This window comes from Trachypithecus francoisi, unplaced genomic scaffold (genome assembly GCF_009764315.1).
Source record: "Trachypithecus francoisi isolate TF-2019V2 unplaced genomic scaffold, Tfra_2.0 Lachesis_group20, whole genome shotgun sequence".
Classification (NCBI taxonomy): Eukaryota; Metazoa; Chordata; class Mammalia; order Primates; family Cercopithecidae; genus Trachypithecus; species Trachypithecus francoisi.
In genome coordinates, this window is record NW_022681466.1 from 18,742,565 (window position 1) to 19,020,947 (window position 278,383).

Here is a 278,383-nt window from a genome sequence, read left to right on the forward strand (position 1 = left end):
CCCCCAGACCTCCTTGTCGCTAATAGAAGGTCACAGTGAGGGAGGCCTGTCTGTGCCCAAGGTGACCTTGCCATACTGGTGCCCTCCAGCCGGGTATCCGTCCCCTGCAGCGGCCGGCTTCCTCTAAGTGGACATTACAGGCCCATCCAGTTCATGGAGAGCTAGCAGGTCACCAGGTTTAAGGTGCAGAGGCCCTGCTCTCTGTCACCCTGGCTGAGCCCAGTGTGCGGGTTCCTGAGGGCTGGGACTCCCAGGGCCCGATGGGAAAGTGTAGCCTGCAGGCCCACACCTCCCCCTGTGAATCACGCCTGGCGGGACAAGAAAGCCCAAAACACCCCAAACAATGAGTTTCCAGTAAAATATGACAGACATGATGAGGCGGAGGAGAGGAGGGACCTGGCTGGGAGTTGGCACTAGCCTGTGGGTGATGAAAGCCAAGGGGAATGGAAAGTGCCAGGCCCGCCCCCTACCCATGGGTATAAAGCACTCGCATCCCTTTCCAATTTACCCGAGCACCTTCTCTCCACTCAGCAGCTGCTCGCTCGCTCACTTCCCTCCTCCTCACCATGACCACCTGCAGCCGCCAGTTCACCTCCTCCAGCTCCATGAAGGGCTCCTTCGGGGGCGGCATCGGGGGCGGCTCCAGCCGCATCTCCTCCGTCCTGGCCGGAGGGTCCTGCCGCGCCCCCAGCACCTATGGCGGAGGCCTGTCTGTCTCCTCCTCCCGCTTCTCCTCTGGGGGAGCCTACGGGCTGGGGGGCGGCTATGGCGGTGGCTTCAGCAGCAGCAGCAGCTTTGGTAGTGGCTTTGGGGGAGGATATGGTGGTGGCCTTGGTGGTGGCTTGGGTGGTGGCTTGGGTGGTGGCTTTGCTGGTGGTGATGGGCTTCTGGTGGGCAGTGAGAAGGTGACCATGCAGAACCTCAACGACCGCCTGGCCTCCTACCTGGACAAGGTGCGTGCTCTGGAGGAGGCCAATGCCGACCTGGAGGTGAAGATCCGCGACTGGTACCAGAGGCAGCGGCCCGCTGAGATCAAAGACTACAGTCCCTACTTCAAGACCATCGAGGACCTGAGGAACAAGGTGGGTGAATGGGCAGCAGAAGTGCCATTCCAGCTAGCTCCTTCTGGGAACAATAGATGCCCCAGGCCACTGACACCTTAAGATTTCACTATAGGACAGAGTCCACCCCAGATTCCTTCTTTTGAGGTCTTGGATGCCCTAAGAGCTGATCAGTGGGAAGATGCTCTCCCTTCCCCAGCCTCCTCATCCCCTTCTGATCTCAAATCCTCAGACCATGTGAGATCAGTGATTCCTGTCCTTACATTTTATAGAGGAAGCAGCTGAAGCTTCGAGAGGTGCTGTGACCAGCTGTAGATCACATAGCAAATTAATGCCAGAGCCAAGGCTGGGGCCCTTCTGCCCTACCTTCCAGCACAGGAGGCAGCTACTTGTTCTCCAGCACGGGGGAGGAGTGAGGCTCTAACGGGACCAGGCAAGACATCCAAACCGCTCATTAGCTCACTAGTCTGGGTTGTGGCTGCCGCCGCCCATAAGCCTTGGTAGAGGCTGGTCCCTCCCTACAGCCAGGCGGGCATGGAGAGCCTGCAGAGACAATCAGTGTGGCCCCTTGATGTGCCCTGCACAGAGGGAGACTGGCAGGCTTGTGCCCTCTGACTCCGGCCCCCTGCTCCCACATCACCTGGGAGCCCTCCCAGCAGGAGTCTGCTGGGCTCTAATGCCTTGCATGGATTAGGGAAATTCAATGATGAGGTAGGGAACTCCAATCAGACTCAGGGGCCAATATATCTTCTTATTTTTCCCCTGAGTCCTCTTTTCTAATCCCCTGTATCAGTTGGGTTTTACCTCTTAAGAAAGTTCCATTTGAAGTCCCATGGCCTGTAAGCTTGAAAAGGAATGTGCATATCTGCAGAGGACTGGCAGGGCTGGCTGATGCAGAGAGAAGAGAGGCCAGCTCAGGAAGGAGGGCTAGGGAGCCTCAGATTATTCTCCTCACCTGGAGGCGGGGACCTTGAAACCCCAAGACCCATCAGATTTTGCAGCAAGTCAGTGGCAGAATTGGGGCCAGAACTCCTGGGCTTTTGATTCTAAGCCCTGGGCTACATCTACCCTATCTGGTGACCAGGAGTTAGCAAAGTCTTAGGACAGGCTTGGGGCATCTGGGGTTTTCCTTTAGGCTGTTGTGGTCAAGTTTTGTGGGGGAAGAGGGGAATTCAGGCAAGAACATGAGGCAAGAGCTTAACGTAGGTTACAGTGAAGTCCAGCTTGTGAAGTCCATTTGACAAATTACTTGTGCCCTTTCCAACCTGCAGATTCTCACAGCCACAGTGGACAATGCCAACGTCCTTCTGCAGATTGACAATGCCCGCCTGGCCGCGGATGACTTCCGCACCAAGTGAGTTTGCAATGGTGGGCCAGAACACCCAGTGTCCCCAAAGTAGGGCATTTTTGGAGCAGTGTTTCCCAAATAGAACTAGCCAGTGCCAGCATAGCTGCATGAAAACTCCCTGCGGTGCTTATAAAAGAATAAGACTCTTGGGCCCCACCCTTGGAGTTCTGATTCAGCTATTTATAGCAGGTTGCCTGGGTGATTCTGGTCCACAGCCAGGTTTCAGAACCGCTGCTTTAGGGAGAGGCACTTTCCACTTCCCCAACTGCCCTTGAAGTATAGGAAGGAATCATAGTTGGAGGACTTACGCATTATTTGTTGGCTGAAGTTAGAAGCGCAACCCCCTCCTGAATTCTGCAGCAAGATGAACTGCCTTATCCCCAGGCCCCAAGAATGTTCATATCTGAGCAATCAATGGGCACTTTGTTCCACCATGCCATTTTCAAGATCGGCTCCTTAAACCACCCACAAGGCACCAGCTCTGGGAGAAGCTGCAGGGAGACGAGAACAAAGCCCTCACTGTGGTCAGGGTGGGTGTCTCATTCCTTTTCTCTGGGATCATTCCAGGTATGAGACAGAGCTGAACCTGCGCATGAGTGTGGAGGCCGACATCAATGGCCTGCGCAGGGTGCTGGATGAACTGACCCTGGCCAGAGCTGACCTAGAGATGCAGATTGAGAGCCTGAAGGAGGAGCTGGCCTACCTGAAGAAGAACCATGAGGAGGTGAGAACTATATGGAGATGCCAGCTTAAAAGAAGCACAGGGAGGCTGGGTACAGTGGTGTGTGCCCATAGTCCCAGCTGCTTGGGAGGCTGAGACGGGAGGATCACTTGAACCCAGGAGTTTGAGTCCAGCCTGGGCAACAAGGCTAGACCCTGTCCAAAAAAAAAAAAAAAAAAAAAGAGAGAGAGAGAAGGGAGAGTCAAGACAGAATTGTGATGTGGGAGGGCAGTATTCAGGCCTTACTAAGGAACCCCAATCCGCTGCCATGGTGAAACTTCTGACTGTGGACTGTCCCTGGTTGTGCAGGAGATGAACGCCCTGAGAGGCCAGGTGGGTGGAGATGTCAATGTGGAGATGGACGCTGCACCTGGTGTGGACCTGAGCCGCATTCTGAACGAGATGCGTGACCAGTATGAGAAGATGGCAGAGAAGAACCGCAAGGATGCCGAGGAATGGTTCTTCACCAAGGTGGGTGTCATTTGAGGTGGAAGGAACCCAGACCACCTGCCTTTTGGGGCCTTCTGGTGTGAACGGCGTTCTCTTTTTTGCAGACAGAGGAGCTGAACCGCGAGGTAGCCACCAACAGCGAGCTGGTGCAGAGCGGCAAGAGTGAGATCTCGGAGCTCCGGCGCACCATGCAGAACCTGGAGATTGAGCTGCAGTCCCAGCTCAGCATGGTAGGAATAGTGCTAGGCACGGTGGTGCGCCCAGGACTGGCAGGGAGAGGACGGCCACACTCACTCATCCTGGATTCCCTTTCTCTCCCTCACAGAAAGCATCCCTGGAGAACAGCCTGGAGGAGACCAAAGGCCGCTACTGCATGCAGCTGGCCCAGATTCAGGAGATGATTGGCAGCGTGGAGGAACAGCTGGCCCAGCTACGCTGCGAGATGGAGCAGCAGAACCAGGAGTACAAGATCCTGCTGGACGTGAAGACACGGCTGGAGCAGGAGATCGCCACCTACCGCCGCCTGCTGGAGGGCGAGGATGCCCAGTGAGTCTTGGCCCTCCCCTTAGTCCGTCCCCCCATGGCACTCTCACGGCCCCACCATGTATCTAATGATCTTGCCCTTCTCTGTCTTCACAGCCTCTCCTCCTCCCAGTTCTCCTCTGGCTCGCAGTCATCCAGAGATGGTAAGACCTTCCTCCTCTGCAGGCCTGGGCTCCAGGCCACCCTCTGTACCCCAAGTGGGTCTAGGCATGGCTAGGGGCTCTGTGAAGGGCTGAGCTCTAGTGCTGTCACCCAGTTTCCCTTGTGAACCTCCTTGGATGGAAGAAGCTATTCTCTAAACTCTCCTTAGGGCTAGGAGAGGCAGCCCCCACCTCTTACTTCTTCCTGGTGTCTGTGGCAGATCCCATTGCTGTGGTGGTCAGCACCATGAACAGGGCCCTGCAGGGCTTTTCCCACCGAGGCCACTCCATTGGTTGCATATGAATGGAACCAGCTGGGTGTGAGCTCTTAGGAAGCTCTAATCTGAGGACAAAGACTCTGTCTCTGACCTTTCGGAGCCCTAGTCTGAAAGAAAAGTGTTGATGGTATCAGTGCTTGGGCAACAGCAGGGAGTGAAGCAGTAATCAGGGGAGAGGACAACGGGGAGTCAGTTTGAGTTTCCTCACCTTCTTGGCCTCCTTACTTCTGATTAGTCTGTTGTCTGTTCACCTCTCGTAACGTCCTCTTCCCGCCTCTTCCCCAGTGACCTCCTCCAGCCGCCAGATCCGCACAAAGGTCATGGATGTGCACGATGGCAAGGTGGTGTCCACCCACGAGCAGGTCCTTCGCACCAAGAACTGAGGCTGCCCAGCCCCGCTCAGGCCTAGGAGGCCCCCTGTGTGGACACAGATCCCACTGGAAGATCCCCTCTCCTAACCCCTAAGCACTTCACACCTGGACCCTGCTTCACCCTCACCCCCTCCTGGCAATCAATACAGCTTCATTATCTGAGTTGCATAATTCTTGCCTCTGTCTGGTCATTGTTAGGAGTGGGGGTGGGGAGAAAGTGGGAGAAGCATCTTTGGAGCTTGTCATAGCACCTGGCTATGGCCCCTGGAACTGGGAGAAAGGTCCTGGGGGTGGATTGGGCTCAGGTCCCAGGATATCTTTCGCCATCTCAGAAGACACAGATGGATGTGTGTACCAGGTTATGTGGTGTCTCCTAGGATATGGAAGGATATTCATTCATTTACTCACTCATTGTCATGTGTGTTTATTCATTCACTAGATATTGAGTGCCTCTATGTCAGGCACTATGTTAGGTTAAGGATTCCTAATGTTTTTGTGATCAGGGATTCCTTGGAGAATACAGAAAGCTATAGATTTTTCCTCTGTCCCCTACCTTCAAATAAGCATACATACAATGTCATAGGGTTCAGGGGTCTCCTAGAGTTCCTTACTGGAGGTCCATGAACTGAAGGTAGGAACTCAAACTCTCCTGACACTCTTGTCTCCCTCCACCCCACCTTCTCTTGCCTCCGGCGCTGGATCTAATCCTTCTTACACTTGGTTGACCTAGGGCAAGTTGATGACCATCTCCCAGCCTCAGCTTCCATTTCTGTAAAAGGGGCATAATGATAGTACCTACCTCATGGGTTTGTTGGGATAATTCACTGGAAGAATGTACAGGGCCTGGCATAGTGCTGGTTCAAGGCATGGCTGTGCTGGTGATACTGGGTAAACTATCTCTAGGGTATGGTGATTATCTATCCATGATTAGAGCATTTTTAGAGGGTTTGGGAATAGACTGGTTTTTAACCCTCGCTCTGTTCTGTAACAGATGTGAGCTTGGGAAGTCTGAGTCTCAGTGTCTTTACTTGTATAGTAAGGATGCTGAGCCCTGCTTCTTGAGGTTGATACAAGAATCCAGTGAGTGACTATACCTTAAGAGTCAGGACTGTAGGAGCCTCCCCTGGGTGGGGAATGCCTTTCCTTCTCTTTGGGGGGCTAGAAAAGGAGTGGGAAGGGAAGGAGCCTCACCCTAGTAAGTGGTGAAGATTCCAGAGGTGGGTGGGGCTCACTGCCCCAAGCTAGGAAAGAGTTGACTAGTCCTGTGTCAGTTTCAACAGCTCATTCATTGGGCTGCGTGAAGAAAACTTGTAGGGGGAGTCAATGGTAGGGGAGAGACTGAAAAAAGACTAAATTTGGGCAAGGGATCTAAAAGCCTGAGCTTTTGAATCAGACTACCTGGATTGGAGTCCTGGCTCCTACGCTGAATAGCCTTGAAGAGTTTGGGCAAGGTACTGAACCCCATGTTTCCTCTTTCACAAGGTAGGGAATAAACACCTTTACTGCATAAGGCTGATACAAGAGTGAATGACCTCATGCAGGCAATGAATTTGGCATTGTGTTTGGCACATAGTCAGCACCCTATAAATGGTAATGGGGTGAGTTATTAGGAAAAGGAATGAAGAGATGTTGGTTTCTCTTGTTCCTACCTCCACCCCAGGAAAAAGAGGACTGCTTTGTGTTTCTGAAACTCTGGGATATTTTTTAAGCTAAGTTTTGTCATCAAAAAGTTGACCTTGGGTGACCCTGGGTGAGGCTGGGCCATCCTGGAGGTGAAGTACTAGAGTTTCAGGGGTACAGGGGACAACTCAGGAAGGAGGAAGGTTTGAGGGTGCTTCCTCAGAGAATGAGAAGAGGTGGGTTTGAGGACCCTAGAGCGTACAGGACCCTAGTGTGGTGAGGGGCTTTGTGATACTCCTGGGGGTGTTGGACTCTGGTTCCTAAGGTTCCCAGTGGGGCAATGAACCTCCTGCCCAAGTGTGGCAAAGAATCTTGGGAGTGGCCCACATTTGAGAGGTCACATGGGCCTGGACAGACAGCAAAATACCGCAAGAGTCACCAGTGGGGCCTGAAGCCCAGAATGTCCTGAACTTCATAAGAATCCCCAGACACCTCTCTACCTTGGAGGCGGTGCCAGATTAAAGTATCTGCCCAAAGGAGATCTGCTTTAGAGGAATATAGAAACGTGAGGTCTCTTAGACTGGGGTGCATGCAGTGGGGGCAAGCCTCCTCTCTGAGTGGTTGCCGTTACTGTTTGCAGGGAATACATAGGAGACCTGGGCTTGCTTGTGGGTAAAAATGGCGGCTGGGATCACCTGGCTGAAAGCAGGCTCAGAACCAGGAGACGAGGAAGTCAAGCAGGGAGGCTGGGAGGTGGTCCTACCCTGTACTGTCAGGCTCCAGAGGGAGAGGTCAGACAGGGCAGTGGCCCCAGGGGTCTCACATGGACTCCCCTCCTCCCGGGATTTCCCCACCATACGTCACTGGGGAGGGTAGGGCTAGTGTTTGGATCCTGCTGATAAACAGGGCTCTTATTCACAGAGCCTGGCAGCCACAAGCACCCATCTCAAGATACGAGCCCAGCAGCTCCGACAATGCTGACTGCCTTCCCTTGGCCTCCACTCAGCTAAACAATAGACCGGCAAGGTGACTCGATAGCACAGTCTAGTGGAGGCAGGTGGGATTGCGTCTCTGAATCCTGGGGCTGGTCAGGTGACCTCTCTGGCTCCGCCTCCCTGTAAACCCTCTTTCCACCCTCTAGGCTTCTAGGTGAGCCACCTAGAAGACTCCCCCAACCTCACCGTAGCGAGACTGGCTTGCTCCAGGTCCTACAGACTGAAAGTGGCAAAGTCCTGTCCATGCTCAGGCTTTGCCACGTCCTGGGTGGCTTCATTCCTGTTCCGCTCTTTCTCAGGGATGAGATAAAACTGAGAGGCACATGGGATCAGTGTGCGTTTTTCTTTTTTTCTTTTTTTCTTTTTTTTTTGAGGCGGAGTCTCGCTCTGTCGCCCGGACTGGAGTGCAGTGGCCAGATCTCAGCTCACTGCAAGCTCCGCCTCCCGGATTTACGCCATTCTCCTGCCTCAGCCTCCCGAGTAGCTGGGACTACAGGCGCCCGCCACCTCGCCCGGCTAGTTTTTGTATTTTTAGTAGAGACGGGGTTTCACCGTGTTAGCCAGGATGGTCTCGATCTCCTGACCTCGTGATCCGCCCATCTCGGCCTCCCAAAGTGCTGGGATTACAGGCTTGAGCCACCGCGCCCGGCCCAGTGTGTGTTTTTCTTAGCTTACTCCATTGTTTTTGCTTTATGGGGTGGAACTGACCTTGAAATTCAGGATTTTGGGAGCTTTTTTTTTTATAGTGAAAAGATCTCTAATATGTCCAGGGAACTCTATAGGCAGCAACTGGCGTACGTGCCTACCTAATCAGGCAAATGGCACTTCCCCAAGGCCACAGACAACCTGGCTTGGGTAATGTAGGCGACAGGAAGATGTCAGAGGAGGCAGCCCCAAGGAGGCCTAATCCCCAGGGGCTGGGGGGTCCTGATGTCCTGGTGGGACCCCAGGAGGTTCCCTGGCCCACCTCACTGAGCTTGGAGGCTGCCACAAAGGGGACAAGGGGATGTCAGGGACTTCCAGGGCAATGGACCGGCCTCAGGCAGGTGCAGGGCAGTCACCAGCTCCTCCTCCATTGCTGTTTGCTGAGCGCGAGCTTTCCCGATGGGGCTTCCCTCTGTGCCACTGTCACCTGTAAGGCCAGGCCTGGAAAAGGAAGCCTTTTTCCTTTAAGATGCTCTGATGAACTTTGAGGGTGACTTGGCATAAGAGAGAGGGCAAAAAGAGACACACAGAAATAGAAACAAATGGATATAGAGTTGAGAGACAGAGAGAGACAGAGTCAGGGAAAGAGAGGATAGTGAGGGCCCTGGGCCCATACTAGGCAGGGAGGAGCATTCATTCATTCATTCATTCGCTCATTCACACATATTTATCGAAATTTACTGTTTTAGGTGTAGAGGAGATAGGGGTGAATTCAGACAGACTGAATAAGAAAAGAGACGACATGAGGAAGAAGGTAGAGAGGGACCCAGCACATGTGTGGGGCTTGGGACAGAGAGCAGGAGCTCTGAGCCTGTGTCCACTGTAGCTCCTGCTCACTGGAGGGCAGGCCCTGGCTCCATTCCCGCCTTGTTTAGCTCTGTAACTGTGGCCAAGGTACCCTCTCTGAGCCTAAATTTCCTTACCTGTAAAATGATTTAAAAATTAACACATACCTCCTAAAACAGTTGGTGAAGATTAAATTCCACAGTGCAGGCAAAGCAACGAGGGTCTTGCCTGCAACACTGGACGCTCCTTGATGGAAGGAACTATGATCCTCCAACCATCCTGTGTCCTCCCCAGGCCCCACAGGCACAAGTCTTTGATCTTAATGGGGGCTCAATAGGCCAGAGGGATGGGCTAATAATAAGCAAGGGAGCTGAGAACCCGAGTCGCCCAGACGGTCCGTGGGGAAGCCAGGAGCAGCCACAGTGCCGCCGACAGTCAGGACGATGTCTCATTATGTGCCGGGCCCCACACCAGCAGTTTTACAATATGAGCTCTTTTAAACCTCACAACAACCTCATGAGGCCAGAACTATTTAAAAAAAATTTTTTTTATTTATTTGTTTTTTTGAGACCAAGTCTCGCTCTGTCGCCCAGGCTGGAGTGCAGTGGCGTGATCTGGGCTCACTGCAACCTCAGCCTCCCAGATTCAAGCAATTCTCCTGCCTCAGTCTCCCAAGTAGCTGGGATTACAGATGTCCACCACCACACCCAGCTACCCAGCTAATTTTTGTATTTTTAGTGGAGACAGGGTTTCACCATGTTGGCCAGGCTGAACTCGAACTCCTGACCTCAGGTGATCCGACCGCCTCGGCCTCCCAAAGTGCTGGGATTACAGGTGTGAGCCACTATGCCTGGCCAAGGTCAGATTATTTATTTTTTCCCACTGAAATCCTTTGCTTGACTTAACCCACTGCCCTTTAGCCACACAGGACTCCTGCCCTGGCAGTCACTTTGCTTGTTCCTACCTCAGGACATTTGCACATGCTGTATGCCCCTCCCCTTTTTCCTCCCCCTTCACTCAAGTGTCTCTTTCTCAGGGAGAAGGTTGCTGGTGCCCCAGACCATGCCACACCCTTTATTATGTGCTCTGCATTCTCCCACCAACCATGCTCACCTCAGTTGTGAATTGCATGTTTATTTTTGTAGGTCTATTTTATCCCATAACTGTTCATCAAGATTACTTTATCCCCAGCACTCAACCCAATGCCTGGCACATAGGGGGTGCTCAATAAAGGATGAATCCGAATTTACAGTGAGGAAACAGGTTGACAGAGGGGAAGCAACTTTCCCCAAATAAGTGGAAGAATCTGACTTTACACTATGACCTGCCTGGCTCCGAAGCCAGTGCTCTCAGCCTCTCTGCTAAGTGTGTCCTAGCAGACACAAACCTGGGGTGTCTAGACTCAAGTGGAGGCACCTATGTGGGCCCACTCCATCCCCTCACTGTGGTTTGAGAGGGTTTGGCTGGGCAGGGTGGTGGCAAGTGCCTGTTATGTGAGAAAGAATCAGTGTTGACAGACAGGTGCAGGTACCCACAGCCCTACGCCAGTGGGCAGTGCACACCTGCCTGGATGGCTCATGGATGCTCCAGGGGAGGAGCCGTGACTCAGCTGGTGCTCCCTCTCCCAGCAGCCAGCCACATGCTGACTCAGGTCCCTCCCTGGCCCCACCTGGGGATCAATGACAGACAGCAATGGGGAGTAAATTGGGGGTGTGGGAGGCTGCTTGCAGACAAGCAAGAGGGCTCCCACGACCAGAGCAAAGCTGTCCTTGTGCTGCTTCCAGGTCCCCATGTCCCCAGTGGATGATACCTTTGCCTCTGGGGACACCTTGCAAGTGGAATCTTTTGTTCCCTCTCTGTCCCTCTGTCTGCCTGTGTCCTTGCAGCCCCTTCTCTGCTACTCCATCCACTCCCCAAGGGGAGGGCCTGCATTTGGGATCCTGGCACTGGGTCTAGGCTGCAGCCTTGCACATTGGCTGGTGAGGCAGTGTTGATTCTCGCTGGGTCTCAGGTGCCAGGGTGCCATGGGCTCGCCCGTTTCCATTCCTGGTTCATTCTTTGGAGGGCTCCCATGGGAGGTGTTGAAGGTGGGGCTCAGAGGGCAGACCCTGAGCCCTGAGAGGTTGGAAGAGTGAGCCATGTCACATGACTTAGAAGAAATCATTCACTCAGGCCACGGCTGTTGGCCTTCCTCATCCCTGGCCCCATCTTGCCCAGTCTGGTTCCTATGCCAGGCAGAGAGCTTGGGAGAAGGGAAGAGATGGTGCTCTGCTGCAGCTGGAGCAAGACCGCCTATCTGGACCGTAGGAGCTGCAAGCACAGCAAGCTCCTCTTTGTATTGGAACAAGGCCAGATGTGGGGGGAGGAGGGCCAATGTGGCAGGGGCTACATGTGGGCAGCAGTTGGGCATTCATCTAGGGAATCCTCTGCCTTTTCTTTCTTTTTTTTTTTTTTTTGAGACAGAGTCTCACTCTGTCGCCCAGGCTGGAGTGCAGTGGTGCATCTCGGCTCAGTGCAAGCTCTGCTTCCTGGGTTCATACCATTCTCCTTCTTCAGCCTCCCGAGTAGCTGGGACTACAGGTGCCTGCCACCATGCCTGGCTAATTTCTTTTGTTTTCAGTAGAGGTGGGGTTTCACCATGTTAGCCAGGATGGTCTCGATCTCCTGACCTTGTGATCTGCCCACCTTGGCCTCCCAAAGTGCTGGGATTACGGGCGGGAGCCCTCTGTCTTTATGGCCCTTGGCAACAGTGCATGAAGGAGCTTCTCATGAGGAAACTGAGGCCAGCTTTGAGGACCACAGAGGAAGGGAGGGAGAGGCTGGCCGGTGACCCAGCCCTGCCTGGCTGGGGCGCTACTGTGCTCTCTACCCCACAGTGGTCCTCATGCCCAGCTCACTTTCCCTGGCAGCTGGGAGGAATTCTGAGGGACAAAACCTGCCGCTTTGGGCTGGGTGAGGCTTAGGACAGGGCTGGAGGGTGGGAAGTGGGGAAGGTGGGTGAGGACAGGGGTTGGGGTTTGGCACCAGGGCTGGAAAGCAGGGCCATCTCTCAAGAGGCTTAGCTCGCCGGGGTGCCCCAGCAGGGAGCTTCTGCTCAGTCAGGCGGGTCTCAGCTGTTCTTAGGATCCCCCAACACAGATACATTTGGAGATGACAGAGCAGGGTTCTGAAAGTGCCACTCTGCTGGATCTTTCCAGGGTGGCCCACCCACAGCACTACCGACTTCTTCATCCAACTCAAGGACCCAGGACCTGGGGCTTATGTCCCAACCAGAGTGGTGGCATCAGCATGGGCATGGGGAAGACGGTAACTTCTCAGGCCTTGGAACACATTGCAGGAGATTCTGGGCTTCCCAGCAGAGCTTGGCAAAGACCTTGAATTGTTTAAAACTGTTTAAGAAAGTAGAGGCTGGGTCCGGTGGCTCATGCCTGTAATCCCCCAGCACTTTGGGAGGCCGAGGTGGGCGGATCACGAGGTCAGGAGATCGAGACCATCCTGGCTAACACAGCAAAACCTCGTCTCTACTAAAAATACAAAAAAAAAAAAAAAAAAATTAGCCAGGCGTGGTGGTGGGTGCCTGTAGTCCCAGCTACTCAGGAGGCTGAGGCAGGAGAATGGCGTGAACCCGGGAGGTGGAGCTTGTAGTGAGCTGAGCGGAGATCGTGCCACTGCACTCCAGCCTGGGCGACAGAGCGAGACTCCATCTCAAAAAAAAAAAAAAAAAGAAAAAAGAAAGTAGAAAGGGAATCAATTAAAGCCACTAGCCTTGATCTAAGAGTCTCCCATGTATTAACCATTCATAAAATGCCTTCAGGATTCTCTGAATATTGAATAAAAGAGAATTACATTCTATTTTAATTTTCAAAACTTAAACTACTTGCTTAATTTTTAATTTAACATATTTTGTACCATCCATTTATATATTTATTTAACACATTTTGGTAAATTAACTCACCTTTCATTTCAACTAATACATTTATAAAGGAAATCTTACATTACTACCAAAAAGAAAATCATACTGACTTGCCAGAAGCAGAAGGAAATGATATACAGAAATACGTAACTTCTAACTAGATGCCATTACTTTCTAAAGGTTCTGAGCCCAAAGCTGGCTCTCTTTTTTTGAACAGGGTGATTGATAAGTGTGGTGGGGCATTGGAGAGGCCATAGCGTCCAAATGAGATTTCATCCTTGACTAATCAGAAGATAGAAAAGTAGAAAAAGAGGCCAGGTACAGTGGCTCATGCCTGTAATCCCAGCACTTTGGGAGGCTGAGACAGGAGGCTCATTTGAGCCCAGGAGTTCAAGATCAGCCTGGGCAACATAGGGAAACCCCATCTTTATGAAAAAAAATTAGCTGAGCATGGTGGTGTGTGCCTGTAGTCCCACCTACTTGGGAGGCTGAGGCTGGAGGATGGCTTGAGTCCAGGAGGTCGAGGCTGCAGTGAGCTGTGATCATGCCATTGCACTCCAGCTTGGATGACAGAGTGAGACTTTTGTCTCAAAACCAACCAACCAACCAACCAACCAACATGGAAAAAAGACATCTTCTCTCCAAGTGCTTCATTATTATTATTATTATTATTATTTTTTGAGACGGAGTCTTGCTCTGTAGCCCAGTCTGGAGCGCAGTGGCACAGATCTCAGCTCACTGCAACTTGTGCCTCCTGGACTCAAGTGGTTCTCATGCCTCAACCTCCTGAGTAGCTGGGATTACAGGCGTGCACCATGACGCCCGGATTATTTTTTTGTATTTTTAGTAGAGACGGGGCTTTGCCATCTTGCCCAGGCTGATCTCAAACTCCTGAGCTCAGGCAATCTGCCCGCCTTGGCTTTCCAAAGTGCTGGGATTACAGGCGTAGACCACTGTATGCGGCCACTTCAGTATTATTTGACAGTTGCTGAGCATCAGTTAAAAGCCCCTCAAGAAACACCAGTCATCTCTGCCTCCTAAACCTGCAGGCATTGCTTCTTTCAGGCCCTTGCTGACCATTCTGGCCTCTCTTTCCTTACCTTTAGCTCCTTTTCAGCAATGAGCATCTTTCTGGAATGACTGGTATCTGTCCTCCATCTCGTATGTGTTGGCATCTTACTTGGACCAGACGTGGCACTGGGCAATGGGGCAGGTACAAGATGAGCACAGGCAGGTTTAGAGGAGCTCTTGCTGCCAACAGAGAGAGCTTTCTTCTTTTTTTTCAGTACATGAACTTTTATTCTTCATCAAGTGCTTCATAGAGCCATGGAGATAAGTGTGAGACACTATAACAGAGCACAGTACAAACCCAGGGGGTGAGAGTACAGGAAGACGGACGAGGAGGCACTCAGAGCGATCACTGAAGATGAGTAGTTTTCTGTGTAGAAAAGATGGAGAGGGACATTTCAATTAGAGGTCACGGCAAGTGCCGAGTATTCTTAGAGGGAAGAAGGGCGTTTGGGGAGCATTGTATGGTTTTCTAGGGGGTCGGGGGATGGTGGGAGATGGGGCAGGAATGGAAAAATGGGGACTGGCCTAAGTGCCAGCAACGTGGACCTTATCTTGAGGGTAGAGCGAAGCCAGTGAAGTGATGTTGTCAGACATGGATTAGAAAGATCATTCTGGCTGCTCTGCAGGAAGAGTCAGAGGGACATGGGAGAGGCAGGGAGGGCAGTTAGAAGCTCATGGCTAAGGTCCGGGTGAGGGCAGAGTTGACAGGGAGTTAGGGGGCTGAATGATCAGAGACAGTCAAACATTTTTTGAGCATTTCTCACAAGTCTCTTACTAGGAGATGGACAAACTATTCATATCAACGTTTTTCAGAGGAGGAAACTGAGACACAGAGTAGTTAAGTAACTTATCAAAGTCCCACAGCTCGTGAGCACAGAGCTGGATGGAGCTCAGGTAGGCAGACCAGAGACCAGCGCATTCTTCACCATTCTCTTCTGGCCTTGGTGACGAGAATATACATCCAAGTTTCTGCCAGGAGCAGGGATAAGTCACACGTCTCTGTATCCCCTCCCGAGCTCCGTATTGGGTAGGCACTCGACCAAGGTCAATTCCACACTCCCTGCTGGGCCCTGCAAAAGGACCAGGACAGTCGAGCCACTTGCATTCCTGCTCAGAGGTCAGCTAGTGTCGGCACCCCCTTGTTTATTTGGTCCACTTTCTTCTCCCAGCCCTTTGTGTGGACTCTGCACGCTGTCCTTGAGCACCGGCGGGCAAGGTCTGGGAGCCTCTCTCCATCTTTTGGCCATGCCTGTTGTCTTCTTATCAAACTGGAGTCTCTCAAGGGCAGAGCCTCAGTCTCCGCAGAAAGCCTTGAGGATCCTGAGAGCAAGGACTGGTTTTCATCCTTTTGGGGCTCTACAAGGGCAGGGCCTGTGCCTCTCCCTCCTCTATGATAACTCCTTCGTACCCTGGTTCCAGCTCAGCCCACAATGGGCACAAGGTGGGAGCAAGGAGGGATGCAGACAGCACTGACCATCAATCAATAGAGGAGGTGACTCTGCTCCTGCGAGTTTCTATCCTGAAGGGGCTAAGTCTCAGACCTGCCGTTGGGGCCAGCCAGAGACCAGGCTGCAGGATCTAGGTCACCCCTGTGGCAGTGGAGCTGATTTACGGTGGCCCTGACAGCCTAATATCATCAAATTATCCCACACAATGGAGAGAGGCTGGGTCGCCTCCAGGCAGTCACCAAAGGACGCTGAGCCTGGGGCAGCCGAGCTGCCTCTGTATCCCAGACCTCCCTCAGGTCTGTGGGGGGAGGCTGGCACAGACCAAGGGCACACCTAGGTGTGCCACCTTCAGCTGGGGGTATAAGTAGGCAGTCCCAGGGACAGCTCTGTACCCTGCACTTGGGAGCCGGCAGCACTCCTACCACTGCTTCTTAACCCGTGAGCTACCAGCCGTGTCATGAGCTGCAGACAGTTCTCCTCGTCCCACTTGAGCCGCAGCGGCGGGGGTGGCGGGGGCGGCCTGGGCAGCGGGGGCAGCATAAGGTCTTCCTACAGCCGCTTCAGCTCCTCAGGGGGCGGTGGAGGAGGGGGCCGATTCAGCTCTTCCAGTGGCTATGGAGGGGGAAGCTCTCGTGTCTGTGGGAGGGGAGGTGGCGGCAGTTTTGGCTACAGCTACGGCGGAGGATCTGGGGGTGGTTTTAGTGCCAGTAGTTTAGGCGGTGGCTTTGGGGGTGGTTCCAGAGGTTTTGGTGGTGCTTCTGGAGGAGGCTATGGTAGTTCTGGGGGTTTTGGAGGTGGCTTTGGTGGTGGTTCTGGAGGTGGCTTTGGTGGTAGCTATGGGGGTGGGTTTGGTGGTGGCTATGGGGGTGGATTTGGGGGCTTTGGAGGTGGTGCTGGAGGCGGTGATGGTGGTATTCTGACTACTAATGAGAAGAGCGCCATGCAGGAACTCAATACTCGGCTGGCCTCTTACTTGGATAAGGTGCAGGCTCTAGAGGAGGCCAACAATGACCTGGAGAATAAGATCCAGGATTGGTATGACAAGAAGGGCCCTGCTGCAGTCCAGAAGAACTACTCCTCTTACTACAACACTATTGATGATCTCAAGGACCAGGTAGGTGCAGGAAACTGTCTCTGTCTTGGTCTTTTCCTCCTACATTCTTTATCTTCCAAAAAAGGTAAAATGCTAAACTCTAAGCTCAGATAATAGCCAGGGAGTCGTCCACGTTTTGGAAATGTACGCTTTCATCAGAAACAAACTTGTGTTTGGTTTCTGGGGATCCCGGGATAGGACTTTGGCCTGTGCTCTGAGGGTTCATTTCCATTTCTTCAACTTTCAGAGTTTGGGCAGAGCAGAGAGGAGGCCTGGGTTAACATGAGCTGAGCTGGGACTGGATGTGGAACCTCCTTCAGGTCTGGTCTAAGTCAATACTCTGTCTTCCTTTGTACTTCTCCTATTCTTTAGGAGTGTATCTTGATCTTTTAAGGTATTTTGGACCCGATTGTACATTTGGTTATTCAAGTGATGGAGAGGATCCAGAACTCTGGGAAAAGAAGCTATCTATCTATCCATCCATCCATCCATCCATCCATCCATCCATCCATCCATCCTTCCCTCCCTCTCTCCCTCCACCCACATGTCCATCTATCTATCCATTTATTCAGCCATTCAGTTCAGTGAGTGCCTACCCTCAGGGTTGCTCTGGGTAGACACAGTGATGTGCTAGACTGAGTTCTGGTGGAGCTCACAGTCTGACTCTTCAATATGCTCAGTGATTCCTCTTGTTTTCATTCCTGCATGTCTCTGGATGTGCTGTTTCTTCTACTCCAAACCTCTTCCATTTATTTATTAATATTACAGCCTAGCCATCCTTCAGCACCCAATTCAATTGCCAGCCACCTCCTTCCTGAAGTCTTTCTTGATCTCCCATTGCCATAAGCCACCTCTCCTTTCCTTGAACTCTTTTAGGACACTTTTGACTTTGTAGTCAATGGTGGGCTCCTTGAGGAACAGGATGTCAGTAATCTCTAAATCCTACAATGCCCTTTGCAGTAGATCTTCAAATATTTGTTGAATGAACGAATGAAGGCCACACCAAACATCTTCGCTGAAGGCTGGAAGGGGTCTGTGCCATGTCCCAGCTGTTGGAAGTTCCTCATTCCTCTTGAGAATCTTCCTGAATGGAATCCTCACCTCCTGTGGCTTTGCCTGACCTCTTGCCCTCCCAGCAGTGGTCCACAGTGTGATTTCATGGTTGTGTCATTTTTTTTTTCAGATTGTGGACCTGACAGTGGGCAACAACAAAACTCTTGTGGACATCGACAACACTCGCATGACACTAGATGACTTCAGGATAAAGTGAGTCCTGCTTCTCCTTTCCTCTCCTGTCATCAGCCCTTACCCCCTGAACCTCAGTGCCCTGGAGGTCCTGGTAGGGCCTGGTTCCCTCTTGATTATTTTCTACCCCTGGCTGGTCTGCAGGTTCGAGATGGAGCAAAACCTGCGGCAAGGAGTGGATGCTGACATCAATGGCCTGCGGCAGGTGCTGGACAATCTGACCATGGAGAAGTCTGACCTGGAGATGCAGTATGAGACTCTGCAGGAGGAGCTGATGGCCCTCAAGAAGAATCATAAGGAGGTAGGGTGCTGGGGCTTATGGTTTACTGGGGAGAGGGAGGAGCAGAAATGCTGAGACAGCAGGGGAGCTTTGGAGAATTACCTGGGACACAGCCTCTCCTTTGCTCTTGAGGACACTTTCAGCTTCTCCTTGGCATCACCTATGGTAGTGGGTGGGCTTTGGCTTCACAACTGTGTCCCCTTTTTGTACCCTGTGGGGACCACAGGAGAAATCTGAAAGGTGGTGCAGAGGACTTTATCCCTGACCTCATCTCCCTTTCCTCCCTGGCAGGAGATGAGTCAGCTGACTGGGCAGAACAGTGGAGATGTCAATGTGGAGATAAACGTTGCTCCTGGCAAAGATCTCACCAAGACCCTCAATGACATGCGTCAGGAGTATGAGCAGCTCATTGCTAAGAACAGAAAGGACATCGAGAATCAATATGAGACTCAGGTGAGCAGAGTGGGCTGCCCGTTCAAACTCCTCCCCTCCATCTATGCATATCTCCATCCCTCCGGCCTCCCATTCCTTCATCCTCCTATCTCTCCATCTCTCAGTGCAGCTGTCATTTATCCATCTTCCAATGGAAGTCATTCAACCATCTTCATTCACTGCATACCAACATCATTACAAAGTAGTTTCTTAGTGCCATGTTATATGTAAAGTATTGATGTCTCAGAGGTATTGATGTCTCAGATATGAGCCAAAGAAGATTGCTGCCTTGAGAAGCTCACAGTTTATTAGATGTGTGTGAACAAAAGCAGAACGTGAACAATTTAATCTAATGCTATGTAATGTAAGACTACAAGAGAGGGATACATTATGTCTCCCATACTGTACTGAACTCCTTGATGGTTCTCTTCCTCCTTGAGTCTCCAGTGCCTAGCCAGAGTCTGGCACATACATGAAGGCATGGTCTGTGGTATGTGTGTGTGTGTGAAAGGTGGGGGAAGTTCGGAATAAGGTTAGATTAGAAAGATGGTTGTGAGACAAAGTGTGAAGGGTCTTGCAACCTTGTTGAGAGGGAATGTCATGTTGAGAGGACTGGACAAACCTGCATGGCTGGAGGGTACCCAGAACTCAGAAAGACTTGTCCTTGGCTTTGGATCAGCCTTGGCCCTGCAGGTGAAGATCCTGGTGAATGGGGCAGAATCTCGCCCACTGAAGCTCCTGGCCCAGCCTGATGCTTACTGAGCCTTTGGTTTTGCAGATAACCCAGATCGAGAACGAGGTATCCAGTAGCGGTCAGGAGGTGCAGTCCAGTGCCAAGGAGGTGACCCAGCTCCGGCACGGTGTCCAGGAGTTGGAGATTGAGCTGCAGTCTCAGCTCAGCAAGGTTGGTAGCTCTGCTGTAGACTCATTGCCAAGGTGGGGCACAGGAAGGCTTTGCAGCCCAGGAGTGGGAAGAAGAGGAGTTATGATGTAGCATCCCTCTTAAAGCCTTCTCCTGACCCTTAGAAAGCAGCCCTGGAGAAGAGCTTGGAAGACACGAAGAACCGCTACTGTGGCCAGCTGCAGATGATCCAGGAGCAGATCAGTAACTTGGAGGCCCAGATCACTGATGTCCGGCAAGAGATCGAGTGCCAGAATCAGGAATACAGCCTTCTGCTCAGCATTAAGATGCGGCTGGAGCAGGAAATCCAGACCTACCGCAACCTCCTTGAGGGAGGCCAGGAAGACTTGTAGGTGCCCCAGGATTTGGTGGAACCCCAGGGGTCCCTTAGGCCTCTAATACTCCTGCCCCTCTGGATAGAGGCAGCTGGGGGAAGTTCTTATACACAGGGTCTTACGGGTTGAGGACTTCTTCATCCTGGGGGCGGTGGGGATCTCACTGCATTTGGGCTTTGGGGAAGGAGGATGGTGACACTGAGAGAAAGGGCTGCCTCCCTGCTCCAGGGAGGGGAAGGCTCCAGTCTAAACTGGAAGCTCTCCCCTCCCAGCTATGGTGCCAGCCCAGATTCTGTCCTCCCAAGAAGGAAAACAGAAAGATTCATGTTTGGGTCCTGACTCTATCCAGGTCCATCCTTATATATGTGTGTGTGGGTCACTCATTTTAACTCTCTTGTTTTCTTTCTTTCCTAGTGAATCCTCCGGAGCTGGAAAAATTGGTCTTGGAGGTGGCCAAGGAGGTCGAGGAGGAAGTGGAGGAAGTTATGGAAGAGGTTCCAGGGGAGGAAGTGGAGGCAGCTATGGTGGAGGAAGTGGTTCTGGAGGTGGCTATGGTGGAGGAAGTGGAGGTGGCCACAGCGGAGGAAGTGGAGGTGGCCATAGTGGAGGAAGTGGGGGCAACTATGGAGGAGGAAGTGGCTCTGGAGGAGGAAGTGGGGGTGGCTATGGTGGAGGAAGTGGGTCCAGGGGAGGAAGTGGAGGCAGCCATGGTGGAGGAAGTGGTTTTGGAGGTGAAAGTGGAGGCAGCTACGGAGGTGGTGAAGAAGGGAGTGGAAGTGGTGGCGGCTATGGAGGAGGAAGCGGAAAATCATCCCATTCCCAGTCTTCTTCCTCAAAATCTGGTGACCAAGATGAGACAAAAGGTAAGGGACAATCCTAGGTTGTGGGGTGGAGGGAGGCACAACTCTAGGTTGTGGGGTGGAGAGTCAAGGTATCACCCTCTTTTTTTGTTTTGAGTATTTTGGAATCTCTGGGAAATACAGATTCTGAATAGAGCTAGATGTTAGGGAAACCTCTAATGAGGTGCCAGAGACATGCCCTTGGTTCTCAGTTGATCATTATTTTTGACAGAGCCTCGGATGAGGCTAGGACTAAATCTACACATGGCTGAGTCTCAGTAGTGTAGGAGATGGGCTGAAAATTGGGCATTATCATGATACACCCTTTGAGTTAGGTTTCATTATAATCCCCATTTTAAGGAAAATGAGGTTCAGAGAAAATAACTACTTTGCTCAAAGTCATACAATCACAAATGAGGGGTTCAGCTCTGTTGGGCTTCACAGCCGGTACTTTCAACCCTCATGAGGATGGGGGACCTGGATCAGCAACAGTTCAGGTGGAAAAGAGACTCAGGGATTTCAGTCAGTGGTTGGTTTGCACAGCTATTACATGATGCAACAGCCAAAAGGACGAACATAATCTAAATGTAAGAAAGACTCACACAGGTGAGTTGGTCTGTAGATCAGGGAAAATTTTCCCATGTACACATTGAGTTTTATAAAATAAAAATGTGTGAAATTATAGTAAAAGGCTGGGTAATATGACTGGGAATGTTTAGCTCAGAGAAGACTTGAGGTGCCTGGGAGCTGCCCTGCAGGGTGTCTGATGTGGTTTTGTGTGTCCAGTGGCACTGCAGGGCCATGGATGTACATCTAGGAGTGAGGCTGGGGCCATCTTTTGCCTCAGTATCCAAATAATTGACTAACATATCTGTTGAATGGAGGGGGTTGCCTCATAAGCTCCCCACCCTCAGACTTGGGGGTGCATCTGCCAGGTTTGCTGCAACAGAGATTCAGGAATTAGATGGGGACCAGTAGATTGGGAGAACCCAGGGTCCTTCCACCTCAGGATTCTCCAGCTCTTTGAGCTCTAGTGTCCTTACTTCGAGTTTCCCCATCTCTCCCCAAGTCCCAACCTCTCTGCTCCTGCTCACAGTCCTCCCTTCTCCCCCTCATCTCCCTTCTGTCTCTCCACAGGCTTCCTTTCGCGATACTAGAGCCTCTGTAAACTTCTCCTGCCCAGCCCCAGCTGAGTATCCCCAGATGGGCAGACCCCTGATGAAGCCTGCTTATTGGATCCTGACATCAGGAATAGCTGGCAACGAGCCCCTGTGCCCGTTTGGGACTGGACTGACTTGGCATATATGCCTCTGGCTTTCCACTGGTTTCCAACCCTGCTTGGCTTTGATGACTTCACGGTTGGGGAGACAGACCTCTTTCCTCTCTCTGGCCTGGGGTGATCTCACACCCTGCATGATCTTAACTATAATAAAGCTTTCCTACTGCAAATCAAACTCAGACTTTGACCCATTTGTTCTTTGGGATTAAGAAGGGATAGGGTGGGTGGGACACAGTAGCTCATGTTTGTAATCCTAGCACTTTGGGAGGAGGAGGAGACAGGAGGAGCACTTGAGGCCAGGAGTTCAAGACTAGCCTGAGCAACATGGTGAGACCTGTCTTTACAAAAACTAAAAAAAAAAAAAATTAGACAGGCATAGTTGTGGGCACCTGTGGTCCCAGCTATTCAGGAGACTGAGGTGGTAGGATTGCTTGGACCCAGGAGTTGGAGGCTTCAGTGACCTATGATGGCATCACTGCATTCTGTCCTTGGTGACAGAGTAAAGGGATAATCAATCTGTTATAAAGAGTGTGGGTTCACTTTTCTATTAGTTAACTTTTGCTTGTAACAAAGGAACCCAAATTTAGTGACTGAAAACAACAACCATTCATTTAGCTTACAGTTTTGCAGTTTAGACTGGGAAGCTTTGTTTCCCTTTATGTATCTGTGGTTCTTCCTCTGGTAGTTGGCTGGGTGCTAGTTGGGGTGATGAGGATAAATGGGGTATGTGACTCCCATCCTCCAGCCAACTAGCTTGAGCAAGTGTTCCAAGATAATGAGCAGAAACATGCAAGGCCTCTTGAGGTTTAGGCTCAGAGAAGTCACTTTGGCTGTACTGTATTGGCCAACCAAGTCACAACCTAGCCCAGATTCAAGGGCAGGGGAAATAGACTTCTCTTGAGGGGAGGAACTGCAAAGTCACATGGCAATGGGCGTGGGTATAGGGAGGGCAATAACTGAAGCAATTTTTTGCAAATGATCTGCCATAGTGTGTTGGCATGTCGTGTATTAACTATGGAGGAAAACAAGACAAAAAATTATGTGGTCTTTGCTTGGAAGATTTCAAGTAAAAAATATAGGCATAAATAAAGTCCTTCAAGGCAAAGTAAGGGACATTCCGCAAGATAGCAGCCAATAATATCCTCTAAAGATTCTGATAGTCAAAAATCCTTTTTATCACTAGGGACAAATAGGCTCCCTCAGCCTATGTACCCGATACTATAGTTGCCTATTAAGCAACCCCAAAGTATAGAGGCTTAAAATGACAAAATTCATTTTGCTCGTGAATCTGCAGTTTTGACAGGGCTTGGTTGGGGACTGCTTATCTCTGCTCCTCTTGGTTTTCTTGCAGCTTACAGGCTGGGGGCTGGAGTCATTTGAAGTCTTAGTCACTCATATCTGGCCTCGCTGGGGCTCCTTGGACATCTCTCTGTATCTCTGTGGAGAGACTCGATGTGATGCCTCCAGTGCGGTAGCTTCAGGGTAGCCCAACTTCTTACTTGTTGGCTCAGGGCTCCCAAGACACATGTCCCAAGGGAGAAACCACCAGAAAGAGGCTGTTTGACTTTTATCACCTGGATGGGGAAGTCACACAGTGTCACTTCTTCTGTAGTCATAGGCCTGCCTAGATTCAAGGGAAAGGATATAGACCTGTGGTAGGCAGAATTCTGAGATGCTTTTCCAATTTCTGGCCCTGCTGTACACGTATCTTCTCCCGGTTATTCGATCAAACACTAACCTAGGTGCTACTGTGAAGGGATTTTGGTAACTAAGTTCTCAAATGTGTTGACCTCAAGAGGGGGAGATTATCTGGCAGACCTGATTTCATCACATGAACCGTTTAAAATTCAGTTTAAAGACCAGTTTTGTCTGACTGGTCACTGAAGTCAGAGATTTGAAGTCCGGGAAGATTTCAATGTGCCCTTATTGGTTGAAGATGAAACGGGGTCGTGGAACAAGGAATGTGTGTGGGCTCTAGGAGCTGAGAGACAGCAAGAAAAAGGAGATGGTTGTCCTCCAACTGCAAAGAACTGAAGTTTTCCAAGATCAAAGAAGAGTTTGGAAGCAGATTTCCCCCAGATGAGAATTCAACTGAGAACTCAGCCTGGCTGACATCTTGATTTCACCCTTGTGATATCCTGCAGGGAGAATCCGATTATACCTGTGGAACTGTCAGCTAATACATGGGTGCTGTTTTAAGCTGCTGAGTTTGCAGTAATTTGTTAAGCAGAAATAGAAAGCAAATACAAACCCCATCTCTAGATGGAGATGTGTGCATGTCACGTTGAAGAACAGCATATGCAATGGGATATATTGGTGTGGTCATTTTTGGAAAACACAAATTGCCACAGGCTGGCTCAAATCACCGGCAGAGGAGTTACGTAAGAGTACCCTTAGGGCATGAAGTGACACAGAAACCCAGGGGGATTCAAGATCCTGGAATCTGTGGAGATGGGAGCAGGCAGGTCATTGGTGTCTCTGGGTCAAAGGTGGCTCTAGCAAGACACCTGAGCAGTGAGAGTCTATGATCTCATTTCTAGTGCTCCACTGTTAATGTGCAACTGTTCACTCTTCTCTGGTTCTTTTTCTGCTACCTGCTGTCTTCCTCATCTACCATTTTACATATCTATTTATTTATTTATTTGAGACAAAGTCTTGCTCTGTTGCCCAGGCTGGAGTACAGTGGCACCATCTCAGCTCACTGCAACCTCCGCCTGCTGGGTTCAAGCGATTTTTCTGCCTCAGTCTCTTGAGTAGCTGGGATTACAGGTGCCTGCCATCATGCTGAGCTAAGTTTTGTATTTTTAGTAAAGACGGGGTTTCACCATGTTGGCCAGGCTGGGCTCGAACTCTTGACCTCAGGTGATCCACTTGCCTCGGCCTCCCAAAGTGCTGGGATTACAGGCGTGAGCCACCATGCCTGGCCCATTTTATGTATCTTTTCTCTACCTCAATTTGGGAAATTCTCCACCTTGAGTCTGAAGCTCCCTGAGGGAGAGGCCAGAAACTTGCTTTTCTGAGCTCACCTGCATCTAGGGCATGGGCCTCTGACAGCCCTGCCACTCAGGTGCACCCACACAAAACTTTTTTTTTTTTTTTTTAACTGTTGCACACCGTTGGAGTGAAGGACTTTGCTTTTGATGTAAAGGAGGTGCTGAGTGGAATTTGTTACGGCAGGAACAAGGCTGGGCAGAGACATGTGGTTTGTTGAGGAAGCAATAGCGGCGGCTCTGGCAAAGATATGCAGTGCCCACCATCAATAGTTTGAGCTGCTATTTTGGTGGCCAGCAGTGACAGCAGTGGTGTGTTCCTAGAGCAATCTTTGAGCATGATTTGGGGAATTTTCTGTTTGCATACCCTCCAAGTTTGATTCTCTGCACATCCTGGAAAAATGCCCAGCGGTTCCTCCTTATTTCACAGGGAATACATTAGAAGATCCTGAGTGGATGCCCAAAACTGTGGATAGTACCTAGACCTATATACACTGTGCTTTTTCCTACACATTCATACTGAAGATACAGTTTACTTTATAGGTTAGGCATCGTAAGAGATTAACAACAATAATTAATAAAATAGAATCGTTATAACAATATACTGTAATAAAAATTATGTGAATGTGGTCTCTCTCAAAATATCATACTGCAGATCTTAGCAACCTCAGCATATGATTTTTTTTCTTTCCTTAGTAATTTGAGAACTGTCATCTTTTCTTTTAAAGAAAACACTTTGCTGGCTGGGCGCGGTAGCTCGTGCCTGTGATCCCAGCACTTTGGGAGGTGGGTGGATCACGTGAGGTTGGGAGTTCGAGACCAGCCTGACCAATACGGAGAAACCCTGTCTCTACTAAAAATACATAATTAGCCAGGCGTAATGGTGCGTACCTGTAATCCCAGCTACTCAGGGGGCTGAGGCAGGAGAATCGCTTGAACCTGGGAGGTGGAGGTTGCAGTGAGCTGAAATCACGCCATTGTGCTTCAGCCTGGGCAACAAGAGCAAAACTCTGTCTTAAAAAAAAAAAAAAGCACTTTACGGTTTCCCTTTGGCAAATCTGAATTATCAGCATCACTGCTCTTGCACTTTGGGGTCATAATGAAGTAAAATAAGGGAACACAAGCATGGCAGTACTACAACAGTTGATCTGACAACTGAGACAGTTACTAAGTGACTAGTGGGTGTGTGGTGCATACAGTGTGGAGAGCTGGACAAAGGCACGATTCCTCTCCTGGGCTGGACAGAGTGGGGCAGTGTGAGATTTCATCACTCTCCTCAGGACAGCACACTTTAAAACTGAAGAATTTTTTATTTTTAGAATTTTCCATTTGATGTTTTTGGATGACAGTTGACCACAGGTAACTGAAGCTGCGGAAAGCGAAACCATGGATAAGGGAGAATGACTGTGTTACTTTCTCTGTAGGTGAAAGCAAATTTATTCTGGTACTCTTTGTTTATTGGGATAGGGAAAAAAGAATTTCCCACAGCAGGTGCCAGGGTCAACGGTGATCTGCTTTAGAAAAGGGACACAAGGGACACAATCTGGATCAATGACTGCTGTTGGAACAACCATGTGACAAATTGTAAAATAATTCACGGCCATTCTCTAATATCTGTTCATGTTCCGCACAGAAAAAATAGGCAAGTTAACCTTAAATTCATCAAATCTTTTTTTTTTTTGTTTGAGACAGTGTCTCTCTCTATTGCCCAGGCTGGAGTGCAGTGGTGCAACCACAGCTCACTGAAGCCTTGACCTCCCAGGCTCAAGCAATCCTCCTACTTCACGCTCCCAAGTAGCTGGGACTACAAGCGTGTGCCACCACCCCAGGCTAATTTTTGAAGTTTTTATTTTTTTTTATTTTCAACTAGAGACAGGGATCTCACTATATTGCCAGGGCTGGTCTTAAATTCCTGTGTTCTCCCCCATCTTGCCCTTCCAAAGTGCAGGGATTACAGGCATGAGCCATTGCTCCTGGCCCATCAAATCTTTCATGTGGCACTAATCTCTGTCATTCCCTTAGAGATGCAGTATTGTTAGCGCTTTTTATAAACCATGTAATCCTTACTCCATAGATCAGGAGCCATTTACTGACTATGTCTAGTCCACTGCAGACACTGGGAAATAACCACAGATTGGTCTGGGATACCACGGGGCTCATGAGAAGCAAACTGGGGCTAAAACTCCATTTGTCATCTGATCTCTGTATTGGTTAGATTCTCAATTGCAACTACCAGAAACTACTCTGTGGCTATTTTAACAAGTAAGGGATTTCCAAGAAATCTAGATACCTCAGAGAATCACTAGGAGGGCTGGAGAAACATAATCTAGGGTGATTTTTCCAGAACCCCCCAAATGACAAAGCAGAGTGGATCTGCCAAGGGAGTTGCTGCCTCTGCCAAGACCATGAAACCACCAAGTCAGAATGGAGCCTTCTGAGTCCATTCTGCACTAATTCTGGACTCAGCTGGAGTTGCGGAGCCACGCTGCTTCTGCTGTCCATACCAGTAAGCTGGATGTCCCAGGTGAACCTCATTTCCTCACCTAGCTCCCTTCTAAATCAAGCCCACATGGGTGCATCTGACTAGTAGAACCTAAATTGCTTAGCTCATCTTAGTGGCAAGGAAGGCTGGGAGATATAGTTTTTAGATTTGCCTGGAAAAGAATAGTGACAAGATGACAGATACAACCTACACTCATATGAGCTTCCATTCTAACTGGGGAACCACAGTATTGCTCTGCATTTTCAGAGAGTAGAATTGGTTTGGAGCCAGTGTCCAGTCATCCCTAAAGGCCTGGGTATTTTCCTTCCCTCAGTAGACAGCTATTCTTTTTTTTTTTTTTTGAGACGGAGTCTGGCTCTGTCGCCCAGGCTGGAGTGCAGTGGCCAGATCTCAGCTCACTGCAAGCCCCGCCTCCCGGATTTACGCCATTCTCCTGCCTCAGCCTCCCGAGTAGCTGGGACTACAGGCGCCCGCCACCTCACCCGGCTAGTTTTTTGTATTTTTTAGTAGAGACGGGGTTTCACTGTGTTAGCCAGGATGGTCTCGATCTCCTGACCTCGTGATCCGCCCATCTCGGCCTCCCAAAGTGCTGGGATTACAGGCTTGAGCCACCGCGCCCGGCCTAGACAGCTATTCTTGTAAATACCCATAGATTCCTACGGGAGGGTCAGGGTGTCAGCCCTTGCCTTCTGGGAACCCACGTTCTTGTCTGGTGTCTAGGAAGAATCAGGTCACACGAACTGTTTGAAAGGTGATGAATGCAGAAGATTCTATTGGGCGTCAGGTGGCTCTCGGTGGATGTATGGTGCGTGCTTGTGATGTTACTGCAGGGCCCTTCCTCAAAGCCTCCCCTTTATTCAAAGTTCTCTGGGTCTATGAGCCAATTCCGATTTTGGAATTGGAATCACGGGGCTCAAGACAGGTCTTTTACTGACCTAAAGTTTTCTTTTGTGGGAGCGGGGTAGTGAAAGTGGCAGATATGGAAGACTGACTCACTCCTATCTGTTTCAGCATCCTTCTAATGGGCTTTCCTATACTATAGAGGCTGGTAATCTAAAATCTACCCTTTTCCAGACTCCCCTACAGCCATAGTGTAGGTTTTTCTAATCAGATGCACTCTGAGTCATGAGTTGAATGGAGAGAGAGGTAGAGGGGGAAAAATCAAATGCTTTTTCTTTGTGTAGATCTGCCAGTTATACTGTATGGTCCTTGGGCCAACATGTCTGATAGTGGCTTCCTGATTCCCAAGCTTTCTAATTGTGGCAGACCAATAGGAGTTCCCTTGGGGTCCACTTCTGTGATGTTAATATGGAAGCCATGCCCAGAAGCCCAGTACAGAGTCTGTTTCTTCAGCCTTCTAATGATTTTGCCAGCACCTAATGCCCTGTATTAAATTTATTTCTGTTAAGAAAGTGAGATTGGTTTCTGTTACTTAAAACTGAACCCTAGCCGGGCATGGTGGCTCATGCCTATAATCCCCACTCTTCAGGAGGCCAAGGCAGGTGGATCACCTGAGGTCAAGGGTTCGAGACCAGGCTGGCCAACGTGTTGAAACCCCGTCTCTACTAAAAATACAAAAATTAACTGGGCATGGTCGTGGGCACCTGTAATCCCAGCTACTCACTTGAACCTGGGACGCGGAGGCTGCAGTAAGCCGAGATTGCGCCCCTGCACTCCAGCCTGGGCGACAGGGTAAGACTCTGTCTCAAAAACAAACAAACAAACAAAAAACCACAAAAAACCACAAAACCCCAAAACCAAAAAACTGAACCCTTACTGGTGGTCTGCTCATGTATTTTTGTCCTAGAGGCCCACCATCACAGACTCCTACAGATTTTATCCTAGTCCAGCTCTTCACCTTTGTCGTGTTGTACCTGAGATGTCATCTCCATTCAAATCAGGAGGCCTAATTCAACTGCAGCATCTTCCATCCACATCCCCAGAGAACAACTGTTCCTGTGTTTTTCAAAGATGCTGTGTTCCCCGTGATCTATGTATTTCTTAATAGCCGGCGTCTACACAGTGTCTTCTGGGCTCTCATAGTTGGTGAATGAGTGAATGGATTCCACACGATAATTCTACCCCAACATTCCTGTCTCCCTAGGCAGTCAGATTCCTTCTTCTTTTTTACAAAAAGGATTTTCTAGAAACAACTTTATTTCGAATAAGCCATTATTGAGTTCGGTTTCTGTCATCCATCTGAGCAACCATTCTGATCCACTTCCAGATACTTAAGCTAGCAGCTGAACTTCCAATCTCTGGTGAATGCTTCCATATTAACTAAGCTGGATCAAAACTTCATTTCCAATCCCAGTCTTCACATTTCTGCTTATATAGATTAGCGACAGCTTGAAACTCTCCTGGTGTGTAAACCTTTTTCTCTAAGCTTTGTCTTTGTAATTGGCCTCTTCCCCCGGGTATGCTGGCATCTGGCTTATTTATGGTTTTGAAAGCAATAAAGGGTGGTAGGGTAGAGTGTGAAGATAATTTGGAGTTTGGAGTCACTTAAATTCTCTAATATCTTCCTGCTCCAATTCTGTAGGTGTCTCTCTTTCCTGATCAATGCTCTAATTTTTATACAAGAGACTTGGCAAGGTTGTGATTTCAAGTTGGAGAAGTCAATTTTAAGTTTATTAACTACTTCAGCTTTGTAACTACAAGAAATGAGATATTTTTAAGGAATAATTGTGGACAGTCTGTGGTCCTCTGACTGTCTACAGAGTCGGGAACTTAGAACTTCAAGTGTATTACTCCTTCTCTAAGCTCTTCAGTACAGTTAGAAGAAACTAGCCAACTTCAATTTAATTTACAAGCTGTGGACTTCTAGAATCTCATTTTAATCACAGCCAGATTTTCACTGGTCCATTTGGGCCAGCTAACTGAAGTGATTATCATGTCATTCATTCAACAAACTTTATTGGATAAATATGTACCAAGCCGCTTTTATGCCAGACACTGTTCTAGGTGCTTGGGATATATCAATGAACAAAAGAGACAAAGATTTCTGCCTTTATAGAGCTTCCGTTATAGGTAAGTGTTGGGCAAGAGCAATAAATGTAATAAAGAATAAATAATACTATATTTGAAGGTGGTAAGTGCACAAAGAAGTAGGGACTATCTAGGGAGACTGGAGTGCTATGGCAGGGTGGGGAGGAGAGCAATGTTAAATAGATGGCCAGGGTTGGGTTCACTGAGAAGGTAAAACGTAAGCAATGACTTTGAGATAGAATAGTTCCCCTGATGCCCTTCATGGGTGGGAACTGGAGCACTTTGTATTTTTTTTTTTTTTTTTGAGATGGAGTCTCACTCTGTCGCCCAGGCTGGAGTGCAGTGGCGAGATCTCGGGTCACTGCAACCTCCGTCTCCCAGGTTCAAGCGATTCTCCTGCCTCAGCCTCCCGAGTAGCTGGGATTACAGGTGTGCACCACCATGCCCGGCTAAGGAGCACTTTGTTTCACTCAGCCTGTTGCTGGCCATTTCTTGTGGGAGCGAGTGTGTGAGCAAGTGTGGGAACCGGAGCAAATGAATGCTGGAACCTGCCGGTTGCTCCTCTCCGGCGGGAGCGCTCTGTTCGGGCCCTGCAGCAGCGTCCATGTTCTTTCAGCTCTGCTGTTAAGGGATGGCCAAATACCAACCAGTTCAGTGGAGGGTCAGGGTGGCAGCCACTGCCTTTTCTGGCATCCAGGAAGAAGAATCAGGTCACATGGACTGTTTGAAAGGTGAGGAATGTAGAATACTTTACTGAGAGTTGGGTGGCTCTCAGTGGAAAGGGAGGATGGAAAGGGGATGGGATGGTGATCTTTCCCTGAAGCCCCACCGTCCCCGGCAGGGCCCCTCTCTAAAGCTGCACCATCTGAAGTGAGCCAGATCTATCCATAGTCTCCGATGCTCAGTTGCTTTTCTGCTCACCGCTCAGTTGTTTGTATCCTCAGTGCTAAGCCCCTTGTGTTGATCTGCCAGTTGGAGTCTTTTATGGGCAGAGCATGTGGGCAGGCAGGCCAAAAAGGTAACATTTTTTGGGAAAAATGGGGTCCTTTAGGGCTGAGGTTTCAGGCTTAAGGGTAGGGTTTAGCCAGGAGCCCAGCCCTTCTGTATCAACTTGACGGAGTGAGGGAAGCAGTCAAGCATGCGTGGGGACCACTCCAGGCACAGCAGCTAGTGCTGACGATCATCCTAACACACAGGACCTTGAGCAGAGGAGTGACAGGCCACTTGATGAGAGGCTGCGAGGCTAAGAGCAGAAACAGAGAGCCCAGTTTGCAGGGAGGTAATCCAGGTGAAGAGCCCCTGGCACTCAGAGTGAAGATTGTCAGAGGTGGCTGGATGCTGGGCATCACCTGAAGATAGCCCTGCCGGGAGTTCTTGAAGGACTGCATATTATAAAAGAAAGAAGTCAAGGAGGTCTCTGAGTCTTTTGTCTGAGCAATTAGATGATAGGAGTTGTGGGATGGAAGATGGGGACTCAGTTTCAGACATGCTAAATTTACATTGTCTTTTGGACACCCAAACAGAGATCTTTTAGAAGTCTCATGCCAGTAATCACTCTTGTTACTAAATTCTGTATCTTTCAGGGTTTTTGCCTGCAAAGAAGGGAAGCCACACTCTGAAGCCAGTTTGTTAAAGGATGTTAGGTAAGCCATAGACTCTCCAGGAAGAACTCCCAGGGAACAGGCTTGAAGGCAGCACAACCCAAAGGAAGCCCACGCTTGCCACCATCTGCAGGTGCAGATTCAGTAACCCATTCCACTTGGCGCTGTCACCAAACTTGTGGCACTGCTGCTTATAGAAGCTGGAGGTCTGCAGTTGTTGCTTCCAGCATGGATTCAACCAGGTGTCTCCTTTTTTTAGGACAATTAGCTCCCAGCTTACAGGCTTCTGTGATGTGTGTGACTGATTATGTGTCTGTGCTCCAGCTGCAAGGGAGGTTGGAAGGCTAATTTCTGGCTTCTATAGCAGGGAGGCACAGACACCAGAGGGGGAATTTCGGGTGACTAAGTATAAGAACAATTATCCACAAGGAAGAAGCAAGAATCAACACTGATGGCACACTTAATAACGTTCCAGGCACTTCGCTAAGCACTTGATATAAGATAAGGGAATAAACCCCTTATCTAATCCTCACAGCAATCTCATGATGCTGTCCACGTTTTCATTTTACACATGAGGAAACATGTTCAGCGAGATTAAATGACTTGCCAAAAAGGTCACACAGATCCTAAGCAGTGGAGACAGGAACTGAATCTAGGAAGTCTGATCCAAGGACACTGGGATTATGAAGCCCGTTTTATAGACGAGCAAATTCTAAGTTAGATTTGAGATTAAGTAACTTGTCCAAGGTCACACAGCTTGTAAATGATCAAGCAAAGATATAAGATATAATTCCAGTTTGGCCTGGCTCCAAAGCTGGTGCTCTGTTTCCTGTTCTCTATGGCCTTGAGCAATTATTGAGCCCCAAAGGAATACAGAGGCTAGCAAATCCCATAAGCAGAGGCTTGTCAAAAATGCCTTATGTGGGCTGGGTGTGGTGGCTCATGTCTGTATTCCCAGCACTTTGAGAGACTGAGGTAGGAGGATCACTTGAAGCCAGAAATTTGAGATCAGCCTGGGCAAGAGAGCAAGACCCCTGTATCTACCAAAAAAAGAAGAAAAAAAAAATTAGACAGGCATTGTGGCACGCACCTGTTGTCCTAATTACTGGGTTACTTGGGAGGCTGAGGTGGGAGGATCACTCGAGCCCAGAAGTTTGAGGCTGCTATGAACCATGATCATACCACTGTACTCCAGCTGGGGCAACAGAATGAGATTCTGTCTCTAAAGTAAAAAAAAAAAAGGAAAGGAAAAAAGGAAAGAAAAAAGCCTTACGTGGGAAGTATGAAGAGCTGAGGATAAGATGAGTGACCTGACACAGGTAGATTCTTTTCTGGGATCTCAGTTTCCCCCAAGAAGGCCCTGGGTCTGTGCTTGTCAAAGGGAGGAATGGGGTAACGAGCAAACAGTGGAGGGACGAGGATGACAGAGGAGGGTCTGTATTATTATTCATATCATTCTAACACTCCGCAAATCTCTACCCAAATCTCTAGAGCTTTGATCTCGAGTCCCCGCCCCTTGGAATGTCCTTCTTGGTTGTGGAGGCTGCTGCTGCTGCAGCTTCTTGGCTTCGGGCTCTGAAGTGCTCCCCATCTCAGGCCCAAACAGGAATAAAATCAGTTCCTTTCTCTGTTCCTCTTACTAGACCAAGCTCCAGGGGGATTGTCTGAGGGAATTCTTGTGAAACCAGAAAAAATGTTCAAGAAATGAGGCAACAACAAAAAAATAAAACCCAGACAAAATAGTATGACATGAAGTTAAAAGATCGTGAGGAAAGGTAAGGCGTGGTAGGTCCTCACCTGCCTCTTTTTGAAAATCTCATATTGGAGTCCCTGTCTATTTTAATCCCCTCTTTAAGTCATTCATTCATTCATTCAACAGATCTTCATTGGGTGCCTATTCTGTGTCAGGGGTTGGGAATAGACGGAATTGTGGGCAGAACAGACGAGGTCTGTGCCCCCATGGGCTCACAGTCTGGTGCCTGAGGCAGACAGGCAGATGGGTAAGTGCTGACCGAGTGCCGTCGGTGATGAGAGGAACGGGCTGTACTTTCAGATGGGGTCTCCTGACCTGGCCGTGGTAGCTGGGGAGGCGTCCTAGGATGGGCATGGGCCAGGAAGCTTCCATAGGTCATTTTGTTGATTTCTCACAACTGTGTGAGGTTGCTATTGTTGCTTCCATTTACAGATGAGGAAACTGAGGCTCAGAGAAGAAAAGTTCCTGGCCCAAGTCACCCACACCAGTGTTGATCTGGCTTCCTATCTCCTGCTCTTAGCATGACCTATCTGGCCTCTAACAGTTTTTAACACTTTTTAAGATTGTGCTGTGGCCTTGATTTTCTCCAAAACGTACCCTGATCTCTCCCCAGGAAGATCAAAGCTGTCGGGGGACACAAGAGTGTCAGAAACCAGAGTGTGGGTGCAGAGGGGTCCTGGGTGAATAACCCAGCAAGGACAGACAGTCCCTAAGGATGGTTCTGCACCCACACGCTGGGTGTGACACTCATGTTGTAGCAGGACAAGCCTCAGACAAAACTCCTCAGACACCTAGTTAAAGAAGGAAGGGGTTTATTCAGCCGGGGGCATCGGCAAGACTTCTGTCTCAAGAGCGGAGCCCCCCAAGTGGGCAATTCCTGTCCCTTTTAAGGGCTCACAACTCTAAGGGGGTGCATGTGAGAGGGTCGTGATTGATTGAGCAAGCAGGGGGTATGTGACCGGGGGCTGCATGCATCGGTTGCACCTGTAATTAGATCGGAACAAAACAAGACAGGAATTTTCACAATGCATTCCTATACAATGTCTGTAATCTATAGATAACAGAACCAATTAGGTCAGGGGTTGATCTTTTTTTTTTTTTTTGAGACGGAGTCTCGCTCTGTGGCCCAGGCTGGAGTGCAGTGGACGGATCTCAGCTCACTGCAAGCTCCGCCTCCCGGGTTTACGCCATTCTCCTGCCTCAGCCTCCCGAGTAGCTGGGACTACAGGCGCCTGCCACCTCGCCCGGCTAGTTTTTGTATTTTTAGTAGAGACGGGGTTTCACCATGTTCGACAGGATGGTCTCGATCTCCTGACCTCGTGATCCGCCCGTCTTGGCCTCCCAAAGTGCTGGGATTACAGGCTTGAGCCACCGCGCCCGGCCGGTTGATCTTTAACTACCAGGCCCAGGGTGCAGTGCCGGGCTGTCTGCCTGTGGATTTCATTTCTGCCTTTTAGTTTTTACTTCTTCTTTCTTTGGAGGCAGAAATTGGGCATACGATGATATGAGGGGTGGTCTCCTCCCTTAATGTGTCCTCTGACGGCTTTGATCTTCCTGAGCTTTCTTCCCACCCAGGAATCCCTCAATCTGTCTTTGCTGCCACCAGCACCCTCAACCTCAGAGACATGCCATCCTCACCTGAACTCAGGCCAAACTCTCATACATGATTCCTTTCATCTCTTGCCTTCATCATGACTTAGTCATGTTGGGGTTGTCAGAAGGAGCATTTGTCAAGACGGAGGGAAACCTCAGGGAAGTAAATCAACACCAAACCCATAAGTCAAGCTTGAGATCCAAAGGTGGGGTGTGGGTGGGGAGGAAGGTTAGCTTCCCCAAGCTCTCTGCTCACTGGGGGCCCCAAGTGGAGACTCTGCCTGTCATTGACCCCTTCATTCAATGAGTACTCACCGAGGGCCTGCTCTGTGCCAGGCATGGGGCTACTGGCTGGGGTTACTACAGTGACTCAGGCAGAGTTTGCCCCACAGAGTCTTGTTGGGGAGACCAACAGGTAACAGTCACCTCCTTACAGTATGCTGCATTCCATTAGGGGGAAGCCCAGGGACTCTGGGCCATACAGCAGAAACAACTAACACAGTCTTGGGAGTCAGGGAACATTCTTTGGAGAAAGTACTGGGCCAATACACTGGGAAGATGTTGGATTTGATATTTGATATTTGGTGGTGGTGATATTTGGCGGCGGTGATGATATTTGCTGGAGGTGGAGGTGGAGGTGGTGGTGGTGGTGGTGGTGGTGGTGTGTATGTGTGTGTGGGTGTTGGGGGTGGGCAGTTCTGGGCAGGGGGAACTGCATCAGTGAAGGCCTGGAGGTGTGACTGAAAGTGGCCCACTGGAGGAGCTGGAACTTGAACTTGCTGGGGCTACTGTGCAGAGGGTGAGGAGGGGCTGATGAGGGACGATGGAGAGCTGGTGGGAGTAGGGGGTCAGTCGTGGAGGACTTGCTCATAGTGGGGAGACTGAACTGTACCCCGAGAATCGCAGAGAAGCACATGTCCCTTTTGTTTTCACCTTTTTTTTAGCATTGCAGTGGGGGAGGAGAACCTGTTGATTAGGAACTGCCCACAGCTTTTGTTCTGGATAAGCCCCTCATGGAGGAGGTCACAGGCAAGAAGATGAGTCTTCATCCTGACCCACAGAAGCAGTGTTGGACTGGGGAGCACCACCTGCCAAACTCCCAGTCCCACTGAGTAACCCCCAGGGCAGGGGCGTGTCCCTGCGTAGGAGCTCCCATGTGCCTGTCACGCCCCCCTCACCTCAGAGGCTCCTGCCCCTGACCTGAGCTAGCCATGTATAAGTTGGGTCCCTTCTCCCTCCAAGGAGTGTGCTGCATGGACAACAGCCTCTCTCCTCATTTGCCCCTTCCTCCAGGTGCCTCCTTCTGCACCCTGACCCCGCTCCAGGCTGTCACCTCCTCTGTATCGCAGCTGGGCCTCGTCTGTCCTGGGACGGTGGCAAGCCTGTACAGAAGTCATCTTCCTTATTTCTCACTACCACCAGCTTCCCAGATGGGAAACTGAGGCTCAGAGAGATGACATAACTCAGCTCTCAAAGGATCTGAATGGGTGTGACCCGCAATCCCACCCTCTTCGCCTCATGTTGTCTAAAATAATCACAGATGCCTCCCACGAGCAGGAAAGCACTGGAAATGTCTTCTTGGAAAGCAAGCAGCCACCCATGAACAGTGAGTCTCTGTCCCAGGTATTTCTTGTCTCCGGGCCTCAGTTTCCTCACCAGACTCGTCAGTGCATGGAACAAATGCAGTGGCAATGAAGGAATGAGGGCACCAGGGAGGGTGGGCTCCACTGACTTTCTAAGTCATGGAAAATCCACGGTCCAAAAAGCTCTTAGCATTTTCTCTGCCCCTGGATCTCACATCCATCTCAGGCCACGCCAGCCCCGCAGCCCCAGGGGTCCTACTGTTCTCCCTCCTCTCAGGCCCAAATGAGAACAAAGCCAAGTGCCTTTCCTCCATTCCCCTCGGCATGACTAACACATGCTAGGATTTTCCCAAAGGAAATTCTGTCAGCCCTAATGGAAAACTCCGCAAAATACAAAGGAAACAAAGCAAATTCAGAATCCACAGCAAACAGCCATGTTTGAGGTACAAAAAGTTGGGGCAGGGGATACTTGCTGAGAGTATCCCCTTCATACTAGTTCTTTTTTTTTTTTTTTTTTTAAATTTTAGGTGGAGTCTCCCTTTGTCACCCAGGCCAGAGTGCATTCGGCTCACTGCAGCCTTGACCTCCTGGTTTGAGTGATCGTCCCGCCTCAGCCTCCCGAGTAGCTGGGATTATAGGCACCCGCCACCACACCCGGCTAATTTTTTGTATTTTTAGTAGAGACAAGGTTTCACTATGTTGGCCAGGCTGATCTCGAAGTCCTGATCTCAGGTGATCCACCCACCTCAGTCTCCCAAGTAGCTGGGATTACAGGCACATTCCACCATACCCAGCTAATTTTTTGTATTTTTAGTAGATACGGGGTTTCACTATGTTGGCCAGGCTGGTCTTGAACATAATAGTTCTTACCTGGAGCCCCATCCTGAGTTCTTTGGGCCCCTGGATATTCCAGTGTATGTTCCCTGGGGTGTTAATTAATATAAAATAACCCCAAACAAAACTCTTGTGGTCAAATCCAGTGGAAAACATGGAGATAAACAAACCAAATCTTTTTTTTTTTTTTTTGCAGGACTTCTCAAAGCTTTTGGCCTTGGCCTCCCAAAGTGCTGGGACTACAGGCGTGACTCACTGCACCTGGCCAAAGCTTTTGTTTGCTTAAAGTGCTTTGTAAGTTTCCAGGAGGAGGCTACAGAACCCAGAAATCCCCTGTGGATTTGACCACGAGATGCGCTGCTGAATTCGTGGTGGGAAATGCTGATGATCTCTGATGGAGGCTACCGGGTGGCTGCTGCCCTCATCCTGACCTGCCCTCCCCAGCAGGACGGGGGACTTCTAGGAGGGGGAGGGTCCCCACTGAAGATGGACACATGTCCTGTCAGAGTTTCTGAGGAGCTCCAGGCCTTAGGCAGTATGGGACAAGGAGAAAGAGAGTTGGGTCTCTACTCGGGACTGCAGAAGCTGAGCATGCAGAGTAGTGGGGACAGTGCCCCTCCTCTATCCCCACCTCCCAGTACCCCCAATATCTCCTTTTCCCCCTGATCCTTCCCCTGATCAGGCCACGGCCCTGTCGTTGTCCCAACAAATGCCCACGCCAGTTCATCGCACCTTGTTTTCTCTGATGTACTCGCAGTCACACATCTTGTGCCCCTGAGCTGGGTACACCGTCCTTTGCAATGTGTGCTAAGAGAACTGTATTGCTAATAATAAAGACAAAATTTAATGACTCCACTGGCTGAGCTTCTGGTAGGTCCCAGGCACATTAGACAGACTCATTAATTCTCACCTCGGCAACTCGAGGAAGGTCTTGCTGTTTCAGTACCCTGAGTCTTAGACAGGTTCAATGACTTGCCCAAGGTCGCATAGCTTTTAAGTGACAGGGCCTGGTTGACTTTGCTCTGAAGTGAGTCCTCTTTCCAGTACCCTACCCTGCTGAGCCCCTCCTGTGTTTAGAGAAGGCTTCTCCTCTGAGGTGGGAAGATCTGACTTTGACCCTCAAGTCTCAGATGGCAATGGTCCAGTCAGACGGGAACTAGCTGTGCTAACTTCCAAACAAGTCACTCCTGCAAGGAGAGGCAGAGGCCAGTGCTTGTTGAACTCATGTGTGCAAGCATGACCCATAAACGAATGGGGCGAGGACTGAGGACTCTCTGGCTCTACTGATTTATGATTCTGAAAGTCATCAGTCTTAAAGAGAGATCTGCATTCCCCAAGCTTTCTTCTCCCCGAGGGGCCTCTCCTATCTCTCTCCAATGTTGTGGCTCCTCTCAGCTGCAGGGGAAAGCTTTCTGGTTTTTCTCTTAGGTCCAAACACGAACAAAATAAAATCCTCTTTGCCCTTCTCTTGGTCTCTTCTCTTCCTTCCCCTTCTTGGTTACACTTTGGAATTTTCAGAGGAAAAGTTTGCCAAGTCCAGGGAAGACTTTACGGAAATGAACAAGAGCCTGTAAAACCCCACGAACTATCCATGAACTGTATAGCAAGGTGTGAACTGTTTCCTTCACAACTGTGGCTGCAGCGGCCCCTTGTGGCCATGTTACACGCCAGGAAATTGAGTGCCAGAGAAATCACAGTTTTAGCGCTGGGAGGCGAGCTCTCTTTCCCTTAGAGAGGTGGCCTCCTCCACTCTTCCGTGGCCCAAAGAGGGGAAGACACATGCCCAGTGCCACACGGGTAGAATGCAGGCATTTGGACTTCCAGCCCACCTGGGGCTCTTTCTCTTGTACTGCTCTCAGCTCAACGTCCCTTTGTTGCTGTAGGGAGGCCAGGGAGCAGCCTGGAGTGTGGGGCCTGCCTTTGCCCAGACGGGCTCCCTCTGACCGCTCCTCTCACACAGCACTGAGCAGGGTCGGGGTGCAGAGGGAGGCGGTAGGAGGAAGGAGCCCGCCTGCAGGCAGGTTGGCGAGTCCCCGCGCGGCCTCCAGGAGGCGCTGTGGCACCGAGTTGGGGAGGCCCTGGGCTCCTCCCGCACCGGTGGCGGAGGGAGATGTTCAGTCTGAGGAGAAAGGAAGCTGCCCCCTTTCTGGGGAGCTTGCAAAGCCGTGGCCTTGTGGCCAGCAGCCTGCCCTGTCCGGAGCCGAGGTTGGCTCCAAAGCGGACATCACCGCCTCTCTCCGGGCTCCCGTGGCGGGCCACGGACGCACCCCACAACTACCTACAGCAGACTTCACTTTGCAGACGCAGCTTCTTCTCTCTTAGCCTCTGAATGCCCGGTGAGGTGGGTGGGGCAGGATCATTGTACCTGTTATGGACTGGAAAACAGTTTCAGAGAGGCTGAGGGCTTGCCCGAAGTCAGCCAGCTGATGAAAGGCGGAGCCTGGCTTTGGACCACCAAGCCAGTGCCCAAGCCCTTTCCTACACAACTCATGGCTCCCCCGAGTTTGGCTCAGGGTAGAGGGGGAGATGCTACAGAGGAAGGCAGGGGGCTTTGGAGTCAGCTCCATACCACCTGCCATGTCATGTAACCTCCCCGAGCCTCAGTTTCCTCATCTGTAAAATGGGCAGTAATCCTCTCCCTGGGAAGGTTATTGTAAGGAGTGAACATCATGGATGTCAAGAGACAGCAGAGTTGCCTGATCCAGTGTGTCAGTGTGGGGGCCTTGGGGCCCTGTCCACTTGTCAGTACAGTCACCTCCTTGGAGATCCAGGCTGGGAATGTCAGAGCCCGGCTCTTCCTCGTTGAGGTGCAGTGAGCTGCCTTAGTCTGTGGTGCAGGGCGTGGGGGTGGATGTGCTCTGGCTGCTGTGAGCCAGTGCAGAGATGGAGCCAAGAGAGGCCGAGTTTGGTGGGGTCAGGGATGGGGCACGTAGGAGGACGGTGGGATGAGTCACTCACCAGCTCAGATTGTGGTGTTAAGGGGAAGGAGTGTGGAGGCTGGGCCGGGCCTGGCAGCACCAGGCACAGACCTACCAGGCAGGGAGGCAGCCCTCTGGGACTAAGGCATGATACCCCGCCAGTCCCACTTGCCCAGCCTCTGTGCTGTCCTGAGCTCCCTAGGGGTGAGGGAGGGCAGAAGGAGAAATGTGGCCCTGGTACCTGTCAGTGTGTGGGTCTGTGTGAGGAGAGACGGGGTGAGGGTCTGGCTGCTTTTTTATCCTGTTCACGGCCCCTCCTGGTCTTCTCCTAGTGCCAACACCTTTCTTCCTGCCTGTGTGCTGGGGATGGGGAATGCCCCTCCCAGCCAACCCTGTGGGGCCACCATCTAAGACAGACAGACTGAAGCAGTGGCCACACATCTACCAGGCATGTTGCACCTGGCTGTCCACGTAGATGATCAGCCACACCTGCATCCACCTGGGACCCCACAGAATATGATGGACTCTCAGGGTTGACCGAGTGTAGAGAGAGAACTCTTTCTGGAGGTGTGGACTGAAGCAGCAGGGATCAGACAGCCCAGAGTGGAGCAGTGGGAAGCTGTGGGATGGGGAAAGGGAGTTTGAGGGGGTGTGGCTAGGGGAGGGCTGCCCTGCAGGAGCCTCAGAGCGAGCAGCTGCGGCCAGAACCATGGCTGGGCAAAGAGAGGTGAGGGGATTGATACACAGGCCCCGTTCTTCCTGTTCTCCATCTTCTGCTGCTGCCTCCTGATGGATGGCTGATTCCAATGGGGCAGCTGGAGGGAAAGGAGACAGTGACGCAGGGATCAGCCTTCCAGGTACACAGCAGGGCAGAGGAGGGTGGAGAGTGGATCTAAGGATCCAGGGAGAATTATCAGCACAACCAGTGGCTGGGCAAGGGGGGCACAAATACGAGCCAGACCCCAGCCTCGAGAAGCTCACTAGCTGGTAGAGGGGACAAGAGCCAATGAATTCTCACCCATATAGGGAGAGGACAGTGCCCGAGAGAGGGTCAGGTAAAACACCAGAGGGGCTCAGAGGAGGAAGAGTGGGTGCCAGGGATCACACAGGCCTGAAGGAAGAGGTGATGTATGAGTCCCGCGTTGCTGCTGTAACAAGTAGTGGCAAACTCAGTGGCTTAAAACAACACAAACTATCTTCTAGGCCTGGAAGTCAGAAGTCTGAAATGGACTTTATGGGCTAAAATCAAGGTGTCATCAGAAATGCTTTCCTTCTAGGGGCTCTGCGGGAGAATCTGTCTCCTGGCCTCTTCCAGCCTCCAGGGGCTGCCTGCCTTCCTCGGCTTGTGGGACCTTCCTTCTTCAAAGTGCCTCACTCTGACCTCTGCTTCCACGGTCCCAGCTCCTCTCCGTGACCTTGACTATCTGGCCTGTCTCTTACAAGGACCCTTGTGATTACCTTGGACTCAATAGGATAATCCAGGATAACCCAACCTCCATTCCAAGATCCTTGATATAATCACATCTGCAAAGTCTCTTTCTGCCATGGAAGGCACATACTCACAGGTTCTGATCGGCACATCTTTGGAGGGCCATTATTCTGTCTACTCCAGGCAATGGTGAAGAGGCAGAGTTTCAACCTGTGATGGCCGAGGGGAAGGACCCTGGAGATGGATGGGATAGCCTGAGTAGAGGCAGGCATTTGAGAACCTAAGCACCATGGCCAGCACTTGTGTGAAATTGCAGGAAGACTATGATTTTCGGGGACAGGGCTGGAAATCCTGCCTGGACATGGCCAGTGCCTTGCTTCATTTCAAAATACATGCAGTTGGCCTCTGAGGCTGACTGGCAACCATCAGTGCCTGTGGAATGGCGGGGCTGGCGGGGGGCCTCCTGGATGTGAGGTGAGACTTGCTGTTCAGTGTCCATCCCTCCCCGACCCACCCTTCTCCAGGCCCAGCACGGCTTTATTCAGGACCTGCATGGTGAGTCGGACCCTTGCAGTTGTCCCCTCTGTGAGGCCCTCCATTGGCCTGTCTCTTATCCACCCACAGCCCCACTGCCAACAGACCCGCAGGCAGCACCAGTCCCCTCCCCTGCCTTCCCCAGCCTCCAGGCTTTCGACTCTCTCCCAGTGTTATGCCTCCAACACACTGAACTGCTCCTTGAACTCCCTGCATTGTCTCACCTGGCCAGGGCATTTCCCACAGCTTTCCCTGTGCCAGAAACACCCACCACCTGAGCCCTTTTCTTTCCACTCCTCATTCTTCAAGTCTCAGTTTTTTGGAAGAACACTTTCCCCTTCCCTCCATCCTACCGCACAGGGAGCAGTGAGCGACTCCCACAAAAATCTTTTTTTTTTTTTTTTTTTTTTTTAAGACATGGTCTCACTCTGTCACCCAGGTTGGAGTGCAGTGGTGTGATCATGGCTCACTGCAGCCTCAACCTCCTGGGCTCAGGTAATCCTCCCACCTCAGCCTCCTGAGTAGCTGGAACTACAGGCACACATCACCATGCCCTGATAATTTTTTGTAGAGATGTTACCCAGGCTGATCTTGAACTTCTGGACTCAAGCAGTCCACCTGCTCGACCTCCCAAAGTGCTGAGATTATAGGTGTAAGCCACTGTGCCTATCCTCTCACAAAATCTTTTATAAAAACCCGAACTTGGCCAGGTATGGTGGGTCATACCTGTAACCTCAGCACTTTGGGAGGCCGAGGCAGGCAGATTGCTTAAGCCCAGGAGTTCAGGACCAACCTGGGCAACATAGAAAGAACATGTCTCTAAAAAAAAAAAAAAAAAATTGACCCAGGCATGGTAGTGCATGTCTGTAGTCCTAGCTACCGAGGAGGCTGAGGTGGGAGGATCACATGAGCCCAGGAGTTTGAGGCTGCAATGAGCTAGGATTACACCACTGCACTCTACCCTGGGTGACAGAGCAAGACCCCGTCTCAGCAAACAAACAAACAAACACACAAAAAACCCCAAAAACAAAACAAAAAGCTCTTCCCAGCCCACACCTGCTGAGTGGTTGTCTTCTGCAGTGATGACTGACACATGCCATTTAACCTTCACGTTGCTGGTAATAGCTACTGATTTTATGGAGTGCCAGATACTGTGCTTCACACCTGATTTTTCATTTATTCCCCTGAAAGCCCTCTGAAGTTGGTGTTTTTAGCCTCATTTTAGAGGTGGGGACACTGAGGCTTTGCCAGGTGAGGTAACAGGCATTGCATGACATGGCTTTGAAATAAAATGGTGGCTCTCTGAATCAAACCCAGGCCACCCTGGCTCCAAGGCTCAGGCCCTAAACCACATGCCACACTGGTGTGATTATGGTCCATGTTTTATAGGGGAGTAAACTGGAGCTTGGGGCGGTGAATACCTGGACCTGGCTAATGAGTGGCTCTCACCCCAAGGTGTGGCTCTTTTCAAAGGCCAGGCCTGTCACTGCCTTGGTACATGGTCACTTACTAATCTTACCTGTTACACTATATTGCTGCGCCTCTGTTTTTTTAACTATTTGTATAGATCCTTCCCTCCCCTACTCTTCCCTCTCCCATCTGCAGGGAGCTTGCTGGGGGGCTAGCCTGAGTCTCTTTTGTCTCGAATTCTGCATGTGGCATAGGGCCTGGCTCAGAGCCCATGCACAGCACACGAGAGAATGAGGGAATGAATGGTGTTTCCTGGGCATGGCTTTGGGCAAAGCAAGAAACTGCTCAGAGTGGCCATCTGCAGCCAGCAGATCCAGAAAGACTGAGGCTGTGAGCTCCTGCAGGGCCCAGGCCTGGGGTCCCAGCACCCCCCAAACCTCTTGGCGGATCTGAATGCCCAAGTTAGGTTTTGTTTTTTTACAGATATATAACTTTGTACTGAATTATGCATGTATTACTTCTTCCCCAATATATATGTAATATATTATATAATGTATAATACATAATTATTATGTTATATATATTATATATAATATATAATTCTGCATAATATAATATATTAATATATTTGGGAAGAAGTAATACCTACATAATTCAGTACAAATTTTTAAAAGTACAAAGGATATTCAGCAAAACATAAGTCTCTCCATTCTTTGAATGCAGTCTCTCAGCTCCCTTCCCAGAAGCATCCCCTGCTATCTCACTAGCTTGTGTATCCTTCCAAAAAATCCAATGCATTTACCAACATAGATGTGCATGTCTTCTTCCCCGGCACACACATAAAAATAATAGCAAACTGTCTACATTACTGCGCCATCTTACATTTTCATTTAATAAAACACTTTGAACATCTTTCCTATCAATACCATGCAGAGCTGCCTCATTCTTTTTGATGGTGGCACAGTATTCTATTGCATAGGTATCATATGTATTTATCGTATGTATCATGTAATGAACATTTAGGCATTTCTGGTCTTTTGTTATTATAAATAATACTGCAGTGAGCCTCCTAGTACTTCATGTCATTTGGCACATGTGCAGAAGTACATCTGAAAGATAAACACCTGTGAGGGAAATTGATAGGTCAAATATTTATATTAAAAAAATTTTTTTTTGAGACAGGGTCTTGCTCTGTTTCCCAGGCTGGAGTGCAGTGGCACAATCTCAGGTAACTGCAGCCTTGAACTCCTGAACTCAAGCAATCTTCCCACCTCGGCCTCCTGAGTAGCTGGGACTAAGGTGCATGCCACCATTCTTGGCTTAAGATTTTGATACATATTGGAAATGACTGTTCATAGACCTTATACTACCAGCAACGTGTGGCATGTCCATTTCCCCATATTTCCAACAAATGGTAAGTTAGCAAACCTTTTTTATCTTTACCAATCTGACATGTAAATCATGGGATTTCATGGGACTCTAAATTTGTATTTCTCTTCTCGATTAAGGTTGAACGTTTTCATAAGTCTAAATGCAACTCATAGCTCCTTTTCTGGGAACTGTTTGCTCATGTGCTTTGCCCTTTTTCCTGCAGGGTTCTTGGTTTCTTACTTAGTTATTTGTAGAAGCCCTTTATAAATACTAAAGATATTAACCTTTGGTCTGTGATAAGGGTTGTGAATATCTTCCTGCTTTATTGTCTCCATAAATTGTGTTGCAGGAGTTTCCCAGTTTATCACTTTCTACTTTCACTCTAGTTATTTGCCTTCATGTTCTTATCGCCTCATATTGTTATTGTCTTCCTATTTCTAGGAAATTTCTCTCACATTATCTGATTTAATGCTTGTTACCTTCATGAGAGACGAATATTGATATTCCCATTTGTTTGGGGAGGCAATTGTCTGTGGATCTTCTGTATTTCTGCACATCTTGCAATCAGAGGCACTGACGGCTTTTGTTCTGGTCTGTCTTTTCAAGGATGTGTTAGTAGCTCCTTTTCTGGGAACTGTTTGCTCATATTCTTTGCCCTTGGACGATAGAGATGACATCTTCCTCTGGAAAAGAGGCAGGTTTATTTTTTAATTTTTTTTTATTTTTTATTTATTTTTTACTGTTCTGTATAATAATAACAGTATTTCTCTCTGGAGCAAAGATCAAACAGGTTTTCTTGCAGCCCATCATAAAAAATTTGGTTCCCCAAAGTGTGGAGTTCCTCAGCTGTGATGCAAAACCCGTTGTATATGTAGTGTAGCATCCACTAGAGTCAAGCTTTGTGTTGTCTCATGGTACTTGGGGTGAGGGGGCTACTTGCTTAAGCTTCGTTTAGTAAGGCACAAAGCCGGGATTTGAACCCACAGGTTTTCGAGTTGCTTGCTGTGCCGTGAGTAATGTGCCGTGAGTCTTTGTCTCTGACCCAGGGTCTCGTGTCTTCTGCCAGCATCCATAAAACTGTGGCAGGACAACTTTTTAACTTGCAAAAAGAGTAAAATTTTTGACCTTTCAGTTCTTGGCAATTTGGCAGCTGTGCCAAGTGAGGCTTTGATCACCTGCATCCAGGGTCACCCAGACAGAAAGCAGCAAAACTAGGTGTCTTACCTCATGCTGCAAGTTTTAGTTATGCTAACGTGGACTTCCTCTGTTAGCAGGTAAACGGCCCATGGCTAGGCTTCTTTCAGCCGCTTTATCTTGCTTTCAGCTTACCACTTTCAGCTTATCCGGGCCTCGCTCCCTCACTCAAGGTGCCCTCCATCTTTGTCCCTCTCCCTTATCTCATGGATCTCATGCATTAGGCTAGTGGTTCTCATACTTCAGTGAGCCTCAGAATCACCTGGAGAACTTATTAAAAATTCAGACTTATTAAAGATGCAGGTTCATTCACAAAGACTCAATTCAGTAACCCTGGCTCCCCTCCCCACGAGTTCTGTCCTGAGGGTGGAAGGACCACACGCTGAGTTCCTGCTGTAAAGAACCAGCTGACCCTGAGAATTTGTGAGCAGGGATTTGATCAAAGCTGGCTTCAGACAGATGAGCCTGGTGCTGGGGTGAGTTGCCAGGAGAGGTCAGCTCTGCGGGAGGCGGCTGTAGTCCTTGGGTCTTGAGGTGATAAGGCGATGATGGGGGGGCGGCAGAGGGAAGGAGTGAGGGGGTGCTGGGACAGGGCTGTCCACCCAGCTGGGCGATAGCCCTGTGTTTCCAGCCTCAGGGCTTCCTGCACCTGCTGTCTGACTCACCTGGTACTTTGCATGTGTCATCTCCTGGCTCAAACAATCACTGTTGGCTTCTGCAGGAAAAAAATAAAAAATCAAATCTGGTGGCTTGACCTGTGAGGTCCTTTGTTGTCTGATTTGAAGCAGCTCTGCAGCCTCTGCTCCCCGGTTTTCCTTTGGCACAGTGGTTAGACTGCATGGTGCAGGCCCAGACCTTGTGGGTTCAAATCCCAGTTCTGTGCCTTACCAAACTAGGCTTAGGCAAGTTTAATTTCCTAGTTGGCAAAATGGGAGTGATGACAGTGTCTATTCTACGGGGGAGCTTTGAGGATTTAAACAAGTTCATGGATGCCACTTACTTGAACAGAGTTAGGCATAGAGGAAGAGGGCAATACATTTGGCCTGTCTTTATAAGATTTCTTTTTTACTGGAACTTCCCACTATCTGCCACCTCCATGTTCTCACTCCAGGCACCATTTACTATGGCTCACTCTAGGGCTGTGCACGGCTTCCTCCTCCAGGGCACCCTCCCTGCTTACCCAGGCCTTGGTCTCTCATTCAGGGTGCCCTCTGTCTGAGCTCCAGCAGCCCAGGTCTGTGTCCCTCCTCCGACCCTGGCCTGCCTCCTGCTTTTGTCAGGAGCCTGCAGTGTTTACCTCTTTCTCTTCCCTGAGCTCAGGTCGTCCCCTGGGGACAGACACCCTGGGTCCCCTGCCTGCTGGTTTCTGCTGAGCGGGACACCAGCTGTGAGACTTTAGGCAAGCTGAGGCCCCATTCTGTCTCAGTTTTCTGACCTACATAAACTGCCGGAAGTAGGCTAAAGCATGTGTTTGGGCTTTAAAAGGGGGAGAATCTTTGCTGGAGCAAAATCTCTCAGAAAGCTGAGTATATAAAACCAGTGTGAGTGCATGTGTGAGAAGGCCTGGGAGTTTGTGAGTGTATGTGTGAGCATGTGTATGCATGTGTGCGTGTCTGTATGAGTCGGTGTGAATGCTGTGTGAGATGTGTAAGTGTGTGTGAGTGTGGCTGGTCACAGCAGATCCGCTCAGCTCCCACCTCCCTGCTTAGGGCTCAGCAGGCGAGGCTTGAAAATCTCTGGGCTAGCAGATTGCTATGCCCCCATCCTACAAGTGTAGGAGTTTTGTCTAAATCATCTTGTTGGGATTTTAGATATTTATTATGTTTCTTTTTCCTTTTTTTTTTTGAGACAGAGTCTTGCTCTGTTGTCCAGGCTGGAGTGCAGTGGCTCGATCTCGGCTCACTGCAACCTCCGCTTCCCAGGCTCAAGCAATTCTTCCTGCCTCAGCCTCCCTAGTAGATGGGATTACAGGTGCCCACCACCACGCCCAGCTAATTTTTTAGAGATGAGGTTTCGCCATGTTGGTCAGACTGGTCTTGAACTCCTGATCTCAGGTGATCCACCTGCCTTGGCCGCCCAAAGTGCTGGGATTACAGGCACGAGCCACTGTGCATGGCCAAGAAGAGGCTTACTATGTTTCTTCGCAGTCAAGGTGAGGGTAAGGATGAGGTAACATGGACACGGCAGGAATAGGAAACTTGGGGTACCTGAAGCCTCCTCTCTTCTCCCCGTGCTCCAGCCCTTTCTTCTGAAGCCCCAGACACGGATCTCCCTGTTGGGAAGTGTTTGTTTGGTTTCTGTGTGCCAGGTCCTCATTGTATATTTACTGAGCGAGGACAGATATCTCTGGTGGATCTTCTCATCCCCACAGGCTCCAGCCCTAATCCCAGGCAAGGCCTTTGGAGGAAGCACTTTCCTCTCCAACTCTAGCACATTCCACTGGAGGGGGAAGGGTCTTGGCAGGACTGAGCCAGGGGAGGGCAGAAGATGCTTCCTGACACTGTGGTTCCTTGGCGCATCCTCTGTGCCTCCCTGGTGCTGGCCTGGCTGGTAGGCCTCGGGTTGGTGCTTGAGCAGCCTAGTGAGGGCTGACGCTGGCACTGGGTAGTTCCTGCCTGGAATGGACGTGAGATGCCTAAGGAAGCCAGTGAGGCTTTGTCTTCTGTTAATACTCTGTGTGTGTGTCTTTGGGGTGGGGTGGTGTTCCCTTTCAACTGACTTCAAAAAGCCCTTCAGATACCAGGCCCCTGTCATGGGATCAGGCGTCACCTGCTCTTCCTTGGGGCAAAGGGGATCTCCCCCGTTCTCCCTCATCTCCCCCTGAGTCCCCAGACCCAGGCATTCCTGGTGTTCCCAGCTCCTGGCAGCCCATCTCGCTATGCGATTCTCTGTGGTTGCTGCCTGATGAATGTTTATCCTGCAGCCGGTTGGAGCCGGGATGAGCAGGGCCTCGACATCCTGTCTCCAGAGCAGTTCTGAAGCTCCTTCCAGCTGCCATTAGGAATGCGCCTTCTCCCCGAAACCCCTGCTCACCTGGTCCAGAAACCCACTCACCTGACCACCCCTCCCCCAAGTCTGCAAGGCCCCGCTTGCCAGCCTAAAGCCAGTGGAGCCTGGAATGAGTCAGAACTGAAAATAATAAGCACTCCCCTCAACCCATGATAGAGGTGAGACGTGCTCACTGCTGCTTTTTTGAAAACGTGGAAAACACAGATCTTCATTAGAAATCATCTGTCTCTTGGCCGGGCGCGGTGGCTCATGCCTGTAATCCCAGCGATTTGGAAGGCTGAGGTGGGTGGATCACTTGAGGTCAGGAGTTTGAGACTAGCCTGGCCAATATGGTGAAACCCTGCCTCTACTAAAAATATAAAAATTAGCTCGGTGTGGTAGCAGGCACCTGTAATCCCAGCTATTCGGGAGGCTGAGGCAGGAGAATCACTTGAACTCGGAGGTAGAAGTTGCAGTGAGCCGAGATTGCGCCACTGCATTCCAACTTGGGTGATGGCGTAAGACTCTGTCTCAAAAAAAAAAAAAAAAAAAAAGAAAGGAAAAAGAAAGTCACTTCTTTTCATAGCAACCCCAACCCCTAACTGTGGGCTCCATCTGTGAAGGCAGGGCCCAGGCGGACATAGCCCTTGTCCATCCCCTCCCTCAGCGGGCATCAGTGCTGGGCTGGCAGAGATCAGGGTAGAGTCATTGCTTGGTTAATAGAGACTAATTCTGCCAGAACACCTTCCAATACAGATCCAGGAGGGCCCGGGTGTGACTCCTCTCCTTCTGGAGGGGGATCAGCTAAACCGCCGTCCCAGATCAGCTTCCTGACTGCAAATGTGAGGCTCACACCTTAACCAGGAGCCATGCAAGATTCTCTCCTTCCCTTGTCCTCCCCATGAATCATCAGCCTGACCTGTTGGCTCTGCCCTGGAGATATCCCTTGCACCAGGCCACTGTTCCTGAAGTCCTCTGATGGCTCCCCAGAACAAGCCCCCAGTGTCTCTCATCTGGACTGTGTTAGAGCCTCTTATTAGATCTCCATCTCCTTGGGCCCCATGGTCTATTCCACAGGGAGTAGCTGGGGCCTGGGAGGGCATCCCAGTGCTCCTCTGCTCAGAGCACCATTACTCTCAGGATAAAAGCCAGTGCCTCCATTAGACTGCAGACACTGAGTGCTTTGTCCTGGCCTCCCCTGGGCTCATCTCCTGCACACCCTCATTCTGGCTCACCCCTCTTAACTGCTGGGCGTGCTTGGTGTTCCCTGAACAGACCAACCTCCTTCTTCCTTAGGGATTTTGCATCTGCTGTGCCCTTGGCTTGGAATAATCTTCCCTGGGAGTCTGAGGGCTCCTTTGCCTCATTCAGGTCTCTGTTCATGTGTCACCTCCAAAGAGAGGTCTTCCCTGACCACCCCTCAGTGGCCTTCCCTGCTGACCCCCTCCCTGGCTTTGCTATTCTGCCCCCTACCCCCAAATGAAAGCCCCAGGAGGGCAGGCAGCTTTCGACTGCCCTGCTCTTGAAGCCCAGAGTCTAGAAGGTGCTTGGCACACCGAGGGTGGACCATAATTGGTGTTAAATGAAAAAAAAAAAAAAAAAAAAGGGCTTCAGGAGAAGGCTCCATTTTGGCAAACAATCATTAAATGTTTACTATGCTGGAGTCAGCCCTGGGGCTAGATACGGAAGCTCGAAGTCTAGATGGGGAGACAGAGCTGTGGTGTGTGCTGGGCGAGTGGGTGGGGGTGGGAACGCTGTCGAGCCTGAGCGGGTCAGGGCGGACATCTCAGGGAGGAGACACCCATGCCAGTGGAACTGAGAGGAGCTGGCATGGCTGCCTCCAGGTAAAGGGAGGAGGCAGGTGGGCAGGGAGGATGCTGTGGCCTATGCTGGGTGGAGGTGGCCTCCTGCACACTGTGGGTGTTCAGTGAAAATGCTCGCAGTGTCCAAGGCCCCTGCATCCGAGGAGGACAGTTTGAGTTTCTGGACGGGAACCTTCCCAGGTGACGGGGAGTACAGAGCTGAGGCTTCCCCTCAGGAGTCATGGGATCAGATGGGTTTTGAAATGGAAAGATTTTGCTTATGGAGGGGTCTTGCTCATCTGGGACTGCCCAGTGTCTGTTCTTGAGGGAGGCAGCATCGCCCCCACAGCCTACCAGGATCCTGATGGGAGGGAAGTTTGTCAGCCAGAAGGGAGCAGGGAAGCACCCAGGTGCCCTCTCCTGGGTGCTGGGAATCCAGGCAGGCACCTGGACATTTCCTTTCTCTCTGTCCTGTGTCTGGCACTCTCCCTGCCCCAGTCCAGATGGAATGGGTCACAGCTTGAGGTGGGGCAGAGGCATCAAATGAGGCCCAAATTGAGTAGGGCAGGGCAAAGGCCGAGAGAGACACCCCTGACTAAGATTGGTGTGGGGGAGGGGGAGCCTCCCTGTGTGGAGTGAGCCTGAGCCTGCTCACGTACTCCACTCCAGGGAGAGGGAGTGAGGAGGAAGCCTGGCCCCTGTCTTCCCGGGCTGTGGAATGTGGCACCTGAGGGAAGCTGGCCCCTAGACCAGGGACTATTCCCTGCAAGACTCAGCTCTCCCTCCCCACCCACACCATCTGTCCTGGTTCCGGTCAGGCTGGTTTTTCCTCCCCTGAGGACTGGGAGAGGAACACCAGGGGCCATCCTGACCTAGCTTACTTGCCTTGCCCTCCCCCTTTCCTGGGTTTCTACTTCTCAGGAAGCCACTGAGATGGGCTGCAGCCCAAATGGCCAGACCTGGGCTGTAGGGAGGTTCAAGTCCCGAGAGCATCAGCCTCCTGACCTGAGTGCGGCTTTGGGCTGCTCATGACATGGCCAGCGCTGCCCTGTCCTGGCTGCTGGGCTCTTCAAGACGGTGAATAGGATTCTTCCCCATCTGGGCAAGAGTAAGGCTCCCCAAGAGATGGCATGGGTCCCAGGGCTGGGGGATGGTGGTGGCAGGGGTCTTGCTCAGCTGAGACTGTCCAGGACTCGGCCAGCATCTCTGGCACACAGCAGTGCTTTGTGTAGGGTCCTTCTCTTTCATCACTCCCGCTTGTCATCAGGTCATAACAGCATGTCTTGTCTCTGTCCTTTACTCTCTAGTCCATCACTATGGCTAGGTTCAGACCCTTTCCTCTCTAGCATGGACTATTTTAAAAGACCCTAAACTGGATTCTTTATTCCTGGTTATCCCTGCTTTCCTTGACACATCAACCCATTCACCACACAGAACCCACATCCCATCCCTGATGAAAATGACTTTCCATTGTCTTGCTTGCAGCTCCACCACAGCTGACCTTGTCCTCAGGGACCCCCTCCCCTCCCCTCCTGCCATGGCCCAACCATATTGAATTGCCAGTAGTCTCCCAAGCTGGGCCTGGTTACTCATCTCTTCCAGGCCCCCATTCTCTTTACTCTTCTGCCTGAGAAACACCTACTGGTCTGTCAGCTTCTTGCTCAAGGGCCATGGCCCTGTAACTAAACAGCTCTCAATGCCCCTAGCAGACATAATTCCCAGTGTCTACATACTTGATTGCATTGATTGTTTTGAGGCGTAAATGCTACTGGCTCAATAGCTCTAGCCTGATGGCCCACATGGTGGCTCCCACTGCAGCACCCCTAAAGATCCTCCAGCTATTTCAGAAAGTCCCCAGGGCAATGCTTCGCATGTGCCCCCAAGGGGGTTGCTGTCTTGCATAGAATACCCTGTGCTCTGCCACCAGCTGTAGCTCCACAAGTCTACGCCACCACCTGGGAGAGCCTTGTTGCTTATTGTGAGAACACCCAGGGGAGCCAACTTCAGATGCTTCCAGACCATGGATCCTTGGAGAGCCAGAGTGGGCGTGGCTTTCCTCAGGTGTAAGTCATTGGCCACAAGGAGCTCTCCCTGTATTCAGACTCTTCCAAAGTTCTCGTCCCTTTCGCCTTCTTGCTTCATAAAGAAGTAAAACTAGCCTGGCGGACCCAAGGGTGGAAGCAGGAGCATAGAAACCCTTTCCAGGGTCTCTCTTCTCCTCACATCGAATTCTCCCTCTTCCAAAACTTCCTCTCTCATTTCTCAATTCAAGGCTAGGGTTGGTGTGGATGAGCGGAGACAGTGATGTCAATGGTGAGGGTAGGGAGGGGAAGAGGGTATTGACTCTATTAAATGTGGCTAGTTCTAAATGTCCTTGGTTTAGTGTTACTTAATAAATTATTTATTTTAATTAATAAGAAATACATAAATACATTCTTATAAAACTTAAAACCACAGAGATTAAGCTTAGGTTCCTGCTGGCTTACCATCCTTCAATCAGATTCATTCCTTATCTATGCATATATTCATACATATTCATATGGACCTTAGCAATAAGTCATCTTTTGAGTGTATGTTGACATGAATTGATCATATTAAGGCTGTTGCTCTCCAACTGGATTTACTGTACCCAACAACTAGTGTTTTTTTTTTTTCTTTTGAGATGGAGTTTTGCTCTTGTCGCCCAGGCTGGAGTGTAATGGCTCCATCTCAGCTCACTGCAACCTCTGCCTGCTGGGTTCAAGCAGTTCTCCTGCCTCAGCTTCCTGAGTAGCTGAGATTACAGGCATCTGCTGCCACACCTGGCTAATTTTTGTACTTTTAGTAGAGATGGGGTTTCACCATGTTGGCCAGGCTGGTCTTGAACTCGTGACCTCAGGTGATCCTCCCACCTTGGCCTCCCAAAGTGCTGGGATTACAGGCGTGAGCCACCGTGCCCGGCCCAATAACTAGTTCTTTAGGGTTTTCAATGTCACTATTCATTGTCATTACTCATTCCACTTCATTTCTAGTCCTCCACAGCATGGATGTTACATAGTTACTAACCTCCTCCCTGCCATTAGTGATTGTGTCTTTGCACTACAGCAAACAATGCTGCATAGGGCATCCTTTTATCTGTCTTCCTCAATACACGGGCCAGGGTTTCTTTCGGGTGAACACGAAGAGTGGAACTGACGGCTCATGGGGTGCGTGAATGTTAAAAAATGACGACATTGTCAAATTGCCCTGCAAAGTGGTTACTACAACCCACCTCCCACCTCCCACCGATGTGTTTGAGCAGGTTCATTTACTCTCAGCTTCCCTACACTTGACATCATCAAACTTTGTGAGCAGGCCAGTCTAATCAGGAAAAGTAAATCTCCTGTCTTCTCCTGAATTGGGGAGAGGTGGTCCCCTGGCTGCCTTAGTTGGATAGGGGTGTGGGAGGGGGCCTGGTGCTGTTGACAGAAACCTCCAGCCAGCCCTGCTTGTGGCCCCTCTTGCACTTTTCCTCTCCAAGTCTGTGGTGCTCCAATTCCTGAACTTCTTTAGAGTATGTTAAAAATGTGCTTGCCTTTCATGGACTTCCTGCTTTCTCCTCTGTTGACCCCTTCCGAATCCCCCAAACCCTAGGTCTCAGCTTTCTCTCATCTTCTGTGTTACCATTTTTGAGCTTTAAAGCTTTTGTTGACATTTCTCATCTTTGGCCCTCCCTTCTTCCTTTCCTCCTCTCCTCTCCTCTCGTCTCCTTTCTTCCTCCCTTCCAGCTGGGTCTCACTCTGTCACCCAGGCTGGAGTGCAGTGACACAATCTTGGCTCACTACAGTCTCCACCTCCCAAGCTCAAATGATCCTCTCACCTCAGCCTCCTGTGTAGCTGGGACTACAGGTGCACACAACCACGCCCGGCTACTTTTTTGCATTTTTGGTAGAGACGGGGGTTTGCCATGTTCCCTAGGCCAGTCTCAAACTCCTGAGCTCAAGCAGTCTGCCCGCCTCAGCCTTCCAAGGTGCTGGGATTACAGGCGTGTGCCACTGTGCCTCGCCTCTTCTTCCATTTTCTTAAAATACTCCTTAACTGTCATATCATAGCAGGGTTTCAGGAAAGAGTGAAAATTGATGCAGCTATTGAACCTACCACATTTCACCGAAGCTAATACACTTCTATACTCCCCCTACCAGATTGTCAGCCTCTTAGAGGCAGGAAATGTTTGTATTTACTTCTGTGCCCCGGCCCCTGGCAGTATGCGTAGCACAGAAGCAGCCCTTGATGCATGTTCACTGAATGAATGGAGGAGCGGGTGAGGAAGCACCTGGTGCTGGTGGTCCCTGGGGAAGGGGAGGGTGTTCAGGTAAGGAGCTACTAATTGACAGGACATGCAAGCTCATGAAGTTTTCCACTCATTTACCTTTCCTCTCCTCCAGATTATGAACACAGCTTTCTGCTTTGCTCATGGACATAAGTCTGTCTCCTCTGCTAGGCTAAACTTGGAGGAAACTTGCTTGAATGGCCCATTGACTGACCAAACAAATAATTGTATATGGGAGCAGGCAGGGCAAGTTGGGATCTTGGCATATGATACAATGCCTTCCCCAAATTGTTGGCTTTTTTCTCCAGGGCAACAGAAGAAGGCACCTTGACCCCTTTCCCATGAGAAGAGGGCAGCATTAGCGATTGGGACTGTGGCTTGAGGGAGTTAAAGATTTTGGCCCAAATACCCAGTCCACTACTTATTTGTGTGACCTTGGACAAGGTATTAACCGTTTTGAGTCTCAATTTTCTTGACCGTAAAATGGGGACAATAATACTTAATTAACATGATTCATTGAGATAATATATACAGAGTGTTTTAGCATGGAGCCTGGCCCAGTAGATGTTGGCTATGATTATTTACTGTATATATATAATATATATATATATATATTTTTTGAGACGGAGTCTCGCTCTGTCGCCCAGGCTGGAGTGCAGTGGCCGGATCTCAGCTCACTGCAAGCTCCGCCTCCCGGGTTTACGCCATTCTCCTGCCTCAGCCTCCCAAGTAGCTGGGACTACAGGTGCCCGCCACCTCGCCCGGCTAATTTTTTTTTATTTTTTAGTAGAGACGGGGTTTCACCGGGTTAGCCAGGATGGTCTCGATCTCCTGACCTCGTGATCTGCCCGTCTCGGCCTCCCAAAGTGCTGGGATTACAGGCTTGAGCCACCGCGCCCGGCCTATTTACTGTATATTATCACCTTGGTCATCATTATTTTTGTTGTCATTATCACACCATTCCGTTCTATCCAAGGACTAGGTCTCTCACCCCCAGCTTCTTTCCTGTGATCTCCAACCACTATATCATTTCTCCTGGGATGATGAAAACTCCCCTACCTTTAACCTCTCCACTCTGGGAACCACCTGCATCTGCTGAAGGGTAAGAAGCTTCGTGCGTATGTCTGAGTGGAGATGCAGAGAGGGCCTCAGCCTCAGTGTTAGGAGTTAGAAACAAATTCCAGATGTGCCACAGTTCAGTCGGTTGAATCATCATGTGACCCCAGGAAAGTCACTTTACCTCTCTGAGCATCCTGGGGCTGGATTGGCTTTTTCTGTAATTCATGGGTTATTAATAGATATTCAAAGATTCCATGGTCCAGTACATTTGGGAAATACTGGTTAAAGAAAGTTAAATAACAACACTTGTAGCCAAAATTATAGTAACAAATACTATATAACAATAACATTATATAATAATAATAATAATGCTGTTTGAGTGCTCACTATTTGCCAGGTGTTATAGTGATAAACCTTTTACAAGCACCATTACATTTATTACTTGAAGCAGCCCTCTGAAATAGGTATCCTCCTCCTCATCATTATTATCATCTCTATTTTACAAATAAGGAACTGGGGGTTCCAGGGCTTCTGGTACTGTGCCTTGTGGAACTCCAAAAGAGAGTCAGAGAGAGCAGAGTTTCTGATCTTACTTGACAGGGATCATCTCTTTTTCTACAGGGATCTTGTAGAATCAAGTTGGGGAAGGCTGGGCAGGGTCCTGCCTGGGATTGCTTTGAGCTCACCGTTCCATACCCATCACTTCCGACCCTCTGTACCCCTCTTCTGCAGACCCCAGACCTGAGACTGGAGACATGAACTTTGGATGGGTGCTCCTCTGACCAGGTTCTGCCTTCCTGAAGCCAGAGGCTATCAGGAGCCTCCTGGTTGTGAGCACTGTTTCCTGAATGGGAGCAGCAGCTTGACCCCCAGTTCCATCTCTGGGTAGGGCAGCCTCTACAGACAGTTCTCCTGAGTTCTTGATGAATCCAAAAGTGCCAAAGGCCACATAACTCATGGCCAGGCACTGTTTCTGGCCAGAGAGAGGGAACAAGGTATTCTCCCTGGCCCAGCCAACAGTTCAGTCTGGGGTTGACTGCCCTTGGAACTGGCATGATAAGATTTTGAGGGAAGGCACCCAATGGAGTTGTTTTGGGGGCTGAGACTTCCTTGGAAGGGAGAGCAGGGCCTCCGTCACTCTTGGCTGATGGTCAAGAAGCTGGAGGCTGGAATCTGTTACTCCTGGCTGTGGACCTTCGGCAAGTTACTGCCTCTCACCATGCCTCTGTTTCCTCATCTGTAAAACAGAGATAAGAATAACCTTTCCACTGGGCTGCTGTGAGGATCCAATGAGATCTGAAAAGGCCTTGTAAACTGTGCTACCCTATAGTTAACTGTTCTTCTGTTTATGGTCTTAGAGTAGGGGGCTGGGACTCCAAGTGCCTCTGAAGGCTAGGGAGCTCAGAACACCTTAATCTTATGAGTAGAACTGTTGATTCTACTCTTTGCCCTTTAATACAAAGTCCCTCCCCAGACCCTGCTATCAGGCCAGAAAAACAGAGCTGCCTACTGGGGCTTGGTGTGCATGGCAACTATCTGGTCAACCTCCCCTTCTCCCTAACAAGGAGCAGGCCTCCTCCTCAGGGCCAGATAAGGGAGTGACTCAGAGCAGACCAGTCCCAGGGCGCTGACTTTTATGGCTGGTCTTGGACTCCCCTTTTTCCCTCTTGGGCTCTCCAAAGACCTTCAGTCTTCCTGCAACTGATGCACTAGTTAAACAGCCTCAGACTGGCCTTCCTGAGGGCTCAGAGTGGTTCCTGGTGGGTTAGGGGTGTGTATTTATGGGGTTTCCTGCCCCAGTTCCAGGATAAGTTGGCAGCTGAAAGATAGTTTGCTGGGAACTTAGGTTTCTGAGGCCGGAGACAAGTCTTCACCAGTCACAGGTGACCCAGGCGATAATACACAGAGAGGAGGGCTGAGCTGGGCCACACCTCTTTTCATAAGGGGAAACTGAGGCCCAGAGATGGGCAGGGACTGGCCTGTCTCCCTTAACACTTTCTCAGGAGGGCCTCTGTTCCAAGCCTGGGTGAATGCTCTGCCATAAGGACAAGAAGGAACCATGGGGACAGTTCTGGGGACAGGGGGTCATTGGGGACAGGAACTGGGGTGAGGCTGTTGGAGCACCCTGCAGTGCCTGGCAGGGGGCATGGCCCTCCAAAGAGATCCAAAAAGGTGGGTAGAATTGTTGAACAGAACAAGGGGTGGGGCTGTGTGGGGAGGAAGGCCCTGCCTCTATTGTCAAAACCCTTAACTTGTGCCCGGGCACCTTGGTGTTGCTCTGCCCAGCTCATTCAAGCACTCATCTTTATACAAGGATGAAGACATGCATTCAGCAGCCCTTTGACAAGGAGGGCAGGGATTCATCCTATTTTTGCCTTTCAGTGGCAGATGCTAAATGCCTCAAGGGCAAGTTACCGGCCTCTCCCAGGCTCTGCTTCCTCATCTTGGAAATATTAAAGCATCCCAATACTCGTGTGGTTGAATGAATGCATGCTTTGGGGGATGGAAGGGAGGGGGTTATCCTGGTGGCCAGGGACAAGTAGGCTTTGAGAGTTCCAGAGTAGGGGTCAGGCTGGAGCTTGGTGTTGCAAAGGTGCCAGCTGCCAGAACTGCTCCCTGCAGCTGTTCTCAGGAGTCTATTGTCACCTGGGACACTGAATGGCCACAGCAGGGTGAGGCAGCTTTGTCTTGGGAGGGCTGGGTTTGTGCAGCTCAAAGTGCCCTCATCCGGAAACCATGCCTTTGTCAGGGGGACTAAAGGGGAGTTGGGCATGGGTGTTCCCAATAAGCGGTTCTGAGAGGCTGTAATCTCCAGTGGAGGGCAGGAATCTGTGAATGCACTTTGTGGGGGGTGGGCTGGTTAGGATCGCAAGCAAGGGGCTTTTAACAGGGAGCACTCTGAATGGTTAATTACTGGGGCTGGGCACAGTGGCTCACGCCTGCAATCCCAGCACTTTGGGCGGCTGAGGCGGGTGGATCACTTGAGGTCAGGAGTTTGAGACCAGCCTGGTCAACATGGTGAAACCCTGTCTTTACTAAAAATACAAAAATTAGCTGGGCGTGGTGGTGCGCTCCTGTAATCCCAGCTACTCAGGAGGCTGAGGCAGGAGAATCGCTTGAACTCGGGAGGTGGAGGCTGCAGTGAGCCGAGATCACATCACTGCACTCCAGCCTGGGCTACAGAGAGAGACTCTGTCTCCAAAAAAAGCAAAAACAAAATCACTGGGTCGGGGGTGTGCAGGAATATGAGCCCAGAGGGACTGTAATGCCCAGTGGTGTCAAACTCTGGGTGATCTAAAAGGGTGAGGGTCAGAACGTGGCTTCCAGGGACAGGGGTGTCTAAGTACGTCCCTGATGGGGGAAAGTCCAGAAGAGGGTCTGCAGAGCGAGAGTGGGGGCGCGGTGTGGGTCGGAGCTTCTGCGCGGACCGGGGCGGGGCAGCTCTGGAGGGCAGGGGCCTCTGGTCTCTGGGAGGGGAGGGAATTGACCAATGGGGAGAGCGCCCATATTTGCTCTCAGGAGCCTGTAAATTCCTCAGGGCTCAGATATCCGCCCCTGACACCACTCCTCCCTTCCCCCCTCCACCGGCCCCGGGCATAAAAGGCGCCAGGTGAGAGCCTCTCCGCTCCTTCCGCGAATCGCAGCCTCTGGGACCAGGGTCGCTCCGTCCGTGCTCCGCCTCGCCATGACTTCCTACAGTTATCGCCAGTCGTCGGCTACGTCGTCCTTCGGAGGCCTGGGCGGCGGCTCCGTGCGTTTTGGGCCGGGGGTCGCCTTTCGTGCGCCCAGCATGCACGGGGGCTCCGGCGGCCGCGGTGTGTCCGTGTCCTCTGCCCGCTTCGTGTCTTCGTCCTCCTCCGGGGGCTACGGCGGCGGCTACGGCGGCGTCCTGGCCGCGTCCGACGGGCTGCTGGCGGGCAACGAGAAGCTCACCATGCAGAACCTCAACGACCGCCTGGCCTCCTACCTGGACAAGGTGCGCGCCCTGGAGGCGGCCAACGGCGAGCTGGAGGTGAAAATCCGCGACTGGTACCAGAAGCAGGGGCCCGGGCCCTCCCGCGACTACAGCCACTACTACACCACCATCCAGGACCTGCGGGACAAGGTGGGCGGAGGCCTGACCGCGGGAAGTGCAGTGCACCTGCCGCGGAAACCCAGCCCTGCGGGCGGGGCGAGGTTCCAGGCGGGGCGGCTGGCGGGAGTCCGTTAGGACGTGGGAGGGTCCACAGGTGGGGCCAGTAAAGGGGGACAGGAGATGTGCGGGGCAGGACCTCGGGGCTGGATGCAGAGGCCGGGGTGGTGGAAAGGGGCGGGGAACTGGGCAGGGCAGGTAAGTAGGTGGGGCCTCTGGAGGCGGCTGGGGCAAGGTCTGAGCACCGGGAGGAAGAAGGGGCGCGGGTCAGCGAGGCCTGAAGAGTGGGGAGGAGATGGGACCCGGCTGTAGAGTGCCCAGAGGTCTAGGCCAGGGGCCGCGCTGCCGCAGGAAGATGCGAAAGTTCAGCTTTGGGCATCTGGTCCACCCGGGGCCAGTCTTGCCCCCCTGCCACCGCAGCATGGGGCCTCCTGCATTCCGTTTCTCTGGCCGGAAGGGTCTGGTGTTCATCCCTCTCAGGTTTTGGCCTCCTCCCACTCTCCCGCCCTGGGGCCCATTCCTTTAGAAAGAATGGGAGAGCCGGTCGTGGCCCCTGGGCGGAGTAAAGGAGGGAGGCTTGGTAAACCTCTGCTCGGGAGGACCCGGTACAGCGGCAGCTCCCTGTGGGGGAAAGAACGGATCTGCGTCACAGGCTCTTACGGGGGAACCCTAAGGGGCCTGAGGGGTAGGACTTGGTCTCCACCCACAGGGAAGGAGAAATTAATCGGGTCGTGAAGAAATGTATCAGAAGCCATGGAACATTTACAGCCGCACACGCTGGGTCCCCCAACACACAGATCCCCAAAATCTTTTCCAGTGCTGTACTCGTGGCATAGACCCAGACCCACAGAACAGGAGGAAGCGCTAGAGATGTCAACAGCCAACAAAAACAGTGCTTTACACATGCAGTTTAAATTTAAAATTACACAATTTAAAATTTTAAATTAAAATTTAAAATTACACAATTTAAAATTTTTAAATTAAAATTTAAAATTACACAATTTAAAAATTGTGACCTACAGGGGTTGGGCACTGTGGCTCAAGCCTAACCCCAGCACTTTGGGAGGCCAAGGTGGGGGATTGCTTGAGCCCAGGAGTTCTAGACCAGCCTGGCAAACATGGTGAAATCCTGTCTCTACTGAAAATACAAAAATTAGCCAGGTGTGGTGGTGCATGCCTGTAATCCCAGCTACCCGGGAGGGTGAGGCAGGAGAATCACTGGAACCCAGGAGGCAGAGGCTGCAGTGAGCCAAGATTGCACGATTGCACTTCAGTCTGGGTGACAAAGCAAGATTCTGTCTCAAAAAAAAAAAAAAAAAAAAAAAAAGAAAAAATTAGCCAGGTATGGTGGCGTGTGCCTTGCAGTGAGCCGTACGTGATCAGTGCCACTGCACTCCAGCCTGGGGCAACAGAGTGAGACCCTGTCTCCAAAAAACAAAAACAACAACAAAAAAAATTGGGGCAATAAGTGCATTTTACTATGCCCCCTTACACATTCTTTTTCTCACCTCTGTGTGTGTGTGCAAACGCACACACACGAATGGGTGAAACAATTCTCACCATACTATGGGAAATCCCCTCTGATATTTTATAGCCTATTTTGTTACATTAAAAAACTACACAGTTGGCCGAGCGTGGTGGCTCATGCCTGTGATCCCAGCACTTTGGGAGGCCGAGGCGGGCGGATCACGAGGTCAGCAGATCGAGACCATCTTGGCTAACATGGTGAAACCCTGTCTCTACTAAAAATACAAAAAAATTAGCCGGGCATGGTGGCGCCTGTAGTCCCAGCCACTCGGGAGGCTGAGGCAGGAGAATGGCGTGAACCTGGGAGGTGGAGCTTGCAGTGAGCCGAGATCGCGCCACTGCACTCCAGCCTGGGCGACAGAGTGAGACTCTCAAAACAAACAAACAGAAAAACTATACAATCACCACCTGGTGCATTGACTAATGAGTGATGACCTGCTCTTTGAAAAACAGAACCCAATTACCTTAATCAATATAAGCTGGCTGTTGTGACTGTGCCCCTTAGGTCAGAAAGACCTCAGGTTGGGGTGAATTTGGATGAGGCATCATCCTAAACTTTATAGTTTCCACCTCTGTAAGATAGGAGTACACGCTGACCTAGCAGTGAGGTTCCAGAAGCTATAAAAGATGAGATACAAAGTGCCTGGCACATAATAGATACTCAACAAATGGGATTCTCTTCCCTGGGGGCAAAATGTGCTTTGCATAGTTGAAGGGGGAGCGAGGGGGGCAGTTATAGACAAAATTTCCCCCGCATCTGGTTTATAGACCTTCTTCAGGCCATTTAGAATTTCACTGCACACAGGTCTCAGACATATCCTCCCCAGGCTTGCCTTCCTGCCCTCCCCGCCCATGCCCCCCTGGCTCCAGTGTTTCCGCCTGCCCTAGCTCCTGGGCATGGACTATTTCCAAGGCCTCCCAGAGGGTGGGCAAATGGGTGGCAGATGTTGGCTAGGGCTTTGGTCTCTAGGGAGCTGGGGTATATTCATTTGCTCCCCTCTCTCTTCTGGGAAGAAAGCGAGTGGGCAGTGCCTATGTGTTGAACTGGTGCCAACCTCTGCCTTCCAGATTCTTGGTGCCACCATTGAGAACTCCAGGATTGTCCTGCAGATCGACAATGCCCGTCTGGCTGCAGATGACTTCCGAACCAAGTGAGTGTCTCTGCCCTGGGTGCTGCAGAAGCCAGGACCTGGGTAGGGGTTGGAGGCTTTGGAATCTGCCCTCACCTAGCCTAGCTGGCCTGAACCTAACTCCCTTACGGACTCCTGAACTCTGGGGAGGTAGGGAAGTCTTCAGAGATGCTGGGGAAGCTCTGCCTGGCTGCAACTATTTCCTTTGAAAGGTTTGAGACGGAGCAGGCTCTGCGTATGAGCGTGGAGGCCGACATCAACGGCCTGCGCAGGGTGCTGGATGAGCTGACCCTGGCCAGGACTGACCTGGAGATGCAGATCGAGGGCCTGAAGGAAGAGCTGGCCTACCTGAAGAAGAACCATGAGGAGGTGGGTTTCAAGCTGAGTCTTTCTTCCATCCTTCCCTAACCTCCCAGGGCTGAAGACTCTTTTATTCTATATTCTCTGACCATGGTAACACTTGGTGCACCCTCACCATGGCCCTGGGTGTGGGATTATGGATCCCAGGGTTCCAAGAGGAATCAGTGATGACCCAGTCTGTCCCCCAGTGCTAGTTACTAGGTCTGCACCTGAAAACTAAGCCCCTTTGGCCTGAAGGGTTGGGAAGTGACCTGGGCCAGGCCCAGTGGGGTGTGGGCCCTGACATGCCCATCTCTGCTGTATCTTTTCAGGAAATCAGTGTGCTGAGGGGCCAAGTGGGAGGGTGGGGAAGTGACCTGGGCCAGGCCCAGCGGGGTCTGGGCCCTGACATGCCCATCTCTGCTGTATCTTTTCAGGAAATCAGTGTGCTGAGGGGCCAAGTGGGAGGCCAGGTCAGTGTGGAGGTGGATTCGGCTCCGGGCACTGATCTCGCCAAGATCCTGAGTGACATGCGAAGCCAATACGAGGTCATGGCCGAGCAGAACCGGAAAGATGCTGAAGCCTGGTTCACCAGCCGGGTACGCAGAGGGAAGCAGGCACCCTTTGGGGGTTGGCAAGGGGAGGGCTTGGTGTTCCCTACGTGAAGGTCTGCCTCAGTGCTTATTTCCTCTTCCTCCTCTCTCTGCAGACGGAAGAATTGAACCGGGAGGTGGCTGGCCACACGGAGCAGCTCCAGATAAGCAGGTCCGAGGTCACTGACCTGCGGCGCACCCTCCAGGGTCTTGAGATTGAGTTGCAGTCCCAGCTGAGCATGGTATGTGTCCCCCTGCTTCCCTGTGCAGTGCACACTTATGTGCTTACAGCCTAGGGCAACCTGGCTGGTGGCTGTGCCCACGCCCTCTCTGGGAACCGGGCTCTGCTGAGTCACACCCCCCTCCCTACCCTCAGAAAGCTGCTTTGGAAGACACACTGGAAGAAACCGAGGCGCGCTTTGGAGCCCAGCTGGCGCATATCCAGGCGCTGATCAGTGGTGTTGAAGCCCAGCTGGGCGATGTGCGAGCTGATAGTGAGCGGCAGAATCAGGAGTACCAGCGGCTCATGGACATCAAGTCGCGGCTGGAGCAGGAGATTGCCACCTACCGCAGCCTGCTCGAGGGCCAGGAAGATCACTACAACAACCTGTCCGCCTCCAAGGTCCTCTGAGGCAGCAGGCTCTGGGGGCTTCTGCTGTCCTTCGGAGGGTGTCTCCTGGGTAAGGGGATGGGAAGGAAGGGACCCTTACCCCTGGCTCTTCCCCTGACCTTCCAATAAAATTTTATGGTCCAAGGGAGGAATGATGTTCGGTTTGTTATTTCAGCCCATGGAGAAATGGGTCAGGCCTTGGCCCTGTTTAGGTTTTATTTGAACCAAAGTTCACTCTGTCCCAGGAAAGTAGGGGGAGGATACTCACATACTTTGCCTGTAATGGTAATTCCTGTTTGTAGAAGCAGAAGTCTTCATTTATTCAACCTGTTCCTTAAAATAACCTTGTGAAATAAGCGTTGCTTCCTGTTTACAGAGGTAAACTAAGGCTCAGAGAGGTGAAGTGGTTTGTTCTATATGTAACTACTCTAACGCATGGCAAAGGTGGGATTTGAAATTGTTTTTGCTGCCAGATTGTTTTCTTTCTACTCCCCAGGAGGTTGAGGTATCTGTGTGAAATTAATGTTTATTGAACACCTACTACGTGCCATTGAATAAAAAACAGCCCTAAAAGGTAGTATGAGCTGCATGTTATAGATCAGGAAATAGGCTCAGAGAGGTTCAGTAACTTGTCCAAGGCCACACAGTGACTACATGGTAGAGCCAGAACTAGAACCTAAGTTGCCTGATTCTTAGCCCATGGTGCCATCCCCAGCCAGGTGGTCTCCTGGAGTTGATGCCCCTGGTGCCCATCTTGCTGACATTCCAGTCTCGCTCCATATGAAAGCTCAGGCTGGGGATCCCTAGGGGCAGTTCCTCCTGACACATTTCTCCACCTCACTGAAACGGGATTTGTGGCCAGGCATCCTGCTTGGAGCAAGGCTGGGGAGGCTGTACCTGTCAGTGTTGTGTGTGTGTGCATGCACTAACACATCCACCCATTTTTGGGGCAGCCCTGCATAAGCCCTTTAACGCCCACCAGCCCATACCTGGGCCCAGAGCCTGGAATGGGACCCAGCAGTGACCCAGACCTCCCAAAGAGACCCCCAACTTGGCTTGCCTGGGGCCTGCCCTGGGCCAGCTTCCTGGTACAACTCTGCCCTTGGGTGGGTATGGCCCTGCTCCTGTGGTTTACAGTTCAGCTGCCAAGAACTGAGGCCAATTCAAGGTAAGGAAGAGGCCCCAAAAGAAGTCCCACTTCTTCCTGGTGGAGAGGTGAGGGCTGCAGGCCCAATCCTGTGAGTAATGGGGACAAGTGAGGGATACTAGTTCCACACCCGCATGCTGCCAAACATACTCAGCACCCTGCTAAGGAGACCGGAGACCCCATTATGGCCATGGCCCGAAGGAGGAGCTGTTTTCTCCATTTCCTGTGGGTCTCAGGTTGATTATGAACATGTAACCCCCGAGACCCCCTGCTGTAGCCTGGACTGGGACCCCCTTCTGCTCCCTCCCCAGCTGTCCTGTTCTGGCCTCCAGCACCCACAAACCCCCACCCCCCACTTCTCAGGAAGCCTTAGAGCTGGAGGGAGAGGCCTGGCTGCACCCCCAGCTGGGATTGCCCAGAGGCACTTGTCCCTGCCCATGAAAGCCTCTCTTGTCACAGCTGAAACCTTCCCTCTGCCTCAGGGTCCCCTGGAATGTGGCTGTGGGGCGGGGTCTGGGCCCACACAGGTGAGGCAGGTGACTGTCAGGTCTCAGGCCCGAGTGTCAGGAATGAAGCCTTCCTTTGTGTGTGCACTGTGCGGGGTGGGGCTGGACTGGAGACCTGGGACAAGAGAGAGAGGGGAGTGGGGGAGTTGGGGGGAGCGCCTTTACCTCCTTCTGGTCATTGTGTCCACTTCAGTCTGTTGAGCATTTCCTGTGAGTCATCTTGCTCCATCTGAGAGTCAGACTGGGCTGGAGTTATTTCCATTTTCCTGATTGGTAGACTGAGGATCAGGGAGAGGAGGCGTCATTACCCAAAGCCACCCACCTGGTAAACGGGAAAAGAGCGGTTTAAAGGTATGTCCCTGGGCTCCAGGCCACGCCCTCTGTCCGTGGCATTTCCCTGGGGAACAGGGGAGGTGTGGGAGGGTTCTAAGGTTGATGGAGACTTCCTTCTCTTTGTGCCCTCAAATGCTCACTATGGCCCTGAGGCTGGCGGAGTCTGTTAATGGCCCCAGTTTAAATCAGGAACCAGGCTCAGAGATGTTGATTCTCTTTCCACTGGGCTGCACTGCCCCATTCCAAGGAGAAAGGCTGACCCCACAGATGGCCCCATCTGGCTGCAGTGGGCAAAGATCAGAAACTGGCACAGTGTCCTGGGCAGGCTGCCTGGGGCAGGGCCCAGGGCTACAGCCTGGGCTGGGGCCAGACAGAGCTTTATCCTCGCAAGGCCATCCCACCTGGGCTAATGAGGCGGCCCCGGGCCCCACCCAGATCTGGAGCCCACAGTAGCGGTTTGGACTGAAACCAGGGGTTTGTGCGTGAGCTGCAGCCCCTGGCCTGGGCCTGTGAGTGTAGGGAAAGCCACCTCGCGGGGCTGCTGGAGGAGAGTCAGGTGCAGAAGGGGATCTGGCTGGGGTCCAGCCCTTCCTCACCTGGGGGTGACCGGCGAGTAATTGTTCTTGTGTTAATTGCTGGGGCCACAATGTCTGCAGAGGCTTTTAATGAGCTCTGGATGATCTGAGTTTGATTATTTTTCTTTCGGAGGAAAAGACAATACCCTCCCACCATGAGACAATGCCACACTGTCTGTGCCCAGCACTGGAGGCCAGGCTCACTGCAAAGCTGGGTGAGAAGGAACCCATCCCCAGCCTTGCTGGCTGGCAGTTCCCCTTGCCAGCCCAGCTGAGATGCAGGAATTTGGGGTCTGCAAGAAGGACTCTTTTTCCCGTGCCCTGTTTGGTTGAGGGTGTGAGGACCTGCTTGAGTCCTGGCTTTGCCCCTTACCAGTGGTGCCACCTGGCACAAGTTGCTTCACTTCTCCAAGTTTCAATTTCGTTCTTTCTGAATCTTGGGTGGGGGTCACCCTCTGTTGGGAGGATGAGAAGAGGCGATGGATGCAAAAGTCCTTTGTGAATCACAAAGTGCAGGGTAGAAGTAAAGGATTATGCTATTATAGCAAAAGAAGAACCTAAGAACAACCTGCATTGCCCCATAGGTGCTGGCTATGGAAGGGCGATGCTGCTGAGCCGAAGAACACAGTGAGGCTTACAGGGCATGTTTTGATGCCCAATGACAAAGCCCCTCCTGGTGAGGGCACTCAGGCCCAGGTGCTGGTCATGCACCCTGGCCCCTGCATGTCTGGCACCTGGGTGGGGAGCCAGGAGGAGGCAGGATGGTGACTCTTGGGCTGCACGGCTTGCCTGGAAGTGAGACTTTAAAAGGTAAATGTCCACAGTCTTACCATGGTAATTGGTAGAGCCAGGATTTAAACCCCAGGCCTGAGGGACTCCAGAGCCCTGTCCACTTCACCATGCTGCAACCTGGGCTAGGAATCCTCTTCCTGAGTTTCTGTAAGCCCTGGGGCCAGGTCCAGAGGGCTGAGCCACACCTCCAAGAGGCACTGCCCACAGGTATCAGGTGTCCCTGAGCCGGTGGCAGAGAAAAGGGCCCTCCTGAGTGTTCAACTCCCCATCTTTGTGAAGTGATGCCTTGGTCTTCAAGATCTCCAGTGTCTTCCAGCCTGCCCGCCAATCTCCCGTCTCTTCCCTTCCATAGCACTCAGGCACATAGAGCCTTCTGCAGCGGCCCCTCCCCAGCCAGCACTTGACAGGACAGATGGGGGCTAATCTGGCCCTGCTAAGCAGCAACATGCTGCTTGGAACTTGCCCCAGCCTTATCAGCGGAGGTTTGCCCCAACACATCCCAGAAGCGAGCAAAGGTTTAGCGCTATGCAGTTGGCAGGTGTCGGGATCATCAGTCATCCCCTTGTCAGCCCCGAGCCTGCTGGGCTTTTGTGAGGGTGCCAGGGACACAGGCTGGAGGCTGGCAGGAGGGGAGTAGAGGTGGGAGGAGGGGAGTCCATCTGCAGCACCAGGGAAGGGATGGATGCTGGCTCCTCTGGTCACCTCAGCTGGAACACTACTCAAGGTCCCTGGCTCCTGTCCTCGAACTGCCCCCAGCTCTGCATTCCCATCCCCAGAGGCCTCCACTCCCCCTGAGCCCTGCAGTCTCTCACTCACTCACAGGGTTTTGAGTTGAATAACACAGTGTAATGATCAGGAAGTGGACTCCCAAACCGAGAACACGGAGCCGTCCCCTCGGGCAGAGGCTCAGGGCTCGGGGCAGTGGAGAAGTCCAGCTGAGGGCACAGTTGGCTTGAGCTGCTCTCAGTTCAGGTAGAGGCTTTGGTAGCCGTGCTGTGATGAGAGTTCACTCCCTGCTGCTCTCTTCTGGCATGGAGAGATGAACCTGTAATCCAAGTGTTAAAACCGTGCCCCGGGGGAAAACACTATTAATTCTGAATCATCTCTTTTGTTGCATTAAAAAAAAATAGAAGAGAAAAACTTCACACGAGCCACTCAAGGTGTGCAGGCAGCTGTGTTTGTCAGGAAGGCAGAAGGAGTTGGCTTTGCTTTGGGGGAGGAGACGAGGTCCCACAACACCCTCTGAGGGGAATATAAGGAGCCCCAGAGTGCAGCCTGGCCTGGTACCTCCTGCCAGCGTCTCTTGGGTTTGCTGAGAACCCACGGGCTCCAGCTACCTGACGATGACCACCACATTTCTGCAAACTTCTTCCTCCACCTTTGGGGGTGGCTCTACCCGAGGGGGTTCCCTTCTGGCTGGGGGAGGTGGCTTTGGTGGGGGTAGTCTCTATGGGGGAGGTGGAAGTCGAAATATCTCAGCTTCTTCTGCTAGGTTTGTCTCTTCAGGGTCAGGAGGGGGCTACGGGGGTGGCATGAGGGTCTGTGGCTTTGGTGGAGGGGCTGGTAGTGCTTTTGGTGGAGGCTTTGGAGGGGGCATTGGTGGGGGTTTTGGTGGTGGCTTTGGTGGTGGCGATGGTGGTCTCCTCTCTGGCAATGAGAAAATTACCATGCAGAACCTCAATGACCGCCTGGCCTCCTACCTGGACAAGGTACGTGCCCTAGAAGAGGCCAATGCTGACCTGGAGGTGAAGATCCGTGACTGGTACCAGAAGCAGGCCCCGACCAGCCCGGAATACGACTACAGCCAATACTTCAAGATCACTGAAGAGCTCCGGGACAAGGTGAGTCCTCAGATGTCAAAGAGAGGGGAGCAGGTGGCTGGTACCCTGTACATGGCTCTAATGTCAGTGTTACTGCTGACTCGAGGAAATCCTTTCCTGCCCAGGCAACGACTGTCTGGTGTGTAACCTCAGCAAATTTGGAATGCACCTGCTGTCCAGGTGCAGAGGCCAGTGCACATCTTCTCAACTTGGTGGTGGTGCTGGGGGAGGAAGGGAGAGGTCTTGGGAATCTGGTTAGGACCAACAGGGGCACAAGTGGGGGCAATTATAAAGAGCCAGGGGCAGTAGCTCACACCTGTAATCCCAGCGCTTTGGGGGGCCAAGGTGATAGGATTGCTCGTGTTCAGGAGTTAGAGGCTGTAGTGAGCTATGACTGTGCCACTGCACTCCGGCCTAGGTGACACAGTGAGAACCTGTATCTAATGGAAAAAAACAATAATTAAAAAAAAAGAGCAACTCACCTTCCCTACCTCATGCACCCTGCGGGCTTCTGCGTAAAGCATTCCTTTACCTCTTTGGCAAGAATGGGATTGGAGTGTAGCCTCATGAGTCCCAGATGCTAGAACCTCTTGTCTTTTCCTGTAAAGAGGTCTTTTGTGCCAAAAGTACTGTTGGGTCTTATGAGACCTGGGAACTCATTACACATTCTGTCACCCACTCACTCACCTTTTTACTCCCCGAGGCTGGGTTCCTCATTTGTAAAATGCCTTCTTTAGCTGCCCTCCAGGTTGCTACTGGCTGAAATGTTCTGTAGATCCATGGCTGTGTCCAAGATGTGCAGGAGGCAGTGACCATGAGCTGTCCACATGGAGGCTGGTGGAGTGTCTCTGAGAGGGCCATTGTCAGAGCTGACCACACCCCACTCCACCACTCTTCTGGGCAACCAATTCCCACAGGCAGTACTGTCTCCTTGGTCTTTCGTGCCCTGGAGACAAGGAGGGCAGCTCCTCAGGTGTCTCAAGGAGGCTGGTATGGGACAAAACCAGAAGTGAACACTCAAGATGAGGCTGGACTCTGCCCACCCCAGAGGCCCTACAGATTTTTGTTGGTGGTGTCAGAGGGGTGATCGTCAGTGAGGGGCTGGCCTTGGGTGCAGAGCAGAGAGCAGCAAGGGAGAGAGAGGAGTCCTCTAGATACTGACTCTCTCTCCTGCAGATCATGGCCACCAACATCGACAACTCCCGGGTCATTCTGGAGATCGACAACGCCAGGCTGGCTGCAGACGACTTCAGGCTCAAGTGCGCTACCCGCTCCCTCTCCTCTTCCTGCATTACCCACTTTACTTGGCCTTCTCCTGGGTCTGACTCAGGCAGCCAAGACCCCTCCCACTTCCTTCTTTGGCCTCCCTCTCTCTCCTCAGGTATGAGAATGAGCTGGCTTTGCGCCAGAGTGTTGAGGCTGACATCAACGGCCTGCGCCGAGTCCTGGATGAGCTGACTCTGGCCAAGACTGACCTGGAGATGCAGATCGAGGGCCTGAATGAGGAGCTAGCCTACCTGAAGAAGAACCATGAGGAGGTGAGAGCTGGCCCCCATCACCCCTGAACCCGAGAGAGGTGGGGAACCTCTTCCCAAAACACACTTAAATTGCCCAGAGGGAAAGACAGCGGCTCCAGGAAGCCCTCCCAGGTTTTCGCGAGATTAAGTCGGTGGGAGGCAGAGTGGGGCTGCTGGTACTTCCTCATAGTTGGCCTGGGGCTTAGTGGTTCAGAAACACCCCCAACCCCCAAAACCAGGTGTCCTCATGGAGAGGAAGGGGCACTGTCCTCTGGTAGCCCAGACCCACAGCCAGGCCAGGTGGCCAGTAGGAATGACTGACTTCCTGATTGGCTTTGTGAGCTGACATCAGGGCCCCACAGTCTCCGGGTCCTCCCTCGGCAGGACCTAGAGCAGCAGAGAGCTCCTCAGAGCTCAGGGGTCCCTGTGACCAAACCTCTTCATGTGCAATGGGGAACATCGGTTGGGGTGCGTTAGGGGCAGAGCCAGGATTGGCATGTGGGACCCCAGACTCTCAGGTTTCTCTTCTGCTCTCCATCTCTAAATGGGCCCCTCCCACTCTGCAGGAGATGAAGGAGTTTGGCAGCCAGCTGGCCGGCCAGGTCAATGTGGAGATGGACGCAGCACCGGGAGTGGACCTGACCCGCGTGCTGGCAGAGATGAGGGAGCAGTATGAGGCCATGGCGGAGAAGAACCGCCGGGATGCTGAGGCCTGGTTCTTCAGCAAGGTGGGCCTGATCTCCTGCCCTGCCCTGCCTGCCCCAGCTCCCTGAGTCTCTGAGGAGGCCCCAGGGCTCACTTCTCTTGTGCATGATCTATAGACTGAGGAGCTGAACAAAGAGGTGGCCTCCAACACAGAAATGATCCAGACCAGCAAGACGGAGATCACAGACCTGAGACGCACAATGCAGGAGCTGGAGATCGAGCTGCAGTCCCAGCTCAGCATGGTACGGCCACCCTCGCCCCATCCCAGCCTCTCGGGTGGTAGAAGCTCCCACCCTTCTTGGCTGGTTAAGCCTTGGAGTTCTCAAGCCCCCTCAAGAGGTGGTTCCCTAAACTTCATTCAGCGCCCCCTTCCCGCTTGCCCTCAGTGACTTCCTTTCTAGTCTGATGTGTCTATGCATCTGTCACTCCCCCAGAAAGCTGGGCTGGAGAACTCGCTGGCCGAGACAGAGTGCCGCTATGCCACGCAGCTGCAGCAGATCCAGGGGCTCATCGGTGGCCTGGAGGCCCAGCTGAGTGAGCTCCGATGCGAGATGGAGGCTCAGAACCAGGAGTACAAGATGCTGCTTGACATAAAGACGCGGCTGGAGCAGGAGATTGCCACCTACCGCAGCCTGCTGGAGGGCCAGGATGCCAAGTAGGCGCCTGGGCACCGGGGGAGGAGTGATGAGGGCTGCTTGTGGCTGCGGAGCAGCGTCATCCTAAGGGAATGGCAGGGTGTCCCTAAGCAGCCTCGAGGGACTGTGAAAAGAGAACTGAGCAAGGAGGGAGGATCTGGACTCTGCGCTCTGGTCCTTGGCTGTTTCCTGGGGCAGGTCACTTCCTCTCTCTGGATCCATGTTTCTTCTGTAAATGATAGAGGCTGGGCTAGTGGTAGTTAAGATCTAGTGCTCGTTCCATTCTCTGCATGAAATAGATGGGTATTCTTGTAGTTCACAATCTCGACCGGGCTTGGTGGCTCACACCTGTAATCCCAGCACTTTTGGGGGTCCGAGGTGGATGGATCACTTGAGGTCAGGAGTTAGAGACCAGCATAGCCAATATGGTGAAACCCAATCTCTACTAAAAATACAAAAATTAGCCAGGCATGGTGGTGGGTGTCTGTAATCCCAGCTACTGGGGAGGCTGAGGCACAAGAATCACTTGAACCCGGGAGGCGGAGGTTTTAGTGAGCCGAGATCGTGCCATTGCACTCCAGCCTGGGCAACAGAGCAAGACTCCATCTCAAAAAAACCCAAAAAACAAAAAACAAAAAAAACCCAAAAAACAAACAAAACAAAACAAGATTCTGTCTACTTGGGGGTAGCAGGCCTGGATGGGCTAGCAGGATGTCCCACCCCTAGAGGAGTCAGGTGTGTGCGTGGTGGTGGTGTAGGGTCTGAAAAGGACTGCATAGCTATCTACATGAGCTTCCCTTAGGGACACCTGAGCTTGTGCCCTTTGCTTAAATCAGCTTCCCTCTTTCTTTCAGGATGGCTGACACTGGCATCAGGGAAGGTAGGAAGGCTTCACTCTTCTGGTGTGGGGTGGGGAGGGGAGATGTTGAAGCCACCACTCCCTTCGGAATAGGGAGGAAGGAGAAAGAGCCCAAACATTCCATTAGGTGAGAACATTCCCATTCCATTAGATGCCTCTTCCCCCGTGGGACCTTCTGTCAGCCCCAGGTGAGATTGGGGCTGGTGATTTATTGAGAAACTTCCAGGTTGAGTAGGCTTCATCCAGGGCCTGTCTCTCCCCAGGCCCCATCTTCATACACTTCCGCTAAGATGCCCACAATTCATCCCCCTTCACGTGCAGCTTGAAAAGCTCTGGCATTGTTGTCCCTGCCGGGCATACCTGCCATTGCCCGTCTCTGTGATGAGCAATTCAACACCAGATCTCTGGCAGCTCTTGAGGGATTGGCCAGTGGCCATTCTCAGGGCTGCTGCCTAGTTTTCCCGGAGCCTCGCCAAGGTCCTGGCCACCTTGGGAGAGAGGGGAGGTTCCCCCACTCTAAAGCCTGCTCCTTCTCTCTCTAGCCTCTTCAGGAGGTGGCAGTAGCAGCAGCAATTTCCGCATCAACGTAGAGGAGTCAGTGGATGGAAAGGTGGTTTCTTCCCGCAAGAGAGAAATCTAAGTGCCCATTGCAGGAGAAGCATCCCTTGCCACTGCCCACTCTCATCAGGCCAAGTGGAGGACGGGCCAGAGGGCCTGAGCATGCACACTCCAGTCCCCGCCTCAGAGAGCTGAAAAGGGTCCCTCCGTCTTTTATTTCAGGGCTTTGCATGCGCTCCGTTCCCCCTCTACCTCTCCCCGCCTTCTTTAGAGCGAGGAGGTGCAGAAGCAGCTGCGTGGTGTAACAAGCTCATTTGTACTGTGTCTGTTCATGCAATAAAGCATGACTTTTCCTTTTGCAAATATCTCTTGGCAGTATGTCCATTTTTTGTTGATGGGGTCCTGGTTGGCCTCTGACCTCTGAGGAGACCCAGGGTCCACGTGGTGACATCTCCCCCTACTTTGGCCTCTTCCCCGCATGACCACAATTCTTTTGGGTACCCAGGGCACTGGTGGCTGGGGCAAACATAGTGCTACTCAGGTGATTTGCTCTTCTGGGTCACCATGGGGTGACCAGGGAAGTGAGGGTGGGAAGGTTTCCTAAGAACAGTTTGGTGTACCCAGCACAGAACTCGACACATCTTACATTTTGAATTATGAATATTTACCAAGTGGCTGATTGCATTGATTGCCTTGGTTGACCACCCCATGACTGGCATGATGCCATGCACACTCACCCAGGGGCTTATTTAATCCTCACCATTGTCGGTGGTCGGGATTTATTATTTCCACCTTAGAGATGAGGTCACTGGAGGCAGAGAGAAGAATGACTTGCCCCGGGCCTTGTGGATGGATGATAAGGAGCAGGGCTAGGTCTGGGCCTATATCCATACGACTCCAAGACCAGGGCTGGTTCTAGGACCCCAGGCCCTCTCACAGCCTGCTGCCAGGACCCTGCTGCTTGCTTCTGACCCTCACCACATGTGCTCCTCCAATCTCCCCTCCTTTCTAGCCAGGCATAACTGACCTCCAGAGTGGACAAGCCAGTTCCCAACTTGATTCCCCTGCAGGCTGTCCCCATCCCCACTGAAGCTGATGCCTCCTCCCAAAAGGCACTCATATTGCCCAGAGGGAAAGACATCAGTTCCAGGAAGCCCTCCTAGATTTTCCCAAGATTAAGTTGAAAGCAACATCAACCCCTCTTACCCTCCTTAATCCAAATCCTGCTCCGGCTCCCCCATCCCCGGCAACTCCACTGCAGTCCTGCTAGAGCAGTAGCATCCGTGCACACATTGTTTGTGGCCTCTGGTCTCAGGCTGTTTTCTCTGAGCTCTTGGATTTATCATCCCAAACAGAGGGCAGAAAATGAGGAAGCAGAGAACTCTGGGTGCAGGGGCTGGCTGGCTCAGACCCTGGGGTGAGGATTGGGGGTGGGGAGGGAGAACCGGTTTCTCGGTCTCACTGCGAAGAGCAGATTGGAGGTGCTTCTGTTCTTTGGAGAATCTGATCTTTTGGGGGAAGGTTCAAGCCCTCTGAGAGGTCCCCATGTGTCTTGTTGTGCAAAGCCCCTTCACCACAAACCCCTGGTTGGAGATAAAGTGGTGCCTGCTCTTTCCAGGGGAGATTTAATTAAGAATGTGCCTCCTGAGAACACACACAGGCGACTTCCCTGGGGCTGGAGGAAGGAAACGGAATTTAGCGAGTGTCTGTGATATGTCAGGCCCTGGGTTGGGCATTCCGGGATGGCATCTCATTAACGCCTCCAACAGCTCTTTAAGTTAGTATCAGTCTTCAGTGTCAGTTTCAGAAGAGGAAACTGAGGCCTGGAGAAGTTTAGTAACTTGAATGAGGTCACAAGCCAGGAAATGGTGAAGCTGGGTCTGGGACTGGTTGCTCTGATTCCAGACCCTCGCTTTGCCCTTTAAGTCATGAGGTGACAGAAGCTGCAACACTCTTCTTAAGAGGTATGCTAACTAAAAATCTAAAACCTGTCTTTTTTTTTTTTTTTTTGAGAGGCCAAGTCTTGCTCTGTTGCCCAGGCTGGTCTCAGCTCCTGGCCTCAAGTGATCTTCCTACCTCAGCCTCCCGAGTAGCTGGGATTATAGGAGTGAACTGCTGCACCCGACAGAAACCCATTTCTTAACCTCTGTGGGCAGCATGCCAAATGTCATACAGTCATTAACGTCAGAAAGATTGTCTTCATGTCTAACCATAGTCTCTCATGCGGTTTAAGTTCACCCTGACACCCAAACCATTAGCTGCCAGATCCCACATGTCCTGGGAACAGTCAGTCTCCTTCCCACCTCTCTTCAGTCCCTGGCGGTGGAAGCTGGTGGCCTGGTTGCTGCTTCTGCCTCACTGGCCTTCAGGCCTCTGTCAAGAGGTCTCAGGCCTTCCAAGCAGCCAGCAAAGGGTTTTCTCAGCCTTTAGTTTCCAAAACTAACAACCTCTGTGAAAGGTGCAGAGGGGCAAGGTGACTTCGCCTATGGGCTGCATCCAGCTTGCCTTCTCTCTGGGCCAGACTCTGGCTTGGGGGTAGGAGGAAAATCTCCTATCTCCCTGAAGTACCTATTTCTGCTTTCCTGGGATGCCTGGAGGGGCTGTCAGAGAAATCCTTGGAACTTGCCAAGTCTCATCCCCAGCCTGACCCTGGAGTGAGACACCCGCATCCAGGGATGGCTCATGCCCTGCTGAGCCTTTAAGTAGTCTCTGGGCAGAAAGGGTGCACCTTCTGACTGCCCTGGGCTGAGGTCAGGCTTGATTTCCAGCCAATCAGAGAAGCAGGCAGTGGGCGATGCCCCTCCCTTCTTCCCACAGAGAGAGGGCTGCTTTCTGACCAGAGATTAGGGCCTTGGGTGTGTCCTCTGCTCAGGCTGGGCTTCCTAGACCAGGCATAAGACATGCTTGCTGCTATCTCCCTGAGGACTGTGGCTGGCCCCTGCCTCTCTTTGGGTTTCAGTTTCCCCATTTTTCAACTGGGAGTCTGGCTGGACAAGATGATCCTGAGGGTCTCTATGAGATGATCTGTGTCCTGGGACCTCAGAAGGGAGCCTGTGACAGCAGGGACTGTGTTCAGTGTCTTCACTGCTGAATTCTCAGTGCGAGTGCTAAATAAATATTCGTTTAATGCGTGAACTTGCTTCTCCTTTGCTTTTTCCTGCCTTAGACATTCATCAGTATGCTGGGCATGTGCCCACCTCGTGTCCACCTGGCCACCTGTCCCTCCATGGGCAGCTGGCAGCACAGGGGGAAATAAGGAGCAGACAGCTTTTCTCCTGCAATTTTTTTTTTCTATTACTACCTGTGGCTCTCCTGAATTGGAGCTGGGGTGACCCCATTGGATACCACTCACCTTTGCCAATCCTCACCTAAAGCCAGGGGACAAAATATCCCCGAAACAGCATCTCAGACATTTATCCTGAGCTTTCCTGTGCCACGAGCAGGATTTGTGGGTATATTCAGCAAAGGTCCCATCCTCAGGGACCCTGATATGGAGTGGGAGAAATAAACTAGGAAATCCACCTCCTCCCATTTGCCTGCTTGCTGTGGGCGCGGTGCTGGCTGTGGGGACCAGAAAGGGAAGGGAGGCAAAGTAATGTGTCCCTGCCAGGTGGAGGGTCAGAAGAATCCTGACAGGTCACTGAGCAATGCTAAGCTTGTATTTCCTCATTTGTAAAAGGGAGGCAGTAGCAACCTCCTGCCTGCCCAGCGCCTCCCATGTCTCAGGTCTTTGAGGAGCCTGGAATATTAACTCATCTAGTACCCATTTTTCAGTGGTGACTACTGAGGCCCTGAGAGGTTGAGTGACTTTCCCAAGATTACACAGCGAGTCGGTGGCGGATGGAGGATTGAAACTCAGGTCTACCTTGTCCAAAGTCCTTGCTGAGCTCACTGGGTATCTGAGAAGCCAGTGGTGGTGTAAAAAGGGTTTTAAAAGGTTGGATGCTGTAGAAATGCAAGAGCCTAAGGCATTGAGCTTTAGCCTTGAAAGACTTCTGAGTGGTGCTGTGCCAAGCAAGCATCTCTGAGGAGTGGGAGCTGCCCAGAGGCCCTGGGGTGACTCTCTGGGTAGGGGTTGCCTTTCAGGAGAGGCCTCTTCCTGTGGAGGAGACTTGAGACCCTTTTTGAGTTTGGTCAGTCGTCCTGGATTCTGGGTCCCATGGAGTCCAAGGAGAGAGGTGCCTGATCCAAGCAAGGAATTCCAGATTAGAATCTGAGTGACAGGGTTGAAGCCTCACCTCTGCAGATAAACAATCTAATGACTGTGGACAAATCTTTGAGAATCAGAGACTCAGAAAGGCAACTTGCTGAAGGAAACTTAGAAATCATTTCAATGTAGGGCCCACGATGGGCTGGTGGTGCGGCTGGAAATTCATGCATTTTCCCCCCCTTATTCCTGAACCTCAGCATTCTGGGCCTTGGCATTCTGGGCCTCAGTTTCCCTACAGGTGACATGAGGGGGTTGGATGAGAAAGTTCCTACAACAGTTTTGTGCTGAATGAGCACTCCCATGGGCCCCCAAGCTTTGGAGCTCAGACCAGGAACAGACAGCAGGCAGGCAGCTCCATCAGGCCATCAGCTGCTCAGGCCTAGCTGCGGTGGGAAGCAGGATGGTCCACCGTCCCGGCCTGGATTGACAGGTTGGTCCAAGAAAGGGAAAGGCCGTAGAAGATACCCTTGCTTGGACGGGGATGGTGCCCGTACTGGCCTGAAAGGAGCTTACCATGGACACAGTGGCACTTTCGAGTTTGGGAAATGTGTTTACCCTCTCTGGGCCTCAGCTTTCTCACCTGAGAAAAGGGTACAATAAAAACAGTAGAGTGGCTTTGAAGACCGAATGAGATTACGTCTGCGGAGTGTTTAACACAGGCTTCAATAAATGTTAGCTAGTGTTATTTTTCTTATCTTTTAACATATAAAGAAATAGAATATAGAAAAAAACCCTACTTTTTCCTATCTATACCTACGCTTAACATAGAACAGTTCTGTGACCTCCCACCAAACAATCCTCTGAAACCAACTGGGTGTCCTAGAAGTCAATGCTATTCTGACACTAACTGTAGTTACCATGGACCCCACAGACTAGGGGCTCAGTCCCACCAGGCTGTCCCCACAGCCAACTTCAGATGCCAATTGCAAAGAGTAGGTCCCCAGGTGACCCACAACTTCTGTCTGACTTGGCTATAAATCACCACAAGGGGTTGATGACCCCCTTCTCGAGTTCAATAATTTGGTAGCACAGCTCGCAGAACCCAGGAAAGCAGTGTACTTATTGTTGCCAATTTATGACAAAGGGTATTTTAAAGGATAAAAATGAACAGCCAGATGAAGAGATACACAAGGCGAGGTGCAGAGGTGTCTTGAGAGCAGGAGCGTCTGTCCTTGTGAAGTTGGGGTGCACCATCCTCCTGGGACACGGATGTGTTCTTGCTCACCAACCTGGAAACTCTCTGAACCCCATAGTTCAAGGATTTATATGGAGGCTTCATCACAAAACCATAGTCAATTACAAACTCAGTGTCCGGCCCCTCTCCCCTTCCCGGAGGACCAGCGATGGGGTGGGCTGAAAGTCTGTGGTGATCGGCCTTCCTCCATGAGCCCAGCCAAGAATCACCTCATTAGTACAGAAGACGCTCCTTTCACTAGGAGATTCTAAGGGAGTAAAAGTTCTATGTCAGAAACTGAGCTCAAAGACTAAAATTAGAACAAAGATGCTCCTAGCACTCTTATTACCCTTATTACAAGGGTTTTAAGAACATTCAGAGATCATACATCTGAATTCACAGCAAGGCTGCTGAGATGTCATCAGGGTAGAGAGGGCCAGAGGCCAGGTCTAAATCTTGCCTTCTTGGTGTCCCTGGATAAGTGACTTTCCCTCCCTGAACCTTGGCTGCCTCGTCTATAAAATGGGGCTGATTTAAACCCTCTCCCGTTGTGAGACTCAGTGACAGCGTGTTAAGCCCAGCCTTGCTTGCAGGGGGTACTCATGAATGCAGTTTTGCCACTCCTTCCCTTGAAATGTTACTGGGAGGAGACTGCAGTCATTGGGTTTCTTGTTGTTGTTGTTTTTGTCAAAAAGCAAAGCAGAAAGCTTAAGACGAGGTACCAGTGCCTCAGCCCCAGCGCTCTCTCCTTCTTCTATCAGGACCAGGATGGAAATAGGAAAAAAAGATGGGACCCTGGTTGGATCTCTGCCTAGCTTCCTCCCAGAGGGCTCTGGGATTCACTGCGGGTTGGAAGAAGGCAGTCCTGTGTCAGGGCATTACAAGTCCCCGCTAAGCAGGGAGGGGCTGTGCCCTGACCCCACGAAGGGAAGAATGTCATGGGCCTCTCCGTGTTCGTGTTACTGGGGCTTTGGAGGATCTGTGGCATTGTTATTCTAAGAGGCGTTGGCCTGAACCTGCTTGTCAGCCCTGGGAGGTTTGGGGCATTGTTACCCCAGGCCTGGCAGGTTCCATTAATCACCCTCTTGTCAGTTTTGATCCTCCACCGAGAGAGCAAGAGCTCCTGCTTTGGGCTGAATCACCCCTTTTCAGAGAGAGAGCTGAGCCATCAGCTTGGGCAGGAGGGCTTGGCAGGGTCAGGGGTCAGCCCGAATCCCCGGGCTTGCCAGGCTGTTAGAACACTGGCAATGTGCCCTGGCTCTGTCCCCGCTCATACCCCTATGGGAAGCACAGGCCCGCTTCTCTACCCCAGAAAACAAAGACCCAGAAAGCCCTGACTCAGATTTCTCCTTTCTGGTCTTGCTGAATCAGTGAAGGGGGTTCCAGGAGAACCTCATGCCTGGGCCACCCCACCCAGTCCCTGGCCTGGTATCATCCAGACCCTTGCGGCTGCTGTGGACCAGAAAGCTGCTCCCAAGATGCCATCCACAGCAACCCTGGCCCCTTGGTGAGTGGGGCCTGGGAGTCTGAGTTCAGGGTCCTCCATTGTCGGCCCTGGAATGGAGGGCCTTCTAGCCCGGCCTCACAGATGCCATCTGAGGTCCTTTCCTCCCAGCCTGAAGGGGGAAGCTGCCTCTGGCAGGATTCTTACATAGTCCCTGAGTTTCTCAGCCGCATCTCAGGATCCTAAGCAGAGACCCTGGTCCCAGGTCCTGTGTCACATCCTCTTACGTGGCCTCTTGATCAAACACTCACAGGCTGGGACAGACCTCGTATGACTGGTGTACTAGAAAGGACCCTGCTCACGTTATCACAGGGCCATCTTCCTGGACGTGGCTGTGCCCTAAAGCAGTTAGTGTCATGGAGTGATTGAACCCGAGGGCCAGACCGACCCAGGGTGTCTCAACCTCAACACTATTGATATTTTGGGTCTGATAATTCTTTGCTGTGGGGACTGTCTTGCACCTTATAATATGTTTAGCAGCAATCCCTGGTCTTTAACTATCAGTAGTACCCCCAAGTTGTAACAACCGAAATGTTCCTAGACATTGTCAAACGTCCTCTTGGGAGCAAAGCAGCCTCTAGCTGAGGACCTCTGAACTTGTCCATGGGGACAGAAGCTGGAAGAGTGGTTACATCAGGGGTGTGGAGTCAGGTAATTGACTGGGAAAAGGTACAAGGACATTTATGGAACGCTGGGAATGTCCTGGGTGGTGTTTACACAGGTAGTGCATACCCATGCATGACATCAAGCTGGACACGTGATCTATACATTTTACTGTATGAAAAATGTACCTAAAAAAAATGTGCCTTAGTGTCAGATAGAACCAAACTTGGATTTCAGTCCTGATTCTGCCCTTAAGGTTTATTTTCCTCATGTGTAAATGGGGGCAATAGTAGGACCCTCCTTCTGTGGCTGCTGTGAAGGTTAAATGAGACGACGAGTGTAAAGTAACTTCACCCGGTTCCTGCCTATGGTGAGGGCTCTGAGAATATTCGCTATGATAATGGACAGGGCCACTTCCTCTTTCCACACCTGAGTTTCCACAGCTGTGTCTGATGGCCCCTAAGATCCCTCTGTCACTGTGACTTTTTCTGATGGCCTGGGAGGTATTCTTTATCAGTCTAAATACTTTCAAGGCGGTTGATTCTATTGGACCAAGCCAAGTTTGTCATCAGAGTTGCTGGGGCCCCTGGAGTAGATGAAATGCTAAGAAGAACCCAGGACATCCCAGTCAGAAGTTTTAGGTATAGAAAAAGGGAAGGTCGAGGGCTACAGTGATCTTGGAAAGCACAGAGCCACTCTGCAGCCACCACTTTCCTTGTAGAAGCTCCTGGCAGGCCTCTGCATCTCAGGTCCCGTTCTAATACTGGGTGGGGCTCAGAGCCTACGGAGGGAACTCCTTAAGTGGAGGTGAAACAGAATTCACTTGTCAAAAGGGCAGTCTCAGGCAGAATGCTGTCCCCTCTGAATCATTCCTTTTGTTAAGGATTAAAAAAAAGCCATCCCCAAAAGGCACAACCCACCCTGGAGAGAGCAGAGATAACTAAGTTTGTGGGAAACAGAAGTGCAGTTGGCACCAAGTCAGAGGGTGGGGAAGGGAGGAGAGAAGATATCCAGCCCCTCTGCAGGTGCATAAAAGGTGTCCACTCCGGCGAAGAGCCACAGTCCTCAGCCCAGGCCAGGCAAGCTTCTGTCTGCACCTGCTCTCAATCCTGCTCTCACCATGAGCCTCCGCCTGCAGAGCTCCTCCGCCAGCTATGGAGGCGGTTTTGGGGGTGGCTCTTGCCAGCTGGGAGGAGGCCGTGGTGTCTCTAGCTGTTCAACTCGGTTTGTCTCTGGGGGATCAGCTGGAGGCTACGGAGGTGGCGTGAGCTGTGGCTTTGGTGGAGGGGCTGGTAGTGGCTTTGGAGGTGGCTACGGAGGTGGCCTTGGAGGTGGCTTTGGTGGGGGTTTTGCTGGTGGCTTTGTTGACTTTGGTGCTTGTGATGGCGGCCTCCTCACTGGCAATGAGAAGATCACCATGCAGAACCTCAACGACCGCCTGGCCTCCTACCTGGAGAAGGTGCGCGCCCTGGAGGAGGCCAACGCCGACCTGGAGGTAAAGATCCGTGACTGGCACCTGAAGCAGAGCCCAACTAGCCCTGAGCGGGACTACAGCCCCTACCACAAGACGATTGATGAGCTGCGGGACAAGGTGAGCCCTTGGAAGCTGAGGAGGGGTCCTCCATGCAGGGCAGAGCCTCCAAGGCCAAGAAACAGTGTTGTGGGGGACCAGGTGTGGATAGAATTCACATCCTTCTTGCAGGAGAAAAGCCTACTCTTTTACTACCAAGAGTCTCTATCTCTGATGGACTTTCTCATGCCACAACGCCCCAAATGCATTTTCTCTCATTATTCATTTTTATGATTGTTATTCCTCATGTCAGTTTTTCTACTGCTTTCCAGACAGTTATGTTATTCATGAGTGATCTCTATAATCCTAACCTACTGAGTTATCTGGAAACATGACAGGTTTAAAAGCCACTAAGAATGCGGGAAATCAACAGAGAAAGAGAGACATGTTCATTCATTGCCCTGGGAATAATTGCTTACTTTGTAGGGGACCCATTCAAACTGGTATTCTCAATTGGCGATGGCCAAATTGGGGGAGAGAGAGGCAGAAGCTTAGCCTGTGCTGAGCCTGGGTGCCCTTTGTCAAGCCCTGTCTGTTGTGCTGTGATATCAGCCTGTTGGAGCAGAAATCTACCAGCCTGGGCTGAGTCCCGGCCATATGGAGTAGGCTTTCAGTGCTTTGGAATATAAACATTTAGACAATACATTCAAATGGATGGGAATATTTGTTGGATTTCCCCACCACTCAGCTGGGAGGTCAGCTCCAGCAAAGTGATTGTGAGATATGTGGCACCAAACCGAGTCCCTCCTGACTTTCAGGGGAGGGATCTCAAGACAGTGGCCTAGGGAGGGTGCTAGTCTGAGGCTGCCGAGACATGACGAACCAAAGATGTTCTCAGCAGGTCGTTCTTCAGAAATGCACTCCCTGCATCTTCCCCAGGGTGCTCAGACATGGAATATTAAAGTGATAGAAATGACTGGAGGGGATGCAGCCACACCCCTCACTTTACAGAAGGGCAATGGAGGCCCAGAGGGAAATGCTTTGTCCCAGCTCACAGGACAGTTTAGAGGCAGAGCCCCATGGGAACCAGGTCCTGCCCATGTTTTCCCAGGCCACCTCCTCAAGCACATGGACCCCCCAGAGTAAGCTTGTCTAACCTGTGGCCGGTGGGCTGCATGTGGCCCAGGACGGCTTTGACTGAGGCCTAACACAAATTTGTAAGCTTTCTTAAAACATTATGAGGTTTTTCTGCCAATTTCTTTTTAGCCCATCAGCTATTGTTAATGTTAGCGTATTTTATGTGTGGCCCAAGACAATTCTTCTTCTTTCATTGTGGCCCAGGGAAGCCAACAGACTGGACACCCATGCCCTAGAGGTAACTTTCTTCTGCATTTTGTAGATCCTGACCGCCACTATTGAAAACAACCGGGTCATCCTGGAGATTGACAATGCCAGGCTGGCTGCGGATGACTTCAGGCTCAAGTGAGTTTTTTTTTTCCCTCCTTCTCCTTTCCCAGGAGTCTCTTAGTTTAGACAAAAGCTGACCAATGACATTGGAGCATCCCAGGAGTGAACGTCTAGAAGTATTGGAGTCCAGTGCAAGGGTGGAGGGAGTGTCTCATATCATTTATGTCTTGCTTTTTCAAAACACATTTCTTTTCTTTCTTTCTTGCTTTTTTTTTTTTTTTTTTTTTTTTTTTTTACTATTTTAGGTATGAGAACGAGCTGGCCCTGCGCCAGAGCGTGGAGGCTGACACCAACGGACTACGCCGCGTCCTGGATGAGCTGACCCTGGCCAAGTCTGACCAAGAGGTCCAGATCGAAAGCCTGACCGAGGAGCTGGCCTACCTGAAGAAGAACCATGAGGAGGTGAGCGGGGATTGCAGGCTGCCCTGGGCTGAGCCACCTCCAGTGAGGAGGAGGAGCCCTCCCCTGCAACTGGACACAGTCCTCCACTGTAGGACCTGGAAACACTTTCCAGAACACTCTGTCAGCACTCAGAGCCAAGGAGAGGGAGGATGTGGAGCCTCACACATCTTCCTTTCCCATCCCCACAGGAGATGAAGGAATTCAGCAACCAGGTGGTCGGCCAGGTCAACGTGGAGATGGACGCCACCCCAGGCATTGACCTGACCCGCGTGCTGGCAGAGATGCGGGAGCAGTACGAGGCCATGGCAGAGAGGAACCGCAGGGATGCTGAGGAATGGTTCCACGCCAAGGTACCCGGCCCTCCCACCCCACATAGCCTTATCCCATATAGCCAGGGGACCCGGTCGGACACAGTGTCTTGGTCAGGCTGCTTGAGCTGAGCTTCCCCATCATGTTCTTCCTGCTTGCATTTCAGAGTGCGGAGCTGAACAAGGAGGTGTCTACCAACACCGCCATGATTCAGACCAGCAAGACACAGATCACAGAGCTCAGGCGCACGCTCCAGGGCCTGGAGATTGAGTTGCAGTCCCAGCTGAGCATGGTATGCCTGCGGCCACCTGCCCGGTGGCCACCACCTCTAGGTTTCCCTCTGGCCTGGCTCCCCCTGTAACTTCTCTGTCGCTCCACCAGAAAGCCGGGCTGGAGAACACGGTGGCGGAGACGGAGTGCCGTTACGCCCTGCAGCTGCAGCAGATCCAGGGGCTCATCAGCAGCATCGAGGCCCAGCTGAGCGAGCTCCGCAGTGAGATGGAGTGCCAGAACCAGGAGTACAAGATGCTGCTGGACATCAAGACGCGGCTGGAGCAGGAGATCGCCACCTACCGCAGCCTGCTCGAGGGCCAGGACGCCAAGTAGGTCCTCTCCAGCCTCTTCCTTAGGATAGTGACTGCAGGACCCGTGGGTGTCAGAGCAGGCAGCGCCTTAGAGATCCCCTCCCTTATGTCAGAGAGGAGACCCCTCACTGAGTTTATGGGACATTTCCTTGGTAGGCTGCAAGGTTAACACCTTTAAACTTTCGAATTCTGGCCTCCGAGTTCGACTGGAGGGAATAGAGACCGTGGAGGGAACATCTGATATTGGAAAAATATGAGCTTGGATTCAGTTCAGCTGAACAAAGCTATTACTATGGTGCTTTAACAGCCTTTAGACCCTTAGCAGGGATCAAGCCACCTTGTGGGCTCAGGGCTCAGGTGGAGGGTTGTGGGTTTGGGCCATCCAGAGGGAGGACAAACACCCTGAATCTTGTGGCTAATAATATCTCCCCTTGAGACCTCTCAGACAGACAGATAGACAGGCAAGACAGACAGGCACCTGATGCTGCTGCCTCTTGAGCTGGGGGCACAGCTAGGAGGCACTAGAGTCCAGCCCAGGAGCTCCAAATGATAAGCCGAGGCACTCCCCCAGAGGAACAGGTCAGCACCTGCCCTCAGTTACCCTCTGCTCATGGCCACCTCTCTCCTCTCTCCCAGGATGACTGGTGTCCCCTCCTCAGCAGGTAAGGGAACAGCCCCATGGTGTGGGGGGAGGCGGAGTTAGGCTCCTGTTCACTGCCCCAATGGGGGTGGGAGCTGGTGGGGATGGAGGGAGCCAGTGCTGGGCTCTCCAGTGTAGGGAGGGGGAGAGCTGGGGTGGAAGTGGTCATTTGCTCATTGATTTTCCTTTTGAAATTGATGGCTCTGCCCCATAGAGCTATTGGGCTGTCTTGACAAGAGCCCTCTTTGGGGACAATAAAGAGTCCCCATCCACAAACCACCTGACTACTGAGGAGTTTGTGAGCCCTCCTGGGGGGTCCTGCCCTGGCCTGAGGTCGGTCTCCTCCAGCCTGAGCGTGTTTTGTCTCCTGTTTCCCAGGAAGCGTCAGCCCCCGTAGCACCTCTGTTACCACAACTTCCAGTGTCGCTGTTACCACCACCTCTAACGCCTCTGGTCGCCGCACTTCTGATGTCCGTAGGCCTTAAATCTGCCTGGCGTCCCCTCCCTCTGTCTTCAGCACCTAGAGGAGGAGAGAGCTGGCAGTTCCCTGCAGGAAAGAGGAGGGGCTGCTGGACCCAAGGCTCAATCCTTCTGCTTTCAGGACCCCAAATCCCGACTTTCTCCTGAGGATGGGCTCTCTGTGCTCTTCTCTTCCCGTTGGATCTCTCTCCTCCCTGACCTGGATACTCTTTGGTTTCTCAACTTCTCTACCCCCAAAGAAACGATAATTCAATAAAGTTTCCTGCCTTTCTGCAAACATATTTTTGATTCTGGCCTGGTTTCTGAGGTGGCCCCTGCTAGGGCCCTGGTTTAGGGGGTGAGGGGGATACAGCTGGGCGGAGCAGCTAATCCAGACAAGGACAGGCCTAGGGAGCTTTCTGTCTAGGAAGGACAGACACAGGCCCATGGGCCATCTGAGCACACAGGCACAACAACAGCAAACACAGAGGACACAGACAGCTCACAGACGATGGTGTCCAGCAGACATGGACAGACGGAACACACCAGAGGCAGTGCAGGGGCACATGAGCTAGTTCAACAGCCTGGCAGATGAGGATGTTCAGTGAGAACGGCAGCGATGCGCTGATACTGGACTCAAGGGTGGGGGAAATGTGGGCGTCAAGTACAGAGGCCTCTGGGGCAGGCTGCAAGGGGCCGGTGAAGGGGAGATCTGGGGAGAAGGAGGTCCAGGCCCCACCTGCTGCCTCCCTGCTTCCTGCAGAGAGTGTTTCTTCTCAGGCATATCGCTCCCTGTTGGCCTGAGGCATCCACTCCTAGTGTCCTCCCTGGCCCACCGCTAGGTCCTGTCACTCCCAGCCACTCCTGGGACCAGCTCCCTGGCCGGCCGAAGGGGCAGAAAAGAAACTAGCCCCTTCTCTCTGCACTCCCCGCTCTCCCCCTGCCCCTCTGGCTGCCCCTGCTCTGATTCGCAGCCTCCTCTTGCTCTGCTCACTCCTTACACGTTGACTCGCCCCCTGGATTCTGGTGTGGGTGTTCTTCTCTTTTTTCTCTTCACTGTCCCTGTGGGTCATCCAGGACATGCCCATGGTTACAGTTGCCCATATGTTCTGATAACGCCCAAACTCGAATCTCCACTGAGGTCCCTCCCAGTCTCAGACTCCCATCGCCAGCTGTGAGTTGGACATCACCTCCTTCAATCCACCCATGCAAAAGAGTGCCCATCATCCTCCTAGGTCTGGTCCTTCCTTGCCCTTTATCCTGGAGAACCTGGAAAGCTGAGCCAGGAGCTCAGATCCTGGCCTTGTCTCTCTCCCTCACCCCCTTCACAATGCTTCCCATGGACACTGCATTAGTCATAACGTCCTTCCTGGTCCTAACTGTGGGCATGTGGCCACAGCCTCCTCGCTGGCCTCCCTGCCTCCATGCTCCACACTCTAGCAGGGGTGATTACTGGAAACTGAGTCTTCTTCTCAGCTTACAGACACCACAACCGCTCCCTGCTGGTCACTGAGGAAATCCTAGACTCCTCGCCCGCCTCCAGGTCCTGGTGGTGCAGCTTCTTCTGGCCTCTCCCCAGCTCTGGCTCCTACACTAGCCTCCCTCACCCACCTCAAATTCCTGCCACCCCAAACTGCCCTCGAGGAAGCAGGCAAGTGGCTGGGCACCCTGGGGGTTTTGTTCAACGAGAGACCTCCATCTGACCCAGCCTTCCTCTCTCCTTTCTCTCCACACTCCTGTCTTGGTTTTATTGGAGACTCCCAATTTTTATTCAAAATTCAGACGAGATGGACACCCCCTCCTCTGCACCACCTGGCTGAGGTGGGGCACAGTTGAGTGTTCACATGTGTGCGCCCATCTGTCCTAGTACTGACAGTGTGCTCTAAGTGGCAGGGCTGTGCCTTCCTCAAAGGGGGGGGGGTCTGTCATCCAACGGAGTGCAGGTGAGCTCCGTCAGTGCTGATGAAAGGCAGAGATGAATGAACAAACTGGGGAAATGCCCCTCCAGTGCCATTTGATTTTTGTCATGGGGCTTAAGGCAGAGGGTAGATGGAGTTCCGGCACCCTGGCCATCTGCCCCCTTCCTCTGGCACCATCCTCATATTCCCTCCCCTCCCCTCTGCTGCTCCCTGTGTGGTTGATTCTCCCCCTTCCTTGTCTTCCTTCTCTTCCCCCACCTCAAGCCTGGGTATGGGTTGCACGCAGTTGTCTTATTCACACAGCGGTTGCTCAGACATGCCTGGCACAGCTTGCTGAACCAGCAGAAAGGTGTCCACCCTCCACCATTCCAAATCCCACCCCAGACCCCGCCACCGGCACGACAGAACAAGGTGGGGCTTGGCTCAAGTTCACGTGCCTGGAACGGCGCCAGGAGCTAAGGCATCAAAGAGAAACAGGACATGCCCTTGCTCCTGGCACCTTTTAACGTTTTTTGTAACCTATTTGGTCAGCAGCTATCTATTGAGTGACGGCTGTATACCAGGCACTGTGTGGGGTCCCGGAGAAAGAGAGGCAGATGAAAGGAAGCCTCTGTCTTCAAGGAGTCCATGGGTTAACAGGAAGGTAGGAGGAGAAACCCACACCAATGAACTGTCACAGTCTTCACAACTCTGCTCGGGTTTCATCGTTTGCTCTAGGTCTTCTCTGGTCTTCCCCACCAATCCCAGCAAGACCCTATGCTGTCAGCAATGACTGGACTGCAATGTTCATGGAGCCTAGAGCCACAGGGACCTGATTTGCATTTGTAATCCTGGGCAAGTTACTCAACCTTCCTGGCCTCACTTCCTCATCTGCTAAGCCTTCCTTCCTCATAGGTTAATTAAAGTCCAAGTGCTCAGAACAGTCACTGGTGCACAGTAAGTGCTCAGTAAACAAGATACCTCTGGTCATGATCTTTCTAGTTCTCTTTTCTAAGCTATGCTTTCCTTCTGGGTAGGGCCGATTTCATCGTCAGTCTCATCCTCATACCTAGAATGTTATAAGGGTTGAATGGAGAAATGAGGGAATAAATAGATACAAGCCACGGGAAATGAAAGTTGTTAGTAAGCATTGTACAGAGGGCACAGGAGCCCCTACCCTAGACTGAGAGAGGGGTCTGGGGTCTCAACGCTGAACTATCCTGGCTGCTCCAAGGCACCCTGGGGTTCAGATTCCAGGGCTTACAGGGCCTGGAGCAGCCTCTCTTCCTCAGACCCTGGGCAAGGCTATTTAGGGGCAGCCCTCTCATTCTCTGAGCTGGTTTTACAGAACATGGTGGGGGGTGAGGGTAGTTGCCCATGGGAGCAGTGAAATGAGCTGCACTCTAGGCCCAGTGGGAACTCTGGCCTGGGAGCCTTTCACCCAGACCCCAGGGAGGACACTGAGAAGCTGGGCCCCATCTGGGGACCTCTGTGGCCCCATCAGGAATCCCGGGGAAGCTCAGAGGGCAGGCCAAGAGCAGGTGTTTCTGCCAAAGCTACCTCAGGAGCCTTCCTGAGTTGGGAATAGAAGGTGGTCATCTTGGGTCTATGGTCAGAAGGGTGGGAGAGGCAGTGGGTGGTGAATCTACCTCATTCTCCCTGGGACTCAACTCTTTATCAGGTGTGGGGCAGCCATTTAAACGAGGGCAGATTTATCAGGCCTGCTGGGTTGACCTTCCCAGGGTTGACCTACGTGCCACGCCCATGCCAGTCTCACACCGATGCTTCCCAGTGCTGTGGCTATGAGGAAACAGCCCCTTTGCAGTGGCATCTGGCTAATCTCCACGCCAATGATTGTTTGTGAATGAGGCCATGTCAGCACAAGAGATGCCGGAATGAAAGAGATAACAGAAAGGGGGACACAGTAGCATATTCTTTATTCTCATCCTTTCTTTCATTTCATCTTTACAGCAATCCCATGAATTGGCGCAGCTGTGCCCATTTTACACATGGAAAGACTGAGGTCTGGACAGGGTCAAAGACCTGCCCAGTGGGAGAGCTGGGACCTGTGGTTCCAATGTGCTTTCCAAGACTGGGGCTGGTCCTTGGCCAAGGGTCAAGCATTCAGCTCCAGGAATCTGGGGGAGAAGCGAGGCTCTCTCCCAGATCCCAAAGCCTAGGGGATGAAGGAATCAAGCCTGCGATATTCCTGGGGTGTCTTGGCGCCTCAGAGCCAGGTCAGGCTCTGGAGGGAGGAGGGCAGCGGGTGGCCCACACGGGTGGAGAGACATGGCGCTGTCCTGTGACTCCTGGCACTTCAGCCACTTCCTCCTCACTCTGAGCAGCAGGCACCTCCCTCTCTTCCAGGCTCCACCCTGGGGAATGAGCCAGGTTGCTGCCCTCCTCAATGCGGTGGCTATCCTGCCCAGGCCCTGCAGAGGGCAGGCTCACCCCAGAAAGTAGGGCAGTGCCTCGATGGCCACGTGCTGGGACACAGGGTGGAGGGGCTGGCCCCTAGACCCAGTCCTGGCCGGGCCTGGTCTCAACATGGGGCCCCAGCTGAGCCCTTGACAAGCAGGCTGTGGTTGCAGGCACGTTCTAGGCCTGAGACCCCCTTGGTGCCTATTCCCCCTCTGTGTTGGGTGATAGCTTTGAGGATCCATAGTACATCCTGAGTCCCAGCCAAGGGAAGCCCTAGGGGGGGATTAGGAAGCGAAGTCATAGCAGGGGGTGCAGGGTGATGGGTGTGATGGACTTTTCCAGCTTATTATTATTATTTTTTTTTTGAGATGGAGTTTTGCTCTGTCACCCAGGCTGGAGTGCAGTGGCATGATCTCTGCTCACTGCAACCTCTGCTTCCTGGATTCAAGCAATTCTCCTGCCTCAGCTTCCCAAGTAGCTGGGATTACAGACATGTGCCACCATGCCCAGCTAATTTTTGTATTTTTACTAGAGACAGGGTTTCACCATGTTGGCCAGGCTGGTCTCGAACTCCTGACCTCAGGTGATCCACCTGCCTCTGCCTCTCAGACTGCTGGGATTACAGACGTGAGCCACTGCGCCTGGCCACTTCCAGCTTTTCTTATTCAGCTGTGGGGGCCCTTCCTTCCTCCCTGCCTGGGTCAGGGCGTCTGAGGGGCTGCCCAGGGACCTGCCCTCTTTTGGATGGTGTCCCTGGGACTGTTGGTAGCTGGAGCGAAGCAGAATATGTGGTTTGTGTCCCTTTGAGCAGCTCCTCTGGGGGCTCCGAAAGAGCTGGCCACACTTCACACCCTCCATCCTCTTGCAGAGTTTGAAAGAAAATAAGCAGGTAGCAGGTGTTGCTGAGACTTGCACAGGCACCTGTTGAGGGTGGGTATTTGGGGGACTTGGCCAAGAACTGGTATCCCTTTTTATGAACAGTCATAATGACTGTGGCTTCTTTCATCCAAGGATCTCAGACCAGTTTGAAAGTAAAATCCACAGTGTCAGGCATGGTAAATTACAGCCCAGAGCCCGCAGTCTGGTTTGTAGACACGCTTTTGTTAGTAGGAAGAGAGTCAAATCAATTGCATGCTGGTCCCTGTAAATGTAGACTAGAAGTCCAATCAAACAGGGTGTTTGGAAAATTCACTTTATGGTTCAGCTAAGTGATACTTGAATCAAGGGGACGCTAGACACTGAGGTACCAGCTCTTTTCTCCCAGTGGGCCTGGCCATGCATCTCCCACAATCACAGCTTCTCCAAGCACACCAGGGAGAGAAAGGACGCTCCGAAATGCTCCAACCATAAAAGTGGGGTGGGGGAGTTAGGGACTCAGTGGGTTTGAGCAGGAGACTGTGGACTCTTCCAGATGGGAGCTGGCAGCCAGTGCAGCTGTGCAGGGAGAGCTGGCCCCAGGCGAGAAGGCGGTGGGCCCTGAGATGTGGAAGGCTGAGCTTGGCCACAAGAGGACCAGAGAGGTATGGCTTAAGGCTGGGGTGAGGGTGGCTCTCTGGGTATCTACCACGGCAAAAGCAGCTTGGAGCAGAACCTTTAAGTTCTGGGCAAGCACAAAAACCACACCCCAGGGGGAGAGAAAATACTTTTGTATTTTGGGGGAGAAGAGATTTCTAGAGTAACTCTGAGCCTTGCCAAGTAGGACTTTGAAGGCCTGATGAAGGTCAAGGCCTGATGGGGGCATAGGACCAGGCCAGGAACAGTAGGTTGGGAAGCTGGACCCATGCTCCTCGTAGGGCCCTAGCGTCTCAGGAGGAGCCACCACTCAGGACCAGGACCAACGCTGTGGAAGGGCAGTCAGGCAGTGGAGGGGACCTCCTTCACTACTGAGTGCATGTTCAGATAATCTTGAGCCTGGTGAGGCTGGGTGATAGCAGTGGGCAGGCAGACATTTGGGGCACAGGTTTTGGGGTGGGAAATGGAGCAGAGAGAGACTTGCCAAATCTTGTCCAGGAAGGTCTGAGTCATCCTGCTGAAGGCAGCTGCCATCAGGGTGGAATGTCACTGAGGTGGCCAGGATGGGAGGCAGGATAATTCAACCTCCGCATCTCCAAGTACTGCTTGGACTTGGGAGGGCAAGAATGACAGCCGCTGTGAGCAGAGTGTGACAGGACAGGAAAGCATGATTCTCCAAAGGAAGACCTCTATGCCTGACCCTGAAAACAGCCAGCCATGGTGACAGGCCACGAGGGAAGGAGGGAAGGAACAGCTCCTTTTGTTTGGCCAAGCCTCTCAACCAGCGATGTTTCCTTACTGAGGGTTTCAGACACAGGATACCCAGTTAGATCAGAATTGCAGGTAAACAACAACAATAACAACAACAACACACACACACACACACTCTATAAGTGTGCTCCTAATACCACATTAAAAAAATTTGCTAAATCTGGCAACGCTGTCTTTATCAGGTCTGTGAATGGCCCTTAGTTTTCTACCATCAAAACTGAATAAACAAGACTTTTCCTGGAGTTTTTGGAAAAATTACATTGATGGCTAGAAAGGTCTTAATTGTAGGGTTTCCCCCTTCTGTAAGGCTTTCTTCAACTTTGTGTACCTGTTGTTGCATGTCTGCACTAGAATCTAACCTAAGCTGACAGTGGATTTGGCACGAGCTGTTGATGGGGTTATTTGACAGAATATATAGAACCCTGCATCTCAGGGGAGAGGACAGGGCTCCCAGGTGCTATGTCACTTGAATGTATTCTTTGTTCCAAGGAAAATTCAGTTGTGTGGAGGAAATGAGGATGAGTTGTGGGTCTCCCAGGGTCCTGGGTGACCGCTGGGTGCTGGGTGAATCTGAAGAGGTTAAAACATGGAATGAACACCTTTTAGGTGCCTCTTCTGGTGGGAAATTCTGTAGGATCTGGGTGTATGGACCTTAAGGGTGGAAGAGGCAGTAGGAGAAAACCAGAAAGATGGAGCTGAAACCAGCAGGCTGCTCTAACAGAGACAACCATCGGCCTTCTGCAGAGATCTTATTCTTGTCGGTACCCATTTCTGGTTGGCCTGGCTACCTCAGAGGCTGCTGTCTGGTTTGTTTCCTTCACTATCTTTGGGGCCTTTGGGTGGTAGTGACCAGCATGTTCTGACCAAAGCCCAGAGAAGCATAAAAGGAGATACTCTGCTTGAAGAACTCACTCCCTCCTTGGGCACGCTGTGACAGAAATGCCTTGGGCACAGAAGGGACTGTTCAGAGCTGGGCAGAAGGAGACTTGGGCTTGATATTTCGGGTCTTTGCCCATGGAGAACCTTGGTTTTCAGACTGAAGTTCATTTCAGGGTGCAGACTTCTTTCTGCCAAAGGAGGGGCCAGAAACTCAGGAGTTGATGTTGAACTTGGTGGCCTTTCAAGATGGGCTTGGGGAAAGACCAGGACTCTTTCTGTTCCTATGGCAGCATTCCCCTTCTTCCCCCTGGCCCCAAGCTGGGATCATGGTGGACAGGGCTTCCTGTCAGCACTGCAGCCTGCAGGTGGGGTGAGAGCTTTTGGAAGCTTCTAGAGTAAGGGTCAGAGGCCAGATGGAGACTCCTAGCTGAGGGGACTGCTGCAGCTTTGGACACAATCCCAGACCATGCTCTTTGAGCAGCTGTCTTTTCTCAGACAGCTGGGTTAGGCCTCTGAATTAGTATTCCATTAAACAGGGCAAGTGGTTTGTGCCCTGGAAATAGCACTGGACTGGGGTTCTGACTATATCGGTACTAACAGCAGGTTCGGTCTCTTAAATCTGTGAAATGACTTCCTGTTTATCAAGCCCCTTTGGATGTAGTTCTCATAATCCCGTGATTGTGGTGTTATGACCTCCACAGACATATTGTGAAAGCTGAGGTTTAGAGGGATGGAGCAGCTTGAACTTAGTTCTTGCTGAATCCAGGCTCAGAGCCCTTCTCTTGTTTGTGGAGGGGGTTGGCTGTGCAGTCAGCAGTAAGGAAAAAAGCAGGACACTGAGGGCAGCTGAAAGACTTTCTCCTTTGACAAGCTGGTCCCCTGCTCCAGGGAAGGTACATTCCTCTCCCCACAACCCTAGAGGCACCTCTCTCGTCCACAGTGGCCCTCTTGATGCTCAGGTGAGAATGATGAGGACGTCTGGACATTCAGATCAGTAGACTCCTTGCTTATTCAGTTGTCCTGAGAGAAACCTAGAATCAGCTTTAGATATGGATCATACAGTACAGGGGTTAAAACCAAAAAGAAAATGAGAATATTAACTTCAGATGCGTATCAGCCAGAGATCTCGAACAGAGAAGAGCTGTGCAAAGGGCTTGGTGAGGCACAAATAAGGTAAACAGAGGCATGGGTATACTGAGGACTTGCCTGAGTGGGCCCAACAGAGACAGCCAGACTCCACACTAGTTGTCCCAGAAAATGAAGTGGGGGGTGCTTAGGGGAGGTTGGGTCAGAGCCCCAGTCTTGGTCCTGATAGTCCAGTGGTTCTCATCTGGGGGTGGTGCTGTCTGCTGACCCCCAACCTGGGGGACATTTGGCAATGTCTGTAGACAGTTTTGGTTGTCAACACTAGGGTGGGGGTGGCTACCGGCATCTGGTGGTAGAATCAAGGGTCACTGTCAAACATTTTACAATGTACAAGAGAGCCTCAAACAATAAAGAATGACGTGGTGCAAAGGGCTGAGTTAGGGAAACCCCATGGCAATCCAGTCCTAGGCCCTGCCAGGAGAACTGGGGAGATTGGGTGGCTGTGAGGAAGCCATGGCTGGGGCAGCGGGTGCTCTGGAGGGCTGATGCTCTGCTCTTGCTCCCAGAGGGGATGCACAGGGGCCCACTGCCAGCTGCTCCTGGACATCTTGTTAAGGTGTCCACCTTGCTGGGAGAGGCGTGTTCACCACAGCCAATCCTCCCTGGATAATTTCAGAGAGAAGCTTATAAAATATTTTAAGAGGCTGGCAAATTACAACCTTAGAAGCACATAAATGCTTCCATAAATGCCAGCTTTGCAAACCAAGCATGTGTGGGGGCAGAGTGAGCAGGTTGCCCAAGCCTTGGGAAAGTCCATGTTTCAAGGTGGAAGACCCAGGTTTATCTTTGGTCCCTAATTCTCAGGTTCTTCTCTCTCGGCTTGCTTAACTATCTGGCAGTATTTAGCTTTTTTCTTTGTATTCCTCCTCTGTCCAAAGAATCTGCCATTGGCTATTTCTGTGACCTGTTAAGGGACCAGGAGCATCAGAGCAGGTTGTTCTAGGGTCCTGATTCTACCCATGAGGTTCAAAAAGCTGACGGCCACAAAAGACACTGCCCTCCAGCTCTGTCCAGTGATCCAAGCACGCAGATTCCATAATAGCCGGAGTCTGTGATGATGTGTTCATTGACTGAGGGACTGGCTATGAGGCACGCCGCCCTGCTGTGCCCGGTGGGCCGACAGACCATTCTCAGCAGTGCCATGTGAGTGCTCACACTTATGAACCTTTGCTGGTCACAGCCATAAACCATCATCAAAGACTGTCAACCTAACCTAACCTAACCTAACCTAACCTAACCTAACCTAACCAACCAACACCTCTGCAGGACCCAGTGGATTGAAAAACACTTTCATTTCTTGTTCGATCCTCCTCATATCTGTGTGAAGCAGGTGGGACAGAATGACGATCTCTACTGTTCCGATGAAAACACTGAGGTTCCCAGGGAGGAAGTGGTCCCCTGTATCACAGGGCAAATTAGTAGCAGAGCCAGGATTTGAACTAGGTCTCTTGTCCCTAAATTCTGGGTACCCAGACTTGACCCCAGTTGTGTGGGGAAGCAGTGGGGCAAGGAAGTAGGATTTGGTGTCAGACAGCCCTGGTTTCAGACCCATGCTCTGCCAGTCACTTCCTGTTCACCCTGAGCAAGCTATCAAACCATTCAGAGCCCCAGTTTCCACATTGGTAAAAATGAAGATAAAATCAGCCACCTCCTAGGATTGTTACGAGGCGTAATGAAGTAACAATGAGCCTGGTACATCACAGGTGCTCCCTGAATTTTAGTTCCTTTGCTCCCTTTTACCATCCCAGCAGCCCAGGCAGGGGTGAGCAGCTATGAGGGATGGCAGCAGTGGATGGGGGTGACAAAGGACAGATGAGGTTCCCCAGGGGAAGGGAGATGGAGAGAGCAGGAACCAAATGTCATTCGTGCAGCCACTCCCAATTTATGGGATCTGATGCAGAGACTCTTTGAAGAGGCAATAAAACTCATATTCTGCTAGGAAATGACAACAGTGGAGAGTCCTGACTTAGCAAACCAAATTCAACAATTTGATTTTTTTTTTTACAAGGCATGGGGTTCTGGGTGGGTAGCAAAAATCACACTCTAATGAGATTAGCTTTCCGGGATAGGAATAGGCTTTCCCAAGAGCAAGAGATGTGTACCATGCCAACACCCCATGGAGAGTGTATATAAGTGCTCCACAGAGGCCTTGAGAGTCCAGAACCTGAGCTCCTTGCTAAGCTGCAACTTTCCTCTACTAGCACCATGGCCACCCAGACCTGCACCCCGACCTTCTCCACTGGGTCCGTCAAGGGCCTCTGTGGCACAGCAGGCGGCATCTCTCGGGTGTCTTCCATCCGCTCTGTGGGCGCCTGCAGGGTCCCCAGTCTCGCCGGTGCCGCGGGGTACGTCTCTTCTGCTAGGTCGGGCCTCTCTGGCCTTGGGAGTTGCTTGCCTGGCTCTTACCTGTCTTCTGGGTGCCACTCCTCTGGCTTTGTGGGGAGTGGGGGCTGGTTCTGCGAGGGCTCCTTCAATGGCAGCGAGAAGGAGACCATGCAGTTCCTGAATGACCGCCTGGCCAACTACCTGGAGAAGGTGCGTCAGCTGGAGCGGGAGAACGCGGAGCTGGAGAGCCGCATCCGGGAGTGGTACGAGTCTCAGATCCCATACATCTGCCCAGACTACCAGTCCTACTTCAAGACCATCGAAGATTTCCAGCAGAAGGTGAGGGAGACCTGGCCCCTCTCCAGCTGAGCAGCCCAACTCTTAGGAGGTGTCTGTCTCATTCCAGGGCCTTTCCAGATGGGACAGTAGCTTTCAGGGAATTCTCCTGGAAGGGCAAATTTTCTCTCTAGGACTTTGGTTTACTGGGGGACCCAGGCTTCTCTGCTGGTCTCTTGCTTGTACCTTGTTGCCAGCCATTCCTCACCCCTGTTCCCTTGCTGAAGGAAGGGAAGGAAGATGTACCAAGCCCCTACTGGATACAGCACTGTGCTTGACACTTTCCTATTCCCTGACTTATTTATTCTTCATCTTGGAGTGATTGGTATTACTGGACCCATTTAACAGATGTGGAAGTTGAATTTTTAGGGGTTCAGCAACTTGCTCAAGATCACACAGCCTGAGTATTAGATGCAGAACCCGAACTCAGGTCTGCCTCACCCTGGTGTATCTCGCTGTGCCACTGAAGGCTACAGGTGCCAGGACTGATGGCCACTGACATCCTTGGGATGCCCCTGTGGGGTGGATGCTCCCCTAACACCTGGGGTGTGGCTCAGGGCTGGAAATGCTGAAGGTGCTGGTGGTACATAGTAGCGTGGCCTCTGTGAGCTGAGCTATCCCCCTACTTGCCCCTACACTGCTGGGCCTCCTGTAGCTCATGGGAAACCTCTCATTCCTCAGATCCTGCTGACTAAGTCTGAGAATGCCAGGCTGGTCCTGCAGATTGATAATGCCAAGCTGGCCGCTGACGACTTCCGGACCAAGTGAGTGGGCCAGATCAGGGAAGGTTTGCCATGCCACTTCCTTGCCTCTGTCCCCTGCCTTTGGGAGCTGGTGAAGCGAGAATAAGGTTGGATGGGAAAATACGGCGTGAGCCCCGGACCTCAGGGAAAAGGACCATCATGCTCCTGTACCATCAGCCACTGCAGCAGGACAGTAGGGCAGGGGGCCCTGCTGGTGTGTGGTTTCCTTTGCTGCAGACTTGGCAGGGTTCTGTGTGTGCAGGTACGAGACAGAGCTGTCCCTGCGGCAGCTAGTGGAGGCCGACATCAACGGCCTGCGTAGGATCCTGGATGAGCTGACCCTGTGCAAGGCTGACCTGGAGGCTCAGGTGGAGTCCCTGAAGGAGGAGCTGATGTGCCTCAAGAAGAACCACGAGGAGGTGAGGCTGGTGCCACGCGACCTGCCGTTGTTTCCCATCCAGCTTAGGGAGCCACTGCTGGGCCTTGGGCTTACTGTGTGGCAGGAACTATACAAAGCCCTTGCATTTCATTCTCATTTCATTTCATCCTTACAATAATCCCAAGAATTATAAAGTGTTACAAGCTCCAGTTTACAGATGAGAAAACTTAGGCACAAAGAGGTTAAGTTGCTTGTCTAAGGTCATAAGGGGTCTACACTTTTGCCCATAATACTAAATTTCTATTTGGGCTCTAGTGCCTGATAACAACAATTTAATTTGCCTAGGGTTTGTATCATCTTACAAATATCCCACAGAAGGAGGTAGGTAAATACGGACAGGGAGACCATGGATCAGAGAGATTTAAGTATCCTGTCTAGTGCTATGCGGCTGGTGACTGAGGGAAGAGGGTTTGAATTTAGGTCAGTGAAACCTGCAATCCAGCATCCTTTTCCCAACCTCATGCTGTCTTACCTCCTCTCTGCAGGAAGTCAGTGTGCTCCGTTGTCAACTTGGGGATCGACTGAATGTGGAGGTGGATGCTGCTCCCCCAGTGGATCTCAACAAGATCCTGGAGGATATGAGATGCCAGTACGAGGCACTGGTGGAGAATAACCGCAGAGATGTGGAGGCCTGGTTCAACACCCAGGTGGGGCCGGGGTGCCCTGGGACCACAGGCTCCTGGGCTGGGGTTACCCTTGGAAGTAGCTTGGTTTGACCATGCTCTGGGCCCTCGCATGTGTTTCAGACCGAGGAGCTGAACCAGCAGGTGGTGTCCAGCTCGGAGCAGCTGCAGTGCTGCCAGACGGAGATCATCGAGCTGAGACGCACGGTCAACACCCTGGAGATTGAGCTGCAGGCCCAGCACAGCATGGTGAGTGGCCCCTGCCTGCGTGGCTGGCCATGGCCTGCCACAGGTCCCCGACTCATCAGCCTCAGCTTGCAGGCTCTCATGGGGTGTGATCACAGGCCACAGGCAGATGCCCAGGACTGTGGGTTTCTGGGGTACGGGATTCCTCCCCGTGGGCAGCTCTTCCTCTTTCCCATTGCAGAGGAATTCCTTGGAATCCACCCTGGCGGAAACTGAGGCCCGCTACAGCTCCCAGCTGGCCCAGATGCAGTGCCTGATCAGCAACGTGGAGGCCCAGCTGTCTGAGATCCGCTGCGACCTGGAGCGGCAGAACCAGGAGTACCAGGTGCTACTGGACGTCAAGGCCCGGCTGGAGGGCGAGATCGCTACCTACCGCCGCCTGCTGGAGGGAGAGGACTGCAAGTGAGTGAGCTGGGGGAGGGCTTGACTGAACCTCAGTGCCATGTGGAGGGCGTCAAACCCAGAAGTGGTTGTCACCCAGATGAAGGGGACTAAACCAAAGCCCCTTGAGATTCTCCATCTAGTCCCAGGCGTTGGTCATGCGCAGCGGGAGAATCCAATCCAACACACGCCGCGTGTTTTCCGCCATCTTTTCTGAGTGGCAGTTTCTGCTCTTAATTCCTGCAGCTCGGTCTTCTCACCCTTGGGAAATTCAGGGCACTTAGATGGTCTGAGGCCACCTGTCTCGCTTGATCCTCTAGAACTGTTTAACACGAATCTCAGCCCAGTACTCCGATGCCAAATGCACCGTGCATGATTTTGTTTCCTCAGGCTTCCTCCCCCACCTTGTGCCATGGCACGCAAGCCTGCTATTAGAGTTACTTCTGTCCCCCCGGTGCCCTGTGCCCCTGCTGTGCCCTGCACCTCGGCTCCCCAGGTTGGCACTCAGATCCGCACCATCACCGAGGAGATCAGAGATGGGAAAGTCATCTCCTCCAGGGAGCACGTGCAGTCCCGCCCGCTGTGACAGCCCACTTTGGTCCACCAGGGCAGGGCCCCGACCACAGGAAGGAGGACACCCCTGTGGCTTCTGGCTGCTTAACGACCCTGCCCTTCCCTAGAGGGGTCCCCTACGCTTAGCAGGTTTTTCTACTAAAAATACTCCCCTTATTGTGTTTCTGGACTTAACTGTGCTTTTACGCCATGCAAAACTGGTTTCCTGGAAATTTACCCAATAAAGTATGTTCTCCTGGCATAGCAAACTCAACCCTGGCTGACTCTGTTGATGCTCATGTACTCGTATGGTTCATGGGGGTGTTTGATCAGGGGCTGCAGTATAGTTGTGGGGTTTGCATTTAGGTCTATCTTCTCGGGCACTGAGTGGAAGGTGGTGGCAGGGTGATTTCAAGTATTTAATAACAAAGATGCCTAAGGACCTGGCCAATGAGAACAGACACTGACCCAGTCTGGATGGGTGCTGGCCATAGCTCTCAGCTTGGCCCTACCAGTGACTAGACATCTACTCACGGTGCCTACCCCAGAAGACGCAAAGGCTCCCGAGCCAGTCCTCCTTCGTAGCCCGACCTGGATTCGGTGGCTATCTCTCTTTTTCTTTCAGCTTCTCCTCTTTTGCCTGGCTCCTGTCACCCTGCTCCCTGATACTGGGGATGGTTCAGGAGAGGAGGTCCCAGGAACAAGCAGAGAGGGCCAAACTCTAGGCAGTCAGCCTGAGCCAGCCACGCCGGGGCAGGCAGTCAGGGAGAGCAGGGAGGTGAAGGTGGAGGGCAGGTGAATCTATGTACCAACAAGGCACACAGGGCTGAACTGAAGGGTGTCAGGGATAGTGGGGTGGGAGTGGGGGCTCAGACATGGAGTTGGAGGAGAGGACAGCCAGACTTCACTGTGGAGCAGAGTTCAAAGCTCTGGATTCCACTGGCAGACCCGAGTCAGGCAGGTCTGTGGGTGGGGCCTGACTTTGCCAGAGCCTGGACATCCCTCTGATCAGAGAAGCATGGCCTGGGAGAGGTCTGAGGGCCTTACGGTTGGTTCCCTCGCCCCCTGCTCCAGTCTTCACTTGAGAAAACAGGCCCAGAGAGGGCAGTGACTTGTCCCAGGCCACAGAGCAGTGAGTGGCAGAGACCTGCCTATCACCCGGCTATTCTGACCCTGACTCTGGAGCTCTTCTCAGTAGTTTCTCTCTCTCTCTCTCTGTCTCTGTCTCTCTTTCTCTCTTCCCCCCTCCCCCTCTCTTGCACTCACTCTCCTCTGGGCTCTCCTCTGGGTCATGGTCAAGACCTCCATGACCTGGCTCTGCCTCATGTCATCTGCTATTTGCTGCTAAACAGGACTCTTCAGTCACTTGCTGAGCAAGCCAGAGGTGCAGCAAACACATATCAGACCCCAGGAGAAGACATGCATAGGTAGCATCAGAGCATCCTGCACTGAGCCTGACTCTGCCGCTCTGTGGTACATGCCCGGTTATGTCATGAGACCTATCTGGTCTCAGCAGGTTCATCTGTGAAATGGGGCTGCCGGGAAGCTCCAATGAGACAGTGTGTGTGTAGCTTCCAAAAAGTGGTAGCTGTCAGTGTTGCTCTTACTACAAATGCAGAGTCCCTGGCCTCAGAGTGTCAAACAGGAACCCCCACTGCGAGGGCCAAGGTCTTTGCTTTGTATCTGTCAGGATGCTACAGTGGGGGCTGTGCTGCCAGCAGTGTCCTTGGAGCTGGACAGTGAACCCAAAGGCCTCAGCCTCAGAGGATGCACCTGGCTTTGGGCAGGGGGGGCAGTCGGCATGGTTCTGTCATCTGCCCTGCCTCTTGCCCCTCACTACTCCACTCATGCTCTGGGGCCTAAGGTCTACACCCCTGCCTCTGGCCTGAGGCTAGAGTCTGTGCGGAAACAGACAGGGGTCCTCTGTGCAGAAACAGGCAGGAGTCCAGGAATGGACCGAGTCTCCGGGCAACCGCTGAGCTGCCTTGTCACTGTGGATGGACCACACAGGGCGTGACCTGACAAGTAATCACACCATCAGCATCTTGCATTGTACAGTGCTTTCCCTTTTTATGATCACTCTGCAGTTTACAGGGCATACTCATAGCCTCATCTGATGCACACGATCAGCCCTGTGTGGCTGTGAGCTCTTTATTTATGCATCCTTGCCTGGCTTTTAATTACATTGTCCAGAGCATCTGTATCAGTTAGAAAACACCTCCTATCTCAACCTCACACATACCCTTAACTGAGTTGCAATTGAAATCACTGACCGATGTGCAAACCAGAATTCAACAGTGTTGTGGCGGTAGATGGCGACTGGTCTAAAGTCACACAGCATGTGGCTGACTTAGGAGCCTTCTCAGGTCTTTGGGCTCCTATTTCATTGATATCAAGAGAGAAATAATAGAAAACATTCAATAAAATTTCCCCAGAGTGAATATGATGTTTTATTTCAGGGTGGTCTGGTTTTTCTGATCTTTTTTGTACTTTCCAGATATGCTATCTGACTGTCTTTCTCATTTACACATATACATCAATTAATCAATGAAGAGATAACAGTGGAACATGGCATACATAGCCAATCCAATCTTAAGGCTCAGGCCTATCTAGGAAGGAGCAGGGGTGGCAGAAGCGGCTGGAACAAAGACTGGATAACAGGCACAGTTCCCAAGGAGCTCACGCCCAGCTGTGGAGACACCTCGCCCCCACATTCCCAGCAACTGCACTGGGATAGCAGGAGCAGGTGTGGGCAGGGTTTCAGGTTTTGGGGAAGATGAGAAATCACTGAGGGCTGGGATGACCAGGAAAGGTTTTAGGGCAGATTTGGATTTGATGGGCAGAAAAAGGAGGAAGGAGGGCAAAGGGCATTTTAGGGCTATATTTAGTGTATCCATGGAATGATCTGGGGACAACCTGGACCGCATCTGAGCAGAGTGCAAGGATCCTGTCAGGAAAGTTACTAGGAATGTGCTAAACAATGTTAGTTCTTGCTGATAAGGGGTTCTAGACAATTATTTCATTTAAGAAAAGAATGCTAAAAAGGAACAGAAATAGACCAGACCAATTTACAAAATACCTTAAAACAGCTTGAAAAATATTACATATATGTTTTATAAAGTTATCTAAAAATCTTATCAAGAATTTTTTAGCCACACCTTTAGCACTAAATTGGCTTATGGGATCCGTCTCCCTTGGGCGGAATGGCTCTTGGCCCAGAAAACACTTTGTTCTTGGCCAAAGGGGCTGATTAGTCTGGACAGGTGCTGCTCACCTACATGGAGATGCCTGATCCCCTTCCATCTCTGAGTCTCAGTTTCCTCATTTATAAAAGTAGGAATAGTAGGGTGGGCACGGTGGCTCATGCCTGTAATCCCAGCACTTTGGGAGGCCGAGGCAGGCGGTTCACAAGGTCAGGAGACTGAGACCACCCTGGTTAACACAGTGAAACCCTGTCTCTACTAAAAATACAAAAAAAAAAAAAAAAAATTATCTGGGTGTGGTGGCAGGTGCCTGTAGTCCCAGCTACTTGGGAGGCTGAGGCAGGAGAATGGCGTAAACCTGGGAGTTGGAGCTTGCAGTGAGCCGAGATAGTGTCACTGCACTCCAGCCTGGGTAACAGAGTGAGACCCTGTCTCAAAAAAAAAAAAAAAGTAGGAATGGTAAGACTGACTGTGTTTTCCTTTCCCTGCTCCCTACTCTCTTTTGTTTCCTTCCATTCTTTCTTTCCTTTCTTAACACAATTCACCACGGGAAAATCACTTAATTAATTGGTTAATTCATAGACATCTAGAAGCCCAGCACTGTGCTTAACACTACAGAGATTTCAAAAAAAGTACAAGGTCAGTCCTTGCCCCCATGCTTACAGTCTCCCTGGGAAAATAGGGCGGAAACACAAGACAATCAGATGTCAGTCAATTGGAGGCCAGGAAATCCACCGACAGTCACGGCCTTGGGCATTCAGAGCTGGGAGGGCACAGCAGGGCTGGAGCAGGGCCCAGGCTCCAGAGGGAAGGCCTAACCAGGACTGGGCCCTTAGAGGCAGTGGGGTGGGCCTGCGGTTTGAGCTGGAAGCCCTGGGCTTTAGCCTCACTGGGAAGCCTGTGTGGACCTTAGTTAAGCCATTTTCCACTTTGACCATTGGCTCCTTCTGCAGGAGTCAGCACCTTTCTATCCACGACTGTGTTGCACAGTGTGTGTGGGGTCTTAAGATAGCACGCCTTGAACAGTTGTACAGATGCTTGTTCAGCTGTGATCTGGGACAGGCTCCTGCAACAGTCTAAGCCTCCTCTATTTAATGGGCTATTGGTGATGCCAATCTCATGAGGTTGTGTGAGAACTGAATAAGAGAATACATAGAGACAGATTAGCGTGGGGGCTGGTGGGTACTAAATGCTCAGTGAATGATAGTTGCTACCATCAGCTGGGTTATTGATAGGGCTGTGTGAAAAGAGCTCCAATTCAGGCAGCCAGAAGGAAGGGCTTCTCCATTTCTCAACCAGGACTGGGGAAGACACGCCCTCCTAGATGTCATCATGGGCAGGTGTCCAATTAACTGACCTCTAGGCATTGTGGCTGGAAGTTAGGCTCTATAACCTGGGCAGACTTCCTGGCAAGGGAAAGAGCAGGGAAGTGTCCATCAGGGCTCTGCAGTATCTAGGGCGACGAGCTGCCCCATTTTGCCCAGGACTGAGGGTTCCCTGGCATATGGAACTTTCGGAACTAAAGCCAGAAAATGCCTGAGGAAACCAAGAAAATTGGTCACCCTAGTCATATTTTCTGGGCCAATTCGAGAGCCTTCTGTGTCTCCCTGGCCACAAGACCCCTGCCTTCCTGCAACAACCAAGTTTACTCTTCCATCTCCTGGGAGCACCCCGGAGACCTCCTCTACTCCCTCGGGCCCATAAAAGAAGTCAAAGTCGGAGAAAGTCAAGACAGTGGCTGAACTCCCACGCCTGCTTAATGCGGAGGCTGAGGTCTGGGCTCAGATGACAGGTCCCTTTGAAGAACTGATGGGGACTTGGTCTTGCCAGTGATGTGGGGTGGTGGAGGTGAGTCTTGACATAGCAACGGGGCTCCTATTTTATGAGGCTGGTAAATTTTCACAGGAAACTAAATAACAGGTTAATGAGGGGCTTTAAAAGAAAGTGGTGTTAACTTTAATGAGGAGAAAACACTTTGTAAAGGCCAACCAACGCCCACTGGGGCAGAGATATAAATCTGGGGTAAGGAGCTGCTTCTCTGCTTTGGGGTGTCTGGTCTCAGAGACCTATCAATTGCATCTGAGTTGCAGGGGCCATGGCTTCCAAATGCCTCAAGGTGGGCTTCTCTTCTGGGTCTCTCAAGAGCCCAGGAGGGGCCAGTGGGGGCTCCACTCATGTGTCTGCAATGTACTCCAGCAGCTCTTGCAAGCTCCCGAGTCTCTCCTGTGGGGCCAGAAGTTTCTCTGCCTGCTCAGTGGGTGTGGGCAGAAGCAGCTACAGGGCTACCAGTTGCCTCCCTACTCTCTGCCTCCCCGCCGGAGGCTTCACTACCAGCTACAGCGTGGGTGGGGGCTGGTTTGGGGAGGGCATCCTCACTGGCAATGAGAAGGAGACCATGCAATCCCTGAACGACCGCTTGGCCAGCTACCTGGAGAAGGTGCGTCAGCTGGAGCAGGAGAATGCCAGCCTGGAGAGCCGTATCCGTGAGTGGTGTGAGCAGCAGGTCCCCTACATGTGCCCCGACTACCAGTCCTACTTCCGGACCATTGAGGAACTCCAGAAGAAGGTAAGAGGTTCAGAGTGGCTTTGGATTCCCAGGAACTTGGTGTCACCAGTATTCATTGATAGTTCTGTTCCCACAGGGCATGTTGGAAGTCACCAAGCATGTTCACCTCTGTGGTTTCATTTGCTCCTCCCAATAACCTTTTGAGGGAGGTATCATTAGCCCATTATACAGATGAGAACACTGAGGTTCAGGCTGGGTAAGTGACCCAGATGGCAGTTACTGGAGCCAGAGCTTGAACATCAGGTCTATGAATGAACTTTGTGACCTTTGGTACTATTGCCCACCCCTCTGAGTCTTCATTTCCTCTTTTATTTAAAGTCAGGAGATTGGGTTTGATGTATTTAGTGCAGTTCAGGCTTCCCATAAGTGACTCAGGGATGAAAATGCCTGCCAGAGGAGTTTCCTTCTTGCCAAGGGCCTGTATCTGCTTCTTGCCTGGCCCAAAGTTACAGCTGGCTCCTGTGAGGGACCATTTATGACCACAGAATCCTGGAATACATTGTTGGCAATGAACTGCCCTGGGCCCCCAGTAGGTCTGGGTGACAGGGAGATAGGAAGAAGCTTCGGTTCATCATGCCAGGCCTTTCCTGTTGCATTTTCATGCAGCTATCTAACCTGGGTCACAGGTCACAGACACACTGCATTGGAAGAAACCCTGGACTTTCCATAGTTGATCCCTAGAGGCTGCCCACAACCCTCCAATACCCATGGACTAGCAGAGGTGGAGGATGGGTGACTTCCTCTCTCCAGAGGCAGCCCTTGTCAGCCTTAGGGAGCTCCAACAAATGGAATGTCCTTTCTTGCAATGAAATAACTTCTTTATATCCCCAGACCCTGTGCAGCAAGGCTGAGAATGCCAGGCTGGTGGTGGAGATTGACAATGCCAAATTGGCCGCAGATGACTTCAGGACCAAGTGAGTTGTCCTGCTTGTCCTGTGGTTGGGGGCCGCTAGAACTGGACACAGGTGATGCCTGGGCTCAGGGTTTTGGCTGTACTCTGTCACTGAGGCATAAAAGCAAGACTCACAGCACCTGGCCAGTCTGAGGGCAGGCCTGATTTAGATGGAAAAAGGAAATGCAGATGCAGGTGCCCTGTTCTATGCCTGTAGGTATGAGACGGAGGTGTCCCTGCGGCAGCTGGTGGAGTCGGACATCAACGGACTGCGCAGGATCCTGGATGACCTGACCCTGTGCAAGTCTGACCTGGAGGCCCAGGTAGAGTCCCTGAAGGAGGAGCTGCTCTGCCTGAAAAAGAACCATGAGGAGGTGAGCATGTGGGAGGAGATAAGCATGGGGGAGCAGGTGAGCCTGGGGGAGGAGGTGAACATGGGGAGGAGGTGAGCATGGGGGGGAGGTGAGAATGGGGGGAGGTGAACATGAGGGAGCAGGTGTGCATGGGGAGGAAGAGGTGAGCATGAGGGAGGAGGTGAGCATGGGGAGGAGGTGAGCATGCGGAGGTGGAGGTGTGCATGGGGGGGAGGTGAATGTGAGAGAGCAGGTGTGCATGGGGAGGAGGAGGTGAGCATGGGGAGCAGGTGGGCATGTTGAGGAGGTGAGCATGGAGGAGAGGTGAACATGGAGAGGAGATGAACATGGGGAGCAGGTGAGCATGGGGAATGGGTGAGCATGGGGAAGCAGGTGAGCATGGGGAGGAGGTGAGCATGGGGAGGAGGTGAGCATGGGGAGGAGGTGAGCATGGGGGGGAGGTGAGCATGGGGGAGAGGTAAACATGGGGAACAGGTGAGCATGGGGAGGAGGTAAACATAGGGGAGGAGGTGAGCATGGGGGAGAGGTGAACATGGGGAGGAGGTGAACATGAGAAGGAGGTGAACCTGGGAGGCAGCCCTCTGGGAATTAGTACTGACCCTGGTCTGTGCCATAGGAAGTGAACTCACTGCGCTGCCAGCTTGGTGACCGGCTCAATGTTGAGGTGGACGCTGCCCCACCTGTTGACCTGAACCGAGTTCTGGATGAGATGAGGTGCCAGTATGAAACCCTGGTGGAGAATAACCGCCGGGATGCTGAAGACTGGTTTGACACCCAGGTAGGTAAAAACAGTCTGTGCAACAGGGGTACATGGTGGCTCACACAGAGGTGACCCTGGGGCTCTGAATCAAGAAACCTAACTTTGAGTCTCATCTCTGTTTTGACCTTGTTGTGCCACTTGGGCAGGTTGCTGTCCTCTGAGCAGCAATATCCTCCAGTATAAAATAAATGAGTGGGACTAGGGGACTGCAAAGGTCCTTCTTGGCTCATGATTCTAACTGGCCTCTGTAGCTCTCTGAAGCCAAGTTCCCAGTGTTGCTGACCAGGTCCTGTGTATGTATGTTTCAGACTGAGGAGCTGAACCAGCAGGTGGTTTCCAGCTCAGAGCAGGTGCAGTCCTGCCAGGCAGAGATCATCGAGCTGAGACGGACAGTCAACACCCTAGAGATTGAGCTGCAGGCCCAGCACAGCATGGTGAGTCCCAAGGCAGGGTGGAGTTGCCTCTGGACCAAGCCGGGGAGAACACAAGCTTCCCAGCTTCCATGCTTTGACCACACAGGCAGGCTCCAGGGGTCCATGTTCTTGAGCACCAGGGGTTCTCCATGCAGAAAAGAGGGAATGAGGGACCAGCCCCAATCATGAATCCCCCAGTGGTAAAAGACAAGAGACCTGTAGCAACTGACATGTCCAGGCAGTAGGTCCCATATTTGTATAAGCAGATACATCTTCTGAGTAATTATCAGTTACTCAGAGATGACACTAACAGGGAGATGCTCTCTAGATCAAAGAAGCCACAGGTGCTAATTAGCTCATCTCAAGTGAGATGTCTGATTGTGGTTCATCCTAGCTCACACCCTGATTCTCCGAGCTTCCATTCTTGGATTCTGAGGCCTCACTGAGACCCGGATGAATCCTCCTTGCTCATTCTCTGACTTCTAGCCTTTTTCCTCCCTACACAACCCTTGCCCTCATAGAGAGATGCTTTGGAATCCACCCTGGCAGAGACAGAGGCCCGCTACACCTCCCAACTGGCCCAGATGCAGTGCATGATTACCAACGTGGAGACCCAGCTGGCCGAGATCCGGGCTGACCTGGAGCGGCAGAACCAGGAGTACCAGGTGCTGCTGGACGTCCGGGCCCGGCTAGAGTGTGAGATCAACACATACCGGGGCCTGCTGGAGAGTGAGGACAGCAAGTGAGTATCACTGCATGTGCTCTGGTCTTCTCACTGCAACCTATCAAGTTCTGGGAAGACAGCATGGTGCCTAGAAAGAGCCTGGCATCCGGAGTCTGGAATCCTGGTCTCTTAGTTCTGGTCTTCCTGCAAATTCATCACGTGACTCCAGCAAGCCCCCTTTCCTCTCAGGGCCTGTTTCCCTTTTGGTAAAACGAGGGGGCAGGATCAGGTGATTTTTAGGGTGCTTCCCAGTTTGCATAGTCTAGGATCTATGTTGAGTTACTGCAAACAGCAACTGGAAAATCATAGTAATCTGACTGTTTTCTTTTTTCTAGGCTCCCTTGTAACTCATGTGCACCTGACTACTCACCCTCCAAGTCATGCCTTCCCTGTCTTCCTGCAGCCTCCTGCGGTCCTAGTGCAGCCCGCCTAACCTGCAGCCCCCGCCCCATTTGTGTGCCCTGCCCAGGGGGCCGGTTCTGAGAGTGGGTGACCCAGAAGGCCATGGCCATCGTCTCTAGGGCTTGAACTTGGCCTCTACTCAACCTTAACCCTTGTAGCCCCAAATCCCCTCTCTTCAGGCAGAGCCCAGGCCCAGGGTCTGGCCCTGAAAAGGCTCACTGCAAATACATGCCTTAGTTTCTCAGAGCCTGTCACAAAGGCTGGCTGCCCCCAAAGGTCTCAACTCCTCATCATTTCAATGGTGTCACTGTTCTCAGGCTGCCTCCTGGGTCAGGTTTTCCTTCTGGGTGCTGTTACAGTGGATTCTGAAATGCAGTAGAGGGCTTTTGTTGGCAGAACAATAAAGTGCATTTGCTCAGACCCCTGATGCCTAACTTGCACCATTCTGGTGTTGTTGGCTTTTGTCTCTGCTGTGTTCAGGGGGTGACTGTTGGGCAGACTCATGGGAGAGGTGTGACCAAGTATGACCCTTTGGATGACAGGGTCACCGTGCACCTGTTTGGGGTGGGTAGAGGCCTGCAGTGAGAGCTTTTGCTTGGCTTCCCCGATGAAGACCTTTCTCCAAAATTCCAGTGTGGTGCCAGGTGTTTCCAGACTCTCCGTAATCCCTCTTAGTATACGTGGTCACCTGGGGATCCCAGAGTGGGATGGACAGAACTGAGATGGAAACTGAGATCAGCTTAACGGGGAGGGTTTTAGGCTACTTTATCAGCCTCTTGTCTGTGGTCCCTGTAAGACCGGTGACAGGGTGTCTCCCTCCCAGGGTACTTTTAGGGGTGCATTTACATCAGCCCCCTTCCATTGCAGCCCTTTCATGCAGCCCTCCAAGTTCAGCAACCCCCTTAATAACCCACAGCCCATCATAAGCAGGAGACGGAGAGTGCACTCACCTTCAGGGCTTCCATCCTGAATGCTAAGGCTCTTGTCCTTAGGAGGCTCATGCATGTGCTCCTGTGCTCTTGGCATCTGGCGAGGTGTACAACGGGCCCTCCTCAGATGGGTGTGAGAGCTCCCAGCAGCTTGACCCAAAGGCTGCCATCTGCGTCCAGAATGTCGTCCCCAAACAGGCAAGGCAAATAGCAAGTTCCATTAATCCCAGCGGGAAAGGGAGAAGGGCCAAGACCAAAGTTTCTAAACTAAAAATGAAGATGTGTGTTCCCAGTTGGCATGTGCTCCTCATAAGATGCTGAGAGTACCTGCTAAGGAGCTTCAGTGATGTTAAGAGAGCTGTAGCATGTCCAAAGGGAGAGCAGGTGGCTGGAAGATGTTGACCAAGGCAAACCGGAGACCCTAGTCCCTTAAGGACATCTGGTATAGTTCATTCTGATTTGAACACAGAATCCTCTCCTTTCTAGCCTCCTGCAAAGAGGGCCCGGGCCTTTGGTTGCTCCCAGCCCCACCTTGCTCCTGGCATCTGGCACCACATCCATGTTGGTCTTTTTGGAATTCCTTGGCTAATTTTGGTGAGGCTTAGGCACCTGAAAGGGGTGGTCACCTCAGGATCATTCACTTAATTCAACAAACCCTTACAAAGCATCCCCCTGTGCCAGGAGGTGTGTTAGCTACCAGGGGAGGACTGGTCTGTGTAGGAGGGGGGCCTTGAGATGGGACAAGATGGATGCTCACTTGCTACTTTTTTTCTTTTCCATCTCAGTGGTGTCAGGAGACCGGCTGAAGGGGATCTCGACATTAGTGCAACAAACGTGGGCTCTGAATGTGGAGTCAGATGGACCTGGGTTCAAATCCCCACCCACCACTAACTACATGTGGGAGTTTTAGCAGGTCATTGTCCCTTTCTGAGCCTCAGTAAAATAGAGAACATGACACTGATGCTGTGAAGTGAGACTGAGAATGTTTTGCCCAGCACATGCAGGGCATTTGAAGATGGGTCATCACTACCGACTCTCTCTTCCAGCTGGACGGCTGGATTGCTGCGAGGCCGGGCATCCACATTTCCCTGGCCAGGGTTTCATTTCTGACATGTCCTTCCCAGTAAACCAAGCCAGCTAAAGTGAATACGCAGTTACGTGCTTCATTATCTAATTCCAACTCTAAGTCAGCGGGGAGCCTTACGGCCAGCAGCATGTGGATGTTGTCTGGAGCACATGGGCTCCAGTTAACTCTGCTGTGTGTAGGCCACGCTGTTCTTTATGGCGTTCTCTGTGGCACACAACCTTTCCAAACCCATCCTAGCTTCCTCCAAGATGTAGCCAACTAAATCATGTGTAATCCTACTTCTAATTATTATTTACTTCATTTGCTTGTGCTTTTAATTATAACGCTGTTTCCATTCAACCACAAGTTCTCAACCTTACCTGTACATTGGAATGACCTGGAGGGCTTTAAAAAATACCAATGTCTGCTCTGAGTCCCAGAAATTCTGCTCTAGTTGGTCTGGGACATGACTTGGTACTGGGATTTTTGAAAGCTCTCTGGGTGATGTGAACATGCAGCCAGGGTTGAGAGGTCATTTGTCTGGTGGAGGACCTTTTGGCAACACAGTTGGGAGTGCATGGGGCTCAGGGCAGCTCTGACATAGACCCTAGCACCACCAGGTCTGGCCCCTATTGTGCTTTTGACTTTCTCAGTTCTGCCATTTATCTCTCTTTCAATTTCAAATTTTTGAACTAAATTTTAAATTTGTTATATTTTTTTCCCAAAAAGTCATTTTTTTTCTTCTCTGTTTGTTCCTGTTTTATAACATTTAGTTCTTGTTTCAAAGCTAGAACTGCTATATGGATATACATCTCTCCCACTCTGAGGTTATTTAAAACAAACAAACAAAAAAATATATATAGTTTTGGATTCTGCATTGTTTCTGTTTTCTTCAATTTCTTCGTTTACTGCTTTGTTTGCTTGTTTTACTTTGTCTTTAATATCGGAAACTTCCTTCAAGTATCTGGTCATCCTTTTGTTTATATTTTATGACGAGACACTAAAAAGCTGATAGAAGGTGCTATGTGAATGGGCAGGTTGGCAAACTGGCTTTTTGCATGGTACAACCACCTCAGTTCAGTTTCTGTAAGTCTTTTCTCTGGAGTTTTTTTTTTTTCCCCCAAAGAAAGAGCCTCTGGTTTTCTGCAGCGGAATGAATGGAGGGAGATAGTGCTGGGCCAGGCTGTGACACATATCCTATCTGCTTTTGTTCAAACAGGCCCTTCCTCCTGGATTATTTGCATCCCTTTCTCTTCTCTTCCTAAACCTGTTTTCCTGATAGTTTGCTCTGTCCCCAGAGAGGTTGGGGTACGGTGGAAAGTCTTCGAATCAGCCAGATCTGGGTCTGAGAACTGACAGTGCCCCACTTTCTCTGTGGCTACCTTTCCCAGACCCTACTTCTCTGTCTGCACGACACACCCCAAATCTGGCATATTGCCTGGAACTGTGGTCTTCTGTGACTTTGCATGCTGCTGCTACTACCTTTATCATTCCACTGTTATATGAAACCCAGTCCTTCCTTCACAACAGAAAATGCTGCTCATGCGGACATTTGGGACCTCACCTCACAGTGACAACCTCTAATCCTCATCCTGGAGCCCCTGCTCTTGGCTCCTGTCTCTCTCCTCCTCATTCCTTCCTTCCAGGATTGTCCTATGAACTTCAAATCCTTCTCTCCTTTCTCCCTGTGATGTCTTACCAGCCAAATCAAGGCATTGGGGTCCTACCTTTTAACCCAAGATCTTCTTAATGTAGTTTTCTAAGTAAAGACAGTTATTTTTTTCCTGCAAGATGAATTCTGGTGACAGCTGTTAAAATATATGCAGGCACACTTTGATTTATTGAGTTTCAATTTATTGTACTTCCCAGATATTTTGTTTTTTTAAACAAATTAAAGTTTTGTGGCAATCCTGCTTCCAGCAAGTCTGTCGGTGCTAATTTTTCCAACAGCATGTGCTTATGTGTCTCTGTGTCACATTTTGGTAATTATCACAATACAAATTTTTTTTTTCTTTTTTCTTTTTTTTGAGACACAGTCTCGCTCTGTCTGCCCAGGCTGGAGTGCAATGGTCCGATCTCGGCTTACTGCAACCTCTGCCTCCTGGGTTCAAGCGATTCTTGTGCCTCAACCTCCCAAGTAACTGGGATTACAGGCACAAGACACCTGGCTAATTTTTGTAATTTTAGTAGAGATGGGGTTTCATCATGTTGGCCAGGCTGGTCTCAAACTCCTGACCTCAAGTGATCCACCTGCCTCAGCCTTCCAAAGTGCTGGGAATACAGGTGTGAGCTTCCGTGGCTGGTCAAACTTTTTCCATTATCATATGTATTATGGTGATCTGCGATGAGTAATCTTTGATGTTACTGTTGTAATTGTTCTGGGAAACCCCAAACCATGCCCAGATAAGATGGGGAACTTAATTGATAAATGTTGCCTGTGTTCCGATGGCTCCACCAACTGGCCATTCCCCCATCTCTCTCCCTATTTTGGGTCTACCTATTTTCTGAGACACAGCAATACTGAAATTGGCCAATTGATAACCCTACCATGGCTTCTAAAAGTTCAAGTGAAAGAAAAAGGTGCAGGTCTCTCCTTTTAAACAAAAAGCTAGAAATGATGAAGTTTAGTGAGGAGGCAGCTTTCATAGCTAGACAGGAGGAGTCTGCCTTCAAAGGATAGGCTGACTCTTTTGCTAGGAGCTAATGCAGTTGATGACTTCAAGTGGGAAGTCAATGCTCATTTATCACTCTGAATACCCTAGGGCACTTAAGAATGATGCTAAATCTATTCTGCCTGTTCACTACAAATGGAATGACAAAGCCTGGATGACAGTGCATCTGTTTATAACATGGTTTCTTGAATACTTTAAGCCCACTGTTGAGACCTACTGCTTAGAATAAAAGATTTCTTTCAAAATATTACTGCTCATTGACAATGCATTTGATCACCCAAGAGCCCTGATGGAGCTGTCCAAGGAGATTAATGTTTTTGTGCTTGCCAACACAACATCCATTCTACAGCCCATGGATCAAAAAGTAATTTTGACTTTCAAGTCTTATTACCTAAGAAATATATTTCATAAGGCTATAGCTGCCATAGAGAGTGATTCCTCTGATGGATCTGGGCAAAGTAAATTGAAAACCTTCTGAAGAGAATTCAGTATTCTAAATGTCAATATTTGTGATTCAGGGGAGGAGGTAAAAATATTGACATTAACAGGAGTTTGGAAGCAGTTGATTCCAACCCTTAGGGATGATCTTGAGGGGCTTCAGCAGAGGAAGTAACTATAGATGTGTTGGAAACAGCAAGAGAATTGAAATTAGAATTGGAGCCTGAAGATGTGACTGAATTGCTGCCATGTTACGACAAAACGAACGGATGAGGAGTTGCTTCTGTTTCATGAACAAAGAAAGTGGTTTCTTGAGATGGAAACTACTCCTGGTGAAGATACTGTGAACATCACTGAAATGGCAATAAAGGATTTGGAATACTACATCAATTTAGTTAATAAGGTAGTGGCAGGGTTTGAGAGGACTGACCCCAGTTTTGAAAGAAGTTCTACTGTTAAAATGCTATCAAACAGCATCACATGCTACAGGGAAATCTTTCGTGAAAGGAAGAGTCAATTGATACAGCAAACTTCACTGACGTCTTATTTTAAGAAATTGCCACAGCCATCTTAACTTCCAGCAATCACCACCCTGATCAGTCCTCAGCCATCAACATTGAGGCAAGACCTTCCACCAGCAAAAAGATTATAACTTGCTGAAGGCTCAGATGATCATTTGCATTTTTAGCAATAAAGTATTTTTAAATTAAGTTATATACATTGTTTTTAGACATAATGCTATTATACCCTTAATAGACTATAGTATAGTGTAAATATAATGTTTATATGCACAGAAAAACCAAAAAGTTTGTGTGACTCACTTTATGGTGACATTTGCTTTATTCTTGTGGTCTAGAACTGAACCTGCACTATCTCTGAGGTATGCCTGTATCTTCCTCTATCTCAGTGGGTCTCCAAACCACCAGGAGGACATGCTAAACACAGATTGCTGCACCTTAGCCCCAGCCTCAGAGTTTCTGATTCAGCCTGTCTGGGATAAGCCTGAAAAACTGCATTTCTTTTTTTTTTTTTTTTAATTTTACTTTAAGTTCTGGGATACATTTGCAGAATGTGCAGGTTTGTTGCATAGGTATACATGTGCCATGGTGGTTTGCTGCACCCATCAACTCATCATCTAGGTTTTAAGCCCCGCATGCATTAGGTATTTGTCCTAGTGCTTTCCCTCCCCTTGCACCCCATCCCCTGCCAGGCCCTGGTGTGTGATGTTCCCCTCCCTGTGTCCATGTGTTCTCATTGTTCAACTCCCACTTATGAATGAGAACATGTGGTATTTGGTTTTCTGTTCCTGTGTTAGTTTGCTGAGAATGATGGTTTCCAGCTTCATCCATGTCCCTGCAAAGGACATGAACTCATTCTTTTTCATGGCTGCACAGTATTTCATGGTGTATATGTGCCACATTTTCTTTATCCAGTCTATCATTGATGGGAATTTGGGTTGGTTCCAAGTCTTTGCTATTATGAATAGTGCTGCAATAAACATGTGTGTGCATGTGTCTTTATAGTAGAAATATTCATAATCCTTTGGGTATATACCCAGTAATTGAATTGCTGGGTCAAATGGTATTTCTGGTTTTAGATTACTGAGGAATCATCATGCTGTCTTCCACAGTGGTTGAACTAATTTACACTCCCACCAACAGTGTAAAAGTTTTCCTATTTCTCCACAGCCTCGTCAGCATCTGTTATTACCAGACTTCTTAATGATCACCATTCTAACTGGCATGATATGGTATCTCATTGTGGTTTTGATTTGCATTTCTCTAATGACCAGTTATGATGAGCTTTCTTTCATATGTTTGTTGGTAACATAAATGTCTTCTTTTGAGAAGTGCCTGTTCATATCCTTTGCCCACTTTTTGATGGGGTTGTTTGTTCTTTTCTTGTAAATTTGTTTAAGCTCCTTGCAGATTCTGGATATTAGACCTTTGTCAGATGGGTAGATTGCAAAAATTTTCTCCAATTCGGTAGGTTGCCTGCTGACTCTGATAGTAGTTTCTTTTGTTGTGCAGAAGCTCTTTAGTTTAATTAGATCCCATTTGCCAACTTCAGTTTTTGTTGCAATTGCTTTTGGTGTTTTATTCATGAAATCTTTGCCATGCCTATGTCTTGAATGGTATTGCCTAGGCTTTCTTCTAGGGTGAAAACTCGCATTTCTAACATGTTCCTGAGTCAGATTGATGCTGCTGGTCTATGAACTACACTTTGAGAACCACTGATAACACCTTATTATAATAATTATAGTTTTTGGGTGAGAGGATTAAATGGGCAAATTAATGCCAAGCACTCAGCACCATACCTGGTATTCTATAAGTGCTGGCTACGATTCTGAAGGGTGGCCTGATGAGTCTCATCCCTTGTAGTTGGTATTGCAATCACACTTCCTTCCATCTCATGCTATAATCTTCTCTAAACAGGTAATCCAGACAAGGTACTGGAATTTATAGTTGTCACAGAGAATCAAATTGTGAGAGTATTCAATCTGACCTTTCAATTGGCATGAGGAAACTGAGGTCTGGAGAGACAAAATGACTTTCCCAAGGCCACATGGCAAGTCAAAGGCAGCATCTCTATGCTCTCCTTTTCTTATGTAATGAATGGGCTGGGTGGCATTTTCCCTTTCCCGTTCTTGTACTGACATTTCTGGGAATATGTGAAACATAAGGCAAGTACTTATACCCCGAAATTATATCAGGAAGATTACTGAATAAAAAAGTGGCTATATAGCACACACATACTAAATGTGAAGCTCACAGCTTTTGCAGCCAGGACTGAAAACCACTGCTCTAGCACGTTGCCTTCTTAAGTGAATGCCCAAGGCTTCTATAGTTGGGCACATCTGCTCCCTGTCTCCTGGCTTAGCTCATTCCAGGGCTACAGAACGTCCTTTCCCAAGGGAGCAGATTCATACTGCTTCCATGGTCTGAGATCCTGAAGTGAGCCTTCCCCATCCACCACAACAGAAAGTAAAAGTAGAACCTGTTGCAACTATTCTATCTCGGTTTGTTCAACAAACAATTATTGAGCACTTGACAACTGTGTATAAGGTGCAGTGATAATTGAGTGGATGGTCCAGAGGGGGTCAAGATAGAGCAGCTGCCACCTGGAGATGTTCATGATATGGGCTTTTCCAAGAGGAAGGGTCCAACTGGAAAGATGTACCTGATTCTTAGTCTTCTGTTTGGATTTTTTTTTTTTTTTTTTTTGCCTTTTGAAGGGGTGCAGCATTCCTGGAGGTACTGCAATACCAGGTCAATGTGTAGAGTGAACAGCGCAAGCTCCTATTCCATCTCCCTGCTCCAAAAATCCATTTAATATGCTGTCCTCGGATAGAGGACGTATCAGATATTAAAATGATAAGAACAGATACCACACTTGATCTTAGCCAAAAGGCTGAGAAGTGATGCTGCCTATGTCTTGAGTTCATTCTCTCCCTACTGATATTATTTTCTTCCCCTTGGCAGGAAGATGATGCCTGTTAGGAAGCCTCTGAGGTTCCTGTTCCTTTCTGCTGGATTTATGCTGCTGCCGGTATCGGAGCAGTTTCTACCACCCACAAATCTCCTTGTTAAATAACCAGGTCTCTTCCCATGGGGAACGCTTTCATTAAAAGAGGCAGCCACTGCTGCACAGACCTGCAGGCTTCTCAGGGCTCGAGCAGGCGGGGGTGCAGTGGGCAAAGCCAATGGAGGCACAGGCTGGGTTGTGGCGGTCTTCTGGGGGGCCCGCCCTATTAATGAGGGCCCAGGCATGCAGCTGACCCTTTGAAGATGTGTCCTGAAGCTCTCTCATGGTGATCAATGACAGGAACCCAGATTTCTGCTTTAGCCAAATGATAAGTTTGGCCTCTTTTATGAGGAAAGGAACTCCTTATTGGAAACCAAATTATAAATTAATTAGCAGCTTCCTCTGGCGCTGGGTGTAAACATCAACACCACCCAATGATGAATTTCTATCATGAGCCCCCTCACTGCAAGGGCATAAAATGGCCCGGCGGCATGGGGATCTGTAGACATCCAGGCAGCTGTGGCTGAGGAGAACGGGCCTCCCCAACATGACATCCGCCTGCTGTGTCACCAACAACTTGCAAGCCTCTCTCAAGAGCTGCCCCCGGCCTGCCTCGATCTGTTCTAGCAGCGTGAACTGCCGGCCTGAGCTGTGCCTGGGTTATGTCTGCCAGCCCATGGCATGCCTGCCTTCTGTCTGCATGCCCACCACCTTCCGGCCAGCCAGCTGCCTCTCCAAAACCTATCTATCCAGTTCCCGCCTGGCAGCCAGTGGCATCTCCAGCTCCACGGGCCCCGGCAGCTGGTACCGCGAAGGGGCTTTCAACGGCAATGAGAAGGAAACCTTGCAGTTCCTGAATGAGCGCCTGGCCAGCTACCTGACCAGGGTGCGGCAGCTGGAGCAGGAGAACGCAGAGCTGGAGAGCAGGATCCAAGAGGCCTCTCACTCCCAGGTGCTCACCATGACTCCTGACTACCAGTCTCATTTCAGGACCATTGAGGAGCTCCAGCAGAAGGTAAGGGCAGCGGTGAGGTGAACAGGCTCTCTGGGAAGGGATCTGGACTAGTTGGTATTCCAGCTTGGAATCTTGTTAGCTTATTAAGCTATGTTCAAGACAAAGAAACCTCTCTAGGGCATACGGTTATTTTATAATTTGAGCACTCAGCCAGAGGCTTTCATATGGAGAGATCTGGGATCTAGTCTTGGTTCTACCATTGCCTCACTGCATGACTTTGGGAGGTCCCATCCCTTCCACAGGCCTCAGTTTTCTCATCTGTAAAACAGGCATAATAATGGTCGTTATCTAATGGGGTTGTCAAAAGGATTCGACGAGATGATGCAGGTCAACTGCTTGGAACAGCCCCTGGTCCACAGGGAGTTTTCAGTAAATGTCAAAGACCCTTCTGACTGTCACATGAGTGACTTCAGACATGAGATTCTTTCCTTCCACATTGCTCCAAAATAGGGAATTTGAATTTATGAAGCTCCAGGTTCTTAAAAAATACATCTCAAGTTCTTCTAGGACTAGCAATTCACTAAATATCTCCCAGAGTTCCAGGGAAGAGGAACTTCTGCAGGGATGGCTGCAGGGCTGCTGGATCCTACCTTTGCTGCTGTCTTCTCTTCATTTGGGTTCTTTTTCCTTCTTCTCATCCTGAACCAACCCTTTCCATGTGCCTTGGCCTACAGATTCTGTGTACCAAGGCAGAGAACGCCAGGATGGTCGTGAACATTGATAACGCCAAACTGGCTGCTGATGACTTCAGGGCAAAGTGAGTTTGGCCAGGGGCTTGGAGCGGGGGAGGTCCTGTCCTCATAGGCTCTGGGGCAGCTTTCCATTAGTTTCACGGAGGGTTGGAAAGTGCCAGCAGTTTAAGGCCTTCCTGAGTTCTGCATTCAGTTCCACCCTCGGTTGCTGACCCTGTCTTTGTGCAGATATGAGGCGGAGCTGGCCATGCGGCAGCTAGTGGAGGCCGACATCAATGGCCTGCGCAGGATCCTGGATGATCTCACTCTGTGCAAGGCTGACCTGGAGGCCCAGGTGGAGTCCCTGAAGGAGGAGCTGATGTGCCTCAAAAAGAACCATGAGGAGGTAAGACTGGAAGTCCCGCTGAAGTGGCCCCAGGAAGCAGAGGGGGAAGAACGTGGGGTATGGGGTTGGATAGGCGTGGGTTGAAATTCCCAAGCCTGCCACATGTTGTTTCAGTGACTTTGCCCAATTTATGGAATCTTCCTGAGCCTCCTCATCTGTAAAACAGGGACAACACTCTCACGCAGGGTTATTGTGAGGATTTAATGGATAGGATATCCATCGTGGAAATCCCCAAGGCATGGGTATGAAACACCTGCCACTTGGTCAATGCTCAGAAATGTAGCCCCCTTCCCTTCTGCATTTCCTGGGCTAGTGTGACTGCCAAGCACTCACTAGTGGCGACTGAATTTGTTTTCTCTCGAGAGCCACACAGCAGAGGTAGAGTGGTGCAGTGGTGCCAGGGTGAGTTATGTTCCAGATCTCACGTTGAATGGCCTGTCCATCTCTGCCCGGCTAAACTCTCAGAAGCAGTCTTATCTTTTCGGAGAGGGAGTAGAGCTGCAGTGGTCTCCTCCTTTTGCCCCCATCCTTATTTTGTCCTCTCTTCTGTTTGTATATAAAATGCTCAAGTTGAAGCCATAGGCAAACCCTTTACTTTCTAATTTTTCCTATCTCCTGAAGTTTCGCAGAGGGAAGCCCTCTGCTTTGGGCACCTGTGTGCTGCCAAGCCCACCTGAGCCATGGTGGTTTTTTTCCTCCTCCCTGGTTGACTCTCAACCTCTTGACTTGGGATTTGAATGGACAAGTGTCTCTGAATCTTGGCTGGGTTTCCCCAGGCTTAAGTGTAAAGTAACAATCAGTCACCACATACTCACCGAGCACCCTCAGGTGCCTGACTCATCTCACTCAAATCAGAGAACTGGGAATGGCACCAAGAAGCCACTAATGAGAAGTTATCACACACCCTGGCAGCCTCAGTGACAACTTTCCCTCTTTGGCAGCCAAGCCTGGGAGACAGCTGCCCTAACTCGGGCCTTTAACTAGTCAAGCCAGGCTCCTGCTACCCTCCTCCCAGGATGAACACAGGTGCAGAGGGTGACTGGGAATACTAGGGGGATCGGTTTCCCATTTTAGCCCAAATGCATCAAACAAACCCGGGTGCTGCTCTTGGATTCTGCCAAAGTGATAGGAAGTGTTGTGTTGCAGTGAGGTTCCCATCACAGGGGTATTCAGCTGGAGTTTGAAGAGCACTGGGATGCTGTCGAGTGGACTGCAGTCCTTGGGGGTCATCTAATGTTTCAATCTTTAGTAACTTTTGTTGCATCTTTTCATGTCTCCCTGGGGAGGTAAGCCGGGATCATAGGATTGTCGCACTTGCCTGGAGCTCTTGTGCCTTTTCAGGAAGTCGGGTCCCTTCGATGCCAGCTTGGGGACCGCCTTAACATTGAGGTGGATGCCGCACCCCCGGTGGACCTGACTAGGGTGCTGGAGGAGATGCGGTGTCAGTATGAGACCATGGTGGAGGCCAACCGCAGGGATGTCGAGGAATGGTTCAATATGCAGGTGAGCCTCTCACAGTGGGGGTGGCCTCCTCCATATCCCTAGGAAGGGACTCCAGCCTTCTCCTTCCCCTCACTGCAGATGGAGGAGCTTAACCAGCAGGTGGCTACAAGCTCTGAGCAGCTTCAGAACTACCAGTCAGACATCATTGACCTGAGACGCACGGTCAACACGCTGGAGATCGAGCTGCAGGCCCAGCACAGCCTGGTGAGAGCTGCTGGGTGGGCACCCTCCCTCTGGATCCCAGGTGGCACTGAGCATAGATGCCGGTCCCCAGGAAAGAAGAAGAGGAGGCCCAGATTTCGGCCACCATGGATGCTCATCCTGTTGACTTTTCCTGGAGGGAGGTTTCTCCGGAGATCCAGCTCAGAGATCAAAGAGGGGTATTTCAAATCAGACATGGGTTAGGTGGACACTGTCAAACTCAACTTCACAAGAAGGCTTGTTCTGTGCTTAGCCTGCCCTTCCAAACCTATGGATCTCAATATCACCCATCCTGATGCCCAGGTTCTTCTCTGGACCAACTGAACCAGAGTCTCTGGAGGTGGGGCCTGATCATGGGTTTTTTTTTTTGAGATGGAGTCCCACTCTGTTACCCAGGCTGGAGTGCAGTGGCATGATCTCAGCTCACTGCAACCTCTGCCCCAGCTGGGTTCAAGTGATTCTCCTGTCTCAGCCTCCCAAGTAGCTGGGATTACAGGCATGCACCACCATGCCCTGCTAATGTTTGTATTTTTAGTAGAGACGGGGTTTCACCATGTTGGCCAGGCTGGTCTCGAACTCCTGACCTCAGGTGATCCACCCACCCTGGCCTCCCAAAGTGCTGGGATTATAGGTGTGAGCCACTGTGCTGGGCCGGTCATGGGTGTTTGTTTGAGGGCTTCCATGTGGCGCTAATGTGCAGCCAGGTTGAAAACACTGTTTTAAATGATGCCAGCAGGGAGGTACTTGGGAAATCTCAGATCTAAAGCCTGAAGCCAGACAAAGGTTGCAGAAGGAAGGAGAGATTTAGAATTAGATTTACAAGTAGAAACCGTGGTTCCATCATGTAGCAGCTGTTTACCCTTGAATAAGTTATTTGACCTTTCTGGGCTTCTGTTTCCAAAGTGACTGATGTAGGGAGGGCTCGTTCCCAGCATCAAAGGGAGATTTGGCTCTTCTTGCTTCTTTCTGAAGCAGGCCATGGTAAACAGCTCCCTTCCTCATGGTTATGTCTTCCATTGCCTTAGAGGGACTCGCTGGAAAACACGCTGACAGAGAGCGAGGCCCGCTACAGCTCCCAGCTGGCCCAGATGCAGTACATGATCACCAACGTGGAGGCCCAGCTGGCCGAGATCCGGGCTGACCTGGAGCGGCAGAACCAGGAGTACCAGGTGCTGCTGGACGTCCGGGCCCGGCTGGAGAGTGAGATCAACACTTACCGGAGCCTGCTGGAGAGCGAGGACAGCAAGTATGCAGGCCCAGCTGAGGCTCACAGACATGTGGGCAGGGACTCTGGGAGGTTATAGGAAGCAACTGGATCTACCCGTGAGGGACCATCAGCTTCGAACCCTGTCCTGACTATGGAGCCATTAAGAAGCTGGAATGCTCTGAAGGAAGTCAGGCAGTTGTGTTCATGCTGCCATCCTGAACCAGACCCCTTGGAGACCACTCTGTCTCATTAAGTACCCACTATGGGGCAGGTGCTATGGAGGGCACCAAGACAGAGGAAGACAGGGCATCTGCCCTCCTGTCATTTCCGTATGTTTAGGGAGATAGAGAGACAGGTGGCTGGAGGTCATGGCATGTCGGGACCTTAGGATGAAAACCAGCTTTGTTAATAGGACCTGCATGATCCTGCTCCTGCCTCTTACCCTAGCCTCACCTGATAGCTCCATTGCTCTCCAAAGGGAGATTTTGGCACGTCGGGAGGACAATAGGAAGCCTTGTGTAATTGAGCCCTGCTGGGGAGCAGGACAGGCAAGATCAGCTGGGGCCCATTTATGGAGAATGACACAGGTCATGCTGGGAAGGAAGGGTTTTATTTTATAGGCAAGTGGAAGGCCTTACTATTGTTTTGAGGAGGAAATGAGAGAATTGACTGCATGTCTTCTCCACTAGATGGTAGACATCTAGAATGCAGAGACATTATAATACACTTTTATTCCTTGTACGTGGCATATAGTAGATGCTCAGTAAATATCTCTCAAGCTCAAAGCTGTTCTTCAGGAAGATGGCTCTGATAGCAGCAGGAAGAACTGAGTAGAGGGAGGGGAACCAGGCAGGGAAACTGTCCAGGAGGCCCTGGCCACAGCCTAGGTAAGCAATGGGGAGGGCCTGAGTTAGGGCAGCAGAGGCATCAGCTGTAGACACTGTGCAGGTAGAATCAGCAGGACTTGCTGGCTGTCTGAATGCAGGGTACCTCTGGGCTGTGGACACCCAGTGGGCTGATGACTGTTGTAGCTATTTCTTATTCCACATTTGGCCTTGTTTCTCTGTTATTCAGAATCTGTAACTTCAGGGCAAGTGTTGTGTCAAATATTTGCAAGGACCAGGCCATTAACATGCATGAATGCCATGGGTCATATGGAGATGGTGGAAAGGCAGAAAGCTCCTGCCTTGTCCAATCCAGGCAGTGGCATGCCCTCAGAGCCACTTCTATTGTGTGAGAAGCAGGTCCAGTATTGCTGATCTTCCGATAGTTCCAGAGAAACTGAGAATCTGGATTTTTAAAAATGTTAAATTCTCCTGATTCTTAAGTATTTTCAACAAATTAAAGAAAATATATACTACCAGGCAAATGGAACACATTTCAGGTTGCACATGATCCTCAGGCCTCCCATTGGTTCTCTGAGCTACTGGGTTTCCATCCAGCATCCAGTGTGTTGTTCCTGGCTTTGAGTGCATGCCTGTCAGTCTCTGAGATCATCCTTTTTCCTTTCACCATGTATTCATTCTTCATTCATTTAGTATTTTGTCTGATCCAAATATTCTTATTAGGTGCCTATTCTATGCCAGGCATGCAGGGTGGGCATGTGTCTGTGGCCGCTGGCCTCACTGCTTGGCAGGGGAGACAGACCATAATAGAATGATTACTAATCACAATGAAAGGAGTTAGTTACATGTACCATGGGGGCTTTGTCTCAGAGAGACAGGGGAGGCTTCCAGGAGGACGTGACAGTTGAGTTGAGCTCTTAAACAAGAGAAGAAATGTAGGTGAGTGGAGAGGGAAGAGGGTTCCAGAGATGTATGGCATAGGGCATAAGGCCTGTGGCCTGAGCAGCACAGTCCCTGCGGGAGCTGGAAGAAGGTCAGAGTACCTGCAGCTCTGAGAGCAACGGAGCTATGAGGTGAGGCTGGGGCAAGAGGTGGGAGCAGGATCATGCAGGCCCTATTAAGGAAGTTGCTTTTCTTTATTTTATTTTATTTTATTTTATTTTACTTTAAGTTCTGGGATACATGTGCAGAACGTGCAGGTTTGTTACATAGGTATACATGTGCCATGGTGGTTTTTTGTAACTATCAACCAGTCATCTAGGTTTTAAGCCCCGCATGTATTAGATACTTGATTTAATGTTCTCCCTCCCCACTCCCCTCACTCCTCGACAAGCCCCAATGTGTGATGTTCCCCTCCCTGTGTCTATGTGTTCTCATTGTTCAACTTCCACTTATGAGTGGGACCATGCAGTGTTTGGTTTTCTGTTCCTGTGTTAGTTTGCTGAGAATGATGGCTTCCAGAGGAAGCTGCTTTTCATCCTGAGCTTAAATGGAAGCCACTGAAGGTTTTAGGCAGGGGAGGGACATAATTGGATCTGTGACTATAGAAGATTGCTGTGGCAACTAAGTGGACAGTGGTTAGGTGGGGCCCAAGCTGGGTTGGGGAGATCAGTTAGGAGGCCATGAGGTGACTCAGGCAAAGATGGCAGAGGTTGGGACCAGGGAGGCTGAGCAGAGGAAGCATGGTAGATGGGGTTGAGAGGCATCCAAGGGGAGAATTGGCAGGACCTGTGGCCGAGTGGGCCTTCTCTACTAATCCTGTCCCTCTGTGACTTTCTCCTGCAGGCTGCCCTGTAACCCGTGCTCCACTCCTTCCTGCACCCCGTGTGTGCCCTCCCCATGTGTGCCCCGCACCGTCTGTGTGCCACGCATCGTCGGCGTGCCTTGCTCACCCTGCCCCCAGGGCCGCTACTGAAGCCCCTTTGTGCTGGTGGATCCTGGAGGGCCTGGGGCTGGGCAGCCTGGTATTCAGTGGCCACCAAAAGAGCAGGGCCAGCTCCGGCCAGCAAGGAAGACCCTGAGCAGGACCGTGGATCACCCGCAACAAGCTCTGATACTCCAGGGGGTGCTCAAGCCCTCATCACTTCAAAACTGCCTCTTTTTTCAGTGGGTGAACTGTCCTCTTTGGTGATGTTTCTGGTTGTCTGTGCTGCCTCAAAGGGCATGTGTTGTTAGTTAACTGGCAAATAGAGCTGCACTCAATGGCTTTGCAAACATGTCTGTCTCTCTTTGTCACTTACGCTGCTGCATCCACAGGCCAATCCTACTCAATTGGGCTCAAGAGGAAGGGACAAATTCTGTATTTATTTTTATGCTCCTTCTGCTTCTATAGAGGCTTGAGAGGTGTACACTAAAAAGGCCTCATGCCATAAACCAGTTAAAACTAATCAATTACTCTAGAGCCAAGTAATAAAAGAACAAAGAGAGGAGGGAGATAATTATGCCAGAAACCTAGGCCAAATTACTGTAATTGAGAATCATACCATAATAAACCCACCCCTAAATCTCATTACAGCTGGTACAATGGGATCATTCATTCTTTCAAAATATCTTCACTAAGCAGCTACTGGGCGCAGGTTCTGCATTAGGGGCTGGCTAATCCAGGGGAGAGTTCCCAGACACAATGTCAGTAATGCCTCATTTAATCCTTGCAACAATCCATGAAAAAGAGACCATTATTTCATCCATTTTGTAAATGAGGAAACTGAGGCCCAGAGAAGTTAAGAAACTTGCCCAAAGTCACACAGCTTGTAAGTGGCGGACCCAGGACTGAAATCGAGGCCTTTGGGCTCTAGAGATTCATATTCACAGTCCTCACTATTTGCAAACTACAGCTGAGTGCAGGGGGTATAAAAAATGCACGTGATGACCACCATTCAAATACTTGTAATTATAGGAGGAGCTAAGACCCGTGTGCATAAGACCCCACTCCTTTCTTCATAAGAGCCATATAATAGTAACAGTAATAATAATAGTAATGGCAATGGTTACTACTTCTTGAGCACTTATAATACATCAAGTACTGTGTGGAGCATATTACATAAATTAACTTACGTGGTTTTCATGACCACCTTGTAAGGTATGTATAGTATCCATTTTAGACATGGAAGTGGAGGCATAGAGTGGTCACGTCAGTTGTTGAAGGTTACATGTAAGGACAAAGACTTAAACCCAAGTCTAGCTGCACAGCAGTGTTATTTTGACCATTCTAACTGCCAAATTCCTACCCAGAAAGAGTAAACACTAGTCAAGATTGGGAGAGAGTCTTAGGCTGAGAGGATCTGAAAGGCTTCTTGTAGCTGGTGGCATTTGAAATGGGTCTTAGAGGTTGAATAGAAGGTCTACAGGGCACCAGATAGGCAAGTAAGTGCGTGGGGATCTTCAAGACAGCAGGGGTCACTCTTGGAAGGCCTTGAGGGGTCTTGCTGGCTGGAGCAGTGGGTTCCTGTGAGAGGCTGATGGGGATGAAGCTCAAATGGTAGAAAGGTATCAGATGGTAGGGGGGCCCTGGGTACCCCACAAAGAGCCTCTGGACTCTATCCTGAAGGCAGTGGGAGGGCTGCTGCAGGATTTGAGCCCAAAGATGACATGACTGGAGTGGCATCTTAGAAAGTTTCACCAAGTAACACAGACAGGATGGCTGAGAGGAGGGCATAGGCTATGGAAGAAGCTAACAGGGTCTCAGGTAAGACAATGTCAGGATCATGGAAAAATAAGGAATCAATCTAAGAGACACTGTGATGGACCTGACTTGGCAATGGATTGGCCATGGCAGGTAAAGAAGAGAGAACTGGGGACAGGAATCTTGAACACCTTTCTGAACCTCACCCTCCAAACACACAGTTCTTCCTTAATGAGCTGAGATGATGTTTCTATTAAGTATCCTCCCACTGGCCTTGCCAAGAAATGATGAAAAATGGATTGGATCCCGAAGCTGCCTGCAGGCTCTCCAGACATGATCCTGCAGGCATCCCTGGCAGACAAGGTCATTAGCCTGACAGCAGGGACACGAACATACTGCTCAGCAAGCTGTGGTTCCTGGTTGATGGGTGGGTAAAATTTCAAGGAGCTGAAATACCAAGAGAGAGGGGCTAATTGGATTTTCTGGCTAATTGGATTCTCTCATAACTGCGTGCAAACCAACAATCTTTAATTTCAACCGCAGTGCAAAACTTTTCTGGAAAGTGCTCAGCTTGATAAACAACACATTGAGCAGGTCAAATCTTTGGTTCTATAATCCTAGACCTGTTCTGTCCAGTATGGTAGCTCCTAATGACATACGGCTGCATATACTGAAACGTTCACCTGAGTTGCACTCATCACACGTGGCTAAGTGGTAGTAAATAGGACAATACAGTCATGAACTGCAGAAAGTTCTACTGGACAGAGTTATCTTAGACTGTGAGAATTAGAAGGAGCCTTCCAGATGATCTGGCCCTGCTTTCCCAGTTTTACAGAAGAATCATATCAGACCCAGAGAGGTGGAAAGATGTGCTCACAGACGCAACCAACAGGGGGGAATTGAAGTCAAGGGTTTTGACGCCAAACCTCGTAGGTCTCTCCAAGCTCTTTATGCTTTCTCCAAGCACCCTAGGTTTATTATTATTTCAGGCTAATACACATTTCCCCTTTCCCTTTCTTTCATTTCCCAAAGAAGGGAGACATATTCTCTGAGAAGCTGAAACTTCTTCCTGGGAATATAGTTCTCTTAGAAAGCATCACTAGCAACTACCAAACTCAGAATCTCCTTCTTTGAGCACTGGGCTCAGTAAGATCAAGGACCTTGAACTGTGGCCCACAGCCTCAGCAGGAGTGATTGCACAGGAGTTGTGGGCCTGAAGTCCTGGACCTTGGACCCCCTGGGGACTTCCAGAGTCTCCGTTTCCCCAGTGCCTATTGTTCCAGTCCACCTGGGTCCCCATTCCCACACCTGTGTGTCCCTCCCACTTGCCAAGACCTGTCTGACTCCCCAGATGCCTGTTAAAGCTTTTTATATGAAACCAAGCCCCATAGTCCAGGGCCAGGAGTACCCCCCTCTGCTGGAAGTGATGCCCATCATCTTCTATCTCTGGATGGTACTTCAAGCCAGATGTGTCACGAGCTACCCTCCTGCCTAGCCTGTCTCTTATTTGATGGATGAAGCTGTGGGCATAGACTTTGGGAGATATTTATCCCCCACCAGCACCGGGGTCTCCTGGGAACTGGACTCAGTGTACCACACATGGAGATTCTCAGAGGAACTCTCTCCTCATATCAAAGCATTTGCATCTAATTAACTCTTTATAGGGGAAGAATTTATAGGGAAATGTAGGCAGGACCCTGGTCAAGTCATAAAACCTCTGTCATATTTGATGTTTTGGAGAAACCCTCACAGACATCAGGGATCCTCTCCGAGTGGGACTGGGAAAAAAAGGTGTGCTTTTCAAAGACACCACTTTCCCCGAGGCTATTCAAGAGTCTGGGCCTCACCCCTGCTGCTCACTGCCCTAGTGGAAAGCACCCTCTTCTGGGGGTGGGAGTGAGAGCCCATGGGTTCTAGGGGTGGGAGTGAGGGCCCATGGGCAGAACTGCCATTCAGGGAAGACTGGCCAGAGGGCGACAGCTTCCTGAAAGATCCAGGAGTCGGGTTTGGCGTCTGGGAGATGGGGCCGTGTGTGGACTCTGAGTTGCACTGAATGAATCTTTCCTCACCACTATATTAGGTAACCTTTTAGAGTGTGATCAAAAAAAGCATATGCCTCTTCTAGGCTATAACCAGGAAAATCATTAATCATAAAATAATATTCTTTTTGTATTTCATATTTTTTTTTTGGAGAGAGAGTTTTGTCCTGTAGCCCAGGCTGGAGTGCAGTGGTGTGATCTTGGCTCACTGCAACCTCTGCCTCCCGGGTTCAAGCGATTTTTGTGCCTCAGCCTCCTGAGTAGCTAGGACCACAGGCACATGCCACCATGTCTGGCTAATTTTCGTATTTTTAGTAGAAATGGGGTTTCACCATGTTGGTCAGGCTGATCTTGAACCCCTGACCTCAGGTGATCCACCCGCCTTGGCCTTCCAAACTGCTGGGATTACAGGAGTGAGCTACTGAACCCAGCCTGTATTTCATAAAAGGTAGCACTTGAACGCGATAATATCAATTCGGCTAAACAGAAAGTTCCTAAGACCATTTGACGTCTATCTTTTTGCCCAATTGGTAAAGACAAATGTATATCTAAATAGCAGTGTCCCTTAATCATAATATGTGAACAAAGTCACAAATGAGCATTTTGTCTTAATGGAGAAGATCAGTGCCTTTGGCTCCAGAAAAACTGGGCTAGACTCCCAGTTCTGCTGCTAACATGCTGTGTGATTTTGGCAGAACTCTGAATCTCTGCATCTCAGTCTTCTCCCCTTTAGAAATGGGAGTAATTCTACCTTTTTCTCAGAGTTGTGGGGATATAATACGTATAAAAATGCCCGTTATGATGTCTGGCATACTGTAGGTGCCTAATGAATGATGAGTAAAGAAAACATGCTTTGGCAATGAATTTTCCTTCTCTTCTGACTGTCTCCAATTACAATGGCAGCTGAGTCATATTTTGGAGCCATTCTGAAGCCCAAGTTTCAGAAACAACAGCAGCAGCAGAAGCAGCAACAACAACATATGGGTAGCTTTGCTTTGCTCTAGGAGCATTGGATGAACTTCCAGTCTTGATGTAAATGCCCTGGTAGAGTGGAGACCCTGGTGTCTGAGGCTCGGTGTCCAGTCCTGGAGTCCACCATCCATTCGCAGGTGCCCTCCCTCTGCCCAGCCTTCTGGCTCCAGAGCAGACTGAAGGTCTCCCACAGGCTCAAGGGATCCAATTTTTAAGCCTCATTCATTATGCTGTGTGGGCAGGGATGGCAACTACAGCTCACAGGTCAAACCCAGCTGCTACCTGTTTTGGTAAATCAAGTTTTATTGGAGCATAGCTACATCCATTCATTTCCCTGTTGTCTATGTCTGCTTTGTGCTACAATGGCAGAGCTGTTGTACTGTAGTGTAGTGTAGTTGTAGTAGTTGTAGTGCAAAGAGAGTATACGACCTGCAAAGCCTAAAATATTTACCATCTGTCTTTTAAACAGAAAAAACTTGTCCATCTTGGTGCAGAGGAAACAGAATGTGCTGGGGGCCCTGGGACCAGTCCTGGCTCTGTATCTGACTTGCTTGGCATCCCTGGGGAGCTCACAGTCCTTCTTCGGTCTCTGAAGCATTAAAGGTTGAATTAGTACTTGAAGTTTTCTTTGGTTCTAATAACTTAGCAGTCTTTGCTCTATTGCTCTTTAGGGATTCCTGAGGCTCTTATCAGAGAATTTTACTTTTTTGGGCATTGAAGGTCAGTGGAGAGGACGATTCATCTTAGAGCCAATGCCACTCCTAGAGAGATGCCAGGTAGTCACTCAGGGAACAAAGCCTAACGTTTCAATGGGGCATCTCTAAAGAGATAACGTTTAACATTTCTTTTCATAACAGAAGGCAGTAAACAAGAAGTCCAAAGTCAGCCCTTTCTTTCATAAAATTGGGGAGATACTTCTGAGGACTGAATAAATGCTGATGGGTTGTTCTGATGGCAGAAAAAATGAGGATTCACTGGGGGAAAGCTTGTGTATCACATCTGCTCCTATGGCAGGTGAATAAAAGCTCTGGGCAAGGAAACACTCGCACCTGAGCACTTGGCCCTTGTCACCAATCTGCAACTCAACTTTGTAGGACCATGGCTTCTAGTTAAAGCAGAAATCTCTGCTCTCCAAGCTTTGGCAAGAGCCATTTGAAGGCTCCTTGCTCCAGGCAGGCTGTGGCCAGCAGCCACTCTGGAAAATCTGTACCCAATGTCTGTAGATCCCAGCACTAAGACTGGGGCCCACCTGTAAGAGAGTCACCAACCTAGTAGCCATCTTCTTAGAACCTGTGGCTCACGGTCAGTCCAACCTGGCCCTGCCAGCAATCACTCTGCCTGTCCTCTGCCAGGGACCAGGAACATCCCTGCCAGCATGGGCACCTGTGGCCGGTTCAGTGAAGACATCCTCAGCAGCAGTGGGAAGGGGATCATGAAGTTCCTAAGTGAGTGCCTGGCCAACTGCTTGCAGAAGGTGCAGCAGCTGGAGCAGGAGAATGAGAACTAGAGGGGGAGGGGCAGTGCTGAGAGCCAGCAGTGGAGCAAACGGCAGTGCCCTGACATATGCTCCAATTACTGCTCACACTTTGAGACCATTAAGGAGCTTCAACAAAAAGTAAGATGAGACCTTGAGCTCTGGCATCAGTGGCATGGAAAGAGAGGGCTGAGGACTGGTGATGGGAGAATTGGAGGGGTTGCTGGGGGGATGGCATTCCGTGAATGTTCATGAAGATGGATTGAAGGTGCCAGAAATAAACTGTGATGTCAAGGGCCCAACCACTTCGTTCTACAACCAGTTCCATTCAACAAGCATCACTGCTGATGACTGTGATGAGAGGACGCGAGTGGCATATGGATTTATTTCTTCACAGTCCAGATCCTGCCTTATTTAAGGACATGCCACCATTCACTCACTAGTTATTGAGCACCAGCAATGAGTGATCGCTGTGCTGGGTGCTGGCAAGCAGACACTGCCTATAGGATGAAGCCTCAGCTCTTTGTCCTGGCATTCAAGGCTGCCATGTTCCCAGCCTCACTTTTTTTTTGTAGCTTACCTCCCTCTAATCTTCTGCAAACATCCTGTGCTTCTGTCAAACTGTGTTGTCACTCACAAAATGTTTGTTCACATGTGTAATGCTCTCTTTCTCATCTTTGCATGGCCAAATTCTAGCTGGGCTTCAAAACCCAGGTGATATTCCCCACCTCCTGGAATCCTTTCTAGAGGTTAATCCCCCTGGGATGGGTTTTGGCTTCCATGGAATAACCTACAGCCCTATATTTGAACATCTCTTATGGCATTCTCACCTTTCTATTTGTTTTGGAGTTCCTGTGCTGTACAAGATGGTGGAAAGGATGAACAACCTCACTTCATTTAAAAAAATTAATCACATTTATTTAGTATTTTCCACTAAGTGCTGATATTTAGCTGGGACGTAGCAGTCTGTCTCTGTGGCTGTTTCCATGTCTCCTTTTTGATTGCTGCCAACAGTGGTTATAATATTTCCAAAATCACCCTTGATTCTACTAGATGTTAAACCTGAACTGGGAATTTTCACATAACTTTTTTCTTTGAACCATTTCAACAATCCTCTAAGGTGAATATTATTATTTCTATTTTATCTAAAAAGAATAGACCACCTTTATTAAGAGTTCACTAGATGTCGGAAGCTTTGCTAAACATATATGCTTGGTTGCATTTAATACTTATAGGGATTTGATGAAGCAGATAGAATCACTTTTTCCATTTTACAGATGGGAAGATTTTAAGCTTCAAGGGGTTAGAAGCTATGCCTAAAGTCTCAGAGCTGGTAAACTGCCAGGCTGTGACAGAGGTCCACTTAATCATTGTGTTGGTGCCTTTGAGGAAGTGGATGAGGAGGAAAAGGGAGGGTGAGTGAACCAGAAGCAGGTCTTGGCTGTGCAGAGCTGGGTTCCAGTCCAAGGGGCTATCCCTTCAACCCCCACATTGCTGCCCAGACCTGACCAATGGAGCCCCATAACTCCTCTCTCCAAGGGGTCTACAGTGGAGTGGGAAGTGAAACCCCATATGTGTCCCAGAGCTCAGCCAATTTCATTACAGATGGGAGCAAACCCTCGGATACTTCATGCTTAAAAAGCTGCCATAAGGAAAGATGGAAACGTCCCCATGTGGCTCAGATCACATTTTTTTTTCATTCATTTTAAGGCCTGGGGAGAATTCCATAGAGAGCATCCTTGTGAAGCATGGTGGCTCTCATTCCCAGATCTTACACAGGAGGGCAGGGAATGCTTGGTTGGCTGCCCAGGTGGACAATGTGAAAACAGCTGCAACAACTTTAGGACTGAGAGAGTCTGACAGGAGCTGGGAACTGCTGCTCCCTGGCACTCTGTCTGTTCATCTCTTTGGTGTCAGGTACAGGTCTCTGTGGAGGAAGTAAAGGAGGGGCAGCCTTTGAAAAGAATCCTTCCAAGGAAATGTTTCCACAGACCTAAGAAGTGTTAATGGAAAGATTCAGTCCCAAAGAGTTTTAGGGGTAATTTAAGATGTGTTTGAGTAAGATCAAGCCCTAATCAAGAATTAAGTCAGCTTCTGAAGGACAGGGTTGGGTCTCAACAGTCACAGTGGCATTCATGAGTGTTCACGATGTTTCAGACTCCACCAAAGTGCTGAATGTAGTTTATTCCATCTTCACAACAACCTGAGCTAAGAATTGTTACCCCCATTTTACAGATGAGGATGTTGAGGCTCAGAGAAAGAAACTTGCTCAAAGGTACACCTGGCATATGATGGCGTTGAGACCCAAACCACCTTCTACCTAAGCATGTGGTACTAATTGTGTAAGAGTTAAAGAAAGAGGAAAGAAACATGAAAGGTGGCTCAATGGTCGAAGACAGGTTTATTTTGGAGAATAAACCTGAGAGGGGCTTCTGGCTGATTTCAGTCAGGAGTTCTGTCTTACAGACTAAGGATATTTAAGGGTTTAGGAAGTGGGGAGCTTATTGTAGGTTCGGAATGTTTCTATGTGAGGGAAAATTTATTGTGGGGTTGGAATGTCTTTGGTCAGAGGGGAGGCTATCTTGGGGTTGGCATGTTTCTGGTTGGAGGGGGGTTTTCTTAGGGTTGGAATATTTCTGGTTATGCTGACGTTAGTCATTAGGCTGATGTTTTGGGGCTGGATTTAGGCTTTTTTTTTTTTTTTTTTTAAATCGAGGGAAACTTAAAATGGGGGTGTTTGTCCAAGATGGCAATGCTCCTGCTCTGTCAAATTGCTGTCTTTCATTGTGCACTAACGTATCTGGTGGGCAGTGAAAGATTAATAAGTATTTTCATATTTTACTTAGTATAGAAAGATCACCCCAATCAAAGCTGATGCACAAGCACCTCTGGCCTGAGAAGAACAAATGGAGAGGCATGCTGAGAGACAGGTCACTGGCTTGGATGCTCATTTGTACTGTTTAGACAGGTGTCAGAGTCGGCTGGGCCTGGCCAACAAGTGGAGACCAACAAAAACAGCCCGCACAGCCTCCTGGGTGATGTGGGTCTGCGCCAGGGAGAGCTGGAGGTGCAGTAAGAGTCCCTAAGGGAGGAGTTTCTGTGTTTGAAAAAGAATCATGAGCAGGTAGAAGCAACTACGAAATGGCTGAGACCAATTTCAGGGGTTGACCATGAAGAGCAACAGATCCATTCCTTGGGTTTGCACTTGGGCGCTGTTCCCCACCAGGCAGAGTCTTCTCCCCTTTGGCTGACCTTTCCCCTGCCCTAGATTAAAGACCCATGGTCCCAGAATCTTGGAAAAGCAGGGCTGGCAAAGACCACACAGGGATCTGCAGTCCAACTCTCTCATTTTAGGGATGAGGAAACTGAGGCTCAGAGAGAAGAAACTGCAGTAGATACAGAAAAGATGTGGAGAAAATATTTTAGAGCCCTGCCTCTTGCTATCTGTGGAAAATGATTCAGATGATAGATCCAAGGACTCAGAGAGGGATTAGACATCAGGGGCTTTTGGACTCACGAAGGGGCCATTTTACAGATGAGGACATGGAAGTTCAGGGAAAGGAAGTGACTGCCTCAAGTCACATTGCCAATTGGCAGAGTCAGGATTAGAACGCATGTCTCTGATGCACTTTTCTTTTCCTTCCTTCCCTTCCTTCCTTCTCTCTCTCTCTTTCTTCTTTCTTTCTCTGTCTCCCCTTCCTTCCTTCCTTCCTTCCTTCCTTTCTTCCTTCTTTCCTCCCTCCCTCCCTGTATCCCTCCCTCTCTCCTTTCCTCCTCTCTCTCTCTTTCTTTCTCTGTCTCTCTCTCCTTCCTTCCTTCCTTCCTTCTTTCTTTCTCTCTCTCTCTTTCTTTCTTTCTTCCTTTCTTTCTTTCTCTCTCTTTTCTTTCTTTCTCTCTTTCTTTCTTTCTCTCTCTCTCTCTCTCTCTCTCTCTCTTTCGACAGTTTCGCTCTTGTCACCCAGGCTGCAGTGCAATGGCACCATCTCTGCTCACTGCAACCTCTGCCTCCCGGATCCAAGCAATTCTCCTGCCTTAGCCTTCTGAACTAGCTGGGATTACAGGCGCCTGCCACCACCAGCTAGTTTTTTTGTATTTTTAGTAGAGGCAGGGTTTCACTTATGTTGCAGGCTGGTCTTGAACTCCTGACCTCAGGTGATCCACCCGCCTTGGCCTTCCAAAGTTCTGGGATTACAAGTGTCAGCCACCATGCCCGACCAATGCTCTTTTCTTTCTTTTGTGCTGCCATATCTCAAAGAAGTTTTTTTTTTTTTTTTCCAGATATTGATTGAAACAGAGGCAACTCTATATGGATGTCACTCTTTGTGATAAAGTAAAAATAGAGATAATTATTAGATCATTTCAGACATGGAGAGAGATGCTGACAAGGGGGCTGCTGGGGTGGCTCTGCTGCTCCCCTAGGGTACAGTGCCTGAGCAGTCACCATGCTGTGCTTCAGGTGGGCAGGACATTTGGTGGAGGGCTGAATGAAAGTGGAGTCTGCTCTTTTTGTGTCTATAGGAAGCCTGCACTCTGAGGAGTGCAGGAGGCAAGCTCCAGATTGAGTTGGGGACTGAGCCTACTGCAAACCTGAGCAGTCAGAGGAGATGTGGGACCAGTATGAGGTCATGGTGGAGACCAGCTACCAGGATGTGGACCAGTGGTTCCAAGCCCAGACGAAGGGAAGCCGCATAGTACGGAGGACCCGGCTTCCACCTGGGCAGGGAGGTAATCGTGTCTCTGTGCTCCAGTCTGAAGGCATCAGCCTGCAGGCCATGTCCTGCTCTAGGAGCTGCAGTGCTGTCATTTGGAGATCCTGGAGCTGAGATGCTCGGTGAACACCCTGGAGGTGGAGCTTCAGGCTCAGCACATGCTGGTGAGTCCCTCTGCACACGTGGGAGACCCAGTTTGGTTCCCACTGACCACGAGCAGTTCCTTGGGGTCAGTACAGGCCTCACTAAGATACCAACCAGGGACTCAGCTTAAACCCTGGTTTCACCTCCTTTGGAGGCACGTTCTTGTAGATGTGGATGGTGAGTGAATCAACGTTAACTCAGGTGAGGGGGCTCTGATCTTAAAGGTCTACTGTGAAGAGGAGTAACACAGCATTGGTTCTTCTGGCTGAAGACAGCTAAAGGGAGTTAGATTGCTCTCTGAACCTGGCACTGTCTTGGGGTGTCATGATCTAACATGAATTTTAGCTTGCTTCTCCCTTTCCTTGGCATTATAGAAGGACTGTCTGCAGCACTCCCTGTGTGAAGCTGAGGACCGCTATGGCATGGAGCTGGCCCAGATGCAGAGCCTCATCTGCAGTGTAGAAGAGCAGCTGTCTAAGAGTTAGGCTGACCTGGAGTGGCAGAGCCAGGAGGACCAGGAGCAGCTGGATATCAGGGCCCAACTGGTGGGCGAGATCACCACGTACTGGAACCTTCTGGGCAACAAAGGCTGCAAGTATGTGTGATGCCAAGCAGGGTCTTCATTTACAAGTATCAGTGTTGCAGTATCTCCAGGTAGAAGGATAAGGGACTGATGTATGTTTCACAACCGTCCCTACTATGTGAGGTTGGCATTGCTGACGCTGCTATTGCAGCCAAGGATATGGGGCTCAGAGAATAATGAATTTGCCCGCAGTCAGAGAGTTAGTAAGGGGGGAGGGACATAAACTAAAGCTGGGTCTGTGGATGAACTGTCTCCACGTGCATCTGCTGCAAGAGATCATGAAATCCATGTACCACACCTGGAGGCCACGTGCAAGAGTGCCCGCATGACCTGCACCCCCAAGCCCCACACAGCAACACTTTCTTGAGCTCAACCTATGTACCCACCAGAGGTTGCCAGGGCAGCAGCAGATTCTGCACACAGGGTGGGTTGGAACCCTCCTGTCATTGCAGATGAGAGGGAGGCAAGGGAAAGAGACTCACCTGTGGCTGAGGCCCACCTTGTAAATGGCTTACCTCTGAGAAGAGGCGGGTACCTTGTGGCTCTGCAGCTTCTCACAACTTTGACTTGTGTTTTGATTTTCAAGGAGTTTGCTCAGTGGGGACATTTTCTTTCTTTAATGCTTGGGAAACTGCATCTTCTGGTTCCTGGGCAATGAATTAAATGAAGTTGCATATTGAGAGTGTGATTACTATTGTCAGGTTATTTCAGTGGGTTATGGTGAATATCCCATGTCATGCTTCAAAAAAAATAAATTTTATTGTGTATATTTAGAATAGACAGCATGAGGCTGGGTGTGGTGACTCACGCCTGTAATCCCAGCACTCTGGGAGGCTGAGGTGGGTGGATAATCTGAGGTCAGGAGCTCAAGACCAGCCTAGTCAACATGGTGAAACCCTGTCTCTACTAAAAATACAAAGATTAGCTGGGGGTGGTAGTGCCTGGCTGTAATCCCAGTTACTCGGGAGGTTGAGGCAAAAGAATAGCTTGAACTCGGGAGGTGGAGGTTGCAGTGAGCCGAGATCACATGACTGCACTCTAGCTTGGAGTCTAGAGCGAGAATCTGTCTCTAAAAAAAAAAAGTAAAAATAAAAAAAAAATAAACTATACAGCATGATGTTATGGGATACATATATATATACCAAACCGGTTATTATAGTGAAACCAACGAACATACTCATCATCTCACGTAGTTACCCATTTCCTGCCCCCCCCCACCCCCATGGCAAGAGCAGCTATAATGTACTCATTTAGCAAAAATCCTGAATATAATACTCTATTATTAACAAGAGTCCTCTTGTACATTAGATCTTTAAACGTGTTCAGCCTACATATCTGCTATTTTGTATCTTTTGACTTGTGCAGTGTATTTAAAACCATGGCTATGACTTATGAATGGTCTCCGAAGTCATTTTAGTGGGTTTTGATGAGCATAAAACAGATAAACACGTCTGGGCGTGGTGGCTCATGTCTGTAATTCCAGCACTTCGGGAGGCCGAGATGGGTGGATCTTGAGGTCAGGAGATCGAGACCATCCTGGCTAACACGGTGAAACCCCATCTCTACTAAAAACACAAAAAATTAGCTGGGTGTAGTGGCGGGTGCCTGTAGTCCCAGCTACTCGGGAGGCTGAGGCAGGAGAATGGTGTGACCTCGGGAGGCAGAGCTTGCAGTGAGCCAAGATTGTACCACTGCACAGCAGCCTGGGCGACAGAGTGAGACTCCGTCGAGAGAGAGAGAGAGAGAGAGAGAGAGAGAGAGAGAGAAAGAGAAACACTATACAAAGACCAATGAGTCATGAGAAAACTTGGTGTTCAGAATTTTTTGGATTTCAAAATTGCAGATAAAGTCTTGCAACCTTGTACTGCTTTATTAAAAGTAGTTTTATTAGCAACTGATGACTGCTTTCTGGAATGTAAATTCTCCCAAATAATTGCCAGGGTGGGTTTTATAATCTTTATTTCCAACAAAGGAAGATAAAAGCTCCATGACTTAAAAGAAAATAGTAAAGCCAGAATCTGCACTCTGACCCCAAAGTGCTGCTTTTGACTATATCACCTTTCCTATCCTTTCTTTTCTTGTTCTTCTAAGTCATTGCTTCTCAACCATGGCTGCTCTTTGGAACCATCTGGAGAGCTTTACAAAACAGTGATGCTGGGCTCCACCTCCAGGGATTCTGGAGCCATCGGTCTGGGTGTGGCTTGGGTATCAGAAGTTCTAAAAACTCCCCAGGGGTTTTTTCTTTTGAGACGGAGTCTGGCTCTCTCGCCCAGGCTGGAGTGCAGTGGCGCTATCTCGGGTCAATGCAACCTCCGCCTCCTCAGCTTAAGTTATTCTTCTGTCTCAGCCTCCCAAGTAACTGGAATTACAGGCATGCACCACCATGCTTGGCTAATTTTTTTGTATTTTTAGTGGAGATGGGGCTTCGCCATGTTGGCCAGGCTGGTCTCGAACTCCCGACCTCAGGTGATCCACCCGCCTCAGCTTCTCAAAAATGCTGGGATTATGGGCATGAGCCACCATGCCTGGCCTTTTTATTTTTTTTAAATAACAGAATAGACAGTGCACCCTGAGAGAGGATTCAGGGTGGGCTCCTTGTAAGGATGAGACAGCCCCCTAGGGGATTCTGATGTGCTGTCAAAGGTAGAAGCTGTTCTCAACTGGTTTCCAAGGGGGTGTGAGGGGAGGGGAAGCCTGTTTGTCCCAGACATCTCTAATCACTGTGTCTGGGACTATTCCCTTTTCTTAGAGCAATGGTTATCACGTTTGAGAATTCCTTACAATCACCTGGATGGCTTGTTAAAACAGATTGTGGCCGGGCATGGTGGTTTACATCTGTAATCCCAGCAGTTTGGGAAGTTGAAGCGAGCAGATAACTTGAGCCTAGGCATTCATGACCAGCGTGGGCAACATGGCAAAACCCTGTCTTTACAAAAAATACAAAAATTAGCTTGGCGTGGTGGCATGTGCATGTAGTCCCCTCTACTGGAGAGGCTGAGGTGGGAGGATTGCCTAAGCCTGGGAGGTCGAGGCTACAGTGAGCTGAGATTGTGTCACTGCACTCCAGCCTGGGTGACAGAGTGAGACTCTGTTTCAAAAACAAAAAACAACACACACACACACACACACAAACAAGGGAAAACACAGATTGCTGCCCCATCCCTTGTACTCGGAGTTCCTGCATTCAGTAGGTTTGGACTGGGCATCTGAGAATGTGGATTTCTAACAAGTTCCTGGGAGATGCCGATACTACTGGCTAAGAAACCAGACTCTGAGAACACTGCCCTACAGGCTGACATGACCAGCTTAAGAAAATGTCCAGAGAGTAATTTTTCTCAACACAACATAAAAACCAACATAAATCTATACAGTTTTCTTTATCAAACGTCATCTCCTCTGTGCTGGCTTATCCCTGCCTAATGCTCACTAAGTGCCTCACTTGGGCTTATACCTTTCCTCGGTCAGTGTCACTATCTGAAAAAGGGTTGAGGGTGACTTGAGAGAAGCATCCTGCATCAGCAGAGAAGGGTTGTTCCCAGTGATGTGCAATTAAACTAGCTGGTTCTGCCCTTTCCAGAGGCTGCCTGAGTTTGCAGCTGGGACTGTGGGTCTCTGGGGGGAACCAGAGCATCTCAGTGACTGGTGAGATGATGAAGCAGTTGTGGGTGGCACCATGACCATACTGCCTCCTCTCTTGCCTGTGTCATCAAATGCGATCTACCTTTGGTTTCTCTGTAGGATTGATCAAAAAAATTACTATGTAAGAAATGTACTGTCATGATTTTGGCTTTAGGAAGTGGGATCAAGTGGTACGCTGGAGCTAACTCTTACTAACTCACGAGAGCCGATTTTTCACATCTCTTTCCGGCTCCACATTCAGTGACGTCACATTGTTTGCTTGAAGTTGGCTATCGTGGGAGTATTTACACCACAGAAATTGGCCTACACTACAAACTGGAGGGGTTTTCCTCCCAGAAAGCTAAGTTGCTGGCATATCTCTGGTTGTGTATTTATCCACATTGCTTAAGAATCTGTAATTTTACTTCATTGGTTCAGCATACAAATGTCTTTGCTTGGTCCTACTATGTTTCTTATTACCTGCTTACATAATTAAACACACATGGATTCAGAACCCTACTCTGCAGCCAGGCTCTATGCCAGGGTCTGGGGACATGGAGATGAAAGAGGAAAAAGCAATGAGACGAACTCCCCGATGTCCAGGAGATCCCAAGTCCATGGTGGGAAGCTACCATCTCTGATACAGCCACAGTTTCCCAGGGTGGGAGGAGTGTGTCAGCAGAGGGAGAGCTGCCTACCTGGGAAGCCAGAGAAGGCTTTGCAGAGAGCATGACTGAGCCCACACAGCTCAATCTATCTGTGTCAGAGAACAGTCACCGAGCTGTTTCAGACTCAGGATATTTCATAATCATGGGTTTGTAATGAGCAACAGAAAGCAGTGTTTTCAATATTTTCCACCATGAGGATCTTTGACCTGTGCCAAAGATCTGTTTTCACTCTGGCCAAAACATAATTCTATATTTTCTTCCCTTCTTACAGTCTTGCTTCTCAAAGATTTTCCAACTCTTTCCAATTCATCCTCTGGAATCTCTTCCCTCACCATTGCTTGCCAGGGCAGGGTGAGCCTCCTGAGCTACTCTCCAAGTGCGTTGACTGCAGTGAAGCCTGGAGCAGCAAACGATGCCATCAGAGGCAAGTGTGAGGCTCACAGGTCCCAATGCATGGGCCCCAGTTTCTGTGCCTACGTGCAGAGGTGGAAGCTCGTGATTGTCATCCACAGGAGAGGATAGGACTTGTTTCCCACACTCTTGCCAACACTATGTGCTCTTATCCAACTTATCAAAACCTGATAAGAAAACAATATCTCTTTAGTTTGTATTTCTTAATCACAAATGAGAATACATTCATATATAGATAAAATCATATTTAATTTGAACAGGAGGGTGCCTTTTCCATTCATCAAAGCCTCAGGAGTTGGACACCTAGAATAATAAATTTATATGCTCAGCCTCTTCTCTTAAGAGTCTTCATGGTTTCCTGATCTAGGGTTGTTTGGGACACCATTTTCTAACACCATGGAGATGTGGCAGCACTAGCTCTACATATGGTACTTGTCATAAATCTTTACATTCACTGCAATGTGTGATGGGTGATGTTCCCACACAGGACACAATTCCCTAGATGCTTCCCTGCATCTTCCAGCAGTAGAAGCCATGACACAGAAAAGATAAGCTGTGAGTTAAGCACAATCTTCAGGTGCTAGCCCACAGCTCCACACCTTTCTCTCCCACTGGTTGAGATACGCCCCTATGTATCCAAGTTGGTGAAAACAGCATTCCAAGACCACAGCTCCTCACCTCCATTTGCAGTAGACTTCATGCCTCTAGAAATTGGCATGTGTAAAGTCAGAATCCACGCAGAGAATGTTGTGCACACACGTGAATGATGGAGGGCGGCAGGCTCCCATCTCTCACACTCTGTGTTCATCACTTTTCGTTACTGAACCTGGCCTCGTATTCGGTCACCAGGGGCACAGGGACCCTTTTTAAAGGGTTGGGAAGAAAGAGAGTCTTAGGATCCCCACCCGCTCCTTCACCTCCTTTGAGAAAATACAAGTCAGTGGAACAAAGCAATTTCACAAAGGGCCATGCCACATCAGTGTCATTATGCAAAACAGTACATGGTAGAAGCCCAAGCCAGGACCCAAGCCAGTTAGCAGAGTGGGGTGTCATCTGGACACACAAGGCTTCAGCAGTGATGTTATAAAGTAACTAACAAGCGTCACGTATTGTGAATGGACAAAATCATGGCTTTTAGCCCATGAAATGAATCTGGACAGAGGATAAAGCCAAAAGATGGGTGCTACTTAGCAAATCAAAGGAAATGACTTTGAAAGTCTGGCTCTCTGATTTATAGGGAAGCTTGTTGCTATGTGATGAGGCAGAGGAGAGTAACAAAAGGGTGTTTGAAGATGTAACATATGCAGATTGCACCCAGTGGCCTCTGGAGGATGGGACAGCCTGCCCTGGTGATGTCTCCCAATGATGCTGTCTGTAAAGGGTTATTGATTGGTGAGCTCTGACTAGCCCTTAGGTCAGAACTCACCACTACTTACTTTCCTGAGAAACCCAATCTGGACTGAATGCTCAAATTCTGTTTTTCTTCTTGATAGAACTCCAGTAGCCTGTGTTTCACATATGCACATCTGATCCCTATAGAGGTGGATGTTCAGCTTTTGTTCAGTGCTCAGGGGACTTGGCAAAAACTCATTTTCCGTAACTTCTAGTTATAATCACTTTGGATTGTTCCACATTAGGTTTTTCTCAGTCTCAGGGGTCTATGTATCTACTGTCGCAAATTTTGGAAGAAAACTTTTGGGATCTCAGCAGTCATGTGTCTTGGATCCCTAGTACCAAGAACTATCTGAATGTGGAATGTGTAATATAACCATTTTAGAGACAGGGTTTTCCCCTGGCATCTTCTGATTTAGCCCTTGGAGAAACTCTGTTTTATTGTATTAATACCTCCACATCTGAGGTATTTTCTGAGATACAAAGGGAAAAATACACAGCGTCAGATTTTTGTTTTACATCTTCACTTCAACTTCTTGCCCAGTTTCTAGGCCTTTGAATCCTTCTTAGTTCTAGCAATGACACAGTAGTTATCCTTGGGGGTGGAGAATTTGGTGGTGGTCAAGGTGAAGAAACAGCTTCTGGAGTTGAAAGAAGCTGATATTGAGAATAGGTTTTATACTTTATAGTGAGGTTGATCTTAGAAAAATGACTTCACATCTCTTGTCCTCAATTTATTTATTTATTTTGTAAAATTTATTATTTTATTTATTTTGTAAAATTAAGAGTACCCACTTCCCAGGTTAGAAGTAAAGATTAAAAGGTATCACTGCTCAATCCCCTAGCTCATAGGGTGAAGGCTCATGACTGATTTTAGAATCAAGGAAGCAACGTATGAAGAGAGCCCACAGAGGCTCTGATCACTCAGTGTCCTTTGGCTTTCATGAGTTCTTTTCTCAAAGTTCTTATTTGAGGTTCAGTAAGATTATTGCTCATTTCTTTTTGCTTGTTTCTGGCTTCTTGAGCTTGCCTTCTTGGTCGAGATAAGCCATGGTTTTCGGGGTCATCCTCATTTTCATGAGCTTCTCAGATACCTTATGTGAAACATCACGTCTATCCAAGTTACAGTTGTTCCCCAATGGCAGGAACTGTTCTGTGCTTAACCAACTATATGTCAAGCGTCAGCAAGGTGCCTGACAAATGGGACACAGCCAGGGGATGTGTGTTGAGTGAATGGATTCATCTAAGTCTTGTTGCTCCTCAAAGTGAGTCTGAAAGGCAACCAACTAAAGAAAGAAGAAACGTAGGACTTCTTGATAACCCAAGGCCGTAACATCCACCAATACCAAGACTCAGTTTCTTCCCTGGATAGGGATGGCTGGTTGAGTCTTAACCCAAGTGAGAACCATTGTCATCACAGGGGTTAGTCCTCCTGCTACACTACTGACCAACAGGAAAGTTTGTGTCTCCAGAGTGGACACATCCATAAAGAGGCCAAACCCAGTCAAGGTCTAAGCATCTGATGGCTAAAATGACTTTGCTTCTTTGGAAAATAATAAAAACCTTCTGACCTCCCACCAGCAGCCAACCTGATTTCAAAGAGCCAAGAGGCATCTCAGATTCGTCAACATTGCTTTAATGAGCTGAGAAACTTTTCATGGTAAACTCAGCAGCTGAGTAACAGGATGATGGCACCACAACAGGTAGATAATCAAGGCAGGAGGTCAAAGCATTGGAGCCAACACCCACCCAGGACGGGGTATAAAAGGGCTGGGAGGAGAGGAGGCCTCAGTCTCAGTGGCTCAGCCTTCCCAGCTGATCTGAAGCTCCTGTGCAGCCTCAGCCCTACACCATGACCTCCTCCTACAGCAGCTCCTCATGCCCTCTGGTTTGCACCATGGCTCCTGGAGCAAGAAATGTCTCTGTCTCTCCCATCGACATCAGGTGCCAGCCCGGGGCAGAGGCCAACGTTGCCCCCATGTGCCTTTTGGCCAACGTGGCACATGCCAACCGAGTCCGCGTGGGGTCGACTCCCCTGGGCCGCCCCAGCCTCTGTCTGCCCCCGACCTGTCACAATGCTTGTCCCTTGCCAGGGACTTGCCACATTCCCGGCAACATCGGAATCTGTGGGGCCTATGGTGAAAACACCCTGAATGGCCATGAGAAGGAGACCATGCAGTTCCTGAACGACCGCCTGGCCAACTACCTGGAGAAGGTGCGCCAGCTGGAGCGGGAGAACGCGGAGCTGGAGGCCACACTCCTCGAGAGGAGCAAGTGCCACGAGTCCACTGTGTGCCCGGACTACCAGTCCTACTTCCGCACCATCGAGGAGCTCCAGCAGAAGGTGAGGTGTGGGATCGCCTGGGCATGCTGGGTCTGAGAAGGCAGAAGCCTTCGCAGGAGGAATCCACATAAGGTCCAGAGAGCTTTGGGTTCTTGCTTTCTCTTGGACATGAGCGTAGACACCACACGTGGAGAGGGAGCCTAGGGCATGATGCTTTGTGTGTGAACCGTCTTCCTGTTCTCCTCAGATCCTGTGCAGCAAGGCCGAGAATGCCAGGCTGATTGTACAAATTGACAATGCCAAGCTGGCTGCCGATGACTTTAGGATCAAGTAAGTCAGTGGAGGAGGACCAGGATGACTCCTTCCCCACCCTCCATCCCAGTGCCCAAATACTTGTTGAGTGAGTGAATGTTTGTCCTGTCTTCCTTGCTAGATTCTCCACAGTAAAAGTTTCATTACAATCAAAGCTGATGAAGGATGGAAGGGAAAACTCATTAACCCAAGCATATATGTTTGTCTTCCTTCATTTATTTCCCTAAAATGGAGGATAAGGCAGTCTGAGTTCATTAATCAGGAGCAAAATGAGGGGATTTCAAGGATGAACTGAGCAAGACAGCCATTGGATTTCATATATAAGTCAGAGAAGTCGCTTACAGATAAGTCTTTGTCCAGATTTAATTATGGAGCCCTAAGGTACCAGGTATAAGGTACCTAGGCAAAAATGAAAGAGGGAAGACAGCTGAAAAGTAAGGGATAAGGAGCCGCAGATCACAATCAGGCACCTGGCTATTGCTTATCTTCAGTAACTGACAGTCCCGCAATGGCACGAGTGTTGGTCCCAAGATGCATGATCTTAGGCAAGTCAGTTGATCTTCCTGAACTGCAGGTGCCACAGAATACAATGGCAAAAATGTATATTGTGCAATGTAGTGTTGTGATTGCTTCATTAGACCATCAGCTCTTTGAGAAGAGGGGCTGTGTCTAATTCACCTTCGAGGCCAGAGGGCTAAACAGAGTGAACAAATGAGGATCCAAGGTGGTGTGGGAGGTAGGAAGGCAGGGCAGCCGAGAGGGGCTCTTGGGGGCATTCTTATTGACCCTGCACCTCCCGTGACGGAAGGTTGGAGAGTGAGCGCTCCCTGCGCCAGCTAGTGGAGGCGGACATGTGCGGGACACAGAAGCTCCTGGATGATGCGACCCTGGCCAAGGCTGACCTGGAGGCCCAGCAGGAGTCCCTGAAGGAGGAGCAGCTCTCCCTGAAGAGCAACCATGAGCAGGTGTGGCCCTTGTCGCTCAGACTCCCGGGGAGGGTGCTGGGCAGACAGGGGAGTTCCCTGGCCCCAGGGCTCTCAGAGCATTGTCTGGGCTCAGCTGGCATCAGGATGCTGAGCTGAGGTGAGTCTGAGGGTGTGGTGGTCCTCCAGGCAGACTTGCCTTGGGCACGAGGAAGGTGTCCAGATGGGCTCTCCCCACTGCACTCTCAGCAAGACTTTCCCATTTGCTTGTGTGTGAGACTCCCCTCCTACTGCTTGCAAGGTTAGGATCCTGGTGCTGTCTGCTCCATCAAAGGCCCTTTCCTCATGCAGACTATCTGTCCCTTCCTCCTTTCTGCAGGAAGTAAAGATTCTGAGGAGTCAGCTGGGGGAGAAGCTCCGGATCGAGCTGGATATTGAGCCCACCATTGACCTGAACAGGGTGCTGGGGGAGATGCGGGCTCAGTATGAGGCCATGGTGGAGACCAACCGCCAGGATGTGGAACAGTGGTTCCAAGCCCAGGTGAACGGAGGAGGTACAGAAGCAGGGGGTACCTGGCCTCCATCTGGGCAGGTAGGTGACCGTGTCTCTCTGTGCTCTAGTCTGAAGGCATCAGCCTGCAGGCCATGTCCTGCTCCGAGGAGCTGCAGTGCTGCCAGTCAGAGATTCTGGAGCTGAGATGCACGGTGAATGCCCTGGAGGTGGAGCGCCAAGCCCAGCACACCTTGGTATGTGTCCTTCACCCTCACCACACTGCAAATGCCCCGTGCCATGGCCCAGTAGCCTTTTATTTTGGAGGTCTCACCACCCAGGTTTCTCCCACCTGTTATCACCATCAAAATTTGGGGCATGTAACAGTTTCCCTGGGGGCCTTGCATATTTTATCCCCTTATTTCCCACTACAGAAGGACTGTCTGCAGAACTCCCTGTGTGAAGCTGAGGACCGCTTCGGCACGGAGCTGGCCCAGATGCAGAGCCTCATCAGCAACGTGGAGGAGCAGCTGTCCGAGATCCGGGCTGACCTGGAGCGGCAGAACCAGGAGTACCAGGTGCTGCTGGACGTGAAGGCCCGGCTGGAGAATGAGATTGCCACGTACCGGAACCTTCTGGAGAGCGAGGACTGCAAGTACGTATAATCTGGGCAATTCCTGGCCAAATCATTTACCCAATTCTCATGAGGTCCTCAGGGCAGCAGAAGGGCCGTCTCTACATAGAATGAGGCTCTCTGGGCACTCCTTTTCAGTGAGTCATTGCCCTGTCCTGCACACTCCATGTGGTTGACAGAGTGAAGGGAAATGACCATCCACTGTTATTTTGCAGTAGGGACCCCTTCCTTATGCCCCCACATGGCACTGAGACCCCATTCATTCCTTGTCTCTCACTTCCCTCACCTTGTTGTCTCTCTGCAGACTCCCCTGCAATCCATGCTCCACGCCTCCCTCCTGTGTGACCGCCCCCTGTGCTCCTCGCCCAAGCTGTGGCCCCTGCACCACCTGTGAAGCCAGCACCACTGGAAGCCGATTCTGAATTCCTGTGGATGCGCAGGGGCTGGCTAAGGCGAGGGATACCCAAAGAGAGATGCTTGCTATACCTTTAGAAAATTTGGCTTCTAACTTTCTGTATGTATAGGCCTGTCCAAAGGCTATGAGATACCAGGGATGGTGGACTCTTGATGGAAATCCTTCCTTTCCCGCTCTTGGTTTTCCCAGGTGAGCTCTATGCCCTTAGTGGCTGGATTGCAGCCACTCATGATGACTCAGAATATCTGGATTGGAGAGGCATAAGGTTGAAAAGCATTTTGGAGTAGGAATACGGCATGATTTAAAATTGCACTTGCCCTTCAAGAACACCAACTTTAACTTGATTTTTTTTATAGTTTATGACAAAGGAAGTGAAGAACAGACTTTACTGTCTGAGAGTCCCACATTTCTTGGGTTGTTTCTAACATTGCCAGCCTGGATTATGGCCCCAGGGAGAGGGAAATAGAACCAGATTTGTACCTGACCCTGTCTTTTCTAATTCCCTTCTCCTATCGTCCTGCCTCCCTACCTTGGAAGCTGATTAAGTGGAAACTTTCCTTGTATCAAATTCTGAGTCTTTCTACTTCAGGGTTTCTAGCTTTGACAAAGGACCAGGCTTGCCCCTTCTGTGGCAACACAGCCTCTTACATATGGCTTCCATAGCTTCTTTCTATGTGAAAGGAATTTTCAGATTAAGACATTTTTCTTCTTTTGTCTCTATAAATTCTGACTCTCAAGACTTGTCTGGCTATACCCCCTGTCCCTGTCTAATTCTCCCAGTCTAAAATCTGAACAATGACTTCATTTTTTTCTAGTATTTTCTCCTGAAGTATTGAAACCTATTGATTTATGGGTAGAGATTTGCTAAGTATGACGTGCTTCCACCTCTTCTCTTCATGCTCTCTACCTTCCTTACCATGATTCAGCCACACTGGCCTTTCTGTTCCTTGGACATGCCTGGAGACCTGTCCCTGCTCTTCCTTCCCTCTGGGGTGCTCTTCTCCCTCCTTATAAATGTTCAGGTCAGCCGAAAGTTTCCTTCCTCTGAGAGCTCCTGCTTGGTTATCAGCCTAAAGGACTCACAACCCTGGCACTCTGTCCTGCTCATTAGCAACGCCAACAGCTGAACTTGCCTCTGTAGCTATTGTTTTCCCAATCAAAATGCTTACCCAAGATTAGCAATTGTTCATTTCTGCATCCCCAGAGCCTAGCCCACTGCTTGGTACACATTTGATGCTTAATAAATATCTGTTGAAAGAACGAACATGTCTAGTCCTGACTTTATCTCTGACTTGTTGTGGGGTTTTCGAATCATCACTTCACACACCTAAGCCTCAGCATTTTTTTTCTCCTGTGGTAAAACAGAGATAATGTTATTGTTCACACTTATATCTCAGTCTGTCGTGGATTCTAAGATAACAGAAATAAAAATACCCTGAAAAGGAGAAAGCACACAAAGAAATCTCACCTGGAGCCAGTATTGATTGCATAATGTTTAAGGAGTGTAGAGGCTGACCCACATGGCCAGGTTTAAGGGCCACCCGTGACCTCAGGCTTCTTCTTACAGGCAGGTAAATGAATTTCCTCTAGCATCTAAATTTAATCAGAAACAAAATGGTGCACATAATAACTTGCTTCCCAGAGCAAACTGTATTTGAGTATTTGCATTAGGCCAAAGAATGAGAAAACTTTGCTTTGAGGGGCAGAACCTTCTAAGCAACTCCTTTCTATTGAGACCCTCCAAGGGGAGGGGACCCACTTTCATGGGTGGTGCTGTTTCCATTTTTCCCCTTTGGGTTCACCAGGGTTAAAGTGATGGGAGAACACACCTCAGTCTTGTGAGGCACTCAGTAATTCCAGGGGCCATGATGATCCCTGCAGAACTTCAATTTGGAGACTTTGGGGGAATGCAGATTAAGCCCATTTGTGGTCCTGATTTCTGAATGCAATTACCAGCTAGTTTTCATTGGAAAAATAGCTCTGAGTTTGGTCTCACTCCTCATCACGTCTTGTAGCTTCATCGGAGAAAAAGCAACCAGGGGAAATGGAGAAGTGACATGGACCGCTGATTTCAGAGTAAAGGCATGGTTCAAGCCAGCCTCCTTTTCCTAGGGAAGGAACTGTCTAGTTGCATTGGGGGGCTTCAGCTTGAAGTGCTAAAGGTGGGCCTGGTGGCAAGGCGTATCCTTCTGGAAGACCCTCTCACGCTACCAAGTAATTTTGTCTGAACCTGACTGACTAGGCTATATTATGAAGCAAGAACAAGAATCTTTCAGGAAACTGGCTTTTTTGTTTTTTTTTCTCCTTCATGATCTGAGTTAGAAAACTCCCTCTACAGGGGCGACTTTTTCTGAGAAGAGAAGCAAATGAACACAGGACCTGTGGTGTTGATGTGTCTCTTGGAGATGCTGCTTTTTAGAAAAGCATCTCCTGCTTCAGGCCAGCCTCAGTCTCCTGACTGTACCTGGTAGATTTCCTGCCTTACTACCAACAGTAGCATCTACATCACTGGAGGCCTGCTTTTGCTTTCTTTCTCTTTGATTGTTAAAATAAACATTTGAAAGTAACTGCACAGTTTTCAAATGGAGTTTTATGTAGCAGTGGTTTCCTCCTGCCTGGTGTTAAAGGCCATCTCTTCCCTCTGAGAACGGAGTGCCGCACCACAGCACTCTCAGAGGGGAGACATCACAACCGCTTCTAAAAGATGAAGCTCACAAAGGTTAAATAACTTGACTGAAGATATGCATTTAGCATGCGTTTGAGCCAGGACTTGGACCTAGATTGCCCTGGCTGCAAATCAACTCTTACTGTATGACATCACCTGAGTATCTCGTCCGTGTTCCTTCAAGTGGCTCTAAGCTGCCTTTTAAAGGGAGATCCTGCAATGTGAGCCTTGGATGCCCCTGTTTCTCAGGGTCACCGACACGGTGTGATTTGGAAAGGAGACAGACGTGGGTTTGTTTAGCGCAAGATTTATAGGAGGACAGTTATAAAAGTCAGTTTCCTAAACCAGCTACCCTACCCTGAGTTCATTGCTACCCAACTGTTGCTAGGTCTGTGTTGAACATTTTAAGGGTCAGTATCAGTGTCTGAGAAGGGTTAAACACCGACTCTTGAAGGCAGAGTATGTCATTAGCAGAGAAGAGCCCTTCCCAGTGATGTAAAACCAAATGAACTGGCTCTTCTCTTTCCAGAGATTGCCTACACAAGTAGTGGGATGAAGCAGTTGTGGCCTTTAAGGTGGCCAGACAGCCAATTTATATAATTCTCTTCTTTTCATAAAAGGACATGGGTTAAATGCAAAGTTAAATGTGATCTACCTTTGAATGTTCTGTAGGACTTTTCATATAAATATATTTTTAAATGAAAACAACTTGCCGGGCGCGGTGGCTCACGCCTGTAATCCCAGCACTTTGGGAGGCCGAGATGGGTGGATCATGAGGTCAGGAGATCGAGACCATCCTGGCTAACACGGCGAAATCCCGTCTCTACTAAAAACACACAAAAAAATTAGCCGGGCGTGGTGGCGGGCGCCTGTAGTCCCAGCTAGCTACTCGGGAGGCTGAGGCAGAAGAATGGCGTGAACCCCGGAGGCGGAGCTTGCAGTGAGCCGAGATTGCGCCACTGCAATCCAGCCTGAGCGACAGAGCAAGACTCCGTCTCAAAAAAAAAAAAAGAAAAAAGAAAAAAGAAAACAAGTCTTGCCTTAATTCTGACTTGATTTAGCACCACAGAGTTTAGAAGTCAAGGATTTTGTATCATTGGTGCAACATGCTACAGTTTGGCTTTATGCTATGTCTATTCATGCACGCATGCAGGCATTCCCTCAGCACACAGTTACTGAGTATCACCATGCACCGGATGCGGTGAAGGATAATACTGAGTATGATTTGCCCCAGAGCTGAGCTCCTTTAGTCACTTCTGTTTTTATTGATTGAGTGCTTTGTTACGTCAGGTGATATACTGGGAATTACAGAGATGAACAAGACAAAAGCAGTAATTAAGACAAAATTCCTGCTTCCAAGGGGTTTCCAGCAACACTAACAACAGAATGAAGAGGGTTACATTCAAGGTAAACTAAGGGTCAGTGTGAGTAGAGAGAAGATGAATTGATTGAATTCTCAGCGACGCTGGAGAAAGCTTCCCCTTGAAGGCATCTCTTGAGCTGAGAAATATAAACTCTCAGGGATAGACTTGACCTTCAGAACCTTTCAAAATCAGAGTATTCAATACTACTGGATTATTTATTTATTTATTTATTTATTTTTGAGATGGAGTCTTTCTTCGTCACCCAGGCTGGTGTGCAGCAACGCTACCTCAGCTCACTGTAACCTCTACCTCCTGAGTTCCAGCAATTCTCCTGCCTCAACCTCCAGAGTAGCTGGGACTACAGGCATGCGCCACCACGCCCAGCTAATTTTTGTATTTTAGTAGAGATGGGGTTTCGCTACTACTATTACTGCTACATTTTGGCCAGACTGGTTCTGAACGCCTGACAGGTGATCCACCTGCCTCAGCCTCCCAAACTGCTGGGATTACAGGTGTGAGCCACCAGGCCCAGTCACAATATTATTGTATTTTTAATGAGGAAAATGAAACAGCGTTGTCAGTATTTCCCTATTTTACTGCGCATAATTCATGAAGTGGGCCAAATAAATAGTTCTACAATGACTTATTCAGAATTTAATATTTTCCCTAATTCCTAAATCATTCACTCTTCAAGTTCCTATGATTGGCTTTTCTCCTTTCTACTTACTGTACCTTTGCCCCATGACCATCTACAGCTTAACACCCATAGGAAATGGTCCCCTGAAAGACACAGAGGAATGGACTGAGGGGACATTGAGGGGAAATCCGTAGGCTGAAGAGGGGCACAAAACAGTAGAGATGGTTTCTGGCCTAACACACCAACGACTTCTATAGGTTACCCTTATACCTTTTATCCTTATGCTTCTGTCTATGTAAGTACGTCTATAGGATAAATTCCTATAGGTGGAAATTATTGGTTGATAATGTATGTCCGGGCACGGTGACTCATGCCTGTAATCTCAGCGCTTTGGGAAGCTGAGGCAGGTGGATCACGAGGTCAGGAGATCGAGACCATCCTGGCCAACATGGTGAAAGCCGGTCTCTACTAAAAATACAAAATTTAGCTGGGTGTGGTGGTGTGTGCCTGTAGTCCTAGCTACCCGGGAGACTGAGGCAGGAGAATTGCTTGAACCCGGGAGGTGGAGGTTGCAGTGAGTCGAGATCGTGCCACTGCACTCTAGCCTGGCAACAGAGCGACATTCCGTCTCAAAAAAAAATGCATTTGTAATTTTAACAGATACTGCTGAACTATTTTGTAAAGAGGTTGCACAACTTATTTTCCCCCTCAACAGTGTATGAAAGTGCATGTTTTCTATATTTTGCTACAATCATGACATTAATCTATTCTGTTTTATTTTACTTTATCATAGAAAGAACACCTAACATGAGAGCAACCCTGTTAATAAAACTTTAGGTGTACAATAAATTTCTATGGACTCTGGGTGCAATGCAGTGCAGTAGAGCTCTAGGCCTTACTCATCTCGCTTACCTGGAACTTTATGTTTATGGATTAGTAACTTTCTATTTCCCCTTTTCCCCCAGCCTCTGGAAACCACCATTCCATTCTTTGATTCTACGAATTTGCCTATTTTAAATACCTTGTATAAGCAGAATTATGCAGCATTTGTCTTTCTGTGATTGGCTTATTTCATTTAGCATACGGTCTTCCGGGTTTATTTGCGTTGCATATTGCAGAATTTCCTCCTTTTTAAGGGCTGAATAGTATTCCAGTGTTTGCACATACCAACTTCTTTTTCTATTTATCTGTCAATGGACATTTATGTTGTTTCTACATTCTGGCTGTTGTGACTCCTGCTGCAACGACCACAGGAGTGTTAACTAACATTCCTTTCAGATTCCAATTTCAATTCTTTTGGATAAATACCCAGATGTGAGATTGTTGGATCATATGATAAATCTATTTTTAATTCTTTGAGGAATCTCCATACTGTTTTCCATAGTAGCTGTGTAATTTTGCATTTTCCGAACAGTGTGCAATGGTTCCAACTCCTTTATATCCTCACCAATACATGTTGCCTCTTTTTTTTTTTTTTTGATAGTAGCCATCCTGAGTGTTGTGAAGGGATGTCTTGTGGTTTTGATTTGCATTTCCCTTATGGCTAGTGACTTTGAGCATTTTTTCATATATCTGATAGCCATTTGTATGTCTACTTTAGAGAAATGTCTATAGAAGTCCTTAGCCCATTTTTAATTAAAAAAATTTTTAAAAAAAATTTTTTACAGTTGAGTTGTAGGATTTCCTCATGTATTTTGGAGGTTAACCCTTTATCAGATATATGATTTACAAGTCTTTCTCCCATTCAGTAGGTTGTATTTTTACTCTGTTGTTTCTTTTGCTGTGCAAAAGCTTTTTAGTAAGACTAAACTTCTGATTTTTGCTAACTTAAATAAGTAAATAATAAGTAATTTAATAAGCATTTTTGAATTATGAATGGTGTAAGCATGTAAACACACCAGTAAAATCCATTGAAAAACACAACACTTATTTAGTGCTTACCGTGTACTCTGTGCTAGACACTATTTTACATGATTTACAGGTATCAATTTTTTTAAAACTTAAATCCATTAGCTAGGTGCTATTGCCACTCCATTGTGCATAAGCAGAAATTGAGGCACAGAAACATCAAGTCACCAGCCGAAGTTCACATAGCTAATAAATGATAGAACCAGAATCTGAACCCAGGCAGTCTGGCTCCAAAGTTCATTGTCTTAAACTTCTACTATGCTGCATTAAAGGATTTTGTATTAGGTCTTGGTATGAGGTAAATAAGGGGAAATGTCCTGTGCTAGCATGTCGACAAAGAAACTCTAGGATCAGGGAACAAAGGAGAGGGAACATGAAGATATTTTTTTCAGTGTTTAGTCTCTGATGACCTTAAGACCTGGGATAGGAATAAAGCAAAATAGGCAGGGCGCTGTGGCTCACTCCTGTAATCCCAGCACTTTGGGAGACCAAGGTGGGTGGATCACCTGAGGTCTGGAGTTGGAGACCAGCCTGGCTAACATGGTGAAACTCCATCTCTACTAAAAACACAAAAATTAGCTGGGTGTGGTGGTGGGCGCCTGTAATCCCACCTATTCAGGAGGCTGAGGCAGGAGAATCTCTTGAACCCAGGAGGTGGAGGTTGCAGTGAGCCAAGATCAGACCACTGCTCTCCAGCCTGAGTAACAAGAGCAAAACTCCATCTCAAAAAAAAAAAAAAAAAAAAAAAAAAAAAAGAAAAAAAAGAAAGAATAAAGCCGAATAGCAGAATAATAATTTAAAAAATACTTAAAATCAAACCAAAGTTTCCCAAGTAACTAGATTTTAAAATCCTATTTAATAGAAAAGAAAATAGGGACTTTTTTTTTTTTGTTTCAAAGTCTGCTGAGGTGGACTTTTGAAATCATAAAGATGTTTTGGGGTATCCTTCCTCAGACTGTGTTCTCACCCAGCATGTCTGAGAGCCTTGCAGGCACAGTGGTATCAGGACACACCCTGGTCGTGCTTTGCAGGTGTTTTCCTGGCGTAATTCACATCAGGATGCGGTGTGTGGGTAGCCCCTGTTTCCTTAGGTGTCTTCAGAATTTTTCCCCTGCAGCTGGAGCAGGTGGCTGCAGATTAGACTCACACCCTGTGGGCCGCCCAGTGCCTCTGCTTCTCTCTCATTCAGAGATGCATCAGAATGGTCTCTGAGTTCTGCGCCATGGCACCAAGTGATGCTGTTCTGAACCCAGTGTCTCCCCTCTGCCTGAAGACAGATTATAGCTCAAGATCTTTTACTCCTTAAGAGAAGAGGTGGCCCCTGTGAAGGAAGGAGGGCTGCAGGACTACCTCTCTCTTCTCTCTTCATCTCTGATACTTCCCTTCATGCAACTTGGCATATATGTTTGTTTTCAGGGGCCAGGAGCTCTTTTCAAAGAGGAGCAAAAGGGCCGGGTGCAGTGGCTCAAGCTTGTAATCTCAGCACTTTGGGAGGCTGAGGTGGGTGGATCACGAGGTCAGGAGTTCGAGACCAGCCTGGCCAACATGGTGAAACCCTGTCTCTACTAAAAATACAAAAATTAGCTGGGTGTGGTGGTGGGCGCCTGCAATCCCAGCTACTCAGGAGGCTGAGACAGGAGAATCATTTGAACCCGGGAGGTGGAGGTTGCAGTGGGCCGAGATCGTGCCACTGCACTACAGCCTGGGTGAGAGAGCGAGACTTTGTCTCAAGGTTAAAAAAAAAAAAAAAAAAGGGAGGAGCAAGAGGAGGCTCAGTTGATCATCTGCGATGTCAAGGATGGGCTCTTTCCCACCTGCACAGCTGAGTACATCCCAGACACCTGCCTCGTGTCTTCCACCTACTGCCAGTTCCTCTGAGATCAAAGAAAATCAGAAGAGCCCTCTGCTTTACAAAGGACAGGCAGTGTCTATGTCATTATGCAAAATGGACCATGCAGAGCCCAAGCCAGGGACAGAAATCAAGCTTTGGAGAGGTGTGTCAGGATGCAAAGGATGCAAAACTTCAGCTGTGATGCTTAAGAAATAACTAGTGTCATGTGTTCTGAGACAGAAGGAACCACGATTTTAGCCAATGGGATAAAATCCTGCCAGAGGATAGGGTCAAGAGATGGTTTCTATTTAGCAAATCAAAGGGAACAATTTTAATGCTTCAATTCTCTGGATTATAGTGATGCTATGTGTTGAGGTGGAAGATAGGAACAAAGGGGTCTTTGAAGATGGAAAATGCAAATTTCACCCAGAGGCCTCTGAGGGATGGCCTGGCAGGAAGAGGCCTTCTAAGGATTGTCCCAGTAAAGAATGAGTCATGGCTGACCTCAGGGCCACTGGAGCCACAGCTGACCCAGAGTGGGTTTTTTTCTTGGGAAGAATTCCAGACCCCTTATTTCTTCTTGAGAGAATTCCAAGAGCCCAGGTTTCATCAACACCCACATCCCCTGACTCCCTTGTGGTTTTCATGGGGATGCTTGTTCAACTTTTTCTCAGAGCAAAGATGTATTTATGCTCTTAAAAAATATATGCACACAGTTTTATATATAATGCAGCATGACACCTTGTAGGGCATTTACTCTTCTTTTATGCATTCAGATATGTTTGTTTTTTTTGAAACACTTCTTAAGGCTACACAACAGAACATAGAAAAATAAACAGGAACATATCCAACAATTACAAAATGTGATATGATAAAGAATATAAAGTACTAGTTTCCTTTCAATACTTCAAAAGATATGTATATAAACTTTAAAAAAAATGCTCAACATCACTAATGATCAGGGAAATACAAATCAAAATCACAATGCGATACCACCTTGCTCCTACAAGAATGACCATAATCAAAAAATCAAAAACAGTAGATGTTGGCATGGGTGTGGCGATCAAGGGACACTTCTACACTGCTGGTGGGAATGGAAACTATACAGCCACTATGGAAAACAGTGTGCAGATCCCTTAAAGAACGAAAGGTAGATCTACCATTTGATCCAGCAATCCCACCACTGGGTATCTACTCAGAGGAAGGGAAGTCATTATGCGAAAAAGATACTTGCACACACACATTTTAAGAAGCACAATTCACAATTGCAAAATCGCGGAACCAACCCAAATGCCCATCAATCAACAAGTGGATAAAGAAACTGTGGGCCGGGTACAGTGGCTCACACCTGTAATCCCAGCACTTTGGGAGGACAAGGTGGGTGGATCATCTGAGGTCAGGAGTTCAAGACCAGCCTGGCCAACACGGTGAAACCCCTTCTCTACTAAAAATACAAAAATTAGCCGGGCATGGTTGCAGCACCTGTAATCCCAGCTACTCGGGAGGCTGAGGCAGGAGAATCACTTGAACCTGGGAGGCGGAGGTTGCAGTGAGCTGAGATGGTGCCACTGCACTCCAGCCAGGGTTACAAGAGTGAAACTCTACCTAAAAAAAAAAAAAAGAAACTGTAGTACATATATATGATGAAATACTACCTAGCCATAAAAAGCATGAATTAATGGCATTTGCAGCGACCTGGATGAGATTGGAGACTATTATTCTAAGTGAAGTAACTCAGGAATGGAAAACCAAACATCGTATATTCTCACTGATATGTAGGAGCTAAGCTGTGAGGATGCAAAGGTCTAAGAATGATACAATGGACTTTGGGAACTTAGGGGAAGGGGGTGAAGGATAAAAGACTACAAATAGGATGCAGTGTATACTGCTTGGGTGATGGGTGCACCAAAATCTCACAAATCACTACTAAAGAACTTACTCATATAACCCACCTGTACCCCAATACTTATGAAAAAAAACCCCATCACTTATGGAAAAAATACCACCTGTACCCCAATAACATATGGAAAAAAACCCTAAACTTTTTCTTTTACAAGTAACATAACAGATGCTCACATCTTCACATACTTTAAAGTATTATTTGTACTCAGTGTAAGGCTATTATCATTTTTCATACATAAAGTTTTTTAGTTGTGTAACAATGCAATTTGTAATCCATTCAAGTAAATTCACCCCCAAAGTTGTTGCTTCCCAATATTAAGACCTGCACCCAACCCTCTTCTAAGATTCTTTAAAACTTATAAAAGCGTAGCTGAAGAGAATGCATATTTGATGCATATTTGGCTACACTATTTCAGTTTATTGTATTTTGCTTCCTATTTTATGTCTAAATCCTATTATTTTCATTTAAAATCTTAATAATGGCTCATTTCCAGTATGTCAATTTCAAAGATTTAAGGTTTGGCTACTAGTATCAGCCATTTACTTTCACACTAATTGGGATTTTTTTTTTTTAAAGAGGTTATTTATACTCTTTTAGAGCTTGTCCCATGGTCCGTCTGGTTTCCCTCTACCACTTGGGAGGGATGACTCCTGGCCACACTGCCACTGGTTGACTTGTTCTCCAGCTCCACTGGAAATCTCAGGGATTTGGGATATACAGTCAGAATGTTTGTGTCAATGACAGACCACATATACGGGCGGTGGTCCCACAAGTTTATAATGGTGCTGAAAATTCCTGTTGTCTAGTGAAGTCGAAGTGGTTATAACGGTGTAGTGCAATGCATTACCTTTTCTATGTTTAGATACACAAATACTACTGTGTTACAGTTGACTGTGATACTCAGTACAGCAACATGCTATACAGGTTTGTAGCCAGACACTATAGGCTGTACTATACACAGTCTAGTGTGTAGTAGGCTCTACCATTTAGGTTTGTGTGAGTTCACTCTATAATGTTTCCACAATGAAGAAATCTCCTAACAACATATTTCTCAGAACGCACCCTGTCTTAAATGATGCATATGTTACAAACTAGTGTAACTTTTTTTTTTTTTGAGACAAAGTTTCACTCTTGTTGCTCAGGCTGGAGTGCAATGGCACAATCTTGGCTCACTGAAACCTCTACCTCCCGGGTTCAAGCAATTCTCCTGCCTCAGCCTCCTGAGTAGCTGGGACTACAGGCATGCACCACCATGGCTGGCTAATTTTGTATTTTCAGTAGAGACCAGGTTTCTCCATGTTGGTCAGGCTAGTCTCGAACTCCTGACCTCAGGTGATTCGCCTGCCTTGGCCTCCCAAAGTGCAGGGATTACAGGCATGAGCCACCATGCCTGGCCTCATTTAATTTTTTAATGTGCATTTCTTGTCCTCACTGCCATAGTATTTAAATCTTTTCCTTTGCTGGAACACAAAGACCTTCAGTAATTTTCTTTTCACCACAATTTCTCGCCCAGTAACTAAGCCTCTTCTTTCCCTCCCCTTAGGCCCAGCACTGACGGGGCAATGATACAGTTGTTCTCATGGGGGACCATGGTGAAGTGAAAAGAGAATGAGCCTAGCAGACATGAGGCTGAATCGAGCCTTTGACAGTTTACTGTCAATCAGAAAATGTACTTCACTCTAGTTTTCTCGTCTGTGCATGGAGGCAATGAGTAACCACCTCATAGGTGGTAAGGGTTAGATAGGGAAGGACACAGTAGAATGCCTAGCACACCCATGTACTCAATCAACGTTAGTTCTGGACCTTTTGTTTGAATACCGCTTGAGCTCTGCGCCCAATCTCCCTTTCCTGGATCAAATAAGATTTTTCTTTGTTTGTTAGTAGTTTCTTTCTAGATACTTCCTTGGCCAGAAGTATAGATCCCTTGTCTTTCACTAACTCTTGTTGATCTATGGTTCTCATTCAAGTTTGTGTAGAACACCCAGACATTTCAGTGGCATCGTTTACTCCTGATGAACAGGGAACACTGCGTGTCCAGCAACCAGAACACTGCCTGAGTTATGGGGGATATTCAGGAAATATGCTGAAGCGATGAATGAATGAGCAAATGAATGAATAGCTGATTCTGACTAGTCAACCAAGACTTAGTTAGCATCAATGCTTCTGGATGTTTTATTGCTTCTCAGGGGAGTATGCGATGTGAAAGAAGAAAGAAAAAAAGGTGCCTCTCAACCGTCAAATATCAGTAGATGCATTGGTTTTATTAACTGATATTTTCTCTTCAAAGGAAAGGCTGATTGAGTCTGGCACAGGTGAGCCACTGGGTCCCATTGGTTCTCTGTCTCTCCTGCTACACAAATTACTGACGGAAAGATTTGGGCCTTCATTGTGACCACATCCACAGAGACCATAGTCCAGAGAGAGCATTTGGGGCCTGAATCAACTGCTTGTGTTTGTTGAGCAGAAACAATGAATCTCTGACTTCCCACCAGCAGCCAACCTGATTTCAAAGAACCAAGAGGCATCTCAGATTCGTCAACATTGCTTTAATGAGCTGAGAAATTTTCATGGTAAACTCAGCAGCTGAGTAACAGGATGATGGCACCACAACAGGTAGATAATCAAGGCAGGAGGTCAAAGCATTGGAGCCAACACCCACCCAGGACGGGGTATAAAAGGGCTGGGAGGAGAGGAGGCCTCAGTCTCAGTGGCTCAGCCTTCCCAGCTGATCTGAAGCTCCTGTGCAGCCTCAGCCCTACACCATGACCTCCTCCTACAGCAGCTCCTCATGCCCTCTGGTTTGCACCATGGCTCCTGGAGCAAGAAATGTCTCTGTCTCTCCCATCGATGTCGGGTGCCAGCCTGGGGCAGAGGCCAACGTTGCCCCCATGTGCCTTTTGGCCAACGTGGCACATGCCAACCGAGTCCGCGTGGGGTCGACTCCCCTGGGCCGCCCCAGCCTCTGTCTGCCCCCGACCTGCCACAATGCTTGTCCCTTGCCAGGGACCTGTCACATTCCCGGCAACATCGGAATCTGTGGGGCCTATGGTGAAAACACCCTGAATGGCCATGAGAAGGAGACCATGCAGTTCCTGAACGACCGCCTGGCCAACTACCTGGAGAAGGTGCGCCAGCTGGAGCGGGAGAACGCGGAGCTGGAGGCCACACTCCTCGAGAGGAGCAAGTGCCACGAGTCCACTGTGTGCCCGGACTACCAGTCCTACTTCCGCACCATCGAGGAGCTCCAGCAGAAGGTGAGGTGTGGGATCGCCTGGGCATGCTGGGTCTGAGAAGGCAGAAGCCTTCGCAGGAGGAATCCACATAAGGTCCAGAGAGCTTTGGGTTCTTGCTTTCTCTTGGACATGAGCGTAGACACCACACGTGGAGTGAGAGCTTAGAGTATGATGTTTTGTGTGTGAACCGTCTTTCCGTTTTCCTCAGATCCTGTGCAGCAAGGCCGAGAATGCCAGGCTGATTGTACAAATTGACAATGCCAAGCTGGCTGCTGATGACTTTAGGATCAAGTAAGTCAGGCCGAGGAGGGCCAGTGTGACTTCTCTCCTGCTGTATTTCCAAGGGCCTGCCCCATTACTCAGTTCATATTATAGGTGTTCAAAAACAGTTTTTGACTAGAAGAATATTTCTCTCCAAACCTTAAATTAGCCTATCGCTAGAAATGGTCATGATATAGGAGGAAAGAGAATATAAGCATTAAAAGAAAAAGAAGGGCTATAGTCTAGATTGGTTAGAATCTATGTCATTTTCTCCCACATCTAGAAGATAAGAGGATTTTGCTTTTCAATTAGAAGTAAAATTGAGTCATCACAAAAATAAACTGTCAATGCATAGGTTGTTGCTAGACTTACTGACTCTTGGCCAAATCCATCAGCTGGAGGAATTGTCATTGAAGCTCTTTGGTGGCAAGAGTTGGGCTTGAATGAATGGGAAAAGCAGGAAAACAATGAGAAATAACCAACCAAAGAGGAAAAGCAGCAAACAGAAGATCCAGAGTCTTATTTTTAGCCATTCTTTTTTCCTGGCCAAATGACTCCCATTATGGCAGAATAAATGCTACATTTGAAGTCAGAACACTTAGGATGAGTCCCTGCATTTACTATTAACTGGGCATAGAATTCTGAAAAACTCATGTTTTGCTTCTGAGCCTCAGTCTTTCATGTGGTCAATGGGCATAATGTCCTGACTACAAACTCTGTAGCTACAGGGTTGAGCATAGTGTATGTTGCCCACGTGAACAAACGAGGATCCAAGGTGGTGTGGGAGGTGGAAGGCAGGGCAGACGAGAGGGGCTCTTGGGGCATTCTTGTTGACCCTGTACCTCCCGTGACGGAAGGTTGGAGAGTGAGCGCTCCCTGCGCCAGCTGGTAGAGGCAGACAAGTGTGGGACGCAGAAGCTCCTGGATGACGCGACCCTGGCCAAGGCTGACCTGGAGGCCCAGCAGGAGTCCCTGAAGGAGGAGCAGCTCTCCCTCAAGAGCAACCATGAGCAGGTGTGGCCCTGGCCGCTCAGACTCCTGGGGAGGGCACTGGGCAGACAGGGGAGTTCCCTGGCCCCGGGGCTCTCAGAGCATTGTCTGGGCTCAGCTGGCATCAGGATGCAGGACTGAGGGTGGTCTGAGGGTCCAGAGGGCCTCTGTGGAAAGTGCAGACTTGCCTTGGGCACAAGGAAGGTGTCCAGGTGGGCTCTCCCCACTGCACTCTCAGCAAGACTTTCCCATTTGCTTGTGTGTGAGACTCCCCTCATACTGTTTGCAGGGGCGGGGTCCTGGTGCTGTCTGCTCCATCAAAGGCCCTTTCCTCATGCAGGCTATCTGTCCCTTCCTCCTTTCTGCAGGAAGTAAAGATTCTGAGGAGTCAGCTGGGGGAGAAGCTCCGGATCGAGCTGGACATTGAGCCCACCATTGACCTGAACAGGGTGCTGGGGGAGATGCGGGCTCAGTACGAGGCCATGGTGGAGACCAACCGCCAGGATGTGGAACAGTGGTTCCAAGCCCAGGTGAACGGAGGAGGTACAGAAGCAGGGGGTACCTGGCCTCCATCTGGGCAGGGAGGTGACTATGTCTCTCTGTGCTCTAGTCTGAAGGCATCAGCCTGCAGGCCATGTCCTGCTCCGAGGAGCTGCAGTGCTGCCAGTCGGAGATTCTGGAGCTGAGATGCACGGTGAATGCCCTGGAGGTGGAGCGCCAAGCCCAGCACACCTTGGTATGTGTCCTTCACCCTCACTGCACTGCAAATGCCCCGTGCCATGGCCCAGTAGCCTTTTATTTTGGAGGTCTCACCACCCAGGTTTCTCCCACCTGTTATCACCATCAAAATTTGGGGCATGTAACAGTTTCCCTGGGGGCCTTGCATATTTAATCCCCTTATTTCCCACTACAGAAGGACTGTCTGCAGAACTCCCTGTGTGAAGCTGAGGACCGCTTCGGCACAGAGCTGGCCCAGATGCAGAGCCTCATCAGCAACGTGGAGGAGCAGCTGTCCGAGATCCGGGCTGACCTGGAGCGGCAGAACCAGGAGTACCAGGTGCTGCTGGACGTGAAGGCCCGGCTGGAGAACGAGATTGCCACGTACCGGAACCTTCTGGAGAGCGAGGACTGCAAGTATGTGTAATCTGGGCAATTCTTAAACCACATACATGACTGTCAGGCAATTCCTCAGAGGTGATGGAAGTGCTTGCAGAAGATATCATCTTAATAAACAAGCCTTTCTGTGCTTTCCTGCTCAGTGACTCATTAACCTCTCCTGGTCTGTGCAGACTGGATTACTGAGAAAATGTTCTCTAAATGATAGCCAGGTCCCTAAACCAAGTCTTCCCCAAGGACTCCTGGATGTGGAAAGACACAGATGAAAGAACTGTTGGTATAGATTCTCTGGTCTGTGTGCCTTGTTGGTGGCAGGCCCAGGCTTCACCCTGGTCTTACCCTTGTCCATCAATCACTGAAACATCTTTTTAATGTAACTCTTCTTCTTTCTCTCCCTGCAGACTCCCCTGCAATCCCTGCTCCACGCCTGCCTCCTGTACTTCTCGTCCAAGCTGTGGCCCTGTCACCGGTGGGTCTCCCTCTGGCCATGGAGCCAGCATGGGGAGATGATTCTGAAGGCCCGAAGTTCCTGTGCAGAAGGTTGAGGCTGGTTGCACTGGGGTCAGGAGTGCCTTCACCTTGCTCAGTCTTCCTTCCAGAAAGACCAGACTCACTGAGGCATTTTCCCTAAATCAACGGGTAGCAGACACTTCCAAGGAATGTCTCCCTGCCTATGCCTCTAAGCTGTATTTTTTGTTGTTGCTGAAATGTTGTAATTATCTTCCATGAAAGTGATTCTTTTTCCCAGTGTCTCTTCTTGGTTCTTTTGGTTCTATTCCAGTGTTTCAGAATCTCCTAAAATGTCACTGGGTTCCCTGCATTAAATGGTCAATAAACCTCTTTCCTGCACCAAGTGCTATCCCCCTGGTGTTGGTTGTATGTGAAGTGTCAGAGAGTCCTGGTCGTCAGGTCCTGTGTCCTCACTGGCCCTGACATCTTGCTTCCAGGAGCTCCCTGTGGTGCTCTGGGGCCTCTGGATGAAGGTCCTTTCCTGACATTGGATGTGTATTCACCTTGCCCAGGGATCCCTACAGACTGGTGGAAGGAAGTGATGCTCGTTGCCAAGTTTGAATTCTTTCAGAACAGCTCAGAGCTAACATGTCCCTACCATGCTTTTGGCATCTTCAGCCTCTTGGTATTTTGTCCAAGAGCAAAATCACATCACTTAGCGTTCTAATCTTGTCAAAGGAAGGTCGTGTTGAGAATTGCCTGGGCCAAGTTGCCAAGTTTTTCCTCTCACTCCAGTTGGCCCCTTTCACGGAGGCATGGAGTTCCCGCCCACTCTCCCAAATGTAGAGGCCCAGACTGGGCACTGGAGCCTGGGGTCTTGGTCCTGGGTCACTTCCAGGCTGTAGTTTTCTCTAGAGAGACGCTGCCACTGATGTGTCTGCTGTCTATTCTGCTGCTGTCTTGGAGGTGCTGGCGGTGAGGGCTGCTGCTGCCATTAGAGCACTCCAAGTCCCTGCCTCCCTCTCGGATGTGGCTCTGGCACAGGCCGAGGTGGTTCACAGCCAGACGTGGTTATGAGCAGGTGGAGGAGCAGCCTGGAGAGACTGCTGCCTCCCACGCCATGCTAGTCAGTTTATGGCAAGCACCAAGTATGTCCAGAAGAATGAAACTCTTGGGTCTCAGGTCATCCATGTGCCCTGGTGCAAAGAGCAATGAAAAACTGGTCCTTCTTCATGGTAGCATAGTGTGGTGGAGGTGGATCTTCTCTAGGGTCAGGGAAACTTGGATTCCAATCCCACCTTCGTGACTCTGAAGTGAGATTTGAACCCACCTTGCTGAGTGAAGTTGGCCAGGTCGCTGCACTCTCTTGAAACCTATTCCTCGTTTGTGGAAGTAGGATAGTTGTATTTACCTCTCACTGTGGTTGAGGGGTAATGTATCTAATGTTCCTGGCATCTAGAAGGTGTTCAGTAGATGTTGGTTTATTGAGGCTCCCCCGGAACCAGCAGGTACAGTCTCTTCCTCCCAGAGAGAAAAAGGAGGCGAAGAGATAGTAGCAGAACCCACTCTCAGCACTGGGGCCCTAGATTTCTATGTTGGTGGCTGGGAAGTTTGGCCACACTCCTTGTTCATGTATACGCAGTAATAAAAGTCACCTTCTGTAGTCATGAGGCCTATTTCTCACTCCAAGTAGCCTAACTGAATCTAGAAAAGCATTCATTGGGCTGTCAGAGGACAAGACTGTTTGGTGGGCTCTTGTGGGCTCTTCTAATGAGGAACCCACAAGAGTCATGTTTTAAGAAGTGGCTGTGACCCTCCCCGACCCTCAATGTGATGGGATTGTGGAGATCCGGCCTGTCCCCACCTTTCTTGGCCAGGTCACACCCTTGACAAGCTCTACCTGTTAGGTACCATGGCTAGGTGTGGCAGGAGGTGCCACTCAGGTACACAGAAAATGAAGGCTAGAAGCTGGCAGGTGGGTTACCAGCCCAGTCAGGACACCTGGACCCTGGGGCTTTACTCACATTCATTATCCTAGCCTGAGAGCTCAGGGCTCCCTCTGGTACCAAATCCCAGACATCTCTTCTTGCAAGTGATTCTCCCGACTGGACATTCGATGCCTCTCTGCCTCACATACTCTCACTGACTGGATGGATATAGTCCTGAATGTGGCCCAAGAGGCTTTACTTTGGCCACAATAATTGCAACCAGGTGTCTCTTATTTTCCTTCCCCCGAGGCTTCTGCTTCCTTGGTTGGGGGCCACATCTGGTTCTGAGCCACCTAGTGCTGAGCCCGTCTATCTTCAATCCACCAATCCTGCACTGCCTGTGGGCTGATGTGTGATATTTCTTCCCAGCCTTCGCGTGGTTAACACCAGTTGGGGCTCATGATGCCCATGCACTTATGTATTGTTTGACACCAAATGCCATTTCTCACAAATTCCAGCAAAGTGGAAAGGAGAAAGGGTGAACAGCTGCAGGCCACTGGGGTGGACACTGCAGTCACTGAGAGAGCTCTGGGGAAGGGCACACTCCTGCCCCCACCACTGTCTACACTGGGAAGCCAAGAAGATCAAAGTGAATTTCTGGACTTTCCTGAACAGGAACATTTTTTATTTGTATAGTTTTTTTGTAGATGATGATATGTGATACCTGTCAGGCCTCTGAGCCCAAGCCAAGCCATCGCATCCCCTGTGACTTGCACATATAAGCCCAGGTGGCCTGAAGTAACCGAAGAATCACAAAAGAAGTGCAAATGCCCTGCCCCGCCTTAACCGATGACATTCCACCACAAAAGAAGTGAAAATGGCCGGTCCTTGCCTTAACCGATGATATTATCTTGTGAAATTCCTTTTCCTGGCTCATCCTGGCTCAAAAAGCTCCCCCACTGAGCACATTGTGACCCCCCACTCCTGCCCATCAGAGAACAACCCCCCTTTGACTGTAATTTTTCTTTACCTACCCAAATCCTATAAAACAGCCCCACCCTAATCTCCCTTCGCTGACTCTCTTTTCCGACTCAGCCCGCCTACACCCGGGTGAAATAAACAGCCATGTTGCTCACACAAAGCCTGTTTGGTGGTCTCTTCACACGGATGCGCATGACAATACCTAAGGCTGATGGTGTGTGCCCCATCCTCCTGTCCTTCCTCTCAGCATCTTCTCTTTGTCTTCCTGACCAAGAACAAAATCAATTTCATCTGTTCTCATGGCCACTTATAATCTTCATGAGCTCAGCTTGGTGAACCATTTTTAATCTATCTTTTTTCTTTCTAATTCAGTGTTTCATAACCATGCCTTCCCACTTAATGAATATAAAGATACCTTGCCTTCTTACTTAACGTTTTAACTTTCAAAAATGTAAATACCAAACTCGTATCATGACTAAAAGACAGCTCATTTCGAATACAGGTTATGCTTGTTTTCAAATGATACTTCCTCTAACTAAAATAGCTTCCCTGTTTTAGAGATTCCAAACATCACAGCCCCACTGGGGGTTGGGGGTGATACACAGACTCTCCCAGTTAGAATCACTGTTCCTATTCAGGTACGAGCCCCTGAGCTAAGCCTACCTGCTTTACCTGCCTGCCGGGTGTAAATATGTTTTAGCATCTGAGGAGGAGGGTTTCTCAGTGACCCAGGCTGCTCTACCCTGGCCCCAGGCCTTTGTCTCTGACCCCCTAGTGGCCAGTCCCAGGTAGCTACATGTCACACTCATCCTCTCCAAATCTGAATGCAGCTTCTCCTGCTCCAGCCAGCTCTTTCCTTTGACTTCTTAGCTTCCTTGAAGCACACAATTGTCCTAGAAACTTGCGGGTGACCTTGGGGCCACTTTTGGCTTCTCTTCCTCCTTTGACCCCATGTACAGTAAGTCGCCCTGTCTTGTAGAGTCCTTTTGCAACATCTATGTCCTCTGTGCCTTCCTTTCCATCAGCACTGCTGGTGGCTGGTATTGGCATCCATCACATCCTGCCTGGATTCTTGGAAGACCCCCCTCCTGCCTTCTCTCTTCTGTGCCGGATTTGTTCTGCACACACCACCAGCCCTTCACTCTTTTGTGTTCTATTTATTGAGTAAATATTATGTACAAGGCACTGTATTACGTGCTGGAGAGCATACGAAATGGAGACTGAGTGTTCCCACTCTAGGGTGCACACTGGGCATATAAAAAAAATGGGGCCAGGCGCAGTGGCTCATGCCTGTAATCCTAGCACTTTGGGAGGCCGAGGCGGGTGGATCACCTGAGGTCAGGAGTTTGAGACCAGCCTGACTAACATGGTGAAACTTTGTCTCTACTAAAAATAAAAAATCAGCCAAGCATGGTGGCGCATGCCTATAATCCCAGCTACGTCGGAGGCTGAGGCAGGAGAATCGTTTGAACCCAGGAGGCGAAGGCTGTAGTGAGCCGAGATCACACCACTGCACTCCAGCCTGGGCGACAGAGCGATACTCCATCTAAAAACAAAACAAAACAAAACAAACAAACAAACAAACAAAGAAAATGAACTCTCAGGGCTTTTTAAATTTATTATGCTAAGGTGAAAATTAAGCCTGGGAAACTAGGTCATGCCATATAGCTGTTTTTCTTCTCTCCTGCAAGGACTGTTGCTTCCTGACTTGTGTGTTGACATGTTGCACAGTAACCAGATTCCTTTGTCTATATTCAAACCTGGAGTAAATGACATTGGAGAAGGAGGCCCTTGTGACTGCTGCCTCTTTACAACAGAATGTTAAGCATCCCCACGAGAGTGTAATCAATAGCAGTCAATCAGATCTTACATCTGTACATTAGCCTTTGTATGGAAAACACTGTAATTCTGTTCGACACCTCTATTTCTGCCTATACAAATGATCTTCACTTTCCCCCCGCACTGGGAGTACTGATTGCCATTCTTCGGTGTTCTTGTGTCCCCAGAAGATGGCTTTCACGTGCCATGCTTGCAAAAACTCTTTTAACCAGATCCTGAGCCTTTTGATTATCTTAGGTTGACAGGCACTGGATTAATTTTCTAAAATTTCTCCTTTGATTCTCTCTTTCATCTGCTCGAAAACCTCTGGAGGACTCTGTTCTGTCTCTAGCTCTTTAGGTGAGTTGTGTGGTCCAGAGCGGGAACCTCATAGCTATTTGTTGAATAAATCCAGCTGGACAGCTGGTGTCTAGGAGTGTTGGCCTGGGCTTCAGTCCAGACTCCACTCTCTGCCCCTTTCTGGGTCACTGGGCAGAGCAGAAAGAACCTGGACTTCAGGGTCAGGCAGCCCTGGGCTGACATTTCAAGGCCCATACTTCCATTCCAACTTTGTGAGCTCTGATAACTTCCCTAACTGCTCTGAGCTTTGTTTTCTTCACTCTACAGTGGGATACTTGTAACTGCTTTGTAGTGTGGTTATAAGGATGAAAAGACACGACGATATGGGAAGCACATAGTATAATATTTGGTGGCACATAGTAGGTGGTCAAGTAACATAGTAGGTGGTCAAATAACATAGTAGGTGGCACATAGTAGGTGTCTCTCTAATTTGGGCATATAGATTTGTGTGTGTGTGAGAGAGAATTAAGTAAAATATTGTATACCAAGTGCCAAGCTTGGTTCCCTGCACATAATAGATGTCAATAAATATTACTTCATGTGACCTTTCTCTGTCCTCTACGAACATTGTTTTTCACATGGACTGGCCTCTTCCCCACAGGCATAAGCAACACAGTGTTCATATTTTCCTTCTTGTCTCTCCTCTCTCCTTCATCCTAGATATCTTCCTAAAACAAACCTCCGCAAAGAAGGGCGAACTAGGAAACAAACAGAACTTGCTTATTACGTTGGAGAAAACTGCATGCTAACTGATTTGAAGTACAGTAATCCAAACACGGGCTCCTCTTGAATTCATCAAATTCTGTTTTGTGACCTGGTGCTTCGTTTACCTAGGATGAAGTCACCACAAAGCTTGTCTATTGCTATGGAGCAGTGGTTCCGTCTTCCAAGGGTGGTCCCCAGACCAGCAGCATCAGTGTCACATGGGAACTTGTTAGAAATACAGACTCCCCGGCCTGACCCCAGGCCACTTGAATCAGAAACTATGGCGTGGGGCCTGGAAATCTGCATTTTTGCAAGCCCTCTGGGGGTTGCTGGTTAAAGTTTGACAACCGCTGGTGGAGATGTTACAAAAATTGAAGCAGATAATATTTTTAGCATAGAGGTGTACAAACTTCAGTCTTACAGGTTTTAGAAATGCAATTTGGCTCTTTGGGTTGATGTTTTGTGTCATTCAAACTCATTTCTTTGGGGATCCAGCACTTGGGACAGGCCTGTTGTTGGCTGTTGCATTTCTGAGGTTGTACCCAGTTCTCCTGAGCCCACTTCTGTTTCTGAGTGTTTTCTTGTGTTTATCCTCTTTTTTTTTTGTCACCCAGTCTGGAGTGCAGTGGCGCGATCTTGGTTCACTCCAACCTTCACCTTCTGGGTTCAAGCAATTCTCCTGCCTCAGCCTCCCGAGTAGCTGGGACTACAGGCACATGCCACCACACCCAGCTAATTTTTGTATTTTTAGTAGAGATGGGGTTTCACCATGTTGGCCAGGATGGTCTCAATCTCTTGATCTCATGATCCGCTCACCTCACCTTCCCAAAGTGCTAGGATTACAGGCATGAGCCACCTTGCCTGGCCTGTTCATCCTCTTTTTCTGGAAAACTGTCTCCCCCTTTCCTGCCCATCCAAGTCTTCCCAATCTTAAGTTCCAGACAAAGCCTCTTTGATGGCCCCTCTATAGCTCTAGGGCCCAGTCACTTATCCCTCCACTGAGTTACGTGACCTCTTTTTCTGCTCTCAGCTTTTTGAGGGTGGAAATTTCTCCTTTTCATCTCTGCATTCCCCATCCCCTTGAGAAGGGCTTTGGTATAACAGGAGTTCAGGAATATCAGACACTTAGTGTAAGTCACCAGGACAAGGTAAGCCACGACTTGGAGAATATCACCCACATCTGTATAGAGTTACAGGGAAGGGTCCCCATGGGTCTCATTGACTGTATATGGGACCAAGTGGTGGCTGGCTGATTGTCATGGCTGAACAGCCAGTGGGACCAGCATGGTTTATACCAAAGTCCTGGGCAAGAAGGTTTTCTGGCCATCTACTCGCAGCCTTTCAATCTAAACTCATCAGAAATCCCACTGTACAGCCCCCACTTAAGAGTGATAGGAACTGTTACATCACGGAGCGTGTCCAGAGGAATATTCCTGGGATGGCAAGGGGATTCAGAACCATGCTGAATGCAGAACCATGAGTGAGAAATCTCACATCTGCCACAAAGAGCTGAGAATGTGGCAGAATGATTAGATTTATCCTGTATGGGACACCATGGGGAGAACTGGAGAGTAAATGAATTACAGGGCCAACCCTCTGACTCACTTGCCAATGTATTGCCAGCCTCTGGTTCAGTCCCTGGCTGGCATAGGGTAGGTACTCAACAAATATTTGTTGAATGAATGAATGAATGACCCAAAGAAAGCTATAGGGAGAGGTAACACAAAGGTAGATTTGTGAAGACTTTCTAACAATTCTCTATAATGTGAGTGCCTTAAGGCTGAGCTAGCTGCTGTTAATTTTCTGGATACCAGTGTCTTGCACAAAGCGTGGGAAGCTGTTTGTAAGCCACAGGAACTGATGGTGTGAGCTCTCCTGGAAAATGGTGGACTGGATGACTAGTTAGAGGAAGGCCATTAAAGGGGATTTAAAGCAAACGGGTACTAGACTAGAGGATCCTGAAGTCCCTTTCGTCCTGGAGATGCTATGTTTTAGGGCCGGCTGAAACACACATTTGCTGCTTCAAGGGCCCTTGTGGTGAATTCATTCATCTTAGGAATGGGGTCAAAGTAGCATCTTTGTTAGCATAGACTGGAAGCTGGCTAGCTGCCCTTTTCCAGGGTTTATTGAACAAATGGTCACTGGCTTGTTTTAGAAATAAGGGAGGCCATAAAGCTTCTGATGCTCTGAGTGTGTCTGAAGATTAAGGAAATTTAAATTTTGTTCTAGAGTCTCCCAAGCAATGGACAATCAAGGTAGGTGCATTTCAAAGAAATGCAAAAATATTTCAAAAGATGAAAGATCAAAGTTCTTGAGTATGTATCTTCTGTAAACAAGGGTGATGAGGGACTCAGTCTGGTGAGAGGGTCAACAGAAAGGAAAGAGGCCTGGGAAGGTGGGTGAGGCCCTGAGAACAGACACCATAAAGTGTTAATCACTGCCTGCCTTAATTAGCCTGTAGACTCCAGTACACAGAAGCATAATTTTATTTCCTGAAAATTGCAAACCATCAGTTTTATTATGAGCCTTTTTTTTCTCACTCCTCAAACTGCTTACCTGTTTCACATATGCAAAGGGAAAGTCTTAATTGCCAACATCTGTTTTATAGGTTGTGTATTGATTTTTATCCAGTTGAAAATACTTAAAATTTTTTTATTTGATTTCTTTTTTAACCCCAGGAGTATTAAAAAGTGTGTTAGTTTTCAAACACCAAGATCAATTTGGAACTTAGGTTTCACTTTCAGTTTTCTAACAATTTGTATGAAGGAACTTTCTACCTTTTTTCTGTTACTTTCCTTCAAAAGGAACCTGGCTATTTATTTTTCCTTATACTTGAACGTCATCTTCCAGGGCAGATCCCTACCTTTCACTCACCTTTACCTCAAGACCATGGTCCTGACATTCAAGGCTTTTCATAACCTGGACTCAATGCAACTTTCCAGGGCCTGGGGATAATGTCTCCATTATAAACACCAACACAACTAGACTATTTTCCATTTTCCAAATGTTTGATTGTGTTTATCTTGTTCTCTCTGAGAGAAACTCACTCCCCAACGCTTTATGGAAAATATCATTCAAAACACACTTGGAAAATCCCCTACTCCATGAAGTCTTTTCTGGTCTCTCAGTGAGCTCTCTTCCACCTCAAAATCTTTGCAGCTCTCTATTTAAAAAAATACCTCCCTTTACTGTCTTCATAATATCAAGATCATTTACTTTCTTATCTCTCTTATTGAAATCTAAAATCCCCTTCTTACAAGACAGCCTAGATGTGTGTTTGTCCCACACTGGGCACTCCATAAATATCTATCAAAACAAACAAATCATGATTTTTCCCTTTCTGCAATGTGCCTGATTGACTGATATTTTAGATTTTGCTGCAGTGGGAACAGTCAGAGGTAGGAAAAGAATGTGGGAGTGAGAGAGACTTGCAGGAAATTTTAGGAGTCTTTAGTTCTTGATTATTTCATACACATAAGCTGACAGAAGGGGAAAGATTCCACAGCCACAGAAAGTGGGCTGCTTGAAGAAGACCTTGTCTTCTCTGTTTTCCAGGACCCTGCAGTGATGGGAAGCAAGAGGTTAGGGCCTCTTTCATGAGCTCATTAACTCTTTATAGGAAACAAAAACCACTGACTAATAGAGTGATTGTATAACAATTGACATAAATATTAATGAGGAAAACGCCAGTTTTCTTGCACCAACACCCACTAAGGCTTATATAAGATCTTCAGGAGGAGGAAGATTTTGGTTTCAAGCAGATCCAACTGTGGGCAAAGCAGGATCTCGCCTTTTAGCACCATGACTTCTGACCATTGCAGTTCCCTCCTCAGCGAGCAGGTTTCAGAGGCCAATGCTGCCTCCCTGTGCCTCTTGGCTAATGTGGCACATGCCAACCGAGTCCGTGTGGGGTCGACTCCCCTGGGCCGCCCCAGCCTCTGTCTGCCCCCAACCTGCCACACCGCTTGTCCCTTGCCAGGGACCTGCCACATTCCTGGCAACATTGGAATTTGTGGGGCCTACAGCGAAAACACCCTGAACGGCCACGAGAAGGAGACTATGCAGTTCCTGAACGACCGCCTGGCCAACTACCTGGAGAAAGTGCGCCAGCTGGAGCGGGACAATGCAGAACTGGAGACCAAACTCCGTGAGAGGAGCAAGTGCCATGAGTCCACTGTGTGCCTGGACTACCAGTCCTACTTCTGCACTATCCAGGAGCTCCAGCAGAAGGTGAGGTTTGGAGTGCACCAGATCAGGGTTCAGGAATCTACTTACTGCCTGTTGGCCAAATCCGGCCAACCACCTGCTTTTGCAAATAAAGTTTTATTGGTTCATGGCCATGCTCATGCATTTGTGTGTTGTCTGAAGCTGCTTTTGTACTACAGTGGCAGAGTTCAGTCATTGTAATGGAGACTGTATGGTCTGCAAAGCCGAAAATATTTACTATCTGACCCTTTACAAAAAAAGATTACTGACCCTGGGTCAGCAGTGGATTTTTTTTTTTTTTTTTTTTTTAATGTGGGAAGAGAATCTCTTGAGTGAAGGTGAATGGGAATTTGTAAAGGGTGAGATTTGGAATTTATCTCTCCAGGATTCTGAGTTCATGCTTACTTAACTTCAGCACATCAAATCCCTAAATCGTAGTCACAAAAACCATGCTAATTTCATGAAAACCATGCAAAAACTGTGCTGTGTTTATGACAGTTGCTGTATGCTGAAACTTCTGGTGCAGTAAACAGGGCAAAAGGAGTATTTCCTAACATCCTTGCCAAGGCAGTGTCTATCCACACAACAGCATCAGCATCTTTTGCATATCTGTTGTCACCTTTGATTATCCAGCTAAAGCTTCTGAAGAGCCTACATCTTAGTTTCAGAGCCAGGAAGACAAGGAATGTCAAAATAGGGGTTACAGAAATCTGGCTAGATTCAGAGAAGACCTGTGGGGAGGTTGGACAACTAGAGGAAAGAACTTCTTTAGAACAGATCCTACTTTACCTAAAACATTCATAGTTAGTCCACTGTTCTGTGGCCTAGATTCTGGATTTTTTTTTTTGTTTTTTGTTTTTGAGACAGCATCTCACTCTGTCACCCAGGCTGGAGTGCAGTGATGCAATCTCAGCTCACTGCAACCTCTGCCTTCCGGGTTCAAGTGATTCTTGTGTATCAGCTTCCTGAGTAGCTGGGGTTAAAAACGTGCACCACCACTCCTAGCTAACTTTTGTATTTTTAGTAGACATGGGGTTTCACCATATTGGCCAGGCTAGTCTCGAACTCCTGACCTCAGGTGATCCACCTGCCTTGGCCTCCCAAAGTGCTGGGATTACAGCCGTGAGCCACTGCGCCTGGCCAGATCTTCTTCTTTATATTGGGCTAAGCATCATATCTGGCAAAATGAAAGCAAGTCTTTGTTATATGTTCAGTTTGCTACTGTCTTCCATCTCCTGGTTCCTTTGACTCTATGTCTTCATCCTTTTCCAAGAAGTCTTTTGCAAATCTTTCTTCCCATACCACGAAAACATCTCTTGCATGTTTGGGAGTTTGTGTTGTCCAGGGGGATGCTGTAGATTCAACTTCAGCCAATAAAACTTCCTCTCACCTGAGGCTATAGGTGTTTCTGGGATCAGTAAGTCACTTATTGAACCTATTTTCTTATCCCAGATTCTGTGCACCAAATCGGAGAACAATAGGCTGGTTGTGCAAATAGACAATGCCAAATTGGCCGCGGATGACTTCAGGACCAAGTGAGTTGGGATTAGACGGGGATAGGAAGGAGCCAAGTGAGTTGGGGTTGGATGGGGATGGGACAATGCCAAGTTGGCTGCTTCTATCTCATGTGGCATCGGATGTCATTGACCCAGACCCCAACCCAGTAGTTACAGCACGAGAGAACAAAAGGCATTAAGTTCAAGATCCTGAAAAACTATCCACTCTCCAGTGGTTTAGCATTAACAGTTTACAACATGTGCTAGAATGCATCCTCCACCTGGTAAGAAACTTGTGAAGCAGGTGGGCAGGGATAGCATCTCCTCTGCAGGTAGGGACCCTTGAGGCTTGGGGTGCTGGTGTGACTTGCCAAAAACCATGTGGGTACTGAGTGGCAGAGGTGGGACTTGGCCTTAAATTTTGTACCAAATTTTCCTTTCTTGAGGCAATTTCCTGAGAAACTGTTGCTTTAATAAGGATACGTTTCTGTGCTGCAGCTTGATTAATTTGTGAGTGCTGATAATTCATAGCAGAAATCATGCTCCATAGCCTAAGACAAAAACAAGTGAAAGTCAAAGGGTTGACACCACCTAAGGAGGGTCTACCCTGGGTGCTGGAAGGGGCACTGGGTTTTATCATCTTTCTTCAGGGCACTATGCAAGTCTCACTCTTCTAGAGCTAAAGAAAGCCATTTCCTTCCTCTCACTCTGGCAATGTGGCTTTTACTCTAAGAGGGAATCCAGGGTCCCTTTGAGTATGGGGCTTGTAGAGAGGGGTCTGCAGTGATTGCACCGTGTTGCAAATACCTGGTTACTTTGCCGCCTCCCTTTTGGGCCATCTGTCTGTAAAGGCAGGTGCTGGTTGTGTGTCCATCACAGTATCCTCAGTACCAGCTGCTCCCCCTGGTTCATCTCAAGTGCTTAGTATTGACTGAGTGGGGAATATCCTGTTGCTTTCTGGGCTTTGAGCACACTACACAGGAAAAGCCAACTCACAATGAGAAGGCAAAGGGCAGAACAGTGGACTTAAAGCTGCGAGCTGGGAGTCACGTCCTGGTGCCCCTTCCTGCTCTGTAACTGTGACTCCTGCACTTTCCCTGTTACAGGTACGAGACAGAGCGCTCGCTGCACCAGCTGGTGGAGGCTGACATCTGTGGCCTGCGCAGGGTGCTGGACAACCTCACCCTCGCCAAGTGTGACCTGGAGGCCCAGCTGGAGTCCCTGAAGGAAGAGCTGCTTTGCCTCAAGAAAAACCATGAGCAGGTGTGTGACCCTTGGTGTGATGCATTGAGACTTTCTGGAGGTGAATTCAGGCTCATCTGGGGGAAAAAAATGGAGGCTTCCTTCTGCCTGGGATTGAAGCTTTGCAGGTGAGCTCTGGCTTTTGGTGGGAGATTGCTTCTCGTCTACAGCTTCTGGAAGCTGCTGGGCTGGTGCAGGCAGTGGTTTATCTTCAGAGGAGCACAGGGAAATTACTGGGGAGGATGGAAAGTGGAAGTTGAGAGTTTGGGTGAAGGGCTGTGGGGGGCTCTGCAGGCGGGTCATACTCCTCTGATGCCTACAGGAAGCCCGCACTCTGAGGGGTCAGCTGGGAGACAAGCTCCGGATTGAGCTGGACATTGAGCCCACCATTGACCTGAGTAGGGTGCTGGGGGAGATGCGAGGCCAGTATGAGGCCATGGTGGAGACCAACCGCCAGGATGTGGAGCAGTGGTTCCAAGCCCAGGTGAGGGGGACTGCTAAGCAGTGGGGATTGGCCTCCATTTGGGCAGGTAGGTGACCGTGTCTCTCTGTGCTCCAGTCTGAAGGCATCAGCCTGCAGGCCATGTCCTGCTCCGAGGAGCTGCAGTGCTGCCAGTCGGAGATTCTGGAGTTGAGACGCTCGGTGAACGCCCTGGAGGTGGAGCTTCAGGCTCAGCACACGCTGGTGAGTCCCTCTGTATGCATGGGAGGCCCAGCTTGGCTCTCACTACCCATGAGCAGCTCTCTGGGGTCAGTACAGGCCTTAAACACCAACCACGGACTCAGCTTAAACATTGGTTTCATCTCTTTTTTAAGCACTTCCCTGTAGATGTGGATGTTGAGTGAACTCAGTGATTAACTCAGGTCAGAGGGCTCTGATCTTAAAGGTCTACCATGAAGAGCGTTAGTTATTCTGGCTGAAGACAGCTAAAGGGAGTTAGATTGCCCTCTGGACCTGGCAATGTCTTGGGGTGTCACAATCTTAAGAGGTTGGAGGCAGAGATCCATGATTTTTAACTTGTTTCCTTCTTTCTTTGATATTATAGAAGGACTGTCTACAGAACTCCCTGTGTGAAGCCGAGGACCGCTACGGCACAGAACTGGCCCAGATGCAGAGCCTCATCAACAATGTGGAGGAACAGCTGTCTGAGATCCGGGCCGACCTGGAGCGGCAGAACCAGGAGTACCAGGTGCTGCTGGACGTGAAGGCCCGGCTGGAGAATGAGATTGCCACGTACCGGAACCTTCTGGAGAGTGAGGACTGCAAGTATGTGCCCTGTTGTTGTCTATGTCAACACCGTGTGCAAAAACAGATAACTTCTCTTGGGAATGACCTAAAAGGAGCTCTGGAGGCCTGGTGGGGGTGGCATGGCAGATCCCATCTTTGGAGACAAACTTGCTACCAGTAGGCCTGGTGAGCTAATGCCTGCCTAGACGTAGATGAGGGTGTGCGGGAGTTTTCAGGTCACGGCATTTGTTTTGCTGACCACGTTGTGCTCCCAGTTGCTGGCTACTCCCATAGGGGGCTAAAATACTGAGTGCCCAGCACATTCAGGTTTTGCTAAATTCTCTCTAGAAGTATTCCAGTAACGAGTATTCTTTGTGCTCATAGCATTTAAAGTATTGCTAAGGGCATGTGCACTTACTCTTTCATTTTAGTTCCACAATGGCCCTGTGAAAAGGGGCAGAGGGCTGATACACCCCTTTAAGCACTAAGGAACACTATGAGGGGCTGTGTTTAAATGGAATCAGTGGCTGACATCTGGGCGGTTCTTGTTCCTCTGGCCTTTCTGCTGTGTTCCTTCCACATGGGATGTGACCCTGGCCTGAGTCACAGGTACACTGAGTTCTGGCCCCAGCTCCGCTGTGGACTATGGGCACGTCATTGCCCCTTTCAGGCTTAGAGGGACCTCTAAGGTCTAAAGTCCTCTTTCGCTCTTTAATTCTAATGTGTCTATAATATACTTTTGTCTTTCACATACTTCTCATGCCAATGTTTCAAACATCTTTTTTCTCTATGCAGATTTCCCTGCAACCCATGCACGACCCCAGCCTTCAGCACTCCCAGTCCAGCCCCTGCAGCCTGTGCCCCCTGCTCCCGGGCCACCCATGGGCTCTGCTCCTCAACTGGATACTGACACACTCCTCACCCCAAGGTGCTGGGAAAGGGGAGGTGTCTTCAGCTCATTAGGCTCTGCTCTGCAGGCCTGCTACCTGGGCCTTGCCTCCCTGGCCAGCCAGGCAGGAGACTGAAGAGAGACAGTGCCACTCTGTGGACAGGTGTTTGAGTCCAGCAGCTCAGCCCCTGTGGCTGGATTTGTGTTTCTTCCCCTCAAGGTGTCTCGAGTGCGCCATTTTCTCTCTTCTGTTGCCTCCTGATCTCTCTGAGATGGGGCAAGCACCCTTGTTTTTATTTTGCTATTAAACTTCGCTTCTGCAGCAGAATGAGCCCAGCGCAGTCTGGCCTCAGCATCTCCATCCCATGCTGAAAGCCCTGCTGGGAACTCCTTGAACCACATGCTTCTGTAGATGGGGGTTGTGGCTGGTTCACCAGAGTGGTTCTGGGAGATTGCAAAGCCAGTGAAGGCTGGAGTTAAAAGTGGGACTGCGGCAAAGTGGCACAGAGGAGAGATACCCAACCTTGAACTTCACCGAGTGTATTTGGAGACAGATTTACAGATAGAACTTTTAAAATATAGACGCTAAGTAAAATTTCCCTTTTATCTGGATAAGCCACCTGGTCCCTGTGTAAAGGAAGAGCTCAAGTCTGCGGCATCACAGACCACTGCAAAACTCTGAAAATATTAAGTGATGGTAATTGCTATCAGTCTAGAAAGGCCCAAACAACCTGACCCATCCAAGCTCCCCAGTAAGCCCCACTGATGGGTCCTGGCAGCTGTCTAGCTTGGAGTTTGTAGACAATAGAACATGAACCAGAAGCCCCAGGACAGGTAACTTAAATTGAGCTTTTAGAATGACATGCTCATTATGAGCAAGGCACTGGCTGGGGCTTCGCCGACATTGTGTCACAGGGCCCCACATCAGCCCTGCAAAGAAGAAGCAGCTGTTATTATTCTCAGCTGGTGGCTGAGTCAAGACTTGAAACCCAGTCTCTTTGAACCAGATCCAAAGCCCTTTCTTTGGAAGCTTTGAGGGGGAAACAAATTAAACATGAGAAGGTTTAGGGCAGTGGTTCTTAAAGTGTCCTCCAGCTGGTAGCACTGGCATTACCTGAGAACTTGTTAGACATGCACATTCTTGAGCACCGCCCCTGACTTTCTGAACCAGCAGTCTGTTTTATCATGACTTGCAGGTGATTCTGATGTTGATTCAAGTTCAAGAACCACTGGGTTAGGGGGTTTATTTGCGGAGTGAGCCCTTGACTAGCCAGATCCTCTACAGAAACGGCTGGCCTTGCCCTCCTGATATATCCCTCATACCATCAGATCACGATAGAGCCTTTCTCTTTTACATTGCAAACTCTGAAAATGTTAAATGATGGTTATTTCTATCAGTCTAGAAAGGCCCAAACAAGCTGTCCCATCCAACCTCCCCAATAACCCCCATTGGTGAGTCCTTCTGGCAACTGCTCAGCTTGGAATTTGTAGACAATAGAACATGAATCAAAAGCTCCATATTTTGATATCCATGGCTGAGAATCAGCACATCCCCAGAATTCAGCATTACAGCTGGCCGGAGAAGCAGAGTTCCCCATCCTTGGAGACAAGCAGAGGCTTCAGAATCACTGGTGGGGATGTTGAGGGGAACACTTAGGGAACTGATGGGGCTGGTTGAGATGGCTGTAAGAGGTCTTCTAGCCCCCACAACTCTGTGCATCCCTGCTTTATAAGTCTTATTGATCAGTGAAACCATAAGCATTGAAGTGGAATCACCAAACCTACTTTAGGAGCTGGTTTTGGTCTTCCCTTTCTGTTCTGTGAATTCTCTGAATCACTGTAGTTTGCTGAAAAATTTACAAGTACAGCTGGTTCTGGTTTAATCCAGGTCTTCCTGATAACAGAGCTGTGGTGCTGGAGTGATCACAGTTCCTAGCCCCAAGGCTGGAGGGAGCTTAAGTGAGAATCTGGTTGCTCTTCCTCCAACTACTCTCAAGCCCAGTGTCCTACTTGTTGGTCACTGCTCATGTACATAGGACTGATCTGCTCGAGAGACATTAGGATTTACAGCATAGGAAGCCCAGGAAGGGTCAGAGGCGGCCACACTCTCTCTTCCTCTGTTCTTTTTCTCAAGTGGTAAAAGTGTTTTGGCACACGTGACACACCCTTTGGGCACCTACCCAAGAGAAGCTCTTAATAATGAACAGCGATCTCCATTAGTCTTAATTTAGCATCTGACCCAGCTGCCCTCACCTCCTTTGTACTTAAATAGCTCCTTTCATCCAACAAGTTCAAAGCTGTCTAACAAAATCAACCCACTTATTCTTGCACCATGACAGCATAGGTGAGCATTGTCCTTCCCATTTAAGGGAAAGAGAGAGAAGGTGAGTCATTCAGTGGTTGAGGGATTCTGCTGGTGACATAAAGTGAGTCAGTGGGGCCCCAGGGTGATTAACCTGTGTTTCTTAAGTCCACATCCGGTGCTCTCTCATTTCTAATTAAAAGATTAGCTTTGATAAGACAGTACATGTGTGTGTGTGCACACGCGTCTGTGTGTTTGTTGTATGTGAAGAGTTTCCCTGGAAACCACACAGGTCCTCATTACCATCACCATCACCAGAATCATCATCATCAAGTCGTATAGCTTCACCATCATCATCATCATTGTCATAGAAGCATATATCCATCAAACTCTTACTATGAGCCAGGCGTTGGTTTACATTATACTACAATCATATGGGTAAACTCATTTAATCATTACAGCAATCCTAGAAAGCCAATACTATTGTTTCCTTATTTTGCAGACAAGGAGCCAAGACTCAGAGAGGTTAAGTAACATGCCCAAGGTCACACAGCTATTAGGTGGTGAAGCCAGGATTCAGATCCAAGTAGCCTGCCTCCGGCAACTGTGCTCTTAACCACTGTGCTTTACAGAGGCCAAGTCTCAGATTTTGTCAACAGGATATAGAATCATAATAACCCCATTGTTTTGATTCCTTTCCTTGAAGGAAAAGAGTATGTTTATGTTAGAAGAAACGTTTCTGAGAATTTATACCACCAAGGGTGGTACAAGGAATGAAAGTTCTTTAGTATCACAGGATCTTCAAGCTTGAGGACTCTGGTAATTTTAATAAACTGAGAGTTGCCAAAGAAGCTCAACTCACCTCCCGCCATTGTAAAACCACCTTGTCTATTGAGAAAGAGGAGGAGGGAAATAGAATCTATAGATGTTCATTGTTTCACCATTTACAAAGTACTTGTTAAAGTACTTTGTGTTGTATCCAAATGGAGGCCCCAAACAACCTTGAGAGAGGGGAACAGGCATCACAATCCCCATCGTGCAGAGGGAGAGGTACAGGTGTAGGGAGGTGAAACGACCCCTCCGCACCTCACGGCAGGTGAGGGGCAGCTCCATGCACCCAACCCCAAGTCTTCTCATTTCTGTTCCCCTGCCCTCTCCCTGTTCCCAACTGTGAGGGCCTTGCTGGAGGTACATGTGGATAAAACTTTACATTCAGACCACTCTGAAATCCTGGATGGATTTTACGGGAAAGGCATCCTAGGGTCTGGGATCTCCCTAGGGGTGATCTTCTCAGTGCTGTCCCCCGTTAACATTTTAGACTCAGCTTCTGACCTTTCACCATCGCCTGGAGGCTCCCCCGTTTGATGCTGGTTATTGCATCCAAATGTTCCTTTCCCTTCCTTCCTCCCTGGTTCTTGGACATCCTATACAGTCTGCCTCAGTCATTCACATTGGTCTCCAAGGCCCTCTGCCCTCAGGAAGTCTCTCTGGTCTCAAGAGGGCACAACTGTGTCCACTCACCAGCAGGACTGTACTCCCTCTGTTTCCCTCTACCAGCCTTATTCCCCTTTCTATTTCCTCTGTCAATTTACTTGATTTACTGTGGGCACTTTTCTTTTTCTGCCCCACACCACATCCCTGGAATGATTTCTTATACTGCACCTGGCAAAAAGCCTGTTTCATTTGCTTTGAAACTTACCTTGACTCCCATGGATCCTGTGGGCATGCCACAGGGCTGAAGAGATGGGCCATCACCACTGCCTCTCCTGTGGTCTGCAAAGCAACAAGAACCAGATGCTGAAACAATTCATTACCCTGCCTGGCTGAAGACTAGATTATTAAAGAGAACAAGATTCTAATGAGAACAGTTCTCTGAATCCTGCTTGAGTCACTTAGAGAGTGAAGCACAAACAACTCTTTGGGATACAAGTGCATAACCTGAAATGGCTTCATCCCCTCGCTATGTGGCTGAAAATCATGAGCTGGATTGGAATGCCCTAAATGGGGTTTGGGTCGGGGTGGGTGTAGGAAGAAATGGAGTGGGTAGGGGAAGGAGATACTTTTGGGTGAAGGCCCAATCACATTACATTATGTTAGCTGTGGACCTGTCTGCTTAGCAGGACTCAGAGTTCCCAGGGGGCAGGGACATGACATGCCTCCACTCCCCACAATATCCCCTGCCCCTGAGACTGTAGATGTGCAGATGCACACAGTAGATGTTCAACAAGTGACTAATGCCCGTAATGTCACACGTACAGTTTTCTTTTTATTTATTTTTAATTTTTAGATGGGGTCTTGCTGTTGCCCAAGTTGGAGTGCTGTGGCGTGATCTTGGCTCACTGTAACCTCAAATTCCTGGGCTCAAGCAATCCTCCTGCCTTAGCCTCCAGAGCATCTGGGACTAAAGTGTGCTCCACCAAACCTGGCTCATTTTTAAATTTTATTTTATTTTAATTTCTTTTAGATAGAGTTTCGCTCTTGTTGCCCAGGCTGGAGTGCAATGTTACGATCTCTGCTCACCGCAACCTCTGCCTCCTGGGTTCAAGTGATTTTCCTGCCTCAGCCTCCCAAGTGGCTGGGATTGCAGGCATGTGCCACTACACCCGGCTAATTTTGAAACTCATTTTTAACTTTTTTTTTGTAGACATGGGGTCTCGTTATGTTGCCCAGGCTAGTCTTGAACTCATGGGCTCAAGTGATCCTCCCACCTCAGCCTCCCAAAGTGCTGAGATTACAGATGCAAGCCACTGTGCCCAGTACCCGTTTTCTATTTACATTGAATACAAACATGATTCTAAATGTCCATCTTACACCTTCTAAATATCTCATCTCCTTAACTTCTGGCTACCTCTCATACATATTGGGGACCCATCTTGGCCTGAATTGTTCATAAAAAACATTTTTTTCACCAGAACTATGATTCTTTTGTTTTAGTTTAGTCTTATGCTCAGCATAGAGAAGCTGTCTAATAAATGTGTTCTGAATTAAATTGAAGTAAATAATGAATGTGGGTTTGATAGCCCATTGACTGCTCAATTTCTCCTTGAATGAAAAAAATTTGCAACTATTCCAACTAGGAAACTAAGAGAATGCATGAACTCTATCCCTTGCCTGTGTGAGGTCATGGGGACCTTACAACCCTGGGGTTCCATTTTTCCCACTAATTCAAGGAGCAAATTCACTCAAGCCCACTGAGATCTTAGAAACACTGCAAGAAAGAAGCTAGATTTACAACAGATGGCAGCATTGTGTTTACTCACCAGCCAGTCTCTCTGTGGTCCCCATCCTGAATTCTTGTGCCATTTCACATTCTGCAGGGCAACCAGCAGGGAGAAAAAGGAACCTCTAGGAGTAACCAGAAGATAACAGGGGTCGCTTGTTCTCTCCTGCATCTTCTGTGTGGCTGCCAACTGGCCATGACCTGCAGCCAGTGCAGGACTGCCTCTCCCTGCTTCATTTCTCCTTTCTTCTCTTCCCACTCCTTATTCCTTCAGGAACAGGCAGTGTCGCTCCTTTTAGACTTTACACTGCCTGGATGTAGATGGCAGTATATTTCTCAGCCACAAACAAATCTTAAGCTGGATCGCAGAGGTGATGCTTTGGTCTGGACACCTTGGAACAATGTCACTTCTTTCAGAGGCCTCAGAAGCTGCAGTCCCGTGTCCATAGATCTTTTGAGTCAACTCGAGTTATGCCTTGCGGGACACTCAGCATGGTGGGTCACTCCTCAGTCTATTGGCTGATTTTGCCTTGGCTTCTTCTCAGCTTTGCATTCTCCAGGTTAGCCCCTTGGAAGCTGGGCTGACTTTGTCTGATTTGTTGCATGATTCTGAAGATTCTTCCCTCTTAACTTTCTTCCTTGTCTCTTCTTTTTCTTGTTATCTCCCCTCGTCTCCATCTCTTTCCATTTTTCTGATCTCTCTGCATTGTACAAAAATTCTATGTTTGCTTTCTTGTCAATCCATTCCTTGAATCTTCTCATACGTAGAGCCTAAACACTCTTCTTTGACTACAGTCTCCATGAGGCTATGCCGGCCAGTCAGTAGATAGGACCCAGGAGCTTGGAGAAAACTGCTGGCATTTAGTCTGGGCTTAGGTTAAAGCCTCCCTGGCTGGGGAAGAAGAAAGGGCTGAGGAAATAGCTGCTTGCTGGAAAGCCAGTACTTGGAGCAGGCTGACAAGAGTTAGGAAGCAGAAGGCCTGTGCTGTCATCTATAAGCTAGTGCTCATCAATCAGATGCATGAGCCTTTCCATTCACCCCAAGCCCAGATGAAATGAGACAGAAGCTCCCCACAGACAGCTGCCGCCTAGCCTTACGTCCTTCCTCTGGAGATTCTCAGGGGTAACAGCCTGTAGACCCGCCTATTTCTCCACGTTTAACTGTCTTGCAAGGAAACAAAGAAGTATAGATTTTATTATAAGTCTAGATCTTCCTTGTAGTGCTGTGGGGCTTTTCATCTGAATGGCATTATAATAAGCAGTGATAATGGTCTTGGGGAGTGTAGATGAAGGACCTTTTATCTGAGACCCAAGCAGAGTGTGACATGAATACCATCATGAAAGTTCAATGGGAGAAGCACTCCAATAAGTTGTCAATAAAACGGCAGCTCTGGCTGGCAGCCAAAGCCACAGTGGAGATGGGGGTGCTGCCTCCAGAGATGCAGGTGGTACCTGACGGTGCCTATAATTATGCAACTTTTATATATTCAGAACTTTGGCTACCTCTTCCTCAGATCTTCTAGTGCCTTCCTTCACCTCCCAAAGCAACCCCAAATGACTCCAGCTTTCCTTGCAAAACCCCCTTGCTCATGCTGTGCTCAGCATTTTCTTTCCCGGTGCTCAGGTCCTTGGATTTAATTATACAACCACAGAGACCTCCTTTGGTACATTTAGATCTTTGATTCTTAAAGCAGGGGGCATCTACAGTAGGGCTGGAGATGGGAAGCCCAGGACAGAATATAGCACATCTTCCTGGTGTATCCTTTTCTCTTAGCGAATTGGGCAAAATATTTGAAAGTTTAACTGGAAATTTAAAAGGGGCTTTTTAAAAACATTAAAGCCAACATGGATATATTATGGAATATAGGGTCAATTCACATGAAGTTTAAAGATCAGATACATGTGATTTCATGCCTGTGGAGGCCCCTTTGGGCTATCTCCTGACTTTCCTAACATATCCATCTACTCTGTTTGGATACTATGGACACCCGAAGAAATGTTTGACAAACACCTCCTTATTCTTTTCTCTCTCCTTATTCCTTTCTCTCTGCCCCTAAATATCTTTCCTAGATCATTTAAATGCAATTTTTTTTTTGTTTTTTGTTTTTTGTTTTTTGAGACAGAGTCTCGCTCTGTCACCCAGGCTGAAGTGCAGTGGCGGGATCCTGGCTCACAGCAAGCTCCGCCTTCCGGGTTCATGCCATTCTCCTGCCTCAGCCTCCCGAGTAGCTGGGACTATAGGCGCCCGCCACCACATCCAGTTAATTTTTTTTTGTATTTTTAGTAGAGATGGGTTTCACTATGTTAGCCAGGATGGTCTCAATCTCTTGACCTCGTGACCCCCCTGCCTCGGCCTCCCAAGGTACTGGGATTACAGGCATGAGCCACTGCGCCCAGCCTTAAGTGTGTTTTTTATGGCTCTCTCAGTTTGCACTTTTCAGCCTTCTTTCACAATGATCTCTTACCTCAGAAACTTCTCTGTTCTCAAACTAGTTATCAAAGCCTCTACCTTTAAAATTCTCTCCTCTACAATTTTCTTAAGTAATATGTGGTGTTGGCAGGGAAGTATTACACAGACCCGTAAAACACAAATTGCTGTCTAATATTTTCAGCCATGTCCTCCATTGATTCTAGTCATCCACCTTAAGGCTTCCAAGGCATGGAATGCTCCATCATTTGAAGATTCTTCTTTAAATGAAGAGGGAAAGACAGTCCACTGTGGCTTCTTAATGCAACTTTTTCCTCAAACCAATCCATGTTTCTCCCTAGAAATGGCAGGTGGACCAGGACATGAGTATGTTTATGAGCCTGCAGGATTATGTGACACAAAAGAATGTCATTGGATGGATCAACACCTCAATTAATGAGGGCAGATACTTGGGCTGGACTGTGTAGCCTCTTTGAAGGCCTACTACAGAAGTCTGATTTCATGGGTGGACTGTCTGCGGAGGAGTCCTGACTTAGCAAGAAGCCCAAGTAAAGAATTTTATGGGATAAGGGACTCTTCTGAGGAAGGCAAATAACAGACTGAAGGAAAGGGCGTTTGAAAAGAAGTGAAGAAATAAAAAGAAAAAAGACACTACATACTGTGTCCACACCCTCTGCAGTGGGGTATAAATGCTCCCTAGAGGAAGGAGACCCGCAGCTCTGTGGCTTGGAGAATTTAGACTCTGTCTTCAGCCAGGCACTCACTCCCTCCCTCCCAGCACCATGCCCTACAACTTCTGCCTGCCCAGCCTGAGCTGCCGCACCAGCTGCTCCTCCCGGCCCTGCGTGCCCCCCAGCTGCCACAGCTGCACCCTACCCGGGGCCTGCAACATCCCCGCCAATGTGAGCAACTGCAACTGGTTCTGCGAGGGCTCCTTCAATGGCAGCGAGAAGGAGACCATGCAGTTCCTGAATGACCGTCTGGCCAGCTACCTGGAGAAGGTGCGTCAGCTGGAGCGGGAAAATGCGGAGCTGGAGAACCTCATCCGGGAGCGGTCGCAGCAGCAGGAGCCCTTGCTGTGCCCCAGCTACCAGTCCTACTTCAAGACCATTGAGGAGCTCCAGCAGAAGGTGAGGGGCGTTGCTGTCATCTCCAAGCAAGAGAGTTTGCTGTGATTCTGTCTGTGATAGAGAAGTGTGTTTCTTGCTTCTGTGCTGTCATAGTTCTTGCTTCCTATTTTATTTCAAAATGTCTTTTTAAGTCATTTTTAAAAAGTTGATGAAGTCATATTTATTTTCAGTCCTCACTAAGCCACCTCTCACTCCCCAGATCCTGTGTACCAAGTCCGAGAATGCCAGGCTTGTGGTGCAGATCGACAACGCCAAGCTGGCTGCGGATGATTTCAGAACCAAGTGAGTTGTTCAGAATTTGCACTAGTGTCCATTTCTTCTGTTTAATCTTTAGTTACAGAAAAGGGATTTCCATGGCTGTACTGAGAAACAGATCTACCCATTTGCTGTGAAGGATTCTGCAGAGGATTGGGGAGAACCAAGCAAAGAAATCACAAAAATAGATGAGGACTCAGATCAATCTGTTTGTTTTAGGATGAATATTGGGTATTGATGGGGCCTCCAGAAACCTCTGTCTCCTGGGCCTATTCACTACAGAAAGTGGAAAGATAAGGCACATGAGGTTATCAAAAATCATTCCTGTGAGTGTTGAAGATCTACCAGGTAGTGCTCTGACTCGCTCCTTGTGCAGGTACCAGACCGAGCTGTCCCTGCGGCAGCTGGTGGAGTCGGACATCAACGGTCTGCGCAGGATCCTGGATGAGCTGACCCTGTGCAAGTCCGACCTGGAGGCCCAGGTGGAGTCCCTGAAGGAGGAGCTGCTGTGCCTCAAGAGCAATCATGAGCAGGTGAGACTAGAAATGAGAAGTGCACAAACCTGTCTCAGCCTCTGGCTTAGGGTAGCTTTAGTGATTAGGGGCAGCAGAATGCAGAGTATGAATACAAGGCTGAGGGTTTCCTTTAAAAACATCACGGCAAGAGAAAAATTGGAGCGAGATAAGACCTGTTCATGTTCCCAGGCAGGAAACATCTTTCACTTCAAACTAGCACATTCTTTGAGTTGCCCAGAGCAGCTCCATGTGCTTGAAATTGTTCAACAGTTATAGAATGAATCCTAGCATTGTAGTATTATTGCTTTGCAAAGTCTTTTTTTTTTTTTTGCCAAAGACCAAGAAAAAAAATCAAACCTTATAAACATGAGTCTCTACTCTTTCAAAGTATTGGTGAAGAGTGTTTGTGAGCTTCTTCCTGTCTCTCCTGCGAGGGGCCATGAAACGCTCTTATCTCTTACTTGACAACAAGAGTTTTTTGATATATGGTCTGAAATTGCACAGCCAATTTTATTTTTTTTGCATGCTGAGGTCCTCACAGCCAGTTGTAAACTGGGAAAGTTGAACATCAATTAGCCCATCTTTCAGTGGCAACCAAGCAAACTTTTGGGATTTTCTTCTGAAGCCAAGTGCCATGGCACAGCAGATACTGGGGAGGGGGCTATGCCACATGGAGTGCCTTGAGCTGTCATAGACTGCTCCACTCAAAGTTTCTGTTCTGAGAGAACAGACTAACAGGGCTTCAACAAGCAATGCCATTCCTTAGAGTCCATTCTTTGCAGAGCATAGTAACTCTTGTACTTTCTGCATCCATAGGAGGTCAACACCCTGCGCTGCCAGCTTGGAGACCGTCTCAATGTGGAGGTAGACGCTGCCCCCACTGTGGACCTGAATCGGGTGCTGAACGAGACCAGGAGTCAGTATGAGGCCCTGGTGGAAACCAACCGCAGGGAAGTGGAGCAATGGTTCACCACGCAGGTGGGCATCTAAGCACGTGGCCACTCAGGACCCAAGGCCCACCCTATGGCCCCAGAGGCAGGGTCTGATCCTTTCTCCCCTTGGGTGTTTCAGACCGAGGAGCTAAACAAGCAGGTGGTATCCAGCGCAGAGCAGCTGCAGTCCTATCAGGCAGAGATCATCGAGCTGAGACGAACGGTCAATGCCCTGGAGATTGAGCTGCAGGCCCAGCACAACCTGGTGTGTATTGTTCTGACCTACTGGTGAGCGATGGGAAATTGGGAGGCAGAGTCCTGGGGATGCCCTTGGGGCCACACACTCTCCTTAGCTCTTGGAGCTTGTGACTTCCTTGGAATCCTATGAAGAAACCCTTTGAAGGAGCAGCTCTCTGACATTCCTGATCTTCCCTACCACAGCGAGACTCTCTTGAAAACACACTGACGGAGAGCGAGGCCCGCTACAGCTCCCAGCTGTCCCAGGTGCAGAGCCTGATCACCAACGTGGAGTCCCAGCTGGCGGAGATCCGCTGTGACCTGGAGCGGCAGAACCAGGAGTACCAGGTGCTACTGGACGTGCGTGCCCGGCTAGAGTGTGAGATCAACACATACCGGAGCCTCCTGGAGAGTGAGGACTGCAAGTGAGTACATGGGCAGATGTGTTTGATGAAGCGATGCACGTGTGAGTGTAATACTCAGACACCATGCAAAGATTGCATACCTTGGAAAGGAAATTATGTCTTCACACTAGACATGCTCAAACAGAATTCAGACAACATAATATGGCCATCATTTAAAACACAAATGGTTTGGTAGCAAGAGTTGTTTGATGTACAAACTGAAATTGCACTGCCAAGTCTTTGCATTCTACTATGATAATATGCATGACTGCATGATAGGTTACCGTATTGTCTAGTGGGTACATTCCCATAGACTACCTGATTTGATCTTATAATTACCACCAGGTGGGCTGGATCAGTATTTCCTTCAATCTATAGGAAAGTAAACTGGGGCTTGGAGAAGGTAAATGACTCACCCCATGTCATCAGTTTGGCATGAACGGATTTGAGAGTAGACATCAGAGTTTCAGAGTTTCTGTCTACCATGGTGCTCTATGGCAGGGAGACCATTAACCATGTGAGCTATCTTTGTAGCAGGGGAGCTTGTGCCTTCTCTGTTCTAGGCTAGGCCAAGTCCTGACAGGCATTCTTACCCTTGGGGATATCTCTGGCATATGATTTTAAAATTTCCCTTAACTCACCTTTCCACATCATTCTTTTGTCTCCAGTCTGCCCAGCAATCCCTGTGCCACGACCAACGCGTGCAGCAAGTCCATTGGACCCTGTGTCTCCAATCCCTGCACCCCTTGCATTCCTCCTGCCCCCTGCACACCCTGTGCCCCACGCCCCCGCTGTGGACCCTGCAATTCCTTCGTGCGCTAGAACCTAGGAAATGCCGGAGGAGCAAGGATGCAGGGCCCAGGACTGCAGAGCTGTGACCTGGCTCTGGTTTAACAAAAGGGGCCTGAAAACATCATTTGCATGGGCTGGAGTGGCCCCAGTAAGGCAGCCAAGAAACTCACCCAAAGCCTGCAGCCTCCCCAACTACTCTAGACTGTCCTGCTCACCCTTTCCTTCCTGGGGGTCTGTTCCTTCCTATGCTCACCCAGAGAACTCTCTGATGTGCCAGTGGCCCTCCTTTTTAACCTCCTAATAAATATCATTTCCTTGGCAAAGCAGATGCCTTTTTCATTTGTATTCATTTGTTTCAACGTGCTCATCACCTGAGTAAGCTATAAAAAGCCATTTGAAAGACAGGCCATATAATGGTCTGACTCTTGGATACCAGAGCAGTTTCATGCCTCGGGGGCAGATGGTGAATCTGGTGCCCTGGACCCAGAAGCGAGGCAGGCAGGCCTGTGGGAAGGAGGGTGGAGGGGCTGAGGGCTGCAGGCCCTATCTCCCCTTGGTCGTTCTTGGATTTTCCTTCTGACTTGGACATCTCCCAGAGCTGCTTGTATCCAAATCTGAACGGAAGAGGCATGAGCTGTGGGCTGGAAAGAAGCTCTGGAAAACTCATCTCTTTCAGTGAGAGTTTCGGGTTCAGTGCTGTATTATTCTGGGTTATTGGTGGTCCAGGAATTTCCCAGTGAAGAGACCCTCTGACCTGCCCTGCTATGCCCAAGAATTCCTCCTTTCCCTTGTGTGGGTCAATCATTGACAGCCTGGGCTTCCAGCTCCTCTCTTCCCTCCTCGACTCCAGGTCTTAGAGACCCCATCAACTCTTTATTTGATCCTTTGGCCTTTCTCAATTCAATCCAACCAGTACCTGTTGAATAGCTACTCTGTGCAGACGCTGGGTGGTGGATTGGGGAGAGACACATGAAGAAAGACGCAGTTCCTGACCGCAACTTATTTATAATTTTTTAAAAGGGATAAAACTAGTCCCCGAGTAGTGCTATTGTAAGGCCCAGTTCCCTGGCACTGTGAACAGCTGGTGGGTGCTACAAGGAACTCTGAGTACTGAAAGGGACAATGCTGGCGCCCAATGGCATCAGTGTATATCAAGAAAGGGCATCTTTCTTTGACTCTCATGAAGACCCATGAAAGTGTTTAACCATAGACTTCCTGAAACCTCAGAGGGCCATTATGATCTGAAGGGATCAGAGGTCTCTGACTTTTCCCACCACACCAGGCTTTCCCAGCAGGAATCAGACTCCACTTGGGTGAAACATAGTCCTGTGTCCTAAAATGATGAAGTGAATTGAAATTCTATATATATTTGATAAAGCAATGATTCTCTCCACCATAATTTCTCCCTTGATTCTTCTTTTTAAAACTCAAGTTCCAGGATGGATTTGGATTTGTGCTTTGCTGCGTGGCTTGTGAGAAGTCTCTGACCTGGAATTCTGTCTCTACTATGATTTACCCTGTGTCTGTGATTTCCTCCAAACCCAAGGTCAAGCTCAGTCCGGAGGCTCTCTCTCATGTTGCTTGTTTCCTTTTTCCACATCCTGCTTACGTATATTATTTTACAATAATACAAACATACTGCTAATAGCTCCTGTGGTAGACAGAATAATTGTCCCCTCCATCTCTCACCAAAATGTTCATGTTCTAATTCCTGGAACCTGGGAATATGTTAGATTACATATAAAAGGAAATTGAAGTTGCAGAGGGAATTAAAGTTGCGAATCAACTGACTTTATGATAGGGAGATTATCTCGGATTATCAGGTGGACTCAGGTCTCTTAAAAGTGGAAGAGGGAGGCAGAAGAGAGTGAGAGGGAGACGAAACTATGGACACAGGTCAGAGTGATGCGATGTGAGAAGAACTTGCCTTGTCCTTGCAGGATGTGAAGATGGAGGAAGTGCGTCATGAGCTAAAGAATGCAGGTCGTCTCTAGACCCTGGAGAGAGCAAGGATTCCCCTTGGGATTCTTTAGAGAGGAACACAACCCTGCCAGCCCTCTGATATTTTCTTATTATGGTAAAATATGCACAACACAAAATTTACCATTTTACCAATTTTTAATGTACAATTCAGGGGCATTAAGTACATCCACATTGTTGTACCCTATGCACAGATTCCCACTAATTTTTGGCAAGTCTCTTCAGGAACTGCCTTTAGATTCAGTTATGAGTCACAATTCTATGAAGGTGGTTTTAAAAATGATCCAACTTGATTGTCTACATCACTCACAAGGTTTCTCTTTGGACAGCTTTAAAAAAGTCAAACCTATCCTCAAAGACCAAAGGTTTGCTATCAGCAAACTGGATATTGAAAGGATACAGACATTAACAAAACAGAAATTTCTAAATATGCTTTGACTAGAGATGGCATCCTGGAATAAAGGAAAATTCTGGCTGGAGGCAACATTTATAGGATCTGTAAATTCTGCCATGTTTTCTAAACCATAAAAATCTCAATCATTATAGCTATACCTCCCCTTGAACATTTCCAGGTGGCTTTCAAATTATTTCCAGGTGCTCTGTCATCATCATCAGACACATGGCAGGATGGTGGTTCTCAGCCTTGGCTGTGTTTGAAATCACCCAGGGAACTTAAAAAATTTTTGAGGCTTGAGTCTGCCCTCAGGGAGTCTGATTTAATTGGTCTGGGATTCAACCCTGCCACTGGGAGTTTTAGAAGCTCTACAGGTGATGAATCTCCAAAAGCCAGGTTGAGACTCACTTACCAAAACCTGGATTCTAGTTCTAACATTGACACCCTTAATAGCTCTGTGTTTTCGGATAAGACATGTGGCTTCTCCTAGCTGTAGTTTCCCCAAAGGCAAAGTGGAGATAATCATGTCTTCTCTATTTACTTTATAAACTTGCCAAAGGAAGCATGGAAAACTGTTTATGGAAACACTTTGCAGACCACATATTTTTATTAGGATTATTGACAATTTTTATTATTGCTGGTATAGCTAAACTTCTTAAAAGTAAAAAAAGTATAATCATTTTCTTTTTCTTTTTGGCTTTAGGTTCAACAGCAGGATTTGCTTATTGTCCTATTGTCTTTCACATCATAAATTCTTTCTTCTTTAAACCCAGCTCTGCACCAGGAGTGTATGGTCAGCTCAGCATTATTTGATTCCTTTTGACCCTAGGCTCTTCTTGTGATGGGTGGGAGGGCAGCTCCTTTTTCAGTTGTCTGGGCTATTTGGCATGTCTGATGCTCTTTGGTGACCTGTTTTATTGCCTCCTGAACAATCTTGGTCTAAACTCTTAGCTGGCGGGATATACCACTCTCCGACCTTTGATTTTTCCCTATGCTTATCTCCTGGATATTTTTGCTGTTTCTTTTCCTTTCTGTTTCCCTGCAAATTTTATGTTTACTTTGGGATAGAGCTAAGGCACTTTTTTTTTTTTTTCATCCTTACATCTGGAGTTAAAGCCATCATATAAGTTTTTTGAGGCCTGAGGCTGCTGTTAGCATCTGCAGGCAGAACAGCAGGCTGTCCAGGAGTGCTCAGTATTTTCCTCTATATAAGCACATCCCATTACTTCCAGGAGCCAAGCCATGCCATGATAAGCTTGTGGGATTTATTACCTTTTTTTTTTTTTTTTGAGATGGAGTCTCACTCTGTCACCAGGTTGGAGTGCAATGGTGCAATCTCGGCTCACTACAACCTCTGCCTCCCAGGTTCAAGCAATTCTCTTGCCTCAGCCTCCCGAATAGCTGGGACTACAGGTGCCTGCCGCTACGCCCAGCTAATTTTTTGTATTTTAGTAGAGACGGGGTTTCACCATGTTGGCCAGGATGGTCTCCATCTCTTGACCTCATGATCTGCCTGCCTCGACCTCCCAAAGTGCTGGGATTACAGGCGTGAGCCACTGTGTCCAGATGGGATTTGTTACTTTTTAAACTCCTAGTTTGTTGAGGAGTAAAGCGATGAGTAGGAAGCCTAGGTGTGTCTTGTCTGTGTGCTCATAGCTGGTATTGGAATCCATGATCTCTCTTCTGCATTTTCTCCCAGCTGTTATGTTTTGTCACAGCCTGGCCCAGGTCAGTGTCTCATGTCTCTAACTCACAATAAATATGAAGGGTCAGGCCGACTGGAGCCTGCTTACTTGCATCATTTTGAATGAGTTAAATTTCCTCCCAACATTTCAGATTCTTCATCTCTGCTACATGGTGACAAAAATGGAATCTGAACACTCAGGTTCTGGGGTGAGGATGAAATACTATATGCAAAGGTACCTAGTAGACTATCTGACTAAAGAGTGATCGATTGATATTCATTTCCTTACTAACTTATTGTCTGGGCACTAGTTTTCTCCTCCATAAATTCAGATCCTTCTAGCTTTAGAATTATTTGATTCTAGGAAACTGAATTTACTTCTAAGATGAACTTTTACAGGGTTAAAAGCTCATGGTTAGAAGGGTAGTCTTTTTTCCAAGTTCTAAATGACTTAGGTCATGTGATTGTGCATTTTCATTTGCTTAGATGTTCAGAAAAGACAATCTAGTTTCCAGATTGGATCAGTTGTGCAAAAGGATGATCATTTCCCTGTGGAGAAAAGTAAATGAGTAAGACTTGGCCTTAGTTCAGGGAGGTACCATAGAGATTAGCTGGGTGCCCAAAGGCTTGGGCAGAGAGGCCTTTGGAGGAATGATGGAGTATGAAGGAGTGGGGAACAGGGCCCTAGAGGGAACCAGAAAGAAAAACTACAAAGTAAGGGGCGATGGGAAGCAATGAATATTTCCCTCACAAACCAGAGAAACCTCTGTGCCAAATATAAAGGTTTTGTACTATGTTTAGGTGTTCATGATCAGGAGTCATAGACCTGAACTGTCCAAATCCCTGTTCCACCATTTATTGCCTGTATCTAGGGCAAATTTGGAGCCTTTCCCCATTTGTTTCTTTATCTGTAACATGGGAATAATAGGCCAACCTTATAAAGTTGTTGGGAGAATCAAATGAGACATGTGCCAAAGTGCTTAGTGCCTTGTTTGGCATCTAATAAGCCTTGATGAGATGGCAGAATCATCATCAACAACAATACTGCCATTATTATCCTTATTACAAATGCTTGCACAGAGCTATAAGGCTGGAAGTTTCCGAGAGGATAACTAGAGCCCATTTCAATTCCAGTACCAGAAAAGAGGTTTTGGTGATATTACAGTTTCATGTGGAGAACTTATCCTCTTCAAGAACTACCCCAAATAAGATAACCAAACTCACAAGATCAGGAACTTAGCAGAGAAGATAGAGGTAATGGTTGGTTATCTGCCAAATTCCTATTTCAGCCACTAAGTTAAGGTTAACATTTGCATTTTGATGGTTAATTTATGAATAGAGTTCTGTGCCCCTAGTACTTACAAGGTAAGTGGGTGAAGTTTGAGCACCACTGAGTTGTGATGGGCAATGGGCAATTTGTCTGCTTAACAAAGTAGAATTTTCACAAAATTCTTCATCTGAGCCACTTGGGTCGACAATAGGAACAATGAAGTTTACGGAAATAAACATCATCACTCCCTCCCCCAAACATGTTCACACACAATACCTTATCTTTTGAAAAACAAAACAAAACAATAACTATGAGGTAGGCAGCATTATTATTATTTCAGTTCAAGAGATGAGATAAACAAGACTCAAAAAAGGGAACGAACTTTTCTGAGCTCATATCATATGTAAGGATGTAAATCCTGGTCATTTACTTTCAAATTTGTGTTTTTTGGAGAGTGACATCAGCAAGATGAGGGAATAAGCAGCCCTGGACCCTCCTCACCATCATGGACACACTGATTCAATAATAATACTCTGATAAATTTTATCTGTGAGAAATTTAGTAAGAATTTGAGAGGCTCTTGCATCCTGGATGAGTGTAAAACCAGTCAAATCAAAGTTGGTAGAAAGATTTTAAGATACTCTATCACAAGAATCCCTGCTTTCTCAGCACAGTGTCATATGGTTAGGAAGAAAGCCTCAGCTCCCAACTTCTTTGCAGGGAGAGAAGGAAATAACTAGACCATACATCGAACATTCAGATTTTTCTGAGGGCTGCCAATGCACTAGCTTCTGTCTTGCCTGTCTTAGAATACAGATGGAATCCAACATACTCCAGACATTTAGGAGCCATCGAGAACAAAGAGGGCAATTTGAACTAGCACATGGATATTCACCACAGCCCTCTCCCCTGGCCAAGTTCAGAGTGAGCCAGTGAAAAACCCTGGGTCCCAGGCTCTCCCTGGAGAGAGAAAGAGTTAGACCTTGTGTCCAATATTCTGACTTTTCTGTGGACAGTATCAGGGATGGGCTTCTGTCTCACCTGTGCTAGAGTGCTGATAGAAACTAGCCATACTCAACATACCTGGAGGCTGCAAAGATGGTGGTTTGGACTAGCACAAAAATTTGAGAGGTCCCCAGAATCTCTGACTGTGCTGATTCATGAAAGTCTTCTCCAGTACAAGGCCAGTCCATGAAGATTGGGAGCAGTGGCTGTTTTATCTAATGAGCAGACACCAGCACAAAGATCCAAGGATAATGAAGAAACAGGGAAATATGTCCTAAACAAAGGTACAAGATAGATCTCCTGAAGTTGACCCCAATGAAAGAGATACACAATTCACCTGAAAGAGAATTTGAAATAAACATATATTCAAAATAGAGAATTCAAAATAACCATACAATCATAGGCTGGGCATAGTGGCTCAAGCTTGTAATCCCAGCACTTTGGGAGGCCAAGGTGGGTAGATCACTTGAGGTCAGGAGTTTGAGACCAGCCTGGCCAACATGGCAAAACCCCATCTCTACTAAAAGCACAAAAGTTAGCTGGGTGCGGTGGTGCGCAACTGTAATCCCGGCTTCTCAGGAGGCTGAGACATGAGAAATGCTTGAACCCAGGAGGTGGAGGTTGCAGTAAGCCAAAATCATGCCACTGCACTCCAGCCTGGGAAACACAGCGAGACTCTGTCTCAACAAAACAAAACAAAACAAAAACAAAATAACCATAATAAAGATGCTCTGCAAGGCCAGGAGAACAATACACAAAGTGGGAATTTTCAACAAAAAGGCAGAAAATACAAAAAGTACCAAACAGAAATCACACTGCTGCAAAATACAACAACTGAATTGAAAAATTCAATAGAGGAATTCAATAACACACTAAATCAAGCAGGAGATAGGATCAGTGAACTCAAAGATAGGCCATTGGAAATTATCCAGAGGAGCAAAAAGAAAAAAGAATAAAAAAGAGTGAAGACGAGACGTATGGGACATCATCAAGCAGACCAACATTCACATTAGGAAGATCCAGAAGGAGAAGAGAGAGAGAGAAAGTTTAGAAAACTTATTAAAAGAAATGATGGCTCAAAACTCCTGAAACCGGAGAAAGAACATTGACAGCCAGATCCAGGAAGCCCAGGGTATCCCAAATAAGACGCCCAAAGAAATCAAAGTGATACACATTATAATTGAATTGTCAGAAGTCAAAGACAAAGAGGGAATTCTGAAAGCAGCAAGAGAAAAGTGCCATCATTACAGGGGAACCTCCATAAGGCGACTGTAAATTTCTTAGCAGAAACTTTGCAGGCCAGAAGGACATGGGATAATATATTTAAAGTGCTGAAAACCAACCAACCAACCAATCAACAAACTGCCAAACAAGAATATCATTCCCAGCACAATTATCCTTCAAAACTGAAGGAGAGATAAAGACTTTTATAGATAAACACAAGCTGAGGTAGTTCATCATCACTGGACCTGCCTTACAAAAAATGTTAAAGGAAGTTGTTTAATTTGGAACAAAAGGATGTTAAATAGTAATATAAATGCATGTGAAAGTATAAAACTTGCTGGTAAACCTAAATATATTGATAAATATAGAATACTGTAATACTATAATGGTGGTAGGTAAATCACTCTTTTAATTCTACTACAAAATTTATTTATTTATTTATTTATTTATTTATTTATTGAGACAGAGTTTCACTCTTGTCACCCAGGCTGGTATGCAGTGGTGTGATCTCGGCTCACTGCAACCTCTGACTCCCAGGTTCAAGCCATTCTCCTGTCTCGGCCTCCTGAGTAGCTGGGATTATAGGCACCTGCCACCACGCCCAGCTAATATTTGTATTTTTAGTACAGACGGGGTTTCTCCATGTTGGCCAGGCTGGTCTCAAATTCCTGATCTCAGGTGATCTGCCCTCCTCGGCCTTCCAAAGTGCTGGGATTACAGGCATGAGCCACCACACTTGGCCCTCTACTATAAAATTTAAAAGATAAAAGTATTAAAAATAACTATAACTATAAAAATAGGTTAATGGATACACAATACAACAAGATATAAATCATGACACCAATACATAAAATATGTATTGGTGGGAGAAGCAAAAGAGTAGTTTTTGTATGCAGTGAAAGTTATCAGCTAAAAATAGACAGTTATAACTCTAAGTTGTTTCATATAAGCCCTATGATGACCACAAAAAAATACCTACAGAAGATACACAAAAGAAAAAAAAAGAATAAAAACATATAATACAAAAATCCATGAAACACAAAGGAAGTCAGCAAGAGAGGAAAAGGAGACAAAAGAACTCTGAGAAAGACAAAAGAATTAACAAAATGGCAATATTAGGTCTTTCCTTATCAATACTTTATTGAAATGTAAATGAATAAAACTCTCCAATCCAAAGACATGGAGTAGCTGAATGGATTTTCAGAAAACCAACAAGCTCTATCTACATGCTATCTAGAAGAGACTGACTTTAGATTTAAAGATAATGTATAGGCTGAAAAGTGAAGGAATGGGAAAAAAATTTATTCCGTACAAATGGTAACCAAAAGACAGCACAATGGCTATACCTCTATATCAGACAAAATAGTCCTTAAGGCAAAAACTGTCACAAAAGGCAAAGAAGAACATTACATAATAATGAAAAAATTCACCAGGAAGACATAACAATATATGAATGCAACATCAGAGCACCTAACGTATATAAAGCAAGCATTGACAGAACCAAAGGGAGAAATAGACAATGCAATAATAGAAGAATTCACTAACTCACTTTTGGTAATGAATAGAACATTCAGATAGAAAATCAACAAGGAAACAACAGACTTGAACAATGCTATAGAACAAATGGACCTAACAAACAAAATGTTCTATCCAGTGGTAGCAGAATACATATTCTCCAGTGCACACAGAACATTCTCCAGGATAGAGAATGTTCTCACATGTTGGGTCACAAAACAAGTCTTAACGAATTTAAGAGGATTGAAATCATACTAATTGTCTTTTCCTACAACAATGGAATGAAACTAGAAAACTAGAATGGAAATAAGAAAAAAACTGAAAAATACACAAATATGTAGAAATTAAAAAACACATTTAAATAATCAATGAGTCAAAGAAAAAATCAAAAAAGAAATTAGAAAATATCTTGAGAACAATTGAAAATGAGAACACAATACATCAAAATTTACGGGATGCAGCAAAACCAGTACTAAGAGGAAAGTTTTTGTATATGTATATAAACTTATATGTAAACATATACACACGCCTGCTATGTACCTACAAAACTTAAAATTTAAAAAATTAAAAAAGATAAAGAATAAACTAAGCTCAAAGTTAGCAGCAGGAAGGATATAATAACACTTTTTGCTCTAAGTGTTATTATGATACTTATGATAAAACTTAGAGCAGAAATAAATAAAAATAGAAATAAATAAAAATAGAGACTAGAAAAACAATAGCAAAAAATCAATGTAACTAAGAGATTTTTTGAAAGGTAAAGAAAATTTACAAACCTCTAGATAGACTAAGAAAAAAGAGGAAACAAATTAATAAAATAAAGATGTACTTTTCTGCTGCTCTCATGCTGCCTTTGAAATTCAGATGCATCCTTCTTTAAATGATTTGTATTGTGTTCCACAAATAATCTTTTGGGACTTCTTTCTGAAACATGACTTTGTTTCTATGCAGAACAAAGCAAAGGTAGAGTGACAGGGAAAAGAAGTGAGGTAGGGAAGGCTATTCTGTTAAGAGTGATTACTGGGCAATAGAGAGGCTCCCTAGGTTATGGAAGAGTCAAAGGGTAACTGGATCCCAGAGGTGATGGAGAGAAGCACACTTACCAGAGACAGTGTCTACTTATAGGGACAACAGAGTAAAGCTACATTCTCATGGGCACTGTGGTTTGTCCTGGAAGCATCTTAGGCTGGCAGAGTCATACCTCTAGGAGAGTTAATACTCTAGAAAGAGGAGCAAGTCTAGAAATAAGATGATAGAAATTTCCAGAGAACTTGAGAAAAAGCCACCATGGATACAAAGGTATCTCTGAGCACCTTGTTCCAATTTTCATTTCTTGGTGAGTCTGTGGTATTATGCTTCATATTCATGCTTCAGTGCTGCCGTCTGAACTCTCACTGTTCCAGACTGTTTCCAGCATATTTTTTCTTCTAGATATTTCTACTCTTGCTCATCTTTAGAGAGGCTGTTGCTTCACTACAAGTTGGCAAACTTTTTAATTTTAGGGCTTTGTGGACCCTATAGTCTGTCACAACTACACAACTCTGCCACTGTAGCGCAAAAGCAGCCATATACAATAGCTAAAGAAATGGGCACGGCTGTGTTCCATTAAAACTTTATTTAGGCCGGGCGCCGTGGCTCAAGCCTGTAATCCCAGCACTTTGGGAGGCCGAGACGGGCGGATCACGAGGTCAGGAGATCGAGACCATCCTGGCTAACATGGTGAAACCCTGTCTCTACTAAAAATACAAAAAAAACTAGCCGGGCGACCTGGCGGGCGCCTGTAGTCCCAGCTACTCGGGAGGCTGAGGCAGGAGAATGGCGTGAACCCGGGAGGAGGAGCTTGCAGTGAGCTGAGATCCGGCCACTGCACTCCAGCCTGGGCGGCAGAGCGAAACTCCGTCTCAAAAAAAAAAACAAAAAAAAAACTTTATTTATTGCTGGGCGCGGTGACTCATGCCTGTAATCCCAGCACTTTGGGAGGCCGAGGTGGGTGGATCACGAAGTCGGGAGTTCAAGACCAGCCTGGCCAACATGGTGAAATCCCGTTTCTACTAAAAATACAAAAATTAACTGGGCGCGGTGGTGGGCGCCTGTAATCCCAGCTACTTGGGGAGCTGAGGCAGAAAATTGCTTGAACCCGGGAGGTGGAGGTTGCAGTGAGCTGAGATCTTGCCACTGCACTCTAGCCTGGGTGACAGAGTGAGACTCTATCTCAAAGAAACAGAAAACAAACAAAAACTTTATTTACAAAAATGCAGCAGGGTAAACTTGACCTGTGGGCTGCCGTTTGCAGATGTTACCTTTTAGGTATATTCCCATCCATTCAGTTGGTTTCCATTTTACTTTCTCATTTCTCAACCATGAACATGCCATTGTTTTCAGTCTCTCCATGTGCTGGCAAGTTCCCTAAATCCCAACCAATAGTAAGGCTCAGGATCCTTTCAGCGAATACAGGTTGAGTTTCTGCTATAAAAACAAATTGAATGCTGAAACATGATGAATGTGGGAGGAAAGAGTTACCTGGAAGAGTAACTCTCAAAGCTCTCTCTCAGAGTTCTCTCTCTGGGGAGAAAGAACAGTGGCGGAACCTCCTGGGTGAGGAATCCCTGATTCCCAAACAACTCCACCCCATGTCCCTGGATGTCCTCCTCTCGGAGTAATGTGGACAGCCTTTTGGGGCTGTGATGATTCTATCTCCTATGAAGCCATCTGATGAAACTCTGATTTCACCAACCACTAGCACCCAGGAAGAGCCTGGTGTGACATAAGCTGAATGGAATAATTTTATGGGTTGAGGGGGGACTCTTTAGAAGCATCTAACTAGCATATTTTGGAGAAAAATTAGCTGAAGCATTAGGAAAGGAAACTATGCGTATGCCAAGCCCCCACCCACCGTTAATAGTATAAAAGGACCGTAGAGGAAGGAGAGACTCAAACCCGCCCACATCCACCTCCAGCAGCTTACCTGCTTTTCCATTACCTGTCCCAGCACCATGTCTTACAGTTGTTGCCTGCCCAGCCTGGGCTGCCGCACCAGCTGCTCCTCCCGGCCCTGCGTGCCCCCCAGCTGCCACGGCCTCACGCTGCCTGGGGCCTGCAACATCCCTGCCAATGTGGGCAACTGCAACTGGTTCTGCGAGGGCTCCTTCAATGGCAGTGAGAAGGAGACCATGCAGTTCCTGAACGACCGCCTGGCCAGCTACCTGGAGAAGGTGCATCAGCTGGAGCGGGACAATGCGGAGCTGGAGAACCTCATCCGGGAGCGGTCCCAGCAGCAGGAGCCCTTGCTGTGCCCCAGCTATCAGTCCTACTTCACGATCATCGAGGAGCTCCAGCAGAAGGTGAGGGGGTCGGCCATGTCGGGGGCCAGCAGCAGCTAGCTCTCTTTGAACAGTAAGACATTCTCAAGTTCAAGTGTACCTCATGCGAGAAATTTCTTTTCAGATTCTGTGTGCCAAGGCTGAGAATGCCAGGCTGGTGGTAAACATTGACAATGCCAAGCTGGCCTCTGATGACTTCAGAAGCAAGTATGTTGAACTTCAAGATCCCTATGGTTCTTTCATGGCCCTAGGGACCTACTATTGCCTGGAAGAGAGGAGAAAGCCATTTCTCCTCCTAGGGCTGGTTACGTAAAATCAGTTTCAAACAGAGACCTGGACTCATATGCTGCCTGCTCTTTGGTCTATACTGGTCTTTTTGGAAGTGTTTGTTAAACCACAAAATTCAGAGATTGAAATGAATTGTTCCTTGGGAGTTGATTTGGTGGTATATTAGTTAACGAAACTGAGAGCACAGTGAGACACTTCATCTCATAGTGCCTGTGGGCTCCTCGTGGTGTTAGGGTGAGTCAGGGAACCTCTCCAGCCTGTCCGTGGACAGCTTGACTAAAACATATGGAAGAGAAGAGGCAGAAAGCTGTGTAAGTTCAAGAAGATTCAGGTCAATTCTACCCAAACAACACGTGAGAAGGGAAGGTGGTTTTCTTTTCTGACTTATCCTCCCACTCCGATGCATGCAGATACCAGACAGAGCAGTCCCTGAGGCGGCTGGTGGAGTCGGATATCAACAGCATACGCAGGATCCTGGATGAGCTGACCCTCTGCAAGTCCGACCTGGAGTCCCAGGTGGAGTCCCTGAGGGAGGAGCTGATCTGCCTGAAGAAGAACCATGAGGAGGTATGAAACAAATTCACAAAAGCAGGCCTCAGAGCTAAGCTACTAGTACTGGGAATCAGGAGACGATTACTGTCTGGATCCCTGGTCTGGGACCCTTCTCTGAGGAACTCAAGGTATTCTCAGAGAGTGATGGTGCTACATCCATATCAAGGAGTGGAGTGAGCTGCTCATTCTCCAGCGGCTGGGTGAGGGTTAGGCAGGTGTTGGAATTACTGAGGAGGGGCATCATTCATTCTCTGCTCATCACTGCTAGGTCCTGAATTTGGTGGTGGAGATGGAGGGACAAAAAAGAAATAAGACATGGCCCTTTTCTTCAAAGAGCTCATAGTCTAGTATAGAAAGACAGTCATATAAACACAGTGATGTAAACAAGACAGAGTGAAACAAGTACTATATGAGATGTACAAGCAGTATCCTCTAGAAATAATCCAGGTTGCCCAAGAGGAGATAGGGAACTCTTCTCAGATGCAAAGAGGAGGATTTCAGTATTTGGGTGTTTCAGTCTGCGGGAAGAGGTTGAACTAAGACACAGAAGTGGCAGGGCAGGGTGTATCTGGGTATGGCTGGGCATGCAGTACCTCCAAGGGTGTGGTGAAAGTGAAGATGTGATGGGAAGCGAGGAAGGACTTGCATATGCCAAGGAGTTTAGACTTAGTCTTGTAGAGGGTGTAAGGTTTCAGTTTCTATGGGACAACAATTGATGTGATCCCTGTTGGAGTTTATTGCTACAAAATGTGTGTGTCACTCTTTGGAAATGATCAGAATATTCCTTTCAGTGCTTTCTGGGCAGTATTGTGCTCCTTTTCCTGGAGCAGGAAAATGGCAGATCCATTGCCGTAGGTTCATTGTTTCCCTTTTCTCCATCAGGAGGTCAACACCCTGCGCTCCCAGCTTGGAGACCGCCTCAACGTGGAGGTGGATGCTGCCCCCGCTGTGGACCTGAACCAGGTCCTGAATGAGACCAGGAGTCAGTATGAGGCCCTGGTGGAAACCAACCGCAGGGAAGTGGAGCAATGGTTCGCCACGCAGGTGGGCATCTAAGCACTCAGGACCCGAGGTGCCCCAGGGCCCTGGAGGCAGGGTCTGATCCTTTCCCCACTTGGGTGTTTCAGACCGAGGAGCTGAACAAGCAGGTGGTATCCAGCGCAGAGCAGCTGCAGTCCTACCAGGCGGAGATCATTGAGCTGAGACGCACGGTCAATGCCCTGGAGATCGAGCTGCAGGCCCAGCACAACCTGGTGTGTATTGTTCAGCCCTGCTGGTGAGCGATGGGAAGTTGGGAGGCAGAGTCCCAGGGATGTGTTTGGGGCCACACACTCTCCTTAGCTCTTGGAGCTTGTGACTTCCTTGGAATCCTATGAAGAAACCCTTTGAAGGAGCAGCTCTCTGACATTCCTGATCTTCCCCACCACAGCGAAACTCTCTGGAAAACACGCTGACGGAGAGCGAGGCCCGCTACAGCTCCCAGCTGTCCCAGGTGCAGAGCCTGATCACCAACGTGGAGTCCCAGCTGGCGGAGATCCGTTGTGACCTGGAGCGGCAGAACCAGGAGTACCAGGTGCTGCTGGATGTCCGTGCCCGGCTAGAGTGTGAGATCAACACGTACCGGAGCCTCCTGGAGAGCGAGGACTGCAAGTGAGTATGGGGCAAAGAATGTCTGGGAAGAATGTGTACAGTGGGATATTGTAAGCACACAAATGTTGGCCATATTTTCAACTAGTCAGACAACACACATTGACTGTGTAGTGTGTGTCCAGTCATCTGTGATAGCTAAGCAAAGGGAGGCCAAAGGGAAGGGAAGAGCCCCTGCCTCAGGGGGCTAACAATGGAGGAGTGGTGGTAGGAGCTGGCCAGTCTTAGGAATAACATTTGTGTAAGGCACATTAAGTTCCAGGAGACCTCAAGTGTATGAGATAATATTTTTGAAAAGGACAGTTTTTCTACCTCTGCACATGGCATTCTGGGAGAGAGAGAGAAGCATTTGGTAGTAATTGGAACTTGATTCTGGCCAGGTGCAATGGCTTATGCCTATAATCCCAGTACTTTGGGAGGTTGAGGTGGGTGGATCGCTTGAGGTCAGGAGTTCAAGACCATCCTGGCCAACATGGTGAAACCCCATCTCTATCAAAAATACAAAAAATTAGCCAGGCATGGTGACGCATGCCTGTGATCTTAACTACTTGGGAGGCTGAGGCAAGAGAATCGCTTGACACTGGGAGGCGTAGTGAGCCTTGGCTCCCACTTGCAGTGAGCCAAGATCGCGCCACTGCACTCCAGCTGTCTCAGAGCAAGACCCTATCTCAAAAACAAAACAAAACAAAAAGAACTTGATTCCAACTAACTCCAACCACTGAGAATTCCTAGGTTGTGTCATTAAGCCCAAGGTAGTATGTGCATTAAAACCTCCTCCTAAAGCCATTCTAAACCTCCTTGTCCTTCTAGGCTCCCCTGCAACCCATGCGCCACCACCAATGCTAGTGGCAACTCCTGTGGATCCTGTGGCACCTCTCAAAAGTGTTGCTGTAATTGAAAAGTTTGTATCCTCTTTGAAGGCATCTACAGAGCCATTTAGATCAACCACAGGAAAGATCTTCAAGTTCTGACTTTTCTGGAGCTCAGCTGACATCAAGAAACCTCATGTTACCTACTATGTTATTTCTAGAATGCTGAAAAACTTTCCCACCCAAGCAAAGACACACATCATCAACTTCCAATGTCTGGACGACTTCTTCCTGTTGAGGGTCGAGCCTCTTTGTTTCTGAAGACGTTCAACTCCCTGTAATCTGAGCTCCAGTTACTACTTTAGGGTGTTTCCTGAACGTACTGCATTTCCTGCTTTCCTTTCTTCTTTGGCATTCTCTGGAATGCAAGGAGAGGACTTCATTTACTTCCCAATAAACTTCATTTCTGTGGCATAGTAAATGTTTCTCATTCATATTCATGCATTGTAAATTACTCATCATGGCTGTTTCATAAAAATACCCCTTCATTAGGAGAATAGAATGAATTAAATGACTGAGCCAAACCTTTATGCTTCACCAGAAACACTGACGTAGACAGGGAAGGACATCATTTTGGGAGACTCCCACCCAGGGTAGGCCATGCAGGAAACCTGGCCTTCAATACCCATGCTTGCCTTGCCTTGACTACAGGGCCCTTGGCAATTTTGCAAATCCTCCCCAAACTTCACTGCTATCTCTGGCTCTCACCCTCATCAGAACAGAATGTTCTGCTTCCCTTTCTCCTAAACTGCCTGAAGAACCTACAGAGACTGCTTCTACAGAAACTGTTCAAAGAGCAGTGATTCTCTCCTCTCAACCTCTCTGCTGCTCCTGACTTGATAATATAGATACCTGCTCCTCCCTCGAAATGCACCTTCATTGATTTCCATAACCCTGCACACTCTGGGTCTTCTTGAAATATCGCTAATTATCTGTTCTCTGTTGTCTTGTTATCTGTCTTCCCCTTTTTGTCCCAAATGAAGGAAACACCTATATTCTCAGCCTTCTGTCTTGCTCTTTCTACGTCCCTGTTCATGTAGAACTAGCCCCTCTGTGCTGATGACTCCCACATCTCCCTCTCATCTCAGCTTGGTTTCCAGGTTTTCTGTTGCGCATATGACAGTTTCATTTGGTATCAGGTCATTACTGACTGTTTTTTCTAAGACCACCAGATCGGGCGCAAAGGAACCAGCGACTAGGCAAGGGTAGGAGCAAAACTGCAAGTTTATTTTGGTCACCTAGCTTCAGGGGAAGAAGGTGGGTAAGGAGAGGTCTGTTGGCCTCTGGCAAATGAGGCCCACAGAGTTCTCCATGCTGCCCTCGGACGGAGTTCCGACAGTCCCGACCGCAGTGGGGAAGCTGGGAAGTCCGCGCGTGGCACTGGTCCCGAGCGGCTTTTCTGGGAGTGGGAGGGCGATAGGCGGGGCACGGGCGTGTCTGGCGGCGTTCCGCAGGTGCGACCAGGTAAATCTTGGTCTCTTCAGATTGACGTCACCTGGCGCACGCCCAGTTGGTCTGCACCTTCCCGGGCGTCGGCTGCATTTTCGCGCGTGCGGGAAAAGTTGGGGGGATGAAGAACCCGGAAGTGCGCCATCTTGCCTCCGTTCGTCCAAACAATTACATCATGTTTAATCGGACTAAAACGTATTTTTCCCAAACTGGTTCATCTTGCCGCCCACTTGTTATACCTGACATGTTGTCCTCCAAATAGGCCCTTTAAATGCCGTCCTTACCTTTCCCCTCTTCAAGTTTATTCTTTCCCCTAGATCTTTGCTCTTATCCATAATGTTCTTCCAGAGCTTCTTTATCATTTCATTTTCTATAATTCCAAGAAAGGCCAATGTTCATTAAGCATCTCCCCCAAAACATTAATCTTGCCCCACACCCCACTTGCCTCATCTCTGAATTTTTAAAACTTTCAATTTTATAGGCCACAATCTCAATTATCCGTTTAATTTAATCCTATCTGATTAACACAACTACAATCAATCTACTGTGTGTGCCAGGTATTGTGGGCGGTACTGAGAAATACAAATAAGTGAATCCCAGTCTCGGCCCACAGCATGTCTTATAGTTTAGAGTGCATGAGACAAAGCTACAGCCATCATAGACAAATATCAATGTGGCTCAAGAAAGGTGTGGATAAAGAATTATGAATTTCAGAGGTGTGAGAGAATGAAAAGAAGAGGCTCCAAGAAAGAGGGATCACTCAGTCAAAGCCTTGAAAACCCAACTATTCTGTTGATATAAATTTTGTCTGCCTGTCTCGTTGACTGCAGGCCCTTCAGAAGAGGCAATACCGTCACCTAATTAAAGCCTATGTAAACCATGGAATACTGTAAGTGGAATAAATAAGGAAGAGTAAAACTAATGAAAATTCACGAGGTTATTAAAACTTTATATACTTCCCATAGTTTCAACTTCAATCAACAATTACTGTATGATATTAGCATAATTCTGAAATAAAGTTTGCTGGGAAATGTCTGGTCGGATGAGTATGTGTAGGCCATAGAAGAGGGAAAGTTTTGGCCAGGCACAGTGGCTTACACTTGTAATCCCAGCACTTTGGGAGGCTGAGGTGGGTGGATCACGAGGTCAGGAGATTGAGACCATCCTGGCTAACATGGTGAAACCCCATCTCTAGTAAAAATACAAAAAAAAAAAAAAAAAAAGCCAGGCATGGTGGGACGCACCTGTAATCCCAGCTACTCAGGAGGTTGAGGCAGGGGAATTGCTTGAACCCAGGAGGCAGAGGTTGCAGTGAGCCAAGATCGTGCCACTACACTCCAGCCTGGGTGATAGAGTGAGACTCTGTCTCAAAAAAAAAAAAAAAAAAAACGGAGAAGAGGGAAACTTTTCTTGAGCATGAACTTTGCCTGGAGGAGTTGTGAGGTTTGTTTAGAAACTGACAACCCAATTCCCAGCCTAGAACAGAGGGTAAGTGTGGTAATAGGAGATGAAACTGCAAGGTAGTTAGGTAGGAGCATGTTTGGCAGTGCTCTGAATGATTATGCATGAAATTTTCTTGTAAGGGAGTTTGCCATATGATGTATCTGGCTGCTGTGTACAGGTTGGGTTGTGAGGAGTCCTAGAAGCTGGATGAAATAGAAGGAAGATCAATTAGTAGGTGAGAGACAATAAGGACTGAGATAAGTGGACGTGAGTGAGGCAGAAGAGGGGTAGATTTTAGAGGCAAGGCTTAAATATGGAAGCTGAGTAGAGGTAGAGGAACAATGGAAAGAGAAGGAAGGAAACTAGTACTGATCACACACTATATTAGTCAGGGTTGTCCAGAGAAACAGAAACAGTAGGCTATATATAGATACACAGAAAAAGATTTATTATGAGGAATTAGCTCATGTGATTATGGAGGCTGAGAAGTCCCATAATCTGCTGTCTTCAAGGTGGAGGCCCAGGAAAGCCAGTGGTATAGTTCTATTCCAAACCCAAAGGACTGAGAATCAGGAAGGCTGATGGTGTGAGTCCTGGTTTGAGACTGAAGCCTCAAGAACTGGGAGCATTGATGTTAGAGGGCAGGAGAAGATGGATGTCCCAGCTCAGCTCCATTCTCATTGGCAGTGCGGGACTGAGTGTAAGAGAAACAGTGACAGCTCTGGAGAGGGTTTGTGGAACTAGCCCGAGTTCCATTTTGAGGTGTCTGTATCTGTCTTTGCTCAGCATAGCTTACTACTGATCTGGCCTATTCTCCAGACCCTCTCCTGCTTCTCCCTGAAGGGTCAGTAAGGGAAATAATTTGCCTTTCTTCTGCCTTTTGGTTCTATTTGACTACCCACATTGGAGGACACCTGCCCACACTGGTAAGAGTGATCTTTACTCACTCTTCTGATTCAAATGCTGAGCTCTTTTAGAAACACCTTCACAGACATACCCAGAAATAATGTTTTACCAGCTGTCTGGGCATCCCTTGGCCCAGTCAAGTTGATACATTAAATTAACCATTACAAACACCTACTATGGGTCTGAAGATTTTCAGCCTGAGAAAATGAAACAACAATGAGTCTCCATTGGAGAGACCTGGAGAAGAATGACTAGATATGAGGGAGATGTCAAAGAGCTGGGTAAATAAAGATGATAATTAGAGCTATAGGAATTGTTAAGACTGTCCAATGGAGGCTAGCAGGGTATAGAAGAACCTTGAGGAGCAGTGATAGAAACCATAGAGTTGACCTGGGGCTCTCCAAAGTCCTTGATGTGAGGTTCAGCCTTGCTTTTGCCAGATCTTGAGGACAGAGATGACATCTGTTTATAAGCAGTTTGAGAGGGAAGTGGAGAAGCACCTTAAATGACATAGAAGTCAAAAGAAGTTGGAGCTTTAATGAAAGAGTTATCAGTAGCATCCAGGGCAAGGACGGTGAGAACCAGACAAACCTACTGTTAAAGCAACGGGGAGACTCCTGGTGACTAAAAAGAGAACAGGGTCTGTGGGATGCTGAGGGAAGAAGCTGTATTTCCATGTTTTTTCATGTCTGTCTCAAATCACCAACGTGATAGTGAGCGTAACGCAAAAGTTCAACACAACACATTTGTACTCAGCTGACTTTGCTTTATCTTCTGTGTACTGTCAAAAGGTCTTAGCATCTGCCCTCTCCCCTGATCTGCAGAGCAGGATACATATATAGGTTTTCATTCCATGTCTGAGTGGGCCCTGGATCCAACTTTCTCAGGAAGACTAGCACCATTAAATTACACCGTCCTGGATTGCGTCATGCTCTTGTCTATTCTAGACTGAGTTGATAGTCTAGAGTAGTCAAAAACATAGCATAGACCTCGTGGGAGCTGAATTATGAGAACACATGGACACAGAGAGGGGAACAACACACACCGGGGCCTTTTGAAGGGCAGAAGGTGGGAGGAGGGAGAGGATAAGGAAAAATGACTAATGGGTACTAGGCTTAATACCTGGGTGATGAAATAATCTGTAGAACAAACTCTCATGACACAAGTTTATCTATGTAACAAATCTGCCCTTGTATCCCTGAATTTAAAATAAAAGTTAAAAAAACACATAGCATCGATGAACTTTATATTTTTCTGACTTGGCTTGGTCCCTGAAGACTTCAAGACTCCATTCCCTTTGGGAGTCCAGGACTGAGTGTAAGAGAAACAATGGTGGCTCTGGAGAGGGTTTGTAGAACTAGCTCCTGAGTTCTGTTTTGAGGTGTTTGTATCTGTTTTTGCTCAGCCTAGCTTACTGATGACTTGGCTCATTCTTCAGCCGCTCTCCTGCTTGTCCCTTATTAGAAGCCCCGTTGAACAGGGCCAAACCTGTTGGCTTAGCTCCTGAATTACCCCTTCAATTTCTCCTCTCAATGTGCTGAGGCTGGAGGATTGATAAATTGGCAACAGTTGCCTTTATGGAACAGTTTGTGGAAGCCCTATCTTCTGCTCTTCTAGGAAACTCTAACGGACTGGCCCAAAACCGTGGGCTGGGGTTGGTATTGGACAATGTTTCTGTTTTTCTAATTCCCCTCTGGGATCCCTCTTTGGCAAGAAGTCCCTCTTCTTGCTCTGTGTGCATGCAGTGATACAGCTCCTGGCCTCTCCTTCTCATTTGTACACATTAAAACATAATTAATTTTCAAGTAGCCCAGTGTTACTTTGTATTTCTAAAAGAATGCATTTTACATTTCTCATGGTGAGAATTTCAAGCACAAGAGCCTGGACATTGGAGAAGATAGCTTTGGGAAGAAGGAGGAAGGCCTCCTAATGCCTTTGAAGTTCCACAACAAGGAAGGTGGCCTCAGCAGAAGACCTGTCCTATGTCCACTCCATGGTTAAGCATTGCTGGTAGGTTTTCGTGTACTCTCTTCTACGGAAATAGCCTGGGCTTCCATAATAAATAGCATCCTTAAACCTCAACTGCAGTTTGCTCACATCTTAAGACCAGAAGCCTCAACCACAGCATCTGCCGCAATTACATGGGCATGTATAAAACCTTTCGGTTTGTTAGGATTTGATTTGCTCATCGTGTTTAATGAAGGGCCATTGAACAGAGACAATAGCATCACCCACGTAAAGGTAAGAATTCGCAGTACACAGCAAGTGGAGTAAGTAAAAAGCAATTGCCTTCCAGACTTTGTGAGAAGCTAATTGAAACTTGGCTGTTTTCTCAAGAGACCCAAGTTCTTCCAACTATTAGTATACAATGGCCAAGTAGCTGTGCAGAAATCATGGTTACTTCTACTTAAGATGTGGGAATAGTTGTGTTTTCCAAACCCTGACCTCCACTTTTAAAGACACAAGGAACTTATCTCTGGATTATTCCACTGTGACTGAGGTAGAAGCTATAGCAATGGTTATAGAGATCCCCATGGACATATTTACTAGTCTGTGACACATTATTCCTTTCCTTTTCTTTAAAAAGTGCCGTTGTCAGATTTTTCTCTTTTGAAGCTTGGGGCATAGAAGAAGGAGAGAAGAACACAAGATAATTAGAGAAAAGCTAATGAATTCAGCTATTTGCTTTATATTATTTGATCTCATCCAATAGGACTTTAATCGGCCTGGTACTGATTTTAAACGAATATGCCCATGCCACATCTCACTGATTGTGGAATCATTTTAAAGGTAGAGATTCAGACGAGGCATGGTGGCTCACTCCTGTAATCCCAACACTTTGGGAGGCCGAGGCGGGTGGATCACCTGAGATCAGGAGATTGAGACCAGCCTGGGCAACATTGGGAAACCTGTCTCTACTAAAAATACAAAAATTAGCCAGACACATTACAGGTGGTGCGTGCCTGTAATCCCAGCTACTAGGGAGGGTGAGATAGGAGAATCGCTTGAACCTGGGAGGTGGAGATTGCAGTGAGCCGAGATTGCACCACTGCACTGTAGCCTGGGCAATAGAGCAGCAGAGTGAGCCTCTGTCTCAAAAAAAAAAAAAAAAAAAAAAAAAAACCAAATAAAATAAAAATAAAAATAAAAAAGTAGAGATTTGAGCAGGAGGGGCAGAAAGTTGTGGATTGTGATTGTAGAGGTGGATATCAGTACCTTCAATGCATTCACCCTGGAAGACCACATGTTTGCCCCAAATCTGCTGTCCTTTATAAAAGCATATTTGAAGCTTCTCCTTGGAAATGACTTCCAGAGTCACCCAAGAAAATGCACATTATTATTTTGCAGTCACAACGTGTTTCTGACCCATTAAAGATGCTATGCAGCTTGGTTATTCACCCTATGCACTAGGTGTGGTTTCAAATGACATCTGGCTGGTTCCAAAAATAAACACACCCTTAAAAGATGAAGATTGGCCTTCAATGAGGATAACCAAAAGAATGTGTCCCAGGCTGTGAGGGCAAGTTTGAAGGAAGGGTGATGTGAGAAATGGCAGATCTCCTGTAGGAAAAGAATTCTTGTATGGCAAGACTTAATATGTAGCTTCCAAAAGGAACAACTTGGAGTAGTATCTTTCAGAATTTGAGCACTGATAGATTAAACATAAAATCCTCGTATTTCCTAGCTCCATCTGGAACACATGAGAGCAGAGCATCTGCTTGCCAAAATGTGCCAATGGTCATAAAATGCCACTTCACGCACATGACATAGTGGTGGCTTTGCAGGGCCATTTACTTTGGAGAACTAGGCTTGGATATTTCTCCATCAGATCAACCAAGGGTTTCCTTTTTTTTTTTCAAGCTTCTAGTGGGTACAATGCATTTTCACTTAGTAAACTTCCTTCCATCAGCATAGAAGTGACTTTTGGTTCTTTAATAAATAAAAAACAGGCTTGTTATTTTGTGGCCCATTCTAATTTAGGATATTGTCAGCACTGATTGAGTTCAGTGGAGCTCAGTCTGTATTTCTGCATTATTGCATCTCAGTACTGAAAAGATTGGAAGAGAGAGACACGTAATATGACAGAGAGAGTGTGGACATTGGAATTACAGAGATCTGTTTTGAATCCGGGCTCCATCACGTAGGAGCTCCATGACCTTGGGAGACCTCTCAGAGGCTTCATGTCCTTATCTACAAACCCTTGCAGCATTTTGAGAGGACTGAAGGAGCTGGTGCATATGAGGCGTCTGGCACAGTGCCTGGTGCACAGTGGAGACTCAGCAAGCAGGACCAATCACCAGTGACAGAGTCACACTGTGCACGGGCATGCAGCACAGTGCTTCATGCAGAGTAGGTGCTCCCAAAATTTTAGTTTTCTTAATGTTCTTGTGAACACTGAATACTAGTAGAAACAGAGGTGAGTGGCTTCCTGCAGCCCCATAGGAAGAGGGTAGAGTTGTCTCCATCTGTCTGGATGGAACTGCAAAGGGACCCTGAGTCAATGGCCTTATAAGTCGGCTTCCAGGATTCCCTATCACATAGTCTAGTTTCTAGATGGGTTTCCTCACATGGCTTTTCTCACAGAGTCTTAATTGAATATGAACTGCATGAGACACAAACCTTTCCTCATTTAGGAGAAAGAGGCACAGACGTGCCCCCTACTCTGGGGACAGGGCCCAGCTGTCACTCTAGCTCAATGTCCCATGGATGAGCGCTGCTGCGGGCAACGTTGGTCACTTTGAAGCCAAACCATGAAGCTCTTACTTAACCAATCAGCATGTTTTGTGAGGAGTCCTGACTTAGCAAGAAGCCAGAGTAAAACATTTTATGAGGTATAGGACTCAGGTGAAGTGGCTAAATAACAAATGGAAAAATCAGCAAAGGAGGTAAAAAGGGGGAATGCTTGACACGGTTGCCACACCCACTGCTGACAGAATATAAAGCCCTGGAGAGGACCAGGGCTTATCCCAGGGAAAAGGAATCAGGTTTTGAAACTGACTTCCAGAGCTCCACTGCCTCCCTGCACCATGCCCTACAACTTCTGCCTGCCCAGCCTGAGCTGCCGCACCAGCTGCTCCTCCCGGCCCTGCGTGCCCCCCAGCTGCCACGGCCGCACCCTACCCGGGGCCTGCAACATCCCTGCCAATGTGAGCAACTGCAACTGGTTCTGCGAGGGCTCCTTCAATGGCAGCGAGAAGGAGACCATGCAGTTCCTGAATGACCGTCTGGCCAGCTACCTGGAGAAGGTGCGTCAGCTGGAGCGGGAAAATGCGGAGCTGGAGAACCTCATCCGGGAGCGGTCGCAGCAGCAGGAGCCCTTGCTGTGCCCCAGCTACCAGTCCTACTTCAAGACCATTGAGGAGCTTCAGCAGAAGGTGAGGAGGTGGGCCCCACACTGCCAGCTTAATTACTTCTCTATGTTTAACATACTAACCTGTGAATGGATCTAAGTCTGTTCACAGTAATGCTGAGAATGGTAAAGACATAGATTCACTGGCTTAGGTATGACATCAAGTAGTCTTAGAAAATCTGTTGTGGAACCACAAGGGAAGGATGCAGGCTGGTGTTAGAGTGAAGCATTAGACCAAAATCCGTCATAACAATCTTATATGGCTTCTTACTCCAAACCAGAATATCTGATTTTTTGGTTTGATTATGATATCCTGGTTTTGTTTTCAGAGCATTATAGCATTTTAAAAAAGTATGCACCTGATTTATTTTCTATGCTAAGAATTTCCTAAGTAAATCTCCAAATATTTAAAGCTTTTCAAAGCTGCAGCAAAAGATAGCGTTTATGGCAACACAAGAGAGTCGTTGACTCCAGCAGTATCTACAGACATATGGACCATCCTCTAGAGCAGCCATGTATACAGATGACAATATGGGGCCATCCATTCTGGAGGACAAGTGGATATAAGTAAAGAGTCCACAGAGAATTGGGACTGAATACCTGGTGTAGGTTAGGGAGGGATCCCAGAAGAGGCAATATCTGAGTAGGGTTTGAAGGATGAGTGGGAGTTTATATCCAATTGTACAAGCCCTTGATTCTTGGAGGGAATTGACTGTCCACTGTTCTGTAGATCTGGAAAAGTAGATGCCAGGAAAGGGTTGTGCTATTTGAATATCATTCATTTATTTACCCAGAGTTGGAGAGTATTAGGCACAGTGCTGGGATGGGGGATAATATACTGAGTAAGATGGTCTCTTTCCTTCAGGAGCTCACAGTCTAACAGGGCAGATAGATGTGGAAACAAAATGATCACACAAAGGTCATAAGAAGTGTTATCGATTAAGTATGTGGGCTACACAAGGAGTCCTGCTAGTGGGTGAGGGCATTCTGGGTAGAGCAAGAAGCTTTTTGCAAAGGCATGAACAAGGGCAATATGAGGGGAGAGTGGAGAGAAGTCAGCAGGTGGAACAAAGTTGGTGTGTGTGTGGGATAACCAACTTGTTCTGGCTTGCCTGGGACTTTTCCCATTTTAGCATCCCGGGAACCCCTCAGTCCTGAGTAAACTGGGATGATTGGTCACCCCACCCTTGGGTGACCCTTGGATGCCCAGTAGCCTCAATTATTGCAGGAAGTCAGAAGCAGATAAGAATAGAATTCATAATGAATTCACATTGGTTGTCCTGGTTTTGAAATGGTCAGTTTTATGATCAAATCCTCCTTTTACCCCAGAGCTGAAAATCTGGAAGCACTCAAAGCTATTTGGGAGGAATGTGGCTGAAAGAAAATAGCATTTCACTTTAAGGCACAAGGCATTTCTGGTATAACCCATTTCATGATTAATCCTATCCCCAGATCCTATGCAGCAAGTCTGAGAATGCCAGGCTGGTGGTGCAGATCGACAATGCCAAGCTGGCTGCAGATGACTTCAGAACCAAGTAAGATTTTCCTAACCATCAGAGCAGTCTCATAATGGACAGGCTGAATTGCAAAGTGATGAGCTCCCTATCCTGGAAGTGTGGAAGCAGAAATTTCTGGATGATATTGGGAGGATTCCTGTATTGGGTTAAGATCAGGTTAAATGTCAAAGCCTCTTCAATAGGTGCTCAGATTCTGTGTTTTAAGTTTTTTTTTTTTTTTTTTTTTTGAGATGGAGTCTCCCTCTCTCATCCAGGCTGGAGTGCAGTGATGCGATCTTGGCTCACTGCAACCTCCGCGTCCCGGGTTCAAGCGATTCTCCTGCCTCAGTCTTCCTAGTAGCTGGGATTACAGGCATGTGCCACCAGGCCCAGCCAACTTTTGTATTTTTAGTGGAGATGGGGTTTTACCATGTTAGCCAGGCTGGTCTTGAACTCCTGACCTCAAGTGATCCACCCACCTCAGCCTCCCAAAGTGCTGGGATTACAGGCATGAGCCGCTGTGCGCAGCCCTGTGCTTTAAGTTTGATTGTAAGACAACATCCATTCTTATTCCTTTTCAACCCAATGTCTGGACTAAGTTTAAAAGTGATTTTCACATTGATCTCTTTGTATACGTTAGTAACTGTCAACCCACCAAAAAGAAGTTATTAAACCACAAAAACAGGAGGCAAAATCCATTTCCTTTCAGAGAATCAATCAATACTTTTAGGTATGACCATTATTACGATCATGAGAATCCTTTGCATTTTCCTGGAATCTTACAGTTTACAATATAATTTTACCTATATCATCTTCAGTCCAACCCTGTGAGGTGTTAGTTTTGTCTTCATTTTACAGTTGAGGAAATCAAGGCTCAGAGAGATTAAAGTATCTATCTACAGTCATTCAATGACAAGACTGGCTCTAACTGACTCTGAATTCAGTGTTTCTTCTACAACACTAAATTGCTTCTTGGCGAGGCTGGAAAGGATGGCAGGACAACCTGGAGCAGGCTTACGAAGGGCACTGATTCACTTGAGATGGCAAAAACAGCAGGGCTTAGTTGATAGCAACTTGTAAATGAGATTTTTAGAACAAACGTAGTTCATGTTAGACTAAACTATCCACAGGCATCCCACCAATACCTTTTATGTGTGTCTCAGTGACAAAATAGACCTTCTCACTCAGTACAGGAGTATTTTCTCCCTTAATTTTTTAAAATTCAAAATATTTCAAAATATAATAAAATTGACTAAGTCAGCCAAGTAAAGCTTGAGAAACAAAGACTTTTTTTTTTTGACCTCTTTTGACCTCTGGCTGTGTGTGCAGGTACCAGACGGAGCTGTCCCTGCGGCAGCTGGTGGAGTCTGACATCAACAGCCTGCGCAGGATTCTGGATGAGCTGACCCTGTGCAGGTCTGACCTGGAGGCCCGGGTGGAGTCCCTGAAGGAGGAGTTGCTGTCCCTCAAGCAGAACCATGAGCAGGTAAGAGTCTTAGCCCCCAATATCCCAATACTGAGAGCTCTGTGATCCCCCTGAATAGGATAAGGTAGGTCTTGATTTGCTAAGCACCCTAGACCTAACAACATTTTGCTGGTTGCTCAAAATGTACTTTGAGACTTGCTGGGGAATGAGTGACAGCTTCCCTTTTTTACATAAAGGAGTGTGGTAAGCTGACCTATTGCCCCTTGGGACCCAGACATGTATGGCTGAAAGATCACACAAATATCTTTAAACTACTGTCTACTGTTTGATGCTATCTATTAGCTTCTGAAGAGGTGCCATGTTAAAGATCGAGACTGGAAGGAGATAGAAAATATTCTTATACTCTGTTTCATCTAGATAACTAGAACTCAAGCTGGATGAACGGATGGATGGATGAATGGATGGATGGATGAACTAAGCGATGGGAAAAATGGAAGAAATGAAAGAATTCAAATAATGGTTGATTCAGATCTCATGGCTGAATGCAATACAGGAAATCAGATGCATGTCTCAAACATTAGATGTTTTGATGATGAAAACGTGTCATACTCTAGTAGTATCCCATGAAATAAATAGGAGGAATGAAACCTGGTTTCTCTATATTTAAGTAGCAACAATTGTAAGCCAATTATCATGCCAGGCTTATCACTGAGCAAAGGGGAAATAAGAAAGAAATGATAGAATCTTGGATTGGGTAGAAATATTAGCAATCATTTAATAAAGCAGCCTTATCATACAGATGAGGGAAGGGATTCAGAGAAGAGGCCAGAATCTCCAGAGGCGGCAGCTGGGCTTCAACTCATGTTTCCTAAGTTGCAATGCAATCCTCTTCCCATTATATTGAACTGTCTCAAAGAGGTTATTGATAGACTTCTTTCTGTGGGTTTATTTCTTCTCTTTTCTTCATTAGGAAGTCAACACCTTGCGCTGCCAGCTTGGAGACCGCCTCAACGTAGAGGTGGACGCTGCCCCTGCTGTGGACCTGAACCAGGTCCTGAATGAGACCAGGAGTCAGTATGAGGCCCTGGTGGAAACCAACCGCAGGGAAGTGGAGCAATGGTTCGCCACGCAGGTGGGCATCTAAGCACGTGGCCACTCAGGACCCGAGGTGCCCCAGGGCCCTGGAGGCAGGGTCTGATCCTTTCTCCCCTTGGGTGTTTCAGACCGAGGAGCTAAACAAGCAGGTGGTATCCAGCGCAGAGCAGCTGCAGTCCTACCAGGCGGAGATCATCGAGCTGAGACGCACGGTCAACGCCCTGGAGATTGAGCTGCAGGCCCAGCACAACCTGGTGTGTATTGTTCTGACCTGCTGGTGAGCGATGGGAAATTGGGAGGCAGAGTCCTGGGGACACCCTTGGGGCCACACACTCTCCTTAGCTCTTGGAACTTGTGAGTATTTTTGGAACCCCATGGAGGAACCCTATAAGGAGCAGCTCTCTGACATTCCTGATCTTCCCCACCACAGCGAAACTCTCTGGAAAACACGCTGACAGAGAGCGAGGCCCGCTACAGCTCCCAGCTGTCCCAGGTACAGAGCCTGATCACCAACGTGGAGTCGCAGCTGGCGGAGATCCGCTGTGACCTGGAGCGGCAGAACCAGGAGTACCAGGTGCTGCTGGACGTGCGTGCCCGACTGGAGTGTGAGATCAACACGTACCGGAGCCTCTTGGAGAGCGAGGACTGCAAGTGAGTACCTGGTGGGCGGCACCCCTGCAAGGCACAGTCACTATTCTACTGTAGGATAAAACAGGGACTTTGAAGATCAAGTTTGAGATGCCAACCTGTCTGTAGAGGCCAGAGTTTTATATTACAGCTGTGGGAAGTACAGGATATTTATTGCTAACATTACCCGGGCTAATTATATTTTCTTTTACAAAAGATAGACATGGGACTTGACTGCTTCCTCCAGCAGAGATTTTTTGGATGCTTATGGGCAAATAAACCTTTTTATCTTCAGGACTGTCTTGTCACCACAAAAAGGAAAACAAAACTGTAACAATGATCACTTTCTCTGATTTAAATGGAACTTTCAAATCCTCCGTTTCATTAATTCTTGTTAGAATCATCTGAGGCAGGCAGAGTGGGACTCATTATCACCATCTTATAGATGAGCATTTGAGTGTCAATAGGGATGATGATCAATCACTAACAGAATATGGCAATTGCCAGCGAACATAATATTTTTATGAACACAATCTTGTGGAATTTTCATAATCCTGTGTGGTTGGTACTACCAGTCCTACCTTACAGGTGGGAAAGCTGAGGCTTAGAAGGAGGAAGTGACTTTCTTGTGTGTCCAGGGTCATAGAAGGAAGGCTGGCATTCCACCTTACATGTTCTTTGCTCATTTCTGCCATTGTATCAGAACTCTGTAGAAGAAGGGATGCAAACAAGGCATGGCTTCCTAGGACATCAGAGAACGATTTCTGCTTGTTTCTATGTCTCTTTGGGTTGAGCCTCCCTTGTTTGAATCACCCTTCTCATGCTGACAGTATAATGCTTCTGCATCCCAGGCTGCCCTCCAATCCCTGCGCCACCACCAATGCATATGAAAAGTCCATTGGATCCTGCGTCACCAATGCTTGTGGTCCTCGTTCCCGCTGTGGGCCCTGCAACACCTTTGGGTGCTAGATACTCTGGGGCCAGCAGGAGTATAGCATGAAGACAGAATTACCATTGATGGGCCAGTTCCACATCTCTGACAACCGTCAGCCAGCAGACCCCACCCTGAGGCATCACCACAAATTATGGTCTGGAAGGAGAACAAATGCTCAGCGTTTGGGTCTGACTCTGAACCTAGGCCCACTTGATCCTCCTCACCCCAAGCCCTTCTCCTGTACTCAGTTTGGGTTCTGATGGTCAGAGGTTGGAGCTGTGACAGTGGCATACGAGGTGTTTTGTTCTCTCTGCTGCTTCTACCTTTATTGCAGTTCCCCAAATCGCCTAATAAACTTTCCTCTTGCAAAGCAGACATGATTCTCATTTGTATTCATTGTTTTCAAAGTGTTGACTCTCTGTGTACTTCTTATAAAGCCACTTGAAAGCAGAAGGTGGACTTTATAGGTTAATCATCTCCTAAAAGGTCTTCATCACCTTCATTAACATTCATTAAGCACAGTGAGTCCCAGCATCCACTTAGGCCAGCATAAAACAAGTGGGATCACTAGGACAAGAGGCCTCCTCTGAATATGATAAACATATTTCTCATGGGACCTTACTCAGTAAAATGCAACGGATAGCATCTCTAGACAGTTCCACTCTTTCTTTTAAGTCCCTACCAGAGGATGACAGAAGTTAATATTTACTGAACACCTACCAAATACCAGGAATTGTGCTACTCATTTTTTCTCTTCCTCACAGTGAGGAAGGATCAATGGCAGGACTGAACCCAGAATTCACTCTCTGCTTGTCGGTTACACATAAGGTGTAACTATGAGAGGATAAAACTGATTTCAAACAAGCACCCAGAGCTTATACATCCTCCTGGGGAGACACAATGCTGTTAGTGCTCAAAGCATCTTTGAAACTCTCTTTTGTGAAATACTGAATAACTCAATACTAAAAAGCACCACCTTGCCGTCTTCCATATTTGAGCAATACCCAACCTATTTTGAAAGTGTTTCTTTTCTCACTTGAATTGTTTAACCATGGGAACTACATATGAATTTTGGGACCCTCCCCCTCAAACTTATTTAGAATCAAATTAGGATATTACAAGTCAGGCGTCTGCAAATGCTAACAATGACCACTTTCCTGATGCCTGGCTCCTACTGGTGCCTAACTGATGTCTAACCAAGGTTAATGGTTCCCATCACTGTGCATGCTGTGGTTTGTGCCAAGGCCACTCCCCCAGTCTGCAGATTGTCCCCAGATTAACCAATCTGCTAGTTATGTCTTCTTTCCTTGAGATGAAGCTTATACTATCTCCCTTGCTGTTCCATCATCACATGTCAGTCTTAAATTCTTAAATTTTTTTTTTTTTTGAGACAGAGTCTTACTCTGTCACCCCAGCTGGAGTGCAGTGGCATGATCACGGCTCACTGCAGCCTTGAACTCCCCAGGCTCAGGCTATCCTCCCACCTCAGCCTCTTGAGTACATGGGACTACAGGCATGCGCCACCACGCATGGCCAATTTTTGTATTATTTGTAGAGATCAGCTGGGTTATCCACACTGGTCTTGAACTCCTGGGCTGAAGCGATCTGCCCACCTCAGCCTCCCAAATTGCTGGGATTACAAGTGTGAGCCACTGCGCCTGGCCAGTCTTACATTCTTGCACTCTCGTATTCTAGTTCATTTAATATCTACTCCTTTGTTGTTGATGTTGCTGTGGCTTAGGCGGGAGACCTTGGGAGATCATCTGAGTGGTACTCCATGCTCTGCTCAGAATGTCTTAGACCCAGTTTGTGGACTCTAGCCTCTCTTTCCTCAGGGAGAGTTCATTCCCCGGAGCCGCCTCCTTGCCTCATGCAAATCGCCCTTGTTCAATTTATCCCGGCAGTTCTCCACACATTCTGGGATTACTGTCCACTGATAGTTACCTCTCAGCTGCCTTCACTGGGAACAGTGTCTCCCAAATACCCTGTTGCATGCTTTGTGAGTGAGAGTTCAAAGATCTCAACACGGTAAATACACCTTGTTCTTAGTGTTCAATGTATAAAATATTAAGCAAAACTTGTCTCTATGTTTGATGGAGTTGTGTCAGCGGGAAACGTGGGTCTAGGGAAAACAGTCCTTAGTTCTTATCTCTGCCATTGTGCTTTCCTTGGAGGATAAGAGAAAGGAGTGTCAGGGAGCTCACTTGTTCTCAGGACAAAGCTCTTCTGAAGTATCTGGGAAGGGTCAGTGTCACTACTGAGAAATAAAACTAAAATCCTAAGCCCCCCAACTGACTGAACAGACTCTGTCTTGGCCGAGGGTACCAAAGAGAAACCTTAAAAACAGATTCACACATATGTTTATTGCAGCACTGTTCACAATAGCAAAGACTTGGAATCAACCCAAATGCCCAACAATGACAGACTGGATAAAGAAAATGTGGCACAGATATACCATGGAATTACCATGCAGCCATAAAGGATGCATTCGTGTCTTTGCAGGGACATGGATGAAGCTGGAAGCCATCATTCTCAGCCAACTAACACAGGAACAGAAAACCAACACTGCATGTTCTCACTCATAAGTGGGAGTTGAACAATGAGAACACATGGACACAGGGAGGGGAACATCACACACTGGGGCCTGTTGGGGGGTGGGGGGCTAGGGGAGGGATAGCATTAGGAGAAATAATGTAGAAGATGGGCTGATGGGTGGAGCAAACCACCATGGCACATGTATACCTATGTAACAAACTTGCATGTTCTGCACATATATTCCGGAACTTAAAGTATAATAAGAAAAAAAAAAAAAGGAAAAAGAAGGAAAGAAAGAAAAAATCAGAGTCCCTGACCATGACAGGACGGGAGATCAGACATGCCTCAGTGTGCCCCTTCCTTATTAACCTTTAACCTGAATTCTTTCCTAAAGAGTAAGCACAAACTAGCTCTGGAAAATAAGAAACAGATGAATCATTCCTTTATCACCTTTGGCCCATCATCTGAAGCTGTGACTGGATTCCTTCCTCCTCCCTTTTGCGGTTTCAACACAGCAACCAACCGGCATTCCTTCCTGATAAGAGACCACCAACCATGGAGTGGTCTGGCCAGTCTACAGAGGATGTGCAGTGGGAGTTTTCACATCCTCTGCCTCACCTTTCAACATTAGAGGGTCAAAAACTCCACCCTTGGATCATGCTAATGCCACCATTTGTGAACATGCGACCCATGAAGAGGCATGAAGCTAAATTGCACATGCTTACATTTGTCTTTTCATAAATATTCATGACTCCTCCTGTAGCTTATTAAATAGTATATTTGGCCGCCTCACTCAGCATACATTCCTTTCTCACATTTCCCTCCCTCAAAATGCTTACTCTTGGCTTCTGCCAGAGGCTACGCTTCCTAACTTGTAGGATGGCCAGCCTGGGGGCTGCAGCCTTTTATGAGAAATAAAGGTCTCCTTTCCAAGTTTATGAATCTTGTGATTTTTCAGTTGGCACTACTCAGCTTACTGACTTGGCAAGATACACTGGCTGTAAAATTCACCATGACATGATGACGACCTGCGATTGGCCATCTAGTGTGACAAGGCAATGCTGCCAATGAAATGTGGGTACAATGCTAGCTTGTCTCACTTTGTAATTTTAAAATTTCTAGTGAGATTAAACATTTAAAAATATTTTTGTTGGTCATTCATGTGTCTTCTCTATAAATGTAATTCAATTCAACATATAATCATTGAGTGCTTATGATGGTGCCTGTTGGGCAGAGCAGTGAACAAAGCAAACACCTGCTCTAAGAAGCTCACTTTTAAGTGGAAGAAGACAGACAATAAAAAGAGGCAAGCAAGCATGACCATGTCAAGCAATAAGTGCTGAGAGGAAAAATAGGAAAGGGAATAGGAGGTGAAAACTTTTGGATAAGGTGGTCAGGGCACTCTATGTCTGATGTGGAGAAATAGGATTTACTCTATTTACATGTAATTTTATTACTGACTTTTTGGACTTATTTAAAAAATCTTACTTTGTCCTTTCCATTAAGCATGGTTTTTTTTCTTTGCTTATTGTTTCCTCATTGCTTATTGTTTCCTCACTTCCTGACACCTGCGGATTGATCTTGTTTTCTTTGTTCCCCCTTTTAATAAGTGTTCTTAATTTTTAAATGTGCACACTTGATTTAACACTATCTAATTTAATCTCTTCCTTCTTGCATAAAAACAAGGTCCATAGAAGATGTTTTTGTTTTTTTGTTTTTAAGAGACAGGGTCTGACTCTGTTACCCAGGCTGGAGTGCAGTGATGTAATCATAGCTGATACAGTTTGGATGTTGTCCTTGCCCAAGTCTCATGTTGAATTGTAATTCCGAATGTTGGAGGTGGGGCCTGGTGGGAGGTGATTGAATCATTGGGGCAGTTTCTCATAAATGATTTAACACCATCCTCCTTGGTACTGTCGTCACAATGGTGAGTGAGTTCTCAAAAGATCTGGTTGTTTAAAGTTGTGTAGCACCTACCCCGCTCCCCTGCTTCTTTTCCCACCATGTGAGACACCTTGCTGCACCTTTGCCTTCCACCATGATTGGAAGCTTCCTGAGGCCTCCCTAGAAGCAGAAGTCTCTATGTTTCCCATATAGCCTGCAGAACTGTGAGGTAATTAAACTTCTTTTCTTTGTAAATTACCTAGTCTCAAGTATTTCTTTATAGCAGTGTGAGAATGGACTAATGCAATGACCCACTACAGCCTTAACCTCCCAGGCTCAAGTGATCCTCCTGCCTTAGCCTCCAAAGTAGCTGGGACCACATGTGCATGCCACCATGTCTGGCTAATTTTTTACTTCTTATTTTTGTAGAGACAAGGTCTCCCTATTTTGCTTAGGCTGGTCTTGAACTCCTGGGTTCAAGGGATTCTCTGTGTTGGCCTCCCAAAGTGTAGGGATTACAGGTGTGAGCCACTGTGCCCTGTTAGAAATTTTTATTTATGTTCTTTATTTTACTTTTTATACCTCGGTTTATTTTATTATTTATTTATTTATTGACAGGATCTTGATCTGTTGCCCAGGCTGGAGTGCAGTGGCATGACCATAGCTCACTGCAGCTTTAACTTCCTGGGCTCAACCTATCTGCCTGTCACAGTCTTCCAAGTAATGGAACTATAGGCACATGCCACCGTGCATAGCTAATTAATTTTTTTTTTTTTTGTAGAGATGAGGATCTTTCTATGATGCTCAGACTGGTCTTGAACTCCTAGGCTCAAGCGATTCTCTCATCTTGGCCTCTGAAAGTACTAGGATTATAGATGTGAGTCACCACATTCAATCTTACCTTATTTTTATGCTCCAAAATTTGATCATTATTATTATTATTTAGATTTATCTACATGGTTACCAGTTTATTTGTTTGCAGTGTTTCTTGGATTTTATTCCTCCTTTCTGGTTTTAACTTTCTATTTTCTGAAATACATTCTTTGATAGTTTTTATAGCATTTGCTATGGTTTGAATGACCCCTCCAAAACTTGTGTTCAAATTTAATTGCCATTGTGTTGGTATTAAGAGGTGAGACCATTAAGTGGTGATTAGGCCATGAAAACCCTGTGTTCATCAATGGATTAATGCCATTTTATCATGAGGGGGGGTAGTTATCATGAGAGTTGGCTTGTTATAAAAGGAGTTTGGCCTCCTTTTGCTCTCTGGCTGTCGTGCTGTCTTGCATTTACACCTTCTGCCATGGGACAATGCAGCATGAAGGCCCCCATCAGATGCCAGCATCTTGATATTGGTCTTCCCAGTCTCTAGAACTGTGAGAAATCAGTTTATTTTCTTTATAAATTACCCAGTGTGTGGAATTCTGTTGTAGCAACACACAGCAGACTAAGAATCTGTAAGTGATAACCTCTCTGTTATTCTCTGAAAATATCTTTTCTTAGTGGTCACTCTTTTTTTTTTATTATTATTATTTTTTATTATACTTTAAGCTCTAGGGTACATGTGCATAACGTGCAGGTTTGTTACATATGTATACTTGTTCCATGTTGGTGTGCTGCACCCATCAACTCGTCAGCACCCATCAATTCGTCATTTATATCAGGTATAACTCCCAATGCAATCCCTCCCCCCTCCCCCCTCCCCATGATAGGCCCCGATGTGTGATGTTCCCTTTCCTGAGTCCAAGTGATGTCATTGTTCAGTTCCCACCTATGAGTGAGAACATGCGGTGTTTGGTTTTCTGTTCTTGTGATAGTTTGCTAAGAATGATGGTTTCCAGCTGCATCCATGTCCCTACAAAGGACGCAAACTCATCCTTTTTTATGGCTGCATAATATTCCATGGTGTATATGTGCCACATTTTCTTAATCCAGTCTGTCACAGATGGACATTTGGGTTGATTCCAAGTCTTTGCTATTGTGAATAGTGCCGCAATAAACATACGTGTGCATGTGTCTTTATAGCAGCATGATTTATAATCCTTTGGGTATATACCCAGTAGTGGGATGGCTGGGTCATATGGTACATCTAGTTCTAGATCCTTGAGGAATCGCCATACTGTTTTCCATAATGGTTGTCATGGTCACTCTTACGCGATGGTTTAGTTTGTATAAAATTCTAGGTTGGCAACTATTTTCCTTCAGCATGTTGGAAATATTATACCATTATCTTCTGGATTATGTTGTTGATGCTGAAAAGCCTATTGCTAATCTGTATTTCCACTGTTGGTAATTCTTCTATTTTTTTCTCTCTTTGACTGTTTCTAAGATCATCTCTTTGTCTTTAGTGTTGTGCAGTTTCACTATGTTATTTCTGGGGATGGCTTTAGTTTAGTTTTCCTGCTTAGGACTTATGTGCTTCTTGATTGATTCATGTATTTCAATACCTGTGGAAAATTCTCAGCCATTACAGTTTTTGAATATGACTTATATTTTATACTCCATTTTCTCCTTCTAAATTCCTTTTTTTAAAAAAGCTTCACTGAAATATAATTAATATATCATATATATAATTCATATACTATAAAATTTATAGATCTAAAGTATAAAACCAAATAGTTTTTAGTATAATGAGAGTTGTAACTACTACTACCATTTTAAAACATTTTATTACCTCTAATAGAAACCTTGTACCCATTAGTAGTCACTCTCTGTTCCCTGCAACTGTTCAGGCCCAGGAAATCACTGCTGTCTCTATAGATTTTTCTGTTCTGGACATTTTATATGAATGAAGTCATACAATATGTGATTTTTTGCCTGGCTTCATTTACATAGCATGTTTCAAGGTTCATCCATGTTGTAACATGTATTATGGAGGAATAAGTGCATGATCCTAACCTAGGATCACGAAGATTTACTTCTACATTTTTTTCCTAAGTTTTCTAGTTTTAGCTGTTACATTTAGGCTGTGATCCATTTTCAGTCATTTTTTTTTGTCTGTGGTATAAGAAAGGGGTCAAACATTTTATTCTTTTGCATGTGGTCGTCTAGTTGTCCCAGCATTATTTACTGAAAAGACTATTTTTCCTCATTAATTATATTGGGACCTATGTTGAAAATTAATGGACCATAAATGTGAGGGTTTATTTCTGGACTCTCAATTTTATTCTGTTGGTCTATATGTCTATCTTTTTTTTTTTTTTTTTTTATTATACTTTAAGTTCTAGGGTACATGTGCATGACGTTTATATCATGTATAACTCCCCCATGCAATCCCTCCCTCCTCCCCCCTCCCATGATAGGCCCCAGTGTGTGATGTTCCCCTTCCCGAGTCCAAGTGATCTTATTGTTCAGTTCCCACCTATGAGTGAAAACATGCGGTGTTTGGTTTTCTCTTCTTGTGATAGTTTGCTAAGAATGATGGTTTCCAGCTGCATCCATGTCCCTACAAAGGATGCAAACTCATCCTTTTTTATGGCTGCATAGTATTCCATGGTGTATATGTGCCACATTTTCTTAATCCAGTCTGTCACAGATGGACATTTGGGTTGATTCCAAGTCTTTGCTATTGTGAATAGTGCCGCAATAAACATACGTGTGCATGTGTCTTTGTAGTAGAGTAATTTATATCCTTTGGGTATATACCCAGTAGTGGGATGGCTGGGTCATATGGTACATCTAGTTCTAGATCCTTGAGGAAACGCCATACTGTTTTCCATAATGGTTGAACTAGTTTACAATCCCACCAACAGTGTAAAAGTGTTCCTATTTCTCCACATCCTCTCCAACACCTGTTGTTTCCTGACTTCTTAATGATTGCCATTCTAACTGGTGTGAGATGGTATCTCATTGTAGTTTTGATTTGCATTTCTCTGATGGCGAGTGATGACGAGCATTTTTTCATGTGTCTGTTGGCTGTATGGATGTCTTCTTTTGAGAAATGTCTGTTCATATCCTTTGCCCACTTTTTGATGGGGTTGTTTGTTTTTTTCTTGTATATTTGTTTGAGTTCTTTGTAGATTCTGGATATTAGCCCTTTGTCAGATGAGTAGGTTGCAAAAATTTTTTCCCATTCTGTAGGTTGCCTGTTCACTCTGATGGTAGTTTCTTTAGCTGTGCAAAAGCTCTTTAGTTTAATTAGATCCCATGTGTCAATTTTTGCTTTTGCTGCCGATGCTTTTGGTGTTTTAGACATGAAGTCCTTGCCCATGCCTATGTCCTGAATGGTACTACCTAGATTTTCTTCTAGGTTTTTATGGTATTAGGTCTAACATTTAAGTCTCTAATCCATCTTGAATTAATTTTCGTATAAGGGTAAGGAAAGGATCCAGTTTCAGCTTTCTACTTATGGCTAGCCAATTTTCCCAGCACCATTTATTAAATAGGGAATCCTTTCCCCATTTCTTGTTTCTCTCAGGTTTGTCAAAGATCAGATGGCTGTAGATGTGTGGTATTATTTCTGAGGACTCTGTTCTGTTCCATTGGTCTATATCTCTGTTGTGGTACCAGTACCATGCTGTTTTGGTTACTGTAGCCTTGTAGTATAGTTTGAAGTCAGGTAGCGTGACGCCTCCAGCTTTGTCCTTTTGACTTAGGATTGTCTTGGCAATGCGGGCTCTTTTTTGGTTCCATATGAACTTTAAAGCCGTTTTTTCCAATTCTGTGAAGAAAGTCATTGGTAGCTTGATGGGGATGGCATTAAATCTATAAATAACCTTGGGCAGTATGGCCATTTTCACGATATTGATTCTTCCTATCCATGAGCATGGTATGTTCTTCCATTTGTTTGTGTCCTCTTTGATTCACTGAGCAGTGGTTTGTAGTTCTCCTTGAAGAGGTCCTTTACATCCCTTGTAAGCTGGATTCCTAGGTATTTTTCTCTTTGAAGCAATTGTGAATGGAAGTTCATTCCTGATTTGGCTCTCTGCTTGTCTGTTACTGGTGTATAAGAATGCTTGTGATTTTTGCACATTAATTTTGTATCCTGAGACTTTGCTGAAGTTGCTTATCAGCTTAAGGAGATTTTGGGCTGAGACGATGGGGTTTTCTAAATATACAATCATGTCATCTGCAAACAGGGACAATTTGACTTCTTCTTTTCTAACTGGATACCCTTGATTTCTTTCTCTTGCCTGATTGCCCTAGCCAGAACTTCCAACACTATGTTGAATAGGAGTGGTGAGAGAGGGCATCCCTGTCTTGTGCCAGTTTTCAAAGGGAATTTTTCCAGATTTTGCCCATTCAGTATGATATTAGCTGTGGGTTTGTCATAAATAGCTCTTATTATTTTGAGGTACGTTCCATCAATACCAAATTTATTGAGCGTTTTTAGCATAAAGGGCTGTTGAATTTTGTCAAAAGCCTTTTCTGCATCTATTGAGATAATCATGTGGTTCTTGTCTTTGGTTCTGTTTATATGCTGGATTACGTTTATTGATTTGCGAATGTTGAACCAGCCTTGCATCCCAGGGATGAAGCCCACTTGATCATGGTGATAAGCTTTTTGATGTGCTGCTGAATCCGGTTTGCCAGTATTTTATTGAGGATTTTTGCATCGATGTTCATCAGGGATATTGGTCTAAAATTCTCTTTTTTTGTTGTGTCTCTGCCAGGCTTTGGTATCAGGATGATGTTGGCCTCATAAAAAGAGTTGGGGAGGATTCCCTCTTTTTCTATTGATTGAAATAGTTTCAGAAGGACTGGTACCAGCTCCTCCTTGTACCTCTGGTAGAATTCAGCTGTGAATCCATCTGGTCCTGGACTTTTTTTGGTGGGTAGGCTATTAATTATTGCCTCAATTTCAGAGCCTGCTATTGGTCTATTCAGGATTCAACTTCTTCCTGGTTTAGTCTTGGAAGAGTGTAAGTGTCCAGGAAATTATCCATTTCTTCTAGATTTTCTAGTTGATTTGCGTAGAGGCATTTATAGTATTCTCTGATGGTTGTTTGTATTTCTGTGGGGTCGGTGGTGATATCCCCTTTATCATTTTTTATTGCGTCTATTTGATTCTTCTCTCTTTTCTTCTTTATTAGTCTAGCTAGCGGTCTGTCAATTTTGTTGATCTTTTCAAAAAACCAACTCCTGGATTCATTGATTTTTTGGAGGGTTTTTTGTGTCTCTATCTCCTTCAGTTCTGCTCTGATCTTAGTTATTTCTTGCCTTCTGCTAGCTTTTGAATGTGTTTGCTCTTGCCTCTCTAGTTCTTTTAATTGTGATGTTAGAGTGTCCATTTTAGATCTCTCCTGCTTTCTCTTGTGGGCATTTAGTGCTATAAATTTCCCTCTACACACTGCTTTAAATGTATCCCAGAGATTCTGGTATGTTGTATCTTTGTTCTCATTGGTTTCAAAGAACATCTTTATTTCTGCTTTCATTTCGTTATGTACCCAGTAGTCATTCAGGAGCAGGTTGTTCAGTTTCCATGTAGTTGAGCGGTTTTGATTGAGTTTCTTAGTCCTGAGTTCTAGTTTGATTGCACTGTGGTCTGAGAGACAGTTTGTTATAATTTCAGTTCTTGTACATTTGCTGAGGAGTGCTTTACTTCCAATTATGTGGTCAATTTTGGAATAAGTGCGATGTGGTGCTGAGAAGAATGTATATTCTGTTGATTTGGGGTGGAGAGTTCTATAGATGTCTATTAGGTCCGCTTGGTGCAGAGATGAGTTCAATTCCTGGATATCCTTGTTAACTTTCTGTCTGGTTGATCTGTCTAATGTTGACAGTGGAGTGTTGAAGTCTCCCATTATTATTGTATGGGAGTCTAAGTCTCTTTGTAGGTCTCTAAGGACTTGCTTTATGAATCTGGGTGCTCCTGTATTGGGTGCATAGATATTTAGGAGAGTTAGCTCTTCCTGTTGAATTGATCCCTTTACCATTATGTAATGGCCTTCTTTGTCTCTTTTGATCTTTGATGGTTTAAAGTCTGTTTTATCAGAGACTAGGATTGCAACCCCTGCTTTTTTTTGTTCTCCATTTGCTTGGTAGATCTTCCTCCATCCCTTTATTTTGAGCCTATGTATGTCTCTGCATGTGAGATGGGTTCCCTGAATACAGCAGACTGATGGGTCTTGACTCTTTATCCAGTTTGCCAGTCTGTGTCTTTTAATTGGAGCATTTAGTCCATTGACATTTAAGGTTATTGTTTATGTGTGAACTTGATCCTGTCATTATGATATTAACTGGTTATTTTGCTCGTTAGTTGATGCAGTTTCTTCCTAGCCTCGATGGTCTTTACATTTTGGCATGTTTTTGCAATGGCTGGTACCGGTTGTTCCTTTCCATGTTTAGGGCTTCCTTCAGGGTCTCTTGTAAGGCAGGCCTGGTGGTGACAAAATCTCTAAGCATTTGCTTATCTGTAAAGGATTTTATTTCTCCTTCACTGATGAAGCTTAGTTTGGCTGGATATGAAATTCTGGGTTGAAAATTCTTTTCTTTAAGAACGTTGAATATTGGCCCCCACTCTCTTCTGGCTTGTAGAGTTTCTGCCGAGAGGTCTGCTGTTATTCTGATGGGCTTCCCTTTGTGGGTAACCCGACCTTTCTCTCTGGCTGCCCTTAAGATTTTTCCTTCATTTCAACTTTGGTGAATCTGGCAATTATGTGTCTTGGAGTTGCTCTTCTGGAGGAGTATCTTTGTGGCGTTCTCTGTATTTCCTGAATTTGAATGTTGGCCTGCCCTACTAGGTTGGGGAAGTTCTCCTGGATGATATCCTGAAGAGTGTTTTCCAACTTGGTTACATTTTCCCCCTCACTTTCAGGCACCCCAATCAGACGTAGATTTGGTCTTTTTACATAATCCCACTTCTTGCAGGCTTTGTTCATTTCTTTTTCTTCTTTTTTCTTTTGGTTTCTCTTCTCGCTTCATTTCATTCATTTGATCCTCAATCGCTGATACTCTTTCCTCCAGTTGATCGAGTCGGTTACCGAAGCTTGTGCATTTGTCACGTATTTCTCGTGTCATGGTTTTCATCTCTGTCATTTCGTTTATGATCTTCTCTGCATTAATTAGTCTAGCTGTCAATTCTTCCACTTTTTTTTCAAGATTTTTAGTTTCTTTGCGCTGGGTACGTAATTCCTCCTTTAGCTCTGAGAGGTTTGATGGACTGAAGCCTTCTTCTCTCATCTCGTCAAAGTCATTCTCTGACCAGCTTTGATCCGTTGCTGGCGATGGGCTGCGCTCCTTTGCAGGGGGAGATGCGCTCTTATTTTTTGAATTTCCAGCTTTTCTGCCCTGCTTCTTCCCCATCTTTGTGTTTTATCTGTCTCTGGACTTTGATGATGATGACGTACTGATGGGGTTTTGGTATAGGTGTCCTTCCTGTTTGATAGTTTTCCGTCTGACAGTCAGAAGGACTGTCTGTTGGTCTGTTAGAGATTGCTTGAGGTCCACTCCAGACCCTGTTTGCCTGGGTATCAGCAGCAGAGGTTGCCGAAGATAGAATATTGCTGAACAGCGAGTGTACCTGTCTGATTCTTTCTTTGAAGTTTCCTCTCAGGGGTGACGCCACCCTGTGAGGTGTGGGGTATCAGACTGCCCCTAGTGGGGGATGTCTCCCAGCTAGGCTACTCAGGGGTCAGGGACCCACCTGAGCAGGCAGTCTGTCCGTTCTCAGATCTCAGCCTCCGCGTTAGGAGATCCACGGCTCTCCCCAAGCTGTCAGACAGAGTCGTTCGGGTCTGCAGCGGCCCCGCTCTTTCCCCTAATGGACTGCAGCTGTGCGCTGTCCGCAGCGGTAGAGTCTACAGAGACAGGCAGGCTTCCTTGAGCTGCTGTGAGCTCCACCCAGTTCGAGCTTCCCAGCGGCTTTGTTTACCTACTTAAGCCTCAGCAATGGCGGGCGCCCCTCCCCCAGCCTCGCTGCTGCCTTGCGGATAGATCGCCGCAGACGGCTGTGTTAGCAGTGAGGGAGGCTCCGTGGGCGTGGGACCCTCCCGGCCAGGTGTGGGATATATTCTCCTGGTGTGCCTGTTTCCTTAAAGCGCAGTATTGGGGTGGGAGTTACCCGATTTTCCAGGTGTTGTGTGTCTCAGTTCCCCTGGCTAGGAAAAGGGATTTCCTTCCCCCTTGCGCTTCCAGGTGAGGCGATGCCTCGCCCTGCTTCAGCTCACGCTGGTCAGGCTGCAGCAGCTGACCCGCACCGATTGTCCGGCACTCCCTAGAGAGATGATCCCAGTACCTCAGTTGAAAATGCAGAAATCACCGGTCTTCTGTGTCGCTCGCGCTGGGAGTTGGAGACTGGAGCTGTTCCTATTCTATATGTCTATCTTTATGCCAATAGAATACTGTCTGGGTTATTGTAGCTTTGTAGTAAGTTTTGAAATCATGAAATATTAATCCCCCTACTTTGTTCTTCTTTTTCAAGATTGTTTTGGCTATTCTGGGTCTTTTGTATTTCCACATGAAGAAAAGGAACAACACATCAAGTCCTATGAAACAGCTCGCTAGGATTTTGGTAGATGTTGTTGAAAGTTGAGATCAACTTGGGTGATACTGCCATCTTAACTGTGGAGCCCAATGGAACATCTCTCTTGTAACCAGAGGGGTGTAGAAAAGAAGGACTGTATTCTTCAAGCTGCCCTGCCTGGATTAGAAATGGGTAAGTTATGAAAAATGGGATCTGCTGATGTATATTGGCTGCTAGGAGGATTGGGAACTGCCACTCAGCTGCCCAGCCCATGGTGCTTCTGGAAGGCAGAGCCATGAGAAATAATGGAGTCCCTCATTTAAACATCATAGCCCCCAGTGTTCTTACCAAGTTTCCATTTTTTTGTGGTTGTTGAGTAAATGCTTCTCAATTTGTTGTAAGGCCTTTAATCAATGTCTAGAGCCTTTCACTGACGTCTTTGCTAATTTTGAGTGGCTTAATTGATGTCTTTCTAGGAGAGAGACTTCCCCAAGCTCTTCATATCACCATTTCTGTACTTCTTCAAACAGATTTTGAACCTTCACATTCTAGTTTGTCTGTCATCTCTTTCATATTTTCAATCTCTAAATATTTCTGTGTTATATTCTGGTAAATTTCCTTATCTGTCTTTTCCAGTTGACTTATTCTCTTTCCATCTTTGTCTAATTTAATGTTTAACCTATCAATCAAGTTTGAAAGTTTATTATATTTTACTTTTGTAGAAAAGAAAGGTTCTTTTATTATTAATTTTTTAAGACTTGGCTTTAATAAATGCAATTCTAACAGAGATGACAATACTTTATTTGGCTTTGTAAGAAAGCGATATTTCAGTTATTAAAGCTAAGAACAATTTAATACATAAAAAGTGATTGAACACATAAAAGTAAAGGGAATAATGAGGCAGAAATGCATATTTTATATCTTAACATAAATGAATAAATGTGATATCCCATTTAAAAACTAACAAAATTACATCAATCCCTAGACAAAAATCTATTAGGAGTCAACTTAATTTTATAAAAATGGATTTGTCATTTAGTCAAAAAAATAAAAGAAAAACAATTAAATGTGTTGACTCCTAGAACTCTGTTAAAATATTTCTGTGAAGCTCTGTGGAACAATTATTAATAAAATTAAGCTGACAAAACAAATGCAACAATTAAACAATTGCTGTGACTTCATAGGAGAAGTATAAAATATCTAAAAGTGTCCAATAGAATTATGAGAGCTAAAACTTTGCTTCTAATTAAAATTTCATTAGTTCAGTAGGAGATGAGTGAAAACTTAGCACCCTGAATAACATGATTTTTTTTTTTTTTTTTTTTTTTAGGCGGAGTCTCGCTTTGTCACCTGGACTGGAGTGCAGTGGCCAGATCTCAGCTCACTGCAAGCTCCACCTCCCGGGTTTACGCCATTCTCCTGCCTCAGCCTCCCAAGTAGCTGGGACTACAGGCGCCCGCCACCTCGCCCGGCTAGTTTTTGTATTTTTAGTAGAGACGGGGTTTCACCGTGTTAGCCAGGATGGTCTCGATCTCCTGACCTCGTGATCCGCCCGTCTCGGCCTCCCAAAGTGCTGGGATTACAGGCTTGAGCCACCGCGCCCGGCCAATATGATTGATATCAAAAGAAAATGTTGACTTTTTGAAGACACTAAAGACCTACTGATGAAATTTTACATTTAAAATTTGCACTTTAAATTATACTCTTCACTTTTAGAAGTTGTTTGACTTTTTTTAAACATGCCTATATTTTTTGCGTAGTGATTACCCTTTTGTTTAGGGATTTGATTCCTTATTTTGTCCTATAAGCTCTTTAAACATATTTAATATTCTTGGCTTTAACCTTCTGTATCTTGTATCTTCTCCTTCTTGCTAATTGCGAGTTATTTCCTTGGGTGTTTTGTTAATTTATCAGCATGAAGGTTCTTGAATCATATGGGTAGCATCGATTCACCCCCAAACCTTAATGATAAATAGGTCACTGGTTTAACAATCCCAGAGGAGATTTTTACTATTTACTGATTTTTTAAAACTATTTTACTATTCACTATTATAATTTTAAAATTAGAGCTAAGAGATAGTTCAGCTTTTCAAAATTTTTCTGTAACAATAAGCATACTTTATTTTTCTAGTTCACATTTTTACTAAGGGTTTAGTGTTTAGAGAGACTTACCTCATTCAGTGGTCTCAGCCTGAACTCTCTCATAAAGACTAAAAGCCTTATCCTATTTCTCTAGTCTAATTTATCCTTTTTCAATTTAGACTGTTTCACAAGCTCTCTGCAAGTTTGGGCAAGTCACTTCCCCTTTTGGGTCAAAATTGTCCCATTTTTAAAATGAAAGAGTTGAGTGAAATGACCAGTTAGGTCCTTGGTAGCTCCAGCATGCTAAGCTTGTAGTCTTTATCTGACTTAGATAGTATTTCCAGAAAAGAAATTTAATTATTCTTTATATGTATGTGGGAGGTATAGTCTATGGATGCGGGTCAAATGAGGTGGTTCTAGCAGCTGATCTTGGACCATTCTAGCAGTCAATGGCAGAATGTTTCTCCAAGGATTGCTCCTCCTTGTCTTTTCCTTCACCCAAAGCTCAGACCTCATGCCAGTCAATTCATGAGCTATAGGTAGCTTGATTTCCCTTCATCCCTTCTTAGTAGCTCACCTTTGGAATGGGCAAAGTCAGCAGTTGTCACAAGGGCATGAATGCCAATCACAACAAAGGCTTTAGTTCTAGGACAACAGGCTCAAGTGGAATTTAGTAATTATATTGGAACAGGAGCCTTGTAGGTTTTTTTTTTTTTTTTTTTAACAACTCATTGTTCCTCTAGAAGATTTGTAAGAATTTCCTTCTGAAATTTTAAATGTGAATTTTATTTTGTTTATTGTACAGAAGTAACACATGTATTTTCAAAGAATTTGGAGATCTTTTCAAAAAACCAACTCCTGGATTCATTGATTTTTTGGAGGGTTTTTTGTGTCTCTATCTCCTTCAGTTCTGCTCTGATCTTAGTTATTTCTTGCCTTCTGCTAGCTTTTGAATGTGTTTGCTCTTGCCTCTCTAGTTCTTTTAATTGTGATGTTAGAGTGTCCATTTTAGATCTCTCCTGCTTTCTCTTGTGGGCATTTAGTGCTATAAATTTCCCTCTACACACTGCTTTAAATGTGTCCCAGAGATTCTGGTATGTTGTATCTTTGTTCTCATTGGTTTCGAAGAACATCTTTATTTCTGCTTTCATTTCGTTATGTACCCAGTAGTCATTCAGGAGCAGGTTGTTCAGTTTCCATGTAGTTGAGCGGTTTTGATTGAGTTTCTTAGTCCTGAGTTCTAGTTTGATTGCACTGTGGTCTGAGAGACAGTTTGTTATAATTTCTGTTCTTGTACATTTGCTGAGGAGTGCTTTACTTCCAATTATGTGGTCAATTTTGGAATAAGTGCGATGTGGTGCTGAGAAGAATGTATATTCTGTTGATTTGGGGTGGAGAGTTCTATAGATGTCTATTAGGTCCGCTTGGTGCAGAGATGAGTTCAATTCCTGGATATCCTTGTTAACTTTCTGTCTCGTTGATCTGTCTAATATTGACAGTGGAGTGTTGAAGTCTCCCATTATTATTGTATGGGAGTCTAAGTCTCTTTGTAGGTCTCTAAGGACTTGCTTTATGAATCTGGGTGCTCCTGTATTGGGTGCATAGATATTTAGGAGAGTTAGCTCTTCCTGTTGAATTGATCCCTTTACCATTATGTAATGGCCTTCTTTGTCTCTTTTGATCTTTGATGGTTTAAAGTCTGTTTTATCAGAGACTAGGATTGCAACCCCTGCTTTTTTTTGTTCTCCATTTGCTTGGTAGATCTTCCTCCATCCCTTTATTTTGAGCCTATGTATGTCTCTGCATGTGAGATGGGTCTCCTGAATACAGCAGACTGATGGGTCTTGACTCTTTATCCAGTTTGCCAGTCTGTGTCTTTTAATTGGAGCATTTAGTCCATTGACATTTAAGGTTAATATTGTTATGTGTGAACTTGATCCTGTCATTATGATATTAACTGGTTATTTTGCTCATTAGTTGATGCAATTTCTTCCTAGCCTCGATGGTCTTTACATTTTGGCATGTTTTTGCAATGGCTGGTACCGGTTGTTCCTTTCCATGTTTAGGGCTTCCTTCAGGGTCTCTTGTAAGGCAGGCCTGGTGGTGACAAAATCTCTAAGCATTTGCTTATCTGTAAAGGATTTTATTTCTCCTTCACTGATGAAGCTTAGTTTGGCTGGATATGAAATTCTGGGTTGAAAATTCTTTTCTTTAAGAACGTTGAATATTGGCCCCCACTCTCTTCTGGCTTGTAGAGTTTCTGCCGAGAGGTCTGCTGTTATTCTGATGGGCTTCCCTTTGTGGGTAACCCGACCTTTCTCTCTGGCTGCCCTTAAGATTTTTTCCTTCATTTCAACTTTGGTGAATCTGGCAATTATGTGTCTTGGAGCACATAATCAACAAAATTGACAGACCGCTAGCAAGACTAATAAAGAAGAAAAGAGAGAGGAATCAAATAGTCGCAATAAAAAATGATAAAGGGGATATCACCACCGACCCCACAGAAATACAAACAACCATCAGAGAATACTATAAATGCCTCTACGCAAATCAACTAGAAAATCTAGAAGAAATGGATAATTTCCTGGACACTTACACTCTCCCAAGACTAAACCAGGAAGAAGTTGAATCCCTGAATAGACCAATAGCAGGCTCTGAAATTGAGGCAACAATAGCCTACCCACCAAAAAAAGTCCAGGACCAGATGGATTCACAGCTGAATTCTACCAGAGGTACAAGGAGGAGCTGGTACCAGTCCTTCTGAAACTATTTCAATCAATAGAAAAAGAGGGAATCCTCCCCAACTCTTTTTATGAGGCCAACATCATCCTGATACCAAAGCCTGGCAGAGACACAACAAAAAAAGAGAATTTTAGACCAATATCCCTGATGAACATCGATGCAAAAATCCTCAATAAAATACTGGCAAACCGGATTCAGCAGCACATCAAAAAGCTTATCCACCATGATCAAGTGGGCTTCATCCCTGGGATGCAAGGCTGGTTCAACATTCGCAAATCAATAAACGTAATCCAGCATATAAACAGAACCAAAGACAAGAACCACATGATTATCTCAATAGATGCAGAAAAGGCTTTTGACAAAATTCAACAGCCCTTTATGCTAAAACCGCTCAATAAATTCGGTATTGATGGAACGTACCTCAAAATAATAAGAGCTATTTATGACAAACCCACAGCTAATATCATACTGAATGGGCAAAATCTGGAAAAATTCCCTTTGAAAACTGGCACAAGACAGGGATGCCCTCTCTCACCACTCCTATTCAACATCGTGTTGGAAGTTCTGGCTAGGGCAATCAGGCAAGAGAAAGAAATCAAGGGTATCCAGTTAGGAAAAGAAGAAGTCAAATTGTCCCTGTTTGCAGATGACATGATTGTATATTTAGAAAACCCCATTGTCTGAGCCCAAAATCTCCTTAAGCTGATAAGCAACTTCAGCAAAGTCTCAGGATACAAAATTAATGTGCAAAAATCACAAGCATTCTTATACACCAGTAACAGACAAGCAGAGAGCCAAATCAGGAATGAACTTCCATTCACAATTGCTTCAAAGAGAATAAAATACCTAGGAATCCAGCTTACAAGGGATGTAAAGGACCTCTTCAAGGAGAACTACAAACCACTGCTCAGTGAAATCAAAGAGGACACAAACAAATGGAAGAACATACCATGCTCATGGATAGGAAGAATCAATATCGTGAAAATGGCCATACTGCCCAAGGTTATTTATAGATTCAATGCCATCCCCATCAAGCTACCAATGAGTTTCTTCACAGAATTGGAAAAAACGGCTTTAAAGTTCATATGGAACCAAAAAAGAGCCCGCATTGCCAAGACAATCCTAAGTCAAAAGGACAAAGCTGGAGGCGTCACGCTACCTGACTTCAAACTATACTACAAGGCTACAGTAACCAAAACAGCATGGTACTGGTACCACAACAGAGATATAGACCAATGGAACAGAACAGAGTCCTCAGAAATAATACCACACATCTACAGCCATCTGATCTTTGACAAACCTGACAAAAACAGGAAATGGGGAAAGGATTCCCTATTTAATAAATGGTGCTGGGAAAATTGGCTAGCCATAAGTAGAAAGCTGAAACTGGATCCTTTCCTTACCCCTTACACGAAAATTAATTCAAGATGGATCAGAGACTTAAATGTTAGACCTAGTACCATAAAAACCCTAGAAGAAAATCTAGGTAGTACCATTCAGGACATAGGCATGGGCAAGGACTTCATGTCTAAAACACCAAAAGCAACGGCAGCAAAAGCAAAAATTGACACATGGGATCTAATTAAACTAAAGAGCTTTTGCACAGCAAAAGAAACTACCATCAGAGTGAACAGGCAACCTACAGAATGGGAGAAAATTTTTGCAACCTACTCATCTGACAAAGGGCTAATATCCAGAATCTACAAAGAACTCAAACAAATATACAAGAAAAAAACAAACAACCCCATCAAAAAGTGGGCAAAGGATATGAACAGACATTTCTCAAAAGAAGACATCCATACAGCCAACAGACACATGAAAAAATGCTCATCATCACTCGCCATCAGAGAAATGCAAATCAAAACCACAATGAGATACCATCTCACACCAGTTAGAATGGCAATCATTAAGAAGTCAGGAAACAACAGGTGTTGGAGAGGATGTGGAGAAATAGGAACACTTTTACACTGTTGGTGGGATTGTAAACTAGTTCAACCATTATGGAAAACAGTATGGCGATTCCTCAAGGATCTAGAACTAGATGTACCATATGACCCAGCCATCCCACTACTGGGTATATACCCAAAGGATTATAAATTACTCTACTACAAAGACACATGCACACGTATGTTTATTGCGGCACTATTCACAATAGCAAAGACTTGGAATCAACCCAAATGTCCATCTGTGACAGACTGGATTAAGAAAATGTGGCACATATACACCATGGAATACTATGCAGCCATAAAAAGGATGAGTTTGCGTCCTTTGTAGGGACATGGATGCAGCTGGAATCCATCATTCTTAGCAAACTATCACAAGAAGAGAAAACCAAACACCGCATGTTCTCACTCATAGGTGGGAACTGAACAATGAGATCACTTGGACTCGGGAAGGGGAACATCACACACTGGGGCCTATCATGGGGAGGGGGGAGGAGGGAGGGATTGCATTGGGGAGTTATACATGATATAAACGTCATGCACATGTACCCTAGAACTTAAAGTATAATAAAAAAAAAAAAAAATAAAAAAATAAAAAATAAAAAAAAAAAAAAATAAAAAATTTTTAAAAATAAAAAATAAAAGAGAGAAAAAAAAAAAAGAATTTGGAGAGATGAAAAAAGCATTCATAATCCTGTTGTTTAACAGCATCCAGTGTCATTGTGGTGTGTTTTCTTTAATCTCTTGATTGTCCTCATTTTAATAACAATTTAATTTTGTTGTGACTATCTTTTGTGTACCTTACTCTGGATAAGCAGATTGCTGTCGAGTAGAGTCACCATTGTTTCACCAATTGTTCTAAGTTGCTCCAAACAGATGGGATATAATCTATATCTGATGGGATATAATTATGTTTCAGTTACCAAATTGTTTGTATATAATTGTATCATCAATTTAGAAATAACAATTGAAATCAGAGAGTAACAAGAAACTGTACTATTGCTGAATTCTATCTTTATTTACACATTGACTTGTAATTCTTCTTCAACACAGCATATCTATGGATAACAAGATGTCTTTCTCACTGCCCTTGATTTCTGTCCTTAGGTAATAGCAGATCAGATTGGTTGTGAAATTCTTCAACATTTCAGTAGGATGGTGATGGGGATGATAATGCAATGGGAATCAGAAGATCTGGGTCCTAGCTAGATGATAGTTTCTCAATTCTCCATTCTGAGCCTCAGTTTCCCCTTTGTAAAATGAAGGGGTTGGATGAGTTGACCATTAGGGATCCCCATTATCTCTCTTGTTCCAAGGTTTTCCCTCTCTCTTTTAACCATTTTCATATTTAGGATCTATGTTAGGAGGTGAGAGGGAGGAAGAGAAGAGCCAAATGCGAAGCCATCTGGTTTTTGGTCTGTAGCTGTAGCTGGGAGGCTTGGAAGCTGCTTGGATTGGTAGCTGTAGCTGGGATGCTTGGAATCTCTATCGTCTGCTTCATCCTCTGCTAGCAAGGACATAGGGAGCCCCTCCTCTTTCTGGCCAGTGTATGCCTCCTCAGGCACATACTTGAATTTTTTCCTCATTGCCTCTTTAGGATATCAAATAAAGCTTGTCTAACGTCTTGTGACAAAACAGAAGTGGTGTCATATGCATGGGCAGTTCAGATTACTCATGCTTCTTGGATAATTGTTCCTAAATAATAAACTATTGTGAATCATCAAGTTCAAACAAGTCTGGCATCTGCTTAAAGCACACTCCAATTATTGTATGAAAGTCTGTATTGGAAAGATCAAAGCTCCAAGCTTTATAATCAGATATATAAATGTATTGCAGCAGAACTTCTCTTAGTAATAAACATCTCAATTCTGTGTGTTTGAAGTCTTGGTTTACCAAAGTTCACTGTGGACATTACTTTAAGAATGCGCACAGGGGCTGCATACAGCAGACACAACTGTGTGACCCTGGAAGGGTCTTGGTAACTTTCTGGTCAAGGTAGCCAATACCCTTTCCATGGTCCTGATCATGTGTGGCCCCTTTGCTGCACTTGGCACTTCTGACATCACCTCCTCTTGGAAGCACCCTCCTTCCTGCCCTTCTGGGATGCCACGAACTTGTTCTTATCCTTTTTTTTCTCACCATTTCTCCATTTATCACAGAATCTTTTTCCTTCTCCTGATCTCTGATTGGGAAATTCTCCGAAGTTTGGTCCTCAGCTCCTTGTTGCTCTTCTCTTTGTACTCTCTCTTGGCCCAGTGCTCTAACTCTCTCACTTGTACTAAACCTTATCTGTATCATCATCCCTGCCATAAATTCTAGTCTTACACGGACTGTTACAATAGCCTCTTTGCTGAACTCTTTGCCTCCAATCTTTCCTTCATTTTTCTAAAACAGATAAATATTTGCTAAAACATTTCCTAAAATGACTTTTGTTACACCACACCTAGGTTCAAAAGCTTATATTAGCTCTACAGCTTCTGGGGAAGTCCAAGCTGCTCCACTTCACCATTGAGACCCCTACCACAGGGTCGCCATACAATCCCCCATAAAGTTTTAACTTCTACCACTTCCCTTCACAACTCTCCCCTTCCTGCTGCCTAGGCTTACCCTGGTCCTTCAACCATGCCCTGGGCTTTCCCACCCCATTCCTGTGTGCACATTATTCTCCTCACCTGCACTTCCTACTTTTCTCCCCTCTGCTTCTTAGAAGCCTCCCCATCCCAGCACAAATCCATTCTTGAGAGCTTCCAATCCTGGAGGCGCTCGCCCTCCCCAGTGTGTAAACTACTCACTTGCCGCTTGTCAACTCCTTCCTCAGATTATTATTTCCTGTTCATCCCTTCATCCCTCTACACACACCCATTCAACAGTGCCTACCAGGTGCCTAGAGCTGGGAATTCAAAGACAAACTAGACCCTGCCCTTGCCTTCAGGGAACTCAAATAGAGAGAGAGACAAGCACATAAGTCATGACAGTATCATGGTCAAGGTAAAAAGAGAACTTGGAGAGGAGAAAGGGGCGACCTGTCTGAAGAAGGGAAGGAAGTAAGCCGTTTATACTTAAGCTGCATATTGTGATGAAAAGAAAAGAGATCTGCTTTGGAATCCTAGCTCCACAACTTATTATCCCTTACCCTCTATGCCTTGGTGTGCTCATCTATAAAATGGGAATTATACAATTTATCTTGAAGAGTTGTGGTGAGGAGTAATGGACATCTCAGTTCTGCATGTTTGAAGATCATGTTGGTAAAAAGGATCTAGTTTGTGAAAAGTGTCCACACTACCTTGGGCTTGTGCAGGTTCTTAACAAGTAAGAACTTCTGACCATAGCATTGGTCCTATCTCCCACCCCTCCCAGTGTCTATTACATCACCCTGGATGAAATTGTCCTAGTGGATATCTATTATTTGGTTGATTGACATCATCATGGATGTGAAAAAGGCCCATCATATCAGGAAAGGTGGCCATCAGGAACTGCCCCAGAAAGGATCTATCCTCTTTCTGAGAACCATGAATTTGGAATTCAGCACTTGGAAATGTGACCTAGCAAAAGACACATGGGCAAGAGCTATGCTTTTCCATTTCACCAAGGAGAGCCAGGGGCGTGCCAAGGAGTTGGGGGCCTCAAGTCAGGAAGCAGAACAGCAATACTGTCTCTTGACCTGCTGCATCCCACTGATGAAGGCCAGGGCTTTCATGAGTCCAGGTCTTTGAAGTCACACCACGAAGCTCTTGCATCATGACACACAGCATGGAAGAGGAGTCCTGACTTAGCGAGAAGCCCAAGTAAAGTCTTTTATGAGGGAAGAGACTCTTCTGAAGAAACACAACAAATGTAGGGAAGGGCTTTTGACAATCACCAAATGAGAAAAAAAAAAAAAAAAAGTGGGGGTTGCCTTATGTGTCCACACCCTCCACAGACGAGGTATAAATGCTCTCTGGAGGAAGGAGACCCACTGCTCTACAACTTGGAGATTTTGGGCTCTGTCTTCAGCTGGGCACTCCCTCCCTGCACCATGTCTTACAGTTGTGGCCTGCCCAGCCTGAGCTGCCGCACCAGCTGCTCCTCCCGGCCCTGCGTGCCCCCCAGCTGCCACGGCTGCACCCTACCTGGGGCCTGCAACATCCCCGCCAATGTGGGCAACTGCAACTGGTTCTGCGAGGGCTCCTTCAATGGCAGTGAGAAGGAGACCATGCAGTTCCTGAACGACCGCCTGGCCAGCTACCTGGAGAAGGTGCGTCAGCTGGAGCGGGAAAATGCGGAGCTGGAGAACCTCATCCGGGAGCGGTCGCAGCAGCAGGAGCCCTTGGTGTGCGCCAGCTACCAGTCCTACTTCAAGACCATCGAGGAGCTCCAGCAGAAGGTGGGGAGTGGGCGACACAGTGCCTCCAGTAGGAAGTTGTCGGGAGAGAATCCGAGCTGTGATTGAGAAGCAATGTGAGCTCTTGATGTGAATGGAAAGCTGAAAACTGGCCTTTCCATTTTGTTTTCTTGAGGGCCCATCTCATCTTAGACTTGGGACTGTTAGGTCTAAATATTTGCATAGTGTTAGTCTATGTGGAGGTAGCAGTACTTTGCATAAATGAGCTGTAATTAAAAACTACTTCTGAATGCTTCCATGTGCTTGCCAAGCTCCAGAATGATTACCCTGAGGTGACAGAAAAGGACTGAGTCCAAAGGAAGCTGGGGAAACGGAATCTTTTGTAAAGATTGGGCTGTTTTCTTTCTCCCTCATCTGAGCGTTTTGCCCCTTGGACTGCTGGCTGCCTCTCTCTTCTGGGTTCCTACTTACCCTGACTTCATTGACCTCATCTTCATAACTCTAGGCTTCTCCTGGTGCACAGTGTCCAGTGAGAGCCTAAAATGTTTGTCCAAAACTGGGAAGATTGGAAATTACCTAGGACAAAGTAGTCCCAGTTGTCTGGGACATCTGGGAGCATGTGGCTTCTTCCCTGATCCAGTCCTCTGCAACTGCTAGTTTACCTGTTTGTCTTTTCTGCTTGATTGAAAGTTTCTTGAGGGCAGGATCAAGCGCTTACCAATTTTTGTATCCTCAGCTCCTAGTATCATGCCAGAAACATAGTAGGTGTTTTTCATAAATGCCAACTATTATTATTGTCGGCTTCTCAGTATTGCTCATTAGGATAGAAAAAAGATTATCTACTTATACTTTTTGCATATTTTGGTGTTCTGTTTTTTGAATATAATTTTGGAAGTATTCATTGAGTACCTGCTGTATATAGAAAGCATTTAATAAGATAGACAGTGATTTCTCATCCTGATCCTTCCAAGGAAGTGAATTAGGAAGGACTTCCATTGGCGAAAAATTACCAAGTCCTTGCTCATTCTTGAATGTTTTGGGCCTTCCAGATCCTGTGCAGCAAGTCTGAGAATGCCAGGCTTGTGGTGCAGATCGACAATGCCAAGCTGGCCTCAGACGACTTCAGGACCAAGTGAGTGGGCAAGCGGGGTGTTGTTTATTTTTCTTCTCTGGCTGCTCTCCTTCCCTTTAGCCTGTTGTCAACACAAGTTAAACAAACACTGACTGAGCTGTGTTCTAGATGCTTTGCCCAAGATTCACAGAGCCACTGCACACCATAGTTCAGAGATCCTTTCTCCAGGCCTTAGACTTCCTTTCCTCCTGCTTCTCCTCTGTGAAGTGACATCCCTAGTCGTACTGTGGGTCATTGTAGACGTGTTGGCCCCTGATGTTCTCCTATGCACAGAATCCATTCATGAGAATGATGAATGTGGAAGTATATTATTTTGGAAATCTTACAATTTATTGGCTTTCATCCTAAATCCACTGGCTTTCTTGTTTCTTTTTTTTTTTAGAGACAGGCACTTGCTCTGTTACCCAGGCTGGAGGACAGTGGTGCGATCATAGCTCAGTGTAACCTCAGATCCTCAGATTGCTGGGCTCAAGCAATCCTCCCACCTTAGCCTCCTGAGTAGCTAGGAATATAGAAGTCTATCCACTGGATCTTTAAACATAAAATTACCAGTGCGTTTTCTTCCAGCTTGATGCTGAAAACCTAAACAAAAGAGATGGCTATAAAAACTACAAACCCTAATTCCTAGTTGCCTGACAAACAAAACCAAAGCAGGGTCAAGGCCAAGCCCATTCCTGCCCAGCCTGTCCCTGACCCTCCTATGATCACAGATATGAGACCGAGATGTCCCTGCGGCAGCTGGTGGAGTCGGACATCAATGGCCTGCGCAGGATCCTGGATGAGCTGACCCTGTGCAGGTCTGACCTGGAGGCCCAGGTGGAATCCCTGAAGGAGGAGCTGCTGTGCCTCAAGCAGAACCATGAGCAGGTGAGTTCCCTGAAGAGTGATGGGCTCAGACTCGCCAGGGCCTGTTTCATAACCATCACAGGGTCCAGGACAGGCTGTCGGCAGAGGCTCAATTAGCCGAGGAAGTAATTCTGGATACAAAAATGGGTATGTAGAGAAAGAGTAATCTAACAACCTGTGATGTGAGATTAGGATTTTTCTGCCAGAGGCAGGAATGAGAGTGAGGAAGTTGGCAAGCCCAGTAACGAGGAAAGTTGAGTAACAAGGAAGCAGCCACAGCCTCTCCTGCACCCTGGTTAGAGTGCACGCAGCAGCAATCTTCTATTCCAATTCTCCATTTGTAGCTGGAGAAGCCAGGATGACCTAGGCCCACCAGGCAGAGAGGGCTGAGCTGGAACAAAATGCAACTCTCATTCCTATCCAGAGCTCTTTCTGCTGTTCAGTATTGCTTGGAAACAGCCTCGAGCAAAATGCTCACTGTTACGGCTAAGTCAGTTGGACAAAAAAGAAGACATGTATTTTATGCAACCTGAAATCCAAGAACAATGTAAATGGTGACAGTTAATATTAATCAGGTGCTTAGTATGTGCCAAACATTGTGCTAAGTGCTTTAACTCTGGAGGCAGTTCTCATTTTAAGATGAAGAAGTCGAGGCTTCAAGAAACTTCTAGAAGCAATGTATTAAGTGGTAGAGATTAGGTTGAATACAAATTTGTCTGAAATCCACCTAAGCCCAAGGACCAAGCTATGCTCAGCAGGGAAGTAAACAGGTATTTATTGCTTTCAGTAAAATCTATGCTGGTGGAATCAACAAATCACCCTTTAAGTCTCTTCTATGCCAGGTTGGCAGATTTTGAAGTAAGCATTCTGTATTTCCTCTTCAGCTAGACTCTGTTCTTTTCATTATCCTTGCTTAAGAGTCAAACATATGAGGCTATATGGTATATTAGCAAAAACACTGAACTGGGCATTTGGGGACCAGAGTTTAAATAATGGCCTACCATGTATCAGCTCTGAGCCCAAATCACTGAATCTCTCTAAATGAGGAGTGGTACATTTAATACAAAGGGCAGAGAGAGGTCATGAGCTTGAAAGTACTTTGTAAAAAGTGGAGTATACAGATTAGTCATTGAATATAGATCCTGGTTAATGAGAGGATCAGAGGGAACAAAGTTTCCTGAAAACTTAAGAATGATCAGAAGTTGAATTGCATTCTCTTAAGGAGAGCACCAAGATTCTTTGTGAAATTTAAACTTTTGCCCTTTCTCAATCAGGAGGTCAACACCCTGCGCTGCCAGCTTGGAGACCGCCTCAACGTGGAGGTGGACGCTGCCCCTGCTGTGGACCTGAACCAGGTCCTGAACGAGACCAGGAGTCAGTATGAGGCCCTGGTGGAAACCAACCGCAGGGAAGTGGAGCAATGGTTTGCCACGCAGGTGGGCATCTAAGCACGTGGCCACTCAGGACCCGAGGTGCCCCAGGGCCCTGGAGGCAGGGTCTGATCCTTTCTCCCCTTGGGTGTTTCAGACCGAGGAGCTGAACAAGCAGGTGGTATCCAGCGCAGAGCAGCTGCAGTCCTACCAGGCGGAGATCATCGAGCTGAGACGCACGGTCAACGCCCTGGAGATCGAGCTGCAGGCCCAGCACAACCTGGTGTGTATTGTTCTGACCTGCTGGTGAGCGATGGGAAATTGGGAGGCAGAGTCCCGGGGATGCCCTTGGGGCCACACACTCTCCTTAGCTCTTGGAGCTTGTGAGTTCTTTGGAACCCCATGGAGGAACCTTATTAGGAGCAGCTCTCTGACATTCCTGATCTTCCCCACCACAGCGAGACTCTCTGGAAAACACGCTGACAGAGAGCGAGGCCCGCTACAGCTCCCAGCTGTCCCAGGTACAGAGCCTGATCACCAACGTGGAGTCCCAGCTGGCGGAGATCCGCTGTGACCTGGAGCGGCAGAACCAGGAGTACCAGGTGCTGCTGGACGTGCGTGCCCGACTGGAGTGTGAGATCAACACGTACCGGAGCCTCTTGGAGAGCGAGGACTGCAAGTCAGTATGGGGGTAGTAATCTTTTCCTTGGGGCATGTGAGGTTGCTGTGGAGATGAATAGTCTTCTTGATGCAAATGAATTTATAATTTCAAGCTTTTGTTTGGAGGCAGTCCAAAGGAGAATGATATTCTTATACAAAGCCCTTTTATTATTTTCCAATCTCTTCAGCTCATTGTACTCTAATTTGCTCCAATGATTTTCTGCCCACAGGCTCCCCTCCAACCCCTGCGCCACAACAAATGCATGTGACAAGTCCATTGGGCCCTGTATCTCTAATCCCTGTGGCCCACGTGCTCGGTGCGGGCCTTGCAACACTTTTGGGTGCTAGAGGCCCCATGACCAGGAGGAGAAGAAAGGCATCAGTCACACCTCAACTCTACTTCATCCCAACATCTCCAACAGTGAACACACTTTGGAAAGAGGCAGAAACCTTTCTATCAGCCCTGGCTTCCAGGGGTCAGCTCTAGCCTTCCACTGTATTCCCTGGCTTGATTCTTCAGCATAAGGCTGCAAAATCTGTCTTCTGAGTCACATAGAGAGACCTACAGCAGGATCAAGATCAAGTAATATCTATCATCATAAACACGCATTTGCATAACATGTTATACTTGAACAAAACTTACCTAAATGTGATTTAGAGAAAATTCAATTAATTGTGACAAAACTGATGGGCATGCTATGAAACAGAACATAATTGGAGTAAATCTTCCTTGTCACTCTTGGTCTTTGGAGACGCAATAGAAATCCTTTGTTAACCTCCTAATAAACTCTTTTTCAAAAGTTATAATTGTCTGTTTCACTCATTAATTCCAAAATTGGTTGTCTTGTATAAATTTTTAAAATAACCAGTGTTTTTCCATCAGATGAAGGGGTTATTCACCCCATATATGGTCTGTGATTTCCTTCAATGGAAAGTCTCCCTGAAAGACCATTAACCTGGATTTAGTGTTTGGGAAGAAGGTGGTGGGAAAGAGAATGGCAAATTCATATGAAGGTGTCTTTAGAGATACAGGAACTATTTATTTTGAAACATTAAGTGGAGGGATCTGAAAACATTTGGAGTAAAAAAAACAAAAACTGTACTAAGGTAATATATATCACCTTAACATATGGTATGTAATCTCATATATGCATAGACATGACCACATATTATATAAGCATATGTACACCACACACACAGGCGTGCTGAAATGTTTAGGTAGAAAGTAGGAAGGAGCAGCAAAGGATAGAGGAATATAGTGGCCAGGAGGAGTGTGGTGTCTGCTAGGCTGGATGGTAGGGAGATGCCTTTGGTTCACCTTCCTCTCTTGGTGCCTGCCTTGGCACTCAAGGACTCCTTGCGACTTTCTGTATTTCTGTGATGTGGGCCTGGAACTCTATGCTGGAGTTCTCTGCTAAGTTTCTCTGCTCAGTTGCCTGGGGTCCACATCAGATGATGGAGAACTGTGAGTGGGTTATTTGACGGAAAAGCCTCTTTTGTCCTAGTGAGCCTTGAGCTTTGATCTCACCTGTTCTTATTTATATGCAGTTGGGACCATCGTTTTGTCACATTACTGCCTTCAGGGGCAACCGATTTACCAATGTTTAAAGAAACAAAAACAGCAATCAAGTAAGGAAACCCAAGGCCCAGCCCACAAATGAGATTGAGTCTCATTTTTCACTTCTCTACTCCTACTTTTCTAAATCAATGATTGAAATGAAGAGATTGAGAATGGGAACTTTCAATAGAGATGAGAATATCCTCAACCTATGAGAACAGGTAGAGAGGGGCAGGAGGTAGAGTGGGGGTTGGAAATTCTCTCCAAAACTTGCAGACCATATATTTAGGTGTGGTGGAGATGTCCAGGGAAAAATATCCAAAACCCTCCATTCAGGGCTGCGGATACCAGAGGACAGCTAAGGAGACCAGCCCTCAACACTTGCTTGTGGCCACCTTCTCGCCTTAAGTGTGGACCAGTCCTCTCTCTTGCATTAGGGCTAACATGGAGAGAATGCTGAGTCTCAAAGATTGATCACTCACTACTCCATTTGTCTTCAGCAGCACAATCCTATAGAATGGAGAATAGAGGATCTGAGAGTCTGGGCTCCTTTTTAGTGGAAGCTCATGTATACAAAACTTTGCTTTATTTGAGTTTGGAAGAGAAGACTTAGTAGAAAAAGTCTTTATCAACTTTAAAAATAAATAACCTGGATAGGATACAGATTTCAATGAAATCAGTGTAGAAAGTCACCTCATCATTAATCATGAATGTCTGCTGCTTGCTTGGAAGGAGGAGATAACTAATGGGTTCAGAACGCTCTCTTTCTCTCTTGTATATTTCAGCAACAAAGCAGAGGCAGGAAAAAAAAAAGCAAGAAGGCCGGGCGCGGTGGCTCAAGCCTGTAATCCCAGCACTTTGGGAGGCCGAGAAGGGCGGATCACGAGGTCAGGAGATCGAGATCATCCTGGCGAACACGGTGAAACCCGGTCTCTACTAAAAAATACAAAAAACTAGCCGGGCGCCTGTAGTCTCAGCCACTCGGGAGGCTGAGGCAGGAGAATGGCGTGAACCCGGGAGGCGGAGCTTGCAGTGAGCTGAGATCCGGCCACTGCACTCCAGCCTGGGCGACAGAGCGAGACTCCGTCTCAAAAAAAAAAAAAAAAAAGCAAGAATTATTAAAGGTGAGGTTCTGTTATTCAACCCTGGGCTTTCCCAGGTGCAAGCTTAGTTTCTCTTTTCCACAGGTTCCCAGGTCTGCAGACTCTGAGGTCATTAGCTTCTCAGAAAACACTGCTCTGAGGGGAGAGGCCCATAGCAAGGAAGCAAGGAAACCAGAACCCAGGAAATGTCTCCTAATCCCTGCCCTGCCCCTTCCTGTGAAATAAACCATAATGGCGCTGGGCTATGAGTCATACCCACTAGGAGATGGTGTAGGATGCTGTGATGAGAAGAATTACGGCTTGTTTTGGAGGCAGCATTTTTGGGTCCTGGTTTTGGATATATTGTTGACGGCCCTGACCATCAGAGTCCTCTTTTCGAGAGACCTGGCAGCCTTGTGGGGTTGTGAAGATCCCCCATGTATGGAAGTGCTTTATAAATGGTGCAGTACGGTACCTATGTAAGGCTCAGTATTCTTGTCATTGACACTTTGACCTTCAATTTGAATTCCTGGGCTCTTGGGGTCTAAGTTTGATATTGTCTAGTCCCAGTAAAACATTCTACTCAGTCTCCTACAAAGTCTGTTTGCTCCTATTTTTGATAGACATGAACTGAGCTCCTATTGTCTCAGTTTGGAGAGCTTGCCTGAGAGGCGACATTTGCATTGAGACCTGAAAACAGAGAAGAAACAGAGCAGAGGGAAAGAGCTTTCCAGAGAGGGGGACAGCAAGTCAAGGAAGGGAGTGAGACGGATGCCTCTGAAGGAGGGAGCAAGGCCAGGGCATCTAGAGTGATGAGTAGGGGAGGAGCAATCGGCCTGTATGTGTGGGCAGTGGCCAGGGTACATGGGGGCTCGCCAGCTCTGCGGGGGATCTGATTTCATTTCAAGGGAAGAGGAAAGCCTTGGGAGAGTTAAAAGGATTAATTTGATTGACACTTTTATTAAAAGGAGCATGTTGGCAGTTGAATGGAAAATAGGTTTACTGAACACTAACGTTTAAAGTTTCGGGGTAGTGGATGACAGTTACAAGTCAGGTATGTCTTTTTTTATGTTTCAAAGAAGAATCACTGACATCTAACGACTGCTCACCTTTCTCATCAAAAACAGGGGAGTCTGGAAGCAGGCACCAAGTCACAAGAATGGCTCCAACTCTAAAAGATTATGAGGATGACACGGCCTGTCCCTTGTTATTGCAAAATGCACACCAACAACTTGATGAAGTTACGCGCCAGGCAGGTGGGCCCCGGCCCCGCCGGGCTCCTGGCTGAGCCTGCTGCAGGTGTGCAGAGGTAGCGTTCCCTCACCCTCACTTTTTTTTCTTTTTAACATGTAGGGACAAGCACAGGACTGAAATGTAAAGCCTAGGGAAGATGTACAGCCTCCCCAGTCAAAGACATATTTACAAAAAAATTCAAACACATGCTCAGCTGCAGGCTGGATGTGATGGTATCTACACAAGATGACTTCCTGCAGCGTCAATGACCCCCACGAGCTAAGGCTTGGGTGTGGCACATGGGAGTGCGTGTGTTTAAAGTTTTAAAAGTGGTTAAAAGGCTCAAAAAGAAAGGCTAGAAACCAAACTCCAGAAAAATCATGCATTTGAAAGTGACTGTTTTAGTTTTCAATCTGGTTTCAGTCTTGTAATCTCTAACTGTATCTCAGCCTGAAGTGTGTTACTAGGCATTTTAAGCCACGGTTTCTTAAACTGAAAATGGGAGACTAATAACCACCTCATTTTCTTTTAAATAAGGGTAGAATGAGATTATGTTGCAAAGGTGCTCAACCCAACTAGATACATCGTAGGTGTCCAGTACATGGAGTTCCTATTCACTTCCTTAGCAGCGCTGCATGCTGACCCCTTTCCTATTGCTCAGGACACAAGACTCCACAGCCTTGAGAATCAAAGGTTTTGTTCATTCGAGCCCTTCAGTACCCAGGTGAGAATCTAGTTTCAGGTCCTCTCAAACTGAGGGTTGTAGAAGACAGGCCAGATGGGGCAAGAAACGGAAGAATCTGAGCTCGAGGGCTGAGAATCAGAGAGAAAAGAATTCGGATGTGCCTGCATGCATCTGTGTGGGTCTGTGCACCTATGCTTGTGTATGTGAGTGCAGGTGTGTGTGTGTGCTGTGTTAGGAGGAAGATGACTAATTATGATTATGAAACTGGTGGCATTTTCGCTGATTACAACAATCAGAGTTTTCAAATGGAAAGATTAAAGCACAGAGCTGGTGGTGTCAAAGTCATAGGAATTTCAGTCACTTTATGGGAACTGATTTCCACTTACGCCTATTTTCTTTTTTCTTTCTTTTTTTTTTTTTTGTTGAGACAGGGTCTCGCTTTGTAACCCAGGCTGGCGATATCGGCTTATGGCAAGCTCTGCCTCCAGGTTCATGCCGTTCTCCTGCCTCGGCCTCCCAAGTAGCTGGAACTACAGGCGCCCGCCACCACGCCCGGCTAATTTTTTGTAGTTTTAGTAGAGACGGGGTTTCACCATGTTAGCCAGGATGGTCTCGATCTCCTGACCTCGTGATCCACCTGCCTCAGCCTCCCAAAGTGCTGGGATTATAGGCGTGAGCCACCGCGCCCAGCCACTTATGCCTATTTTCTACACAGGAAAGCAACAATTAAGTCTATTATTAAAAGCCTGGGTAAAATTTAACCTATTTCTATTTCATTTTAATAATTATTTCAGACCTGCACATGCTGACTTTGTCTTGGTTGGTCATGGAGACTGGCTGACTGCTGGCCACTGTGAAACATGAGGGTTACCAAGACCCTGAGAGCAGACTGTGTGGTCCATTGTCAAAGAGCCAGGGGGACATGGGGGAGGGTCACCATGGGAAGTGATCACAGGCCATGCATGGTAGTGCACAGGTATGACCGTCACAGAGGGATGTGCCTCTAAGAAGGGTGCATTCTGGGGGCAGGGAAAGGACATAGAGAGTTTCAACCCGTTCTTGATTAATGCTTAATTAGATTGGTTCCCCAAGGCACTATTTCATGAACTGAAGTGCAGAGACACTTCAGCGGGCTATGAGAGGGAAAATATTCCATGGGTGAGAGATGGAGAGAGGAACATCTGGAATTGTGCAGCTGAGCTTTGGTGAGCTCTGTTTCCCATTTGGATGTCAAGGATTTTAGAAAAGCTGGTGTTTGCCTCACTGCTGTCCATTTAACTGAAGGTTTACACTTGTGCTCTAAGATTGTTACTAAAACAGAGAGAGAAAGGAGACAAAGAGGAGCATGAGGAGGAAGGAGGGAGAATGAGTGAGGAAAGAAGAAAGGAGGAGGAGAATAAAACAAACTGTCTATTGCAGTTGTCTTATGCATTTAGTAAATTGTCAGTTTTTTTGCTTGGTCGTTGTTTGCTGCCCTGTTTCTGTCACTACCTTGCCTTTGTCTCCATTTCTAGCCCCACGTTCACCCCTTGGATTTAATGGTAGATCCAGCTTTTCTGGTTCTGGCCTTGGGTGCCTCCAGGGCATTATTGGCCCCTATTCTCTCTAACTTTTCCTGGTTCTGGCTTTGGTGCCTCCTGATATCTGCCCCCATTCTCTCTAGCTTTTTTCTGCTCTTGACCTCTTAACCAGGTCTGCAGTAACCGCTGTGCACCATTAATGGTTTAGAGAAAGGCTCTCTCTCTGGGTGGATGCAGCCTGCAGGTGCCTGGTTTGGCAAGCAGCACATAAGCTGGTCTCCATCCCACCCTGCAGCTGGGTGCTCTTGTGCCTGGCACAGCTCATACCTGCATATTGCTGCCTTGGAACAATCCATGCAGCTGGCTCAAAACCCCGTCCCTGGACTCCATCCGGCCATTCTCCCTGCTAGATTAGCACTTGAGTCAGAGAGTTTAAATAATTTTGAAGAATTTTCACATTTTAAAACTGATCCTTGTGGTACTTTTATGGCAGACACAAAGTAGGCACACAATAGGTGCTCAACAAATAATTAATAATCTGCCTGCCTGAAATGCATAACCTATTTAGGGCAGATGAGGAGATGAGGCATAGAGGTGTTGCTTGAGCAATGTCCTGCAGCAAAACAAGTTTTTGTTTATCAACAGAAGATGCACCTAGGCAACTGAGAAGAGCAGTAAACATGTGTGTACAGGATTGTCTTTTTTCTAACGAGAAGGGAGTAATTCTTCCTTCTCTCAACCTTGACGCTGTTTTTTGAAGGCAGTATGTTATTCTTAGATTAACAATCATGACACTCAGGATTAGATGTGAAACTTCATGGTGAAATAACTTTGGTGGCAAGAACAGGGGTATAGAATGCAACGTTTGAACCAAGCCCAACAGTAAACAGAAACTAAGAACTAAACTGGTTTGCCTACACAAAGATTGAATTTGTGCCAAGGGTTTTTCCAGTTTTCAGAGGTGCTTAAATATAAACCCAGAAAGTTGCCTGACATGCTCACGTGCCTGTGGCTCCGTGATATGCTGAGACTGCAAAGTTTTGGTCTGGTCTGCTGCCCTCTTTTCCATAGAGCTCTGGGTGTCTCTTGCTAGACATAAAGCTCAGGGGCTGTTGAATCAAAGGTGGTCAAATGTAACGATGTGAGGCATCCGTTCTAGAAAGTTTTGGATTATAATTGAGAGAGTCAGGATGTGTCTAAATTTTTTCTTTTTTTCCCCTTTAGTGATCATTAGGTTAAGCTATGACTGATCACAAGTAAAGACCTGGTGAAAAAGTGAACTTCTTGTATGGACCAACAAGTTCTCTCAAATTCACACTAATTGTATATCCAATTAGAGGAGATGATTGAAAAATACCAGTTCATTGTTTATGTTAATATTTTTAAAGAACCTAGACTTGTGTATACATTTACAAAACCATAAAATGCTAGAAGGACATACATATCAAATGTATAATTGTGTTTGTCTCTGGGAAGAAGAGATTGGAATGAGAATGGATGTGAAAGTCAAGGAAGTTCTCAATGCTGTATTTCTTGATTTTAAACCCACTTAGAGCAAATATGAAAAAATATTAACAGCCACAGATTCTGGGTAGGAAAGCGCAAGTTTTAAAATGTATTTTCTCTGTTCTTTATTTTTTTGACTAGCTGTTTGTTTTAAAGTATTTTATTGCTATTAAAAGAAAACAAAATGCAAAAGAATTGGATGGAAAAGCAAAGGCTAATCTCTTTATTTCAGCCATTAATAATTGTGGTAATCCTGGGTATTAAACCTTGGAGTCTTCATGGCATTGCTGTTTATCTGGTGGAAACTTATGATGCTTAGAATAGGCTGAGTAACCTGTAACGTCTTGTGTTTGGCCCAGGACACCACAGTCCCAGGCACAAAGCGGTTATATTTTCTTTTTTCCCTTTAGTGATCATTAGGTTAAGCTGTGACTGATCACAAGTGAAGACCTGCTAAAACAGTGAACTTCTTTGGAAGTTCTATCAAACTCACACAAATTGCATATCCAATTAAAGAAGTTGATTGAAAAATGCCAGTTCACATTTATGTTTGTATTTAAAAAAAACGTAGACTTGCATATACATTTACAAAACCATAAAATGCTAGAAGGACATACATATGAAATTTATGCATTAATGTATATTAAATGTATGTCCTTCTAGCATTTTATGGTTTTGTAAATGTATATACAATTCTAAGTGATGGCAAATGACATTTGTCCAGATCCCTCCAATAAGGTATTGTGTAAAGGTATTGTGATTTTCATACTTACTATGATAAGGATAAGGTCGGGTGAGTCAAAGATCACTTTATAAAAAACCAAACTGCTTTGTTACAATAATTTAAGGCTCTCCTGGAAGCACTATACAAGGTTTAAACAATGAGTAGTATTTCTCCCTCTCTGATGGACTGGGATACACAATGTCTCAAGGGGAGCATGGCGATGCTATTAACCATGGAAGCATCAATAAAATACGTGTATGTTACCAATGGGGACCACATTTGGGTCGGTTCGTTTCTCTAAGATATCTGTCTAGCGGATTCATTGTCTTAGGCTATTTTGCTGCCCAGGATGGACTTTCCTTTTTCAAATACACATCCTTGATTTTTATTGAGAATGTCTTCCAATGATATTTTCTTTGTCGGAAATTTTGCAAATAAAAGTAGAAAGAGAAAAGGGATTTGTGGAGAGAGAGTTCCAAGATGGCAGGTGATGGAGTTTATGGTGGCATGTGTACCCCAAACAAAACGCAGGCCTGGGAAGGGCCTGGACAGCTTTTCCTGGAAATAGGAGACTGTGAACGGGAGGGAGTGTGGATTCAACATGGATCATCTTTTCCAGTCCTTACACCACTCTGATGTTAGTAACTCTAAAGTATTGCATACGTTTGCCTTCAGGGCTAGCCGAGAGGGCTTCTTTCCTCTCTCCTTCAAGTAAGGAGAGAGGGAAGAGGGCCTCTTGATTCTCTCCTCCTAGCTTCTTGCTGATGGGAAACTTGAGAGTTTCCCATGTGAATCTAATGCCCGATGATCTGTCACTGTCTCCCATCACCCCCAGATGGGATCATGTAGATGCAGGAAAACAAGCTCAAGGCTCCCACTGATCCTACATTATGGTGAGTTGTATAATTTTTTCATTGTATATTACAATGTATTAATAGTAGAAATAAAGTGCAAAATAAATGTAATGGGCTTGAATCAGCCCCAAATCATCCCTTCCCCTCTCCTTGGCCCATGGGAAAGTTGTTTTCCACGAAACTGGTCTCTGGTGCTAAAAAGGTTGGGGACTGCTGGTGTAAATGCTTCTAAGAATAGATAAGCAACTTAAGGTTTACATGGTACTAAAAATATGGGTTTCAATGCTAATAAATCTGGAGGCACATGAAAACATCTCTTGGTGTGGTCCAGTGAATCTTGACCATTCTATCACAGAGACTTGCAGCTTTGAGTTGGAGCTGTCCCCCGGACCTCCTGTCCACAGCACACCCCTGCAACACACACACACACATGAACACACACACATGCACATACATACATGTTCAGATACCTGCACACATATACACACATGCTGTGCTTCATGCCCTCACTAAGATGGCATGGGAGGGAATGAGTGTTTTTAAGAGAAATGAAGACAACTCAGGCTTCTTGTTCTCCTGGTGTTTGCACAAGTACCTTCTCTGCAGACCATGCTTCAATCTCTTTTTTGACTTTCCCTCTTAGTGAAAGAGAGAAGCAGAGTCCCAGCATGTATCCGACTGCTTAGGGTCCAACCAAAGTTCATAAGCTTCCTGGGGAGCCTAGTGAGATGAAGGTACTGCAGAGCCTCCCAAAAAGAGGCATCAGCTTTTGGTGGAACCTTGAGCCCAGGAAGGTGGGACATTACGGTTCATCAAAGACACAACCAAAATCCAGTGAGGAATGGCAGTCATCAAAAGTTTTATTCTTCAAGAGAAGGGGTTCTCAGGGGCTGTGGGCAGCAGGCACAGAGCTCTTTAGCGCACGTGTGGGCAGGTGACGGTGACCTACAGTTTGCACTGGGAACTAAGATCAAGAGTGATCTGACCTCTGCTCATGCCCTCTCTCCCTGCCTCGCTACCTTTTATGTCTCTCTCCTTATCTCTCTCCCCATGCTACCTCTCAGCCTCCTCTGTCTCTCTCCCCATCTCTCTTCCTCTCTCTAACTCCTTTCTCCCCATGTCTCTTTCTGTCTCCCTTCTCCTCTCCCTCTCTGCCACTGTTCAGGCTCCTGTCCCATCCCCTGGCGCAGAGAGGTGCACGCAGGACTCCTAGGCTACCTTCCAGGGCACACGCACAGGGCTGCAAGGCCTTGGTCCCAGCACAGCGCCCCCACCTCCCAGTGCCCTCAAGGTCAGGGGTGTGGAGTGTGCTTGTGCTCTCCTGGGTGGGCACTGCACGCTCCAGGAAGCAGAAGCTGCAGGTCACTGCTGGCTTGAGTGGCATGCCTATTGGACTGCTGGCTTCCATCCTGTGATCTGCTGAGGCCAAAGCAGAGGGCACCTGCCAAGGCCCTACCCTGCACCAGGGTTGGGGTAGAGGTAGGGGTAATGGTGGGGACGGGAGCAGCCACGGCAATCCGGTCCTTGCCCGGCATCCTGCCCTGAACTCTGCCATGCAAGGCCTCCTCTGCCACCCATTCCCTGCCCCTCACCATCTCCACCCCTAGAAAGTCCCAGGCACAGGCTCCAGAAATCTCCCTGGATCCAGGAACTAAGAGCAACCACTGGGCCCCACAGTCCTTAGGCCAGGTGTCAGCCACACTCACTGCATGCTGACAGATCTTGGCTCTCACTTATGCCCCACCCCAAGCCAGCCACACTCTGCCCCCACACCCCCTAGCATAACCACGTCTTCCTGACTTTAGCCCTGACTGACAGTGCTGCCTCCTTGTAACCTTTCTCCCTCCCCACAAGGTCCAGGCAAGCCTAAATGCCAGCACCCGCCACCCCCCTTCCGGGGTGCCACTCTATTGTCTGCTTGTCTAGATGTCTCAACCTCATTTTACCAAGATAGAACAAACAACAGGATGAGCCCCCGGCCTCTCCCAGGAAGATTTGGCAAAACGCCCTCCATTTAGAAGCAGAGCAGTGACAGGACCTAGGGATGACCCGAGGCTTGTCACCCAAGCAGCAAGAAGGGCAGGGGAACCAGTTTTATGCCCTCACCTTGGGAGGATGTGGCCAGGGCTCCACAAGGCCCTGTGAGGGGCTGGCAGGAGAACAGATCCGCCCTCCTTTTGAGGAAGCAGGCCCCACCCCCAGGAAGCAGCAGAAGGGGGCGCACAGGCAGAGCTCCCACAAGCTGTAGAGCAGGGCCAGCAGTTCTGCACTCAGCCTCAGCCCCTGGGGAGCTGCAAGACAGAGTGAGACCCCGATAGGTTTGGCTCTGTGTCCCCACCCAAATCTCATCTTGAGCTGTAATCCCCATGTGTCAAGGGAGGAACCTCGTGGGAGGTGATTGGATTATAGGGGGCCGGGTTCCCCTATGTTGTTCCCCTGATAGTGAGGGAGTTCTCAGAAGAGCAGATGGTTTCAAAGCATGGCACTTCCTCGTTTTCTCACTCACTCCCTCCTGCTGCCTTGTGAAGAAGGTGCCTGCTTCCCCTTTGCCTTCCACCATGATTGTAAGTTTCCTGAACTGTGAGTCAATTCAACCTCTTTCTTTGATAAATTACCCAGTCTCCGGTATTTCTTTATAGCAGCGTGAAAACAAACTAAGACAGACCCCTTCTCTGAGGTGCCTTCTCCTTAGGCCACCAGCTGCCCCCATGCTCCTCCTCTGCCCCGTGGTCTTTCTTTTCCCCTCATGAGGCCCAAGTGATCCGCATGGCCAGCCCCAGCCCCATCCTACTGCAGGCCTGTCTAGCTGGTGGAGAGGCTGAGCTCCTTTCCTGACTCTGAGGCTGGCTGATATGCTCTCTGGATCCTGGAGGAAACTGATTCTCTCTCCTCATACTGGTAGCAACTGCTTCCAAGACCACAAAGCTGGAAAACTGGTCTTTTTGTTGTCTCCACTTGCTAGGGCTGTAGTTGGGACAGGACTAGAGATAGGCCAATGGATGAATGGATGGATGAATGGACAGTAGTCCAGGGAGGATGTCCCTGTCTGTTCAGTTTGCACTGGCTCCTGTGCAGTCACATAGCTCCCTGCTGAGTTGAAATTAAAACCCATTCAGTCTGGCTCATGGGGCCTGTGGACTGGACTCTCCTTTTCCCTCTACACCCATCCCCATTAAGTCCATGAGTAAATAATACAGGTGACACCTTCACAATGATCCTGAGGTGACACTACTCATCACCTGCCTTCTCCCACCTAGTTTGAGCACCCTTCATTACTTACCTGGACCAGCCAGCTGGCCCCCATCTCCTCCCCGCTGTTGTGTTGTGGCCTGTTAACACCAGAGCCACAGCTGAGCCTGCTTCTGGCCAGGATCCTCTGCTGGCTCCCCAGCTGCTCTGAGTAACAGCTAGAGCCTTGCAACAGCCTCAGCCGTTGAACCTGGGACTTCTCTCCCTGAGCTGTCTGCTGCTCGCCTCTGCTCACACCAGGCCAGATACAGACTTCCCCTCTGGGCCTCAGGCATGCCGGTCATGCTCCTGCCTCAGGGCCTTTGCATGAGCCATTCCTACTGCCTGGAATGCTCTCTGCCAAGATATCTGCTTGGATGACCCATCACCTCCTGCAAACCTTATTTGAACCTTTCCTCATCAATGAGACCTACAACCCTGGCCATGCATCTGAAGACATCCAGCACAGAGTATGTGCTCAATACACAGTCGAAGCAGGACAATACATGAGACAGCTGTCCCTCTCCCAGGACCCTGGGAAATGCTGTGGATGGGGAAGATGTTCAGACATCAAGAGGAATAGGGCCCAGCATCTGGGTTCTCATTCCAGTGCTCTTCCTGTTCACAGGAGTGGCAGGCTTGCGCATTTGGAGCAAAACTGAGGTGAGTTTCAAGGGCCACTGAGCATCCTCCCTACCCACAACCTTTCCCAGTGTCCTGGGAGATGCACGGCTGTCTCCTGTATTGTCCTGGATCCCTGGAGGATGGGCCAGGTTTGGAAGTGGAGGAAGAGCTCAGTGGGGAGGGGGCTGAGAAAGGGCTGCCCAGAGGTGACACATCTGGAGTCTCCAAATCTGCACCAGGGCAGATGAGTAGAGCTGCACTCTCCCACCCTGCTCATGTTGGCCTTTTGTGATCTTTGGTTTTGCCCCCGTCTGCGTTGCCCTTAGGTATTCATTGCTACCTGTTATCATTGGAATAAAAATTACTATCAGCATTCTGCCCTTCCTTCACCGTCCTCTTCTCCATCCCTTCTTTCTTCATCTTTGTATTGAGCACATACCCTGTGCTGGACGCCTTCTAGATGCATGGCCAGGCTTGTCCTCATTGATGAAGCAAGATTTGAGCAAGGTTTGTAGGAGGTGATGGGTCAGCCAAGCAATTTTCTAGGCAGAGAGCATTCTCTGTGCAAAGGCCCTGAGGCAGGAGCATGACCGGCATGCCTGAGGCCCAGAGGGGAAGCCTGCCTCTGGCCTGGTGTGAGCTAGGGGAGATCAGGAGACAGCTCAGGGAGAGAAGGCCCAGGTTCAATGAACTGAGGCCATTGCAAGGCTTTAGCTCTCACTCAAAGCAGCTGGGGAGCCATTGAACAGTGCGAGAGCCAAACTGAATGGGTTCCAATTTCAGCTCAGCTAGCAGGGAGCTATGTGACTGCACCAGGGCCAGGCAAACCCACCTGTGCATGAGTGACAGCACCCCATGGGTTCCAGAGCTCACATGTCCATGGGTCCAGCTCAGTGCCTGGCCTACTGAGAATACCTGTGAAATGCCAACTAAGGACTCTCACCTGAAGAGGGTCTATTCTCATTTCCAAAGCTGTCTTCTGCTTTGGAATGCATGCAGACACTGGGCAAGTACCTATGGAGTTTCTAATCTCTCCCTGACACCAGAGACATATTCATAGACTGACCGAGTTCCCTGCCCTTGTGCTGCATTCTCTTTGAGGAGACAGACAATGGCGACATGTAAGGAGCTAAGATGTCCTGAGCTGTGAAGGAGGCAAGCAGGGGCTGAGGGATGGAGGTGGCAGGGTGGGGGCAGGTGGGGGTGGCCGTGATGTCTGGAGCCCAGGGCCAAGGCAGGTTCCTGCACTGCTCTGCTTAGGGACCTAGCTGGGCTCTGAGTCATGAGGGCAGACAGTGGCCAGGGTGAAGGTGGCACAGTGCAGCCCCTTCCCCACTGCTGAAGATGCCGCCTTCGTAGGGTGGGCGAACAGGCTTTGGGGAGTTGAGAGCCACCCTGATCCTACAGGTGGTTATTTCTGGAAGCAAACATCCAGGGTTTATGCTTCTGGGACGGGGGATCCCTGGGGCCTCACATCCTCCCCATAACCTTTGCATTGGGTAGTGAAGGCCTCTTCCTGTTGAGTCTGAGGAAGGGGGAAGTGGTGTCAGTTGGGGTGTCAGCTTTCATCTCACTTAGTCCTCACAGGGGCCCTGCAAGGTAAGGGCCACCATCGGCCCAATTTACAGATGAGGACTCTGAGGTTCAGAGAAGTTACATGATTTACCCAAAGTGACGCAGCTACTAAGTGGCTGAATGGGATTGAACCTAGGTCTTTCTGAGACAGCCCAAGCTGTTGATGGAGCCCTCTGGCTCATGGATGAGCAGGTAAAGTGCTCATAAAGTGAAACCAACACTTTAGAAAGCTTACCTGGGGTGAGGGGTAGGTAACTGAGCCTTCTGTGGGGTCTGAAATGTTTATAGTTGTCCCTCGGCCTATGTGGGGAATCAGTTTCACCACTTCCCACAAATACCAAAATCCACGGATGCTCCAGTCCTGATATAAAATGGTACAGTATTTGCATATAACCTAAGTACATCTTCCCATATGCTTTAAATCATCTCTAGATTACTTACCTATGCAATCATGTGTCAGATAGTGACATTTCAGTCCCTGCCAGAATACATATAGAATGGTGGTCCCATAAGGTTATATGCCCTATAACCCCGGAGCAGCCATCTACAGGTGTACCATCTCTAAAATATGATATCTAAAAGAGATGGGGTCTTTTTATGCTGCCCAGACTAGTCTAGAACTTCTGGGCTCAGGTGATCCTCCCAGCACGGTCTCCTAAAGTGCTGGGATTATAGGGCATGAACCACCACACCTGGCCAGATGTACCATTTAAAAAAATCATTTATACTGTATTTTTATGATCCTTTTCTGTGTTTAGATACACAAATAGCCACCGTTGTGTTACCATTGCCTATGGTACTCTGTACGGTAACATGTTGCAGAGGTTTGGAGCCCAGGAGCAATGAGCTGTACCATTCAGCCAAGGTGTGTGCTTGGTTGTCGCCTGTGGAGGAAGCTAAGGAGGAATGACCTAAAGGCAGAAGGTGAGTCCGAGGTGGGATCCTGGGACAGTTACTAGAAGTTAAGCAAAAACAGGTGAAATCTGAATGAATTTCACCATGTTAATATAATGACGGCATTAATAACCTTAAATAATAGTTAACATTATTATTCCATTAACAGGATTGCACCCATGTTAAATTCCTTAATTTTTTTTAAGAGATAAAGTCTCACTCTGTCACCCAGGCTGGAATGCAGTGGTGCGATCATAGCTCACTGCTTCCTGGATCTTTTGGGCTCAAGCGATCCTCCTGCCTCAGCCTCCTGACTTGGTGGGACTATAGGCACACGCTACCATGCCTGGCTACTTTTTTTTTTAAAACTTTTCTCCAGAGATAGGATCTACCTATGTTCCCCAGGCTGGTCTCAAACTCCTGGACTCAAATGAACCTGAACCTCCTGCCTCGGCCTCTCAAATTGCTGGGATTACAGGTGTGAGCCACCACACCTAGCCTAAATTTCTTAATTTGGACAAATGTGCCATGGTAATGCAAACTGTTATTATTAGGTGCAGCTAGATGGAAGTTGTCGGAGTACACTATAGCGCCTTTTCAGTTTTTCTGTATATCTAAAATCATTTCAAAGCAAACATTTATTTTAAAAGATGAAGGTGGTTATCTTTCCATGAGTGTAAAGTACAAAAGGTAGGCTCATGGTGTCGTCAGAAGTCAGAAGGCTGGGTGCAGGGCTGGGGGCGCTGGGACAGGCTGGGCTGGCTTTGTGATCTGGGGGCTGATGTGTTCCATCTGTTAATGTCTTCAGAGCGGTGCACTTTCTTCATAAATGTTCAAAAGTTTAACCAAAAAGTAAAACAAGGTTGGGAAGCTTGTTTGGGATGTGGGCCTCAGGTGCTTATACAGCCATGAGCCCTGGCCCAGATGCTTCTAGAAGCCTGGAGGGAACTGAGAACATTCCAAGTAGAGATGGCAGAGCCAAGTCCCTGAGGTGGGAGTGCACTGCTGCTCGTCCTTAGCTGTGAATGGGGTGCCCTGGTCGGAAGCAGTGCTGTGTGCACTACGGGGCCCGCAAGTCCGTGTCCACATGGCGGCTCAGTGCAGTGAAAGCCAATCTTAGCTACTTCTGCAGTGTGGTCAGCCTGCCAGTAGGTGGCCAGCTGGTCCTCCTGGGAAATGTTGCCATCCATTTGGTGATGTGCCATCCCAGGGGTTGGGTGTGAGTCTCTTGTCCACAGACCGGGCGCTCAGCAGTGGTGTCAGCCTGGTGAGCCTTGGCAAGGGCATGTGCAGGATGCTGAGCCTTTCCTGTCCCCACACCTGTCTCATGGTCGCTTGCTCCGTGGGCCCACCCAGCAAGTGTGGTGGCTGGGAAAGAAGCCGGCTGCATCCACAGGGCATGATGCGGTTCTGCACATCTCAGGACCAAGAGCATCCTCTGTAGTAATTCTCTTTGGTGGGAGTACCTGGAACACGAACAACAGATACCTTCAGAGTCTGAGCTGCTGAGGCAAGGGCTGCAGGGTGCCCTGCTGTCAGGAGAGCCTGCATGGGCAGCTGGAAGCCACGTGGCGGTGGTGCCTGCTGTGGCTGCAGCAGTGGCTGCAAGGCTTCGGGATCTCTTCCCGGTTCTGTGAGGTGAACTGTGACAGTGCAGAGCTCTGCAGCGCCAGGGTCGCCTGCATGGTCATGCTGACTGCAACTGGGAGCCCACCACAGCCCTGATATCTATCTCTTCCCAGGGCTAGGGGCTAGGCCAGGCCCCTCTTGGCCTGGGAATTGTGCCCCAGGTCCATGCTGCTGGCTGTCCAGGGTTGCGGGGATGCCATGCTCACCTCTTTCTCTCTCGTGGCCTTGATGAGACCAGCTTCTCCATTGAATGGGATCTTCCAAGGTGTCAGGCTGCGGGGAAGCTGGCAGGTGCCACCCTGGCTCCTTCCAGATATAGGTGTCCATGTTGCAGTGGGGGTATCTCCTGACCTCCCTCTTAGTCCTGATGGGCCTGGGCAGGGCCTGGTGTTGGGGTCCCCACGGGCTTCCTGGGCTAGGCCTGTCCCATGGTCCTGGGGCTGTCCAGGACACATTCGGAGGGGACATGGGCCCCGTAGCTCTGTTCAAAATCATAGTGGGGAACCAAGGGCTCCCCACATCCAAGTCTGTCAGGAGCTGAGGCAGGGAGTTCCACTACAGGTACCTCCAGGAAACCCGAGGTCCTCCCTGAGCTGGGCACACCCTGGGATAGCCCCACCAGGACAGGACAGGGTGTGAAAGGAGGAGGCACTCATGGCAGGGAAGCTGACCAAATGTGCTGCTGGAACCGGGCTAGTGGGCCTGGAGGGGCCTGCCCACCCCACTTGCAGAGGGTCTTCCTGCCACACGGTGAAGCTGGCTCAGGCCTGGGTGCCAAGGACCCTTGCTTAGGTTTGGCTGAAAGGAAAAGAGGCGTGGTCAGCATCTCCAGTGAGCCCATGCAGTTCTTTCTGATCAGACCCCACCTTCCCGGGTCTCTAGAGTCCTCGAGGTCTCTGTGTGGCCCCCGTGGCCTGACAGGACACGCTTGTAGGCTGCTGATCCCAGAGGGAGGGAGTGTGTGCCGCCTGGGGTGGCGAAGCTGTTGGGGCATGGCAGGTGGCTCCTGGGACTACCTCCCTGGGTTCAGGCTGGCTGGGGGCTTCTTGCCTTACCACCCTCATCCCAGGGCTGTTGGGCCTGGGATACAGTCCCTAGTCAGAACTCAGGTGGGAGGGGCCTGGGCTGTCACCCAGCCCCCTTGCCACCTCACATGGGGACCTGTCTCCACAGTGGGTGAGAGGACCTGGACACGGGGCCCTTTCTGCCCTCCTGAGCTGCCCAGTCCATGCCAGGACTGACTGTTCTCACATCTGGCTGAACTCTTGGCACTGGCTCTGGGCCAGGGGTCCCACCCGTGCCCTCTCCCCGAATGCTCTGGAGGTCAGGGACACCAATTCCCTTGTCTCCCTGGCTCAAGGCTTGTTTTCCTGGCACCCTTGGAAGGGTGTGCAGGAGTGAGAGACCTTTACTGCTCTCTGAGGCTGTCAGTGTTTGCAGGGAGGGGTGGGGGCTCCCCCAAATAGGTCTGGCTCCTCCAGTGCCCTTGAGAGCCATTTGAGGGGCAGGGAGGGACAACGTGAAAAGTGGGAGGGGGCTTGTTGGAGGGTCTTGCCCACATCCCCCTCCTGCATGCACAGCACTGAGTACCACTACACATGCACTGAATGCCTGCCCTGAGGACCGGTGGGCCTCCTGCACTTACTTTCTGCCCACCATGCTGTCCAAGCCAACTGGAAGCAGAGTCTCTGGAAAGCCATGCAGAGCCTTGGGGACTGGCTGGCTCCCTCTGCTGAGGAGTCCCAGGTGAGTTGGTGTTTTTGACCCCACCCCACCTGTTATCCTCACCAGACCATTGGCTACTTTGGGGTGCACTTCAGAAGTGGCACAGCGCATAAGCTCACTCCCACCCCACCTCCCCTGGGATCCTCTGTTTCTCCATCCTATGATCCCCAAGGGATCAGCTCCAGGCTGATCAGCCTGGCCCCAGATCCCTTCCCAGCACCATACTCAGGGTCTTCAGCCACAAGCTCTGCTGCCTCCCTAGCCTCACCATGAGATGCCCAGAACATGGCCCTCCCCATCCTTTCCCCCATTCCCCCAGGGCCACAGCCCTCACTCTCCCCATGCCTTTCCCCATGGGGAATGGGAAAGAAGATGGGGTAGGTGGGCCCTCAGAGACCTGCAGGACAACTGCACCCAGGCTGGGCCAGTCATCCCCTCGCCCTGTGGCCACAACTCCTGGATGTCAGAAAGTGGACAGGGCCAGACCCTCAGGCTGCCCCCTTCTCTTGTGCTAACTTGGAGACAGAACTGCTGAGAGCCCAAGGGCCTGACCTAGCCCTCTCTCTATTCCCACCCGCTCCCTAGATGAGCCACACACCTCTGGCCTACAATGACCATGGGCTGGACCTGCAGGGGAGCCAGGGAGGAGTTCTGGCCCTGAATAGGAGGTTGGCAGGAGCCAGGGAAACACATCCTGCTTCAGAAAGGCCTTTCTAAAGGCAAAACCCATCCCTGAGCTGAGATTGGTGCTTTAGGGGGTGAGGACTCACTGCAGAATCCCAAGGCGATCAGTGCCTTTGTAGATATCAGCATGCTCAGGCCCCATGTCCGCTGGCAGCCCAGCTCGGCATCTCTGCAACCCAGAGGGAGCCAGGGTGAGGAGTCCAAGGTAAAGCGTGCATGTGTTGCTTCTCTGGCCAGGTCTGGCTGCCCCACTCATGTGTGCACCCAGTTCCTCATCACTCTTACCCCTGGGGCCCAGGGCCAGCATCAGAGCATCTACGGGTGCTCCCTAACTTCAATCCTCCCCACCCAGCATGGTCCTGGGATACACATAGGAGTGGAGGCACAAAAAATTGAGGATTGAAGGCAAGAGGACAGAGGGCAGTGGGTGGTTAACACCTGAGCCACAGCTGAGCCTTCTCCTACCCAGGACCCTCTGCTGGCTCTCCATCTCCTCTGAGTGACATCTAGAGCCTTGCAACAGCCTCAGGTCGTGGAACCTGGGCCTTCTTCTTCCCCTGAGCGGTCTGCCGCTCTCCCCTGCTCACACCAGGCCAGATGCAGACTTCGCCTCTGGGCCTCAAGCATGGCAATCATGCTCCTGCCTCAGGGCCTTTGCAATTTTCTGTGGTTCTCTCAGAAAGCCAGACGTAGAGGAAGGAAGATGGGCTTTAGAAACAGACAGATCTGTGTTCAAATTCAAGCTCTGCATCGTCTGGGTAAAGTCATTGACCACCATGAGCTCCAGTTTCTTCATGTACAAAATAAGGATAATAATACTTGTGTTGAGCTATCTTGAGCATTAACCAAGAAAACACCTATAAAGTGCTCACAGCAGGACCCGGCATGTGGAAGGGACTGGTTAAGGTGCCCCCTTTGCCAAAAGATGGTTAATTGGATGCATGGTTTAAATTAGTTCCATGTAAATATAATAAGCTTCTCTCATCAAACCAAATTTCTGTTCAGTTGCTTCTGGTGAATCTAGTGTCAGAGCCTGTCTAGTGAGTGCTTCTAAAGGAAACACTAGAAGCTGCTTGTGTAATATTACGAGAGGAACACTAGAGGCCACCAGAACAGTTGGCATGATTGGATTTTTGATCTCTGCATTCTGTTCTTTCTTGTACAGAAACTGTTTTTTTAAAAAAATTTATTAGAGACAGGGTCTCGCTCCATTGCCCAGGCTGGAGTGCAGTGGCTTGATCATGGCTCCTTGAGCTCAGTCACTGCAGCCTTGAGCTCTTAGGCTCAAGCCATCCTCCTACCTTAGCCTTCTGAGTAGCTGGGACTACAGGCATGCACCACCACACCCTCTAATTTTTTATTTTTTAATTTTTTGTAGAGGCAGGATCTTGTCAGCAAACTTCATTTAATAGGCAGTCAAGTTCCCCAATTAGGAAAACTAGGATTTTTTTGTAAAGCAGTATCTGCCACACACCAAAGTAAATTCCTGATGGATAGCAGCATTAAGTGTAAAAAATACAACCATAAAATAGATGAAAATAAAGTGAATAGTTGTCTGATTTGGGGATAGAGGAGAACTTTTGAAACATAAAACAGTAGGAAAAAAGATTTGCCTACATAGAAAGAAATTTCTGTGCATAAAAATATAGACACAACTAAAATCAAGTGATACACCCTGGGACAAATTTTGCAACATGTGTGAGTGACACAATGAAAAGTTAATATACTTGGCAGAAAATAAGTTCATATAAGTAAGGTAGGAAAAATGGGTGGCTAATTAGGATGGGTAGATAATTTCCAAAAAGGAAATAACAGTGGCCTATAAAAATATGCAATGACAAGTACTAAGTACAAATAAATACTATAATGAGACTTCATAATTGGCCTACCCAATTGACACAGATATTTTAGATATTTTAAAAATAATAACTTATATTGGTGAAAGCACTGTGGAGTGAATACAAATGAGGATAGTTTTTCTGGAGAGTAATTAAAAAAATAATTTCAACTTTTCTTTTGGATTCAGGGGGTGTATGTGCAGGTTTGTTACCTGGGTATATATGCTGAGGTGTATGGCACAATTGATCTCATTATCCAGGTAGTGAGCATAGTAACCAATAGTTAGTTTTTCTACCCTTGCCCCCCTCCTTCCCTTTCCCCTCTCATAGTTCCCTGTGTCTATTGTTACCATATTTACATCCATGTGCATCCACTGTTTAGCTCCCATTTATAAGTGAGAACACACGGTATTTAGTTTTCCGTTCTTGTATTAATTTACTTAGGATAATGGCCTCCAGCTGCATCCATGTTGCTGCAAATGACATGATTTTTTTTTCACGGCCAGGTAGTATTCCATGGTATATGTGTGTCACATTTTCTTTATACAGTCCACTGCTGATGGGCATTTAGGCTGATTCCATGTCTTTGCTATTGTGAATAGTGCTGCAATGAACATGTAAGTAGATGTGTATTTTTTTGGTGGAACGATTTATTTTCTTTTGGATGTATACCCAGTGATATGATTTGGATCTGTGTTCCTGCCCAAATCTCATGTTCAGTTGTAATTCCCAATGTTGGAGGTTGGTCCTGGTGGGAGGTGATTGGATCACAGGGGGGATTTATCATGAATAGTTTAGCACCAGCCCCCTTGGTTGTGATAGTGAATGAGTTCTTGTGAGATCTGGTCATTTAAAAGTGTGTAGCATCTCCACACTCTCTCTCTTCCTCCTGCTCTGGCCATGTGAAGTGCCAGCTACCTTTTGCCTGCTGCCATGATTGTAAGTTTTCTGAGGCCTCCCCAGAATCTGAGAAGATGCCTGCATCATGCTTCCTGTATAGCTTATGAAACTGTGAGCCAATTAATCCTCTTTTCTTTCACAATTACCCAGTCTCGGCATTTCTTTACAGCAGTGCAAGAACAGACTAATACACCCAGTAGTGGGATTGTTGGGTTGAATGGTAGTTCTATTTTAAGTTCTTTGAGGAATTTCTAAACTGCGTTCCACAGTGGCTGAACTAATTTACATTCCCACCAACAGTGAATAAGTGGTCCCTTTTCTCTACACCCTCACCAACAACTGTTGTTTTTTGACTTTTTAATAACTGCCATTCTGACTGGTGTGAGATGGTATCTTACTGTGGTTTTGATTTGCATTTCTCTGATGATTAATGATGTGGAGCATTTTTTCACATGTTTGTTGGCCACTTGCATGTCTTCTTTTGAGAAGTGTCTGTTCATGACTTTTGCCCACTTTTTAACAGGGTCATTTGTTTTTTCCTTGTTGAATTGTTTACATTTTTCATAGATTCTGGATATTAGATCTTTGTTGGATTCATAGTTTGTGGATATTTTCTTCCATTCTATAGGTTATCTGTTTACTCTGTTGATAGTTTCTTTGGTTGCGCTGAAGCTCTTTCATTTAATTAGATCCCACTTGTCAATTTTTGTTTTTGTTGCATTTGTTTTTGAGAACTTAGTAATAAATTTTTTCCCAAGACTAGTGCAGAATGATGTTTCCTAGTTTTTCTTCTAGGATTCTTATAGTTTGAGGCCTTACATTTAAATCTTTAATCCATCTTGAGTTAATTTTTCTATATGGTGAAATATGAGGTTAATTCTTCTGCATATGGCTAGCCAGTTATCCCAGCACCATTTATTGAATAGGGAGTCCTTTCCCCATTGCTTATTTTTGTTAACTTTGTCAAAGATCAGATGGTTGTAGGTGAACAGCTTTATTTCTGGGTTCTCTATTCTGTTCCATTATATATGTCTGTTTTTGTACCAGTACCATGCTGTTTTGGTTACTGTAGCCTTATAGTACAGTTTGAAATTGGGTAATGTGATGCCTTCCACTTTGTTCTTTCTGCTTAGGATTGCATTGGCTATTTGGGATCTTTTCTGGTTCCATATGAAATTTAGAATAGTTTTTTAAAATTCTGTTAAAAATGATGTTGGTAGTTTGATAGTGTTGAATCTGTAGCCATGTTGCAATAGATACTGTATACTTACATCATTTTATATATATCTTGATATATCCCTGTCATAAACTCTTAGAATATAAATTATTGGATCAATTAGTTTTTGCATTGGTAATTTTGATGGATATTGCCATAAAGGTTGTACCAATCTAAACTCCCATCAGCAATGTGTGAGAATATCTGTCTCTTCATTCCTTATTACACAGTGTGTTATCAAAAGATATGACCTTGCAAATCTCATAACAGGATTTTGGAATAGTTTTAATCTGCTTTTCTGTTATTGTGAATGCAGCTAAGCAATATTTCATATGCTCAAATGCTATTTATATTCCCTCTTCCATGAATTATCTTTTCATCTCCATTGTCAATTTTTCTATTGGGTTGCTGGTCTTTCTCTTTGATTGATGGAAATCCTTTGTTAAGTAGAAAATGAAAGCAAGCTTTGTCTATGAGTTACATGTGTTGTTCCCAGGTTTTCATTTGCCTTTGACACTGTATTCAAATAATAATAATAAAATGTTTACATTATAAATTTCATACCTACACACTGCAAATTTCTAAAAAATACAAAAAAGAGAAGAAAATAAAAATCATTTATCACGTCACAATAAATACATTTACTGGTACTATTTTAGTTTTCCTTTTAGTGTTTTTTCAAAGATCTGCATGTACATATTTATATTAATGTAGATAAGTATCCATAAAGATATATACATATATAAATATATGATAACACATATTACAAATTTCAAAATTCATGTTCTAAGATATGTTAAAAATATATAATTTTATTTTTCTCTGAGACTGCTTAAACTTATTTCAAACCCTCATTCCAGCTTATGGGGGAAAAAAATAAAAGTTCTGTGTAAACACAGAAATCATTCAGGATTTCTCCCTCCCAACCTTCATGTGGAGGTGGTATCTGAGCTTTGAAGAGTGTTATGTTTGAATGCAATGGAAATTTCATAGCCTTCAAGAGGCTGGCAACAGGTTCATGGTGGGCATCTACTGAAGTATACATGGCCCTCTCTTACTCTTGGCCCAATCATCCCTCTCATGGCATCAACTAAGATATTGGAGTTCTCTCTGATCTCTAGTTCACACATTCTACATTCTCTCATCACCCCATCCAGGAGGCTAGATGGACCTGGTCATCTGACCACCCACTCCCCTGCGTTGCAAAAGTCTACTTTGAATTGCATAAGCTAAGCATTGACCTAAGTCATTCTCTCTGCATTTCTACAGTAAAAACCTTACCCTGGGGGCAGCAAATATAAAAAGTCCCCACTGCTGTCCAATTTGTGTGGAAAGACCAACAGTGAAAGAAATTGCAGAAGGAAAATAACACCAGTGAATACTTCAAGTCCTCATCATGACATGTACATTTACACAATTGAAACCATAGTGTATAATTTGAGTTGTACACTGAATGTTGTACTTAATCTGAGTAAATGCTCATGAGTATATCAATTGTTAAATATAAAAGTTTGATAATTTATATTTTCAAGTTATTCAAACAACCAAGTGTTCAATATGTATACATTTATATTTACTCATTTAATCAAACAGCTCTATGAAACTGGCACCATTATTATCCTAATTTCTGTTTTATAGATGAAGCAGTTCAGGTACAGAGGGGTTAAGTAATTACGGGAGCAGAGAGGGAGTGGGTGAGAGGCAGGAGAACTGAATGGTGAGCCACTGGAAGATGAGGAAGACTTTCTACTCTTTTGTACCTTTTATCCTGGGAATGCTGACCTCTTATTAAAATAAATAAATATGGGCTGGGCATGGTGGCTCACACCTGGAACCCCAGCACTTTGGGAGGCCCGGGTGGGTGGATCACGAGATCGAGACCATCCTGGCTAACATGGTGAAGCCCCGTCTCTACTAAAAATACAAAAAATTAGACGGGCGTGGTGGTGGGCGCCTGTAGTCCCAGCTACTGAGACAGGAGAAT

The 278,383-nt window shown here is 47.8% G+C and overlaps 16 protein-coding genes, 2 long non-coding RNA genes and 1 other non-coding gene across 29 annotated transcripts; 17 read left to right on the top strand and 2 right to left on the bottom strand.

Annotated features, from left to right (window-relative positions):
* Positions 1 to 485: 485 nt before the first annotated feature.
* On the top strand, positions 486 to 5,083 carry LOC117066998 (keratin, type I cytoskeletal 14). The gene is made up of 8 exons (XM_033183046.1): positions 486 to 1,082; positions 2,333 to 2,415; positions 2,977 to 3,133; positions 3,440 to 3,601; positions 3,685 to 3,810; positions 3,906 to 4,126; positions 4,220 to 4,266; positions 4,827 to 5,083. The coding sequence occupies exons 1-8, from the start codon at positions 567 to 569 to the stop codon at positions 4,922 to 4,924; spliced, it is 1,410 nt and encodes a 469-aa protein (XP_033038937.1). The 5' UTR covers positions 486 to 566; the 3' UTR covers positions 4,925 to 5,083.
* A 10,824-nt stretch (positions 5,084 to 15,907) lies between these two features.
* KRT9 (keratin 9) lies at positions 15,908 to 22,023 on the top strand. Its single transcript, XM_033183033.1, has 8 exons — positions 15,908 to 16,564; positions 17,727 to 17,809; positions 17,933 to 18,089; positions 18,360 to 18,521; positions 19,279 to 19,404; positions 19,527 to 19,750; positions 20,151 to 20,599; positions 21,713 to 22,023. Exons 1-8 carry the CDS (start codon positions 15,908 to 15,910, stop codon positions 21,730 to 21,732), a joined length of 1,878 nt encoding a protein of 625 aa, XP_033038924.1. The 3' UTR covers positions 21,733 to 22,023.
* An 11,473-nt stretch (positions 22,024 to 33,496) lies between these two features.
* On the top strand, positions 33,497 to 39,165 carry LOC117067048. Its single transcript, XR_004430586.1, has 3 exons — positions 33,497 to 33,711; positions 36,227 to 36,888; positions 37,896 to 39,165. It is a non-coding gene; the product is annotated as an uncharacterized LOC117067048 (long non-coding RNA).
* A 21,049-nt stretch (positions 39,166 to 60,214) lies between these two features.
* Positions 60,215 to 65,172, top strand: KRT19 (keratin 19). Its single transcript, XM_033183063.1, has 6 exons — positions 60,215 to 60,797; positions 63,420 to 63,502; positions 63,694 to 63,850; positions 64,258 to 64,419; positions 64,530 to 64,655; positions 64,790 to 65,172. The coding sequence occupies exons 1-6, from the start codon at positions 60,378 to 60,380 to the stop codon at positions 65,042 to 65,044; spliced, it is 1,203 nt and encodes a 400-aa protein (XP_033038954.1). The 5' UTR covers positions 60,215 to 60,377; the 3' UTR covers positions 65,045 to 65,172.
* Positions 65,173 to 69,488: 4,316 nt separating this feature from the next.
* Positions 69,489 to 74,835, top strand: KRT15 (keratin 15). The gene is made up of 8 exons (XM_033183048.1): positions 69,489 to 70,217; positions 71,373 to 71,455; positions 71,578 to 71,734; positions 72,280 to 72,441; positions 72,535 to 72,660; positions 72,853 to 73,073; positions 73,908 to 73,933; positions 74,455 to 74,835. Exons 1-8 carry the CDS (start codon positions 69,720 to 69,722, stop codon positions 74,550 to 74,552), a joined length of 1,371 nt encoding a protein of 456 aa, XP_033038939.1. The 5' UTR covers positions 69,489 to 69,719; the 3' UTR covers positions 74,553 to 74,835.
* An 8,063-nt stretch (positions 74,836 to 82,898) lies between these two features.
* KRT13 (keratin 13) lies at positions 82,899 to 87,634 on the top strand. The gene is made up of 8 exons (XM_033183052.1): positions 82,899 to 83,552; positions 84,871 to 84,953; positions 85,184 to 85,340; positions 85,529 to 85,690; positions 85,816 to 85,941; positions 86,031 to 86,251; positions 86,870 to 86,895; positions 87,252 to 87,634. The coding sequence occupies exons 1-8, from the start codon at positions 83,082 to 83,084 to the stop codon at positions 87,356 to 87,358; spliced, it is 1,353 nt and encodes a 450-aa protein (XP_033038943.1). The 5' UTR covers positions 82,899 to 83,081; the 3' UTR covers positions 87,359 to 87,634.
* Positions 87,635 to 92,945: 5,311 nt separating this feature from the next.
* On the top strand, positions 92,946 to 101,878 carry KRT36 (keratin 36). Of its 5 annotated transcripts, none has more exons than XM_033183038.1 (9): positions 92,946 to 93,171; positions 96,764 to 97,102; positions 98,161 to 98,623; positions 99,302 to 99,384; positions 99,626 to 99,782; positions 100,288 to 100,449; positions 100,549 to 100,674; positions 100,853 to 101,073; positions 101,443 to 101,878. In XM_033183038.1, the coding sequence occupies exons 2-9, from the start codon at positions 97,014 to 97,016 to the stop codon at positions 101,636 to 101,638; spliced, it is 1,497 nt and encodes a 498-aa protein (XP_033038929.1). In that variant the 5' UTR covers positions 92,946 to 93,171; positions 96,764 to 97,013; the 3' UTR covers positions 101,639 to 101,878. The 5 variants fall into 5 exon arrangements, with proteins under 5 accessions (XP_033038929.1, XP_033038928.1, XP_033038932.1 ...); XM_033183037.1 differs by having other exon boundaries at positions 96,799 to 97,102; XM_033183042.1 differs by having other exon boundaries at positions 92,949 to 93,171; positions 96,799 to 97,102; positions 98,440 to 98,623.
* A 4,947-nt stretch (positions 101,879 to 106,825) lies between these two features.
* KRT35 (keratin 35) lies at positions 106,826 to 111,378 on the top strand. Its single transcript, XM_033183050.1, has 7 exons — positions 106,826 to 107,373; positions 108,205 to 108,287; positions 108,483 to 108,639; positions 109,256 to 109,417; positions 109,708 to 109,833; positions 110,334 to 110,554; positions 110,872 to 111,378. Exons 1-7 carry the CDS (start codon positions 106,903 to 106,905, stop codon positions 111,017 to 111,019), a joined length of 1,368 nt encoding a protein of 455 aa, XP_033038941.1. The 5' UTR covers positions 106,826 to 106,902; the 3' UTR covers positions 111,020 to 111,378.
* Positions 111,379 to 111,611: 233 nt separating this feature from the next.
* On the bottom strand, positions 111,612 to 188,183 carry LOC117067026. Of its 7 annotated transcripts, XR_004430573.1 has the most exons (5): positions 186,880 to 188,183; positions 185,319 to 185,392; positions 151,575 to 151,699; positions 139,475 to 139,606; positions 111,612 to 112,037 (listed from the first exon to the last, which is right to left on the bottom strand). XR_004430573.1 is itself a non-coding variant. In XM_033183081.1 (3 exons), the coding sequence occupies exons 1-3, from the start codon at positions 187,009 to 187,011 to the stop codon at positions 139,576 to 139,578; spliced, it is 237 nt and encodes a 78-aa protein (XP_033038972.1). In that variant the 5' UTR covers positions 187,012 to 188,183; the 3' UTR covers positions 139,545 to 139,575. The 7 variants fall into 7 exon arrangements, 4 of the variants coding, with proteins under 4 accessions (XP_033038972.1, XP_033038970.1, XP_033038971.1 ...); XR_004430574.1 differs by lacking the exons at positions 111,612 to 112,037; positions 139,475 to 139,606 and adding an exon at positions 150,460 to 151,457; XM_033183081.1 differs by lacking the exons at positions 111,612 to 112,037; positions 151,575 to 151,699 and having other exon boundaries at positions 139,545 to 139,606.
* Positions 119,276 to 119,466, bottom strand: LOC117068136. Its single transcript, XR_004430993.1, has one exon. It is a non-coding gene; the product is annotated as a U2 spliceosomal RNA (small nuclear RNA).
* Positions 119,621 to 127,631, top strand: KRT32 (keratin 32). Its single transcript, XM_033183054.1, has 7 exons — positions 119,621 to 120,583; positions 121,258 to 121,340; positions 121,504 to 121,660; positions 123,002 to 123,163; positions 123,242 to 123,367; positions 124,390 to 124,610; positions 127,202 to 127,631. The coding sequence occupies exons 1-7, from the start codon at positions 120,116 to 120,118 to the stop codon at positions 127,329 to 127,331; spliced, it is 1,347 nt and encodes a 448-aa protein (XP_033038945.1). The 5' UTR covers positions 119,621 to 120,115; the 3' UTR covers positions 127,332 to 127,631.
* LOC117067045 lies at positions 139,629 to 141,888 on the top strand. Its single transcript, XR_004430583.1, has 2 exons — positions 139,629 to 139,802; positions 141,829 to 141,888. It is a non-coding gene; the product is annotated as an uncharacterized LOC117067045 (long non-coding RNA).
* Positions 146,624 to 151,370, top strand: KRT38 (keratin 38). The gene is made up of 7 exons (XM_033183051.1): positions 146,624 to 147,392; positions 147,580 to 147,662; positions 148,453 to 148,609; positions 148,947 to 149,108; positions 149,189 to 149,314; positions 149,492 to 149,712; positions 149,996 to 151,370. The coding sequence occupies exons 1-7, from the start codon at positions 146,901 to 146,903 to the stop codon at positions 150,111 to 150,113; spliced, it is 1,359 nt and encodes a 452-aa protein (XP_033038942.1). The 5' UTR covers positions 146,624 to 146,900; the 3' UTR covers positions 150,114 to 151,370.
* LOC117067004 (keratin, type I cuticular Ha7) lies at positions 162,661 to 166,574 on the top strand. The gene is made up of 7 exons (XM_033183053.1): positions 162,661 to 163,668; positions 163,856 to 163,938; positions 164,766 to 164,922; positions 165,267 to 165,428; positions 165,509 to 165,634; positions 165,812 to 166,032; positions 166,416 to 166,574. Exons 1-7 carry the CDS (start codon positions 163,177 to 163,179, stop codon positions 166,522 to 166,524), a joined length of 1,350 nt encoding a protein of 449 aa, XP_033038944.1. The 5' UTR covers positions 162,661 to 163,176; the 3' UTR covers positions 166,525 to 166,574.
* Positions 175,845 to 183,833, top strand: LOC117067010 (keratin, type I cuticular Ha7-like). The gene is made up of 7 exons (XM_033183059.1): positions 175,845 to 176,486; positions 177,915 to 177,997; positions 179,065 to 179,221; positions 179,523 to 179,684; positions 179,760 to 179,885; positions 180,247 to 180,467; positions 181,224 to 183,833. The coding sequence occupies exons 1-7, from the start codon at positions 176,058 to 176,060 to the stop codon at positions 181,336 to 181,338; spliced, it is 1,293 nt and encodes a 430-aa protein (XP_033038950.1). The 5' UTR covers positions 175,845 to 176,057; the 3' UTR covers positions 181,339 to 183,833.
* Positions 188,184 to 189,960: 1,777 nt separating the features above from the next.
* LOC117067007 (keratin, type I cuticular Ha1) lies at positions 189,961 to 193,858 on the top strand. Its single transcript, XM_033183055.1, has 7 exons — positions 189,961 to 190,397; positions 190,597 to 190,679; positions 191,029 to 191,185; positions 191,984 to 192,145; positions 192,239 to 192,364; positions 192,541 to 192,761; positions 193,409 to 193,858. The coding sequence occupies exons 1-7, from the start codon at positions 190,050 to 190,052 to the stop codon at positions 193,560 to 193,562; spliced, it is 1,251 nt and encodes a 416-aa protein (XP_033038946.1). The 5' UTR covers positions 189,961 to 190,049; the 3' UTR covers positions 193,563 to 193,858.
* An 11,584-nt stretch (positions 193,859 to 205,442) lies between these two features.
* Positions 205,443 to 209,701, top strand: LOC117067015 (keratin, type I cuticular Ha4). The gene is made up of 7 exons (XM_033183064.1): positions 205,443 to 205,945; positions 206,049 to 206,131; positions 206,623 to 206,779; positions 207,647 to 207,808; positions 207,892 to 208,017; positions 208,194 to 208,414; positions 209,222 to 209,701. The coding sequence occupies exons 1-7, from the start codon at positions 205,598 to 205,600 to the stop codon at positions 209,307 to 209,309; spliced, it is 1,185 nt and encodes a 394-aa protein (XP_033038955.1). The 5' UTR covers positions 205,443 to 205,597; the 3' UTR covers positions 209,310 to 209,701.
* Positions 209,702 to 218,025: 8,324 nt separating this feature from the next.
* LOC117067013 (keratin, type I cuticular Ha3-II) lies at positions 218,026 to 224,381 on the top strand. The gene is made up of 7 exons (XM_033183062.1): positions 218,026 to 218,453; positions 219,881 to 219,963; positions 221,254 to 221,410; positions 222,321 to 222,482; positions 222,574 to 222,699; positions 222,876 to 223,096; positions 223,924 to 224,381. The coding sequence occupies exons 1-7, from the start codon at positions 218,106 to 218,108 to the stop codon at positions 224,039 to 224,041; spliced, it is 1,215 nt and encodes a 404-aa protein (XP_033038953.1). The 5' UTR covers positions 218,026 to 218,105; the 3' UTR covers positions 224,042 to 224,381.
* Positions 224,382 to 248,071: 23,690 nt separating this feature from the next.
* On the top strand, positions 248,072 to 253,728 carry LOC117067000 (keratin, type I cuticular Ha3-I). The gene is made up of 7 exons (XM_033183049.1): positions 248,072 to 248,958; positions 249,966 to 250,048; positions 250,759 to 250,915; positions 252,169 to 252,330; positions 252,422 to 252,547; positions 252,723 to 252,943; positions 253,155 to 253,728. The coding sequence occupies exons 1-7, from the start codon at positions 248,458 to 248,460 to the stop codon at positions 253,270 to 253,272; spliced, it is 1,368 nt and encodes a 455-aa protein (XP_033038940.1). The 5' UTR covers positions 248,072 to 248,457; the 3' UTR covers positions 253,273 to 253,728.
* Positions 253,729 to 278,383: the final 24,655 nt, after the last annotated feature.

Bases quoted from the DNA above. Each gene is read 5' to 3' on its own strand.
- KRT9 (XM_033183033.1), top strand. From the start codon at position 15,908: ATGAGCTGCAGACAGTTCTCCTCGTCCCACTTGAGCCGCAGCGGCGGG. The intron at 18,522-19,278 runs GTGAGCAGAGTG...TTGGTTTTGCAG, and splicing joins AGAATCAATATGAGACTCAG to ATAACCCAGATCGAGAACGA. The intron at 20,600-21,712 runs GTAAGGGACAAT...GTCTCTCCACAG, and splicing joins TGACCAAGATGAGACAAAAG to GCTTCCTTTCGCGATACTAG.
- KRT15 (XM_033183048.1), top strand. From the start codon at position 69,720: ATGACCACCACATTTCTGCAAACTTCTTCCTCCACCTTTGGGGGTGGC. The intron at 71,735-72,279 runs GTGAGAGCTGGC...CCCACTCTGCAG, and splicing joins TGAAGAAGAACCATGAGGAG to GAGATGAAGGAGTTTGGCAG. The intron at 73,074-73,907 runs GTAGGCGCCTGG...TCTTTCTTTCAG, and splicing joins CTGGAGGGCCAGGATGCCAA to GATGGCTGACACTGGCATCA.
- KRT38 (XM_033183051.1), top strand. From the start codon at position 146,901: ATGACCTCCTCCTACAGCAGCTCCTCATGCCCTCTGGTTTGCACCATG. The intron at 147,663-148,452 runs GTAAGTCAGTGG...CCGTGACGGAAG, and splicing joins GCCGATGACTTTAGGATCAA to GTTGGAGAGTGAGCGCTCCC. The intron at 149,713-149,995 runs GTACGTATAATC...GTCTCTCTGCAG, and splicing joins CTGGAGAGCGAGGACTGCAA to ACTCCCCTGCAATCCATGCT.
- KRT19 (XM_033183063.1), top strand. From the start codon at position 60,378: ATGACTTCCTACAGTTATCGCCAGTCGTCGGCTACGTCGTCCTTCGGA. The intron at 63,851-64,257 runs GTGGGTTTCAAG...GTATCTTTTCAG, and splicing joins TGAAGAAGAACCATGAGGAG to GAAATCAGTGTGCTGAGGGG. The intron at 64,656-64,789 runs GTATGTGTCCCC...CCCTACCCTCAG, and splicing joins TGCAGTCCCAGCTGAGCATG to AAAGCTGCTTTGGAAGACAC.
- LOC117067015 (XM_033183064.1), top strand. From the start codon at position 205,598: ATGTCTTACAGTTGTTGCCTGCCCAGCCTGGGCTGCCGCACCAGCTGC. The intron at 205,946-206,048 runs GTGAGGGGGTCG...ATTTCTTTTCAG, and splicing joins TCGAGGAGCTCCAGCAGAAG to ATTCTGTGTGCCAAGGCTGA. The intron at 206,132-206,622 runs GTATGTTGAACT...CGATGCATGCAG, and splicing joins TCTGATGACTTCAGAAGCAA to ATACCAGACAGAGCAGTCCC.
- LOC117067026 (XM_033183078.1), bottom strand. From the start codon at position 187,011: ATGCAGGAGAGAACAAGCGACCCCTGTTATCTTCTGGTTACTCCTAGA. The intron at 185,393-186,879 runs GTGAGTAAACAC...GTTGCTTTGCAG, and splicing joins GACCACAGAGAGACTGGCTG to ACCACAGGAGAGGCAGTGGT. The intron at 178,510-185,318 runs GTAAGTTTCAAA...TTTTTGTCTTAG, and splicing joins CAGGATCCATGGGAGTCAAG to GCTATGGAGCATGATTTCTG.
- LOC117067007 (XM_033183055.1), top strand. From the start codon at position 190,050: ATGCCCTACAACTTCTGCCTGCCCAGCCTGAGCTGCCGCACCAGCTGC. The intron at 190,398-190,596 runs GTGAGGGGCGTT...CTCACTCCCCAG, and splicing joins TTGAGGAGCTCCAGCAGAAG to ATCCTGTGTACCAAGTCCGA. The intron at 192,146-192,238 runs GTGGGCATCTAA...TGGGTGTTTCAG, and splicing joins AGCAATGGTTCACCACGCAG to ACCGAGGAGCTAAACAAGCA.
- LOC117067000 (XM_033183049.1), top strand. From the start codon at position 248,458: ATGAGAAAAAAAAAAAAAAAAAGTGGGGGTTGCCTTATGTGTCCACAC. The intron at 252,331-252,421 runs GTGGGCATCTAA...TGGGTGTTTCAG, and splicing joins AGCAATGGTTTGCCACGCAG to ACCGAGGAGCTGAACAAGCA. The intron at 252,944-253,154 runs GTCAGTATGGGG...TTCTGCCCACAG, and splicing joins TTGGAGAGCGAGGACTGCAA to GCTCCCCTCCAACCCCTGCG.
- KRT32 (XM_033183054.1), top strand. From the start codon at position 120,116: ATGACATCCGCCTGCTGTGTCACCAACAACTTGCAAGCCTCTCTCAAG. The intron at 121,341-121,503 runs GTGAGTTTGGCC...GTCTTTGTGCAG, and splicing joins GCTGATGACTTCAGGGCAAA to ATATGAGGCGGAGCTGGCCA. The intron at 123,164-123,241 runs GTGAGCCTCTCA...CCCTCACTGCAG, and splicing joins AGGAATGGTTCAATATGCAG to ATGGAGGAGCTTAACCAGCA.
- LOC117067004 (XM_033183053.1), top strand. From the start codon at position 163,177: ATGACCTCCTCCTACAGCAGCTCCTCATGCCCTCTGGTTTGCACCATG. The intron at 164,923-165,266 runs GTGTGGCCCTGG...TCCTTTCTGCAG, and splicing joins TCAAGAGCAACCATGAGCAG to GAAGTAAAGATTCTGAGGAG. The intron at 166,033-166,415 runs GTATGTGTAATC...CTCTCCCTGCAG, and splicing joins CTGGAGAGCGAGGACTGCAA to ACTCCCCTGCAATCCCTGCT.
- KRT36 (XM_033183038.1), top strand. From the start codon at position 97,014: ATGATGTGTTCATTGACTGAGGGACTGGCTATGAGGCACGCCGCCCTG. The intron at 99,783-100,287 runs GTGAGGCTGGTG...TCCTCTCTGCAG, and splicing joins TCAAGAAGAACCACGAGGAG to GAAGTCAGTGTGCTCCGTTG. The intron at 100,450-100,548 runs GTGGGGCCGGGG...CATGTGTTTCAG, and splicing joins AGGCCTGGTTCAACACCCAG to ACCGAGGAGCTGAACCAGCA.
- LOC117066998 (XM_033183046.1), top strand. From the start codon at position 567: ATGACCACCTGCAGCCGCCAGTTCACCTCCTCCAGCTCCATGAAGGGC. The intron at 3,811-3,905 runs GTAGGAATAGTG...TCTCCCTCACAG, and splicing joins TGCAGTCCCAGCTCAGCATG to AAAGCATCCCTGGAGAACAG. The intron at 4,267-4,826 runs GTAAGACCTTCC...CCTCTTCCCCAG, and splicing joins CTCGCAGTCATCCAGAGATG to TGACCTCCTCCAGCCGCCAG.
- KRT13 (XM_033183052.1), top strand. From the start codon at position 83,082: ATGAGCCTCCGCCTGCAGAGCTCCTCCGCCAGCTATGGAGGCGGTTTT. The intron at 86,252-86,869 runs GTAGGTCCTCTC...CCTCTCTCCCAG, and splicing joins CTCGAGGGCCAGGACGCCAA to GATGACTGGTGTCCCCTCCT. The intron at 86,896-87,251 runs GTAAGGGAACAG...CCTGTTTCCCAG, and splicing joins TGGTGTCCCCTCCTCAGCAG to GAAGCGTCAGCCCCCGTAGC.
- KRT35 (XM_033183050.1), top strand. From the start codon at position 106,903: ATGGCTTCCAAATGCCTCAAGGTGGGCTTCTCTTCTGGGTCTCTCAAG. The intron at 109,418-109,707 runs GTAGGTAAAAAC...TGTATGTTTCAG, and splicing joins AAGACTGGTTTGACACCCAG to ACTGAGGAGCTGAACCAGCA. The intron at 110,555-110,871 runs GTGAGTATCACT...TCTTTTTTCTAG, and splicing joins CTGGAGAGTGAGGACAGCAA to GCTCCCTTGTAACTCATGTG.
- LOC117067013 (XM_033183062.1), top strand. From the start codon at position 218,106: ATGCCCTACAACTTCTGCCTGCCCAGCCTGAGCTGCCGCACCAGCTGC. The intron at 219,964-221,253 runs GTAAGATTTTCC...CTGTGTGTGCAG, and splicing joins GCAGATGACTTCAGAACCAA to GTACCAGACGGAGCTGTCCC. The intron at 221,411-222,320 runs GTAAGAGTCTTA...TTTCTTCATTAG, and splicing joins TCAAGCAGAACCATGAGCAG to GAAGTCAACACCTTGCGCTG.
- LOC117067010 (XM_033183059.1), top strand. From the start codon at position 176,058: ATGACTTCTGACCATTGCAGTTCCCTCCTCAGCGAGCAGGTTTCAGAG. The intron at 177,998-179,064 runs GTGAGTTGGGAT...TCCCTGTTACAG, and splicing joins GCGGATGACTTCAGGACCAA to GTACGAGACAGAGCGCTCGC. The intron at 179,886-180,246 runs GTGAGTCCCTCT...TTGATATTATAG, and splicing joins TTCAGGCTCAGCACACGCTG to AAGGACTGTCTACAGAACTC.